This window comes from Columba livia, chromosome 16 (genome assembly GCF_036013475.1).
Source record: "Columba livia isolate bColLiv1 breed racing homer chromosome 16, bColLiv1.pat.W.v2, whole genome shotgun sequence".
Lineage (NCBI taxonomy): Eukaryota > Metazoa > Chordata > Aves > Columbiformes > Columbidae > Columba > Columba livia.
Genome location: NC_088617.1, coordinates 7,394,565 through 7,643,004, shown reverse-complemented (window position 1 = coordinate 7,643,004; position 248,440 = coordinate 7,394,565). Strand labels below are relative to the sequence as shown.

Sequence of the window (248,440 nt, the reverse complement as noted above, 5' to 3'; positions counted from 1 at the left end):
GACTGGCTTTAGGAGAATGTAAACTGACTTCACTGGAACTTCTGCCAAGCCAGGCTGATGGAAACAAGAGGAAAATCACTGTCCTCCAGTTTTAAATCCCAAAGGCAGCAGAGCCTTTGCACAGCCCTGATTTCCACTTGCTTAGCCAAAAGAGAACAAAAACAAAAAAGGAAGGCAGTGGCTGTCTAACCAATGCACTTACCCACCTGGCCTTGCTTTGCTAAATCATCTCAAAAGACAAGCTGGTTTCCTGGTAGTTGTTATTTATTTATATATTTCACCAAAAAAAAAAAAAAAAATCGATTGTTCTGTGATTTACGGGGGGTTAAGGAAAACGTGAAGCCCATGTTAAGGCTGCTCATCCCATGATAAAGCAGCAAAAAGGTCAACGAATTACTCTCTTCCTAATGGTTCATTTGAACCAATGAAAACAGGATATTTTATCCTCCGGGGTCAGGTCTGCTTAGAAAACCCACGTCCCATTCCCCCCATCCCTCCTCAATCTCCCCCCCATACCTCCTCCCTCTCTCCCACTCCCAGCCCCTTTCTTTTAACTCTCTATCTCTGATCCTCCAAGGTGACCTTTTCTCCCACTCCTAATACCAAATTTTCTGGCTGAGTGACCCTGGGCGTTGCTGTCGCCCTGCCCAGGGGGTCCCTCAGCTCCAGGGACAGGACTCGAATCTGCATCCCCAGCCCAGAACGGGTTGAGCCACTCGCTGATGCGGCTGTGTTGAGTGGAAAAAAAACCCAACATATAAGACAGAGCAGGAAAGATGGAGGGGGTAAAACCCTAAGGTTCCTATCCTGCTTAGGAGAGGTTTATTTGGCAATCTGAGCCTCATCAGTTCTAAACTCGCAGGGGATGAGCTGGGGCTCCTCTGCCTGAGCCAGCGCTGGAGCAGGCAGCTCTAACTGCCGCCTATTAGGAATAACCATCACATCTAATTGTTATCCTTGCCGCTGATTGAAGGGGGAAGCGGAGGGATGGGAAGTTCAGCTGGGTGACATGATGCAGTTTTAATGAGTCTCTCTTTTTCTTTTCCTTTTCTTCTTCCATTTTTTTCTTCCCCCTCCGGCCTAGCTGTTTTAATATGGAAATATAGTAAATTCTAACAAAATAAGGCTGGCACTTAGAGCAGAGACCGAAGGCAAACCTCCAGGAGCCTTTCAGCAGTTGCAGGGCAGTGACAGCACTACAGAAGCAATTAGTTCCTTAAGTTCTTTAATACAGGCCCTTTGGAGGGGGTGGACACTAGATTAAGCCCTGCTTCATTTGCCTATTTATTCAGCTGTCAGAAAACTGAAAGGGTTAAACCATCTAGTGGAGAAGAAAGAGCCAGAGCCAGCTCCTGGAGTGACCGTCCCCAGCCAACAGCCCTGGCGGGGACACCGCTGGCTCCATCGCAGCGCGGCCGCTCGCTGCAGTATGACCTCATGCATTCGATAGTTTAAAAATCGCATTTCTTTGCCTTTCCCAGCAGGTGCAGCGCGGTGCGTGGCGGGGGCGGCAGCAGCTCCTGACTCAGCAAAGGCGCCTGATGTCAGAGCAGCCCCAGCGGTGCTGGAATTCACCCCGAGCAGGGGCGAGCAAAGCCCGGGGCGGGCTGCACCGAGAGCCGAAAAACACACTCTGCGGAATTAACCCAGGTTTAAAAAGAGGGGGTTTCTAAGCCGGAGTACATATCTGAAACCAGGAGAGGTTGGTATGCAGCAGCAGACTCTCCATCTCTAAATAATAGAGAGATTAAGCTCCGCTTTTGGATATGGTTTGTATTTATTCCCCTGCTTGTTTTTCCTTCCTTGCAGCCACGCGTGCGTCTGATTCCGAGTATCTCAAGGCTGCAAAGAATTGATGCTCCCCTCTGCATTCCAGCTTGTAGTTCCAACGTTTCATCAGAATTAGATTTTAAAAGTTAATTCTCTCAGTGAAGCTGGTTTGCTTTGTGTGCCTCCACACACACACTCTGCATCAATTGTGCCTGTCCTAGGAAGGGTTTTAATTACAGAATAATGTTTGTGGTGCATGACCAGTTTATTCCTGATATAAGTCGCTAACTTGGGTTCTCTTTGGGCTGAAGAATCCCTTAGTGCCGTTTGCTATAATGTCTGACAGCCTATATCCAACCCCAGAGCATTTGCTCTTTCTCTGCATTATTTGAGATACAAATCTGAAATAACCTTTTTCACAACCTAAGAAATGTCTCGTTGGTTGGTTGGTTGGTTGGTTGGTTGTTGTTCCAGGATTTTTTTTCTTGAAAAATTAAAAAAGTAGCATATTCAAAGTGGATTTAGAGAAACAGCTCACACAAGATCACTCACACACAGGGAAGGAACGCCAGTATATACAGAGTATCATAGCTCAAAACACAGAGATAGCACATAATGCAATTTTGCTACAGCATAGCATTGAATTTTGTTAATCAAATAACCTGAAATAAAGTGTTAAGACAGATTGACATGCCTTGGTAGCACAGCTGAGGATTCAGCTATTGAAATCTAACAGGTTCTAGCTTGTTCCTATTAAAATCAATGAAAGTTCTCCTTCACAGCTGATTGCTGGGGGAAAAAAAATGGATCCAGTGTATGCAGAATAATGACAGGAGGGACAAGTTCGGCTGAGTTTTTAAATGTTGATTTCTTACCTCAAATCAGCTCTAATTTATGTCTCATTTTTGTTGTTGTTGCTAGAGGGGGGAGAAAAAAAAAATAAAAGGAAGCTGTTTTCTTCAACATCCAAGAATAAAATAGAAATAATCCCAGTGCAAGGAAGCAGAGAGGGAAGAGAGTGAAAAACATGTGCATCTTCCTTTCATGCCTTAATGATGTAAAACTTTCTTAACCACTTTTTTCTATTTGCCACTTTATCTACCCGAAGGATAAGAGCATGTCCTGCTGGAACCCGGGGATGCGCTGAGCCTGCTCACAACCGAGACAAAAACTTTGAACCGTGTTCGAGCTCCAAGTCTAAAAACATAAATACAGAAAAAAACACTGTGGCCACACGCTCAGTTCATGTGGGGTCACATTTTCGTATCGCTCACCCATCTTTGTTCAAAGAGGATTATGAACAAGTATTTGTTCTCTTAGCTGCCTGCTAACATCATTTCTAATTTTTTCCAGGACCGCGCTGCTTCACGTTAGCAATTTGGGTCTGGGCATTCATCCTCCAAACTGACTTAAAAACCACTTAAGAAAAAGGTTCATATTTCCACCGAGACAACAGCGATGTCCCAGTTAATCACAGGAGAAAGCGACTCCAACCCAGATCTCGGAAGGCAGCAATATTTTGAAAAAGACTAAATCTGTTTCAAATTGATTCTACAGAGGGTATTTTCAATTATGCCTCCCCAAGACCATTTCCTTTGATTGAATTTAAACATCATGAAAGTTCTGGGAAATATAAAACTTCTGCTATTAAGAATCATGCGAACACATTTAAAGCTAATGCAAATTTCCGCACTCAAAACGTGCCACTTCAAAATGTTTTCTCAGATTACAAGCCGATTTTTCAAGAATAAAGCTGTAGCAGTTACAAAAGCAGAGCAGTGGATTTTGCTAGAAATAAGCAGGAAACACCTAATTTTTCTTTCAAACAAAACTAAATCAAATGGATTAATGAAGGGCTAGGAAAATCAACAGGGAAGGTCCTGACATTTCCAATAGGAGCTTTGAAGAGAAAGACAATGGCAATTCCCAGACCTCCCAAATCAACCAAATGAAATCCTTACTGTGATAGATGCCTGGAAGGGGGGAAAATGCATACTCCAAATTATTACACCCCCAACCAGGGATGGGTGAGAGAAAACTGCTCCTCTATAACCAGTTTTCTGACTGTAAATTCGACCTGACTCTCTCCCCAAATGATTTCAGTATTTGATCTGTGAGATTCCTATGGCTTGGTTAGTGCATGGCTCTGCTTTTTGCTTTTGTGTTTGGTTTGGTTTGGTTGTTTTGGGGTTGTTTTTTTTTTAATTGCACTTGATGAAAATCATAAATCTTTTGGATGCTGAAAATACCCCGTACTGCTGCTTGCAGCATCCCTGGGAAGGTTCATCTTTTATGGTAAACAAAGAGTTGGGGGAGGCAGACGGGAGCAGCCACCCAGCTCTGCTCTCCCGTCCCCTCCAGCATCCAGGGGAGGGAAAAAGTCCTTTGCAGGGTGTGACCTTGATGAGAACACTCCGTTACAGCTCCTGGGGAATGCCAGGTTGCATCCTCTGCTCTGGACAAATCCTTCGCTTTCTGTTTTTACATTCAAATCAGCTTCGCGGGGCTGGACACTCACCACCGAGCCAGGGGCGAGAGCATAACTTTGTGTTCCTCAGCTGGAAGAAAACACTGGGAATATAAATTGGAGCCCGAATCATTTCCTGACGTTATTTCACTGTAAATTTAAATGGCCCTGGCATTGTGAAGCTCTCTCATTTATTTTAAAAGCAGAAAAGATTTACTCTGCCCAGAAGTCATTCAGAGCAGCATGGAGAACAACCAGGACTTGGTTTGCTGGTTTCCTAACAATAACCAAAGTTAGGGCTGCTTTTTTTGGCTAAATTGCAGAGGGGTTTAGGGCACTTCTGTTCCATAATAATCTTAACATTTTTCTGTATTTCAAGAAGTTATCCTACACATCTTCTTCAGACATAACTCCTGGTACTCTGGTGGACCTTTTACTCCTTTAAAATCCACCTGGGTTTTAAGCAGCAACTCTGAGACCCATGCCTATATTTCTTGTACATGACAAACATAAAGGTCCATTCCTAGGAATTCAGGATATTTGGGCATATGTTGGGTCAATCTTCTGGTCACAAATGACACGTCTCTGTTGAGGACTATTTTGAGATGCAAATAAATACTTAGCATTAACCTCCCGCTATTCTAGAAAAGGGAAAACAGGCTGGGGATGCAGAAATGACCCAAAGACAAAGAACAGACCTGCCTGGAAGCTGAGCTTATTGCTTATGTTCCTGGCTGGCAGCCTCATCTCCTCACCGCTACTCAAGCTCTACATCTTTGCAGGGTATGCAACTGGCATATGGAATTTTTAAATGCGATTTTGTAAAGATGGGCTTCTATTTCTGTTCATGCCATAGCTTTTAATCCTGAGGCAGAAACAACCAATGCCTGAGTTTTGCATGCATGCATATGCATTACCTGGAAAAGGCAGGCAAATGTCAGTTTTGGGTTTCTACCAAAATCTTTCCTTAGCTGAGTTTTTCTCGGGAACTGGAGAACAGACAGAAGCAGAGCCCTTAAAATATGTTTTCAGGATTTAAAATGCAAACTGGAGCCTTCCTCCCTTTCCTGCATATACTCGGGGTGAAATTCAACACTCTGGGTAACTCACAGATCACCCCTAGATGGAGCACGAAGTGGCTGGGGTGGACATTGTGTTGCAGAGGTGAATCCTGAATCTGGGCACAAGCTCTTTGTTGAGTAAAAAACATGTGCAAGGGTGGTTGGAGCAAAATCAGAGAAGGAATGAGATATTCTTGACTGACCTGCTATCATTTGAATACATGGGGTCAGACTTATGCTGTGCATAAAGGCTCCAGCCCCCAGGCCAGCTCTGGATATTAACTACGCAGAAGAGATTTCAAGCTCTGCCTTCAGGGTTGGTGCCGGACTCTCTTTTCTTGTATATTCATATCTCCTTTGTATGCAACCCATCAGCTTAGGCTGTGTGTAGGGTGCTGTGTGTACGTATATAGCCACGCACATATTGCGTCCACACGAGCGTACAGCATCTCCGCACTTCCGTGGATGCTCAGTAATCAGCCAGGGATGCTGTTGTTGGACTCTGTTATACAAGGCTGAGAAATTCAGCTGGTGCCATGACCATCCGATTCACTTGTTTACTGCCCGCTCCAACAGGAACTGGCCCTAAAATCTGTTAAAGCTGTAAGCAGCACTCATTTGGTGAACTAAAAAGATGGATGTTTGTTCATATGTGTTCTTTTTGATGTTTATTGGCCTAACTGGCTTTTCATTAACTCAAGAGCTCTGCTATTTATTTTAATATTCCAAGCGTTTATGACCTTGTAGCTATATCATCTGATTGTCTCTCTATGTATCCTCTAGGTCATCAACAGTTTGTTTTCATTTTCCTAACACTGTCTTGTAAAACTATTTGACCAGGTCATACAATTTCCTATGGAGGAATTTTGAAAATTCTTCAAGGTTTTATCTTTTCTGGGCACAGACACCTCATTGAAATCAGGGTTTGCATATTCAAATGCAGAAATCAGGTTTGTTGAAATCATGCTCAATAAAATAATGCTCTCTTCTTTCTCTTAAACAAAGGAGAAGTTGTTGAAAAGTCACTGGGTCTGTTTGTATTTTTGTAATTTCATGGTTCACTTCCACAGGGTTTTAGTCCAGTTTCACTAAACTTTGGTGTGTGAACAGAGTTTGTCCTTCAGACACAGAGGAGTGAGAGAGAGAGTGAAGGGAAAAAAAAACATTTCACGTTTTTGTGAGTGAACTCTTCTTTTCCTTTACTATTTATTCTGACTCCAATCAATCACTTGTTTCATAGCCTTTAGAGGTTTATATCATCGAGATAGAAAAAGGTACTAAAAGCATGGATAACCCTCACTTTTCCATTTGTGTTCTGTTCAGAAGGATCCTGTCTTTGGATCGAACACCCCACAGATACCTGTGTGGTCTGTGTCTCATCTTCAGTCCCTGACTCACAGAACCTAATTTAGCTCACCAGACTTCACTCAGAATCTGCATTAGTTTTGTGAGTTATTTAATCTTGTCCTTGAGTTTTCTATATCTATGATTGGAGCTAAGTGACAGGAAGGCCAAGGGAAGTGATTACTCTTGTTTTCAGTGGCCATTGTATCAGGCCCCTCATTGTCAGAGTTCATGAGCAATGGCCATGGTCAGCTCTGAACCACTCAGGATTCAGCTCTGCTAATATACAAGTGAACTATCACACACACACAGAACAACAGAATCTGGTTGAAATAAAAAGTCCAGGAATGAAATCAGGACACAAAATAATCAGCTTTCTGCTGGACTAGAACTGTCCTGCCATGGGAAAGGAACAAAGCAAAGAGGCTGAAAATTCATCAGAAGGGTGGTGGGGACGTACAGGGACGCAGAGCTCGGGCTGTCCCAGCTAAAGCTGACACAAACCTTCAGGCATGGAAAACACCCTTCAGATCCACTTGGCATTTGCAAACAGCTGTGATTCAAGGCAGTGAAGAGTCTCCATCAACACCAGCCTCTCTGAGCCTTGGGAGCTCCTTGTGCCATAATGAACTCACCTCTGTTGCCGAGTGGGGAGGCAGTGGAGGATGGATGGCTAGGGAAGTGCTTTCTCAGGCAGGCTGGGCTCTACTCTTTCCCAAGTTTAACATCCATGTGCTGCACCACCTGGGTGTGGTTGGTCCAGTCATCTGTCCCAGAGAGAATGATTCTGGAGCAGGCAAGGAAGTCGACCAAGGTAGCAACAGAACCATTTTGCAATGGGTAAGCTATTACAGAATAAGGGTAACCATCCCTTTTCGGCAACATCTCACAAAACACAGTGTCACAAATGGGTACCCTGTTTCCAACAAGAGGCTGCCCCGAGCTTGGGAAAGCCCAGAGAAGTGGATGTAAAGGCAGACAATGAATCTCATCACTGATTCACGGTAACAAGAGCTACAGAAGTAGCACTCAACAAATTTCTCCAAGCTCTTAGAGCATCTTAAGAGCAGATCACTGTATTGCTTGCTTTATGGGTCTATGGAGAATCTGACTGGGTAAGAAATGCACATATTTAAGTTTATGGAAATCTAAACCTAACCTTTAGTGTCCAGCTATGTATGTGTTTGGTTCTTCACATTATAAGGTATATTTCTGCCATATAAGGCATTCTGGCTGACCAAACCGGAATTAGTTCAGTAATTATTTAATTGCTATAGCAGGATGACACCTGTTATTAATACTATGAATAATAAACAATATATCTAAAATTATAAACCCCAAAGAGCAACTCAGACAGATGCATGGGAAGAAAAAGAGGGATGTAAAAATATACAAGTGTCCAGTAAAGATGAAACAGAGGCACTGTAGGAGTCAGGGAAGTGGAAATATTGAGGAAATAACAGTATGGTCCCCGCCTTGTGCTGAATCTACACAAAACTCATCATATGAAATGGTCTCTGTCCTGAGGACTTAAAATTCATGGCTTACGCTGAGTGAGAAAATGCCTTTACTATGTCTGTCTCTCTCCAGTGTCGCACTGAAGGAAGATCTTTAGGGGTAGAAATAGCCAAGTTGGAGGATTTTATCACCTCTGGCTGCATTTTCACTGCCATGCTGACCGAGAAGAGCTTGCTCACAGGAAGGGTTTGCAGAGGGAGAGAGGAGAAGGACTGGCAAAGAGAAGTAAAGGAGGAGCAGAGACCGCCACAGGAGAAAGAGAGAGAAGGAATAAGCAGGACAAGGTCTCTGCTCATCTTTTTTGGGGGGAGGATGGAGAGATGCTTTAGGGGAAGATATGCAGGGGGAAAGGGTGGGAGAAGTCAGAGGCAGAGCTCTGGAGTAAGAGGCAGAGATGGAAATGATAAAGGAGGGTTCGGTGCTAGAGAGCATGTCATTCAACTAATCCTTCCCTGCTGACACCACACTGAGCCTGGACCTGACATCTCTGTGGGCAGGTCCTGCACAGGCTCCCTGCCCCGGCCACCGCCCCAGCTGCCCCTTCCTCTTACATCTGTTTGCAGAGCAAGAGGAGGGGCAACATTCTCTGTGTTTTATTTTTATTTAACAAAAGAGTGACTTGGATAGAATCTACTCAAGATCTCCTAAAGCCCCCCCACCCATCTCTTCTCTCAGAGAAAATATTTTACCTTTGCTTTTTACCATTTCCACAAAACAAGATGCATTTGTCCCCTTGGTGCTGGTGAGTCCAGTGTGGATCCACGTCCCTGTCTCCACCACCTCCTGCCACCTCCTTCTCCAGAGCCAACGGGCCAAAACTCCAGCAGCCAAGTGCTTTAACCCTGCGGATTTGCCCTGAGTGCCTTGGGAGAGGTGGGGAATGTTGGCAATGGGGAGGCAAAAAGAAGGGATAATAATAATATCCAAACACGGAACCTCACAGGAATTAATTGCTCCAAGGTCACCTGCTAGATGTCACAGGGACAGGTGGGACAGACTACCTTCCTGCTCCCTGTCTTCTAATGAAAGATGCACTTTAATGTGCTGATTACATTTGCACCAAGTTCTTTTAAGTGTGAAACAAATGCAGAAACTCCAGAGATTTGCTGCACTGCTGAAAAAAATCTTTACTAAGTGATTAGCATAAAGCATCCATTTCTGTGTGCAAGTTCTGCCAGTTTTACAATTAATAATAGTAACAGATCTTGTGCAGTAGGTTTGGGGCATTGGGTTTACACCTTGTTCATAATTTCCTCAAAACTGAGCAGTAAAATACTTTTTAAAAATTATTACTATTATCATAGTGTGTTAGTGATGACACAAGGAGAAAGAAGAAATAAATCTCACCAGGACATTGTGGACAGGAGTGCCTGTTTGCTCTGAAAGGAATTGGAAGAAGAAGAAGAAGAAAAGAAATCATGTCTGCTGTACATTAATTGTATGAGAAATGCAAAATGGCTGAAAATAGAGGAACAGTATTTATAAAGACACGTAGTTTTCAGAGGATCAAAGGCAGAGGTAGAGAAATAATCCATTGGATGTGTCTAATTGCAAAGAGTATATTTTATATATATATAAAATCTCTAGCTGTTTCACTTGTTTCCTGCGCGGTGTTCAGTCCGCATGGGGATGTGTGAGCAGTCACTGGGGGAGCGGCCACAGCTGATGCTGCAGCTTTTCCCGCATCAAGCTGCCCACAGTGTGAACGCAAATGTCCCGGAGGAAGGACAAACGTGGAGTATCTTTGGAGGAGAGAGCTCGGAGCAGGTCACCAGGCCACTGGCTGTGACACCCAGGGCTGTCACTCTGGGGATATGCCAGCTAGTTGTCACTTGGTGCTTGCTCAGAGGAAAAAGCCTCTGGGATGCAAACACCCAAGCGCCTTTCTAGGGGTGACAGAGAGAGGCCTGATCCCCTTGAAACCTGAACCTGCCAGTTCACTATCTCCTTCCCCCAGTGCTCAATGGCTGGGTGGGCTCTACAGTTTATCCACCCCAAACTGCACCCACCCTCCCTCCAAATCCACCTACTGCTGTTCCCAGCCCCCGGGTACCAGGGCAGAGGCCGGGAACTGGATGGGACCTTTGCAGGCTGGTGAGGAAACGGTGGCAGATGGGGCAGAGACAGGCAGGGACAGGCAGGGACAGGCAGGGCAGGAGCAGGCAAGACAGGGACAGGCAGAGCAAGGACAGGGCAGGGACAAGCAGAACAGGGCACGGCAGGGCAAGAATAGGCAGGGCAGAATTATGCGGAGCAAAGGCAGGGAAGGATAAGGCAGGGCAGGAGCAGGCAGGAACAGGCAGGAATAGCCAGGGCAGGGACAGGCAGGATGGGAACAGGCAGGGGTGGCTCCCGGCGAGCTGGGGTGGGACAAGACGGTGTCTCTGTCCCTGTATTTTGGGAGACTGGCCGTGTCCCGGGCCGGGGCATCCACCCTCTCTCCGGAGGCAGCCGCGGATGGCTGGCAGAGATGCCCGCAGCACTGGAGGGGAGAGAGGGGACCCCGGGGACAGGAGACCCCCTGTGCCTCCCAGGGCTGCTGTCCCCCAGCTACAAAGGGGCGAGAAAGCACCTTCCCGCCCCCCGCTGCTCGCCTCGTCGGTGAGGCCGGTTGGTCGCCCCAAGGGTCGCCTCGGGGGCTCCGCAGGGACGCGGCGGGGGCCGATCGGGGTGGGGCGCAGCCGCCGGGTCCCCCCGGAGGGTCCCCCCGGCCCCGCGGCTCCTGCGGCCGCCGCCCCCTCACTCGGAGCAGGCAGGGAGCTGGGGCAGGAGGCTCGAAAGAGCAATTTCGCAATCGCGTATTGAAATGAGGCTGAGCGGAATTGCATTTCGCCGTCCCTTTAATCCAATAAGTCAGAACTTCTTAACTGATTAATTACAAAATTAATGAGTAAAATGGCAGGGTTTCAGTGAGGCGGGATGGTAAGGGATTTTTTTTTTTAATGTTGTGCTCTTTAAAAAGACTGATGGAAATAAAGTTACCTCAAAGCATGAGGGTGCTTTGATGCCTATAATAGCAATTTAGTTATTACATTAATAGATTTCCTTTTTATTTTTAACTAGGCATTGTTAAATATGTTCTTGTTTTGTCTGAACGAGGAACATTGGAGTTCGCATTTTTCATTATACGAATTCTCCTCGCGCAATGAATTATTTCGCGTTATTCCTCCGCCTTAAATCTCAGCATTAAAGCGAGATTATCAGCACATTTCACGGGGAGAGCAGGACTGACAAAATTCCATAACCGTCCATCACCCGGCGGTTCCAGCAGCAGAGGTTGTGTTTACAAACACGCTCTTCCCTCTAGAAACTACTGCATCAAACTTAGCACAATCAGCCCCCGAGACTGAAACCGCTACCCAGAATCCAAAATAGACGGGACTGATGGTTCGAGATAACACCAAAACGTCAGTTCAATGCACATTAAACATATGTATCTCCCCCCGCAAAACTCCGCTGGAAAAAAACACGCATCTGATGCTGCAGCAGCAGCAAAGATACAGTAGTTTTCCTCTCTCATAATGAACTCCGAGGTGCCTTCATTTCAGCGGATTGTCATGCTTGTCGCAGAGGAATCAAAGGCAGAGATGTCTGCCAGGGTGGTGTTTGCAGGTATTTACACTGGGTTTTTTTTGCCGTGGAAGCCCCAGAGCGGGATCCCGCGGCTCGGAGCGGCGCCCGGGACCCGGCGGGTCCTGCGGACTCTGCACACGCTGCCGAATGTGTTTGGAAAACTCTCTTTAATCAAACAGGCTCCCACCTCGATTAGAGACTAATATTTTTAGGGCAAATATTTAAGGAGAGGTGATATTTGAGGTGGGGGAAGATCTTTTTTGTTTTTTTTTTTTTCCTTCTAGAAGCACTTTTACTAAATAAAGAAGAGGAAAAGGGGACGACAGCGGTGCCCAGTAAAACACAAATGCGTGTTAGTCCCTTCAGCAGTTCCTTGGCGAGTGGAGCATCAGGAGCAGGAAGGTGCCTTTCCCCTTCACTGGGACCTTCGTTAGAGAGATGTGCTGATTTTATAAGGCAGAGTGGACAACTCACGATGATGATACTTCCCCCCCCCCCATTTTCTTAGAGTAAAACAATCTCTCCAAAGCTTCCACTGCCAGGAGTGAGTTCCTAGGGATGGCTCGGGAGAAATGTATTCCCACCCCCCCCCCAAAAAAAAGTGTGCTTTATCTTTCCTTCTTTTTTTCTCTCTCTTTTTTTTTTTTTCCCCTAGGAAAAAGGGCTTCCCGCAGCCTACCCGCTGGCATTACCTAACGTCGCCCTGCTCTCCCAAGCACAGAACTGGGAACTGGAGTTACCGCCTGGCAGGGACGAGGGTTTTGGGGGTGGGGGGTACAGGGGTGTCCGTGTCAGGCTCAGCCCCGACCGTCCCCGGCTCCTGCAGCGCCCGTAGCCGGAGCAATGACCGCGCTACCGCCCCAGCGCAGCTTCCGCGGGGGAAGCCGAGGGGTACAACGCCGAAATTAGGCGTGAAACGACAAAATTCAGCTACGGACTCTTCCGACGGAGCTGCCGAGACGGAGACATGTCCTGGCGTGTCCGGACAGCCGGACAGCAGCGCAGAGGTGCCGGCTCGGTACCCGCGGCAGTTATGAGGATTTAAAGATATAGCCCACGAAATATCTCCGCAAACTAGATACATGTTACACGCACTGAATAAGCCGTGTAAGTTGCACAGACACAGCTGGAAAGATTTGGAACACACAAGGCATCACAAGCACATGCAGAGCATACACAGACATGCAGCCTGGCCACATAAATATAGGTGCCATCCCCATTATGTATGCATTATATATACATATATATATAAAATGGTACATTCAGTATAGCCACGCAAGCAGAGTTATAAAGCTGTCCTTGACAAGTGGGCAGCATTTCACATGTGCGAGAGGGGCTGCGGTTGTACCCACGGGTGCTGGGGGGGCTTTTGCTCCCATTTTACCCCCCCCCGAGGTAGATCCACACTCGGCCGTGGGGCTGTCCCGGGCAGGCAGTGGGGAGCAGGGCAGGGGTGCAGGGCCTGGGGGGTCGGGGGTTTTGATGAGGTACAGGGGGAAGCTCTGAATACCCCACTCCTGCATCCCCTGGCCCAGATAAACATCCACGGCTGGGCTGAGTTGGGGCGGGTTGCAAAGAAAGGTAAAGCTGGAGGGATGGGGTGTGGGAGGAAGGGGATCATGGGGAGCTTTTTGAAGGGGGACAGCAGCAGAGATGTCCCCAGTGAGGGGACAGCCCTTGAACCCTCTGCTCAGCGCTCAGGGCCCGTTCCTGGCCAGACCCACCCCTCTCACGGCCCTCAGTGCAGTCAGAGCCTGCGCCTGTTTTTTCCAGAGCCGTTTACCAACATTTTGCAGAAATCCCATTAAATAAGTGGCGAGCGGTATTTAAACATAGCTCTGTAATTATTAATTCCCCCCACACACCCTCCTGGAATGCAAGGGTTTAATTGGCTCCACGATGAAGAAGCTACGAGCAGCATTATAAAATGAACTGACCCCACGAAATGATGCAACATCTGGAGGCAGGGCAGGCAGGGAGGCAAGAGTATCTCTGCAGAGCATCCGGACACACAGCCTGCGTGCGTTGGAAGGGCCCAACCGAGCTGCATCCCAGCTCATGCCTCCGAAATCCCAGGCAGCCCTCAGAAACCCCTGAGCATGGTAAGAAAGAGAAGCCCCTTGGTGCTTACCTGCCCGCAGCGAGGCACGTCCCCTCAGCACCTGCAGAAAGAGGAGCCCTCTCCTTTCAAACAGCCCTAAAAAACTTCCCCTAAGTCCACCCAGGCGATTATTTTTTTTTGAGCTAATCAAGGAAATAAAGTTAAAGAGGAGGAGAGTTCTTCTTGTTTGGGGTCTGATTTGGGGGAAGGAGGGGGTGGGGGGAGTTAAAGAGACCAGTTGCTGCCCACTGCTTTGACCAGTGAGGGATTCAACCCTTATTACCATTTTGTTTTTGTCCAGATTTGAAAGTAGGGCCCCCTGCATTCAAATCATCGCCCTCCATCGTTATTGTAAAGGACAGGCCTTAGTGGGCCCCCTTTGGATTGTCCTCCATTAACAATCCCTTCTTTTGTGGAGGTGTTTCTTTTTCTATTCACACACATTGCTGATGGTACTTCAGGCCCAGCTCTTAAAGAAACTGTTTGCAAAATTATACCTTTCCGCACGCTACTCCACAAGGAAGCAGGGAACTGTAGTTAGGAAAACATTATTGAGGCTTGTAATTTAATTAAAAATGCTAAAGCTGGTGAAGGGGAAGGGAGAAAAAGAAAAAGAGCCTAAGAGTGCAAAAGCAGGAATCAGGTTTATTTTTTTTCAACCTCCCCAGCAGCACATCCTGAACATCCAGGGCTGGGGTGTGCAGGGAAGCGCTCGCACGGGAGCACATGCTGCCCACGGCTGTACGTGTGCCCATGCTCCCTGGCCAAGGCACAGATGAGGCATCCAGATTCACTTCAGCAAATGATGTTTTTAAAATGTGAACGCAACCCTGGACATGCATGGATAGACTGTGCAGTGGGCGTCTGCAGCTGCCTGGTGCTCAGGGAAAAACTCTGGGGGGGTTGCACATGTGCAGCCCCTTAGTCTCCTCCTAAAAACCTCTTGTTTTGAAGAGTTATGCTGAAATAAAGCTGGAGGAACTGCATCTCGTTCAGCATCCTCACTATCAGAAAGGTTCAGATGCACGACTGCAGTGAAGACGCCTTTCCTTTGGTTATTGTCGTTATCCTTTTTGCCAACAGATCTGTAAATGTTCAAAGAGGAACATGACTTTAAAAAAAATAATAATAATTCAGCTGGCAAAGCAGGGCAGAGCCTGACCTCCGGCTCCATGGATGAGTGCTTTGCTGGGATCCCTGCTGAGCCAATGTGGACCTTCAACATCAACTCAGAAATTGGTGTGATTTGCCTGGGAAACCAGCAGTCATAGAGCAACTGGCCTTGACAAGATGAAGAGGAAATGTATAGAAGACGTTTAATGGGTCGCAAAAGGAAGAGGGGGGGAGAAACCCAGCGCGGAGTGTTGCATTTTAGATGTGTGGAGGGGCCCTTCTGCAGAAGGGAAGAAGCAGGGTTGGGGAGGGGAGACTTTCCCAAGTTGGGCTTTATTTCCCAGTCATCCGGGAAGGCTCTGCCCTGCAAAAGGTTATTTCCCTGTCCCTGACTGGGACCCGGGCCCAGGCTGGGCTTCCAATAAAAACAGTGATTTCTTTAATGTCAGTGAATAGCTGAAGGCAGCCCGGCTGGCGAGGCTTTGTACATAGACGCACTGGGCTTGGATTATGCACGCCTAATCGCCTAATTTTCTTCGAGTGATCTGGATGCCGTACTCTTGGGCTGTGGAACATTTTATAAATAGCTGTGCTTGGAGTTAATATGATTTACTGGAGAGAGACCGGTTAAGCAATTCCCCACCTAAGTAGAGCAGTAATGAACAGGCTCTGGAGAAGATACCTTCCCCACCAGCCTCAAGAGGGGGTGGGCAGGGAAGCGGGGATGCAGAGGGGTGATGTTTATTTGTGTGCGTGCACGGAGTGTCATTGATTTTTAATTGTATTAAAAGAATTGTAGTAGCCACAGGCTGCCTCTAGGACTGGACTTTTCCCTGAAAAATGTACAACGAAGCCATGGTTTCCCTCTCCCTTCAATGCTTGATGCTGCTGCCAAATCCCAATGTGGCAGAGAACAGGGAAAGCAGAGCCCTGACCCCCCCTGCACATCCCTTCCCCTTCCTCTTTCCTTTCGCCTTCCAGGAAGCCAAACCAGACCAGGAGGTGCCCAAGCTGCCCTGGTCCCCATTAATCCTGACTGGGAATCCTCCATCTCTGGGGTGTGCCAGCAGAGCCAGGCTGGCTCCTGAGGGACAAGAGCATCCCTGGGCCTGTCCCTGTCCACCAGGGAGGGGACAGCAGCTCCAGCCTGTGTGGGGAGAGTTGGCAGTGCCTGGAGACTCAGGTGAGCTGGGGTTGATGAGGGCAGGGACCCCCACACCACCATCCGTGAAGCCCTTAAGCAAAGACACCATGATTTCAGTGGGGTTTCATGCGCAGGGACGTCTCTGCTCCCCATTCCCAGACAAAACCCATCCTGGAACAATGTCCTGGGGTTTTGGGGATCATTGCAGGGATCAGGGATACTCCTCAGGGAAGGAGCAGGTGAGCAGAGGGATAGAGATGATGAAAGCAACCTTCTTCACTTAGAAAACAGCAAGAGGAGAAAATAGATAAAGGAGAAGGTGGTGGTGCTGTGGGGCAATTGTGCAAGCCTGTCCAAGGTAGGAGACACCTCATCCTGTGCAGAGACAGGGAGAGGGTCCTCATTCCTACTTGGATATACCCTTGTTCCCACTTGTGTCACCTCAGCCAGGGGAGAGGCCCATAACCCCTGTGACACCAAGGTGGGGGTGACCCCTGGATGCAGACGGGCTCCCCGCCCGGAGCAGCCCCCACCCTCCCCATGCCGGAGGATGTCGGTCCCCACTCCCAGCCCCTCGCACAAGCGCAGCATCCGCGCTGCACCGCGGGCACACAATGACAAGGAGCCTCCTCCCAGCAGCTCCCAGCCCCCAGTTGTGCCTTGGCGAGGTGACTGGGGAAAATTAGGCTGGAAACCATCCTGGTGATTGATACAAGCAAATAAACATCTCTAGGGAAAGGGGGAAAAGGGGGGAAAAAATCGCCTTTCTGCAGCGCGGAGCACTGAGAGGGGAAGCAGGTAATTAGCTATGTGATGGAGCAATCCTCTCCTGCAGAGGAAATCCTTAACACCAGAATTCTGCCCTGCGAAACCATGTGTGACCCAAGTGAGGATTTTTTTTTCCCCCCTTCCCTTTTTAAAATTAAGATCATTATATGTTTTTTAAAATGTCAAGCCCAGGAACCAGTGGCGGGGGTGGGGGTTGGGGAGCTGCGGGCATTCTTCACTTCAGAAGCTTGAATGTTTCAAAGTTGCTGCTGTGCTGTTAGCTGACGGCTATTGTGTGTGTTTAAGGCTGGGTGGGGGGGGCGTGAGGAGGGGGCTCAGACCCCCCGTTGGTGTGGATTTGCTGTCCAAAGACCGTTAGAAAGAGGCAAGAATGAATGAGATTGAATGGAATTGTAATGCACAAGGCCCTCCTCCTTTCTCAAGGAGCTGGGAGGCCAGGAAAGCGAGTGTTGGGGAGAGCAGGCAGCTTTCCTGCACATAGGAAGAGGCTTTGCAAATCAGCAAATTGCATATTTCTAGGGGAAGAGGGGATGGAGGGGGGGTATTTATATTTTTTTATTACAGATCCAAGGAAAAAAAAAAAAAAAGCCCTGCAGCAGCCAAGAAGACCAAAAGGAGACAGAGAAAGAAAGAGAGAGAGGAGACTTGATAGAAAAATCTGATCCCCAAATCTCTTGTAAGTGTAATTACTTTCTAAGAAAATGAATTGCTTTCTAAGAAAAAGAAAAATAGGTAGAAGAATGCCTGAAATTATAGCAGGGAACAAACTGTGTTGATCTCTTTCTTATGCAATGAGATTTCTGGGGCAGGAACCAGAGGCCTAGAATCTGCAAAACCTTTCTCGGAGATTTGAAAGAGATCTGGGCCTCATTTTAAAGAGATTTTGCTTTCTCCTTCAGGCTGTGGGTCAGCTCAGAGATGATGCTTGGGATAGCAAGGGGGTACCGGCCGCAGAGGACGGCTCCCGTACCTGGGCCGCATCTCGGTGGCAAATAAACAGACAAAGACTGTTTTGTTACTGACTTATTCAGCAGAAATGAGGAGGGAGTTGAATTTTTTCGGGTGTTTTGTTAGCTCTCCGCAGCGTGTGTGTGTCACGCTGCCCGGGACCAGGCTGAGTGTATGTTTTCTACAGTTTGTTGTGCTGCAGTTGATTTCAGGTTCAATCTTCTGTATTTTTCTAATGTCATCTATGCACGGTGGAGTCGGGGTTTGGAAATGGAAGGAAAGTGGAGGCATGTTGCTTGTCTCTGGGTTTTCTTTGTTCGGGGAACAGTAGGTGGTAGGTTTAAAAAGGCAGAGAGCGAAAGAGGGGGAGAAGAAGAAAGAAATGAAAAAGAAAAAAAAAAATGTCCCTTTGCAAATCATCTGACTATTTTCTTCCGGGATGCAGAAATGCTGCATTAGAGATTAAGGAAGGGCTGTGCTTAAGACAAAATGTCTCACTGGAAGTGTTAACAAAATAGCAGCCAAACCCCAGCCTGATTTTAAAGCCTGAGGAAGAGGCTGCAGGGCCGAGGGAGGGGGGAATGAGCTGGTGGGGGTGTTTAATGGAGAACTTTAGAGGGACCGAACTGTTGGTGAGGTTTGTTTTAAGGCAGAAATGAAACCCTGCTGAGCCCGGATGCTTCCCCCCACCGCCAATCACTAGAACGGGGGTTCCAAATGCCCCAGCCCCGCTTCACTCCAAGGTGGGGGGAAATAAAACAAAACCCCGTGGGTTCTCGAGGAGGATTCATGAGGGGAAAAGCGGCAGTTGAAGGAGCGCGGCCGGGGGACAAACAGACAGACAGACAGAAGGAAGGAGGAAGGAAGGGGCCACGAAGGAAGACACCCTCCTGCTTTATGGGGAGAAACAATCCACCAACCCCCCCAAATTGAATCATTGAGCCCCCGCGCACCGACTGCTGCCAGCTCCGCTCCTTCAATACCATGGACAGCGAAGCGGGGCCGGGCCGGGGGGAGCCGGGGAGAGGCGGCCCCGCCGGCCCGGGCACCTCCTGAGCTCCCCCGGCTCCGGGCAGCCCTGGGCGGCCGCACCCCAGGGCTGGGTGCGGAGGTCGGGTCCGAGTGTCCTCCCCCCGGGGCCAGGCCCCGTGCGAACGGCCAAGCCTCGGGGGTAAGGAGCGCGGTTTCGTTCGTGTTAATTTGTTTAGGTTGTTTTCTTTTAAATCGATAAAAGATTGAGAGCCTTGGTCTGGCGGAGTAAATAGGTCAATATGGAATAGGCTCTAAATAAGCAGATTTTTTTTTTTTTTTTAAGTTTCAGAAGATGAAAAGCTAAGGGAAAATTCCCTTCACTGGGTAATGTCAAATACTGATTTTCCTCGGTTTGGTGCCTGTGTCCCATACTGCAGCATTATAACAGAAGAAGAAAAAAATCCACGCAAATAGGGATGTAGGCTTACAGTGCTGTGTCTGCCTTTTAAATATGGCTCTTGAGCTCGGAAGGTGATATTTCACCTCACTGCAGAGTATTTCTACTCATTCATCAGTAGCCAAACGTGGCCCACCAGCTACTACTTCTTTTTTTTTAACGAGCTTCTATGTGGGGGAAGTTTCCCCCTCAGAGTGTGGTCTGGCATGGCACAGCTCTCAGAAAGGGAGATGCCATCCTCAAAATAATTGTTTTGATATAGTGGGGAAGGGAATAGATGTCCCTACCAGTGGTTATTAGCTGGCTGTCCTGGAAATACTCACACTACTGAGGCAGAGAGAGACTTCCAGAGCTGGAGCAAGACGCTTTCCATCAAAATAATTGTGTCCTGCCTCCCCCCACCTCAGTCCCTTCCTAAGAAAAAGGAAAATACCACCGTGCATGCAAGTACACACAGGCAAATAAATCCTTGCCTGCAAGCTATTCTAGCTGATACGCATAGCAGCGCTGGCCATAAAAGTTACTCTAGATGCAGAATAAAGGCGTGTAGAAACCTACAGACCTGCACCTCCCATCATAAAAATCAGTGTGAGTGTGTGTGTATACACATTTTTTGGGGAGGTGTGTGTGTCTGGAGGGGGAGGGATCGATAACTAGCAGGCAAGAAGTGGCTTGCTTACCAAAAAATTAAACATACGCAAGGTTTCTAAGCAGGACCTCTCCTAGCTGGACATAGCCTGCTTGTTGTTAAACACATATTCTCTCCTTAGAGATGAAATTCGGTGACCTTAGATAAATAAATAAATTCTGGTGCCCATTTCCATTGTAACAGCCGGCCTGTGATGAGGTCTGTGAATTTAACCAACAAGAGCTGCAGCGAACCCATGTCTGCTTTCCAGCTCACAAAATGGATGTGGTGGAAGGTTGCAGTGAAACACCAGCTAAACTGCGAGCACAGGACGCCCGAGAGGGACTGTGTGTGGGGAGAGTTGCCTGGGTGCCCCAGCATAGGGTAGAGAAGGCAGCAAACCTATAGATGCTTTCAGTGTTTTCCAAGGTGGAAGTCTTAACTTAAAAACCAAAAATACTCTCTCGGTTTGTCACTTGGAACTCATTTCCTTGCAGGTCCTTGCTCCTGACAGCCTGTGCTTATGCAATATTAAGAAAAATCTAGCATTAAACCCCAAAATATAAAATTCATACGGTATATTTAAAGAGAATCTCTTACTTTATATAACTCAGGACACATTGTTTCTTCTCAGAGAGAACGGGGGTGCAATCCTACACATTTCTTAAAAAAAAAAAAAAACAAAACAAAAACAAAGAAAAAAGAAAAAAGAAAAAAGAAAAAAAAAAAGAAAAAAAGAAAAAGAAAAAAACCACCACGTTTTAAAATTACATCCATATCAGCTTTAAAGAAAATTATCGCTGATGTCTTTTTGAGCTGGGAAATATAAGTGTAGGATGCAGCTTTCCCCTCCCCCTCTGTCCCCCCACCCCCTCCCTTCTCAACCGAAAAAAAAAAAAAGAAAAAAAAGGCAAAAGCAACAGAATATATAAAGCTCCTCTGATTAACAGTTTAGGTGCAGAACCCTATTTATAGGGTATGCGCTCTCCTATACCGCCTCGATCCTCCAGCCCGGAGCGGTGCATTATTGATGCAGCTGCAAGTGCTCAAAGCTTAAACAATATTTTTCCGAAAGCCCCAGCAGCCCGCACGGGAGGAACCCGGGGCCGGGTGGCGATGGAGTCCTGAATGTTACTCCTCCAGTTTCAAGGACATCTTGCTGATGAGGATTTGGTTAATGGAGGAGAACTTATGTCCTAGCGGTGACGTCATTGGGTCCCAATGTAATCCTCTTGTGCTGAACCCAATCAGCAGATGTGCTGAGAGCCGGGATGCGGAGAAGAAGCTCTAATCCCTTAGACTGGATGAGATCAGCTGAAACAGCCAGGACTAGACCCCAAACCCCTCTGCTAGGAAGATCAAGAGAAAAGGGATAAATTGAGAGAGACGCCTCATAACCCCTTTAAAGAGCTTTGGAGAAGAGAAGAGAAAGATGGGTGGTGCATCAAGTTCATCTTGCTTTTAAAGCCTAGCAGGAGCCTGGTTTTCACTCTGATGAGGTCCTTCTGCATTGTTCCAGGGCAGGAAGAGAAAAAAGAAAAGGAAAAAAAAATAATAAAAAAGGAAAAGGAGAAAAAAAAAGAAAGAGAGAGAGAGAGGAAAGAAAGTCCGAAATTCAAAGATAATGAGAGCCTAGGCGCCTTTCTTGTTCCTCTCCAGCTTGCCTACACAAAAACAAGCGTCCTGAGCCACGGGAGGGCGTTTGCGCCGGATCTGAGCGAGGCAGCAGAGTTTGTGCCGCCGGAGCCGCCGAGCGCAGCTTCCACCGGAGCGGGTAAATCTGCTAAGAGCTGTAATTACGGGGTTTGGGCGACAATGGTGGGATAGCGACCCAGCTCTATTGCTAACTTGGAAGAGCATCAGGATTTTTTTTCCCTCCCCTTGTACAAGCGACTTTAAAGGGCTTGTGATTTTATTCTTTTTTTTTTTCTTTTTTTTTTTTTTTTTGACAAAAAGGAAGGGGAGAAAGGGGAGGGGGTGAGGATTTTTCAGACGCGGTATCTAGAGAGAAATCGTCCTAAATTTGTAAGGCGCCTCGAAGTCCACGGCGATCAACGAAACCGTTTTAATTGCCTTACACCTTTTCAATCCCTCTTTTTTTTTTTTCTTTGCATTTTTTTTTTTAAGTGGAGCGATGATTGTGCCGAACCGCGGCGGAGCGGAAAGATGGGAAACGCGCGTTTTAGCCTCCGCCGGTTTCCATTCGAGAGGATTGAAATCGGCTCCTTTGCCTTGCGAGCAAAGCGGAAACACACGAGCGGGATTTTCATTTTGCCCTGGGAAGGGAGCGAGGGTTCATCCCAGCCACCCCCTCGGCTCCCCGGGGCTCGGACGGCGGCGGGACCCGCTCGCAGGACCGGGGGGACCGGGCGGCATCACCGGCCGCTTTGCCGCCGCTCCCGCCTCCGCACCGGGACGCGTCGCTCGGCACCGGCAGCCGAAGGTTTGTTGCGACCTGTCCTCGGCGTTATCGGCTTTTGTGATTATTATTATTATTAATTACTATTATCATTACCAGCCGCACTTTTATCGCTAGTAGGGCCGAGATGTTTCCGTCTGTCCATCCCTCTGCCCCCGGGGCTCAGCATCTGGCCTGGTGCGATGCAGCGGGGAGGCTGGTGGAGCCCCGGGGGGGTGCTGGGGGGTGATGCTGACCCCGGCGAGGCGAAGAGTAAGGGGGGATGGCAGTGGTAACCCCCAAACAACCCCCACCCCCAGCCGAGGGGGCCCCGGGCGGCGGGGGGGAAGGACGGCGATCCCGACGGGGGGGACCCTGCACTGACGGCCTCTCTCTCTTTCTCTCTCCTCTCCCCTCCCCTCTCCCCGCAAGCCCCGCTCGCCGCCTGCGCTGCTCCGAGCGGGGACAGCCCGAGCCCCTCTCTGCGTGTTCACAGCGGACCTTGATTTAATGTCCATACAATTAAGGCACGCGGTGAATGCCAAGAGAGGAGCCTCACAGCTTCATTTTCATGGAAATTGGGGACATAAACCCTCTAATTACACTTAACAACAGCCACGGAGCGATCTATGGAGCATCCTCGGCCTTTTGACAAATAGGAGTAACAATGCCGGCAGCGGCTGGCGGGGCAGCTGGCTCCGCGCATTAACGGGGGCACGGGGGGAGGTGCGGGGAGGCCCCGCTCCGGCACCGCCGGGGCTTGCGGGGGCTCCCGGCGTACAAAGGGCAGGAGGAGCGGCAGGACAATGCGGGCAGAGCCGGGAGGGGCGCGGGCAGGAGAGCTCCGAGGAGCGGGGCGAGGGGAGGGGGTGACAAGCGGCCCCACACTGCAGAGCGAGGAACCCCCCCCTCCCATGCAAAGGGACCCCCTCAAAGCAAGGGACTCCCCACTTCCTAGCGCTGTGAAAGGAGCACTGGCCTCTGCAATGCCGTTCAGAAGCTCCCTGAAAAAACACTCCTTCGGAAGGTTTTTTTATGGGGGGGTGTTTTTTGCTTTATTTTTTCACTTGCTTTTTTCGGTTTTATTTTTGCCGTTGCCCCCGCAGCTCTGCACCGCTCCTCCCTTGGCAGGGGCTTGGCCATGCGGCCCCCCCTGTGCTGCAGAGCTGCAACACGGGTCTATGGTCCTGTCCTGCCCAACCGCTCTCATAGCCCCTTTACAACTCAACTATTCACAGATTTCAATCACAAGCCTGCTTTTTTCCAAAAGACTGACAGGTCGGGTCATGCAATGGGCTGCAGCACCACAGCTGCCCCAGTGGCACCTCCAGCCCCATCAGGCTCTGTCACCACAGCCTGCGAGGTGGAACATGTCCTCTTTTATGGCCTCCAGTGAGACTGCAATAGCCCACTCCAGTCCTTAGGTTAGGCTTTAGACCTCAATAAACCTCTGTTGTAAGTCTCGTGTTCTCAGCTTCCTAAAGATACATCGAGCCTTGAGTTTGAGCCTCCTCAAGAGCTGTGTTTGAGCAAGGGAAGATATAATTATTTGGCTGCAAAAAGCTATATAGCTGGATTCAGCCACATACACACAACTCTGCACACCCCCCCCCTTCATCTCTGCTCCACTTTTATCAGCATTGCGTCGGTCCAAGGAACTGCATCCATAGACATCTCCATCCTCTACCCCTGCAGTGTCTGATGTGGGACGTACAACCTTGTCTGCAATGGAGATGGCGGTAGCCATGTGTTTTCCTTGTTTAGGAGAGAGGGAAAAGAAAAGCCTTACTGTACTTTGCGGGATCACTTGATTTCATGCTCACCTGTGAAAAGCAGGCACTTCTAGGTAGGGATCTTGGGGGAAGTGGGACGAGGAGAAGGAAGAAGCAGAGGCTGTGTCCTCGGAGGACAGCAGTGTGGTGATGCAGAAGGCAGCTGTCCCAGCTCCCAGGGCTGTTCTGCAGCAGAGACGTCGCACAACCAAGCAGTTGAGAACAGGTCCTGCCTTCAACCCTGGTGAGAGGCAGCACGCGATGCCCATACGGCGACATCAAGCGGTGCAGCATCCCGTTCCTCTCCTGCGGACCTGATCCTGGCTCCAGCAAGGCCAGGTACCGTGCCACTGCAGAAGCTCCCAGGGCAAGAGGCTGCGAGATGCAGAAGGGCCCAGCTTCACCCAGAGGGCTCTAGAGGCACAGAGAATCTTTAAGAGAATCTGGATTTTTCCCTTCCCTGTTTCCCCAGTAGATCAGCGCACGTACCAAGGTGTCGGAGATCTGCTTGCTCCCATGTCCATCAAGTGCTGCAAGGTCACAGGACACATTCTGACCTCGTTTGCCCCCACTAGAAGTCAGGGGCTATGTGGTGACTGGGTTCAGTGTTGGGGGAAGGGACATCGGTACCACCTTGGCCTCTTCCATCCAAAATTGTGGAGGCAGACTTCCAGCCCTGGGTCAGTTCTGCTCTTGAACAAGTCCTTGATTCTTTGCAAAGCAGGTAGTGAGGGATAAGAAGCCAAGTGCAGGAAGCCAGAACCCAGTAAACCTAAAATCGGCATTAAGAGACAGAAGGGAGCAAGCCATTCCAAGGCAACCTGCAGTGCGGCAGGAAAGCCGGTGGCTCCCTCCAGGGGCCACCAAGGGGCCAAGGACAGCTCTGAAGGAACGCAGGTAATGGGGGGGCTGTGCTGGGTGGACCGGGACTGGACCTAGTCCCCAGATTGGGGCATGAAAGGGATTGAGGATCAAGACTGATTGTGCCAAGACGGCACAAGCCAGATGTTCATCCTGGACCAGATCCCTGTTCGGCTTAGCAGAGCAGGGAGTCACACAGAGTCCTCAGCAAACAGGACTGCCTTGATTTTCAAAGGTTCTCTCCTTCCTTGGGCTTGTTACACTTCCCTTCATCTTAGCCAAGAGGGGATTTAGGAGGTTAGAGCACTTAGAGGTAACCCTCTTCCCCCACACAAAGCCCCCTCCAACACAACCAGATGCATTCGTGCCAATAGCAGCTCCAGACTGCAGAACTGCCCTGACCATGCTCCCTGCACACAAGCCAAAGGCTGCAGCACAGCCAAGGGGATTCACACACACCCCACTAAGCACAGTCACAGGCCCCTGCACTGCAATGAGCCTTTCACACCAGCCTGGAATCAAGGAAGACAAGAGCAAGAGTCAGGTCAGCTCTGTCTGGCAGATGGAAAAGCAAGAGAGGTGGGTGACGGAGCCAGCTATAGTTTTGCTTTGCGTGTTTTCTGCTCATATACTGACCCTGATTGTTCAGGTAAGTCAAGGCTCAGTCACCTGGGAGCAGAGGGTTATTGCACAGAGACAAAACTGCCCCCACTCTCCCTCCTCCAATGTGATTTCTGTTCAGGAGTGGGATCCCATGTTCACAGATATATGGGCTCAGTCCTGTGTCAAAGCCTTGGTTGCCAGTGACCCTACAGTGATTCCCAGCTGGCTTGGAGGCTTGATGTGCTCAAGGTTCAGCTGGGGGCACCTCCTTTGGGAGGTCACACATTACGCAGGCTGGTTTGACTAAAAAAAGCCCGCAGATCAACACCATTAGTCACACAGCAAGAAGAGCACCAGCACCAAGTCCTGTCCACTCCCAGGCACCACCTCCTTTTCATTCAGAAGGAGGATTTATCCAAAAATCAGTGAAGTCCAGTTTTCTGATGGAAAAATCTCAGGGAATATAAGCTGGTGTTTGCAACAGTGGTTTTGTATCAGGCCATTCCATGGTGGAGTCACTAGAGAGGACAAATTACCATCTTATTTCCCCTGTACAGTTTACTGCCCACCCCCCTCCCCCCCCAGGAGATCTACACAGTTTCTCCCCAGGGAAAAGTACAGCTGGGTCCAAGCAGGGGTGAGAAGGAAGATTTACCTTTAGCCCTCTACACACCCTGTCCCTGTAAATGTACACAAAGCACCAGTCTCCACTCCTTATTAATATGACAATGGCCCAGGGAACGGCTTTGCACATGACTGCCTCATTCTATACAAGCCCAGCCATTAAGGGCAGGTTAAAATAAAATATGTATCTTTGCTCTCGAATCACCATATGGCAGATGGAGCTGCCCTGTCATCCCACTGTGTGTGCCAGGAAGGCCTTGGGTTTGAGCTACGTGGAAAAATACAGGCACTGCTTGCAAATAGGATAAGGAGAAACAAATTTGGGCAGAGGCTGGATCTCGAGGGAAGGTTTGATAATGTGGGTGGGTAAACCTAAGAAGGAAAGAGGTGAGGAAAGAGAGGATAAGAGTCAAGTGCAGAAAAGGCTACTGGAAGGGAAGGGAACCACCCAGTTTCCATAGCTGTGTAGGCAGTAACAGACCTGACTTGTAGCAGGAATGATTCAACTATTAGGAAAAGAGCTTTCTGGTGGAAAGGATAGAGAGAAGCACTGAAACAATGTGGAAAAGAGGAGAAATTCCTGCCTAGAAAAGACACTGGAGAATACTTAGCAGGAGTCCCAAGGCAGCACTGGTCCCTCCAGCCTCACACAGAAGGTGGCATCACACATCTATTTTCCTCAGGAGAACTGAAAAGCCTCCAACCACCTTCATGGCTTTTCCTAAGCCTGAAGGGTTTGTCTGTGTCACCACAGAGATCTGGACAGGTACCACAGCTGGAGTGGCGATGACAGAGCACAGTGGCTATAACAGCCCAGGCTTGTCTTCCTCATATGAGGACAGGGTAGAGACATCCCAATAGGAGTGATCAAACACAAGGTGTCATTTTTTTTTTCCAGAGAGATGGCAATAGGATATACCTTCACCAACCCTATGGAAATAATCCTATTTGGGATTACTTCCTCCCACAGTTTGTCCCGAGCCTGCTTAAAACTAATTGATGTCATTACCAAGGTATAATAGCCCCAGGTGACATCCCAGAGGGACAGATATTTTCTTTCACCTCGTAATAGCTTCCCTTTCACAGAACTGCACATCTTCCTGGGTATGTTTGCAGAAACAGAGGAAAACAGCAATAACCTGATGTGTATGGGTTATATATCTATTATACAGCTGTATCTACAGCTTTGTGGAACCCCTGCGAAAGACATGCCCAGGGGACCTGCAGAGCCAGACAGGGAAGGATTCGGAGCCCTCGCTCGAGGACCTGGACTCTGCCACACTCTCCAGGGAGGGAAGAGGAGATCTTTTAGGCCCTCAGGACAGTGGCTATAGAATGATGACAGCACAGAGATCGTTTTCACAGGCTGCTCTCACAACCCTCTAAGTAACCCCATCATTAGTTGCTGCCCGGTTTAAGCAGGAAACTTCTATCACCTTTATTACAAAGGGAGAACTGCGATAAAACCAGTTCCTGCAGAAGAGGGAACAATAGCGGGACAAAACCACGCTCCCTCTTGCAAAGGGCCAGGTGACCGCAGGATGGCACCACCGTCACTTCTCCTCCAGGTTCACCATGACCTGTGCCAGGACCTGGGACCAGAGGAATTATAGAAACTTAGAACAGGAGAGGGCAGCACTCCTCCCGACAGCCTACCCAGCACTTCAGGCTCCCAGGTGGTGTTTCTGTCACTGAACCACCCATGAAGGACTCAGGATCCTGGATCCACACAGGTGCTGAGCAATGAATTTGATTTAAAGACTGTGGCTTGAATTAAATTTCATTCTGAACTGGGGAGGCTATTCTGCCTCCCCCTCTGCCAATCCAGTCTTGTTTTCTCAGTGGCGAGAGCCACCTCTGTGCCTTGGCACCCACAGAGACAACCAGAAGTGATGTTCTACCAGGTGCTTCCACCCTCAGCTTTTTAACCCGTAGCCCCGTCCCCCAGTGGCTTTGCCACTCCCACTGAGCTCTGAAAGCCTCTTGGCCTTGCAGAGAAGTGGCTGGGCGAGGTTGTCACCATCACTTCTGCCTCCTGGTGCCTTCTGTCCCCTGTGCAGGGGGCAGGGGACTGCTGGGGAGGGGCAGGGGGCCTGGGCCCAGCTCTCCTGCATGGCTGTAGCTCTGCACAAGGTGGCACTCGCTCTCCATCTCAGCGACAGGCTGCAGGGACCGCGGGGAAGCAGCTCCTGGTATGAGATGCAAAGCAGCAGGCGTTGGGTTATTCCTCTGTGCTATGAGATCCATCCTGTGGTTCCTTCTCTCCATCCCCTGGCCCCTCTCTGGATATTCCAAACACCAGTCAACCCACTCATGCACAGGGAATTTATTTTACAGACAGTGAGACAGGATGCCAGGGCCACCACTTCCACAGGTGTGCTGAGTGTTGGCTGAGAGCTGGCATCTGTAGTGACAAGGGTGGAAGCGCGCAAGGAACAGAACCTTTCCTGCTGCTCTGCAAATTAGTGCTGCTATAAAGCAAACCATCCAAAGCCCTTTCTCCCCCAAAGAGTGGAAGGCAACAGTCTTCCCCTAGCTCACCCTTAGCTGAGCAACTAGCTCTCCCTCCTTTTCCTCATTTCCACAGGCTTCCCAACTGTGCCACACGAACATGTTCCCTCTCCAGCCCCAGAGCATCCCAAGCCTTCCCATCCCCAGCACTGTCCCTCCCGAGTGAACTGTGGTACCCAGTGTTCATGGAGCCTGGATGCTCTTTAACACTCCACTGCACAGTGGTGACCCCCAGTCTGTCCCACCACCTTCTTCTAGGAAAGCTCGTACCCATTCCCATATGGAAACACCAGCTGATTTAGAACTGGTCATATATTGTGTGAAGAAGTGATCAAAGGCTTGTTTGTAACTGCTGAGCTTGATTTTAGCTATTGCACAACACAAGAAGCTTGCTCCTAGCTCACCTTTTTCCCAACAGCACCTCCAAACGAGGAGTGAGATATAAATGAGATCTACAGAAATCACCTCATAGGAAGTGGCAAATCTCTTGCATTCACATGGGAGGGAAAAAAAGAAAAAATGAGAAAATAAAAGAATTAATTGGAAGCAGGGGGAGGAGAGGGTATGAACTCAAGATAATTTGTCAAAGGCTTGTGTATCAGCTCACAGGGGAGAGGACTTACATCCATGTAACTGGGCATCATCCCTTTTATTAGAGGGGTTACTCGTAGCTTGGAACCCCCATAAAGGACTCTGCACAGGGTCCTGCAGCAAGAGAGGTTGGGCAGTCTTGATGCCAAGGCACGAGGCTGTGCAATCTGGGGGCAACCAAGTTGCAGGCTGGGAGTGCAAGACATGAAAAGTTGACTCTTCAGTGTCTGTAAACAAAATAAGGGAAAGGGGGGAGAACTGAGATGCAGCAGAGAAACACTGGAACCTGGCCAGTGGAAGCAGGAGGAAGGGGGGATGTTTTATCGTGCTGCCTGGCAGTCCTGTACTGGAGATGTTGTCCACGGGCAGCACGAGGGTTTGCACTTTGCTACCTGCTTTGCTGGAACTCTTGCAGCTCTTTGGCTCCCAAACTCCTCCCACCAAAGGCTTCCCCCTTCCCAGTGCAGCCAGCAAGCGATGGTCAGACAAACCCCAAACCTGCACTACCAAAATCCTGATGCAAAACTTCACCTCCTGGAAGCCCATCATTTCACAGCCAAGTTCAGGTGCAGACCCCAGAGACAGAGCAGCTCTTGGCATCATTACAGGAAAAGATCCAGAAGTGCTGTAGGAAGTTACATTCCAATTAGCTTCACGTCAGTGGTGGGAAAGGCATTACAAAGCATTTAAAAGATCAAGTGCAAAAAGCACAGCTTGAGTAATAGGGACCGAGGTGGTTTCAGCAAGGCACAGTTGTGGTTAATCTGATGGGGCTCTTTGAGGCTGTAACTGCTACAGCAGTCAAAGCGGAGGCAACAGGCAGAGCACAATTAAGTCTGCGGCACACAGTGGACAAGGCTTTGCAAAAGAAGCTAATGACTGAGATGGGGAGTCCCGGAATAAGTGGATGTGCTGTGGCTTAATGCTTTGGAAATTGCCCAGAAACAAAGATGCAAGCAGGAAGGTATTAATGGAAACCTTCTATGTCAGGAGGAAATGATTCCTGGGATGGAGCAATACAGCCAGCTTGGCTGGAGCAGAACAAAAGGCAGCAGGTAAGACAGAGAGCTCCTGAGGGCAAGCAGCTGTTTTTTGGTTCTGAACATCATGTTCCATAACCCCTCATGCCCCAAACAAACAGTTTTCTCCTGTTTTTCCGAACAGAGCTACTGGAACTCTGCTTTCTGTATTCTCTCCCTCATTTTCCTGCTCTAATGGCATTGGCTTTGTTTTTTAACAAAACCAAAGACTCCTTTCAGAAGAAACGGTGCCAGCAGCACGCACCAGTCCCATGGAAGCGGGGATGGAACAGTCGCATGGCTGCGATCACATCCCAGGAAGCCCGAGCACGAGCTGTGCCAGGTGGTGCTAACTGGGAGTTCTGCTCCCACATCCCTCCCTCCATGCACTCTGCAAATCTGCAGATGAACGTTTTGCTTGTACAACACTTATTTCCCATGCACAGAGGTGGCAGAGAGGTACTGTCTATAAAGACAGAGGTACTGCCTCTAAGTCCCCCTTTCTCTGCAAAGTGATGGTTCTTGTAACTCATCTCCCAAATGGACAGAACATTTGCTGCAGTCACCAGGCTGAAAACACTTTCTGCCTCTGGACAAACTTCACCAGACTAATGACACAGCTGAGTTCCCAGGAATAATTCAAACGGCTTCTTCATTTCTATATGAACAACAACTGAGGATGGTTTAATAGCCACGAGCCTCATGTGGGCTGCTCGCTGCAGGTGTGTTGGTTGAAGCTGATGACCACACAGACCATACATGACCTGTTTTCCCTCCTCCTATCTTTCCATTTATCCCTAACATAACCACAAGGAAAGAAAAAAAATCAAAAATGACAGAATTACTTTCACATTTGCCATCTTTCCCCCCACTTAGCTCAGGTTCAGCTGCCCCAGCCCCAGCTGTGCCTTTCTGTCCACACTGCAGAACTGATGGGGGGGTCTCATGCTCCACTTGCAGAGCAACCTCAACAGGCTTCTGACTACAATGACCTGAATATCTAGAGTATTTCTAAACAAAAATCTGCCTGTGTTCAATGATTGAAAAGCACAAAAGTGCTGCTTCATAAATGCCTTGTATCTTTTTACTTACTCTCTTCATTACTGATTTTCTAGAGCACCAGTTGGTGTTGAGAACACAGGCTGTGTCATCTCTCCAGTGCTAACACAGGTCATATTCCCCAGAACAGGTGATGATTTCGTGTTTCTGAGGATGGTTACAGTCATTTCACCGGGAAGCTTTTGAAATTTAACAGGAGGAACCTCTGTGCAATTTGCAATCTGCAGGTTCACATCTTTGGTTGTGTTTACTATTTAAAATAAAACCTAATGGACTAATAATAATAATTTTTAAAAACTGCCTAAAGAAATCCTGTCTGCCAATCTGTTATGAATGTTCTCCTATGATTTATCTTCCTCTCTCACATGCTTCAAAATAACTGAATTAGCAACACGCGGTGTTTTCCCATCCTCAGCAAGGTCAGTAAATTAAGGAAAAATCTGAAGCGATACCTGGCTCATAAAATCACTCTTCCTCCCCACCTCGTATTTGACTCACCATGGGCAGATTCCATTTCCCATGGGAGCTCATTAGTGCTGCTCCTTGTTCAGCATCGGGAAATCTTTTGGAGTTGACTTTACTCCCAGCTGGTAAAAAATGCTTTTTGTTTTTTCTCCTGACTTACTGCCCACCACCCCAGGTCTGAAGTGGCATTTTTAGAAAGGCAGAGCTTTTGGACCAAAAAAAGAACCCACCTAGGGGCTTCTAGCCTTGCTAATGAAGAATGAATTAACTGTCAAGTTATGTGAACCAAGGGTACAGCCAAGGAACAGTTAAAGACATCCTTATGGATTAATGGCTCAAAACTGGGAACTCTTGTTCCTTGTCAAGGTGAACAATGAATTATTACAGTTTTAATGCTTTAGTTGTAATTTCTGTTTTACGCGGGTTAAATATATAAAACTAGAGGACATAAGGCAGTCTCCCTCGTCTTCACTTTTAAGATGCTGCACAGCCACCGGAGCGATAAAACACGCTGATCCACCACCTCAATTTTTCCTTCTAACTTCTGTTGTCTGATCTGCCCTAAGTCACTACAACACCCTGGTTCCAAAGACCAAACACCATGAAATAGGCTAGCTTAGTTAAGCAGGTACCATCTATAAAACAAGACCTAACTAAAAAGCACTGAAGCCGGTGTGATAAGCGTACGACCGTCCAACTGCCGCACACAGTTCTGTTTCAGCAAATTTCATATTTTGATTTAAAGGGAGATCTCCACAAAGTTACGCAGCCACTTGCACAGGAACTGAAAAGGGTAAAATAGGAAAAAAAAAATCCCCACAACTTGCCAGGAAAACTGCTTTAGTATCTCAGAATTCAAGATTGTCCCAGAAAGTGAGTCCTCAAAAACAACTCCTTCATTCATAACACCTCCCCAAGGGCAACCAGGCACCATCTTCAACCCCCAGCCCCAGGCAAAGTACAACATATTGCCTTTAAGGACTAAATGATGCAACCTTGAAACAGGGCAGCCCAATCGACGTCCGCAACAGTGCCATTTGTATCTGTCCTAACCCGCGTCTGCCTTCCCGGCTTCGGCCCTTCTCAAACCCCAGCAGCAGAAGTGGAAGGATCACAATGTTCACATATTCAAGCACAAAAAAGGCTTTTCAGAAGTAAAACATCAGAACAGAGGGCTAGAAAGTTTCCCAGATACCAGCACTTAATACATTTCTAGTTTTTCATGCCAGATAGCAATAAACACCACTGATTTGTGAAATAAGGTTATCACAGACCAAATCATCAAAATACATTGCCCTTCCAGAGAAGTGTTCTCGAGGGCTCCTGATAATCAGCTTGTTTAAAGGTGGCCAAAAGCCTCTACTGGCAGTTTTTGCAATTACAAAATCACTGGTTTGTTTCAGACCTCCAAAGAATTCTTCCCACTGAAAATGAGACTATATAATCCTATTCTGTTGATATTTTACAAATTTCTGTGAAACACACTTACATTAGAAAAGGATTTCTGTACATACCAACAGGGTAAGAAAGCCACAGTTCCCATAAATCCCCAGACCTTCCAAAATTCACTTTTTTTCTTGTAAGTGCTGATTATCCAGAAGTTTCACCCCAGAGGAGGTGAAAAGGGAGCTGCTCCACCATTGGGTCTGACTTCAAACTTGAGCTCACTACTGACCATTTGCCATCATTAATTAGAAGGTGAACCTCTGGCCACCTGTAGACACTAATCTGCTTTGCTTCTTCATTAGCCTAATAACATCCACCTCCTGCAACTTTCCATCAGAAGCAGGGTAAATACTGTTTGAGCAAATTGCTTTCAGCTGCAAAAGTCAGGATGTTCAGTTTTTCTGCTGTGTTTCCAGCTTAAATGTGTTGCTGCTACAGGAGAGCAGGAGCAGCAAGAACTCTGCCTGCACCAGTGGTTCCTAATTTCTTCAGAAGGTTTGCAGAGCCATGACAGTCAGATGTTATCAGTCATCAACTCTCTGAAGTTACACTTTGTAGATCTGCAAGAGCAGAGCACAGAAATTAAAACTGTGCTGCGATTTACAATAATGCTGTAAATGGGAAAGTAGCAGCATAGGCAACCCCTTAATTGAGGGACTACACTGAAGATGCACATGAAAAAAAGCTCCCTTATAATATACATGTAGATTGATATATCATTATAATATATATATTATATTATTATATATTATATATCATTATCAGTGTTCAAGAAGAGACTGGACAATGTCCTCAGACACACGGTGTGAACTGTGGGCTTGTCCTGTGCAGGGACAGGAGTTGGACTCGACCCTTGTGGGTCCCTCCCAGCTCAGGACATTCTATGTTTTATTGATAAAATTGACTTTCTTCCTGTTCTTGCCCCACAGAATAATGAGTGGGGTAGGAATTGAGAAGGTTTTTTGCAGTATGTATTATTGTCCAATGCACTGCATTAATGATCTAAAAATACCCGGAGAACACAGATTTGGCAAAACAAGCATTTACACCTTTTTCACACAGTCTTTGTTATTGAAACCGCAGCAAAACACCAGATCCTCCTGATTTAGCAGCAGTTGGACAACATTAGAAATGCACTTGGTGAAGACTTCACCAACTGTCTGTTGTCATGGTAACATCCCAGGTAAAAATAATTTCTTGAATAACTTACAAACAGACAGATGGCATAAAACCGCCTACGCTCCAATTTAAAGGAGATTCAGTAAAAGTGTAGATGCCATTTCTCTAAAGTCCTGCATGTTGAAGAAAGCACATCTCCAAAGTCTTCCTGGTGCTGCCGGTAACTCACCTCAGGAATGAGACAAAAGGGGGATCAGGGATGTTATGGGAAGCAAAAAGTTGATCCAGAAGTGGAATCAGCACCCTCTTACGTAGGATTTCCCAAGGGATTACAAAGGTGCCCCGAAATGATGATCCTGCAGGAAACAGGGAAATTAATCCAGCTTCATACTAGGGAACAAAAGCTGTTCTTGTAATTCCTAAAGCCCTGCCCTGCTTGTGCTCTTGCTACGAAATGAAAAATATTACAGACTGCCATCGCATTGCATGTGCAATACATCATCGTGCATGCAACATGCAATACATCATCGCCCATGCAACGTCCAATACATCATCGCCCATGCAACATGCAAGCCAATTTTCAAGGTTTTTTGTTCAACAGAAGTTTTCTGAAGACAGAAAAGCTGTGAAATCAGTAGCATCCACACACAAGACAATCCTGTTCACCCTGATGTGAGGTCAACGTGCTGATATATGTGACCGGGAGTAGCACCGTGGGAATGATGCTGGGTCTGAACCCGCCCATAGGCCAAACCATACGGCTCGTGAAATCCCACATCTCCCTCTGCCAAGTCACACCCCAATTAAGTCATTTCAACATTTCGACTCGACTCCCTTACTTCTAAAAATAGGCCGAGCTAGAGCTGTTCCTCCTCAAAGGAAACGCGGACAAGGCTACGGCCAAGGTGGGATCACAGGAACAGCCCTGGCTGCGCTCGCATTGTTCTTGGGCAGCATCACCAATTCCAATTAAAAACCTGCACTTTCCCCAAAATAGCGAACAGCTTTCTCCTCAAAACGAGCAGATGCTGAAGCACTGTTGTCAGAAAAAGCCAGAGCTTCTTCCAAGTGAAACAGATTGTTCAATGTGAACAATTCAAAGGAACTGAGACACCAGGAGAAGGAGCATTAGATCAAAACGCACTTTTGCTCCAGATTTATTTGTGCTTAATTTTGCATTTATCTGCTACTTTAACTGAGCTCCTCTCGCTCCCCTCAACTACTTTTCTCAACAGGTGAACGAGAGTAGCAACATTGCAATAGTTACTTTGCTTTTGATAGTTTTGTAGAATCTTTGCCTAATGCCCCCTCAGTGCACACTGCAAAACAAAACAAAGTTGGGCATCTCTTTAAACTGAAAGGACAGTTGATTGAAAATTAAATGACCGGCCTGCATCTTGGTTCTGATAACACTCAACATGGCCATAACAAAAGTGATTATTTCACCCACTGTTAAATTTCCCCCAACCTTTCACTCACGATATCGCTGCACAGCCCAGACACAGCGCTGCACTCTCATAAACCTCCGCGGGCTGAAGCTCTTACAAATTTTCTCTGCTATGCACAAAGCCAGACAGCAGGTCAAGACACATCGTTCCTTAACAACACAGCCAAACGAGTTCCAGCTGAAGCCTCCCAATTTGTGTGGGTTTTGTTTGGACTTTATTTTTAGTGGTGGTTTTTGGTCTTTGCTGTTTGTTGGGTTTTCGAGCAAATATTTACCTGAAGCCTATAGGTGTATCAAAGACACTCCTTTGTATCTCAAAAACAAAAAAGTAAAAGCTGTTTAACTAACTTTCCTCCTCAGGATCCAGATGGAACTTAATTTGTTTTGGCTCTGGAATCACCAGCTTTAAGCGTCCTGACATAACAACTGAAAGCAACAGCAGGTGCTTTTATTAGATGGTAACGTGTTTATAAAATGCACTATTACTTAAAAAAATCAGTTAAAGAAATATATCAAGTCAAATTACTCAAGTTAAAGCTGCAAAATGCAGCCGAGTGCTGTAAAAGCTGCTCAGAGCTTGACTTCTGTAGGGAAAGTTCTCATCACAGTGACCCACATCTGCGGTAAAGCCTCCTGAAACCTACGGTGCAACTTCCAACGCGTTCTTCAGCTTCTCTGTCGCCCAAGGAGAAAGGAAAATTGAGTGAAAGCCCCTGTGTGGACAGGTATTTCCTCTGAGGAACATTCAGGTAACACCCAAAGCAGCTTAACTGTCTTCTGCAGAGTCCCGTGAAACCCTTCAGCAATTCGCAAACACCTCAGTGATTCCATCAAAACACTTCTCAACTTAGACTTAACTCCCGAGTCGGCATGAAGGGGGTTTGTAACACAGGAAGAGAACTGAAAGGAGAGCGGGAAAAAAATGAAAATGACGTCAAACTTGCTAAATATGTATTGTTTATTAAGGCTTGTATTCTCCTAGAGGAAAAAGTTAATCTGATGCTGTCCATTACCCCTTACAGGCAGGAACAGTCCAGAGACAGAGTTATACGTTCTAGATACAAGTCTAAATGATACAGATTAAACTTTATTTAAATTGGAGGTCCTTTTGGAGTAAATAGTATTCAGAAGATACTTGCTAATATAGTAAAAGATCCTCTACGATAAAGACGTGCAGATTCAGTGTGCTAGAGCAGCGGACATGAGCACCATTTCCATGCGTAATTGGAACTCCGGTTGGTGACAGGTTCTCCGACGGTCCCCTCACTCCACAAAAACATGACAGTAAATTCAGTTTCTTAAAACAGGTTTTTTTACTCATCCAACAGAAAAAAAAAAAGAATTAGACATACACACTGTCAATTTTAAACATCTGAGGCATAATCCATCATATTATCCGTACTATTAGTTCCTACGTTAAAGCTCAGCATTATTGGTATAAAAACTTTAAATGGCATTAGGATTTGGGGGGTGGGAGGGAGTAACGACAGGAAGGATTAAAAATGATCTGCAATTAACTAATAACACCTGAAAGCTGAAACAGGTTTCAACACATTGTCCAAAACCCCTGCAATGTTGATAGCATCACATTATTATTTAATTAAGCTACAAAAACCGTAAAGCAGAATTATGGCGGAGAGAAAGCATCTCGCTCACCCTCGGCAGGATATGGTATAACAAATGCACACTGAAGCACTGCTCAACAGAACGTGAGAGGGAAATATTGGCCAGAGAAACAATTTCACTGACAAGTTGATTTTCTACTAGACAGAAAAAACCAACATGGCGCATTAGCAGTTTCAAAAGTGTAATTGTACAGATAAATAAAGAGGCAGAGCAGCTGCACAAAGTGATCAGAGATTTAGTTTTTTTCATTTCAAAATTGTGAAGTACAGTATCTTAAAAGTTTTTTAAATGGAGGGAGGAAAACAAAAAAATAATAATAATAATAAAAAAATCAGTGTATGGTTTCTTACTTCCACCATGAACAAAAAGGGCTTGGGAGGAGGAGAAAGGAAGATTTGTCATGTATTCTCCATAATCTGTATATCTGGCTAGGAACATAATTTGTGCCAAAATAAAGTCTTTGGGAAGCATTGACACTTTAGTATGCTCGTGTATAGGTCCACATTAGGTTAATAGAACTGTTTACCAACTTAAAAAAAATAAAAACAGACACACTTTTATTAATGATTTCTACAGAATTTTACATAGGAAAAAAAAAGATACAAATTAATGCAGATCCACCTGGGCAAAAATAAACTACAATGTACTTAAAGATGAGACAACTTAATTTCCCCTGCACGAGAAGATATATTGGAGCTGAAAGCTTTAGTTTGTCCTGATGCCAGGATACAGCACCAGTATACTTTAATTTTGTTTCTCATAGTCGAATTTAGTATCAGTTCTAGTATATATCAAACTGTATATGTTTATTCTTATTGTTTGTTTCGATTCTGACGTTCCTGCAAAGAGAAAAAAGTTAAGAAATATTTTAGTCAAACGAACAAGCAAAAAGCTTTTAGTAGTATAACAGCGCTAACTTCATCCCAGACAATTACACACTTCATAAAAGCATTACTGCTGCATTTTATAAATATATTGTATATACCTGACAAGCCCAAGGATTTGATAATTTAATATTTAAATGCAACTTCAAGTGGAACAGTCACTTCAAACGGAGCAGATGAAGGTCCCAGTAAGAAAGTTGGGAGTATCAATTCCTACGCAGAAACACGACCTGTAATATTCTACGTGCTGGATTATTTTAGCTGCTGCAGAAGCAGCACAACCAAAACAGGAGCAGAAAGGAGATGGTAGATTACTGAACCCCACAGAACCAGGATGATTTTGAAGCATTCAAATGATTTCAGAGTTTAGTCACATCCAATAAAAGCAGGATTTGAGCTCTCTTGAAATATATTCCTATTTTATACACAACTTATGATAAACTATCAAAGCAAGTCATCTCTTAGGGGCAGAGTATCGGAATGTACTAGGTGGTGTATGTTCTTAATGAAAAAAATTTATGGCTGCTGGACTTTTCAAACAAAAGGTGGTTAGAAAGAATCTTAACCTGAATTGTACCAACCCCATTTTCAGGCTTCCAAAAATAAACTGTTCCATCCTACTCCCATGTCTCAGGTGGAAAATCCCCTTCGCTGTGCCTCACTCTCCTCCCAAGCTCGCCAGCCCATTCTTTCCCTTTGTCACTTCATAGAACTTTGGTTTTCTGTGTAGTCACCCACTAACCCTCATAATTTCACTTACTTTCAAAAATCAAAGTTTTCCATTCTCCTGGCCCAATCCCACAGAAAGAGATGACAGGCTAATACCTCAGACTTCCACTTGGTACCCAGACAGCATGCTCAGGCTTTATAATTCAGTAAAAAGTGCTATTTATTGAGCTATTTATAAGCAGTTCCTCCTACCTTGCTGCTTGCTTTCAGAGGCTAATCTGAGTCTTCCTTCTAAAGCGTCTGAAACCATATAAACTGATGGGGAGGAAACCGACGCAACAGTTCTTTGTGCTCTAGAGCACGGCTGCTTTTTAGAAGCTCTACCTCTCAAATTCTCTTCCTTACTGCAATTTAGCACTACTGCAGGAAAGAACATGCAGTTTTGTAAGCAACTAACAAAACTTCACTCATTTTGGTTCTGAAGATCCATCCAGAGCCTTCATAGTTTCTCTTTCCCAGAGGAAATCTCCAATATCTCACAAGGGACTTCCCATTCTGTACTTCTGTTTCATGACATTAATAAGTATCATCTTCAGACACAGGAAAAATGAGTTTTCACAAGACTTGCAGAAGCTTCCACTTTGGAGACACTCACCCCTGTCAAGTTTCTGTTCCCTTCACCTCAGTCTAAAGCAGCTGTCAACCTTCCTACTAAACTCTACTTGATAAGGTCAGTGGGACGAAAGCATCCACCTACTGACATAAAAATATGTTTTCTTTATATCAGGAAACACAATTAGTATTATAAAGTATAATTTTTTTAACTAGTTTTGGAGGAAGTACAATAATCCATCCTTAGAAGTTCTGTGCCAATGAATGTTCACAGAAAGCATCTTTAAAGGAAATAAACAATGCTAGAAAAAAACATAGCAACTTGAAAATCAATTAATATGGCACATACACAAACAACCTTCTGAAAATGTCAATTAGGTCATAAGATACCTTAACTGGCAATAAGATTCTTCAAATGTTATTGTCATAAGAAGATTAACTTTGCAAACCAGGAAGGCTTCAACTTCAATAGCACTAACTGCTCGACAATAAGCGTGTGCATAGTCTGCAAAAAAACTCTTCTAGTTGGATTTCTACAATTAATTTAGTCAATGAAGGGGAAAAAATATTAATTCTTCAGACAACAGTTTTATAGAATACAATCCGACAAGTAGTATCTTACTTTTCATTCCCTCATTGTTGATCTGCTTTACCACTCTAGCACTATTACCTTCCTTGGTGTATTTCGATTCTCTGTATATCATCCTATTTTCTAAGCTATTTAGAGCAATCTCAGAAATGTTAAATTAGACTCCAGAGTTTATTTTCTGAATGTGTCATACAAGGCAGAGCCTTGGTTTTAAACGAGACAGAAAAATAATGCATTACTTACAAAACTGAACCTCTTATAAAGCAGTGACCTGGGTGAGAATATTGTATCAGCACTTGAACTCAATGTGGGAAATAGTTGTGTGTATTGGAACAACCCAAAGTGGGATCAGCCCAATAGTAGAACATCAGCTCCCTGAGCTGCTGCAAAGCAAAGGGAGCACAGTGTTCAGTACTGAGCCACTTGGATCTTCCTTTGGCCAGGTAGGTAACTGGTCAAGACTGGAACTCCTATCCCTTCCCCAGTGCCCTCACTCTTTAAATGCACACATTATTCTCCCCCCTAGACTCAGCAGCAAATCAGAGGGAGACTCGGCATGGAAAGAAAAACAAACAAACAAACAAAAAAACAACAAAAAACACCCCACCAAACAATCATCCCCCCCCATACACTGTAAACACTGGACAAAAGAACCCAGGCCTTTTGACTTATTCAAGATTCCTATATCAGGGAATACCTCTCTTCAAGACACAGGTTGCATTAAACTTTGAATTGCTAATTGCCTACTGAAGAAATGAAGTGTTGAGGTAAAGACTTTTAGGTATAACTTGTGGAACCCCACAGGGAGTACACAAGAAAAACTGCAAACCTGAAACTCTCCTTCCCTGCTGTGTCGAGGTTACGCTGCGCACAGCATATCTGACAGCTTGGGAAAGCCGAGCTTAAAAGTCCTTAAGATACTGATCTACTTTTCTCTCATAATTTACAGGTACATTCTATGGAGACAGTTTAAAGCAATGCTATCTGCACTTTTAAATGGTATTAAAACCTTTAAAATGGCAACTTCAATTTAAGCTCCGGGAACATGCATCAAGTCTTTGCTTCAAAAACATTTTGTAGCAAGTGTGAGCTGCATTAAACTAGCCCGTCAAATAACTGCTTTATATTTGAAATGCTATACAAAAAAAGTAACTACACATCCCAACACCTGTTATTTTGTCAGTTCATTACTTCTAGGCTGTTTAATTAGAGAAGGGAATTTTTGAAACGGAGGTCATGGGATGGATAGGGACAGATGTCTCTTGTGGCAGACTGAGAGCCATGAAAGCATATGGAAGTTTTTACTACACTTTCGCTGTTACTGCCCAAATTTCTCTTACTACATATTCACTCAAAACTTCTTTTCAAGAATTAGTAGACAGATTAGACCTGAGAACTGAAAACCTTTATTTACCCAAATAATAATACATGTGACTTTAGCAGCAAAAACGCAGTCTTTCTAGCACTATTGCAATAATTTTATGCAACTCTTTCTTTTCCAGAGAGGTCAACTAAACAAACAAGATGAGGTTTCTTGCTCTTAAAGGCGATGTACAAATTTCAAATGCAAGCACAAGTATCCATTTTGATAGCCCAGTTCTAGTAAAACAGTTTAGAACACCTCATATGTATAAGGCAAAAAAAACCTTAAGCGGCAATTATTTGCAAATCTAATTCTGAAACAGAAACTATTTTCTAGTTTATTAACCATTTTAAGATAGAAAATAAATCAAAATCCAAAAACCTGAACATGCCCTTTACCTGCATTACGGCTTAACTTTCTGCTTTGAAACGCATTTAGCTATGAAATTGTCACAGACAAATAAGCATCAGTTTGTTTTTCGTGTTGTTAAACACAAACAAAACCATCAAGTTGAGATGTACGAAAAACATTTTGAGTTCCTACTTACATTTTTTCCACCATAGCAGCCTTCACATTTCATTTTCCCCATATCTGTGTATAAAATAAATTTTTTAATAAGTTTACCTTCCGCACCACCTCCTCCTCTTCTTGGCGCTTTTCATAATGAGAAAAGTCATCAAAGATGGAGGTCGTGTGCTTGTAAGTAGCAATAATTTTAAGCACTTGTTTTGCTTTTTCTAAGGGCACCTCCTGTGTATCACGGGAGTTTGTAACAGGTTTGTTGTCATTGTTCTCCAGCCTGATGTGTCGGAGCTGGTTGTTGGGCACATCCTTCACAAAGATCCACTTGACATCAAATTTTCCCTTCCACTTGTCCTGAGACCAGACACCTGCACTGGTGCCATAGTCCACAGGTGATTTCATCTCCGCTACTCCACAGAAGTGTCCACTGCCATTGACACTGAACAGCAAGTAGACTGGACCCTTGCTATTCATGGACCGAAAAGCACTGTCCAGGCGTTTGTTGCCATGTTCCGTACTACACCAAATAGAATACTTAATGGAACGATGAATATCATCCTCAGAATAGCTCTTTATTATGAACACACGCCCATTTTTAAGGTTCCATTCAAAATCTTTAGGGTTATAGCTATGAGCAGCTTTCAGTTTTTCAAGAACGGGATGGGACTCGCCAGTTGGAACAGGGTTAGGCTGGGTACTGCCAACTGAGTTGCTGTCATTACCAGTTCCTCCGCTTTGGCCAAAAGCTACATTTCTGTTGCGAGGAGCTACCCAGCGATTTTGGGGTGGCTGCTGAGGGCTCTGATACTGCGGCTGAGTCAATGGAGGAGGTTGAGTTGGAACAGGTTGAACAATTGTTTGCTGTGGCTGTGGAACAGACTGAGGAGAAGGGATCTGTTGGGGGGCAGGAACTTTTGCCACAGGACCCTTATTATCCCAAGTACCTATGTCCATATTATGCTTTATAGGTGGAGGAGGCAATGCTCCTCCGATTACAGGTCCAGTTTTTGCTTTCATTTTAGGCTGTGGTTTCGCAGGCTTGCTTGCTATAGCAGCCCAAGAGGTTGGTTTAGATACTGGCAAGTTGACATTAGATCCACTGTTACCAGAGAGGGCACCTGTCATCCCGGCACTGTTGACAACAGAACCTACTGTTTTTACTGCAGAGGTTGTAACGTCTCCACCAATCTTAAGTCCAACCATTCCCTGTTCAATACTGTTCATTCCAGGAGCTTTATTTAATGTATCATTATGAAATCCTGTTTGTCCATCCACAATGGTACCGCCCAGTGAACTGGGTGGGTAGCTGTAACTGCTCCCATATGCTGAACTTTGAGTCTGCTGTCCTTGGGATCCACTTGTTCCCCATGCTGAGAAGGCAGGATTTTCAGGGAAAAAGTTAAACCGGTGTTGGTAGATGTTATTTCCCAGGCCTCCAGGCTGTCCAAAAACAGCATCGTGCATAAAATGATGATCTCCATTACTGAGCTGTCCATAGGTGGTGAGATACGGGATAGGAGGATCTCCCCCTGTAGACCATGGTGCTTCACTGAGAGAATAGGGGAACCCAATAGATGGTGGATAATAACTGGACAGATAAGGATCAGTCATTGATGGATAGCTACTGTTCTGTTAAAGAAAAAAAAGATAACTTTAGATATAAAACCACTCTTAATATAAACATAGCCACAACACTGTTCATTACCAAATAGAAAGAACAGAGATAAGGTAATATAGCTTCTAATTACAGATTTTGGTTCATACTTCAAGAAAGATTCAGAGTTAAAATGCAGTCTCTGGGCATTTATGATGCAGCCCAGGACTAGTGGCTCACAACGAGGTTAGTACTCGAGATTTTGAAACCACATAAGCTTAGTCACATTACTAAGGCTATTTAGTGACTTCTTCTGGAATTATTGAATCTACTGATACTCCAAAATATTTCAAGGGACTTAGAAAACAATATTTTGTCTCTCACAGAACTAAGGATATTTAGCACTCTAGATCACTACACGGGATAAGTTTTAGACTAAATTGCTTTAACATGACAACACATAACAGAAAATATGATCACAGTCATCATTAAAGAATTGTTTTGAGGGGCCAACAGTCCCCAAGGGCAAAACATACCTGACGTGGTAAAACATGCAAAGGCTACTTCTGACATAGCATGTGATCTCACTGTGATCCTAAGACACTTGCTGAGTTTTCTATAAGTAGACCTAACAACTACAAACTGAAATTAATCTGATTGGTATACTAGAGACAAACAGACGCAAATATGGCATGTGATATACGCCACACAAACTGTCTGAGAAAATACCCTGTTCAGCCTTTTGCAGGTGTCTGTTCTTCCCTCAGAAGCAAAGTTACAAATGTGCAAGCCTGTTTCTGACTGTCCTTCCAAACAGGCCACCTTTTCCACTTTAGGAAATAAAGAGACTGACCAGGTATAAACTAGCAGATTCCCCTCAGAAATTCCAGCTTTTCCTCTCTTTTAACCGCTTCTTAGACCAAGCCAAGAAGCCCTTCCTTCCATTCTAAATCTTCTGCTGACATCTGATTTTTGAAGTGTTCTGTGTTTCTCATATTCAACAATGCAAACGAACGAATAAAGAATATTCTAAAATAGAGGTTTTATTCCTCTTTAAATAAACTTCAAGCATATATATTGCAGACCTTCCAAAGTGACATGCTAACCGTAATTACCAGCAAGGGGGAGGGAAGGTCAGCATCTCCTGTTAAACAGCAGCTAACTTTTCCTTACTCATGGAGAAAGATTATTTTAAGAACAACTAAGATCTCTCTCAAACTGCAAGATTTCAAACCTGAAAAAAATGCATCTGCAAAATCAGCAGAACTGCTCTGGAGCTTCAGTCATTTTCCCAAAGATCAGATTATTTCACAGCTGATTCAAAAAAATGAAGTAAAAAAGCTCCTTGCTGAAGAAAAGCGTAATACCCAGCCGATAGACAGAATCATTTTTACTGCTCAATTTTCAACAACTCCCTTTCGTGACATCCCAAAGCCAGAGTAATTCAATATTCTTACTTTCCAGATACAGAACGGTACCAGAAAATGCCTCCAAGATTTACATTCAGTACTGCAAAGATGCCAACATCCTAAATCCAATGTTATTGATTAAAAAGAAATTATCTTCGCCACTGTTCACGCTTCCTTTATTCACATGCAAATTCTATTGTTAACAAGAGTTTCACAATTCACCTACGAGAAGATCCTCTACAATACATTTTCTGAGACTCCCAAACTAAAATAATCAATATTTAACATATTAAAACATTCTTCTGAAAGACTTTACTTTGAGATTACAATGTGGTGATCTTAAAGTGATAAGAACAATGTAAAAACAAGTGCAGGTGACAGGGAGGAGACATCAATAGTTCTTTACAGAGCTTATGTTCATATACTCTACAGATTTAGAATTTATTAAGACCAAAAAAGAATAAGCTTGGAGAAAGCAGGTGGTTTGTCCTAAAATATTTCTGCCAAAGGATTCTAGACAATTCCTGAGAGTGTCACCTCCTGTCACACAGCCTGTAAAGTTTCCACAAGGATTCTAACAAGATTACAGGCAAGTTTCAGCAGACATGCTTACAAAACATCCAATCTATTTTGACTGGCTTTATGCCAGGGTGTGTAAAAGAAACCCTGACAGAAGTCCTTCACTGCAGCAGCACATTTATTTCAACAAACTTATCACTGACCTTTCTGCATCACAACAAACAAACCTAACCATATTTTAATTAGGAAGGGATCCCTCCTAGTGCTTCTCGCTTAGAATTCCCTGTTACTTACGAATAATCTTTTGGTTCTGGATGACGTTACACGGGGGATGCCTTTCTTGCTTTGAGTATAACTTTGTATATGACCACTCAGCTCCCTTTGCACTTAAAAGTACTTTTAGTGTGCTTCGTACCACAAAGCTACCACATCTCAAATCTGATCTGTATTAACTACTGCTACTTGGATACTAGAACCTTTACGGAAAGAAAGGAAGGCAGCACTACCTAAGAGCACTTCTCAACACAAGGAATACAATTACATTTTGTTTTATTATATTTCATGCTCAAAACTAATTTCAAAGAGTAATCTGTATTTTTAAAAGATGAAATTAACAAAATATTACCAACCTACATCTGATTTTGATGTCAAACTTATTGTTGTGTCAGCTGGGACTTTTTTTTTTTAAATATTTCTTTAATTTCTTACTTTTTTTTAAAATATCCAGTTGGTTTCAAATATTTTCTTCTAAGTCACTTACATTTATTTTAAAGGGCTCAATAAATCTGACTGAATAACTAGATAAAAACACTTTTTTCAGAAACATGATTGTCTTCAGTACAAAATCTCACAGCCCTAATTAATGCTACTGCCACTTTCCAGTTGAAACTGTAAGACAACCTGCACAATTGTTTCTTTTAGCATGCCAATTTCTTAGTGCAGCACAAATAAATCAGTAAATGGAGCTACACTTTCACATAAGAAAACTTTATTAGAATTACAGAAATTCTAATAGTCATAGTAATTTTTCTATTTAAACCTAATAATTTGGCTTGCTGACAGCTAAGACAAATTTCCTAGAATTAATCTATAATAGACGGTTCTGCATGTTTTCTGTATGAAGTTTAAAGTTCAGTATATTTCACATTAGAAAAACATAGCTTTGTCTTAAGTAATTAAAAATTACATACAAATGTGATGAAGTGGAATTTCAAAAAAAATAGAGAAAGGTAAAAACCACAATTTCTTTCAAAACTAATTCTGCATTAAAAAGGAGAATTTTACGTCATTTTTTTCCCACAAATTCCCTGCTTTCATGGCTGCTACAGCACATTAATTCCAGAGAACAGGGAATGTTCCCCATTACATCATTTTAACTTCATAAAAGCCTGGAGAACACATCTGTGCTGCAGCAGCTTAGCTGGGGAGCTGGTACTCACAGAGCTCAGAGTTCACATTGTCAGAGACTTGTCCCAACTTCCACAGCGGTGCCTGCATAGCTCACCTCTATCTATATTGTGCTAAAGTTTGTAATCTTCCTAAAAGCTGACACAATCCAAAACCTGTAACACAGTTCCATCCATCTGCCTAACAAAAAATGTTTAATACATCTTGAAGATCCCTGATACACAGTGCAGGAATTGATACTGTTTGCTCTGGTGTTTATGGTCAAGATTGAATCACAGTTTCCACAAATGAAACAGAACAGCACATCATGTGCTACTTTTTTTTAGCATATAGAATAATTTTCTTTTGCAAGCAAGTTCAGCGATGTCACCACTGGCATCTATCAGCTTCAGGTTGAATTATAAATTTTCCTTTTAAAACATAACACTTTGCCTTTCTGCCCAGAAATAATAACGTACCTCCGGTCAGTCTCTTTGAAACCGCAAAAGAAAACTTGCAGCATCTCCACTTTCTATACAATTTTTTCACTTTAAAGATTTGAATGTAAGGCCAAAGTATTTTAAATTATCGTGGTATTTAAGTCATGGATGTTGATTTAATGTACATTATAATGAACTGGATTATATTGAATTTACATTACAGTACCTTGCTCTTAAAATAACACATCTTTAATTGTTACGACATGTCAGAGGACTTGAAAGAACAACAATACTTGCTGAAGTGTAAAAAGCAATTGGGACAACTCTACAAGCTACCTAGAAAGCATCAGAACCCATTTCAACTACACTCATTTCTAGGATTATACAAATTATACACATCAGGAGGGATCATAAGCAGAACCTTCAGACTCCCACACTCAACTCATCTCCCAAAGAACTCTAAGATCAAATAGTCTGTCAAAGTCCAACCGTATCAATAACCTGCAATTTGAGGAGCAATCAGCAGACACTAGTTGGAGCATTAACTTCATTTTCACTTGTGGCCATCTGGATATGCAGAGTAATATTAGCTTTGTGAGCACAAACGCTAGTTGTATTACCAAGTAACACAATATGCCAGTCATTTCTTTTTCCATTTCTATTTAAGGAATTTGCTCCCTCAACACAATCCTATGAATCGAGTGCCAACATCATGCCTGAGAAAAAAACCTCAGTTAAAAATATACCAACCTGATTTGACTGCCCGGAAAGGTAAGGTTCAAAATCGTTGTCATGAACTGTATCCTTCTGATGTAACGAACCATTTTGCACTAAAAGAAAAAGGTTACAACATATTATAACACTGCTCAGTAGCACTTCAGTAAAGTTTTCTACCTATTTTATGAAAATTCGTATTTTTTCCACAGACTGCAGACTCATAAAAACATCAAGGGATGACATCTTTCCCCAAAACTGTTTCTCTTTATATTATTGTTTATAAAACTAAAATTTAGTAAAGTAAAAAAAAAAAAAAAAATATGGACAAGGATTTTGTGAAAAATATTGGGAAACAACATCTATTGTTCTGGTCCATAATTAGAACTCTGAGAAACTAATTCACAGTTCTCCTCCCAGGACGTTATTCACTGCTTGCTTAATTTAAGTTGGCTAAAATAAGATGAGGTGAGGTTACATTTAATTATGAAATAATGATGGCTAAGTGCCTTGATACCCTGATATCTTCAGGAAAATCTAAGTCTCAAATTTCTCAGGTGTAAAACAGAGATATCTGCCACAATCAAAGGCCCACTTAAGCCCGAATTAGTGTGAAAAGCATTCAAACCCCACAATGAAAAGATACGCAAACCTAAAGCTGTTATTAAGTCACTTCAAATAATTTCTGTTGTTTGCTTTAAATTTAAGAAAACAAGGTCAAATGCATTATGTGATAGGCAAATAAAGCAACTATTTCATAGAACAGCTAAACTAAAAGTAACACTATACCAAACAGGACACCCAGCAAATAAGTTTGGGAATTTAGCAGAATATTTCTGCAAAGTTTGGCAGGGAGAGTGGAGGTAAAAGAGTATTTACAAACACAGGACATAGTCTGAAACTTTCTCTAAGTAGCTGGATTTTTAAGGCAGGTTGGATATATTCAAAAGCATTTATTAGTTAAAAAAATATTGCTAGTTTCTAAGTCTAAACAGTCACACATTTATTAACAAACACAGTAATAATAAAGGTATTTTCTCAGGTAACCTGTTATTAAATTTAATTTCAAAAGAAGCACAGGACTGATCATAAAAAGCTTATTTTATCGTCTGAAGTTAACTAATTTCATTTTAAAATTTCTTAAATAATTAAGTTAGTAGGCTTATATGTAACACCTAGTAGATATATCAATCAACAGATCAGTAACACAACTGTAATCATATGGCAAGACACCATGCAAAACTGTAAAAATGTATATTGAATAGGCATATCCCTGTGACTTTATGCATAAATCTGCTTTATTTAAAGGAAATGAAGACCATTATTGTGTTCAATACTAACACATAATCCTTCCAACTGTAAACTCAGCAACATTAAGTAGGATGCAAGCAAGCTCGTATGAGTAACAGTTTGTTATTTTTGAAATAAAGCACAACTTCCTTTGTTCCAGATTTTATCTGTAGGGATTAAGAGCAATATCTTTCTGCTCACCTACAAGTACCTGCATAATTAATCTGATATAGTAACAATTTAAACGACCAGATCTCAGCATGATTCTCACCTTTATTATCCTGTCCTTTCAGCCTCTGGGAAGCCACGGCATATGATTGGGTGAAGGAAAAAGAGAAAATGAAAAAAAGTTAATTTTAGAAAAACCTCTAATTTGTCACAGCAAAGCACACAGCTTTTGAGGAGGGATAAGAGGCTGAAAAAAATGGCTAACAGCACATTAGGGTTTGTTTAAACTGCGGTTGAGAAGAGTGTTTCACCCATCACTCAGCGCTGGCCTGCCTCAGAAATGGCCACGGCTCTCGAAAGGCAACAGGAACGTTCTGTGCTCGCAGGGGGGGAGTGAATGAGTAAGAGAAAGGTGCAAAGAAGCTGGGAGGGAAAGGAAAAGCCTCTCCCGGGCCAGATGCGGGCACCGGCCTGCAAAGGAAACCCCCCGCCCGCGGCGGGGAGCAGGAGGAGGAAGGCCGCCCCGCGCCGCGCTCCGCCGCTTACCTGAGGGTCAACGCTTGTGGCCGACATAATTCATGTACGAGGCCCCCGTGGTTCAGTGGAGGGAGCCGAGGGAGAAGGCAGAGCCGCTGAGCGCGGCGCGGAGCTGCGGGGCCCGGCGGAGGAGCGGCGGGGCCTCTCCCCTCAGGCGGCGGCCGGGGCGGGGAAGGGGCCGGGGCCGAGGGGGAGGGAAAGGGGCCGCTGGCGCGCGCGCTCGGCGTCTCCTCAGAGGGGCCCAGGGGACGGTCAGGCCGGCTCCACACCGCGCCTCGCCTCACCCTGCCGGCCTCGTCTCTTCACATACCCCCACCCCGCCCGGGGCTGCTCCGCCCGGGCCTCCCCGCCGCCGTCGGGCCGCAACCGAGGGGATGGAGCCGGACCCTCCAACTCCAATGGCGGCGGGCGCCGGGCTGCGGTGACGTCAGCGCCGAGAACGCGCGGGGCACGCCGGGAAGGGGCATGCGCGGGCGGCGGGGCCGAGCGCGGCCTTCGGGGTTTCCGCTCCTTCTCCCGCTCATCTCCTCCGTCTCCTCCCCTCACTGCGGCCATGTAGGAGCTCCTTGGCCCGCAGGCTCACCCAAGGCGCTGAGCGGGGCTGGTCTCCCCTCACAGCCGACCCTCAGGCGTTGCGGATCCGGCCCCTGCGCCAGTAGGAGCTGCAGCGCGGATCCTCTGGTCCCCGCCAGCCTGGCTGAAGCTGCGCTCGCCGTGGTTTCTTATCCGGTCAATTGATTTTCTTTTTCCTTCAAGAACCTGGGTGAAATCTTGGCCCCTTTAACAATAGCGGTTGAGGGCGCTGGGGCTGTTCAGCCTGGAGAAAAGGAGGCTGAGGGGAGAGCTTATCACTGCCTACAACTGCCTGCAAAGAGGTTGGAGCATGGAGGATGTTGGTCTCTTCTCCCAAGTAACGGGACAGGAGGAGACGGCCTCAAGTTGTGCCAAGGGAGGTTTAGATTGGATATTTGGAAAAAATTCTTCTTGTAAAGGGCTGTTGGGCATTGGAACAGACTGCCCAGGGCAGTGGTGGAGTCACCATCCCTGAAGGGGTTAAAAAGGCATTTAGATGAGATTCTTAGGGTCATGGGTTAGTGCACTTCAGGCGGAAGATGTTGCAGTATTTTGTAATAATTCAGTGCTGCTTTATGCCCACGTTGAATCTCTGTAATTTTTAGGCAGGCCTGCTTTAAAGAGAAATCAGATTAAATGAAAGCAATGCCCTTTTATGTGAGTTCTACCTCGTTAATGATTGTGGGTTGGGTTTTTTTTGTTGTTTTCCTCTAAATGTGTGGAACATCTAACGACCACAACTGTTGCTACTTCTTAATAGTTTTTAGGTCCTGCTTAGAATCCTTTAGTAAAGGCAAAGCTTGTAGGTACCACACAGAACAAAAGGGCAGTTTCTGGCCTCCCCGATGTCCTGTAGTTTATGATATATTATATCTTCTGATTACAGAAACTCGTGTAACAATCTGCCTCAAATCTGTTTGAGTTCTGATGACCAAATTGTAAATGTTTTTGTCATGAAACAGAAATCAACATTGTTTTGCTTTGTTATTACTTGTGTTATGGTAACACCCAGAGGCTTCACTGTCCTGCTGATTAACAAGCGTAGTAAATGATAGTTCACTCTGTGCAGTGAGAGAAATAAAGGGGTTTTTTTTGAGAGAAAGACAAAACCAGGCCTTCAACATGCCTATAATATATTGTGTTACTGCCTGCAGTAATAACGTGAGGCCTGAACTGAGCCGAGTGCCACCTTGTGTGACGCTCATATCCAGTCCCATTGCTGCGTTCACACGGAGCTGGAGCTCTGACCCAAGTAGTGAAGACTCTGCCACGTCAGACACTAGTTCCAGAAGTTGCAAAGTCTTATTTGGAACTTCTCCATTGTCAATTTTGGGGGTAAAAATGGCAAATTTTAGCCCTCATGAAAGATAGTAAACAATGCAATCATCCTTTCCTTTCAATGCAGTTAAAATCAGAGTCTCCTCTGTGTTTACATGTTTGGAAATTGTTACTTTGAGTTTGTGTTTATTATTCTAATAAAACATCTGAAATGAATGGTCCACTTTCGTCTGTCCTTTTTCTGATCAGTCATCCAGAGATAAGGAAAAAGGTATTTTTGCATCAATCCTCAGCACATGGAGATGCTTCGAGTTCTTTCTTTGGCTTGGGTAGCAGGTAAAAATTAGGATGTTTTGTCTTAATTCTGTTTGCCATATAATATAGCTATGTTTGGGCTCTTGAGAGTCCCTGGATGAGCTGGAAGGGTGATTTACAGAATAGGGCTTCAAAAATCAATGTGAGACAAAAGTAAGCGGCACAGCTGGAGAGCGGAACAGCTGGAAGGGAGAGGGGAAAGCTCGTCTGGGTACTGGGGTGACAGGCCCTGCTCCAGCCCATGTGATTGGGGATATTCACTAGTCTTGATATAGAGACTATGACTATGAATCATCCCAACCATGAGTGTGTGTGGGCAGAATGTTAGAGCTGGGTTTGCTTCAGCACCCCAAGGTACAGGGGACAACAGCTACTAGGCTGTACCTGTTATTTGAGATTCAAAGACAGAGCATGTCAGGTCCTTATATAAATATAGATATAGATATGTGCCTAAATCCATGTTTGAGGGAGCACTTTTTTCTTTTACATTAGGAAAACGTAAGTTATTCCTTCTTCGTGGTGACTTTAAGAATGATCTTGTCTTTCCATTGAGAAGCACACAATCTTCTAGAAACAAAACCAGTATGACAAGAAGTCTTAGTTGAAATATATTCATTAAGAGGCAGTATTCAGAATTATATAAACTCAGGATACTCTTGGAGAGTCAAAGTGTAACTGAGGTGGTAACACAGATGTTTGTTCCCTTTTGGCTTTGTTGGGAGAACATGGTGGTATGTTCTTCTAGTCTAAGAAAAAGTTACGGATACCTTTTTCTTCCTTTGCCAACAGTCTCTGAAATCTCAGAAGTGTTAATGCGTATATTACAGAGCACTTTTTTCCCTTCCTCCAAATTCAGATTTTACAGGGATTTTTTGCAGCCCCATCTGCTATGGGCATAGGGGTAAAATCAAACATTGCCATGCAGGAATCATCTCCCTTCTGCACCCTTGCAGAATGTAATCAAAGCAAGGATGATCCAATCATAATTTTCATCATTTTAGAGTGAAAAATAAAAGCAGACACACAGAGAAATAGTGTTGGTTCTTCTCTTCATGCCGCTGGCACATTGTGAAAACATGAGAGGCGAAATAATGCAAAGAGCGTGGCCTGTGAACGCATCTCGTCTGACATTGTTGTCACGTGCTGTTCTTCATGAGACAACTTCACCTACAACCTGTAGCAAGGAGCTCAACGGAGCAATGACCCATCACAAGGACCTCCTGTGTCTCCCTCTTGGTCTTCATTATCCACAGCTATTCCTTGCTGCTGTCATGTAGTTTTCATTAAATTGTAAGGCCAGTTTGTCTTTGCTGAATTATTAGAATACAGTCACCTGTTTTTCACTTCAGCTTTTTGCAGTGTCCTTCAGATTTGTCTATTGTCTTTCTTCTTCATCTTTCTATCTTGCTATTGATTATTGATACAGGGACAAAATAAACCTATTCCAAGTCAATTTGCATGGAGAAAGAACAGATGATCGCTAGTGTCAATAACTGAAGAACAGGTCTTTCTGCCTGTTGTCCAAGCAATATTCAGACAGGTAGGCACATTGCTGCAATAAAAATGTGTTCCAAACTATAGCAGAATTGTGAAATCAGGTGTTCCATGTTTCTCGATGGCTGATTTTCCACCAATTAAAAAGTAGGATGAGCTCCATTAATGTCATGACAATGCCTGACAAATCCTTCCTTAAAGGTAATTAATGGCTGAATGCTGGAACATACATTAGTCACAAGTTGATAGGAATCTCTTCCAAAGAACTGCTAGTTATATTTATGAACAATTTGGAGTAGCAATGTCACCCGGTTCATGTGAGGTCACGTCTCCTGGTCCTGTTCCTCCTGCCAGGCTTTGTGCAGGGGGAGAAAACAGAGCACGAGCATGAGGCTCCACCTCAGAACTGGGAGGAATCACAAAATTATCTGAATCAGTGAGAGGGTGAGGCTGGAGCAGAGAGGGAAAAGAAGCACAACTGATCTCTGGGGAAACCAGCCAGATTCAACTCAGAAAAGAAGGAAGAAAACAAATATAATTCATGTTTTCCATGCTCACTGTGGGAATTGTACGTAGCCATCCAGTTCTCTCCATCACATTCATCTGCAGAAAACTGAAAGCAGTTCATTCAATTTGGGGCAGCATTGATTTTTTTGCCTTTTTTTTTTTTTTTTAAGTATTCAGAACATTGTGGGAAACACACAAACAAAAAAACCCAAACCAAAATGAAACAAAAAACTTCAACAAATAGTGGGTGGGGTTTGGTTTTGTTCCTTTTTTTTCCCCTCCATGATGTTTTGTGTTCACTGGCAAAAGCAAAGGGGGGTAGAAAACCAAATAAAGAGAAAAAAAGACCCTTGAATAAGAAACTCAATTTTTTTCAGCTCTAAAAGGCATTCGGAAGCATAAAAAATAAACTGCCAGAATCAGTCAAAAGTTTGTAAATTAACTGATAATTAACTGCCTTTCAGCTGGCCCCTCCGAGCCTTTATACAGCTTTTCTCTTTTTAACAGTCACAAGTGGAATTTGGTCTTGGCAATTCTTTAACCTTGACAACAAGCTGTGGGGCAGCAGCACTACCCAGCAGATTGTAAAAGGTGATGCCTACGAGCCGGCAGATTCCCAAACAGTCTCTGGAGCAGCCGTTTGGTTAACTCTGTGTCTTTTATTTTTTAGGATATGTTCTTGAAGAAATTAACATAGGCTTATAAAGAACAGGACTGGTGGAGCAGAAGATAATGTGCAATTGTATATGCATTCATTACGGACAAAAAACCCCCAAAACAAAAACCCCACAACTAAACAAAAACCAACCAACCAACAAACAAAACCAAACAGAATTTGTACATAAGCACTGCCCTCTACTGCTTAGGGATTTTCATTAACGCATATTTAATAAAAAAAAAAAAAAAAAGCTGGAGGATGTTTGAATATAATTTTGTATCTTTCCCTGGTGACTTCTACTTACAAAGATGAAATCAGGGCTGTTTAACCAATGGAGAATTTGAGCACAAAATGAACCAATTGGGGCAAAACGAGCATTAGGAATGGGATCCGTGTCAGGTGGGGCCACTCACAGCCTGGGGGGTTCCTGCTGCTTTAGGGAAGGTCTCTGAGAAGCTTGTAGGGTTGGGAGAGTCTTAGTTCTTGGAAGCATTCAGGTTTTTTAAGCGTTTTGCAGGTAAATTTCTCTCTCTGCTTTTATATATTATTTTTTTAATTGTGCTGCTCATGTGGAATTGTTGCTATTAGCTGTTGCTATTGCTTTGGAAGTGTATTATTGTGTAGGTGTAAGTAGTGGGTTGTGGGAGAATATTGGCTTTTAGTGGTGGTGTAACTATTGGCAATACCAATTTTAAAATGGAGAGCTTTTTAGCTTTGTTAGCTGGGTTAATGGATCTTCTGTAGAGCATATAAACCTCTTTAACACAGGTAAGCTGTAGTGTGTTTCTTCATAAACAAAATATAAATATAGTTGTTCTCTATGTTGCATCTCTTATTTAAAAAGTTTGATTCAGCTGTTAAACTTTTGGGTGGAAAAACATTTCTCTGTGTTTTGCTGTGATGTGTACTTCCCAACGGGAGGCAGGCTAAGATAACTCCATTGCTTTCTAGGTGGAAAAGGGTGTTTGTTGTAGTTTAACAGCTTTCATTTAGTTTGGGCCTAAGATGAGAACGGTACTGAACCAGATGGACAAGTCTCTCCGTCCCTTTCTGTGTTCTGAGAGCAAAATCTGCTGTGCAGGCTGAAAAATTGAATCATTACAAGTTTGCTGAGCTTGCAAATTCTACTCTGTATCAGTGGCTACTTTTTTTTTTGTATGGATTTTTCTTTATATCAGCAGCATAGTTCTTGAGTAACTACTTTATTGTATTAAATAAAGCACAGTTTTAAAACCAAACTTTTGAAGCTGTGTTTTCCTGCAACTCTGGTTTCTGTGAATATGATTATATAAGAAAATTCTAGTTGCTAATGAACTTTTTTGCTGCTTTTTACTGTGAGAGGCATGTGGTTGAGCAAGCCTGCTTTTGCTTTTAAAAATCTCACTAAACTTATAATACCTCTGGAGGACAGATTTTCTTAACTTTGGCTACAAGTCTTGCAACTAAAATACCATGTAAGTTTTCTTCCTTTAAATGTACTGCAGCACTTAACTAAAAGGAACAGGTACTTTGGAGGTGCTGGAGGCCACGTAAAATCTCTGCAGCTGTACCTGCAGAATAGTTGTGATTTTGTTAATAATGGTTTGTATTAGCTTTGAAACACCATATATTTTTAGGGGTGTGCATATATCTATCTATCTATATATATAATTTTTTAATAACTTAGTATTTGCCTGTGTGATGTTTTAGGTCCACGTGCTTGTAATTTTCAGCTTTGATAACCAGAAGATAGTCAGCACTTCCTTGAGATGAAGTGACCTATTGAATTAGGTGCTGAAGGGATTTTTCAGGGCGCTTCATTTAAAAAAAAAAAAGAAAAAAAGGATTTGATTGCACCTACCACTTAGTCACGTGTGTAGTGACTTCACTCCAAATGAATTATTTTGGAATGATTAGTTAAATCTATCCTGATTCTCAGTTGTGTAATTGTCTGACCTTTTGAAAGTGTATTTGCCAGCTCTAGAGAAAGTATTGGAAGCAGTAGGTGAGTTGCAGTTCAGCTCACTTGCTCAGCGAAGGGCTGTTACCTTAAGCAGGATGAGGGCTTCCATAATTGGGCACTAAATAACTTTAATTTTGTTCTTCCACTTACACAGAACTACCACAGGCAGAAAATGTCACCTCTTTGATTTAAGGACACCTCCCTGTGGAAACCAGACCTAATTATTTTAGACCGTGTCCTGGAGAAGTCATCTTTTATAGAGATATTTTTATATATTCGCTGTTTAATTAGTATAATAAGGTTATGAAAAATCTACTGATATTCTGTGTAGTGTTTGGCTGTAAACCGAACATTATGAGACGCTCTGGGTGTGGCTGTTCTCTGCTCTGATATGGCATGCCTTTAATCTGGGTTTGGGGTAAAAAAACCTGAAAAGTAGAGTCTTTAAAATGTTAATTTAAAGGCTGAGCAAAATGACTGGGGATTTATGACACTGATCAGATGCCAAAAACTGGATTGGCTGAGCTGGGGAGGGAGATGAGGTTTTGCTCTCCGCTGTGTGTTTCCTACAAGCATCTCTCCTGTAAACTGGCAGAGGGGCTCAGAAAATTCCAGTCTCTTCCCTTCGGACACTAATGAGGACTCAGCAAAAAATCCAACAGCAAAGTACAGAGGCACTGGATCTCTGATTGGGCTGCAATTCAAGTGCAGCTTTGTTAAGACCAGGAGTTTTCTGGAACATGCGCGGGGGTGAGCTGTGGGGATGTGGGACAAATCACGCAGGGTGGGTGCCGCCTGGTCTCCGGAATTCAGCTGACTGCTCTCATCCTTGTTATCTTTTTGTCTCGTTCTCTTTCAGAACGAGGACATGGGGGACATGACGCCGGCGGAGGAGCTGGAGCCTGGGGCTGCGTCCTGCCAGCTGTTTGACCCCAGCATGAGGAGCGAGGCGAGAAGGCTGAGGACTTTTTGGCAATGGCCACACACCGCCCCTGTGTCTGCTCGAGATTTAGCCAAGGCTGGCTTCTTCTTCGTGGGTCCGAGAGATCAAGTGCAGTGTTTCTGCTGTGGTGGTGTCCTGATGGACTGGGGACCCGGCGACTGCCCGGTAGCAGAGCACCTGAAGTTCTTCTCGTCTTGTAAATTCATTCGTGGTGAGGATGCTGGGAACCAAGAGATGTTTCCTCTCCAGGAAATCTTTGACACTGTGGATGGGCAGTTCCTCAGTCTTCTGCAGGGGATAGATAGTGAGGAGGCAGCCCCACAAAACCCCGAGATGGTGACAGAGGAGATGAGACTATCAACGTTTCGGAATTGGCCCCAATATAGTGACATGCACCCGGAGCAACTGGCTAGAGCAGGGTTCTTTTATACAGGTAGGTACTCCACGGAAATGTTTTTAACTCTTATTCAAGTTAACTTTTGAAGGTGTCACCATGTTTTATTGCTTGTACAAATACTTGTATGTGTCGTGTGTTTAGAAACCACATTCTTCCTTCAGCATCTGCTGCTTCACTTGCTGCTTGTGCAGAATTCACTTCAATGTTACCTCCTGTTTGGATACTGAGGGGTCCCCAATAAGTCAATTCCCTTAGCAGCAGGAGTGCAAAAAGGGGTGTGTGTTAAACAGATGTTTTACTGGCAGAAATTTGTGTGGTTTAAGGTCCATTTAGCCTACTTATTAATTGCATTTCTAAAAGAACTTGAGGTACATACTTAACATGTTGTGTTTTGTACAAGCTCTGCCTTGCACTGAAGCCTTCTGTTCTCAAAAAACCGTCCAAATCTGGGTGAAACCTATAGGTTGTCAGCCCATTTGGCTCTCACTGGGGTTTTTTGCTGTGGGGACTCTGCACTTGTAATAGAGAAATAAAAAGGTGATCAGAAGAACTCTGGAAGTAAGCACTTTGGTGAAGCCAAACTCCCTGGTGGCCTTTACTGACATAGTTTCATTCCCCTTAGGACAGGGCATTTGTAGACAGTTCTTCTTTACTGTTTTTGGCTTTAATGTTTTTTCCTCTTGTGATTTCTGTGAACTGAAGCACAGTAGCAGGATGGATAGCCTGGGACTGTGCTGGGGCAAATTCTTCTACCTGTGAGGTATAAGGTTTTTACATTGCCTGGGTGTGCCTGCTGCTGGTTATGGCAGATTATGGTTAGGAAACAAAATGTGTTTATAGGTATAGTTAATTGCAGCTCCAAACACAGGCAAGAGGGGGTTGCGTAGGAATGTGCACACGGGAGCTGTGGTGCTCACAGTCACGCTGCCTGTCAGCTTGTGACCCAGTTCTGGAACTGTCTCCATCAGCTGCAGCTCTGGGATTTCTAACTCCCGTCGCATTTCCTGCCCCTTTACAACTTGCATAGTGTTGGTAAATTGTCACGTGTTCTGTCTGGTAGCCCATGTTTTGTGCTGAATCGCTCCCCAGGTTCTCACCCATGGCTAGTAAAGCATTCGGTGTCTTGGATATCTAATAATCTCTTGATGTCTTTTTCAGGACAAGGTGATGTAGTGAAGTGTTTTTACTGTGATGGAGCTGTGAGGAACTGGTCGTTCAGAGATGATCCTTGGAGGGAACATGCCAAATGGTATCCAGAGTAAGTCAATCTTAGTTGACCAATGTCCCTCACAGTAAGACAAAAAGATGTGCTGTGCATTCCACACAGATTTCTTCTTTCATAAGATAGTACCCCCAGTTGAGAGGTGAGTCACAGGTGTACTGGTAATAAGTGCTGCTTCCAGGCTCTATTATTACTTTAGTTTTAGATTTTTTTCTATCTAGCTAGAGCAGGTGAAAAGCTAGTCAGGTTATGTTCAATTATGTTTAACTGCAGAAACTGTTGCGATAGTCTGTAACCTTCTGAAAACCCCTGAAATCTTGAGAGAGGCTCTGGATCCTCAAGGTTGCACAGCAAGGGACTATCTTAGATCCTGGTAGTGGGTCAAGATAGAAAACTGGTTTCTAGGTTGGTTGCTTAGTCTGTACTGTCTTCCAAAAGTGCCTTCCTCTCACTCTCCCCTCGCACGTGGATAAAACAGAGATTGGCCTGAAGACCTAATCATATCTTCAGCTGCCTCTCCTCTCCTGTTTCTCCCTTTCCACTCTCCTCAAAAAGCACCTGATGTGTGTCTGGTGTCTCTGCATATGTATGATAGCTCTCTTACTATAGGACAGTTGGCTTCAGTCCCTTTGGGCTTCTTCTCAGGCATTGCCACATGTTCTGTTCCAAAGGCTGTTTTATCACTCCAGTGTTCTGTGTTAATGACAAAACCTACTGGATGATGATTGTCTAAGCTTGTAACTAGTTTTTTTACAAAGAACTGTACAAATAGAAGTGACAAACCTAAGTATTTAGGCCATCTTGCTTTTTAAAAGTAAAACCAGATGTTCAAGCTCAGGTAGAATGGCATAGTTCAGACCTGAGATTTTTCTAATTTGACCTAGAGTTCACCATCTAAAAGTTCAATTAAAATCACTTTGACATCAAAGAACAGCTTTGGTTTCTGCTGCTCTGAGGTAAAATAAGGAAGGTACTGTAAACCTTGTTTTTCTTCAGCAGTTCTATGTGTTTTTCTGTGAACTGGTCTATTCCCACGTTTCCTGTGATCAGTTCTAAAGAACATTGGAACTGAGTTTATCTTGGGCCAAACATGCCGACTGGATTAAGGGAGGAAGCAAACTGAGCCTTGTATTGTTGCCCTTCATGAAAGGAGGGGTGGGAAAAAAGACCATGATACTCCCTCTTCTTTAATGAATATAGTAGTTTACTCATAACCTTATAGCACCTTTTGCTTCTAAAATTCAAGCTACTACTGCTGCTTTCACTTGAGGGATCCTGTACTAATGTATTTAAATCTTTCTGCTTATAGGTGTGAATTTTTATTGCGATCAAGGGGGAGAGAATTTGTTAGCAGTGTTCAGGAGGCCTTTTCTAGCACCCTGATATCTCCAGTGAGTCATGAATATTTTCTGTAGAGTGGAAGGGGGTTTGGTAGATAGGGGGAGTTTTGAACATGTGCTTCTCTTTTGTGACTATTTTGTGACATTTTCAGAGAGATTCCTGGGATCAGATTGAACAAGATTCTTCTGCTCTCCAAGGTCAGTGCTATAATTATGTGGTGTTTTGTCTTCTGTTGTAAGTGGTGTAGTCATCATCTATCCCCTGCCCAGTCACTGTGCACTCTGTAGACATGCTGTTTGAGAGATGTTTTGATATCATAGAAGCTGTTTCACTTTATTTTCATGAATTGTCTCTAGCACAAGAAGCAAAATTGCCCTTGTGAGACCTCTTGGTCTAAGACCAGAGACATTTAGCTAGTCTGGATAATCATGTGACTTTGGGGTTCCTGTCTAACTGTCCTTTGACTTGTCCATGCTCTTGTTGTCTGTCCATAGAGTCTTTCAGACTACAGCATTTCAAACCTGCTTGGTAGGAGACCAGTGAACATTTAGTCCAGTTGTTCATTAAAGTGTTGATCCCAGGGATCTGTTCCCATTCATCATTTGGTCCTGGGAATTTAAGTAGGTGAAATTTGGCTCCTGTAACTGTGGAAAACTGGTTTTTTCTGTCTCTTGAAAAGCCTGTCCAATAGGATGAGCTTAAAGACTTCAGTCTTTGAAGGGACTGCCAACTGAATTTCCCACTTAGGTCTTTACTGATGAATGGTTGAGCTAGATTATGAGGTAGGAAACACTTCAATTGGGATGTTCCACTTGATCTTCATCAAAGCAGTTCTGAAACTTCTTTTCTGGGATGTGAAAATGAAGATAAGGATTCTGGACTGGGGCCAAACATGAAAGACTTGGTTCAGTGATACAGTAGAATGAACCATCCAAAATGAGTCTCTTGGCTTTTATAAAATTACTTTGGATTACTTTCTTGTGAATTATGGTAGGAAGTAGAAACTGTAAATCTGGACATTGATCTAGATATATAGATAGCTCGAGGAATGTTCTAGAATATATTATTGCTGTTTCATAAATAGCATCTTCAGGGAGTGGCATACTTTGGGCCTAAAGTTCTGCCTTTTTGGTAAAGTATCTGCTCACTGCTTTACAGATCCTTGGAGGGACTGGGTATTGCATGATCTCATAATGCAGAATGTCCTGCAGATGGGCTTTGACCCCATGTGGGTGGCTAATCTGATGCAGAATAAGTGTGCGCTGACGGGGACTGCCTACCTGTCTGTGCCTGAGCTGATCTCTGATCTGCTCCAGTCAGACTGGGAGGAGAGCAGCAGAGCCGAGGAACGCAGAGGTACGCCCGACTCGCACACCCGCCTTCTCGGTGGTGGTTTAACCTCTTATCCACTTCATCTTGAGCACTGCTGTGTCTTGCGGGTCTGTCTTCTCTCTTCCTAGGCTGGGATTAAGAGTAGTAATGTTCCCAAGCATGCCTTTCTTTGAGAAGCTGAAAGATGAAGTTCTGCTTTAAAGAAACCTGAAGGAGCTGTGACTGCTGGGGTGTCAGTAACTATATCTGCCTCCAATAGGCTGTGGTGTAGATATCCTCAGTATTTTTTGCTGCCCTTGGACCTGTAATAGCAGGTGGCTGCACGATATGGAGGCTGGTGCACAAAGTCACATCTGATGCGGACAGACACGGGCAGTTGTTAAAGCAAGACATCTAGGATGGATGAGTATTTAAAATTGAATCAGTGACTGGATCAGAAATAGCCATGCTTCCTGTTTGTTTGGATAATATATATTCTCCTTATCAATGCCTGTCTTGTGTTATCTGTTTTGTGGAGTCTGTTTGCCAAGTGAGGTTTATTTGAAGGTGCAGTTCCACATGGGCTTTCTCTGGTAGCGAGCCTGCTTTCCAAAGCTCCCTCCTCCATATCGTGGTCTGCCACTTCTACAGCTAAGGGGAAAATAAAAGACTCCCACAAAACTGAAAGTGTGATTAATTAGTAGTACAGGAGAATGAATGAGCAGCTGCTGGCTTCTGTCTGATAAATAAACCAACTTTGAGGAGACAATGTGACGGGACATGTCTTGGTAGGGAGGTTAAAATACACAAAGCACTGCAGAGAACATCAGCTTTGCCAGGCTGAGTGGGTGAAGTTAAGAGCAGAGCAAAGAGGTGTTTGACCTAAGGCTACCAAAATCTGGGATATTTCACCTTTTTAAGAGGGAGGAAAGGGATAGCATTTAATATCATCTTTCCTGATTATACAGGTGCTGTTCAGAGAGAGACTGAAACATCAAGTTCAACAGAAGAAATGCGATCTGTGCAGCAAAAGGAATCAGGTGCACTTGGGGGACAGCGGTGGTGAAATTGAGCCTGGGCATAACCGGGATGGTTTTTGTAGTAATGGTATCAGTGGCCATTGTGTTCATTGACTTTGAATCCTGATGGAATGTGAGCTGGCTAGTATGGTAACCGAGCACAGAGACCTTTATTCAGGAATGAGAGTTCCACTGTGACACAGACTGTTATGCAAAAAAAATCGGTTCATCAGGGATAATTTACATATTACAGTAAAATGATGTTGATCTCTGTCCCTGCTCAGTCCAGCAGCTGTAGATAAGCCAGAGTCTATAATAGCTGCAGCTTTTCAGCTTAAATGAAATTTGCCTGAGACATGCCTTTGGCATCTTCAGTTAGCCTCTGAACAAAATTATGAGCAAGTTGCAGTCTGACTTCCTAAGATTACAGGACTGGCACTCTGGAGCTGTTCTAATACTAAGTTTGAGCTTCTTTTTGTTTTTCTTCTATTAAAGATGAGTCTTGGATGAGTACAGAAGAACAGCTCCGCCTGCAAGAGGAAAGGATGTGCAAAGTGTGCATGGACAGAGACGTGTCTGTTGTGTTTGTTCCTTGTGGCCACCTGGTAACTTGTGGAGAATGTGCCTCCAATTTGAGGTTGTGTCCCATCTGCAGAGCTGTCATCCGGGAAAGCGTGAGGACTTTTATGTCCTGAACCGTGATGAGCCTAAAGGGAAAGATAAGTCTATACAACTCATTCATAACACTGCAGAGAAAGAAAATAAGTAAATAGTTAATTGATGCTGGAGCAATCTTATTTGCAGGGTAGCTTGGCATAAGTGTAAAAATTTACTAAATGTGCCTCCTTTGCATGGTGTTTCTAGTAAGAGCTGCTGGTTTGCTGTACTCTTGCTGATCTTGCTTAGGACCGCTCCAGAAAAACCTCTGCTAGTTTCTTTTGTCCTCCAAAAAGAAGCTTTTGTTGACAGATTCTCCTCCAAATTCTTGCATTCTACGATGAATCCCTGCTCTGTGTTGAAATCAAGGGCTGTTTTCAGTAGGCTGTCTCTGGTTCTTTTTCTCTCATTTAACAGTTGTTTAGAGATTATTCTGCTGGGGTTGATGACTCCCTTCAGTAAGTCTGAGTTAAAATGGGAGCACTTCTATACAAAATGCATTCTGTTCAGACTAGAATACTCAGCAGCAATGTATCATGGGGGAGGGAAAATCTGGTTTCTTCTGAGCTCTTTGCTGTCTCCCCCACCCCCTTTTGAATTGTCAACAATTGACAGAATGTTTCAGTAATGCTCAAATCCACGTAACTAAGTGAAAAGCCTGCCTGTTGTAGACTCTGTGACCTTTATTCTCAGCTGCCCGCCTCAGGTGGAACACGAAGGGCTCTTTGGTCAGGCGATGATCTCAAGGAATCTTCTTGCAGAGCCTCTTCCCTGGCTGTTGGGTACTATAAGAATATAACTAAGGAAATTTAACTTTTAGGACTTTAGTGTGCTGGCTAAACTGATGATTCTTATTTTAAATATCATATCACGTAGCCAAAAAGAGAAAATTTTGTTAATTCTATAGCTTCTGAGCTGCAGGGGAAAGGGAATATGCGTGTTTTTAAAATTAACTGTTGTTTTTAATTGAATAAAGATCTTTCTTTTGTTCATTTTACAGAGGCCTGAGTACCTGATTCTAGTATAATGCCTTTTTGGGGAGGGGGTGTGGTGGTATCTTAAGATTCTGGAGTGGCATCAGGTTGTAATCAGTTCTGTCCTTCAGTACTACCCAGGCACAAGTGAGAGAAGCAACTGGGTGTTGGAATAGTGTTGTTTCATCCTAAATTGTAGCTTAGTGTGCCTGGAACCCAGCCTGAGCATCAACAGGATTATAAGGCTGTAAATATATGACCTATTTCTGGGGCTTCTTTTCTTCAGCACTTTGAAAATTGTGGCTTTTCCATATCTGGAAAGGTGGGGATGTATGTTTGTTTGTTTGTTTGATTTTATTTTCTATGGGAAGATGACCCTTCAGAACCAGCTACACGTTGTTTTTTGAGTAGCTGCGTCTCAGGGGATGCCCGTTCCCAATAGAGGGCACTCCTGACCTGGCCTTGAGGGACACACTGGAGCAAAACCTCCAGCTGCTCCTTCTTCTTCCAGTATGATGGAGATGCAAACAACTGGGAGTCCCTACCCTTATTTTCTTTTTCTTTCTTCTCAGACTTATTTTTTTAATGATTTAAGTCAGTCATTGATACTAAACATTATAAGCTTACCTGAACCTTTATTTTACTTCTCTTAAAAGATACTTAATTACCTGTGTTCATCTTAACATAAGGTGGTAGTTAGGAGGCTGCTCAGTCATTAAGACTTGTATTAATTTAATTAATGTTTACCAGAGTGTATTAAAGTCAAGAGGCATGCCGTTAAGTGCATAGTTTGATGCTTAGTCTCTTTAGAGTCCTTGGCAAGCGTTTTTGTTCAGTTTTATTAGTGTATGTTGCATCAAGGCTTGGTCAGTTTGAGAGGTATGGTATTAAAACATGCAGACCTCAAAATAACTGAGTTACTCTGATTTCATACTGCTGTCTAGAATTCCTTCCTGAAACTACTAAGGAAATGTTTCAAACTGAATCTGTGCTTTCTCCACCATCTGTGCTGAATTTTTGGTTGCTCTCAAGGCCAATAAATAATGCCGGTATCTGAAGGACAACCTTTCTTTCTGAGGAAAATAAATTGTATTAAACCAAAAAGTGTAAAGTCGGTGTTTTCTGATGAGGAAAGGGAAGATTAATTTCAAAAGTCCCAAATAAATGGAGTCTTCCTTGGAATAGTCTCACTGACTAGAGTTGTGTGTTCTTCCCTTCCTTTTTCTGCCCCTCCAGGGAACATCAGGTGGGCAGGTAGGAATGAATGTAATACAGAAATGAACTGAATTAAAGCAGAGGTGGAGAAGGTGCTGTCTAAATGGTGCAGTAGCTTCTGTTCCACTGAGAATTTAACTCAGTGGTGCCACAGCACCGACTGATACAGGAGGGAGCGTGTTTTGCCAGGCAGAGCTGTTTCAAAGAGGGTTGAACTCTTTCCTCCTCAAGTGATGAAACTAATAGCAAACCAGCAGCTCTCAGCTGTCTGTCCTGCGCAGTCAGAAGCTGTGGCTTCTCCTGGCTACAAGGAAAAATTCCTCTAGAAGGTGGAATTGACTCACAGCTGCACCTGAACAGAACTCAGGACATTAGGTTGCAGCGGGTATTTGGAATGGAACTTGCACAGAAACAAAAATGTTCTCTTAGTACTTATATTTTTGGATTTATAGAAGAGGATTTTGCTTTCTGTGCCCTTTAGAATGGGACAAAAATAAAAGTGCACCATTCTGTCTTTGACTTAGCACTTAATATTTTTATTTCTTTTAATTCTTCCCTCTCACTTCCCCTTCCTTGTGTGGCTTCTAGCTTGGCTCTTCTGAAAAGCATTCCTCAAAAATCCCAAGTAATCTCAACCAGATTAGGCAAGACAATAAGGAATTACACCAGCACTTGGAAGGTACCAGCCATGGAATGCTGACAAGTGCCCTTTTTCCACTTGATGCTTCATGTGCTGGGAGACATTGCTAACAAAACTGGCATTGTTTTTTGTGTATTGTGTTTGGATTTTTTTTAATTAATTGCTGCAGCTCATTAATGCAACTTAATTACACTTATATTCCCCCTTCCACCCATTCCCTCCCCTCAAAATTGTGTCCCAAAAATCCCTTCCATCGGGGTGCTGCTAGACTCGTGTCTGGAATAAGCCTGGTGAAGAAGGCAGGTACCAAAGCATCTGTGATCCATGAAGAACTGGGCATTTCCAGTGTCCCGCAGCAGGTTTTGGCTGTGTGTATGGCTACACCAGTGTTAATTTAATGTAAATGGGCAAACCCAGAGCAAGCTCCAGCTGCTCTGTGAATGGCTTGGCATGTTGAAATGGGGCTAAGCTCCATGCTGATTAAAGACTTGGTGCTTGTTTTTAGCTGTTTAGTATTATAGGAGTTGGGTCACAAACCACTGAAATCCAGGACAAGTGCCTGTTGCTTAGATGCTGACTATGTATAAAGAATGAAGAAGGGAGCCCTGAATGGACAGGATGAGGGAAGAGCTCTCATCTATAACTTTAAAAAAAAAAAAAAAAGCCTAAATAACTCAAATGTAAATAGCTCCCACCTAGTTCTATGCAGGCAAGGAGGAGATGAAGTTGTGTTAGGGGATTTAGGCTCTTTTCAGAACAAGGGAGAGAAGAAGGGGAAGAAGCTAACTACAAAACATAGGAAATGTCCCAGGGTGTTCCACAGTGCTTCCTTCTGTATGGATCCTGGCACAAGGAAGCAGCTCCGACCTCAACTGTATCTCTGGAGAGATGCTCTTGGTGAACTTGTTCTGCCTGAAGCTTTTTCAGGCCATTTCTTGGCTTGTACCACCAGGCGATGGTAGAAAAGGTTCATCAGGGCACTTGGAGAATTAAAAACCAACTGCATGGCCATTCTTCAATGTACATTCATTGCGTTTGAAAAGAAGACAAGGAACAAAAAATGGAATGGAGTTCACCATCCTGCTTTTCCTCTGCCAAAGATCCAGGCCCCAGGGGATTGTTTTCTGCAGCACCTTTGGTGCCGTGCAAGGCTGGTCCATCCTCTGGCTCCTCCTCATTTACGCAGGCCTGGAGGGGGAAAAAAAATGAAGACAGAGCATCAGTGTGGAGTACATACTAAGTCACATACTTAAAAGAACAGAAATGGTGTGGAAATGAGTAGGACAAAAATGATTTTCTTTTTCTTCTTGCTCTAGCTTTTTAAATACAGTTGACTACAGATGAAGAGCAGGATTGAGAGCTCAGCAGTAATGTGGTTAAGTGGTCCTCAAGCCTGGAAAGAACATTATGTGTGTACCAGACCTGAATGCACTGCAGTTAGACTAAGGAACAGATATGAGCCAAACGGTTAAATCTATGTACCCTCAGCATCTGGAGCTGCATAAAATTTGGTTAGGAATTTTAAAAGCTAGGGGTCATCTCTAAGATAAAGTAGCTGCTTGAAACTGCGGTGATGTGCTTTTGGTGTAGATGCAGCAGTATTAGCAGATCTGCTTTTGCAGGCAGCAGTAAGGATGAGCGAATGTTTTCGGCTGAAACATCACCTTAAACATGCAGCTTCGGGTTGATCAAAACAGTTTGCATATTCCTGTTGTTATTCAGCAAAGTGTTTGCTTGGGAAAAAGTCTACCTAGAAAAGAAAAGCAAAAGCACTTTGTTTTGTGTGTTTGTTCTCTCTTCAAAACAAAGTGGGATTTTTTTTTCCTGCTCTAATTTCCTTTGTAAACTATTCTGGGGATCAAAGTTTGGAGGGGTTGGGGTAGAAACACTGCTCAAGGGGTTTAGTTTCTTCCCCAGAGTTTCAGTCTGGATTTTGAATTCTTTTGAATTTAAGAATGTTATTTGTGTTCTTGTCCCTGTCAGTTGATCTACTGAAGAACTTGCTTGCAATCTGTAAGTTGATGACCTTACATGGAGTCTAGTCTAATGCTGCACAGTCCAGCTGCTTCCTGCCTCTGGCCAGGAGACAGGGGTTGGTCTTGGGCTTAAGCTCTGCTCATTGGTCTAGGTCAATGTCATTGTTCTGTGGGGCCTTGTGGTCTATGAAAATTCATAAATTTGGAGCAATTAAGAAGAGAGACCAGGGAAAAATGCAAGCCAGGACAAGGAAAAAAGGCACAGTGGGAGGAGAGGAAAGAGTGTGATCTCATCAGAAAAGAACAGATAAAACTGGGGTGAATAGGGTAATGCCATTAGGGGATGAAGAAAAGTGATTTTGTTAGAGTTGTGGCACCAGGGAATTGCATTATCAGGAGAGCAGCTGACTGCTGACAATAGGGTGATGCCATCTGAAAATGGGAGTTCATGGTTGCATTTAGCTTCTAGTCAGTAGTTGTAGAATAGGTTTGGTTTTATCCAGCATTTCCTTCAACAAACAGGCATTAAAACCAGAAAGCCCACGTTCTTGACCCCTAGCTGTTCTATAAATTTAAACTTAAGAGCAGTTGGATGTATTTGTTGTTTTGCATCTTCTTGAACAGGACATAAAAAAAAAAAGGCCTTTGGTTGTCATGAACTGATTTTTGCAGGTCAAGGGCATCTGGCACTCAGTGCCCCAGACTGCAAAACTCCATGAAACTCCATGGCATCATTAGCTGAGAATGGAGTATCTGTTCCTCCTCTCCCTCCCGTTCATACATCTGGAAGAAAGGCAAGAGCTAGGCTGAAATAAATCAACAAAAATTGCTCTTTGGTGGCTGCTGTGAAATTTATAGTGGGTCACCTTATCTACTGCTCAGCAGCTGTTTTCACCTCCTGTTAGCCAGAAATAAATATTATATTGTGCTGGCAGAAGCTCTCATATGATAAGTGATGCTCTGAAGACCAGGACTGAAAAACAAAATTATCTGTGTACTTCATTAGTAGCTTACCATCTTACCAAGACCCATGTAAGGAAGTTTTACATTGCTAGCTTCTGTTCATGTTACAATCTCCCCATATAGAAAACTTTGTTTATAAGTACTAGCTTCTTTCACAAACAGAATTTGTCATTTTAAGAAAAATGCAGCCCAAACCCCAGCCTGTAAAAGTGTGATGTTTCTCCAGCACACTGCTGCACCAACCCAGTAAATCAGGGAGCTGCTTAAAGCTCTGCAGTGTCTGCAGACTATGGAAAATTCCATCCCACTGTGACAAAATGAGAGGGAAATCAATATTTAATCTCCTGTAGCATCCCTTCTAATAATGCCATAGAAGCCCCGAAGTTACAGAGAACTTAACTGCTTTGCAAAAATTACTCATTCTCCTGGTCTTGTGCTGTAGTGACAAAGTGGGTAGTAAGTCTGTGCTACATTAAAGAGACACATCTACAAATCTATTTGGGGGCAGTTTTTTGTCCCTCAGCCCTACTTTTCTCCCCCATCTTCACATCTTTCTTGTTGCCACGACTCTCCAGCAACATTATTCCTAAAAACCAACTTCCTTTAGCAGCTGCTTTTAAAAATGCCTGCACGTGGAACTGCCTTCTTGCAGCTTGATTTAGAAAGCATGAAAAACGCATATCTTATTGCTGCTTTAAACAGATGACATTGGCCTTTATGTTTGAGAATCTTATTAAGAACCAGCTTTTAAGTGGACTCTGTGAAAGTGTGATCTTGTGCCTTCAGCAGCGGGAAGGGATTATCAGAGGGTGGCAGCTGGAACTCAGCGATGGGTCTATGGGTGGTATGAGAGGAGCTGCTGTGGATGAGTCCCCTTTCTGCTCGCTGCTCTCAGCTGAACTCTTGGGATGCTCGACAGATAATATCTGCTGTTCTTGTAGTCAACAGAATTTATTAAAAAAAACCCCACCAAACAACCAAAAAAAAACAACAAAAAAACCCAAAACCACACAAACAACAAAAACAAACCCCCCACACCTTAAGAGCAAACCTGTGCCATCCAGCACACAAACCATCTAGTACTTGGTTTAATTTAATTCACCTGTGCATTAGCTTTGTACCCTATGAGTTCCCTACAAGCAGGTACAGGGAGACCCTGTACCCAAGACAGGGTCAAGTTTTGTGGTGCTACCATGAGAAGATTATCAGAGGATGACAAAGGTGTTGTCAGTGATCAAAATTGCATGGATGTATAAGTCAGAGCTCAGTTAACGGCTGTCCACAGATCTAAAAGACAGTAGTTTCACCCCTCTGGTGTCCACTTGTTCATTCCTTCCATTCCTGAAAAGCCTGCTGGAGAAATCAACCTGCCCAGAGGAACAAACCCAAACCTGTGGCACCCTTGAGCCATCAGACTAAGAGGCACGCATGGCCTCTTAGCACAGGAGATGATACTTACAGGTATGTCTGCTTGAACAAAAGGTTGGTGGGTTTTTCATTGACATGGTAGAGAGGAAATGGATCAAATCCACCAATGAAATCAACTGAAAAAAAAATCAAAACTCAAATAAACAAACAAACATGGCCAGAAAGTTGAAAGGAAATGAAAATAAGTTGGTGCATGTCAATGGCATAACATAAAAATAAGTAAGAGAACAGAAAAATGATGTTTCAGGTATGGATTGCCTGCTGGAAGTCTCTGCCTGCACAGACCTCTTTTCCGGGATCCCCTGTGCCAAGGAGGAGATCCAGCTGGCGCAAGAATTGAAGCAGAGAGCTCACAAGAGACAGAAAAACACCACTGTGTCCTCAGCCTCCTTGGATATTGCCACCACGAGAGAATGGAGCTGGCAAAGCCAGAAGAAGTTGGCAGCACAGCAGTCCCCAGGAAGGCCATATATTAACGGTAAAATAGGAATTTTCTTGCCCCACTTGTCTTTCCCGCAAGACACACAACAGCAGCTTTGGAAAACTGCAAATACTTCATTAGCTTCAGCTCGGATATTTTTCACGTCCCCTCTGCCAACTCCATTTCTTTTAATTGTATACAAGTAGGAACAATGCTTCCCTTCTCCAGCATTCACACAAGGGCAATGCAACTAAACAAGGAAAATTTCATGTGTCAATTCCCCTAGTAACCACAGAAGAATTTTCCAAGACTCTCTTAGTTCCCCTGAAATTAGGACAGGTCTAAATTACTGAGCTCACCAACCCAGTCAGGTCAGTCAGGGTACGATATGATGTGATTTGTGACTGACCTACTACGCCTTGCAAAAACCTTTAAAACAGATCCAGCTTAGATCACTTTTTGGTGCCAAGTTAGTGCATTTTGTTTGGAAGTGTGAAAGCTCTCCAGTCCAAAGCCACTTAAAAATAACTGGGGAGTCTTAGGAACTATGTAAATGCCTGATTATTTTTTCTTTCCTGAAGGTGGCACTATTATTTTAAATTTTAGCTAAAGAGTTTTAGTATTTTTTTTTGGTGAAAAAACAATAGAAAATATATTTACTAACGATATTGGAACTGGAAAAAAAACCCAAAACAGCCTCTTAAAATATATTTACAAACCAAGGGACAACATATTCTAACCAATTTCATCTTGAGGGATAGCTTCATGCTGATACTGGGATTTTGGAACAACTGTCACTTAATGAGAAAACCTGTAGAGGTTCTTAGTTACTTGGGGGATAATTTCCAGGAGTTCCAGTGAGACTTGACCTTTCCTCAGCCACTTTTGAATATGGTTGAGTATTTTAAAATCTAGACAGTCTGCAGTTTTGAAAAGCAGATACTAACTATATTAGCTCAGTTGTGGAATGTCTGAATTAGGAAACCTTAAAGAATCGCAGTTTTCAGTAACTATCTAGTACCTTGAACAAAAGTCCTGTCTTCTGAGCACCCAGCCATGGAAACACTCAAAATCCAAGTTACTTAAAAAAATCTTAACTGTGGTTCGTTGTTGCGAGATATTACAGTGCATTAACACATCTAAAATATTCTTGCCCACAATTCAGCATTAGTAGATCCCTACTGCTGTGTTTTCTCATGACAATCACGTTAGCATGAGCTTCCTGATTAATGTGCCTCAGCACTTATAATTACTTCATGCTGCATATCAAAGCAACATTTAAAGGAAACCACAAATGGAAGAGAAAATTAAAACGCAGCTCAGATTTGTCCGGGTCACTGGAAGGATCTACCACTGTGAGTGTGAAATATTGATGGTTTGTCATTGTTAATTATTCAAGCTGGCATTTTAACTCCAAGCTGGGAAATGGAGGGAAAAGGAATTTGTTAGTGGGAAAAAAATATACAAATCCTGAAATTAACAGCTCTGTTTCTAGATAATGCTTCCTTCCATGCGGTTGCCTGTCCTAACAGATCCCCACTATAAAAATGAGCTCTGTCAAGTTGTTACTTCACAATAGTCAAAAGGGGCTCAGAGCTCAAGCTATTTAGCTAATATATGAACTATAGGGTAATTTTAAAATATTACTTATAACGTAACACCTTTGCTAAGTGCAATGCCAGGCTCCAAACAAATGATTGATAAAGTCAGCGGAGTGAGTTCAGCCACATGGGAAGCAACAGAAGAACATGAGGACAAGTCAGAAAAGCAACGTTATCTCATCTCACTCCCATGAGTGTAACATTCGTCACATACTTCCAAGTGTTCAGTTCAAAGCTGTTGTTTTTCAGCTGAAATCCACACCAGCTGCTCTTTAAAACAAAAAGCTACTTACACAAACCTAATAAATGTATTGAAGAAGTGCCACTTGGATACAAAGCTGTTGGATCAGATCCTTACCTGGAGTAAACGGATTTTCTCATTCTTCAAACATGCTGAAAATTCACAGAAAAGCAACACATTGCCAAAGAAATCAGCCTTCACATTTATTTGAACCCTACGTGTCCATTCTTATTTTGCCAAATTATTGCTTTCAAAGGGAGTTTTAGAAGGGCAAAGTAACCAGGTTATAGATATCTGGATAGATCCCAGAAACCCAACCACCCATGTGATTCTTCTGAGCCTTTGCTCTTCGCTGACATGTCATAACACTTAAAATATATCCTTTTTTGTATATCAAACGTGAGAGAGTCAGCTCCATCTTGTAAATGCAATACAGGGCTTCCTCTGCTTTTAAATTAAGTGGTCAGGTTGGTTCTTGGCAAGAAATCTCATGCTCTAGTTTGTGGCATATGATGCTCAGCAGGTGACCTGCTTGACTACCGGGCTGTGTTCCTTGTTGTAGGTGCTCCTAATTACAATGGTAATATTTCAGTGGCATTAAGCTATAGAAGCTTGAAGACAGAAGCAGCTGCCCAGTTTCTCTAAAGCCTGAGTGAGCAGCCAACACCAAGCTTTTTTGGGCTTAGAGTAACAGAATTACAGCATCCAGCACATGCTGATCTGAGATATCCTCAGTACATCCTCAAACATCCTCACAGTACAAATAGCTGATCCTTGACAGGTAGGTAGTGCCATATCACATAGAGAGATAGAAAGAAGACTGGTGGCAACTCATTCCTGATAGATGAACATCTGAGAGGGGAATAAAATGTAATAAAGCCTTTGCTTTGCTTATCTGTTGGTAAATACTTACAGCTGTCTTCTTCTTCTGTAAAAACACTGACAACATAACAGGCGTAGACAAAGCCCACCAGCTGGAAAATAGAGAGAATAAATCATTTTAGCATCAGTCTTGCAAGACTGGTCAAAACCTACTTGGCACAACTTCAGCAGCCAATATTTACTGTCAGCTTCACAGCATTACTGTACAGGTGGAGCCGAGTCCTATTTGCTGCGAAGTCCAAACTAAAACCCTGCAAGACCCATTCTCACCTTCAGAACAGCAAAAACTTAGTTAACCATGAAAATGATGACGTACTGGCAGCAACATTCAGAGACACTGAAATCTTTAGCAACTTAGGCCTGGAGATCAAAAATGCATTGGAAAGAAATCCCAGTCTTACTCTAGCTCTACAATTTCTATGGTTACTTCTGTCATTGGAGGATAAACCCTTCTGCATGGACTAAACAAGCATTGGGCCTGCAAAGTAAATGGGCAGAAGATGATAGCAGTGGTCTTAATTCACAAATCGCATAGGTTAGCAGTAAATTGTCAGCTCCTGGGAACCAGTTAGAAGCAGGGAAGGAGCAATAAACCAGTAGGTGCCTCTCAAAGAGCAGCCATCCTGGCATGGTGCAGCCTACAAGTCAACCCATTGCCCAGGGAAATCTCTGCAGCAGAAAACCAGAAAACATCAAAACCACAATTTAAAGTAGTCTGGTGGGTCTGTCCTTAGCTGGTGGTTTGCAGAAGCTCTAAAGCATCAGAACAGTCTCATGCAGTTTCCGTGGCGAGTTGTCACTCAGCCCGAATAGAAAAACAAACTTCTAGTACTATGGGAGTTAAGCATCCTCACTCCAACAGGGCTTTATTTTGCTTTACCTTCAAGTTAATCAAATATCCTCCCCATCCTTCATTTTACATCTTTACATAACACCCCACTTAGCAAGATCTTGGTTGACAGTAACTATATTAGTAAAGTTATTGTGAGACGTAATTGTTTTCCACTGTGAACTCAATTCTTTTGAACAAGAGTTAAAATGTAACATACAGTGACTCACTCCAAGGGAAGACAGAATGATGCATAGTAGGGCTTGAAAAGTGGAGTTCATTCATTTTTAATTTGACAGAAAAATACATCACACCAGAAAACAAAAGGCAAGATAATGAGATTTCTACTGGGGAGTTATAACGCATTTGTGATTTCTCCTGCTCTCCCTGACAAAACACACCATGTTGGAAGGAAAGCATAGCTAAACCTTGTATTTCTTTTACAATTTTCTATAATCAGCTGAAAGACAAGCCAGCTCTGTCTTGGGTGAGCCTTATGGAAACTCATCCTGGTACCTCAGTGGAGAAGAAGTCGCTCCCACTCATTCCCACTGCACATTTTTGAAACCAGGGCTGCTTCATAGTAAGTTTCTATGAGCTACAGAGGACTTTGTGCAGAAAATATCCATCTATCTATCTATCTATCTATCTCCTTCTGGCCATGATACTAACCACAAAGCCACATGTAATGGCCAATCTAGTTTTACTTGATGACTTTTAGAATTGCCTTCAAGTAGAAACATTGCTTTTTAAAGGCAAACAAACAAAATGTATTTTAAAAAAATCAGAACAATCGGAGATTTTTCTTCTGACAGAAAAGCCAGGGAGCTGTTTTTCTTTCTGCAGTTTGGGGCAGGTTTGGTGGTCCCAGATGTGTCCTTACATCACAAGTAGCCTTGGCTGTGTAATCAGCAATTAGTGCTCATCAGCTGAGCCGGGGTAGCTACTGATGTCATCACTTAGAAGTACTCTTGGAAAAACAAAACGCTTCAGATTAAAGCAGTCCCAGCATCCAACAGGATGCCGAACCACCCCCCTGCACACGCTGGTCTCCACCACAAGTGTGTTTGTGCCCACCCTGGGATCGAATCAGGAGTGCGGCCACACTTTTTTGAGTTTGGAGATCCAGACTTTTCCATTTTACAGGACATAAGGTCAAATCATGCAATTTACATACATACAAACATCCAAGTAGGAAAGATGCATCTTGAACATGTGTCCTGATTCCAAGAGAACTCCAGGAAGGTTTTCTCTTTCCCCAGATTTTCCATCACACCTCAGAGCAGGGACTTTGGGTTAATAGAGCCATGCAAAGTGGCAGAAAGCTTCACAAAGACCAAGAATTTGGCAGTAATTTCACTCTTGTTCAAAGTTCCATCTTGGTTGCCGATTTCAATACAAAAGAGGGGCTTAAGCTCTACTATACCAGAGAAATAATGATAATTCTTAGATCTTTGCAAGTTATGTAGGGGAGGTGGAAGAGGAGGGGAAACGTCAGTGATGTAAAACGACACTAAGCTATTGCTCTAATTCCCCAAAGAATGTTCTTGGGCTTTGGCCTCCGCTGCTGTTTCTTTACTTGTTCTACATGTTCAGTACCAGCTTCCTCCAGGCTGCACAAGTATCCGATTAAGGTTTTTATTAGGAACACATGTTGTAGGCAGGTGTGTTCAGTCAGCCTGTCAGACAGCCTGGGAACACACATGCTGCCCAACAAAAGAGGATAGAGCTGGGGTGTCCTGAGCATTCTGTAGGCAAATGAACAGAGCAGGAGAGATGGGAAGAGACACGTGCCCAAAGGAAAGAAGGAAAAGTCTGTACATCCCTCTCCCTTCAGTCATCTGAGGTTAATTTTTTAATAGTGAGTTGAAAAGCGTTCACAAAACAGCCGCATTGAACTGAAGTGCTGGAGCCAGGAGGGCTGAATTACAGCAAGATCTACAGAAAAGGAGCCGCTGGCTGTGAGTGTGCAAAACACATGAAGGATGGGAGGGCAAATTTTAGGTGTTGCTCATGTAAAGTCTTTGCTTCAGCCTACATCTGTCCTAGTGAAGATTCTGGGCTCTTCAGCTCTTCTCTCAATAGAAAAACTCGCCATTGGTTTTTCCACTACAGAGAATATGTGCAGTCTCCATCTTCAGCACAAATGGATTCCAGGTCTCACTTCTAATCAGAACTAATGAAGTGTGTACGCTAGAGGGGGAAAATGAAGAGATTTCTGCTATGAGCAAGCAAAAAGCCAGCTTGTGAAGGAGCTAGTGTGGCCAGATGGCCAAAAAGAGGCAACCAAAATCCTTTGATTCCTTGACCTTCTTTACTCTTTGGATGCAATTACGGCCACTGAAAATCTCGCTTCTGCCAACAGCAAAGTATCTCTCGTGCGTCGCTTCTCACATAACATCTGCTGTCAGGGCTTGTATCGCCGCCTTCCTGGGAACCTTCCAACCTGTCAGTCTGCGTGAACAGCAGACAGGCAGGCAGCGAGCTCTCTCGGTTGGGAAGACATTTCCAATTTCCATCCCGTTCAGCAGAGCCTCAGGAAAAGCCAAACTCTCCCCTCTTCCAGAACTGCCATATGGACAGCCCAGAGCTATGCCAGGTATTTCCAAACCAGAAATCACTTCTTTCCCTGCTGGCTGCGAGTTGGGGAGATGCAAGATGAATCCTTGCTAGGATTAAAAATAAAATTTAAAAAAAAAAAAAAAGCCGCTTTTTCTTTTTTTGACAAACTAGTTGCTGTTGCATTTCCTGATTGGGTTGGTAGGATTAGTTTTATAGTGGCATTTCTATACCAGCACAGACTTTAAGATGTTGTTGTAATAAGCTTTTCCCTCCAATATCTTCTGTGCTAAAGCACTGAGAAAACCTACAGCCACCTGTATCATGCATGGTGAGTGATGTGAGCAAATCTGATCCCATTCCAGCTTAAAGGAGTTGCTTTTGCCTTTAAGAAGTACAGAAAAGCTCAGAGCGAAAGCAGACTGAGACCTTATGTATCTTCAAATGTATGCCCAGGAGCAGGATAATATAGTCAGCAGGAGTCCTGACAGCAGACACTGTGCTCACCATATGGGTTCAGGTTTGTTTTCCCTCCCCTTTGGCAGGCGAGATGGAATTCGGTGAGATGAACTCAGCCTTACCCCAGGTACGCAATATGGTGCTCTACAGCTCCTCAGTAGTCTCAAGGAACCGGTATTTCCAGAAAACAAGCAAAAATGTCCACAGCTGGGCAGTGCTTAAAGAACATGCATTTCACACTACTGTATCTGGAATTAAAACAAACCAACCAACCCCAAAACAAACAAAAAACCCCAAACCAAAACCACCACCACCCACACAAAAATGAAAACAAACAACACACACAAAAAAAACCCCAAAACCAACCAAACCCCCCAAAAACCCAACCCAAACCAAAAACCACCATACAAAAACCCCCACAAACCTCCCCACTCACAACTTCCAGAAACCATTAAACAATGAAAAAAGAAAAACAACTACAGAAAACAGAGTTTTGCCTGTCCCTTGCCCTTCTTAACAGGGAACTGACTGTTCTGGTTCCAAATGCGTGGCAGACAAGGAGGGAACTGGGTCATGTCCCTTGCTGCATCCCCTGAGCCTTGAAGTTCCCAGTCATGTTTTCTGTCCTATTGATCTGGTGTCCCTGCCTGTCTGCGGTACAGGCGCTCTGGGAAGGACAGCAGCCTGTAATAAAATCTGCCTTAAAATGAGATAAAGGGAACAGAAAAAGATCCTGGCAGGGATCAAAGAGTTTGACCCTCAGAGACTAAAAAGGGAGAGGACGGGCTGACTGTTTGCAGGCGAGGTCTGAGTGAGAATGTGAAAAGGCTCGATTTCTGCCTTACCTCAGCAACGCAGAGAGGAAGAGCTCTGTTTCTCCCTCTACATGACAAAATTACATGAGCATTTCAGAGATGGCAGCAGTTACAGGCCTGGGGCTTCAATACTCTATTACAGGACAAGCAGAAACTTAGTTCACTCTGCACTGCTCAGCCCATATGGCTTTCTTGCATACACATATTTTAGCCTCATTTCCAGGGTTTAGGATTTGAAAATCCACTGCAACTTAAATCTCAGGGAGAAAGAAAATATTTACCTAATTCCTATTTTATCTTATAGTTCCCTCCTCGGTCTCCCCATCTGGCCCTTTGTGGTGTTTTGCAGATGCACAGGGAATATTGTCACGTGCCTTTGGGAAGAAGCAAAGGAGAAAACACTGCCGGAGACACAGGCTCCTAAATATCAGCACGACCTCTTAGCTCAGGACTATGTGCCTACATTAGTGAGTTGCTATAAAACAAAGTCAGGACCACTTTTTAGCTGAAACTTTAACCTGGGGCACAGGGGCTGGTGCCAGCCCAGGCATTTTGGAAGGATGCTCTAATAACAGTAAGAGACTCCTGCACTTGGGATGTTCTGACTTCAAAGTCTGTCAGTTGTGTCACCAAACTCAGGAAAGAACCAGCAGCATCAATCCTGTTCCAGCCAACAGCCCTTTCTAAAAGACAAGAGGTTTTATTCTTCTGGATACTTGGGTTTGCTTTTCTCATACATATGCATCAAAGCGACTCTCAGGACACTTTAATACAGATCATTTTCCCTGAAGGGGAACTAACCAAATATTAACAGCCAGCACACATGCCAGGGAGTCAATCCAGCTCAGGAAACAGGAGCTTCTCTGTCTGCTGCTTCTTCTGTGACATGGCAAGAAAGAAGCCAGGGTCTGTCCCTCCCTGCAGTTCACTGGGTCACACGGATCATCCCATCTAATAGGAAATGCAGTAGAAAGTTGTACCAAAAAGTGTGCAGAGAAGTGCTTGGCACTCCAGCAGCTTGGAATTTCTCTGTTCATTACCCCTCAACATTTAATCAGGGCACGTTACCCTTTTTTAAGCCAAAACTGAAAGCTGAAATGTGAACGTTTCACCAGTCCACGTCCGTTTGTACTTAAAGCCTTTAACCACAAATAACAAAGCAAAGCAGATTAGGAAGATGCAGGCTGCTAACTCTAATGCTGCTACAAAATTCAAGACTACCCACGAAGCAAGGGGAACAATGGCCATTTTGTTTCAGTTAATTTTGCAAACAAATGAGAAACAATTAATAGTGAACATTAAGGACATTGAATTACTGCGGAGTACTTTAAAAAACCTGTGGAAGACTCTGTTGCGGAAAGAGCTGATGGAAACATTTAGTGCATGTATCTTAGGTGTCAGCAGAAAGAAAACATGCTGCTTTCTGCCTCCTTACAGTTTCTTTCATTTTCTGGAGATAATGATCTCCTCCCTTTTATTTCTTCACAACAAATGTGCACATATGTGCTCCCCCCCTATCTCTAAGGCATGTGGAGTAAGATAAATCCTTGCTCAGAAGGGTCTCTGTCCTTGTCAAAACATGAATTTCCACCTCCTGCCAGGGACACAGAACAATATGCTATTGTATGCTTGCATGTGATGCATCACTTCAGGTGTTAGGTTGCTGGGATCCATTTCCAATTCTTTCAAGCAATATTGTTCATAAGAGAGAATAGGAGAACAAACAAAATTTACAGAGACTTTTTGCAAACAGATGATACCAAACGGGGTGGAAAATATGGACCAGCCTCTGTGCCAGGAAAAAGAACAACAGCATCTCTTCAATGATTTGTACTCACCGCGATCAGGATCTGGAAGGAGCTGTGCATGACCTCGATGTACCGGTACTCCAGGGCGCAGCCGATCACAGAGACGTAGGAATGGCTGTCCAGCCCTTTGATGCCAGACATTGACGCCTCCTTCCTTACGCAGCCAGGACCATTTTCACTCCACCAGGACTGGTGCCGGGAGATATTGAATGTCAGGAGTTCACTGTCCTAAAGAGAAAATTTTCAGAGATCTCCATAAGAGTGCTGGATATGCTGTCAGGTGGAGGAACCACTTTGCTAGTGGTTCCTGTGCCCAGAAGAGAGCTCTGCTTTGCGGTTTGGAGATTAACCTTGCAAATCTAGAAGAAAAAGCTAAATGAGGCAGCACTAAGCACCTTGTCACAGAATCATGTTATGGGTCTCTGTGCTCCCCAGCACACAGAACTGAGAAATATGAACTTCATAACCCCAAGGTGAGTTTCAAAACCCAACAGATCTTCTTCTGTTCCTAGCATTTAACACATCTAACAAGTTCCTTTACCATTCCTGTCTGATTTCCTTCCACACTCTTCACATGTGGTGCTTCTACATCTTCTGCTGACCTTACTGACTGTCAGCCTGAGATGAGGTTACCCAGCAGAGCTGAGCTGACCTCTCGGTGATTATTGCAGCTTCTTTTAAACACCTCCCCAGCAACTCCTTATCATCTCTACCCCAAGAGAGGCTTTTTGTTTTGCTCTTCTCATCTTTGCTAATTCAATAATTTAAAACATGCCATGGTGGGGGTTACACACATAGTGCAGGACTTTGGTGTGCAACTGGGAGCTCATTTATAATAAAAATGACAACACTTTCCTCACATTTGGGAAAAAGAGTGGTACTCACTGGAACACCCATGAGAGCTTCTGGATTTTGAGCTTACAGGACATGTCAAACCCCTCCCTGCAGACGGTAAAAGATGGCTCAGAATTAGCTCAGGAGATCAGCCGCATCACTTCACAGACAGTGTTAAGTGCCGGGTGCCCCAGCAGCCCCACTGTCACTTTGATGCAGAATCAACTCCCCCTTCTGACCACAAAATGGGGCAAGGGCTTGGAAGTTTTATTCTAAAGGACACATTATAAAATGGATCAGGCAGAGAATCTGTGTGTCTCTACAGGGTAGAAATAGGTACTGGATATAGACACCCCAGTTAACCATTACTAAAAGTTTTAGCACCAATCCATATATTACTTCACACTGCTCATGCCAGGGTCTTACACAATCCCTATAGGAAAGAAGTGGCTCCCAGAATAGCAGCAGAGCTTGGGATGTTCAAGCTTCCCAACACGGGAAACATCACATGGCAGCTCCTTTGCCTCAGCTCCCTGTAGGGTCAAGAGGGAAAAACAGATTCAAAGCAGCTAATCCAGGCTCCTGCTCCGAATTACCCTCTGGAGAGAAGACTTGTCTCCACAGCCAATACAGGGATCTTGGCCAGGCAGCCCTGCAGATACAATTTTGTGTCTTCATGTTTGTTTCCAGAAGCAAACTTGAGTTACAAAAGCAGAAAATTTGAACGCTAGCCAGAAAACCTGTGACCAGAAACCAACTTCCCCTCTATGCACATTGTGTGGTTCCCTCCGTTCCACCACAGATACTCAAAAACAGTTTGCAGAGCCGTTATTAAAATATGCTGCAGGAAGCACATGTTAAGAAATGTGGACAATTAAATGAGAAGACAGCTGCCAAACTGCCGACACAATCACCACAACAGATGGGATGTGCGTTACAGTAGATGGAGAAGGGCACAGAGATGAAGTGTGGCACCGGTGCAAAAGCTGCCTGAATAGCAAAGACAACAGGGAACAACTCTGTTAACAGTTGGGAGTTTAAAGGGAGCTATCTGCATTTTAAAGGCTATAGGGAATAATTATTAGATTGGCATGTACACAATAGTGCGGACAGTACAAGGTGCTGTGCTATCTGCATTTCTAGAGACAGTTTTGCAGCTTCTCACAATTTTGGCAGAAGAGTCTGGGTTGCTCCCTCTGCTGGGCACTGCTCTTCAGTGGCCCACAGGCATCCCACATACCCACTACATCACATCTTTTCTGCAAAACTTGTTCTTTCTCTCCCAAGTTTGCATGCTCTGAGACACATGATCTTCCCCAGCAAGAGATCTCTGTGTTCTTGCCCTCTCACAAGCCACACACCACTGGTCAGAGAAGGGAAGAATCATCTTTCTCACAAAAAGGACTCAATTCCTGCTTATTTGCCCGGGGCTTCCCTCAGTCAGCACAGAAACAAAGCTGTTCCCCAGGATCTACTCTTAACCTCCGTCCCCAGGGCTTCCCTCTCCCAGCTCACAGATGGCGCCTTCCCAAACCTTCTGCCTCACGGATGCGAAAAGCCCCTTTGGTACCTTCTCTGCTCCTTCCAGAGGCATCGATGTGGATTTGGCAAAGTAAGAAACTGGCTGCTTTCCTTCCCGAATCCCCCTTTTGTCAGTCCTTATAGGATTGGCTCTGGCTTAACTTTGCTGCAGAAGCTGAGCTTGCTTGTGAATTAAGCCTGAAAAAGCAGAGCAGGTGTTGGGCTGGAGGGAGGCAGGTGGAGGAACAGTAGGTCCAAACCAGGATGAACTGCTCTTTGCCTACAATCATGCTTCAGCTCAATTAAAAAAAAAAAAAAAGTGTGTGTGTATATGTGTATATATATACTTCAGTTAAGAAGAGATTGGAAAACTGAGCACATTTGCACATTTGGATTCTAAAAGCACCACAATGACTTACAGACAAGCCATCCATCTCACAGATGTAAAATGGACTCCGATGGCACACGGGGAGTGTGGATGCCCTCACATTCACAGAGACGCCTTTCTGAACAAATGTCTGTCTGAGCACTGCAGGGCACGAGGGCAGCATGAATGAAAGGGCCTCAACATCCAAAGGGATGTCATTCATTTGCCTGTGTCCCTGGTTGGGTGTCCATGGAGGATACCTGGGCTGATGGGGCACAATAAAAGAGCGTTCAAGAAAAAAAATCACCTAATTGAGCTCCAGTTGCTCAGTGCTTGCTGGGAGACTGGCAAAAAAATTCACAGGGTGTCTCCTGCGGTTTGCCAGCTTCATTTGCAAGGAGGTGGTTGAAGATAAATGAAACAACAAAATAGAAGCAGTGCACTAAAATCAGGAGAGAAACAGTTGCAAGAAAGTTTAGGAAACAGCTGTTTCCCAAAACCTTTCTGCAGCACTTTTGAAGTCTAAACACACCGAAATGCTCCCAGAAGGGGTATGCAGGTTGTTAATCATCCCCAGAGCGAGTCCTGCCGCAGGGGGAGATCTGTGTGTAACCACGCTCCCCCCGGCTCTCGACAGGCTGCTGTTTAAGGGCTATCGCTTCCTCTTTAACCTTCAGCCTGGAGAGAAATATGAGCAAAGAGTGACACCAGCTCCTTCTCAGGAGCATGTTGAAAGCCAGCCAGAAAATCACATATCACTCCAAACTGTTGCAGCACCTGGTTGCCATCCATTTGCTATCAGCGTGAGAGGAAGAAAACAGCACTAAAACTGTAGTACCTGCATTTTATAGGCTATTTTCCCTTCCCAGCCTCACCCCACGGTGTCCCATGGGGAGCTCACACCTACCCTTGACACTCTCCGAGCCAGCTGTGCTCCTCTTAAACAGTTTTCTGAAAGCTGTTCTGAAATGGCTTTCTAAGGGACGCTATCAGAGATGATTTTATTTCTTGTTGTTAACAGCTTTCTGAACCACCTTCCCCCAGATTTCCTTAATTATCAGGCAAGCCAGCAAGCTAATGGCTCTGGAAACAAATCGAACCCTGTATGGGAGTCCCTAGAGCAGAATAATTTTAAGTCTTTTTGGTTCTAAATATTTCCTATCAAAACAGGAAACATAACATTTATCTTTTAGTCATGTGTGCTGAATAGCTGGATACCCTGAGCCAACAGAGAACCACTTTCATTGTTTCCCAGCAGGCTTGTTGACAATGCCACAGCATTTAGAGGCCAAATCCCAGGCTTCCAGTTTCAAAATTCAGATGGAGTTGAGGGACAGTTATAATCACACATGCATTTATCCATCCTCAGTTTATTTTTGCAGGTACAAAGTCATCCCAAGATGCCATCCAGATTCTCTGGAATACAAATAACCCCCGCTATCTGACTAATAAGGGCTGCTTCCATTTCAAGAGGAGATTTAGACCACACCACGGCTCTAGATTCAGATCAAAGCACTGGGTAGTCAAGAGAAAATATAAAGAAAGGGTAAAAAAACGCAAACCAAACCAGAACACATCCTTCTGAGATGAGTAATTCCAGAGGGAAAAGACAAAGGAATACATTAAAATACACAACAGCAATTCCTCAAACCTCTCTGAACGTTTCTCAAGTACATGACGAAGAGTCAATCAGAGTGGCAGCTGGACAGACAGATGCTCATATGTCTTAACAGCAGGATTTTAATTATTAACTCGGACCTGGTGGCTGCAGGAGGGACTGTGCTTCACACTCAAGCAAACAGGGAGAAGCTTAACGTGTTATTTCAAGCACAGCCTAGAAACTTCAGAGAGCTCCCAACAATTCACCTAACCAAATGGCCAGGCAGACAAAGAGAAAAGAGGGTGATGGAACAGGCACAGGCCAGGAGGAGGAACAGCAATCTAGAAATTCAGCTGTGACCCCACCATGGGCAGCGGTTAGGCACTTTTGGAGAGGCTGCACTTCCCCCAAGTGTGCTCAGAAGGATAAGCAGAGCAAGTCAGCACCGTAATGCTGCCAAAAGCCGCTCGGAGAAACATCATCTCCCTGCCAGTGCCGAGAAGCAACCCTCCAAATCCAGATTGCTCCATCTCTTGCCTGCTCGTTGGCAAAGCACTTAGAGGAAAGCTGGCATGGGCTACGTGCTTAGGGAGGCCCTTGCAACATAAAGGGATGTGTTTTCTTAGACACTTGTGCTGATCCGTTTGTGTCTGGCCACCTAACGAAGTTCTGCTTGTTCCATCTTCCACACTCTTATTCCTACCAAGAAGAAATTACAAGATAAAAAAGTGACAGGATAGAAAAATCAGGCTAGTTTAGTCCTTCCAGGAAGTAGAGAATAGATTCACAATGCAGGAAAGATAGTTCACCTTTTCAATAAAAAGAACTCATCATAGTTATAACTAGAGGTTAGGAGGCAGATGGTTAGCAAATAGTTATAACTACCCTGAGCAGGTCTGGCCATTCTTGGGGTTTCCATAGCCAGGAGAGAGCAAACACTGCTGGAGGAACCTGGAGGGTAAATAAGCACGTCGGGAAGTGTTGGGAAGTGATTCAGCAATTCGACAATGATGCACCTACCAGTCCATAGTCTACTGATGACACAGAGTTTATAACTGGGGGGTCTCTTAACCCCTTTGCCAAATTGCTCGTGGGTTGACATGGGACCTCACCTCAGACCCCACAGCCGTGCAGTCCCTGGTTTCTGGTTTTTTGATCAGCCAGGCACCCAAAGCAAAGGGGACACAAGGAGAAGCGTCTGAGCTCCCCTCACAGCCCTGCCCTGCATGCATCCTGTTCCCCCACCACTGCACATCCAGATTCAGGCCCCAGAGCACAAAGAATTATTTGCAAGAAGTGCACACAACTGCTTCCACACTTTTTTCATTTCTCCAGGCTTTTTCTAAACTTGTTATAGCAAAAGCACTTGGATCCTTTCTCCTCTTTCTCACCTGACCTGAGTTATCACCTGTTTCAGTTGCACTGGGCTGTCATTACCAGTCATCAAGTTAACAAACTCCATTCTTTCTAGCTCGCTGCCCTCTCTGCATTTTGTCATGATGAATTAGTCGGCTGCTGACAGAGATCTCCCTGGCAGGCTGCCCTTGTCAAGAATACAGAGGGGCGAGCAGGAATGCTGCTCGCCAGGAATCAAAGGAAAAAACAGCACCCAAGACCTTTCTCAGAGCTACCAGCCCCTTGAGAGACATGGACAGGAGCACAGCCCCATCCAAAACACTCCCCAGCATCTTCATGCTTAGTCTAGTAGTCAATGAGTTAGTGCTTACCTGACCAGCTCCATCAGCCTTGCTCCACCAAAGCTGCTCTTCTAATACTTACAAATTCCCTGCTTATTGCCAGGCTAATTACAAGCTTTGACTTTGATTTTTTATTAGGAACTAAAGGAGAGCTTCTCCCAAGGTCCCACGGAGATACATGCTCCTCTGCCATTAACCCCATAGGTGCTGTCCTGCCCTTGCCCCCTCCAAGAGCCTGAACAACACTTGCTCATCCAAGCCCAGGTTTGTCCTTCTGGGGTCTGATCCCAAGCCCACAGAGGTCAATAAGACCCCGCAGAGCTCAGTCGGCTTTGGATCAGGTTTCTAGAGATGCAGTAAGAGAGCAACATTACTCTCGAGTCCATCCTGCAAATCTCCATGCTTTCCTACGGAAACCTTCATTCCTGTTTTAAGTCTATCTTCTGTTCCCATGTGAAGTTTTGTTTTGCCATTACATAGCCCCAAATAACTTCAGTTAAATAGGAGAAGGAGAAAACAAAGCAGCCTCATGAGCTTTTCTTACAAGACAGCCGTTTTAAATGAAAATAACTCATTAAGAGCACAGGCAAGACTGTAAAGAATTTTACCACCAAATGAGCACAAATACTCTCACGTTTTTGCCAGTTGACGCCAAACTAACAACAGGAATTTCTCATTGCATCTCTAGAGGGAAATCCACTGAGTCGATGACAACTTTTATAGAACTGGGCTGCAGTACAGAAGTTCTCAGTTAGAAGAGTCACCCCATAGGCTAAATAAAGGTTCTCCGTTGGCTTTGCTGAAATGAGCCACAGCACAGAGCAAGGTTATGAGCTGAAGCTCCTCTGTAGTGGAGAAAGGAGTTTGGGGCTCTGTTTGAATTGCAGAACAGCAACCCAATGTGTTATACAGCAGGTTGGGAATAGTAAACACAAGTAATCAGCTGGCTGGAAGCAAACATTGGCTGTCAGAGAAGCTCCCAGGGCAGTTTATCAAGCCAATATTTCCTCCACAGAAGGAAGCTTTCAAACAGTTACATAAAATCCTTTTTTTCACTTGGTCACAGCCAACACAAAGATCATCTCAGGCTGAGCTTTCAGACCATGAGTAATCACTGTTTTGGCCCAGAACTCTCTCAAAGTTTCTATGGATAATTGAGAAAGGAAATGGAGATTAATTGAGGAATTAGGAAGTTACATTTTCTTATCTGCAAAGGATTTATGCTGTCACTCACAACTTGCTGTAGGCCTGATAAGAAAACCACAGCTCAGTTCCAATTATGACTGCAACTTAGATGTACGACCTGGGAATTTAGGCCAGATGTAGAGTGCTCCAAAATGAACCTGTATCCTATAATTGCTCTGAGTCTGCTAAGATACAGCAACACTTTGTAATTCATTGCTTACAGCCCAGGCTTAATTCAGGACCTGCCTCCCATTTTTGTTATTTCTGACTCACCCCTCATTAAGCAGACAGCAATACTTAGGTTATCTAGTCTTCAAAGAGCTTCACATATTAACTCACAACACCCCTGGCCAAGGACCATAAATAAGTACTACTGTATTTAAGAAGGAAGAATTAAGACAGGGAAGCTGTACCACCTGTGAGGCCACATCCAGAGGAGATGCAGCAGCCTCCCCAACATGCCTCTGCTTAGTTCTCCATCCAGCAGAGAGAGAAGTCTCTCCCAAATGGTGCAATGGGAAATATTTTGTCTGGTGTGGCCACTAGGTCTTTAGCAGCATTGGAAAAACAAAACAACCCAAAACAAACAACACCATCCAAAAACATCAGGAGCTGGTCAGGTATGGAATTACAGCAAAGTCCTTGGTCCAAATGAGCCCATACACTCAATCTACTACACAGACCTTACACATCCCACAGCTCAACTCCACCTCCTCAAACACAAAGCCTGGGCCTGACCCATAAATCCTCTACTCACCTTTGAGAGCCCTCCCACTTCTAAGTAAAAGCAGATGATGAAGATGTTCCAGGTGACCCAAATTGCAGTCCAGATGGCGTACTGGAAGGGAATGGAGGGGGGGGAGAGAGAAGTAATAAATAGTAGGAAGTCACTGGAATTAGTTTATATATATATATATGCGATGCAGCTGGGGGCAGTGAAATGCCCTGAGTCAACACCGCAATTGTTTTATCTTATTTCCCATATGCAGATGGTTCTTTGGCTGATTAGAGACACAGGGGCAGGAGTTTGGAGGGAACAGATGAGCTTCCGCTGTACCTTTGTCCAGCATCTGGTTCTCCCGCTCTGTGTTGTGCAGCATCTCAGGGTTACTTTTGTACTACTAATAATTATCAGAAATCTTCCAAGTTGGAAGTACAGTAGAAGTGCAGCCCTCTGAACAAGCTCAGCACCTCCTGCTTAAATTGTTTCCAATGCTCATGCCTGATTTCCCAAGCGCTTTACTCAGTTCCTCATCATTTGCCATATCCCACCAGAGCAAAGGCTGCAAAAGGCTTTGAATAGCTCTGAACAAAATGGGTGTTACTTACCACCACTATGTAGCGAGGTCTATACTGGATAGTGCCAAAGAGGCCGAGGATAACGATGATGATGTGGAGGAAGTTGGCCAGGATGGGGGCCCACTGGTAGCCCAGGAAATCAAACACTTGCCTCTCTAATGCAGCAAGCTGGAAGGGAGAAGGCAAAGAAGAGTTATAGCTTCTGGGTTCATTCTCAAGGTTTTGACGTGCTCCCTGAGCAAATCACTGCAGCAGCTGAACATATTGCTCCTTTCTCAAAGCAATTTATTGCCTGTGAACCAGGTCAGTAGGACAGAACGTGTGTCTAAATGCCCCCCTTCCACTTTGTACTCATCCCATCTCTTCTGACAGCTAAGTGAATGCAGACCAGTGAGCTCCGGTGCCTGTGTGGGGACACATCCCCCGTTCTGAGCACTTTGCCATGGGGAGGTGACCCTGGCAGTGGGCAGGGCTGAGCAGCAGGATGGGAACAGCTCAAATGGCTGCAGCAGGACTTTCAGGAGCTCATTTGTCAGAGCCTTCAGCATCACTCCTGACACCCCTCATGTTTCTGCTCTCCAGCACACATCCATCAAAGTGATAGAGAGGAGGAAACTCTCTCCTTCACCTTAACCCCACAGAAAATGCTGCCACCCAGCACAGAAACTCTGCAAACACATTGAATTTCTGAGAGGATAGGCTGTGTTCCTCTCCCACACTAACAACACGGTTCAAGGCTAGTACTATGTTCTAGAAATAAAACTCCATCACTGCTGAAGTGCTGGGCCTGATTTTTAAATCATATTTGCAGAAAGATATGGTTTTGATCTGTAACCATCATCTGTGTATCAGCAGCTCACCCGGATCGGAAAGGCTGTGTTATGCACTGAGCTGAAAGAGCATAGGAAACATGCAATTGCATGGAGCCTTTACATCCTCCCCGCTTTTAAACATTATAAGTGAAACAGTGAGTGGAGGGGGCAGAATGGTTCCTGCAGGTTTTTTCCCAGTGCTCAGCCTTACACAGAGACACCTCTTTGCTTATCTTCACTAAATCAAAGCATCCAACCTCCCCCCATTGACCAGTGACTTTGCTAGTACCAAGGCACAGCAGGAGATTTCCCCGTCTCGGTAAGATTTTTAAGTGTGTTTAAGTATCATAGTAATACACTGGGGTTGCATTATTGCATTTCATATGTATTTACACCTAAATAAATCATTACAATTTACTATCGATAGTCATTAATTTAACTAGTAATTGGACATGAACCATGGATCATCCTAGCCCACTGTGTGCCATCAGCTATGTGACATCTTTTCCTGGCTTGGCTTTTGAATGGCAGCTGGGAACTAAGCACTGGAGCATCTGGAATGGCTTGAAGCATTCAAGGATGCGAGTGGTTGTAGGTCACAGTCAAGCCACACAATGAGGGAAGCCACATCTACTAAATGACCATTATTTCTTCTTCTTCCTCCTGCGTCAGCAGGGAAATCACCTTCACACCTCTCTTGGGCTAGGAAGGCATTGCAATTCTCAACTCCACCTTGGAAGTTCAACAAAAATCAGTATTTCAAAGGAATCTAGAGCAGCCCTGGCTAAGGGATATCAGTCCACATGGCAATAAGCAGCTTTCCCTCTCTGACACCTCTCTTCACTGGCAAAGGGGTGCACGGAGTGGGAAAGGAATGGTTGTCAACAAATCTCTCTCTTCTGCGAAATAATGAGTCTTCTTTTTGAAGCAACACACGCTGCCTGGTTCTGATCCATTTGAACCACCTGGAAGATGCTGTGAGATGAGCTGTGTGGCCACATGTGGGGCTGGGATAGGGCAAGTCTGCTCCTTCTGGCATCCAGCCCGCTTCCCCCCAGCACAGCAGGTTTTCTGTATCTCATCTGAAACAGCAGCAATAGGTTAAATGCTTAATCTTTTAGGAGGAGATTAACGCACATACCTTAACGATATCTGGAAATTTGGACTCCTGACTGGCTGGCAGTGGGTCACTTGACTGTGACCGCTTCATCCAATCAGGCATTTAATTGGCTTTGTGCGTTACGTTAACACGGGAGTACGTGCCGCAGAGAGCATCAATTAGCGAGGGGACTCAATTGGGGGGTGTTCTGCAGAGATAACGCTCTGCTTAGCTTCACCTCCTGCCTTCAGGCCCTGAAATGGGAGATAAAGACAGATCCTTCCCTCCCATGCCTTCTGCCGGGAATTTTCCCACTCAGGCATCCACGTTTGGACAAGTGTTTTCTTCTCACAAACCAACATTTGCCATTAGGGCTGGATAAAAAGGGAACGGCTTGTCCTTCCATACCTTCATGATGCTTCCTGGCTTGTTTGGACCAGGGAAGACATTGGTTTGTGAAGTGAGAGGTACCCAGCTGTCCTGGAGATGGACCTGCCTATCCTCAGGTTCAGACTGGGAGCTCCTGGAGAGGTCTCCAGTCTCTGGCCACACTGGATTTTCCCCCTAAGATCCCAGAAATTACCTTCATGTCATACTTCCCTCTTCCTTACTGCAGTCACCCTTGTCTCCAGGTTATTTCTCTTCTGATTTACATTCCTTTGCCACTTTCTCCACTTTTTTTTTTAATGGTTTTGTGTCCCTGGGAGCTGCAGGTGTGACTGGTGCAGAGATCGGCTGGTTCAGCGGAGGGAGCAGGAACTGGACCACTCTGCTTTTGTGTGATGTGCAAGTTCACACAAGCTGTTTCCTCATTTATAAAAATAAAAGCAATTTTCTGCAAGAGGTGTGTTATGACAAGCGTGTTTGCTGATGAAACTCTAACACTGTATTATTGACAAGCAGGTAGTGAGTCTGTGGTGCAATCCAGTCATCAGAAATGCAGCCTGAAGTTACCTGGGGCTTGTTGTTCCTCTTTTGCCAGGAACCTCACATAATTAAGAAAATATTTGCTAAAAACAAATAGATAAACAACCGTTGCCCTCATTATACTCCAGATCTATGTGCAGAGCTTATCCATTAACTTCTGTTAAGATTTGCAGGTGAGCAGGACTGATGTTTGTGAGAAGCTGGTCTTGATTTGGGGCTGGGATGTAACTAATCTCATGGTGCTCTCCAGATCTGGTTCCTTCGGGCTCAGAAATGGCAGGGTCAGGGTTTGCCCCTCCCTGCAGGTACCAAAATATCTGCACCCTCGTCCCGAACCTCTCCTGGATCCCTCCGGTTGAGCAGGGGAAATGCCGTCTCTGGTGCTGCAGGGTTTTTGCAGGGTAAAGTCCTTGCTGTAGCGTTTTTTTACGATGATTCACAAAGCCTATTACATTCTAGAGGTATTGGCTGTAAAGAGAAATTTCACAGATTGTGGCACAGGTTTCAACCCATTCGAAGCTGACAGGACCTTTCCATCAGGAGGGCAAATTTCTCTTCTTTATGACTATTCTTATTAAAAATAGGATTCCTTCTGCTTCTTTTGCTTCTCTAGCCTGCAGAACATTTTTACCTTTCATTCTTTAAATTAAATGATTTGTTGTGGTGCTAAAATCAGAAGAGTTATGGCAGACTTTTCTCTCCTGAAATAAAGCACATTTCTGCTGATCGGAGTGAAACCAGAATAGCAATTGTCAGCCAGGCAAACCAAACAAGCCAAAGCCCTCTCTTGGGCTATCATTCATTTATACAGCCAGGAAAGACAAGAAAGGTAGAGAAGATGCTCTGCAGTTTACAGAGTCCTATCACCCAGTGATGCTGATGAACAAGTCAGAGTCACCTGTAATCCTTTAACTCCCCATCCTTTACAGCCTAATATCAAGGCCCTGTTATCAGCTAGATTTGCTCTTCTTAGTTTATTAAGCTTTTAAAGCCTTTAATCTTATTTGGTTTGGATCTGTGTCTTTCACTACATTTCTGAAATCAATTGGGACACAGAACAACAAATATCACTTTCAAGATGCAGACATGACTTGTACAGGTGCAGGAAAGATGCTCAGAAAGCCCAATGACAGGTACAGATACGCAAAAAACACATCCTGCCTACACACACACACGTGTCCATATGTATCTGCTCCTGCAAGCAACCTCGCTTTTACATTTTCCAAGTTCAGCTTTAATGAGAGATTTCTTTTGGAAGTTAAGTGTTTGAAATAAATTTAGAAGCACACAATAAATGGGGAAGGCTTATCCTACTGCAATAGACCAGCCAGGACTTAAAGAAGATACTCCTGCAAAACAGAAGGATAAATGTTTTATCCAGAAATCTAGACAATTTCCCACTGGCCTATAAAAAAGCAAAGTGAAAATTCTGCTTTTCCTTGTCTTTCACTGCTATAAGGACACAGAGCATCACAGGCTGCTCCAGCACCCCTGCTCGGTGCTGCCTTGGACCCCTGTGTGCCCATCTACAGCTTCAATACAGACAAAATTCACTAATTAAACCCCTGTATTGACCTCCTCTCCAGCCTGAAGTGAGAAGGAGCCTCAGCTGCAACCATCGGAGCCACCGCGCTCCGGGATGTCCAGGGCTCCTGGCCATTGCCCAATGCTGTGATGCAGTGGTTGGTTTTCTGCCAAACGCTTTGCTTTTTAAGAAGATGCTCTTTGTTTGTCCACTGCATAAACACCATCAGAGCGGCCAAGACTTTCACTGAAAAAGGTCACGGGTCTTTTCTTGGGGAAAAACTTGTATTGGTTTCCTGAGGTATTTTGGCTGGGCAATGGTTGATGGCTGGAGTTCAGGGCAAAGTCACAGTACTGCTGCCTCTGTGAGACATGATATAAGGATGAAAACTGAAGTGCAGCTAGCTGAAACAGCAGGAGGAATCTAAAAAGTCTCAAATGTATAATTTAAAAATATATCTATTTAGGTTTTGAACACAAATATCTCTATTTTTTGTTCTCTCAAACAGTTTGTTAGACAATACTAAACACCTGTCTGCTCTGTTTATTATTATTATTGATATTAGTATGATATTTATATTATTATACATAATCTTTCTATACAGTTGTTTTGTGTTTGTAAATGGTGAAACAATGCTAGATCTCAAGAATCCAAAACCCAAGCTGCAGTGGGGTGAAACTATCAGCAGCGAGCAGAAAATTCCCTCTGTGCCAGAGCTGATTCAAGGTGGAGGAGATTTTGTGAGCAGAAAAATTATTAAACAATAAGTCTGCTTTTAGCAGAGTGACTGCATCTCTAAGTAAATATTAATGGTTGTAATAGCTGTTTAATTAAGTTTATCTGAAAAAGCAGTTCCCTGAGCCACTGCTTCACATCCCCCTCACCGAGGGGCTCGTTCTGCCGGGTGCCGCGTCCTTGTCTCTTCTAAAGTCAGCATCTCACGTGCTAATGCCCAGTGCATTCACATGAAATCTCATTTTTCTTCAATAAGTGTTGTCAAGGAAACCCTCCTCGGGGCCTTGTGATCCACTGCTCCGTTCCCAGCATCCCTCGCCGAACCACAGAGGTCAAGAGACTAATTGCACAGGAGGTCTCTGTTTGTCACTTTGTCTCTCAGACACCTTTGGTCACTCTGGATACAATAAGCCCCATTCTCTGCTCTGTTTGGTCTGTTTTCTCTGCAGAAGCTGCTGAAACCCCCTTTATTCACACAGACATTAGAGAGGCCTCCAACGGCAGACCTTAGATCTTTAAATCGTTTCTGTTTCAGAAGCAAACTGTGGGCAGCACGATGGCCTGGAGGACCAGTGCCTGCCAAAGGTCCCTGCTGGAGAAGTCCTCATGGTCGCATGGTCGGTGTTGAGCCCCACGCCAGGTCTGTGCCCGGCAGCAGGGTCTGGCCACTCCTGGGGTGTTACCCCCCAGCAAACACAACTTTCAGTCCGCACCAAGCTGAGCACCAGGACTTCTCCCACCCCAGCGCCATCCTGTACAGAGCCTGGGCAAACATAACCCCTCGCTGTGGTGAATCCTAGAGCATCCTGCTGTTAAACACCGTGCTGTCGAGTCCTCACCACCTCCTCCTCCTCCCTGACCTGGCACCTCTGTGCTCTGGTTTCTCCTCTGCTGGTATCATCCTGCGTGTTGGCAGCGATGCTCTCAGGAGTGCCACTGTTTTGACCTTGATCCCTATGCTTTCTGCTGCTGAATGCCTTTCAGAAACATCCTAACTGCAAAGACACAGTGTTATTCAGTCCCATGTGCCCGAATGCTGCTTAGCATTCCAGGAAAGGCACAATCCTTGCCGAACATAAGGGATGAGGCTGGCACTGAAGCGATGCAGATGATGTTTGTGTCTGGAGTTGAGGCTCTGGCTTCAGAAAGGACTGAGCTTTCCCAGTACATCCCATACAGCCACCAGCCTTGCTCAGCTGAAGATGTGCGCTACACACAAGTATTCACAAACCTCTTAAACGCTTTTTCCCACCTTTAGTGGGAAAACCAGCCAGGATATGCAAGGGGGGCTGGGGTAGGAGGCAGTAGCTGGTAGTGTATTTTCTAGCGAGACTCTAAAGTCCGTGGTCCCCACCACAGCACATCCCCAGGTACAGCACAAGTGTGACAACCCCTCTTCTGCTCCACAACCTTCTCAACAAGGTGAGCAGCAGAACAGTTAATTAGCCAGCTCATGCACATATGCCCAGCACTGAATTTCTGAACGGTGCTCAGAGCACAGCTCCCAGGAAAAAAGTCTGCTTCCTAGGATAAACATTTCAGTAAAATTATTGCCATGCATTGCCTAAATTTCTCTAATATCAGGGTCAGTTAAGTGCCTGGTGAAGCTTGTGCTCTGTACACCCCACACAGCCTCTGTCCTGTTTGGTTTTCCTGCACCACATCTTGCCCCAGGGCTCAGACCTCGGGGATGTAAAGAGGTGTTTGTGCAGCAGCATCAAACACCGAAGCTGCTCTGTTCCCTTCACTCCTGCATCTCCTAATAGCATCTAAGTACCCAACACTGCTCTGATTGCTGATTGCCAAGATTAGCAATCAGGCTAAATTAATAAGCAGGTGCTTTTGTGATCCAAGCAAAAAAGCACTCTGACAAGAATGACAAACTTGTTTTATTTCTAACCTATGTCAACACTTAAACCTAAGTTTCCCAAACATAATTAAATCAATCCGTTGTGCCCACAATGCTCCCCTGTCTCCCCCCCAGCTTTTTTCTCTCTAGTTTCCCAGCTTGGCTTTGGCTCTCCAGCTTTGCAGCAGAGAGATGGGGCACTGGAACGGAGGGGACATGATTCTATTTGCAACAGACATAAAAAAATGAGTTTCTGCAACAAGTGCCTGACATCTTATCAGCCAGATGCTCTGTAAGGCTCAGCCTTACCCAGGCTCAGGCTCAGCACTTGTGGCAGTCCCAGCTTTCCCTTGCCTCTTGGAGGGAGGACTGATCCCACCTTGTACCAATGACCATGGGCAGACATCCCTGCTGGTCCCCACAAACAGCTTTAGCACTGTGGGGGGACCTTCTCCCACTAATAGCACAAATTTCCCTGTTGAGTAAAGTATATTAAAGATGTGCCATTAACTCACCAGCCATTTCCCTTGGGAGATCTGCTACCGTTTATGAAGCCATCTAAACACTATAAAGGCCGTGAAGCAGAGCAGTGTTGGGAGATCAGCAGGAATTTAATTTTCTAATAGATTTACTTCCTACCAATAGGACATTATATTCTGTGATCCCTGCCTCTGCGCAGCCAGGAAGGCTGTCCAAAGTTTGGGCTGGTTTGCATGACAGGGATGCAGGGAAAAAATGAAAATACTTAAAAAATAACCAAGGGGTGTGTTGTATAGAGAATACAGCCTATACCCTCTGGACCTGCTATCTTAAGCATTGTCTGCTTAGCAAAGCAGTCAGTTTTGCTGCTGCAGGGAGAAAGCAAACACACGCACAGGGCTTGCACAGAAGGTACAAGGCTGGACTGAAGGACTATTTGGGCCAGGATTACCCAGGCTGTCTTCTAATGATGTGGCAATCCAGAGTCTCCCAGATGCGGGAGCAGCAGTTTGGGAACAGCTCAGAGATTCCCATGAACTCTCGAGTGCCCTAGAAAGACTTCAGATCATTCAGAGGTTGGACCAAAACTCACAGGACATATAAAGCCCATGAGATACTAGCTGGACTCACTCAGTTTAGACAAAATTATGGTTATGTTTACTATTTTATAGGCATTTACTGCAAATTGCAATTTTATTTTGCCTGTGGTTACCTTGAAGTTGAATTCTGACATTAAATACACTGCTGGGAGCTTCCCAAAGGAGGGAGAAACTCTTGCTTCAGGCTAAAGAAGCCAAGCTCAGTTTTCCTTCTGTCCTGCCCACACACAGCCTGAGAAAGACTTGCTATGTCAGAGGGACATTGAGAACATCCCCTGCCTTCAGCTTTATGAATAAAATGTCCCCTGCAAGTCTCATTCATGGCTGGCACCTGCGGTTACAAAAATGCCTCTTTAAAGGCAAAACTCCTGCAGAAAGGCACCTGAAGCCAGGGGAATATGAGGATGAGGGTTTCTTGGTGTCCGTGTAGCATGGCCACCAAAGCCCTGCTTTCTGCAGAGCTCTGTGTGTCCTGAACTCAGCAGGGTGCTCCCCAGAACGTGCAGACAAATGGTCCCTGGGTCACTGATCTTTTGTGAAAACCCCAGCAAGCCTTGCTAGATAAAGCTCCCTGCTTTCCCCTTTGCTTGACGGTCCCTGTCCCCCTGCTCCACACCTTCCACCCATCCCATCCTGCTCTCCCCGAGCTCCTTCCCACACGTTGCACTGGGAGCTCCAGCAGCTGATCCCCTTAATTAGGTCACGAATAGATCACGCGTAAAACATTTGCACCAGCCAGATCCTCTGGGGGAAAAACATGCAAGCTCTGCAAACGGCTCGAGAGAGGAAGGATGCCAGGGCTGAAATATCTCCTTCAAAACTTTGTCTGTAGGAGCCCTGTTTCAGTTTCTGCTCAGCAGCTGGGTCCCTGCCCCCTGACACTGTAGCTAAGTGGTAGTGTTGCTTTAATTTCCTCTTGCTCCTGCTGCAATGCCAGATTGCTTGGATATTCATAAACAGAAGGAGTTTAACGAAAATTATAATTAGAGCCCTGCGGTGCTCTTGCAGGTTCGCCTTTACACTGGGCTGCCTATTTACATTACAAATCAGGCTGGTGTCACTGCGGAGTCTACGGCGATAGAAGGCAGTTCATTAAAAGGGAAGCGCAGGGTGGGTGAGAAGTAGGGGAGAAAGAAAGTGATATTGTTGTTATTAATAATCTAGGAAACTGGGATCTGCCATGGTCTTGCTGCAACTTTGCTCCTAGAAGAAAAGCCCATTTGTAATCATCCTGTGGCAGGAGGAAAGCACAGCCACCGCGAAACTTCCACTGGAAATTACTGCACAAACAGACCCTTTTTCACAAAGCAACTGTTTCTCATGGAAAGCAAGGTGGCAATGGAAACTTCATCCCCCTCACCAGGACACAGAGAAGTTCTCTTGGCACTTCTGCCTCCTCATACCTCACTGTGAAGCTGGGAGAGTGGGTAAGAAGAGACAACACGTGAACCAAAGGGATGCGTTTCCTACCATTTTACAGCTTTCCCTTGGCACCTGCCACATGATGCTTTTTGCCCCCCCTGTAATGCCATGAGCAGCAGCTCCTGGAGAAAGACAGAAACCCTCATTCCGTGAAGCCGGAGCATCTGCTGCCATGAGGCAGCGTCTGTCCAGCTGCGGCCTGGGGCTGATGAGAGGAGATCCCGTGGGAACAACATGGAGGCATCTGGGCATCGATGCACAGACACCCAGCATCACAAATCAGTGTTATCCCAAAAGCAAATCAGTCTCCTGGCTTTGATTCTGCTCCTGCTCCTTCTACCAAAGCCCTCCAGCGCGGTTGTTCCCATCTATATAGTAGAATTAGAAGTAACCCCCTCATTTTACACAGTGGATAGATAGCCGGACACTTGGGTTGTATTTGTGAAAAGCTTCTTTAACGTTTCACACTAATCATCCCTCATCAGCAGAAACCGCATCGTCATTGCAACGCTGCTTTTATTGGATGCCCACCTGCCCATAAAAAGAGGAGGCATTTTAGGTTGGAGACCTCCCTGTGCTGGTGGCAGCACCAGCCCCCTCAACTTTCTCATTATTTCTAGAAACAGAGAGGAAAACTCACCCCACTGCCATGCCTGCATCCCCCCAAAATCAGCCTGACTGATGCTTCAACCAAATCCCACAGTGCCCAGCAAGCAATGCCGATGCTTCTCTCAGCTGTTCATCTTCCCTCACCCTCCTTGCTCAGAGGACGTAACTTCAGTCTAATAAACAGCTGGGAAGTCAGGGCAGAGCAGATGAGCTAATACTGCAGAAGTGATTGGGTTTATATATCAAAACAGACCCGGGAGACTTTCCACTCTGCACATCATGGTAATATACAGAGTTTCCATGCAAACCAGAAGCTGGAGGTATTTTAGGAGTTGGGCTGCAAGCGGGTCAAGCGATGTGCTTGCATTTCATGCATTTTGTCTTCAGTATAAAATGATCCATACTGTGATAACTGAGCTTTAATCATCACTAGGAACACTCTGTTGTTTATGCTTTGCAAAAAAACCCCACAACCTAACATAAAAATGTGCTGATTTCAGTTACAAAAAAGGACAAAAGAAAATTTATCTCGAAAAACTATAGTTGAAAAAAACATGTAGCCATTTTTCAGCTGAAAAATAAATATCAGTGAAGAAATACTGCCCAGCTCTCCCCTAATGAATGTACCAGCAAACTTCCAGGCCTGTCCTCAAAGCATGAAATGAAAAAGCACTGGGAAGAAAAGAGTATTTTGGACATGAAAAACATTTAGCGGTCCAGGTTCTAGTTCCAGTAAAATGCTTTTGACAGGAAGGGTTTTAAATTGGAACAAACAGGAAAATGACTATTTTGTTACAAATAGGGACTGTCAGAGGCTTTTGGGGTATGGCAGGAATTCTACAATAACCACAGTCCCCATAAAGAACTTCCAGCAAGCTGCTAGAAAATGAATCAATCACTATTTACTTTCATCTTCTGATTGCTTCAATGAAAGGAATCCAATCAGCTATACTTAAATAATTGATTAATTACCTTAGTAACTACAGGTAACAAATCTAGCTTCCCTTGCCTCCCTCCAGACATGTAAACTAGGGATATTTCAATTTTCCAGCCACTTCAGGAGGCAAAGCCAATTTTGTGTGACCCAAGAGGACATCTGAGCTGTCACCTGCATCTCAGGAGTGTCCGGTGATGGAAGCCACTAAACCCAGGTTTTTCTCATGCTCGCCATCCCCGACATTGCTGTGTTTTCCTGCTACACTTGAGAGGAGCTACATGAAACAAAAGGTTCTTATCAGGGATTTCTTAGCAATACAGTATCATGCTTTGAAAAAAAAAAGCTATGCTTTAACAGTATCTCCCACTTGTATTAATGGCATTGACCATATCAGTTTTTGTGCAGCATCCCCTTTGTTTTTGCTCTTCAGTCCAAGTAGATGATGAAATGAGACCCATGACGTTCAATTTGATGGAGACGAGCTGCTGGCTTTCCAACAGTGTAAATAAGGATTCAGTGCCTTTTAAAAAGCATTATTTTTAAAGGAAAGCCCTTTTGAGTGAGGGCTAGAATGGGGTTATTTTCCACATGACCAAGCGTCAAAAAGAAAGCGCAGCCCAGTCCATGCTCTTATCACCCTCCCCAAGTCACCCACTGGATTGATTTGTCACAAGGTGAAATAAGAGCAAGTCCTCAATTTATTATCATTTTCTACTTGTCCTCCTTAATGCAGTTCCTGCCAGGATGAGTTTGCTGTGAGAAAGTGGAATGAAACCAGGCCTTTCACTTTGCTGCTAAATGGGACCGGGGGAAGCTCTCAGGGGGGAGGGAAAAACCTTCCTCATTAGAAAGGGAAAATGTGCAACGCAGAGTTTTCATCGGATGCTGCCCAGCCTCCCAATTAGGATGGCTGAGACAAACAGTGGTGTTATTATATGGAACTGTTTATCCAGTGTCACTCAGCCATTTTTTTTTTTATGAGCATCATTTATCTCTTCTGTTGTGCTACCCAATTTGTTTGCATTTTCAGTCCGGTTGAGTGTCTCGATTTTATTGTATACATTTTTTGGCCTCCCACCAACCGAGTCTCCAATTAAGTTTCCAAGAGTGTTGCACAATGGCCCAGCTCCTCCTGCGCTTCATTTTTCGCATGACGTTTGCATCCCCTTCGCTTCGCGCTGCCCCTGCCCCTCCCCTGCTGACTCCTCAATGGCTCATGGTTTATTCAACAGCAAAGCTGAATTTCTCCCTTTTTTCCCCCTTCTTCCTCTCTTTTAAAATAGAGGCTGGTCAATAGATGCTGCTTTGGCAGCACTGGAGAACAAAGTTCATTTGCAGCAAATCTTTAGCGGTCACGTCTCTGCAATTTGGTGACCTTGGAGAGATGAACTCTGAACCGTGGGGCAGCAGCTCAGATGTGGGACACTCGTGAACTCTTGTGTCTCCTCTGGCCACGAAAGGGGACAAAGCCTTGCCCTCTATTAGCATTTGTCACCAAAGATCCATCTGCACATGGTCCTGCCTCCCTGCTGCACCCCGTGGAGGTGCCAGATGACTCCTCATCCCTGGAATGACGGCCTCTTTGCCTTGTCCCTACTCCAAACTTTCCAACCACTTTTTTACAATTCTTTTGATCTTCATGCTTGCAGGTCTGTCTGCAAGGGTTAGCTAAAATAGAAAAGTGCTAATTCACATCATGGAAATTCAAATCCTTGCCGCTACATGAAGTAACTTCAAGGAAGTTTAATCTAGCAGGACTCTGAGTTGAACTCTAGAGCAGTGATAACAATATCTATGCATCGCCTTTTCCACGAGCGCGACAACACTGCAGCGGTAAGAAATGTATTTTCTTCCTTATCACAGCAGGCTTCAGGCTATTGCTATTTCTGATGGGATCCAGCAAAATCCCATCAAGCTCTGAGCCCTGGGTTACAGCTGAACAAGGGCTTCCCTGCTGCATTCCCACTGACTCTGCCAGGACTGGGTCTCCAGGATTTCTGCTAGAAAATCTGTGCAGTGTCTTACCGCCAAACACTGTGGCTCCATCTGAAATGCCCTTTGTTTGCAGGTTAGTGTCCAAAACTGGGAGTGAGGAGCTTTACATGGCCATGGGAGCTACCACGAGGGAAAAACTTGGCAGCCGCGAAACCTGGGTTACGTCTCACGCAAGGAAAGCATCCTTTGGCTAAGTGATCTGCAATGGAGTTTACTGCCCCTCCACCTCCCGTCACTGGGAGCTGCTTCAGAAATTCATCGTACTTTAAATGATCCACTCAAGTACCCATTCAGACCCAGTTCATAGATTGCAGAGCCTTTATTACACAGCCATATATTTAGCACTGGAATAGTTCTCAGCAGTTGTAACAGCCCTGTCATCTGAGGAATAAAACAAAGAGCCATTATTCATCAGAAGAGAGACACAGTCTTTATTGTCTGAGGCCATGGCTGAGTTTTTATATCACCCTATCTATTCTTTCAGGCTGTCACACAACTCAGTTTTAAGCCATTTCAGTGGCAGCCCTGGAAGCCCGGACGCTTCTATAGCTGCTCATAGCCAACTTCCCAGCTAATGTTGTTTTAAACCGACAGCGGGACTGATCCTGAGCACACTGAGTGTGGCCGGTGTCTCCAGAGCAGGACAGTCAACCTCTTCAGAAGAGCTTGTGGCAGGTGGTGGGGTCAGGAATAAAACCATGCAGGGTTATTTAAAGACACAAGGAAGGCTACAAGGAGCAATGTTTTAAGGCTGGTAATCACATCTCCAAACCCCCATGATCATTTTTCTCCGCATCCCCAGAAAGCAAAGGCCACATAACAGACTGTGAACTCCCGTTACACTTCTCCCAACACCCGCTCTCCTCCCAGCAACCTGCCAGGCTAATCAGCCAAACTGTATTCTGCACATATTTAGCATTTCTGAGTAATTACGATAATCAGATTACTCCCCTAATTCCCTCCATATACAATACAAGCAGGTGTATTGCCTTTCCCACAATGATATCACAAAAAGCGCGTTGTCTGCCAGAGCTGGGGATGCCAGAGCCCGTTCTCATCTCACACGTGGAAATCTGCTGCTCACGGATTGACAGTACCAGGGGAAATTAGGAACCGGGTTTGATTTGGCTAAGTAGCCAGTAGCTCAGATATTCATGCAAGCTATCTAAATGCACAGTCTTCAAATGTGGCCAGAAATCTGGATGTTCTGCTGCAGGTGCAGTTGAACAGGAGGTGTTTGGCCCAGAACCTGAAAGGTGTTTTGAGTTCTGGGAAGGTGCACCAGTCCATCTAAACCCGAGGACTCGGATCTTGGTCACCCTGCACAAGGTTAACCAGTCTATGGACCTAGACCTTGTCTCTGTGGACCCATTAACAATTCAAGGCCTTCAAATGAAGGTCAAAGCCAGTCAGGCCAGGCCAGCTCTGTCTTGTCCTGCTGAGGGAGGGTCTTTGGTTCAGGAGGAGTTTTCCTCCAGTCAGGTTCACTCAATAATTAATTTCTTCTCAGGGGAGCAGAAAAGTGTTTGTTTTTTTGTTTGGGTTTTGTGTTTTTTTTTTTTTTTTTTTTTGTTTGTTTTTTTTTTTTTTTTAATTTTAAGTTCCCATGACTGCATCCTGGTCCTTGGAGCATTTGGATGTGGTGCATCCACCAAAGTGGGACAGCTACCCTCTTAATGGGCTATCAAGGGTCCAGCATTTCTGAAAGGAGGAAAGGATGCTCCCAAGGCCCATAGCGTGGAGTTAGGCACTCCTGAGTATTTGGACCATGGCAGTAATACTAAGGAAAGACCTTGCCCCTTACCCTCCACAAAAGGACCATCTGCTGAGCTTTATGTAGGGGAAAACTTTGCTTGTACACCTTAAAGTACAACCCAATATACTTCCAACACAAAGAAGCTGCTTATAATGTGCAGGGCAATGCTCTTATTGTAGTACTGTCTATGTACTGTAGTAATGTCTAAACCTCCTAAATATGAAGAAAGCTGAGGAAGGCCAGGATTTAGATTCCTCCTGATCTCCAGGTAGGTTGACCGTCCTGGTATTGAGGCTGAGCTCTGGATACTACAGAGGTAATTTTCAGGTGGAGCTGAAGACAGACAGTGACAAACCGTTAATTGAGGTGAGGCTGTTTATCTGTGATGGATGAACATACCATTCAAAGCACTCCATGCAAGGTTACACTCAATATTTTATAAGTTCCATGTGGGTAATAAAATGCTTCATCCCCTTCTTTAGTGTCCTCTATCTCACCTTCCCTGTTCAGATGAAACGGTGCTTACAGATGAAGTATCTCCAGAGAATAGCACTTGGAAAACATAATACAGCATCAGATGCTTTAATGGGTACAAGGCTGTTGTCAGGGTCACCACAGCCATCGGACAGGTCCCGGTTCCCCAGAGAGGGTTCACAAGAGGCATCTACCCAGGCTTTGTATAATCGCCGTAACTATGTATTCATCTGAGCACCAGGATTCATTTTTATTAAGTATATTTAGCTCTTGAGGAGAAGTGTAACCCAACTATCCTCAATATGATTAAATTCTTCTTCTTTTGTGTATCTGACCAGGTAACTGGTGTTCCAAGTGCTCAATAGTGAAGGAGAGAGTCCGTCCTGGATCATCCTGACCAACCCATTGCAGTGCAGTGGGACCACTGGCTGCCCTGATGGGGTGGCAACCAGGTGGCAACCAGGACCTGGGTGGACATGCATGTGTTTGCTACATCGGTGCAGAAAAAATATGATGATGGTCCTGGTTGTCTGGAGTTTTGAGCATTGGATGAAAAAATTGTGAAAAAAAAATAGGTGGGGAAGGTAGAAAACAGATATTTTACTGGCCCGAGAGCCTGAAAGCCTGGAGAGCAGGTGGGAAGTTGCCTGCAGGGCTGGGTAGTGGCTGAAAGGTGGCAAAGGAAGCTGGCACAGGGACTCCCAACGTCTGCCATCCCCAAGCAGGTGATGAGGACAAGCTGTTGCCCTGATTCCCACAGTATATTTTCATTAAGCTGTGGCAGATGGCAGTGGAGGTCACCGCTTCCACACCATCATCCTCGCAGCCGAAAGGTGTCGAGGAATCTGACACCTCAATTACTAAACCCAGATTCACCCAAACAACACCCAGGATGAAGGGGGATCAGAAAAGCTGCTCTCCTAATTCTCCATGGATTTTCACCTTTGAGAGAATATCTGGGGCCTGCACTTCCCTGATAAACAACATATTTGTGTCTAACGTCCTGACACAGAGCAGCTGTGCTGAGAACAAGCCACAGACACAAGGAAAATGGCATTTAAGTCCATGCGGATGTGAGACTCAAAAGCATCCCTTGGAAAAGGCAGTTGATGTTAATGAGCTACCACGAAGTCAAGGCAGGATCTACTGATCTTGCCCCAGCAGAGAACTGCTGCTCCCTCCTCTCTAGTCTGTGAAACCTTGGATCACAAAGCAAAATAAAACTTCTGTTCTTCACAAGGACTTGGAGATGTGGGCCCAGGGCTCAGCTAACCCAGGGAGAAGGCAGAGCGAAGCAGAAATAAGTTATTCTTATTCTGAAACCTTGTGAACGTTAAGGTAATATTATGACTCTGAAATGATTATGAAATATCTCAGATTGGCAATTCTGCAGGCATTTGTTCATTCAGTTTCCTTCCACAACACAAATACCAAAGCCACCCAAAACCACCACCTTATGAGCAGATAATGAGTCAACTCAGCACGGCACTACCCTGTGCTTCCTCTTGGAGGATTTCTCCCCTTGAACCCCAACACGAGCTGGGTTTAGGGGAGACACAATGACATCAGAGATAGCTGGGAGATAAGAACTTCCAGAGTGCACAACTCCAAAGAAAAATAAAACAACAAACCAACTTCTTTCTAGTGAGACTTTTCATTTTTTTTTTAAAGAAGCTTGAAAATGCTTCTGAAAAGTTCAAAATATTTGGGGTTTGGCACAACAAACCCCCCCATCATTTTCAGCAAACTTTGCTAAATGCCAGAATATTTTCAATTTTTTGCCCAGAAAAGTCATTTTTTTCTCCCTCTTCATGTTTTGGAGACAGGGAATGGGAGAAGAATGTGCTACTTTCCAGGGAAAAGTTTCCACTTTATTGAAAACCTTTTTTTCTACCAATCTTAAACCCAGAGACACAATCTGTGCAATCAGATGTGCTCCTCACATCTATTGCAGCCCAGGAGGGTAGGGGCCAAAGGGAACGCCACAAGCATAAGGACATTGAATCACAAATCATCTATGGTTTTTTGTTTGTTTTGGGTTTTTGGGGGGTTTATTGTTTTGTTTGTTTTTAATAAGAAAGGGGTTTTTAATAATAAATACACTTTTTTTAATAAGAAAGAAAGGTTCATTTCTACTGACCTCAAACCCAATGGGCCACTTACTACTCGCTGATCGTCTGCATTTTCTTAAGTGCTCACAACGCAATGGGCTATTCCAGGGTTTTCCTGGAGGAAAAGCGATCACAATCTGGCCTTTGTTATCCAGCTTATTCTCCAAGAGTTCATACTTGAGGGCCCCCGGAGCAGATTCTTGGAAGGGCTCCATTTCACACCCCGGCCAAAAATGATCCGACTTTCCGTATATTCTTAGCAGAAAATGGAGCAACGTCAGGCCAGGGCTGGCGGGTGCAGAGCTCCCTTAACCCCATTGGAGGGGAAAACATCTCCTTCTCTTCTTGTATGACCCTGGTGCTCAGAGAGAGGAAAAGGAGAAGGCAAAGGAGCAGAAAGTGGCCGGGAGAAATCAGACAGCGGTCAGGCAAATACACTGTGTCAGCTGAAATAAAGCCCCGGTTCTCTGAGAAGAGTTGACTTCGATACCACCCTTGTCCTCAGCTGCTTTTTTGGCTTGGCCTTCGCCAAATTTAAATCCTGAAAGCACTTGATGGGTTTGGTTAGAGGACACAAAGGAACGTGGTTGCTGTGAGTCATTTGCTGCGATGGGAAATGAGGATGTGGGCAAAGCACCATCTGCAATGGGGCACGGCTAGAGCATGGACCCCCAGCTCCCGGGGGGCTCAGTCCGCTGTGCTGCAGCGGTGCTGACTCCAGCTGCTCAGGAAAGAGAAAAAAACCTCATGCAAAAATTCAACATTTGGAGCTCCACAGCTCCAAAATCACAAATGTTCGCCAGCACAGCAAACATTTGCCAGCACATTTTTGATTTTTCGCCAAAATATTCTGGCCAAAAATTGGGAGAAAAACTCAGAATTGTCTATGGAAAGCAGATACTTCTCACGAAAATATCCATTTAGTCAAATCCCCAGGTTTTTACTGAAAGTCAGCTTCAGTGGAAAATGCTGACCAGCTCTATTATTGGTGCAGCTTTAATTTTCCTTTGTCTGGAACAGACATGAAGAAGACAGCATCTGTCAAACGTCGTCTTCAGACTTACGTTATTATTTAGCCTGGAGTATTGTTCAAGGACTTCAGGAAAGGTTCAAGCCACCACGGTGCTGTGCATACACGCAAAAGATAGTCCCTTCCCTAGAGGGATTATAATTTAAGTACAAACCATGGAGGAGATAAACAGCTGGGGAGAGCACAAAGGAATTTTGGAGGGTCCTGAGCAGAGTGATGAGCAAAGGGACTTTGTGCTCCCTTTGCACCCTCCAACGCCTCATGCTCAGCCGTCCCACAGCTGTGCGAGCTCAGAGAGACTCATCCAACCACCCCAGCTTCAGGGGCAGCTGCAGGGGAGGGGACAGATGGGTCCTGCTCTGCCCACCCTGCCGCCAGCTCCAAATGTCCCTGGGATGTAGAGGACAAAGCCAAGCAAGTCGTGTCTACAGCCCCCAGATGCCACAATCCTCTGTGCTCCTCACCTTGAATGGGAAGATGCTCAACCACCCTTCCTCTTGCAGCTCACATTTGCCGATCCCATCAGGTCCACTTATTTTATCTCATACCTTTTTTTTTTTCCCCCAAATTCTGACCTGCCGTGCAACCCCACCTGCCATGCACCCCCTGCATGCTCCTCATCACTTCGTGCCTTCATCAAACTGCCCCAACCACTTTAGCTACAGGACAGGAATTAGAGAAGGATCTGTGCTGCTTTCAAATTGTTTCGAAAACCGGTCACGCACTTCTGTAAGAGATTAGCAAAAGCATCGCGAAGAAATGAGTGAGAGAGAAAGAGAGCATGAGAAAATAAATAAATAAAGGTATATGGTTACTTTTGGTTAGTCCCGTCCCAGGGTGCCTTGTTCTGTGCTCATATGAAGTATTAGTCACTTTTTCCATTAGAAGCTCTTATTCTAGGGGGATTTATAATGTATCTGTAAAATTGTCTCCAGGCTTTGCTTGGCATCTGAGCTCTCAATCCACGGACAGAATGTAAAGAAACTCCAGTTGTTTGATTTATTGGGACAGGGTATGGGGAGGGAGGGAATTTTTCCATGCTCAGTGGAAATAAATTCACATAGTGCCTCCAGTGCACGATCGCTTCTCCAGAAAATACACCGTTTGGGTGCAATCTCATGCTGGCAGAGAGGAAAGAAGCAAATCAATTATTTTTTAATATTTCTTTGCCTGAGACCCAGCCCTCGTTTGTGGTTTCTCACCGTGACCCACCCAGACCACAGTCCCGCTGGGTGCAACAGTCTCATATCCCTTGGGTTCAGAAATCCTGCCCTCGACAAATCTTTTTCAACCCTAATTTCTATAACCCTCTGCAGTGCCTCTCTTACAGAGTGCTGATTTTTTCCTGGGGCAGCCTATGCTTCATTTAGGTTTTACTCATGTTAATATGCAACTGCTTGAGGGATGGGAGGGATGAGCAAGGGCTGGTGAACTGCGAGAATTAGGAGGTCACAACACTTCGGGATGCACAAATTCTGGGCTACAAACACCCATCACCTCACTGACGGTCTCCTCTCTGGCGTGGCTGAGGATAAGGTCATCTGCAGGGTGGCCATGACCTGGGCCAACATTCACCCAAACTTCTGCTGAAGTCAGGGATGGATCAGGAAGAGAGGAAGGACTGGGGACATGGAAACACATGGGGATCAGGGGGAGACAGAGCCAGAAACTTCTGGCAGCTTCCCTGCAGCACTGATCAGCAGAGCAAGCGTCTAACGTGGACGTTTCAAGGAAACAATAACCTAAAATTGGAACACGGCAAATTATTTATTCAAACTACAGCCCTCCCTCCCCCCTTGATTAGCAAAGCGCTGGGGAGCCAACCCTGATTTTCTTCAGACAGATGCACACGACTCTCCTCCTCCTCCTCCTCCTCCTCTCTCCCCAGCAGCTCTCAGCCTGAGGGAGGCTGAGGATCTCGTTGGTATTCACATTGTGTTGCGGCTCCTTGAATTCACACGTTGTTCTGCTCCCCCACTGGATCACAAACTTTTTCACTGGGAGCACACACTGAAGTGATGAATATGTTTGTTTTCTGCCTTCTTTTCCCAGGGAAACATTTAGGCTGCCACGTGCAAACACTTCCCCACACAGTCAACAACTTGCAGCTAATAATAAAACGATCCCTACGAAGCATTGCAACCCAAATTCCTAATTTGATTTTTGGGAGGGGGTTGTTTCGTGTTTCCATGCATCGTTTATAAAAAGCCCCAGGGAAGCCTTGAGGAACAGACAGGAGAACATGTAAAGAAACACAAGGGCATGCTGCAAAACTCAAGTGGGAAATCCCAGTGCTGAAATCCTCTCCTTGTCTAAGTCAATGGCAAAACCTCCACAGAGAAGAGAGGAGCTGGGATTTCACCCCTGGGACTTTGGCAATGGGAGACACGGAGCTTGGCAACGTATCGGGAAGACTGTGAAGGGTTCAAAGTATCAAATCAAGCAGAGCAGAGACAGGAGAAGAACAAAGGAAGTTCACGTCATTATAATTTATTGATGATCTTGGCCTGATCACTTCAGTGTTTGTCTTAACAGATTCCACCCCCAAGCAGCAGTGAGTCCTGCAGGTCACTTGGCCCTACTGATGTGGAAGCGATGTGACAATTTACTTACAAAGTTTGCTTAAAAATATAACAAATAAAATGTTCAAAAGTAGGAGGGTGGATCTCACCCTCACCCATTCACTTGCTGGGAACCGGACGGGGTGTCCTGCCCTCGCCCCCATTGCAACGTGGCTCCAGGAATTCCCTCCCCACACTTCACATTTTTTCAGCTCTACCAATTCACCCAGCAAGTGCCATGGGAAATTGCTAAGGCCAAGGCATCCAAACTTGCTTAAGAATGAGCCAAACTGATTCTTTTCTTCAAGGAGGAGGGTCTTAAGGAAAATAAAATGCTGGGGGTTCTTTGTCCCTGTATCTTGGATACGAGAAAACTCCCACGCTTGTCAGAAATAAGAACAGCACCAGCAGCTCATGGCTTTTTCTCTTTCTTATTTTTTTTCCCTCCAGTGTGTGTGAGTGTGCACTTTAAAGCCAAACAACACAGTGATGGGTTTAAGAGACAGTGAGTGTTGAGATGCCAATTTCTGATGTATTACAGGGCACAGCTCCTTTCTTCTGTGATCATGGGTGAAAAATCAAAAGAAATAATCCAGGAGACTAAATACACTCCCCAGCCATTCAACTCACTCATAAATATGCCTAGCAAGACGCTTTGTGAAAGAAAATCCTATCACTTCTATTCTGGGATTTGTTTAACTACGAGTCAAATCTTCCATCCACATCTTCCGACGGTGCTAGTCAGCGTTCACAGGGTGACACTCCCACCCTCATCCCCTTGAATTTTAGGCTGATAGTTTACATTGAAAACCGAGCAGATTCCCATTTTTTCTCTCCCACCTTCAGCAAAGCGCCTGCTCACCCTCCCTTTGCAGAAAGTGCTCTGCTGTCACAGCCAGCAACTCCAAAACAAAGAGTTTTAACTAGACTCACCCCTTGGCTGACTATTCAACAGAACTTAGCAGGAAGCCTGCCCTTTCCTGCACGCTGCTAATGCCCCAGAATAAAGCAAATTTGGAAGAAGTAAATGAAATTAAATACATGGATGCTGTCATTTCCTTTTTAAGGCTCGAGGAGCCCTGGAGCCCACTAGCTATTGACAAGAAGGGGACCCTCCAGATCCAGGCTGGATGCACAGACACTCAGGGAACAACCAGACCTTTGTTTATCATGTTATCATGTACGCAGATGTCATGAGGACAAGGGACCCAGCAGGGACCACACTTCCCGCACACCGAGAAATGTATTCCTAAATAAATACATATATAAGTACATTATATCTAAGCACTTCATCCCGAGGAGGTGTTGGTCTTCCAAGCCAACATAAACCCCTCCCGTGCAGGCGAGCAGGGGGGAACAGAGGGATACGGGGACACAGGGACACACGGGCACAGGGACACAGCCGAGCCCTTTCTCGCAGCTGGAGATGAAAACTGAAGGTACCGGTGGGTTTCGGCAGGTACGAAGTTTGGTTTGGTTTGGTTTTCAACATTGCCACCAAACCGCCTGGACTCCTTGGATGGGGTGATTTTTTTTAGTTATATTTTATAAGCACAAACTTATGAATTGAGAACTTTTTTTAAAAAAAAAAAACGTTTCTACGAGTTATAGGCATCACTATATTCCCCCGCGGTGCAAAGTGTCCCCGGAGCGCAGCCTGACATCCCTCCACCATCCTCGGAACCTGAGCCTTCACCAGCCCGGGGGCAGCGGACGTTCGGGGGAGGCTTTTGTTCCCGTCTCCATCCCGGGGAGCCGAACACCCGGTTCTCCGCCGTTCCCCCCCTCTCCCCTCCCGAAGCGCCTCCACTTACCAGCTGCAAAGTGCAGAGGAAAATCAGGGTGCAGCGCCCGGTGCAGCATCCCATGGTCCCCGAGCCGAGGGCAGGGGCAGCCCGGGGGCTCCGCGCTCCGCGGCCCGGCCCGCAGCTGCCGCTCGCCGGGAGCGGGAGGGACGGACGGACGGACGGACGGGTGGAGGGAGGGAGGGAGGGAGGGAGGTGGCGGCTGCTGGCGGAGCCCCTCCGGGAGCCGGGGAGGAGGCAAGTGGGGCCACAGCTTAAAAGGGCAATGCCCCGCCGGCGGCTGCCGTCCCGACTGCTGGTGGGGCTGGCGGGGCGGGGGATTCGCCCCCCCGGAGCCCTCGCAGGGATGCTGGATGCTCCCGGGCAGAGCCCTCGCCCGGGGGCTGAACCGGGCAGAGCAGCCGGGGCAGCTCCTTTTCCCCGGTGAGGAGTTCGTAGAGCAGCCCCTGATTTCTTTTTTTTCCCTTGATGGGACGTTTTTTCCCCAGTTTTCCCCCGTTTTTTGCTGGTTCGGGCGCTGGCGGGGGATGCCCCGTGTGTGGCGGGGCAGGGGGGTGCACAAGATAAGCAAGCTGTGTCTATAGGACATGGAGCCTATAGGGCATCCTAGGCAATCCTCCCCCTTCCACATATGCCCACCACCTCCCTCCTCCATGCAGGTGCTGGCATGCTCACCCTACAAATCACGAAGCCCAGAATTAACCTAAAATACAAAGGTTCTTCCCATAAAATTTGTCAGTGAAAGTGCACATGGAAGACAAACTCAGAAAGACAGGGAATTCTTTAAAACACAAGCTTGTGGGTATTTTAACATATATACCCAGGCTTGTGTATGAATCACAGCTGACTAGTAGCAGAGGGATGTAGGGGAGTATCTCTCCTTCCAAGATCTTCTACCTGAGCACCATCTATGAACCGCTCACCAGACCCTGAATCTGTAGAAAACCAAGTCAATCTTCTTTAACTGCAAATAGTAGACTAAAAGGGGAAATTCAGTCCAGACATGAGGAATAATTTTTTTACCATGAGGGTGGTGAGGCCTTGGCCCAGGTTGCCCAGGGAGGTGGTGGATGAACCATCCCTGGAGACACCTCAGGCCAGGCTGGACGGGGCTCTGAGCAACCTGAGCTGGTGAAGATGTCCCTGCTCATGGCAGGGGTGACACTGGGGGAGTTTTGAAGGTCCTTTCAACCCAAACTATTCTGTATTTCCATGAAATCCATGAACACACAACCACCCCCTTTACACACCCAAGTCCTCCCCGTTGCCTCCCCTCCAAAAGGAGAAGCAGGGTCCAGAAGAGACAGGATCACATCATTGCTCCCTGTCCTACATGCTTCTGATTGCCTGAGGAGCAGGACACACAGCACACGCTGTGACAGGGACAGACATGTTGCTAAGCTCAACACAACAGGATAAGAAGCTTTGGGAGAGACTCATCTGATGGCAATGCCATCTCTTTGCAGTCTCCAGCGGCTGCACAATGACATTTTGCTCTGTTCTTCTCAGACTGTTTCTTCTTCCTCTGAAACAAGTCAGGGTTTTGCTTCTGCCTCCAAATTGGGGTTAAACTTTGTACCCTGAGTGACCATTTCCACTTTCCTTTTAAATAAGCCATGCTTTTTATTACGTCAGTGTGAGGAGATGGTATCTGAAATTATACAGTCTTCGTCATTTTACTTGAGGAAAGCATTGCCTGACTATACCCCAAGGAAGCAGGATTAGTCTTAAAGTGCTATGAATGTTAAAAACCTTATATTAACAACAACATTGTTATTCAAATCAGCCTCAGGGAGAAACAGAACAAATAAACAAGCAAACTCTGAATACCTGACATTAGGAGACAGACTCTGAATTGATCACAAATCCTACTGGTTTTAAATGGGAAAGTATATTGATCATCTGACCTGTGCACTGTGCATAACCAGGACATCAATTAATGCAGTCAGATACAATAAAACACCATTTATTGTAGGTGAAATGAACACACCTAGAGAAGAAACCAATTTATTTCACCCAGAAAGCTGTGGACTGAAGAAACTTTGGTAGTATTTATATTCCCAGGAAGATGGCTTTTGGGTGGCAGAGGCAATAGAAACAAAGACCAGTTTATTTTTTAATGAATGCAGACAAAACATTCCTTACAAACTGCATGGGGAGGTCTCACTCTGCACTGTAGGGCCAGGCAACCTGAGTTCAGAATTCAACCAGGAGCTCAAGGCTGCTGAGAGCAGGTTGGGCTGAGGCAGGTTTGTGGTACGTGCTCTGGAAACTGCTGGCAACAGCATGGGAAAGGCCAGGTTGTGGCCCTGCAGGTTAGTACCTCTCCTTTGTGCTTTTTCTTTAGGTTTTCTGCATCTCTTGTACTCCCTCCTGCTTCTAAAAGCCCCCCATAAGCATTGCTATTTTCCAACTCAATTGTACTACAAAGGAGACTTCACGTGAAACAGCAAAAGGTATCGCTGCTGAAATACCAGGTTTGACATGATTTTTTCTGCCTGTACTTTTATCTTGATAAGCTAAGTAAAAGGCAACCCTGTGTTGGCTGGGACTCCACATGCATCTGAAAGAAAACACACCGAGTCTCCTTTGCTTATTAAGATAGGTGAAACCACAGGGATAAGTAACCTGTATTTCAAAGAGAGAGACTTGAAACTCCCAGAGCCTGATCTTGTAATCGTCATTTATATGTTCTCTTATCTGCGTTGGTGAAGGCCTGGACACACAGGGGTTCTGCCTTTAAGCATCCAAGTGCCTCACTGGTTTTAGTGGGGCTACTCACATGTTGGAACTGGGAAACTTGCTTCAATACAGTTGTTTCCAACCTTTTCTGATTGTGTACACCAGTGGAGGTGCATTGAATCTGAGTCTTCTGACAACAGGTTTGTGTTTTTGGTTACTCTTTGCCGGCCAGTTAAAAAGACTCCTGCAGACTTCCAGAAAACCCTTTATTTCCAGTTGGGAATCATCCTCAGGTTCAAGTGATGCTCCAGAGACTAAATGTCCCCATTCTTAGCCAGTGCTTGAATGAGGAACCTCTTCCTTATCCAAACTGATGTGCAGAGGGAGTTGCATGGATCCAGCTGCTCTGCTAGGGGAGATTAACCTGTAACAATGGGACCTTGTTACCTGTTCCTGACTGATACATCCAAATTAGTTCAAGAAGTCACAGGTTTACTTTGGAAAAAATCAAGAAACAAAGTTAGCATGCTTGAAACAAAGCAGCGGCATCTTAACACAGCTTGTTATCCCCCAACCTCCTTGCTCTGACAGACCAAGATGAGCAACAGAGGCTGATAGTATTAGCTGGGGACATGTCTCTTCATAGCCAAAACCCTGTAACTGTCACAGCTGCTGAAAGCTATAGATGGTCTTACATCCCACGATACATGTGGGGTGCATTATTCCACTCCACTCATTTATATTCGCCTTCTCTCCATTTTAATAACCTCATCTGGGTCTCAGCGCCTTTACAGATGCCTGATCAAACGCGGTGGTGTCAGAGTACTCCAGCCTTATCAATGCCACATCTGAAAGGCAAAACTTGCCTGTCCTGGAGCTTTATGGCCTTATGAGCTCATCAGCCAGCCCACTCCCCTCCTTCAGGACAGGCAGCAGCTTTCCCAAAGTGGCTTGTCACATCATATTTCTCTATCACAAATGAGAAGTAAAACCTGCTGCCCATCATCTGACTGATGGCAGCTTTCCACCGCGCACAGCAATATTTCAGAGGGGACACAATCAAAATGAGCAACTGGAAAGTCTTCACTTAAGAGCTGGGTAAGCTGTAAGCTCCCTGCCATAGGACACTGTGGATGCTTAAAACATACACGAATACAAATGGATTAGGATAAATCATCTTCCAGGAGGAGGAAAGGGCACTAACCTCTGTCCTGTCTCCTCAGAGGAGTAATTGGATGCAGTGACAGGACCCAAAGGCTGGTGACCAGAAGCTGCCACTGCTCACCTTGCTATAATCACTGGACTTTGTGATATCCCCATGTATCTTACTGAGGAATTTTTACATAGAAAAAGACTGGTGAACCATCTAGAAATAAAGGGAGATCGTGAAAAGAAAGGCGAGGTCTTTTGACCTTCTAATTTTAAACTTCTAATTTTTTAAAGCTCCCATTACCCTGGGGTAATAGCTAGAGAGTCGTTACAGAGCTCAGCTGCTCTGGGACTGAAGCCAGCTGAAGCCAAGGCTATTAAAGTAGAAGACCTAAGAGAGCTGGCAATAGCACAGACATGTCCTCCTCCTCTCCAGAGGGACTGGAGAGGCAGAGAAGCACAAACCGAGCAGCACTGTGGTGGTTCAACCTCAGCTGGTGATGTCCTAGGGAAACACACCCTGCTCTTCCCCTCCTTTTGTAGCCCAGCGAATACATCGCAGAGAAAAACAGCCCTGTGAGAGCAAAGCACAATGGTTTAAAAATTGTTCTCATCGCTACAGAAGGAAACAATCTCAATGACTTTTATGCTTTGAAATGGTTCCCCACCAGCCCAGGGCAATCTGTAAAATTTATCAGAGCTGCTGTGTGAAATCTGCCATTTTCTCTCTGATCCCTGGGAAGTCTTAGATGTTGGAGGGGAGGCGGCTCCTAATCAGGCTTTTTTTGGCATTTCTACACCACCATCATCTATATTGCACATTTGTAATTCCCTAATATTAACTTGCTGAGCTGCACGACAAATTCTCATCACTTTGCTGAGCTGCTGGTGAATGGCAGAGGTGAAGGGGAGACTCACTGAGCTCTCTGATACATCGGAATAACAGCAAGGTGAACAATCTGCCCACGTCTGGTGGACACAGCTGCCTTGTTTGGGTGATCAAGGGCTCAGAGGAAGGAAACATGACTGGTATCATTCTTCTGGATCAAACACACAGGCATCCATTTACCACTAGAGGGGGGGGCCAAGGTTCAAATTCACAGTTTTACAGCTTTAATAAGATGCCTTGACAATTCTGCCATAACACCCCACAAAGCAGCCTTTCAAATAATTCTTCTTCTACTTCTCCATGACTATAAAGGAAAGACACAGAGACAAAAACACCCTGGTATTTTTGTCAGTCTGACGGGGTGTCCTGTGCCACGGGCCATCACCTCAACAGAGCAGCACCGAGGAGCCTCCCTCTCCCTGTCAGTCAGATTTACAACCTGGAGGCTGAAAACACAAAACAACCACTGAACTACTTTGGGAAGAGACACTAAAATTAGGGTCATAGTAGCAGGGATTGCATGTCAGTGTTCCTGGGTAAACAGGCAGGTGCTTTCACAAGCAGGGCCTTGGGTGGAGAGGATGGGGAGCCCGAAGGGTTAATTCCCTCCCAAAAGCGAGCGGTGGCAGCTGACACCCCAGCACAGCCCCTGCAACCCGAGGAGCTGGCATGACTGCAGCCACATTTCCAGCTGCAATTTCAGTGTGACCAAGGAATAATTCAACGCAGCTGCCAAGGTCCATGGGTATCGATACCCAGTGATTATTCAAGGTTTCCATGCAACAGTTGCATTTCTCAAATGATGAGACAAAAAAAGAGCCTGAAGGGTGAGAGGAGTCTCCAGTTTTGGGCGCTCTCCTTTAGACAAGCTGCTGCCCCGTTTGCTTGGGAATAATTTTTTCCTCTCAAATGCTTATGAACTTCCCCAAGCCCATTTAACAAGTCTCATATGATAGGATGGAGAAGAAATCAATAACAAGTTTATTTTAGACTGTCTTTCAAAGGACATCCACAGCAGTGTGTGCACAAGTGTACAGTGTCAGGAGCCGACGTATGTAAGTACTGCCCAAGGTACGTATGAAACGTGCAGTCAGAAGAGCTTCAAACACCTCCATACACAAAAGAAATCCACTTTTCTGCCATGTTTTCCATGACATTCTTTCCAATCCCAGCCACTGAGAACTATTATGTATCAAGAACTCAGCAGTGTCAGGTGCCACCCGGTTGAAGGAACATTTTTACACACATTTACTTTAGAAAGAATTAATTGTCTGGGAAATAAGCCACTTGAACCAGCCTCCCAAGGTTCACTCTGTGTATGCATAGAGCAGATACAGGCAGCCGGCACCACGTCCGGGCCTTTTCAGCCTAGATGGCCACTTCGGTGGCTTTGAGTGACAATGACATAAACTGTGATGTGACACACATGTATGTGACACTAATGAAAATTTGCATGTAGTAATAGCTGCTTGTTAAAGAAAAGCTTTTGCTTTTCTGTTTGCTGTTCTAATATCAGAGGTAAGGCTTGCTGCTGCCTCATATGAAGACTTTCCAAATTTTGTCTCATTCCTGAAATGAAAAAAATGTGCATCTGCAGAAGTTCTGATGAGGGTCCCTAAATCCAAGTGGCTGCTTAAGCTTTTCTTCAGCTTTGGCTATGCAAAAACATAATGAAAGGATGTCTTTGTAACCTGACTGAGGGTAGAAATGCAGATATTAAAATGCATGGAGGAGTGGGCACGATGAGCTCAAATCAGAAGTGAATTTCCCATAAATATGCAGTGGGAGGATGGGGGTTGATTACTGTCCTGATCTTGTCTGTGCTTTGAAGAGCTGGACATGAAATTCAGCGCTGGCGGCTGCGCTGTATGATCCAAAGTGTAGGCTGGACTCTTTGTTTTAGCCACAGGACTAAACTCCTACCTAAACTCGAGCTTCTCTTGCCTGATCACCAGTAGGGCTGTACTGCTAATCACAGATTTTGCCAGTGTCAAGTTAAATGAAGAAATGTACCAGAAAAGCCCTTATATACAGGTTTCTAGCTGCATGGGAAGGACAAAGTAAGGTTCCCTTGCACAATGAGAGCAAAGTGATTATTTTATTAAGTGCATGTGGCATTTCTATAACCTAATGGCAATATTCGTTGTAGCTGGGTAAGACTGCTGTGCTGTGGCTGCCAAATGCAATGAATATCAATAGTTCTGCATGCTACAATTAATTTAAAAATCTTATTCAGCATAATAATAAATAATAAAAATTAAACATTTAATAACAACTAATGTTTCATCCCATGGCAGAAAATATTTTACATATTCCTCTTCTAATATTTTTAATGTGACATAAAGTTAGTAGGAATCAGCCTCTGTCAAGATCTATAAAAATAAGACACCCCCAAAGTCACTCTGATTTCTCAAGCCCATTAAGCTGAAAACAAGATTGATTCTTTGGTGTCTTAGGTGACAACCTGCTCATTACCATTCACAGGGTGCTACCAGACCATGCAACCCAAAGAAATACCAAAAAACCCTCCAAGAAAAGGGGGCTATCACACTCCCATCAATTGATAAGACTACTCATGGGCCTAAAATGTCTGAGTTTGGGGTTTTATTATTATTCACAGAGTTATAGTTACATAAGTCATGTGTAATGACAACACAGAACTTGAATGGTGACATTTATCACGCAAACAGGTCTATTCCTTGCTCCTTCCTCTTCAGATTTATTAAATAGATTTATTTAACAAGGGTATCTAGGTTTCCTTTTGTTCCCCCTCAATTTAAGCGCTGTGACACCCTGCACATAACTCTGATATAGTGCCTAATCTCAGGTGTGTTGGGAGAGAAAAGGCAATAAAAATCCACAGCTTCTCAGCCCACGGCAAGTGCTGCTACTACTGAGTATTGTATCCAGCCCACACAGGTGTTAAAAACCAAGTCAAAACGGGGTTTTGTTGTTTCTCCTTTTCCTTTAATATTTGAAGAGTTATGAGGAATCACCCCCAACCCCATGCTTCTGCTGTCAGCTGTTCTAGAAGATATTTTTTCAGTTATTTATGTGTAATTTATACTGAGTGGTAGCGCCACTTCATTTATGTCAGGGACTGCAATATTTAAGAGCTAAAATTAAGTTTTATTAATAGATTAGAAAGGGCCCAGGAAATCTGTAAAACAGGAAAAAGTGAAAATGAATACGCTTTGCTTTAAATCCTCTTCCAAAGACTTTCTTTTTAATTTTTTTAACCTAAGAAGTTTCAAAGCCATCATTCAAAATCATTCACTTAAAAGCAAAATTGCATACTAGGTAGGTTATCTTGATAAGCTTTCACTTTGCTATCAGTCTTCCTCACTGCAGTTGTGATGCACATGTTCATGAAATCTTTGCAGAATTGGACTCTAGTTATTTTCTGTGCCCTCAAATCAGACTGTCCTTCACATGTTTCAGTGTTATCCTTCCACAGCCATGTAAAATTATTTCTATCTGAAAAATCTCAGCACAGAAAACAGACCAGAGACTGTGCCTATCTTATATTTTATTATTTTATCCTGTATTTTTTTCCTTATTGTCACATTTCATTTGTGCTTGACAGTGGGCATAACAATCATAACAATGGCAACTGTACTAAAAATATTTGTAACGTAGTTTCAAGCTAGAATCAATTCACAACTAGAGAAAGGGAAGAAGTAGGGAATACAATGCAGGATGCCTTTGTAAATGTTTCTTGTTGGCATTATCTTAGAATAGATATTCATCACACATTGCAGAGATGGGAAGAGAGCTATGCACCCATCCCAAATTCCGGGGATGAAGCAAACTGGACATGCCAGGGAATGGCGTGCATTATATTTGCTTGCTAAGAAAGGCAAATGTTTGTGGCTCCCCTTCATTCCTGTGGAAATTCAGATAGTCCCATCCTGCAGCCTTTACTCGTGTAGGTAACTCTTTGCTTCTCATTGTACATAATAGGGTGAAGATGACTCCTGGTTCAGGAGAAATCGCAATATTATTACTACCATGAAGTGCTGTTTTGTGCTTCTTCAGTGATAGCGATTTTGCTGCCAGAGGGACAGAGCTGCCAGTGCAAGAGTTTGCTGCCCAGCACGTGAACATGCATGGTTGGTAAATTAAGGCCATGGGAGGAATCTGTCTCCTACTTCTGCACCAACACGGATGGAAAATGTTGCCCAACACTGCTCCCCTGAGGCTGCCAGCACAAGAATTGAACATGCAACGTGTGGCCTTCCAGACCCACCGCAGAACCACCACCAATCACCGGACTATCTACCAGTTATATGGAAAAACTAAGATTAATATTCTCATTAGCCCCTATAATACAGTGTCTGTATAATGGGAGCCTCGTTGCCCATTAATTCATGTTTCCTGGAAAATAATGGTGCTTATCAGAAAACTTAACTGGAAGAGGGAATTATTTAAGCCGAGTTTGCTTTGTATTTCATACACCCCCTCTGTCCTTCATACACAGGCACATTTAAGGGCCCATTATCTTCTCATTGATGCAAGGGGGTTATGTATGTAGCTCCCATTAATGGTAATGAAAATGGCTCTTGTTAATCTCCCATGCACTGATAGTAAGATAATAGCCTACTTATTAAGTACAAAGGCCAGGCGAGGAGTTGCACTCAAAATGAGGAGCATATTGTCTCGGTGGGATTCCTATGTAAATGTTAAAGCATCGCTCTGGAGCATCTACAGTTGATTATTAAAAAGAAATCAGTGAAGAGCATAAATGTACTCTCCTGGCACATGCCTCCTACCATCAGAGAGCATCTCCAGGTGCTCTTTCCATCCCCCAACACCTTACAACACCTTTGGGGAATATTTCTGGAGATCAATGGATGGAAATTGTCCTTTGAGACCAGGTGAAACGAGGTTTATGGTTTCAGACCAGCCCCTCAACCTCCTCTCCCCACCTTGGACAAACATCCAGCCTCAGCAACTCCCCCGCCGCTCATAGAAATAACTGATTAAAGAAAAAAAAAAAAACAAAAAAAACCCTACAATTCGATACAATTCAGCTTTATGGCTAAGTTTTCCTCAGAACTAAACCCCCATGTGTTCTAAACCCCCTAAAGTGGGTGGGTCGATTGTTTTTTCAGTATGAAAGCAAGTGGAGTGCACACTGACATTCATTGTAAAGCTTTATTCCGCTTTTCCTTGGTTGAAATAAACCCTTAAAGTCTGATAATTCAATACTCTGTGCGTTTCTTTCTCGCGCGCTGGGGCCGGATCCCCGACCCCGGGGCCTCGGCCGAAGCCCCGGCCCACAGTACGTTCCTTCCCCGGGCAGCAGCGGGTTAAGGTGGGTACCCATAATCCTTCACGGCCCTGCAACGTCGCCGGCCGCGGCGGGGGCAGCGGCTGCGCCGTGAGGCGCCGGGCGGGACCGGCGGTGCCGCGTCAAGACCGCCGGTGCGTCCCCCGGCCCCTGCAGTTTTCCCCCGGGCCCCGGCCCACTCGTTCGGGCCGGTTCGTGCCCCCTCGCCCCCCGCCGCCATCAGCCCTTGCTCGGCATCAGCGCTGAACCTTTCCCCGGGCTGTCACCCCTAAGGGAAAGCAGGAGGTACTGGTGCCCAGCTGGCGTGGCAGGGAGGAGGCCTAAACTCGTCCTCACGACAGCATTTCCATCCCCTATTTTATCAATTTCTTTATATATATATATATGTAACTTTTTTTTTTTTTTTTTCCTAGAAAGAAGTTACTGGTGCGGTCGCTGGGAATCGGGCCATGTTCTGAGAGAGGCCCCCGGGACTCAGCTTGGATCCGGATATCGCAGGTGTGCGTGAAGAAATTGCCCTCCTCGCATCCCCCGTGAAGCTCTTGGTAAGGTGGCGGTGCTTGGGAGTGAGCAAACCTGCACGGCTTTAAAAATATGCAACAGTTTCTAGTATATATTTGAAAGTGAAGCCATGGAGGTGGGTGGCAGTGTTTGGTTCAAAGCGTTTCTTTGGCTAATGAGGCCTCTGTGGCCTTTTTGCCCTGGTGAGACCCGTAGGGAGCCTGCAGGACCATGAAGTCATGCAGACCACGTCACCTGCTTTATCTTCGTATACTCTACAGGTCGGCTGTGTGAATCTGCTGTACATCAGAGAATCAAAGTGCTATCACAGCTCACTTCCACTTAAAAGTATCGAGTGTTGCAACTGCCTTTTTGCTTGCTTTTAACAAGCTGAAGATTCCTAACGTGGAAACTCATATGGTGCATCTCTAGTTTTTGTTTTAGAGACAGATTGTTTGGGAAATAAGAGTGTGAGGTTGGTCTGTTTCCACCTTGAAATGCTTAGTCCAAGATATTTATATTCTCCAATGAAAACTTGAACTGAGAAGCTGGTGGCCTTAATGGTCTCCTCCTTTTCTTGGATGACGTGGTGTGGATGAAGCTCTGCCTTCCCACCAGACAGATGTGGTTTGGTCAGGGAGCTTGTGGAATGGGCATGCGTTCAGATTGCAATTGGCCAAAGTCTTTCTTTTAAAAGGTTTTTTTCAAAAAAAAAAAAAAGAAGTTAGGGTGGACCCAAAGGCAGTTGCTTGCTTTGTCAGCTTGGAGATCTGAAATTTGTACTGTATGAAATGGTGTGGGTATTGGATTAATGTCTCTTTCTGCTCCATAAAAAATTGCTAGCTCGTGGAACTGGAGTGGGAAGAGTCTTTCCTGTTCAACTCCGGGAATAGTCGCATGCTGTTGAGGCTGGAATACCTTTGGATGTATTATAGTCTGTCTCTGTTTGTCATTCTGAATGAAAACCTGGGAAAAAGGAGGAAAAAATGGTAAAGGAAGGGTAGCAGTAAAGGGAACAGGCGGCCAGCCAAAGAGGGGGCCGTGTAACTTGTCGTTGGGGAAGTATAGAGTACAAAGAGAATGTAATAATATGGCAGAGAGTGACCCAAAGCCTGCACTGTTGTCTGGCTGTTACTTCTAAGCTATTTACTTAATTTCTGTACTGCAAAGGGAGAATTTTCCTTTATCTTGCCAGTGACAAATAGTAGAATTGAAGACATGGACTTTGATTCATGTAAATGTGTTTATGGGCTCTGTTTAGGATCTGAGCAAATATATTTTACATGTAGTGCCATCTCCCTCCTCACATGGGCATGAGTAAGTTACACGAAATTAAATGTTTTTATTGGAATGCTGTTGTTTCTGTTTTCTGAAAGTTACACAGTTTCCATTTGATTATTGATAAAAATAATTCAGTTTTAACTGGATGCAGGATGACTGGAAGGTTTTACTCACCAATAATTGCAGTAACCTTTTCAGTCTAAACCACTTTTTTTTTTTTTTCACAGTTTATCTGTTTTTGTCTTGTACAAATTAATTCATATCGAAAGGCAGCATATTTTAAATGCCAGTGAAAACACTGTCGTGTAAATTACACAGAATTAAGTGCTGTCAACAAGATGTTTATGAAGGAATAAACTCTTTAGATAAAAGGAAGTGAGTTCTGCCACAAATAACTTCTGTGTTTAACGGTGATAATACACAGGTACAACGTTGAGCTTATTTCTTTATGAATCATGATGTCTTAGCTGGCGGTGCATATAATTGTATTTATTGTACCGCTGTGGTTGCAGTTCACAGGAAGGCTGTTGTGCTTTAATGATATCTAAAAAACTGATGTTGTTAAAGTCATCCAAATTTAATGTTTTCTTACCTGTAGCAGTTTTCTTTTTAAAACAGCTTTCCTAATTAAAGATGTGTAGTCCCTCTGTCCCCTACTGGGTTGTGGCAATTGTATGTAACACTTAATCATTTACCCTCTAAAATTATTGCAAGGTTGTTAATCCTATGGATAATTTAAGGGTTTATGACTATTTAGTCAAATAGCACAGTGAACAAGTGTCAAATACTTGCATAAAGGCGTTTCTGCCCCTTAGACCAGTATTTGATGAAAACATCAACCTGATATTTTTGATTGACCAAGAAGCTTGACATGTAGTAGTTGGTGCGTTTTCTAGTCAGCCTGATGACTTCTCTGTCTTTTATTAAGACTCAGAAGTCAGTTTTCTGGGGTAGAAATGAAAGGATGGGCTGGAAGTAAAAAGGAAGAAGAGATGTTATTTATTTAAAATTAACTTAAATATCATACTGGCAAATTGATTGGAAATGTGAATTCAGTTTCTATCTAAACTGCAATCTGATGTTGCACCCGACACTGTATTTCTTTTAATGATGAGTGCTTTGTATACTTCCAGTTTTTTTAGGCGATGTACTATGTGTGAGTCACATTTTTAATTTTCTTACTGTGGATTTTATCTGTAGCTTGACACTGCTCCCTGCTCCTGTATTTCATGACTCATAAAAAGTAGAGTAAGATGATGTGGTCTGCCAGTGAGACACAACTGTTGGAATTTGAATTCTCTTTTGTGTAAATGTCCCAATAATTGCCTTATTTTCTTAGAATTCATTTGCTAAGCAAACTCAATACTTCTGAAAAATCATTATTACTTTTATTTTGGGGGGGGGGGGTATCTTCTAGTGTCTTTTCCATCAAGATGAGCTTGTAAGGTACGGACCAACTTATCAATATCCGATTCTTGAATATGACTTTTTTTTTGTTTTTGTCCCTTTGTAGAATCATGGCAAGTCCAAGAACAAGGAAAGTTCTCAAGGAAGTCAGAGCACAAGATGAGAACAATGTGAGAAAATTTTCATCTTCTTTAGATTAGTTTTGTAGAATTGCATTTTCTTTTTACCTACTCCTGATACATGTTGTGGTTTACTACAGCTGTTGTGTTTAGCTAGCCATACTAGTGCTACAATGGTAACATATACATTTGAATATCTCATATTTGTCTTAGTTCCAGTAGGTTTTGTATGTATTCTGATACATTGCTGCATATTTGGCACGTCTTTCAGAAGTTCCAGTAATGCTGTAACCCCCAGAGTCTGTTGAACACATGATGTCTTGGGCACAGCTTAATTAAAATGATCTATTTCAAGGAGGTTGATTGTACGCTACCTTGAATGTGACAGCCCATGGACAGGCTCAGCTTTATTTTTATCAATGTATTAAATCTTGAATGGCGATTCCAATCATTAGAACTTAAGTTGTTGCACTGTATGAGCAGTATCGCTATTTTAAGAAACACCTCTGTTTAGATCTGCTAGCATTTACTGCCAGGCTGTATTATGACTGAATTAATGTTCCAGACTTGCAATGTTGTATCTTATTTTGCGAAAGAAACTTCAGTAATTCAGTTTTGTTACTTTCTTATCCTTCAAGACAATATGAAAGTGAAATCAAGTTGAGCTCTCTGCCCATTAATTTTATCTCTCTCAACTGTATTGCCTCACTGGTTTTTGGTAGTCACTATGGTAATTTTTATGTTCTAAGTCAGGCAAGTTATTGAGCATTTCTTTTTATAAATAAATATTTGAAGGAATTTTATGCTGCCAGGGAGGGTGTTTCCAAACACTAAGAACTCTCCCATCTAAAATTATTTTCTGTGTGTAACGTTTTCATTATTTGACTTTTTGAGCTGTACAGTGAAAACTTCCCATGGACAAGTAATGATCGGTCATTAGAGATTGGTGTTAGAGATAATTATTTTTCTCTCGCAGGTCTGTTTTGAATGTGGTGCATTTAACCCCCAGTGGGTGAGTGTGACCTATGGAATTTGGATATGTCTTGAGTGCTCAGGAAAACACCGAGGCTTGGGAGTTCACCTCAGGTCAGCCTTTCAAGCAGGCGATGGGTTGGGTTGGGTATCTCAGGGTTCATTATGGTTGCAAACAGAATGTTTTGCCTCAGAAGGATATAAAATGTGTCAATTCCAATATTTCACTGCCAGTTTTGCTTCGTGTTCTTCTCCAGAGTGAGTGATACTCTCTGTACCTTGTCTGTAACTAGATGGGGTGTGTGCTGCACCAGAGCTGCTGTGTTGTGCCCAGTTCTAGAAAGTAACGTCTCTAGCTATATCTGGAGGTTGTGCGGTGGTCTTGCTGATATAGCAGGAAATTATAACAAGCTTGTCTTAACAAACCACTTTTCAGTTTTGTGCGTTCTGTAACCATGGACAAATGGAAGGATATTGAGCTGGAGAAAATGAAGGCTGGAGGTAACAGGAAATTTCGAGAGTTCTTGGAGTCTCAAGATGACTATGATCCCTGCTGGTCAATGCAAGAGAAGTACAACAGCAAAGCTGCTGCTCTTTTTAGGGATCAGGTAAGTTCAGTTGTGTGTGTTATATTAACTTGCTGATGTTAAGACTTGGATTGGAGGAGTGGTATGGGATGAAGGGATGAAGTTCAGGTCCTTTGTTTTAAGGAAGCAGAGAGAACATTTAAATTCTGTGTAGGTGTTTTAGCCACTCTATGCTAGTGTATAAATCTAGCTCTTTCTGTTCCTCTGTTGTTCTGTGATTAGTGCTTACACCTCTATTAATGTAGTCTTTCCTCTTCAAACCAAAATTGCCTCCTTGAAGAAGTTGCCTAAAATCAGCTGCCCAAAGTAAAAGCAGTGTTCAACATTACTAGCCTGAGATTTAGAAAAAAATCAGTTTATTGTGAAAACAAATGAACTGATCTGTGTAGCTGGCAGAAGATTGGAAAAATGACTTGTCCTCACTTCGACAGGACCAGTGTATATCTTGTATGAAAACTCTCACCCAGTGTCATGATTATTTTCCTACTTCTTCTAGGTAGCTACAGTAGCTGAAGGCAAGGAGTGGTCCATTGAAACGTCTCCTGCCAGAAACTGGACCCCACCTCAGCCTAAAATGTCTCTCTCTTCCACTCATCGGTGGGTATTCTGTTATCTAATGTTGATACAGCAATTGCAGGATCCAGACCTGAAGTTTGAATGTCTGCTGGTTTTATTCTGTTGATGATGTTGCCTGAACAAGCGTTTGTTTTGTGGCAGTTAAGGAATACAAGATGTAGCAGGGTTTTAATTTCTCTAATCATTCCCACCTCCTGTGTCTGAGTCTTAAACCGTGGCAGAGACAAGTGACCAAGAGCAGAGGACAAGCCATGCTGGTTTTATCTTAACTTGTCATACACCTGAGACTCGTCATCGTGTCAGTCACACGTAAGTGCAGTCACCACACTGCGGTTCCAGCTCATGACTGAGTGCCAGGGAGGGAGAAACAGACTTTTTCTCTATGGTGCTAATTACTAATGGGAAGCATCAGAGCTGGACTGCAGCAGTTTTGTTTTTCTGCATTTGCATGTAGTGTTTGTGATTCTTTACACTAAAGAATCACGTTAACTGAAAAATTAGTTGTAAATCAAGTGAACAAGCGCTTCAAGCCTGGCTGTCATCCAGCAAGTTCTACTCCTAGTCTGAGTAGCATGGTCTGGGTCTATTCCTGTGTTACTCAGTCAGTACTCCAGTGGCTTTTAGTGGTTGCATTAGAGTTTTCCGCTTGGTGGACAAAAGAAATAATCAATTTTGCACCTGTATTATGAGGATATATGTCCAACTGTGCTACTGAGCCAGTGCATTTTGCTTTATGCGGTTAAATTCTGAAATATTTTCCTCTATAGCTCTGCTGGACAATCTCAGGCTGCAACTGCCTCTTCTGACAAGGCTTTTGAAGACTGGTTAAATGATGATGTTGCCTCCTACCAAGGGTAATGCAATATTTATTAACTTTTGGAGTGCCTGGTCCTCGGGTGTTATACTACAGCTGCACAACTGTGATCCTGAATCACTAGTTAGCGGTTACATCTTGTTTACTGTTAAAAATGTGTTAATAATATATGATAAAGGGTAAGAGGAAGGAAAGTGACTCTTAATGCATTTGTATTACAAAAATGTTTGAATAGTATTGAGGAAAGATCTTGTAACTGTAAATGGTACTGTGGAGGGCTCCTAACGAGTGAATTTTTAGTGTAGATGGTGTCTTATAGTGATTTGAGTTAAACAGAAGTATTTCCAAAGCTGACTCTGTTTACTTCTATCTTTCTTTTTCCCATTTTCATGTATCTCTTTATGAGGATTTACTCAGATTTCTGGTATTATGATCTGATAAACCTGGAGAGTTATTAAGGCCACATTAGCTTGCATAGCAGACACTTTGATTTGCAAGGATTCACTGGTGGATCCTTCTTGATTTTATGTCTTTATGAAGTGAGTGGGTTTGTATTTTGGGTGCCAGATGCGTTAGGACTTTTTCACAGGTGTATTTTAAAGTCTGTTAAACAATTATCATTCTTTCATGCATTTCAGGTTTTGTGTAATTGTTTTAATGAATTTATGCTAATACAGGTACTGTTTATTCATTTTCCTATGGTAGTGGCCAAGAGAATCGCTATGTGGGGTTTGGAAACACAGTAAACCCTCCAAAAAAAGAGGATGACTTCCTGAACAATGCGATGTCTTCATTGTACTCGGTAAGGAAATGCTTGAAGCTTTCTGTGTCCACAGTTATTATTTCGTTCTGTTTTATCGTGTTATGGGATGATACAAACAGAGAAACTAAAGACTGCAAGTAGATCCAGAGACATGTAGAGTGTTGGTTGTATTCTCAAAGAGTGAAGAAGATACTGATACACTTTAAAAGGCGGAACTTGACCAAAACTTAGGAATTATGGCTGCTGTCAGTTCATAGAAATAAGGAAATGAGGATTTAGCACCGGATTGAGAACTAATACTCAATATGGCTTGGAGAAAAAAAGTAATTACCTGTTGGGAATAGTAGTTAGGCTGGCAATGCTTGAAATAGATTAGCCATATTAGGTGTGTTCAATGGAAAACAAGTGAAATGTGTGTGTACATGGGTGCCAGAAGCCCTGAGCAGCGATGAAAACATTTGAAATACTTGTGACAGGGTGTGAAGAGATAACAGCATATGGTTGAACAGTTGCCATGATTAAAGTAGAGATAATGAAGGATGCGTTGTTGAAGGAAAGTGGGAATAAAGTCAGAGGCAGTGGGGGACATACTGGTGCTTTGGCTGCAGAGTAACAGTGCAGTATTTGGGATTTGGAGTCACTTTGAAATAAAATAGGGTTTCCTACCAGGGTTAGTTGCCATTAGTCTGTAGAGTGTGAATAAGTCTGAATATCCACACCAGTTTCTGTTGTTTGCTCATTTGATTTAAATATAATAATTTCACTAGAACATAGCAGAAAAAGGTAACGCCTGAGCCTTTCTGTGGTAATCCAGGTGAACCCACAGGCTGCTTAATATAGTTCTGCTGAGTATTTTCTAGGTATGTAATAGATTGTAGGCCAGAGAGTTCAGATTGGAACCCACATCTGTAATGGATTGCGGATGTGCTAAGGCAGCAAGAGAGGGATGACACGGTGTTGTCCAGGTTACTGTTAACCATCATTTGAATCTGAGATGTCATTGGAACGTGACTCAAATGCCATCTTGTGACCACAGGCACACAGTGCAGTGCAATTTTACATCGTTTATTATGGTGAGAGTGAATATTTGCATGTGTATTCATCCTAGAGAGGAAACCAATTTTCCTTCCACGGTGTGTGATCATTTTTCCCCTCGGGTGCTGTATTTATGTATATACGTTATTTTCTGCTGTTGTCTATCAGAAGGAGAACATTCTGTTGAATTCACAGACCACACTGTCCAACTCATCCCATAAAGAACAGGTGGAATTGCAGTTTAGGTTCATCTTGAGTCCTGTGAGACTCATACAAACTACAAGATACATCACCTCATCACTTTGTCTTCTGCAGATAGTGACAATTATCTTTTAGTCTGTCAGCACACGACAAGAAAAATAACTTATGCAGAGACTTCAAAAGGATAGGCAAAACATATTTTTGCTGCTTTTTTTTTAAAAAAGATGTTCCCTCAACCTAAATATGTGGTATAGTCCAATTAAATAGAAGGGGTAATGAGAAAAAGATTCTCCTTTTTACAGCCTTTGTATGGAAATTACCCAAAAGGTAATATGTTACCAAAACATCCACACTTTAAACAAAACATAGACACTTGGTGGAAATGAAATTGATAGAAGGCAATGGTAGACACAGATAATAACCTTGCATTTGTAAAGCCATATTTAAAAGATTCTGCAGCACAGCTTAAAATTAATTGGTGATGATCTGCAAGGAAAAAAACCAGTATCTGTTTCTTCATTCATTGTTATGTACGAGGAGATTTCAGCTTTTTTCAGGCATACATTTTAGCTGCTCCTAGTTTTTATGACTCCAGGACAAGCTGTACTAGAGAAGATTTTGACTTAATTTGACATGTAAGAGTGAACACTTGGTTATTCACTATTATTATTCACATGTAGCTTACAACGTTCTCACTTCTTTTAAAGGGATGGAGCAGTTTTACAACTGGAGCAAGCAAGATTGCCTCAGCTGCTAAAGAGGGTGTAAGTAAACTAAAGATATTTCAATGTAATTCATGCTCTGTTAGTGTTCTAATAGGGATGTATCTTTAAAAATATTACCAAGAAAAACTGAACTCTGCTTTTTGTGTATTTTTAAATATGGCATATAAAATAGACGCACATTAAATGCAGATCTCTGCTTTAACCATTCCTCATGTTTCTGGCTGGACCTTTTTGTAAATATGTCCACTGGATGGAAGCATCAAGAAAGAACTCAACAAAAATGTTTTGTTTATAAAGCAGAAATTTCATTCTATGCCAAGTAAGGCCAAATTGCATTCCTGAGAATGAATTGAAGACCGAGTTACAAATTGCTCATGGTTTTATATTTTTCCCTCCCTTTGCTCTCTAACTACAGCATTTTTGTCAGTTTAAATGGGAAACTTGTTTGGCTGAACTTGTGCCCAGAGGGGCAGTTTGGGAAAAACTGAGGCAAGGTCTTCACACTCTGCGTGTTCTGCAGGTTTGCACATTTAGGTGACAGTCATTCAACGAACTGTAGCCCGAAACCAGAGGGATTAAAGATCTATTAAATTTTAAGTAGATGATGGTGGAAAGAGATTTAAAGATTTTTTTGTGGAAATAGTGCATTACAGCTTTTTTTCAGTTTTGTTTAGTAATTCTTCCAAACTTATATGAGTGTAACAGTCACCAATTAAGCAAAATAATTTGGGTGACATTCTGAGAGACAAAGATATTGATACTCGCCTGCAGTGCCCCACTGAGGTCTGGTCCGTGCTGAACACTCTTCCTTGCACTGTTGTCAGTTGGGAAAGGCTGGTGCTTTCCCGGAGCAATCGGGGGTACCAGAGGTGCTGAGATGGATATTCTCTGTTCAGTGTGGAATTCTGGTACAGGTCCATTCATCTCAGAGAACATTTGGAAATGTGTTTACTGGGAATAAAACCTTTGATTTTTAAACTTGAATATATTTGCACTTTTTTTTTTTTTTTCCATAGGCTACCAGATTTGGATCTCAAGCAAGTCAAAAGGTGATTATAGATTTAGCTCTATCTTATTGACTGTAATTGGCTTTAAATGTTATGTGTTTGCCTGCACCAATTCATTTAGACTTGATTGTCAACAGACCAGTGTGTTTATCCTTCATAGTACATACTAATTTTTAGGTTCTAGTTTTTGTTTCTGTGGGAATTGCAATCAACTGCAGTGATCAAATTAAGCGAGAAATAAACAGTGCTACTCTGCTGTGTACAACTGTCAGATACATTGGAGAAGTAGGAATATGAATGCTTTAATTCATGCTTGCAGATTTAAAATACCCTTATTTTTGTGAACCTTAAATATGGTCTATCTGGAAGTAGTATTCTTTGTGATAAAATGTAATACAAGCCATCTTTCAATTGCTAAAGCCTAACACAATATTACAAATGTGAACTGCTTAATATTGTTATTAACTTGCTTGTGTTTATTTAAAAAGTAGCAAATACAAAAGCATTTCCTCTTTCAAATTAGGGCTAAACCAGAGACAGTCGGACCTGAATTACACAGAGCTCTGACATAAGCAAGATCTGTTTGCATGGAAAAGTTTTAAATTCAAATGTAAGAATGTGTAAATTAATAGTATTCTTAATGTGTCTGAGTTCTGAGTGAGAGAGGGCTTACGTGTATTCAGATATGATATGATTTTACTTTGAACTGTAACTCTTCCTGTACGTGGAGTGTTACCCTGGATGCTTTCTGATGTGCATATCAGACAAAAGCGAAGCTGCAGGTGTTGGTGTTCAAGCAGCTGTATGAGTAAGATGTTAATACTACAAATCACAAACCAAACTTGAGCGTGTTTTGCAACCAAAATGTCTTGTTAGAGCACCCAAACTTGATACTTGGAAGCTTTAAAGTATTTGCTGCTTGGGTTATGTAAGAAAAAACAAGTGTTCTACGAATCATCTTATTTCACTCCTTCTGATAGTTTCCCGTTTTAGAAAACTGTTTCTTTCTTTAGTATTATTAGCAAGTGTAAATATGATATAGAGTGTGAAAAGCTCATTGCATCTACTGACAAGGACCACAGCAACGTGGTGTCCAGAGTCTAAGCTGCTACTGAAGCTTAGCTTTTGTTCCTCAGACATCTGATCTTTTCCTCTGTTGAAGAGTTTGAACATCTTTTCGATGTAATGTATTGTTTAAAAGTACCTTTGGTGTCCAGTGCCCAAACGTATTAACTGTTTGTCTTGGCAGTAGATGTTAAAGTTGGAAAAGGTTCATGCTACTTAACTTGCCTGAAAAAATGCTGCCAATTTTTTGCTAAAAGCTGCTTCTACCTTCCTTGCTCTTTCTCTTGTGCTGTCTGGGTAAAGTTTTGGGGCTACAAGCAGCAGCCAGAGCCGGTAACACCCTCACGTATATTCTTGTGCATGGACTCCTTGTCACTGTTCGTGCTGAATATGTACATTTGCTCTTGAGCTGTCTTTCTTTTTTTTGCCTTAAGTCAAATCTGTTTACAATAATGTTATGTGTTTCATATGGTAATGTTTCTTCAAACCTATTTAAAATAGGTTAAATTGGATAGAGATACCCAAGCTCTCACTCCCAGAAAACGTGCTGTGCTTTTGTCCGTGCTCGTCACAAACACAGATGAGTTCAGGATCTCTGTATGTCTGAGCCAGGAGTGCATGATACCAAGAGCTGCCCTGGGGCGTTGTTTGAAGGCAGATTCTTTAATAAATGCCCCATTATATAGTGTTTGTAATGGTGGTTAGGACACTGTCCTAAATTCAACAATAGTAAAGATAAAGAAGCACCCAAATCTTCCCTTTCTGTATTTACAAAATTTTGTGGTTGAGTAAATGGAATAAAAAAGGAATTCTTCCTAATTTGAGCGATGACTTCACTTAGCACATCTGAACTGTTAGTGTAGTATACTCTTTATTATACAGCATAAACAATTTGCCAGGTTTAATAGACTGAGGGATTTTTTCAAGGATGAAAAATCCCCTTTCTTGTTTTTTCTTAAGCATTTTCTAGCCTTTTGTCCAATGGAAACAAGCCATAAGTTATTCATATTCACCTTTTTTACTAGGTGGAAACAGGGTCACCTTTACCTTTGTCTTCTCAAAGAACTTTTGAACTGGCCAGGAGATGATGGTGGTTGGGGAGAGGGAGATCCCAGCAAAAAGGCTTTTTAAACACCTGGGAATCTGCAGAGGAAAGGTTTTCAAGGTGCTTCATTCCCAGGAAGAACGGGAGTGCCGCCTCACACCCCAGCCAGTGTGAGCGAGAAGATAAAACCCTTGGGAAATGAAAATTCAGGAGTCTCGATAAGATAAAACCCTTAGGAAGTGGAAATTCGTGAGTCTCTGCTAATGTTTAGGAATAATGTTTGGCAACCAAACTGGCCCTTTTAGATTAATTGGGCTAAATCAGAATGTAATTGGTGTAATGTGGCAATTGTGAAAAAAAGTTTAAATCAATCAAAGGCTTATTATTGTAGTAGGGAAAGGGCTGATTTCCAGTGAAACATTTGCAGACCCCACGTCCTTGTCAACATTGTCTTGTGAAAGTAATTTTGCGGCTTGTATGGTGGGCTTAATTTTTTGTGAGATGCCTCAAAGTACAATATCCATATGCATCCTTTTCTGGATTGAAATAGGTTTCTGAAGTTCATTGTTTTATCTCCCTGCAAACCTGGAGCTGTAGAAAAGATTACAAAAATTTTCTGTCAGAGCTTTGCCTCTTGTGTAGAGCTTAGAAATAATTGGGCTGTCATTAACAGATGACAATAGCAGCGCTACAAGACAGAAGAATTAGTGGAAAATTTGCTTAGAAGATCTAATTCCACAAGTAATTCCATTAGTAAGGAAGAATAAGGGTGGATGAGGTCTGTTCTTCCAAATTTTCAGCAAGGGCCCATCTCAGCTGGTGCTGGGTGAACCATCGCTTCTGCTTCAGGGCAAGCTCAGCCTTGGCTTGGCCTCTGGGCAGCTCCAACAACCTATTGCCATGTGCATCTGGTTTAATTTCTTTTCTTTTAATGTCTCCTGCAGCACTGTACTGTGTGTGCTTTTCAGCTCGTTCTGCTTGTACAAATCAAAGCTTAAGGCTTCACGTGTTTTTGGAGATAATGCCAAGAAATTAGTCTGCAGAAAAGACATCGGCTGTGGGTTTTGGTGTGTGTTTTTTTTTTTTTTAAAGGAAAATATAACTGACTTTATTTTTGTTTTGCTTTTAAATAGGCATCAGAGTTAGGTCAGACATTAAATGAAAATGTTCTCAAACCTGCACAGGAAAAGGTAACTTTGGAACTAGTATATGACTTGCAGAATTTGGTTGTGCTGACTTAGGGAATGATCATTTCCTCCTACCACAAGTGCCCAGTTTGCAGCCTCCTTCTCCCTTCTCATATAAGCACAGTAGCAAAGGGGAAACATAAAATAATTAAAGGTTGGTATGTTAGCAAAGAAATAATGAGGGTGATTTCCGCCCCCCCAATCTTTCCAATGTCCTCAAGAGTCTGTTACATTCTTCCCAGTTAGATACTGTTTCCTAGATTTCATGCTTTGGAAGAGTGGACAAGATGAAAGTGCACCCTAAATGGATATGAAAATTGATATTTAACAAAAAGAATGATTAGTATTATATTGGAGTGTTAAGCTCCCAGTGTCTTACCCACCAGCCTGCCAGCGCCGCTGAAACTCAATGAAGCATCTTTGAGCTGCTGTAGTTCAGCTGCTGCCTCCTTGGGAGCAGCAGAAGTTGGGGCAAAGTATAAATTTAAAATGAATGGAGCCAATTGATCATTAAATTAGCATGTTCTTGCAACCTTTATATTCATTCAGAGTATCCTGGCAGTCAGTTAGTACCAAGTTTTGCACGCATTAATGTGCAAAGTGTGCTCTAAAGGGACGTTTTGTGTAGCCGCTCTAGTTGCGGTGGTGTTTCTAGAAAACTAGTTTGAAGCAGATTTTCATCTTTACAGTTGTTAGTGATGAAGAACATGTGGCTGATGGCGTTTCCAACAGCAGCTGGAAAAAAAGAGCACAGGCTGACCTGAGAAAACATAGATAATCACTAGTGGGCATATACAAAAAGCAAGGCAGTCTGAGGAGAGATCACTGAGACTTCAGATTTTAGGCAAAGATTCTCCCTAATGTCAAATGTTGCCTTTCTGTTTTGTATGTTGAAGAAAACTCTTTCCCATTTGGCATGTGTTTGTTTTGTCCTTCTAGAATTTTGGCTCAGCTCCAAAATGTTGATATATTTCTGAGAAGGTGGTGCTGTACTCACCTATGTATCTTTTCCTGAGTTGTATTGGTTTTGGTAAAGCAGACTAATGATGCTCTCGTAGGAGAAGCAGTGGCACCACTTTGGGATACGGATTAATTTTCAATTTGAAAAGAATGGTTTAATCACATTACAAAATAATTTCACTTGCCTTACCTTTATTAATTCAACATTCTTTACATAGCATTTTAAATCACAAGAGAAGACTGTTTTCCTATTCCCTAGAATTATCCCCAACTCAGTTCAGAGGAATTGTTTTCAGGGTTATTTTTAGGGTGCGTTTCGTTGAGCTGATTTTTATTTTGGAGGTCAATTTAATGAGGAATGTTGCATTCTATAGTTAAAAAAAAAAAAAAAATAAAAAGGTCTGTTTCCCATAGGATGTTGTGCTGTTAGTTCTAAATAGGTGTCACTTTCTGAAGTAATTATTCAGTGATCACTGCCTGGCACATGGATGGTCATGGAAAGTCACTTACAGCTGCCACTTATTAATTGGTGAAAGGCACCAATTGTTCAAAGTTCAGAGCCCTTTTAGTATCTAAACAAGAATGTATAGAAGATAGGGAGTAAAATGGATCTGCTAGGTTTTTAACCTCTCCAAACCACATTTTTTTATCTATTAAAATATATTTATAAAATGTCACATTTTCAAGTTTTATTGGTGTTTTTATGCGCAGCATTAGTGTAATGATACCTTTGTCAAACTGTAGTATATCAGTAGAAAATTCCCACGAACTTCAAATGACTGAGGTTCACTCCGTTAAAGATCAATGGACTTTATATGTAGTTTTCTTAACTTAGTTAGCTTTGGCTTAAGTACATTTTGATTTACTTTCAGTTTGAGGTCGTTTTCACACTGTTTTTTTAGCTGTTAAGCCCAAGTAAGCTTGTCCAAAGGTTTCAACAGTATTTTATGACTAATTATCAATACTTTGATTCACGTAGGTGAAAGAGGGGAAAATATTGGAGGAGGTGACCGTGGGGGTATCGCAGTTGGCCAGCAAGGTATGACGTGGCCTCCCTGCCTTGGAGGAGGCCAAACACTGAGCCAGTCTCCACATTCTTATGCAAAGTTCATAGTGAAACAAAACCACAACGCAGCTTTAGTCTCCTTGTGTTGAATACAGAAATTTTGGAAGTGGAATTTTTGGCATGGAGGACTCGTTTTGGGTTGTTAGAAAGCTGCACGACTGATGTTGTCTTTGTAAGAGTTTCACTGGGGGCACAGTGAAGAGTTGTGGGACAGACAGCGTCCCAAACACAGAAGGAAAATATCTGCTAGAGAATATGGAGACAGCTCATGGTACATTTGTGTGGTTAAACTTATTAATGTTCTGTACCTTTTTTCTTTGTCTTCTTTTGCTGTCAATGCTTGGTAATGTGGTAAGTGCTCTCTACAGCTGCTGAGTACAAAAGTCCAGCACAATGTAATACCTGTTTTAATAACTTGTAAGCAGAGTGTGTCTTTCTAGCACTGTGTATCTGCAATCTCTATCATGTACCACCATAGTGCCTTAAATGTTGGGACTATTTGAATAAAATAAGTGATGTTCCTTGTTCTGTTTAGAGCCTGGCAACTTGACATCTGGTTTCTGGGATTCATCCTCTGTATCTGTGACCTAGAATAATTACTTGCATGGGTGTGACTTCAGAATTTGTGTTTCTAATCTGACGTCATTGTGTTTTAATAACCCCCAAAGGATTCTCCGAGCAGTCACATTTATTCTGGAACCCCACTTTTGTCCCGTTTTACATGGGCAGTGAAATAGTACTACTGAAATGGGGTGGAGGTAGTTTTGTAGAACAGTAGAAATATAAATACTAGTTACATTAGTCATAACATCAAAACATCAGTGCTGCTGTTAAGTTTAAATTTATGTAAGGAGTAATTCCAGTGTTATTTGGCAAGGAAGTCTAGGAGAGAATTCAAAATCTGTTATTGGCAATGAGTGAAAAAGCTGAACTTGACCCACTTTTCACATCTCCCAGCAGCATGATGCTGTCAATGTATGTTCTTTACATCAACCACGTACCTGCCCATCAACATGATTAGGTTGTGAGTGAATTTTTTGGATGAAATGTGTTCTCTTTATCTGAACAAGGGGCGGAATGTGTTGCAGCTTTTGCGGTTGGATTTGGAAGGGGTGTTGATTCAGTCCAAAGTAATGAAGTGTTCTTTTTTCCCCCAGGTTCAGGGAGTTGGCAGTAAGGGATGGCGAGACGTCACCACTTTTTTTTCTGGCAAGCCAGATGATCATTCTGAAAGGTACTTTTTTTCGTTATTATTTTCTGTGTCTCTTTAAACACACAATTTTATTTCCTGTACGTTCTCTGCAGTATAATAGTAGCAGGTAAATTTTAAATATGAAGAAATTGTTCTATCTTTGCTAGTAGTCCTCCTGTATGTAATACCAGAGGAATTAAGTCTCTTCGTTTACGACAGTTGTTAAACTGAGAACAAAATAGTGCATGACAACTTCATTTAAAAATTATTCCAAGGTTATATCCCTTCCCCTGGACCTATTAGTACTTAAAAGGCTGTTAACAAAAATCTGTGAATTAGAATATAAGCTTGTACAACTTGGAGCAATGTATTTAGTTCTTTTTCCTTTATCCTCAGTGGTTTTTTTTTTAAGCAAAGGGCAGTAGTGTTACTGTTTTCTCTGTTTGTGGTTATTTATTTTTGTTAGATTTGTCATAACTACTTTATTTCTACCTTTGGTTTGTATTTCCCACCCCCCTCATAAAAGACCTGCTGAGGCCGACAGCTACCAGAACAGTGGAGGAGGGGAGGGCTACCAGAACAATGCTGTGGATCAGAGCTTCTGGGAGACCTTTGGCAACTCGGATCCTCCAAAAGCCCATAAATCTCCAAGCAGTGAGAGCTGGACCTATGTGGACAATTCCACCGAGAAGAAAAGCTCCGACAGCTGGGACGTGTGGGGCTCGGGAACCGTCTCCAACAACAAGAACAGTAACAGCGACAGCTGGGAAAACTGGGAGACCAACTGGGAAAACACAGGAGGGGAGAGCAAGACCAAAAAACCTCCCAAGGCAACAAAAAAAGCATCTTCATCTGATGATATGTGGGACAACCAGAACTGGTAGAACTTTGTTAACACGGTTTTGCACAGCTGGGAAGGAGAAGCTGTGCTGGCTGATCGAGGGGAGAAAGTTTTACACACAGCTGGAATATCTTGATTGACCTTACTCATCTGTTACTTTTGTGCTTCCTGTTCATTCTCCTTTCTTCTATCCCAGTTTAGGAAAAAAAAAGTAGCATCTGAATCTTTTATTACATAAATGTGGCCCTCCCGTTTTTTAAAGACGGTGGTAAATATATTCTTCTTGCGCTATTGAAGTGACTTTCTTGACACGAATGTTCAAAGGAAAAATCCAATCAGTGCAAGCACCCTTTCATGGCACAGCCTTGCATGTGTAGGTTCATAGGTGTTCATCCAGCCCTCATACAGTTTGAGACGTTTAATGCAAACAAAGGACAGGGTGTGTCTTGAAAAGAGCCATTAAATAAGCAAACTGCAGTTGAACAGGTCTAGTTCAAATGCCTTATGGATTGCTGTGACCATATTAAATCTGGCAATTCAACATAGTCTTTAAGATACTTTCTATTGGAGCTTTGTTTTTAAGATTTATGAGGTTTTTTAGCATTTAAAAACTTATTTTCTCCCCTTAGAACTAATAAGGAGCCTAGAGCTAAATAATTATTTGCATTAACTCATAGTTTTGACCTGAGCTATCAAGGGAGATCCACAATGGCTCTTCTTGCTCGGTGGGTTCAGTCTCTGCACAGTCCAGCTCTCCTCACAGACAAAATTCAAAGCTGTGATTTCTCCTTCCTCACCCACCCCCTTCCCCAGTCTGAGTATTTTATAGGGTCTGTTTTTTCTCTGTCTTCCTTCTACCCGTTTATTTTATCTCCTCTGATAAAAATGAAATCTTTCTGCTGCTTATGGCCTTTTGGACATCTGTCTGGCAACTTGGCAGTGAAACAAATTCTGAAAAAGATTCCAGTAAGGAAAAAAATGGGTGGAAAATATGAGAACATTGAGGAGAGGGGCTGGCAGCAAGCCCCTTTCGAGATGAGTAGATGTCTGGATTTAATAGTAAAATTTAAATTAAGCAGATGTTTTCCAAATTAATCTTTAGTATGTCAAACTGTATCTCTGTTTCTATCATGTATTTCTCTGCATATTTTGCAAGGATCTTGTTCGAGAAACACTCTTTTGGAAACATTAGGAACTCCTTGTCAGCGTTAAGGAATGGAATAGAAGTTTTGTCTCGGTTTTGATGCAACTAATTGTTCTGCATGACGCAAACCATAACTTCTACAGAAGATCTGTGACTTTAACAACAAAGGTGTCCTGTGTATCCCATTTGATTTTGGGGGGTGGGGTGTAAATGTACACTCAGCCCAAAACCAATCAGCTCACTTGAAAACTTTAAATCATTATATTGTTACGTAGTCTGCTTTACTACCAGCATGGTGTTCTTTACTGTGGACCCGGTAGATCTTACTATGTACCTAAAAAGCCTTTTATATTGAAAATCAGTTAATTTGTTTAAGGAAACAACCAGCTTAAGTTGTCAAAGTTACCTCAATTAATGCTTTATTTCTTTTTCTCTTCACAGGGGTTTTTGAGCTTGTAGTAATATCATGATGTTAAGGAAGGAAAGTAATATCAAGAGGTTAAGGAAAACCTATGAATCACCTCAAAAGCAGCAGATTTTAAAGGCTTAAGTAGCTGTATTTATAGCCTGGTTGTGTATTTCTATTAGTAGGATCTTTCAGGTGGTGAACAGAATATTTTTCTGGTCTTCTCCAGCCCTGTCCTGCAAGAGTTATTATTTCTTTTCGTCGCGTGGTATTTGAAGCTCGTGCAGCAGGACCCGGAGCTGCTCACAGTCTAAGCCCTGCTCTAGGCTGAGTCTTGCAAGGCGCCTGAGATGTTCTTGCTGACCGGAAGGCTCGAGGGATCTCGGTTTCCAGTCCTGCTGCTGGTACCATTTGCAGACGTTTACAGCCTGACTGTAAAACAAGGATTTTGTTCTGCTTTTTCTCGAGTTAGACCTTCGACATAGCTTAACTGCATGTCCGACTAACTGGATTTTGATGCACGTGCCTCTGTTGCCTCCTTGTCATCGCCATTCGGCTTTGGGAAGCGTCGCGGCAGCAGCGACAGCAAAATGCAGCCCATGGGCTGCGCTGTCCGACTGCTGGGGTCTGTCTGGAGCGATGTGAAGCTGATTTAGCTTCCTGCATACAAGTTTATTACGGTTTCTCTCATAGACCTCCTGAAATAGCTTGTAGCAGGATAAGTTTTATTTCAGTCCGTTCAATGAGCAGCATTGTGAAGCTGATGTGAACGTTCTGCTCAGCTGTGTGGTTTGCCTAGGAGAAGACTTGTTTTATTTATACATCCCTTACAGCCACGATTGACATGAGCCGTTTTTTTATTCTTCTGGTTTTATTTTTGTATCTCTTGAGACTTTGTTCTAAACTAAACAGCCAGGGCCCTACTCAGGCAGAGGCCTTGGGTAACGATTTTTCTTCCAGTTGAGGAGACAATGACAAATCAGTTGCTGTCTCTCTTTTTGCGGTGCAGTAGAGAGGCATCAAATGCTACAACTCCCAGAAAGGTGTTAATGGAAGACACTAAAAACCAATATAACGACAGAAAGTGTAACTGCAGCCACCTAACTAGTATACCAACTGGTCTCGGTTTGACAGGCCAATAGTGTTGTTGGTTTTTTTTTCCAATGACTTGTCTGAATGTGAATGTTTTACAGTGTCTTCCAGAGGAGAGGATGAAATGTGGACATTTTCTTTTGCAAAACCTGTTTTGTTGGATTTACTTTTTTTGAGAGCAGGTGGCTGGGAAGTTTCTGCTGTTTGGCAGGATGCGCGCAATCAGGTTGCACGTGTGGAGCAAGTGTTCATGAATTCGACTTTTTTTTATCCCAAAGTAACAATTTTAAGTCATACAAGCCCGTTGCCAGGAGAGAGCGCAGTCAGTGAAGTGATTACCACAACCATTGGATATTGGTTTAAATTTCCTTGTGTTTCAAACGGTTTTATTTCTTTATATGGCTTCAAATTTGGAAAATACAGAGCAGCTGGATTCCTCCAGGTAGGCCGATAAAAGGAAAGCTTCAAGACATTCAAACTAAGTGCCACTTCCAAAAGAGTGAAAGAGAATGTTCCCAGGAGCCTAATCCTAGGAGTTAGGGATTGTTTTAAAATGTCTCATTTGTGGCTTGAAACCTGTTAATAATTATTCCATTTCAAGAAGTGCTTGGCCAGCTCTCCCTCGTGGTTGAAACCTCAAGGACAATGCCGCTGCTTTTATTTTCCAGGCCAGACTGTATAACATTCCATGGGTTCATAATGTATTTATCAGTGTAATGATCTGTGCAATAATTTAACAAGTGTAGGTAAAACCTTTGTTGTTTAATCCAGGATACATTTAAAGATACAGTGGTCCTCTTGAAGAGCAGCAGTCTACCGAGGTATTGCAGTTCTCCCTTTACTTTGGCCATATTAAATTTCAGTAACCCTGTTGAGAAAGACTTGAGCAATCAGTCATTTAAACAGAAATCAAAAAACATTTTGATGTCCCTTATTAGAGTTTGATTGTAATGGCTTAGTGACCTCTAGCTGTAGAGCCCTTTTTCATGCCAGCAGAACCTTGGTCAGTATGGAGTGCTGTATCTTTAATTTTCCTGATGTGTCTCTTGTGAAGTTCACGGGAATGGCAATTTCGGTGAACACTATTCATTGTTCTGTAGAGTGGTACCGGACTTGAACTGCAGTGTCATCTTTTAAGGAGCATTATAATAAAGCAAAGAGATATGGAGCAGAATGGTGTTCAGCCCTTTTTCAGGAAACTTCAGTTAATTTTAAACCCATGTGTGTTAGTAGAACTTATGTAGTTAGTTCTTACGGTTAGCATCATGGAGTCAACTCAAAATGGGATGCTTTGTAATTAAGACAGTAGGAAAGTATTGTTACAATATGAGTATGGAATTGTGTTGTTGGAGGGGAGTAAGTGCTGTTAACAGCGTGAATATCTCCTGAAGTGCTGGTGTCGTGCATGTTCTTCACTGCCAGTAATGAGAGAGAAGGGACAACTGAGCCAAAACCAGAGGTGTCATCTTTGTAGTTCAGTGCAGTTTTATAGTCTAAATACTAATTTCAAATCTATTTGAATCAGGAACAGTTTTAAGACAACATCAGTTGCCTCCTTTTTTTTTAAAGAGAGCTATAAAATAGAAATGCAAGTGGTTGCAAATAGATTTATGTACTCAGAGCTTTTTATTAGCTTGTCTACAAAGACACTTACCGAAGGAGAAAAGGTGATTTTTAAAGCAGTTTTTCTTTCCAAGAAGCGAGATTCTGATGAATCCTTCAGCTGCTGGTGATGCTTCACCTTCAGGTTCCAGGCAGCCACGTGAGTACTCCAGGTGATTCGTGACTGTGCTGAGCTTTATATAAATTTTAAATACTTTTTATTATGTTCTTGGTCAGCAGGACTGAATCCTAGTTGCCTTGTAGAAGTAACTGTATTGATTTATACATATATATATATATATATATATTTATTTTTTTTTTATACACAAAAGGTGGAGATTTGGGTTGGGTAACAGCACTGTTATTATTCCACTGAGACACTGTGTCCCTTCTTGCCATAACGTCCTGTGTTCAGGGCTGCTCTGTGTGTTCGAAGTGAAGTTTTCAGCAGAGCTAACTGCCAGTAAATGGGATCTGCTGGTTCTGGAGGGTTTTGGCCTTTGGTTCTGTCAGGAGATGGCCTAGAAATGCACAAAATACCATGGAACGCAATAATGGGTGTTCTCCACTTCAGGCTGAGTGCAGTCAGCAAAAGTGGATGGAAAGAGTGGAGCCTGTAGATCAGAAAATGTCACAGTGGTTGACTTGAGGGAGAACAGATCACTGCTATAGGCAGGACATCCAGCTCCCTGCTGTCTTTGTGCTCCGATCCCAGTAACGAGCAAGTTCAACTGAAGCTGTTTTACTATTATACAACTGTTAGAGGTGTCTTCCTACCAGTTGCAGGCTCAGAAGATGATCACCTGGGGTTCGCAGCTCCCTGATTTTAAGGCATTTTTGCTTTCTGAGGTGTCTGAGAGCAGGCAGTGGGGACGTGTCCTGGTTTCCCTCCTCGCCTGTTTGTTCCCATAGGTTCAGTGCTCTGCCTTTTGCAGCACTTTTGGCTCTCTGTGGGGCCATGCCTTCCCCCAGCTCAGACCAGTACACGGGTACCCAGTACAATCCCGGCACTGGGACAAGGCTCAGGTCCTGTAAGGAAAGTTAAGTGGAGCTGGGTTGTCCTGTTGGGAAGCAGTAAAACCCAAAGCCCAGATGTACGTGCCGTGCAATCCTTCATCTTATAAGCCACTAATTTGCAAAGAGGCCAAGACACGCTCGTCTGTCTTGGCTCCAGCTCTTTGTGCTCTGTCAGCAAGAAGCTTCATCTCCCCAGTAACCCAGGAAAATAAAGGTTAACTGCCTCTGCTGAGCGAGTCGCTGTTTGGTTTAGGTGAGATGAAACTTCATGGTTTTCTACCCTCAAATGATGCTCTGCCATGCTCTGAATTTCACCAAATCGCTGCTCAAGCAGGAAAATCCAGCGCTATCAGCTCTCCACAGTTTGTAAGCTGGGTTTTGTCTTTCCCTTTAAGCTCTGCCAAAACGTGCTCCCTCTGAGAGGCTGTTCAGCTTTGCTGAGACTGTTGAATTTTGCAAGAGATAAATCAGATTCTGCCAGGAAACACCGAAAGGCTGGAGTGTGTCTTTATGAAAAAAAAATTACCACTTCAGATTGAAGTGCTAGTGCTTAATATCAGCAGTTCTTCACTGGATTGCTCGAGTTGCCCTAAATATGACAGTGTTTGACTATCTAGAGCAAAACCCACTTTTTTCCCCAGTCTGCAGACATGGATGGTTAACATACGTAAATTGATGTGCCAGACTATGTAAAGGCTGTTGTGACTAAGGTCAAACTAGGAACTTTCTTCTTTATAGAAACCTTTTATCTGTGTTGTTATTGCATAGAAGCTTGTTACAGTTTAAGAGTGAATTGCTATTTTAACTCCGTATTCACAAATTTCCTATTGACTCTGGCCATCGGCTGTCACTTTTGGGGTGTAACTCAATGCAATATGCTGGACTTGAATTTCAGATTTAGTCCACTTAAACAGGGCTTAATCATTCAACTCCAGTGTTATGGCAGTACAGGCAAGAGTAGAGAGAATCTGAACCTAATGCTGCTCACAAGTCCCTTAAACTTGTTGCCCCCACCAACGTCTGTCTCTAAGCTGGTCCTAGAACTTTGTACAGAGCACAAAGCATATCAAAGAAGTGCAATAAATACTTATTGTGTAACATAGGCTGCTAGTGTTATCCCAGCTAGTTAAATTAAACCTCTGCAGAACAGGCTTGCCCATCTCCATGCCTGTGAAATGTCTTTACCAAGGGATTTTTTCATCTGCAAAAGGCCACGCACACCCTGGGCTCTGCTGGTGCTGCAGTTGGGGACTCACTTGCCTTTGCTGTTCATGATCCATTCCTTCCAGAACCCTGGAAGCACTGGAGGTGAAATGGCCCCGTCGTGCTTGCTTGCCACTGCCAGGGGAACTGGAGGTGTGACAAGAAAACTGAATCTAATGTGTTCAGAGGAAATGCGTCTGAATATCAGTGCCAGTGGGAAACACTCGTACTGTGAGTAGTTGCTGAGTAGCACCAGCTCAGGACCAATAAGTCTTCCTGAGGCTGTTGTCCATTTGCCTCAGCAGTTGAACACAAGCCAGGCACTGCTGTGCATGTTCCTTGGGCTAAAACTCCTCTGGATCAGTCCCAGTGCAACCCGTCTCCCACACTGGTTGCTGAAGGACCAGGGCAATGTACCAGCTCACGCAGAGGATGCTGCTTTGGGAGCCTGTGGTCGGAGGACGCTGCTGGTGAGGAGCATCTTCTCCTTCCTTCCTCTAGAGGGGATTGTGCTACTGTGCATGGAACGTGGAACCTGGCGCCAAGGAGGGCTGAAGAACTGGATGCAGGGTTAGGGATGTGTTCCTGATGATGTACCTGCTATCTAAAGCCCCATCCCATCCTCTGCCTTTAACTTCCATGCTGCGTTAACCCTTCATGATGTGAATTTCTCTCCCCCAACCACACACATGTACTCTTCTCATATTACTTGTTCCCTGAGGATTTTGGCTCTCTCTTCCCCCTGTCTGAGTGCTCCAGGCTGGATGGAGGCAGTTTGGAGCTCAGACCTTAACAAATAACAGGTTTAGGCTGTTATTAACCCCTGTTATCCTGGCCCTTTGCTGTTAAACCAGCCTAACAGCCTTTTTTTTACCAGGAGGAAGCTGCAGACTCATGGTACAGAGCTGGGACAGGGTCGTCACCTCTGTCCCTCCTGGTACAGGTGTGGCACAGCAACACTGGAAACTTGCCCACCTCTGGAGCCTGAGGGTTTCTCCTCTGGGAAAAGTGTGGGTCTAGAATTGGCCACTGTGCAGCATCAGACACGGCTCTCACCCAGGTCAGGGGTTTTTAATATTTATTCTTAGCTGTTGAGGAATGGGGAGGTGAAGAACATTCATGTTCCTTGTCCTGTTGCACAGGAGTGTTTCTTTTGTTGTTGTTCTTTGTTTGTTTTCCCAATGAAAACTTTACTTAGTTCATTATGAAGGTAGGTATTTGGTGATGCTTTCATTAAAGCTGCAGGTCCTGAAGCAATGCAGTTATGGGATAACTTCATTTTTCAGGGTTTTGGTTTATTATGAGGGACTTTTTTGTGTGTGTGGTGTGGGGTTTTTTTGTGGGTTTGTTTTGGGTTTTTATTTTGTGTTTTGTTTTTCAAGCTGAATTTCTATTCTTTGTACTTTTGGAGAACCGTGACTGAGCTGTAATTGTTTAAAACTTTAAGGGGAACAAAGATCCCCCTATTTGCTCTTTTGAAGCCGGCCAGATTATTTGGGCTTACACTTGATTACTTGGGCCTAGCAGTCCTCCTTTTCTGTGGAAACAAGCAATACATATTTCTCTAACATCCAAATTCATTTTCTGGAGCAAAATGAAGGTCACTCAATGACGTGACGGCTCCAGCTGAGATTTATATCTGGCTAATGAGAAATTGCTGAATAACATGCTCATTTTCTACAAGTAGAATGTAATAAATCTTCCCAGACTTGCTGGGATCTAAGGATGCTGCTCTCCAGTCTCATTATCAGCTGCCAACACAGAAATGGAGTCTCTGTGGTGCAAACACCCCTCCCTGGTGCACAGCGATCGCAAGGCTGGTTTTAATGTTTACAAAACCATTCCCCTGGGTGCTGGTGGGTGAGAGATCTCCATGCAAAACGCTCCCTGTATTGCTTATCTGCTATTTAGACTGGTTTTCTATAGAGGTGTTGGCTGTGAGGTGGCCTCCAGCATTGTGCTATGGTGCTGCCACCAATGGGTTAAGCAGCAAATAGCCCCAGGGGTGGATCTGTGAGATTTACAGCCAAATATAAACTTGATTTTTCTGCAAGCAGCAGGGAGAGCCTGGCTCCCAAACAATGCCCGGCTCTGCCCAGCCCAGCTGGCCAGGCTCCAGCCCAGGTGAGCACACCTGGCTGGGGACAAATGGTCTCTGGCAAGAACATCTCGCTGCCAGGTGGCGTGGGATGCTCTTTGTCATGCAGAGTAAACACGGGCCCTGCAAAATCAGGGATTTGAGTGTGTTGATGTTGGCTGTTTTGCTAAGCTGAGTCAAAATCGGTGTGGGGAGGATGGGGAGGAAGAAGCGATGGCTGATCGCAGCTGCAGACTGCTGCTGTCGCATGTGCCAGCTGCCCTGCACGGGAGATTTCTGCAGCTCTCTGCTTCCCTGTGAGAAAGGCAGAGCTTTTTTCCTCCTGTGCTTTTCATGAAAGAAGCTGGCAAGAGCTGAAATCCTTTACCTTGTTACTATAATAACAAACAGCAAAAGACTCACTAGACTTTCAATGTACAATGATTAAACCAGCAGCAGTTTCTCCCCAGGTGAAGTGAAGAATCCAGACCCAGAAAGGAAGGAAAGGGGGAACCCCTGGTCTCCTGGGCACGTCTCCAGTGAGAAGACACGGTCGTGGGACCAGCCTGAGCAGCAGGCGAACCCTCTCAACCCCTTCTGTTGGTAACAAGGAGACATTAACCTCAGACCATTCTGCTTTTAGCTCTGTACTGTTGCTTCTACCACGAAACGCAGCCCTGCATATGCAGCGGGTGCAGGAAAGCAGCTGCCTGCAGGGACTGGTGTTTGGCAAACTCCACAGTAGCCCTGGGCTCGTGGAAAGGACAGGGTGTGTGGTGGCTGGATGGCCCAGGAGTGATGGATGAGAGCCAGGCTTCGGCTTTGGGTATGAACACTGACTGTGGGCAGGAGGTGGGATCCATTTTTCTCTGGTGTGATGAGATGGGCAGGTTTGGGGAGCTCTCTCCACAGCACATATTCATGTTACAAGTGAAGGATATTGTGGCACTGGGCATGAACGGGGGCTAGAACAGACACACCAGCACCAGCACTGTTCGAATGGGCTGCAGGAGACAGCCCGAGAGCCGCCAGCTGAGCCTGTGCACAAGGGGAGCCTGTTTTCCTGCATTTACAGGGTGGTGTGATCAGCAAAGACACAGGAGAGAGTGTGAGCTGGGATAGAAGGAGCCTTGTTGGTGCAGCCCACCGCTCCAGCTCTCTGCACAGCCAGGCTGCAGCGCCTGTTTGACTTGGACGGGAGCACGAGACTGAGATTTGTTCAGCCCCACCAGCTCCAGCTCTGCTGCTCCTCATCCCCAGAGAGCCAGCGGTGATGCTGGCTGGAGGAAGACCAGCATTATTTCCAGCATATCTGCTGTTACCCTGTATTATCAGTTCTTTCTCGCTCTGCCCCAATCCCTGCATGCACAGACATATCTTCTCTCACCTTCTCTTCCTCTGCTCAGTCTGTGCTTTGTACTTGGCTGGCTGGAGAAGGCCAATGCACACCCCGAGTGCTTGCAGAGGAGTGCTGACATCTCGTGGTGTCGGGCGCCTGTCCCACCCAGGTGGTGGTGCCCTCTGCCTGTGTCCTGGTCAATGGAAAGGATACAGACATGGTGGAACAACAAATCGGTGAAAGCCTGATGTAGAGCTCTGTTATGGGGCAGAACACCTATAGGGTATCAGGTGAAGTCAACCACGTCCACAGCCATCCAAGCAAGGAGCTCAACAGCACCTGCAGCCCTCAGCAAAGCGATTCTGCAAACTGCACTGTGAGAAATGAGCTGCATGGCTTGTACTCAACCCTGGGAAGGATGTGTCTGGGCACCTATGGAACAGCACACAAGAGCTGGGTCTCTCCTGAGATGGTGTGAAAATCCCCTCCTGAACTGGCAATAATTAGCAGTATTTATCAGTGACTATCAATAGCTGGGTGTTACTGGGCTCTGCTCTCTGAAAAGCCTGCAAGGCATCTGTTTTCCTCCCTGAAATCATTCAGCATCCACCTCTTGGGAATCCAGGAACCCAGCTATCACCATCTAAAAATCTCCCTTCTCAGGATTTGATGACCAACATGTTTCAGTGATTTACTTTTGGGAGAGAGGTCAGAAAAGGTGAGGAAGACACTGGGAGCACAGACAGCCCAGGACCAGCTTAGCCAGGATGGCAAACTGTAAGAACTGGTTCTCCTCGGTTTGCCTGCTGTCCTACAACCACAGGCGATGTTTCAGGACGCTGCGCTCATTCGGGGGTGCCAAGACCCACGGTTGCCGCTGACAGCGGGATGGAAGGGACACAGCTCTGCCTTTGAGCTCAGCCCTGGCTGCTGTGAGCTGTGCTCCTTGAAACGCTGAGCTGAGCTTGTTTGATTTAGTGATGTTATAGTATGCAAAGAGTGAAAGCCTGGAAGGGTCTGCTTGTGCTGATGGGGATATTGGCTAACTAGCTGCTGGCTGCTAAAGATTATCTAATTAAAGGCAGCATTTAGTTTATTGCTGCTTTATTAGGCTTCAGATTGAAGCAGAATCTCCTTAGAATCTCCTTACAATTTTCTTCCCTCCCCCCATGTTCTCTTCTGGGAGGTTTCCTTCCTATTTTGTATTTCTGAGGTTTGGTCCTTTATGCCAGCCTGTATTTTTCACTCCTACTTTAACTAATGGAAATATAATTGCACATGCATCTGATGGTAATGATGGATGTAATTAACCATCACCACATCCCAGTTCCTCTGCCTGTTTCTCTTCAGAACACTATTGCTTTCAGGCCAGCTCTGGCCTGCAGAAAATATCTCAAATAATCAAAAATGGCTGGTAATAGGTGAGATGGGTATCAGTGCCTGGAGGTAGATTTTAAAGGCTGTGGCTGGTAGCACCATACAGGCAAACAGCTTGGCACCAGTCGAGTCCCAGGCTCATTAGTGCCAGCTCTTGCTAATTACAGCCTGTGCTTCTGCGTCCAGCCTCTGTGATGGCTGCTACAATGAGGAATGGCTCAAGATACTTAAAGGGCTCAGTACTTGAATGGAACCTACAAGAAGGATGGGGACAGACTTTTAGAAGGGTGTGTTACGACAGGACAAGGTGTGATAATTTTAAACTCAGAGGGGAGATTCAGGTTAGACATGAGGAAGAAATTGTTGCCCCTGAGGGTTGTGAGAGCCTGATCCAGGTTGCTCAGGGAGGTGGTGGATGAACCATCCCTGGAGACATCCCAGGCCAGGCTGGACGGGGCTCTGAGCAACCTGAGCTGGTGAAGATGTCCCTGCCCATGGCAGGGGTGACACTGGGTGAGCTTTGAAGGTCCCTTTAACCCAAACTATTCTGTGACTCTATGAAGATGCTCTGAGCCCACTTTTTAGCAAGTGTTGGATACAACTCACACTAGGGGGAGGTGAAAAGCCCCTCAGGAGGAGGCTGGGAGCAAACCCCATGGTTTGCATCAGAGGATGGCACATCTTGAACCCTCCACAGGAAAGTGTGGGGACAAGGAAGGAAGCATTTTACCCCTCTTCTTGCTAATCAAACCACTCATCCTACAGCCTGCGTATTCCCAGAACCTGCTGGAGTCACCTACACAGAGCAAACGCTGTCGCCAGCAGATGGACCTGCCACCTTCCTGGCTTTTAGCTGAAGCCTGGACGGAGCCGAGCGGTGAGAAGGCAGCAAAGCCAGGCTCAGATTGCAGCAGGCTCCTCCTCCAGAGCCTACGGAGAGGGAAGGAGAGGCGGGGAGCTGGAACCAGCAACTCCAGGCTGCCCACCTGCACCGTCCCCGCCGGGCTGGGGACCGCGCTGGGGCCGGGCATCTCCGGGACCTGCATCCCAGGGGATGTGCGGGGCCCCCGGGCGCATCCCCCCACCACCCCCAGCCCGGCATGGAGAGCCTGAGCAACAGCCTGAAGAAGAAAGCCACGGAGCAGCACTACAGGGCAGAGGTGATGATTGCTGGAGAGCAACTGAGGTAGGAGGTGATGGGGCCCTTCTCCAGGCTGCTTTTAGCCCCTGGGGCTCTGGGCTTTGCTAGTAAGAGGCTCAAAGCTTTAACCTTGAGCAAGTGCTTTCCCCCATGTGCTGCTGCCTCCTTGGTCCCGGTATCTGCTGATCCTTCACCCACTAAACCAGTGGTGAAACGGATCCTTTCCCATGGAACCTTCTCCTGCTGCTCCTCCTTGGGCATCTCCTGCTCTCCAGGTGCCAGACAAATGGTTTTAGATGGCAACAGGTTGTTTTTTTGGGTTTTTTTAATCTCTTTACACCCTCCCCTAAACTCAGAGACTGATGTGGTGGCACTGAGCAGCCCCCCAAGGCCCCTGGTCCCTGGCTGGGGCAGCATCACCTCTGGGGGTGTTTGGACTTCTGGGCATGATTTGGGAGGTTGTCCCCTGGGTGTCATACACATAAATTGTTTTGCACAGCAACATGTAAGGTCCTTCCCTCTCTTGAAACTCACTGTTGGGAACTTCTGCTGGTTGACAGTCCCAGTAGTTGAGCAACTTCTGAGGTTTTTTTCTTATGAAGGCAGAAATACTTTCTCCTATGTGAGGAAACCTGTGTGGCTGAGAAAATGTTTTCCTTGTGTATTTGGACTCAGAAGGCCCCTTCTCCCCTCTCCCCCCTTTCCTCTTAGCTTGCAACTGGAGGTTTTTCTAGCTCTTGAGCAGAATTTTCGTGTTTGTATCTGGAGCCGTTCTGTTTTGGTTTTCCTCCCAACATTTGTCTGGAAACCTCACTCATTATCAGTGTGAATGTACTGTGAGTCTTTAAAAAGGTTGCTAAAAGCCTGAAGGGAGGAGGTCAAGTTTGTGCAGGGAGGGAATATCTTTCCGTTAGTTTGACTGGGACAAAGCTGAATAGAAACCCCAAAATATATCTACTTCTTGGGGAAACTGGTAAGGTAGGTCTCAAAATCTGAGAGTTTTCAGACCAAGCCCTTGGCAGCAGGTTGCGATCTTGAACTGCTTGCTCCTGTTCAGTTTGGTACCCCAGGTGAACCTGACATGGGTTATCTGTGTTAGAAGGGTTGACAGGAGGGGTAGAAAGCACGAGTGGGTGGAGAGAAGAGGAGAGGGCTCTCAGCTCGGAGTCTGGCATGCACGAAACGCATGGTGCTGAGACACATGGGCTGTTTTGCAAACAGCACATGGAGCAAACCCCATCTGCCTTTGGGCAGCCTTGGCTGCCTCATGCCCCTGACCTGTTCTTGAAACGCTCCAGCTCTGTGTTTCATGGAGAAAAGAGGGTGGATTTCATCCAGAGTGACTGCTCTGTTCTTTGTTTGTGAATAATGGGTCTAAATGCTGAGGAAGGACCCCAGTGCTCTCAGTGATGGAGAGGTGGGTGATACGAATCTTCCCAGGGCCTGGGTGACCAATAGGTAGCAATGAGGAAACTGAGGCAAAGGAGCTGGATGATGCTTCAGGTAACAGCTCAGTGTCTGTGTTGTGCTCCTCTGCTTTCCCCCAGGGAAGGAATAAAGAAGCATGTAAAGGAACCTCATGATCTGCCCTGACTCCATAAACCTCAATCAACAAATAATGCTGCTGTATCTACATAAAATTTCAAACATTTGTTTTTCCTTGTCCTCCGCTTCCTGCCCTGCCTCCCTGCTATTGTATTTAATCAAACAAACCTTTGCTCTGTCTTTACAGTTCTTTGGCTTCCCAGCAAGTTTGCAAATCCCTCCGAGTTTGGTTTGGCTCGAAAGATGAGTCTGGTCTGTGTCAGGATGCATTTCCCAGCCAGAAATAGCTGCACAAGCAAGGGGTGAAGGGAAAAGGCTTAGTGGGGATGGCCAGGAACAAAACAGACCCTAAAGGAACTGAGGGATGAAGGGATGCCTCAGGCTGTCCCTCTGTCAGGGTCCCTTTGCTTCCATGGGATGCTGCTTTCTAGTCCATTGAAGGGGAAGAGAAGTTTTGGATCTTGAGTCTCTCCTCATCAAAAAGACGAAGATACTAATTTGCACTGATATTTTGTTCGTGTTTGGGAGGGATGCTGTCTCAGATCCATTCCTCACGTCTGCTGTCCGTCTTCTTGTTTCGGACAAACAAACTTGTGTGAAAATCACACTGGCTTTAGTGGGTGCTATGTGTTGCTGGGTGGCATTCTGTAAAAGAGGCCAAATTAGTCATTTCTAATTGCAACAAATGGCTTATCTGCACAGAGGTATTCTGGAACAGCTACTGTGCTTTGAATTCACACCCTGCTGTAATCTGAATTTCTCAAGTACAGGCAAGTCCTTGTGTTCTCTCTTCTTGGTATTCCTCATGGTCAAGTGAACCAGCTGTTCTCTAATAACTCTGTTAAGCTGCATTAATCACTCCTAAATGTAAAATGTGTTTGGTAAATGTATGCATTGGGCAGACAAAGTGAGAGAAGGAAGGTTTTCTCCTATGTAGAACAAATTTGTGATTTCAGCTACTGTCCAAAATGTTCAAAGGTGCAGAGTGTTTCATTCAGCTACTTATATTGAGACGCAGTTAAATAAAGGGTTCATGCTTTGATGCCCTGGAAATTGGGCTCACTTAAAGGTGTGTAGTTGAACATGCCAAAATTTGTATTCCTGGCTGACAATCTTGGGTCCACAGGAGGTTTGATGTTTCTCTGTTGAAACTGGATGGATCTTAAAGTGGGGATGTCACCCTGCAGGACTGCTTGATAGGACAGTCACTGGGTTAATGTTATTTAGAAGATGAGACTACATGATTGGAATGACCTTAAAAAGCATATTATTAAATTTTCAGCACTGCTGAAAGTGAGGACTGGGAAGCAGACTTGTGCTTGCTGGGATTTCGTTTTGAGGTTTAAGTCCAGTTTTCCTATAAATACATTCAAACACAAGTAGGAAAATAAAACATTCCGGTGCCACTTCGAGCTTTTTGTTTTGTTTTTCTTTAAAGATAGGAACAGAAAAGATCCTTCGAGTGACGCATCTTTCCAGGGCCACTGGGTGAATGGGAACCAGAGTTACTATCCTTGAAAGATCCACCTTGGCATTTGAGATGCTCAGGGTCTGTTCCAATGGGGTGATGGGGAGCATCCCCAGGGAGATTGATCTGGTTGTGCAAGTGCGAGACAGCAAAAGCAGCACCTTTTCCAGTGCAAAAAAGTCCTTTGCTTCCGCAAGATTTAGATTCTTGGTTCTGAAATTGTGTGAAATGTGAACGCACAGAAGTAATAAAGCGAGGAGCTGCTTGGGTTGGTCTCCAGCAGTAGACATGTGTAATACTGCTGGGAAAGTGCTGGTGGAGGAGGAGCATGGGAGTTGTGTTTGTAACAGCTGAAGTGGCATAAACTCTTGATGTCCTAGAGGTTTGTGCTTTGGTTTTATTGGGGATTATTTTTTTCTTTTTCTTCTGTTTACAGTACTGCAGATCTGCCTTTCAACAAGGTTACACAGGGTGAATAATGATGTCTTTGTAGTGACCTTGACAAGGAAACAACTTGGATACCCAAAGCAAACGCATGGGAAAGCGGTGCAGCGTTTGCCAAGCCCGGAGCGTTTCCTAAGAGTCGATTCTCGTGTTCCAGCAGGCACCTCATCCTTGCCTTATTCTGCCTTTTTTTTTTTCCTTTTGAAGAAGTAATGTGTACATGGTGTAGGTTTTGGCATCAAGAAAGCCCATAATATTGCATTACACATGCTTCCTTAATTTATTTTTTTTTAATCTGGAAGTTCTATTACAAACTACTCATAGTTTCACTGCCTTTGTTTTTGCAACATGGTCCATGGACTGGTTTATCAAGGGTGTCAGCTGAGCAGTCAGTGTTACGTCCTTCTGTGTCTGAAGGACAAAATTTGTCTCCTTGTAGTTGATGGGAAACAGTAAACAAGGTGAAAGTGGAAAGAGCACAAGGCTGCCCAAGCTGCGCATCTTCCGCTGGGTCTGCGGCAACAGAACAGACTTGTGAACTTAAAACAGACCAAGAACGTTCAAGATGCTGCCGATCCAGCAGTGCTTGAATACCACTCAATTCCTGTCCTGGCAATTGTTCCCAATAGAATAGTTTCAGAATTAGCGTTGTTTTTTTTTTTTTTTTTTTTAATCCTAGGTTTAAGTAATATTGTTTGGTGAAAATATTTTTTCTTTCCCTTTTTTTTTCTTTTTTTCCCTTTAAATTTTCTTCCTGACAAGATCTGTGCATTTTCTGCAGTATTCTGGAATGGGATTAAAAAAAGACCTATAGATGAAATAGCATTCTCCCAACCAATTTCTATTCAGGCCTTGTGTGATTATGGTCTATGTGTTATTGTGGGTAAAGACACATGCGTATGTGTGTGTATATATATAGTCTTTATAGAGTCCTGCAGACTCTTGATAGCAACAGAATACTCATAGTACATTTCTTATCTCCACCGAACATGCCTCTGAAGCGGCAGCCCACGTGCTGCTTACCAAGGAAAGAAAGCAAATAAAAAACGATGTCTTGTTGTCTGCCGGAGCAGAGGGACATCGGGGTGGGAGCTGAGCCATTCGCAGCTGCTGCTGTGGCTGGTTGCATTTTGACAGTGGACCATGGGAAACAAAAACAAACAAAACAAAATAAACAAACAAAAAACCTCCCACAAACAGGAAAAAGCTAAAAACTCTAAAAATAGCAAGCGGTCGTCTGTAGCCTTTTCAGTTAAAACCCATATGCAGAATGGCTGCTGGTCACTTGTGGGAATGAGCCTTCCACGTAAAGAGAGTGAAATACTGAATATAGACTTTAGCATTTGAGGGAGGCCTGTCAGAGGCAAAGCTGGGAGCTAGTTCTGTATTAATCTTTGGTTTAGTATTTTAGTTACCTGGGAGGTCTGAATATATCTGTTAATTGTCTTGGCTTGTAGTAGCCTCAGCATTAATTACAGCAAGCAATTACTGCTTCTTCATCCAACTAAAGGTTTCATCTTAAGACTTTTGAGACCCCAGTATTTGTTAAATCCTACGATAGAGTATAATCCATTATTATCTGATAGATTTTTAGGATATTTAAAACTTCTCGTGTGGTGCCTGAAACTGTTGTCCAACATGCTGTGTTGTACGTGTCTTCAAAAAGAACAAAAGAACATGAAGCATTAGATAGTCTGCAGTGATTAATGCCTTTGTAAAACACACTGGCCCGGAGCAAAGCTATGAATTGAAATGAATAATTTGAAACTCCATCCTGGAGTTACAGAGGAGATGTTTAATTAATATCTCCCTCCGAGTCTGCTGCATGCACTGGGCATTTTCCAGGGCTGGTATTTTGGGAACAGCTGGGACTGCAGGGCAGTGGTTTGGCTCCTGGACAGATGTGCTGCCAAACTGGGTTGGCTTTGGCTTGAACACACAGGATCTCTGTGCCCTGTGGCTTGTGCAGTTGTTAAAGTCCTTTTAAAAGTCAAAACCATGCTCACCTGAGTATATATTCACTCATACATACCTTTCCGTTGGAGACCCAGACTAGCCATAATATCAGGGTTTTCAGGATAGGACTGTGGTTGTTTTGGTAAACTCAGTCCCAGTCTATCCCAGTTTGAACCAGAAAATGTCAGGACTGTTCTCCACTGTTGCTGTGGGTTAGATGGTATGCGGATCCGTGGGTAGCACATGGGATCCACCTGGCACTTGTCGCTTAGACACATGTAGAAGAAACGAGTGGCCCCCTTACTGCTCCCACCCTGAGCTGTGACTGTGTCCTGGGAGCAGCTGCATTCCTGCTTTCATGGTTACAGGGAAGGAGAGCTAAACACAGAAAAGTGCCAAAATGACAAATATATGTACTATATTTTCTCTGCCTTTTGGTCCTACTTCACAAGCCTGTTAGCTGCTATGTATGTTTTAGAGGCTTGTTTAGAACAAGACACATTGCTCCAGACTAAACCTCATGCAAGCAGTTGTATAACCTGCACAGTGACAGGAGGAGAGAAGAGGATGATGGAGAGGCTCCTGAGGACTGACTGATGCAATCTTGCAAAGCCAAGAGGTTTGGTTGAATTTATAAGTCACTGGGTGCTGGCCAGAACTCCCAAATCATCAGCATTTTCTCCAGGCTGGGCAGATGCTGGGTTATTAGACCCAAATTCCCCTGTAACAGCTGTTGAGCACAGCTGTCTTTCTTTCTAGGCTTCGCCTCCATGATGGGAAGCTCATTAAGGACAGACGTTATCACCTCCGAACGTACCCAAACTGCTTCGTGGCCAAGGAGCTCACAGACTGGCTGATTGACCACAAAGAAGCACCAGACCGAGAGACGGGCATCCGCCTCATGCAGAAGCTGATGGACCACTACATCATCCACCATGGTGCGTGTGCTTCTCCCCAGGGAGGTGGTTGTGCATCTGGTTACCGTGTGTGTCCATGAGCCCAGAATATAGAAGCATAGTCAGGTCCCTGTTCACGACCCTCATAGTAAAACACTGGCCCAGGTTGCCCAGAGAGGTGGTGGATGCCCCATCCCTGGAGACACCCCAGGCCAGGCTGAACGGGGCTCTGAGCAGGGGTGGCACTGTATGAGCTGCGAAGGTCCCTTCAACCCAAACTGTGCTGTGATTCTATGGGTGAGAAGCTGGGAGATGCTGGGCAGGCCTGAGGGCCACATGGGGATGTGAAGCTGCTCAGGCAGATGTGCCAGTTCCCTGCCCCATAAAAAAAAACTTGGGCTGTGAGCTGGGGAATCAGCATATGAAGCGCCTCTTGTTTGAAAGCAAATTCAGTAATGCCTGACCTGTATTGTCCTGCAGCAATTGTACAAGCAGCCAGGGGTGGATATTCTTACAGAAACTGTTTTAGCTCCTCCTTGTGTTGTGCAGGAGTGGGAGCGGAATCGTAACACATGCTTCACATCTACAGGAAAATTCATTTTTTTACCATAATGGCCCAGTGTTCCTCAGTTTCACCATCCACGCTGGGGTGGGACAAGTAGTGGTGTGGAGTCCATGCCACTCGAAGCAATCCTGTGGGAATGCCTCCTGGGGAATAAAACCTTGGTGCCTAAGCCCAGCTCTTAGTATTCAGGCTTTATTATTTTTAAAAATTATTTGGAACTTCCAGCAGTTTTGGACTAACTCAGGTCATGTGCTGTGGTTCACGCTTGTCCCTGCACTGCAGAGCAATCCCCAGGGACCCCTTGGTCCCAACATAATGATGGGAAACCAGTGCTTCAAACTGGCCAAGCGCTGTTTCTCTCCCTGTGAGATTTTTTTTTTCTTTTGTGCCCAATCATGAACAAAAATCCTGGATTATCAAACAATCCTGGGAGACCCTTGGGAGGACAGTTGTTGCTGAGCTGCTGGCTCTTGGTTGAGCCAAGTCTTTGGAACATGAGCTGTGGTAGCCTGGAGTAGGGGGTGGTTTGTCACACCAGGAGGAAGCTGAGGAGATGGAAGCAGACGAGAACCGTAGCAAATTCAGCCCTCTCTTCCCCCCTCTTCTCTAGGGTGCAAAATTCGCACCCCTGCAATGCAAACCCTCCGTCACCATCTGCTGCTTGCTGAGGTTAATGCCCTTTACATTAAGCTGCCTCGAATAAAAATAAACTGCTGCTGTGCTTTATCACAAAAGCCTAAAGCTGAAGCAGTGAGTTCTCAGTTAACCATTAATACTTAAAACTGATTGCTTTTCCATCTCTCCAGACAACAGTTTCAAACAAATCCATTAGTTAATTGAACCTGTGCAGTGCTAGGTACCAGTGCTGTTCTGATTGCTTATCGTGAACGCGTCCCTCCTTCTTCTGTGATAATTCCTGGCAGGACACACAAGTTGACTTTCCTACTTGCTTTATGACCATTAATTTTTGTTAGTCCTATGGAAGCAGGGCTGCCTGGTAACAGCAGCACTGGACTAAGTGCTTTGCAATTAGCTGTCTAAACTGTTTGTCCTCTTCTCTGCTGGGATCCAGAAGACGATAATTATCTCATGAAGATCATTGTCTGTGCTGCTTCTTAATGGTCTGATGCGGTTTGAGCTGTTACTCTGTTACATGCTGGAAACACGTTGAAATCTGTCTTCAAATAGCAAAAATGCTTTGGTTTTCTATGGGCACAGTCCTGTAAGGTTCTATGTGCTATTCCAGATTGCAATGACGTCTGAATCGTTTCTCCTTGGAGTTGTTAAGATGCAAAACTTTCACCTTTTAAAACAACCTTCCTGACCTGCGTTCTTGCTCCATGAGTCGCAGGCTTTAGTGTCCTGAGTTCACACTGAGAGAAGTGCTCAGGAGGAACAATGAACTTCAGATAACCCAACAGTTTTTGGCATTAAGCTGCTCACCAAACAGGGAATGAAGTTTTGCAAGTTTGCTCAGAAGAATGAACAAGTGCTAAAATTTTCGCAAGAAATATCTTGCATCTTTTGGATTTTACTTGAGTGGATTACGTTACTTTGGTGAGGAAATCTTTGGAGCTTTCTATTCCCCCTTTGACTAGTTTTATTTGCTTTCTGGGCATATTCTTCACTGCTGGCTGATTTAAGAGCTGAACTGTGATTTTTGGGTTGGGTGTTTTGTTTTTCTTTTTCTTTTTTTTTTTTTTTGTTATTTTTGACTTGTAGTCTAGGAACCTGTTGCAGGCAACTTTATCTCAAAGCCATATCCTAAATATTTATCTACTAAATATTGCATGCACTTAACAGCCATGCATTTACAGACTGTGTGCTCATCCCCAAGATGAAATAGAGGCATTTCATATAGATTCGATTATTCCAGTTCCATGCATGTAGCTTTGAAGAAAAATTTCTCTCTTGAGGTCAGTTTGCTGTGCAAATGAATTGGGCAGAGTTGGCACAAAACCGTGTGGAAAAGATGGTGTCATTATACGTTTTAGCTTACAAGTATTTCTGATGGGGGCAGAGGTGATTTTTATGAGGTTTTGGATACAGTGTGGGGTTTTTTCTTCCTGTCCTCCAAGTCTGCTTACATGTGGCAGTAGTTTTCTAAAAAAAACCCAAACAAATAGGCAATTGAGATAATTCTGTTTGTTTTTTTTAGTCTAAACCAAAACATCCAGATGAAAATGTTTAAAAAGCAAAACCAAACAAACAAAACCTGAAAAACAACGAAACAGGGAAAAAACAAAAAAAAGTGGCTTCACAGTTAGTTCTAATGAACATTTTAGTGTCTGTATCAAAATGTAGATCAAACTCGAGTTTTCCCAAAGTTTGTTTAGTGGGACTGAGCTCTCCCACCAGCACAGGTATTCGTAACCATCTAATCTGGGGAGGGAAGGCTGGGATGCTGGTTGCTGTGTGGCATGAGGAACACAGAAAAGGACGTCACACGCATTCCCCATAGCTCTAAATTTGAGATAACACCCTGCTGAGCCAGCACAGCTCTGTCTGTCCCTCACGGACTGACGGACACCCGCAGTGCTAATGTCCCTGCCCTGACCTCCTCCTTTCAGTCTGTGATGAGCACTCGGACTACAAGGACGCCAAGCTGCTGTACCGCTTCCGCAAGGACGACGGGACCTTCCCGCTCAGCAAGGACGTGAAGGTGTTCATGAGAGGGCAGAGTCTGTATGAGAAGTACGTGAGTCCTTCTGTAAAATGACTCTCAGCAAGAGGCGCTGGGATGCGGTTTGCTGGCTGTGCTTGCTGCTGATGCTCTGTGGTTGCTTTTTCTCCTCCTTCTCAAGTGCTGGAGCATTGGGAAATGTTGTTTCCTGAGCCCTGTGACAGCCACAGGACAACTGGTGTCTTTGGGGCTGGGGCAGCAGCTTTACTCTGAAGTCATGATGCTTCCAGGGGTTCCAGCTCCAGGGCAGGATCTGGGATCCAGCACAGGGAAATGCTGAGGTCCAGTCTGCAGTTTGGGTGCTCCTGGGATGGGCAGGTGCAGCGGCTGTTTTCCCCAGCATCCCTGGCCAGGCTGCTTTCACTAGGACTTATGTTCTATCAAAATCAGTGGGGTACAGGATTTTGGGGCTCTTGTGGGCCTGGATCCCTGCACCTCACTTAGCCTATTTGCAAAATTTGTAATGGAAAAACTAATTCTCAGACAGTAGAGAAAACAATTCCTTCTGCCTCCAAGTGTTCACTTTTCCTTGTGCTGCTCATTTCTGGTTCTAAATCTAAGCCATTTTACCAGATATCTCACAAGTCCTTTTGTTAGACTGGGTTTGACCACAGATGTCCCCCCTCTGGACCCGTTTCTTTTAACAACCTCTTCACATCTTCCTTATCCTGAAACCCTGGCAGTCAGATTCACAAACTGGCACTGAGGGAGAAGTCCTTCAGCCGGGTGGCTGATGATTTTGCTGTGTCCCTGCCTCTGGCAAATGTCCACCTCTTGGACTTCGCTTTTCCTCGGTGTTGGCCATGGGACCAGGGAGAGCATCTCATGGCTGAGGCCACTGCACCCTCTCGTGGAGACACAGGATTTAGCTCTTACATCTGCTGCAAACTGAACTTGTGTTTATTGAAACACACCTCCTCCATCAGTTTGGACTATCTGCTCTTTGTTGTGTGCCTTCGGTTGCTTGCTTGGCTTTCCGCCGTGGTCTTTAGCCGAGGTTGCAGCTGAACTGGTTTGGCTGAAGCTGCTTCCTCCACTGTGATGAAGATGTCCAAAGCTGCCTGACTGCAGCTCTGCATCTCTCCCTCCCTTCCCACTGCTCCCAGGCAGTGATGTCTTGGCTGTAACGCTTTGCCCACTTCTCTTGGCCTTGCTTGGGCTGGCTGCAGCTCCTGCGAGGGACGGCGGGGCTGGATGGCATCACAGGATCCTCGTCCCACCCCTGTGCCAGGCTGGTGAGCGTGGAAGACTCAATTCTGAAGGTGAGGGAGGAGAACTCGGTGAAGTACCAGAGGACTTTCCTGGCCTGTGAGATGATCGACTGGCTGGTTCAGGAAGGAGAAGTGGAGAACCGAAAGGAAGCGGTGGAGCTGGGACGGGCACTACTGGAACACGGGATCATTCAGCATGGTGAGCGAGGGTCGGGGTAGAACTGGGGCAGAAAGCGAGAGATGAGTGCAGTCGTCAAGGCTGCTCTAAGAACAAACCCCCATTCATGTCGTGCAACAAGTGCTGGTCAAGTGCCCACTTGGAGATGGCAATGGGACTTTTTAGTTCTATGTTTGGAGCTGGTGACCTTTGAAATTGGAGCAATCATCCTCCACCACCCACAGAGGCTTTGAGCTGAAATCTGAGCTATTGCTCTTCGGCTGTTCAAAGCCTCCGGCTGCAGGACTGGGATCCACCGCTGGGTTTGGAAGGCTGGGTTGTGAGGATGTGATGTTCGGCTCCGCTTGGCTGGAGATCATAATTATTTGCAGGAATTAAACTTCCAATTCAGAAGGCAGGGAGTTCTCTGAGTGTCTTGGGGCAGGTGACAGAGGGCTGTGACTCAGTGGTGCACTCCTGGGAAATGGCATCTCTTGGGGAGGTGGCCCTGCTGTTCCTCCTTCCCTGCAGATAGCACTCTGAAACAGTCAGAAAACCCTCAACAGAACACAGAAGCATTACAAGCAATTCATTTGGGTCCCTGAATATATTTGCTATATTCTTTTCACATTGCTTTGGCCTCTCCCTCCTCCCCTGTTCTCTCTTAGTCTCCAACAGGCATCACTTCTTTGACAGTGACCTGCTCTACCAATTCTGGACCAACTTCCGACGCAGGCGGCGTCTCACAGAGTTACTCAACGAGAACTCTTCTCGTGCCCTGTCTGAGAGCCCCGACAGCCCTTTCTGCCTTCGCAAGCTCAACCCAGACCCAGGCAACACCAGCTTTCTCTCTGGTAACTGTGGATGCATTTGGGAAAGGGTGTGAAAGCGAGAGTGACATTACCAGAGCATCCCAGAGCTGAGGCTGTTCCTCCAGGCACCCCACAAAGTGACCACCCCTCTGTTTGTGGTGGATGCCATGATGCGGTTGCAGTCTCAATCACAAGAAAATAACTCAATTTACCATCAACTCAGCTCTTGATCTTTCTTTGAAGCTAGTTTTATTCTTTCTAAGCTCAAATGCATTTTCAATGCATGCTTACTCTTCATATGTGGGTCAGGCTGGTGGGGAAGTTTGTTGTTTTAAACTGGTCTGTTCCTTCCTTGGGTAACTGTTATTTGTGCATCTTTCAGTCCAGACCAACAAGGAGATCAAAATTGTCTCAGCGGTTCGAAGGAGCAGCATCACTTCCCTTGCTGGAAACTCAAGCCCCTATTTCAGCGCTGCTCCTATGTTGGTGTTCCCTCCTGTGGCTGAGTGCAACCCCAAATCAGGTTAGGGCTTCTGCATTGCATGGGATGCATCTGTTCTTTCAGGGCACGGGTGAGTTCAAGCCTCAGGTCCCAACTCATTCAGTGTCAGCTCGGTGACTTGCAAGAGGATAGGGTCACCCTCACCTCTGAGTCTCGATTTGAAAAGTTGTGCGAGTGTTTTGAAGAACTTTAAGGTGACTGCAAAGACTTCTGTGTGCAGTGACTGCAGCTGGTTCTAACATCTGTTCTCCAGTCCACGGTAACTCCCACGCTGCCTCGTTATGCACTTTACTGCATGAAACCCTTGATTCTGACAGCGTCTGTCACCTTCTGCTCTAGTGCTAAAGAGACCCATCACCAATGAAGAGCTCCTGTCCCCTGGGGCCCCCTACATCAAGAAGACACTAACCGTAAGTGACCACAGCGAATGCTGTTGCTAAGCAAACAGTACTGATCTCTCTGATTGCTCTTTGATAGCTCTATCTGCTGCTCTGACCTCTGTGTGTCAGAACTTTGATTGCATGTCACATCATCTCAGCTTTTCCTTGGTGAGCCTCAGTGGGTCAGTGTTTGCAAATACTCTTGTGAGTGAAAACATCCACAGCCTCTGCTTTAGTTTAATTTATATTTAAGTGGTAGATCAGGAAAAAGAGCATTTTCTGAACAGAAAAACTTCCATTTATATTTCATCCAGGTCCATACAAATACAATCAGTATTTAAGTGGTAGATCAGGAAAAAGAGCATTTTCTGAACAGAAAAACTTCCATTTATATTTCATCCAGGTCCATACAAATACAATCAGTCAAGACTTGTGACGGTTGAGACCTTGACACTCATCCTGTGTCACACAGATGTCACCTTTGTGCATGGTTTTAAGCATCTCTCAGGTTCCTGCTGCAGATCAGATATGTTGATATCAATATGATCCATCAGCATCTGATGGAGCAGCACTGAGTGGGGAGCATCTGAGGGCCTCTCTTGCCTGTCTTAGGATGGGCTTTTTTCATGGACAAAATAAATACCCTGCAAAAATCTCCAGGATACTGCAGATAACCTGAGTTTTGGGCTTTTGCTTTTCTAATTATTTTTAAAGCTGTAGTACTGGTCAAGGCAGGACTGGTAGGTTCTGGCAGGAACTGTCTTGCAACATTCACACTCAGCACCCGTAGTGCTTGTTTATTTTTGTGTAAAACTTCTCAGCCCTTTGCTGCCCGCCTTTGAAAGGGGGAATCTCACTGTGGCCAGTTCAGGAAGCATGAGGGCTGTCTTGCCACATGGCTTTGACACAAGGGGGCTTACAGGAGAGCTGTGGATGGGTTTCCCAAATAAACTGTGCTGTAGAAATTGGCAAGAAGGAGCAATGAAAATAAAGCTGGTGATTAACGCGGCATGTATGAGGATTTGCCATTCATTCTCCTGCTGAACGCTCTTGCCCTGCCCTTCAACTCTGCCAGCCCAGGCCTTTCATGGCTCATTTCCTTCTGCTTAGCTGTGCAGTTGCTGTTATTTATTTATATGGGTAATGTGCAAAGTCCTTTGGGAATTCCTTTTCTCTTTTAGTCGCATCAGATGGCCGCAGCAGTACAGCAAACTGTTCTGACAGATTGAGATCAGTGGGAAAAGTTAAAAGAGTGGTTACTTCCACTCTGGAAGTGCTCTCTGTGCCAGGGAAAAGGCATTGTGTGCGTGCTTTGGAAATGTTCTCAACACGCTCTCAGTGCATGCTTTGCACTTCAATTTCATGATGCCTGTGCATTGCTCTTCTGCACTTGCTGGCAGAGAATATTAACTGGAAAGCAGCTTTGCAGAGAGCAATTAATCTCTGGTTCTGAATCTCATTTGGTGCGCAGCCCTTTCTCTCCCACCCATGACAGATCAGGATCATGAGCAGAGCTCCCTATCTCACTAGGAACTGTTGCATCTCTTCTATCCAGCCCATTCCTTGTTTTTTAAACCCCTTTTGTCCTACTTGTAGATTGTGGGGGATGCAGTGGGCTGGGGCTTTGTGGTCCGAGGAGGAAGACCTTGCCACATCCAGGCGGTGGACCCAGGAGGACCTGCTGCTGCTGCAGGGATGAAGGTACTTCTACCTCATGGTGACTTAACAGGAGGCAGGACTCATGTCCTGCTTGTGGTTTTCAGGCTGAACACATCCTCCACATTCCCACCTTCTGCACTTGAGATCAGTCTGATAGAGTAGGTGCATGGATCTCCACGGTGCTGTGATGAAGGATGCTCTCTGCAGGCAACATGCACCATGCAGGGCAGCAGATTTGCCTTTTGCCAGGGCAGAACAGGGACTGCAGGCAGCTAAAATAGAAAAAAAAAAACCCTCTGACAAAACTAAGCTGTCCTTGTGATAAACTTTGGAGATGTTGAAACTGCTTGAGCTACTAAAAACAAGTAACTGTATATAACCCGAGACAAGCAGGGAAGGAGCAGAGCTTTATCTTGAATCACCTGCTCTTACAGGTCCTGAGATGTAAAGCATTTTGTGTTTCTCTGCTATTAATGATGTAGTTCTGCATGGAACTATTTACCATGTACCTGAAAGCTAAATGACCTTAGACTGATGCCTTGTTTTGTTTCATCAAGTAATTTCCAGTTTTTCCAGAAATGAAATGATGTCTTGAAATGCATTTTATACCCAAGCATGTATGGGTTTTGTGTGTGGAGTTTCAGGTGTGAATGAAAGAAATGCAGAGTTTCACAGTTCCCTATAAAAAACACAGCAGCAAGGTAGTAATTTCTACCAGCTGACATAAGCCTAAAGTCCCATGGATATTTGAAATAATGGGATTCTTCAGAGGCAGAGCATGAGTCCATGTTTGCTCCAGGCAGGATTGGAAGGGGATGGCTGAATTTGTTTCATTTACTCAAGAGCTCAGTTCATTTCTCCTTACCTAATCTCATTTGCTACCAAATTGCTAGATGTTAATATTGTGCCTCATTTCCATCTGTGAAATGAACCACTGCTCACAAATGAGTCTTTTTTTTTTTTTTTTTTTCCCTCTGTTAGCTCACAGTCTAAATCCCTTTGGTCTCTTTTTATGATCGTAGCACAGTGATTATTACTGTTGCTTATGGAGTGGTAATGCTTCAGGGTTTGCAAGATTTTGTAGCAAGTGATTTGTATTGCAAGCCTCTGGCTCTACTCAGTCATGAGCAGAAGTTTCCATGAAGCACCAGCTGGAGGTAACCTGCCCTTCCTCTCCTTGCAGGTGTGCCAGTTTGTTTTCTCAGTCAATGGTATGTACGTTTTGCATCTGGACTATCAAACCATCAGCAGCCTCATCATGACAGGACCTCGAACTCTCGTGATGGAAGTCATGGAAGCTGTTGAATGAGCAAAGGAGTCTTGTTTTGCCAGTGTTTGGGACAGCAGGACACTCCACTGAGCAAGGATGAACTCTGAGGAGGGACCAAGCTCAACCATTCACCCTGAAATTGTTAGCGAGGCATTTTAAGATATTTTCAAATAAATGCATTCTAATGGACAAGTCTCACATTTTGATGGTGTTGAACTACTTGGCTATACCTGATGTTGACAGGGTCTAAGTCTAAGCTCTCACAGCTCCTTTTTAACGCCAATGGGAGAGTTCAGCACATCATAAACCCAAGCTTTAGAACGAGCTGTTCCCCCAGTCAAGCTGCCAGGCAGGTGGTACAGGCTGGTGAGCAGTGAGAAGTTTGACACCAAGTGAATCTGTCGGAGCTCCCCTGAGCTGTCTGTGCAGTCTACCGAGAACACAATGTGCTTTCCAGATGGCCAGATAAGCCGTGCCACCGACTCTGTCAAGAAGATAAGGAAATGAATACAGTGATGTGTGCTTCCTTGCAAAGAACGTCAAAGGCTCCTGTTACTTTCTTGGCTTAGCCACGCTCACTGGCAGGGCTAGTTGCTCTTCCCAGCTGAGCTTCTTGGAAAGGTCAGACTTTAAGAGAGACCCCAAACAGTGTCTACCCTAAGGGAAGTGTCCTAGTCCGAGTTCGACTCTGGGAAGGAACAGAAATGAGTGAAAACCACTAAAATCCAGGACCCCTGAGCCCTGCTGCTCCCAGGATGACTTCATTTGCAGGCAATGCAGAATACTCATATGCAGACTACCCTGAAAATGAGCTAAACATAGAATAACAGGTAATAACAAGAAACTGGGGAGGTTTCTTGCTTTCCGGTTCACAGAGCATCCTGCTTGTGATCAGGCTGAGATGCTGTGCATATACAGCAGGCTGATTTCCAGCGCTCCTCTTTGGGGCAGAGCCCTCAGTGCAGCTCTTTTGGCCACCAGCTAAGTCTCAAAAAATAGATATATAACATTAATTTAGATTTGTGTTAAAGTGGGAGCTGACTTTCTTGGAAAATCTGGCGTCAGCTGCATATTATGTATTGCGTTACTGCTGGCTGCTTTTTTTCCTTTGTATAAAGGGATATGTGCTCCCCCAGTGCTGGTGCAGAGGTGATAGGATGACTTGGAGCACAGCATTCCTGGAACTAGGTCCAAGCAAGATGTTTGCATTGATAATCCACTGGGGTCCTTCCAACCCCTAAGTAAAACCAGACAATCTCTAAAGCCGGTTGTCAATATGCTCACAGTTGTTATTTCTAGCCATTTGGTGCACAAGCAAAGCAGCATCCACCTGCCTTTTTTATTTTAAGATCCTGTTTTGTGTTGCTTTTCAGGTAGGGCTTGTGTGTCTGTGGTGGCTCCAAGGTTTAATCCGCAGTGTTGGGCTTGAGCTCAAGTCAGACAAAGCCCAGGGATCCAGCATTGCATGGGCACCTTGGGAAAGGTGGATCAGTGAGCAACAACCTGAACATAAGCACTGGGAGCAGCTCCAGATTTTTCTGACGTAAACAGAGCCTAATTTTAGCTCTGGGTCTGAATTTACGTGAAAGTGAAGTGCAGGATATCTGTCTTCTTTCCTTTCTCACCTCCTGGTTTTAGAGTAAACTGTAGCAAAGCTGAGCAACTATTAAAACCCATCAAGAATTGTTGGAGAGGGAATTTGGGGTTTTTATGTGTAGGGCAGGGACAACCCTCTCTCCACAGGCTACCAAATGCTCCATGTTTTGTTTTAGCAAGATTTAAGTGCTTCTTTTTGGTGTTATCCTTCAGCTTGTATAATGTGATGCTTTTAAATACTTATTATATTACAATGGAAAATGGCGATAAACTACCAAATGTTTGGTTATTGTGCAAAGTATTTGAAAAGTATGTTTATTTGGTTTTTTCCGTCTAATTTGAGACTCTCAAGTTGCTTGTGTTTCCTGTAGAATGGTAATATGCGAGTTTCTCGCAGCTCACTCTGCAATGGGAGAGTGATGCTGACAGTCCCTGGAGATGCAGCTGAAAATCTGGCCTCCATGTTAATGAGAAATGCCACTGTCAGTTGTTCCATTCCTGGAAATGAGGACAAAATCTTTCTGAAAAGGTTTTGGCGCAGAGCTGGGGGCTCTCCCAGTCACTCTCAGTGCATCCCACAGCTGGGGAGTCTGCAGCACCGCCGAGCTCCAGTTCATGATTCAGCCTCTGGCCTTGCAAAAACTACAGATGTGCTTAATTTCCTTAAACAAATGCAATGCAATTTGCCTTCAGTGCAAAAAGCCGGGCTCTCAAAAATATGTAATGGGATGCGAATGGGGCCGGACTGACTTCATCCCTGGGAGTCTGACAGTGGGCGGGAGCCAGGACTTGTTGCTGCGCTCTAGGAACTTGTTGTGCAGCTTCCTAGGCAGAGTTTGAGTATTTAGTTTGAAAAGCCACTCAAAACTATCCACTGTTTTTCATAGAAGCAGAGTCTTGTTTTTCGTGCATGCTTTATTTAGCTGCACGTAGGGGCCAAACGCCGCTCTCTGCTGTGTGGTGAGAGGGAGGTGGGGGAATCGCTGTCCCTCTCCCCCTGCTCTCCCTCCCCTTCCTCATCCCTCCTGACGTCTTGGGATTGAAATCTCTCATCACGCCGAGGAGCGGACGAGGCGCCGGGGCTGCTCTTCTCACACCATTGAAGAATGTAGTTGGATTTCTCGCACCTCCCAGCCGACTCCAGAGAAAGCTGTGCCGCTCCAGAGGTCTGTGGTTCATTCCCCTTGGGGTTCGGTTCACGGGGATGCTGAGGAGGGGCTGTGGTGTTTTGGGGTATCAGCAGAGTGGGGAACTTCTGCAGGATTTTGCTCTTTTGGGGACTTGGAGCTGGTGCAGCTCAGCTCGGGGCAGCGTGGCCAATGCTGCACAGGGCAACAGGTCTCAGCCTCTCATGGTGAAGCAGCTTCAAGATTCTTATTTGCTGCAGGTCAGGTCTAAATATTGCCAGGACTGTTTTAGAAATTCTTTCAGAGTGATGGCTTTGTTCTTTTTTTTTCCTTTTTTTTTTTTTTTGGTCGTTAATCATATAAGACCTGCAAGAAGTTGCTGGCAGAGAGAACAGTACTCAGAAATATTTGTTATCAACAGCAGTTGTCTGGGTGGGTTTTTCCCATCTGGAGGTGTGGTGTGGGTCTGTATCCAGCAGATGTTACTGAGCTTTCCTGAACTGTGTGGAGCTGCAAAGGCTCAGCCTGGAAGTGAAACTTGTGCCTCACGTTTTGAGAGTGGGGCTGGGATAACTGAGAACTTTTGTTCAATAGTGGAACTGAAATCCAGGAGATTCCCATGACAGAACAGAAAGGGGTTTATGAATGTGGTGTTTTTTTTAAGTAGCAAAGAACTCGGGGACCTCAGGACAGATTTACACCCCATAGGCTGTCACTCCTGGCAGGTCACTGGTCTCTTCTGCAGGGTTGTCCCTGGCAATGCTCCTGTGTCTGGCAGCGAGTGGGCCACAAGGTGACATTGCTGCTTCCAGTGCTTCTGTGCAGAGGTTGTGATGCTCTCTGGAATTAGGAAATGTCCCCAAACTGCATTTGTGGAGGGTGGAAATAGTTCACAATTCCCTCAAAACCCCAGTTTTAGTTGTGCTGGTTTAAATATGTGGCAGGGAAATTTTGCATAGGTTTTTTTTTTTTTTTTAATTAAAGAGACTACATTTAAAATTTGTTATACAAATAAGGGGATCTCTGACAGCCATAACCTCCAAATCCCCTCTGAGCACACAGCTGGGGCAAGCAGGCAGTGGTGCGTGTGTGTCCCTGCAGTTTGCCAGGCCCTGGAAATGCCACATGCTCCATGTGTTGCCGTTTCCAAATTCCTCCCCTGGGTCAGTAACACAGAAAGGCACCGAGTGCTGGAGGCTGCGGGAGCAGCCCAGTGTCTCTGTCGTCCCCTCTGTCCCACAGGAAGCTGCAAGGAAATCAAGAGCAGTTTGGTGGCATTGCAAAATGGCACAAATGAACTTTTTGATGCAAGGAATTTTTTAAAAAGTGCAGGTTTCTTGCTGGTGTTTGGCACCTGTAGCTCTGCAGCCAGGGCAGGCTTTGCTTTTCTTGAGGTGACAGTCAGATTCCCGAAATGCACCTGTAAACCGTTTGATGTTTTTTAAAAGAAATGACTTCATTTTATTAGCTGGGTGAAAAAAAAAAAAAGCAAGTGTTTCCCATGGCTAAGGGCTCCAGTTACACTGCAGTTGTTCCCTATAACCTGATCTTCAATTGAAAAAAACCTAATCACAGACTGAGTAGGGTTCTTAACATGTCGCTGTTATAACTTGCATATTTTTCTATTTAGCAATTTAGAACTGATTTAAACCTCAGGAGATCATGGTTGCAGGACTCAAGTACATATTTATTTTTCCTTGTAATCACTAAAACGTTGACGTATTTGAAGGGAAATAGGCATTTGCCAGGAGCCTCTAAATACCTGTCCATCAGAATGAATAGACGCAACATGTCACTGCAGATGGCAACAGAGGAAACTTGCGTGTGGTCTTGTTCTGCCCAAAGCAATAAGGCTGAAACGTGTAGTGCAAAAATGACAGATGCCAATGATGTGTTGCAAAAAGCCAACACCGCATGTTTTAAACCTGTTATATTAAGACTGAAACCAGGGCGGGGGACGCTGTTTCCATCAGGGTAGTTTTATGCTGAACTAACATTTCTGACCTAAAAAAACAAGACTGTGCCAACAAGTCCTGAATGTAACTTCTCGGGAACTCCACTGTGAAATAAGAAATAAACCCCTTGTTTCTCAACTGGTGACATATAAACTCAGCTGGGCCTGTGCTTTCCCTCCTGCTGCATAATTGCTTCATCACAGCAACCATGGAGTCATTAAATTGGTGGTGTGAGGAGCTTGTCTGCCAAAGAATGCTTCTCAAACCACTTTTCACCTTATGATCAATGTGTGCATTGCATGGACATGAGAAAGATACTGTGTGTTTGTGTACCTATATTGATTTTGATCATGATAATCAGAAATAATTACTTTTGTATGGTTTAAATCAGAAGTTGTTCTGGAATCTATGCCTGTTCAGTGATTCTACCATTGGCCAGTGTTGCATATTTCCATGATCAGAGCAGACCTCTGTGCTTATTGTGCCACTGTTGAGATTGTCCTAGAAGAGGACAGTGCCCATCTCTAGGACCAAGCAGGCTGAGAGGAGGATTACCGGGTCAAAGTCCACCAGGTTTATAACATAGTTTAGTGCTGGTCCAAGGCATTGAACAGCTGTATTGGAGAGAGGAAGAATGTAAAGTAATATATAGGAATTGCAGGAAAATTCATTATGTGCTTCTCCAGTGTTAACAATGATGCACAGAGCTGTAGATCTCAGCTCATGGTCCCTTAACCAAGGACTGTAAAAAACTGAGTTTTCACATAATGAACAGTGACTTTTACTTGTCCTTCCTGATGTTTGCCGTCCTGCAGGTCCTGCTCACCATGCTGATTCACACGTGTTTCTTTTTTGCCTGCCTGCCTGTGGTGAGCCACGTCTGGGGCCGCGTGGGCCAAGGTAAGGAGTCCTGGGCCATTCCCTCCGGTTTGGTTGTCACCTGTGTTAGCCCAGCCCTTGCCCGAGCCCCTCCCGGTGGCAGTGGCACTGCGTTGGGGGACATTCCCCACTACACGCAGGATTCCAGAGGGCTGCTGTGCCCTGTTGTCTGATGGTGAAGCTCTAAACAGTCTGTTCCCACACACAAAGAGCAGCAGGAGATCAGGGGACCAATTTGGGGAGCATCTCCATCCCTCTCCACCCTGCAAAGCCCATCCTCATCACTGGCAGCAGTTCATTGTGATTCTCTCTCACACCAGGGATGCTTTTCAGCTTGATTGAGCAATGAAGGGTGCTTACCTGATCTGCAAACAGACCTTGAGAAACAGGAAGAAAGAGGGCGTCACTGCTGTTAGTTGCTGCATCATCCTGCACTCTGAAACGATTGTTCTGGATGTATATGGTGATGGGTGGTGCAACATTTGGATAAGAAAGAGCGTGAGGTGCATTTCTTCTGTAACATATAGTGCTCCCATAGTAGCATAAACGATCAGGAAATACCTATAGCACCTCCTCATAGCCTTTCTGATGTTGAAGAACCACCTTCATGTTATGTTTGAACCTCCTGTGAAACTGGTCAGCACAAAGATTTCTGGAGAGATGATGGCACTTCAGAGGTTGGACAGATGTGCCTCAGTGCTGTAGATATTCCAGACCAGCCTTTGCAGTTAAGTCTGGGCTTAACTCCCTATGAACTGGAGAGCAAGGTTACCGCATCAAATAGCTCACATCCAGCACAGAGCAGGGAAACAGTGGAGCTTTCATGGTACTGGGCTTCATTTGCATCCAGCACATAATGGTGCTTTAGAGGATGCTGTCCCTTCTGATCTGTCTGATGACATTCTTGCCTTTTTAGCTTTTGGGCTCCTAGAGTGATGGCTGAGGAGCTAGCTGGACCACACTTGGCCGAAAGAAGACAGCTCCATGTTCAATCTAACCATGAATTCCCCTCATTGTTCCACGATCTTTTACCATTTCTCTTGGACATGATTCTGGGATTTGCTTTTGCCCCTCACCCCTCTCCCCTGTGTTTTCTTCCTTCCTCTTCAGATTTGCCGGGGGTGAGATGTGAATCTGATCTTTGTTTCCCCAAAATAGTTATCTGCTTGTTGGGCAGCTTGCAGGAAGTCTCAGCAAATGAAGGTTAAGGCGCAGATGTTGAGCTGGGACAAGAAAGTCCTCACTGCCGGCCCTCACTGCTTTCCTGAGCTGGGACTTCATGACCAAGTTGTAGGAGATGCTTGGACATCATGCAAGACCAGATTAGGGACTTGAGCCGGACACTTCAGGTCACTCTAAGCTCTTTTTTTTATGAGTAATGATAAAGGGAAAGAGATTGGTAACAACTGCAAAAGAGGGCGGGCATCTGAGTGCAGACACTTCTATTCTGCAGGCAGAGGATGTGCTCACTCATGGTGAATTAGGGCAGCCTGCTGGAAAGGCAGCTGTAGGTACAGAGGCAGGAGGGAGGGGAGATAAATCTGCTGACTTGCCACCCTACATCCAGTCAAGTGAAAAAGTTTCATATGGTGACATTTATATGACAGTACAGCTATGTTTTACCAAGGAATTGTTGATTCAAGGAGGTTGGGGCACCTAGCTGGGGTTTAAACGGTATCTGTGAAATCTGGAGATGATAAGGAAATGTGCTCTTTCTTCTTTTTGCCTCTTTGTCTGAGATTATTTTTTTCCTCAGGATTTGTCATTTAGTTTGTTGGTCCCTGCAGTGAACTGATACAAGCTGGTGCCCACGAGTTATGGTGCTGCCAGGAAATGTTATTTACACTTTACCAGGTTTTCTTTCTCCTTTTTTTTTTTTTTTTTTTCTTTCTTAACACAGCTGGTGTTGGATCTCCCTCTGAAATGATCTTTCTGCAGAAGTACAGGATCCGTCACCTGGGGAATTCCTGTATTTCTCAGCAGCCCAAGCCCACTGAAGAGTCTCACTGAGCCCTTTCATCTATTTTCCACTCTCTCCTCTCAAACGTTTGCATTAAACACTCTTGCTGAGACAAAGCATTCTGCATGAAAACTCTCAGGGGAGTTGTCCAAGACGTGAAGGTGCAGAGAAAGCCCTCCCCATTATAGCAGGCTGCTTTCCCTGTTTGCAGCAGTATATATCGAGCTCTTATCTGTGCACCTGAGAAGCTCTTGTCTGTACAGGGGGACACTATAGATTTGTAAAAATGCAGCATCATGGGATGTTGAGGACTTGCATGAGATGGTGAAAGGTTTCCTTGGCACTGTTGCTGTTCCCCTGTCCTAGAGGAGATGGGATATGTGGGGTTTTGTGTGTGCATGTGCAGAGGGAGGAATTGCACCCACACAGCCACGTCTCCTCCTGCCCAGGGTCTGGCCGGTTGAAGCTCACTGTTCTTTCGGAAGACAGGCTGCAGATGAAATGGAAAGAGACTGAAGGGAACATCAATGGCTACAAAGTCCGGGTAAAGCCCATGGCAGGTATGTGCCAGCACCTGGGACATCAGACCAGGTAGAGGATTGTGTGTGAGTGAGGGACTGATCTCCACCTTTTGGTGGGTGCACAACAGGGCTTAAGTAAGAGCTTTGTTCAGACCTTAAGGTAATAGAAATAAGGCAGAGGGAATTATCCACTGGCTGTTCTGGTTTCAAGTGTTGATTGCCTAGATCAAAACTTCCCATGGGGTTGTACGTGCAGTACGGACAAGAAGCCTTTCTGGTCACTGTGAGAGCAGTCCATAGTGCTGTTCAGTTCAGGCAGTGTCCCTATGTCACCTATTCATGAGAAGGAGCTGGAATTCATCCCTCTTCATCCTCAGGGAAAGCCTTAGCCAGAAACTGTTGCTCTTTGGGACTGCGTGAGCAAAAAAAAGATGACAAACGGTTCATTGTCTGGTTCTTTGGGTGTTCTCAGCTCTCCCCATCTGCAGGGACATGAGGTGTGGATTCCTGACCCCACCTGTGTGTGGGGCTCAGCCCCAAGACTCCCTGTCCTGCCAAGCTCACGGTCTCTCTGACTTCAGACACTGAACGTGATGGTGTTGGAAGGGAGAAGGGGTTGGAGGCAACCTTAGGCTGGCATTTAGGTTTCAGTGGCTGCTGCTCTCCTAGCGAGCTGGAGGAGGGAGCTGCTGGGCAGGACTGCGTGTGGCTGAGCCCCTCTGATCATCCTCTGATCACCCTCTTTTAGCGCAGCCCCCACCTGTTTCCCAAGCTGGAGCAGGAGGTTTCGCATTCCTTCTCTGCCCTGCTCCTCCCCAGGAGTGAGGAGCATCCCGGGAATGCAGGGAATCCCCGCTGGTCCCCATGCCTGAGGCTTTCCCTCTGCGTAGGCTGGGGAGCTCCATCTCCAACTCACAGCATGAGCACAGGGGTGGCGGGGTCAGAAATACATCCACAGTTTAAATCTTGCAGACGTTTCTTAATCAGAGGGCTTTAGGGAGCTACTTTGCCTTTTCCCCTGTGTTTTGTGTAGTGCAGAGACCACGGTGCAGCACTGGCTGACGTTTTGCAGAGCTGCCTTGCTCCATCTGCTCAGTGCCGTGCTGGTGCAGAAATGCCCCTGTTCCTGGCTGGCTGGTACATCACATCCCCGGGACAGGTCCCACAGCCCCAGGATGTGGCCAGAGGGGTCCGCAGGCAGTGCCAACTCCAGAAATGAGCTGTGTCCCCACAGAGAGCAGCTGCCCCTGGGAGAGATGGGGATTGCAGAGACAGCACAGTGACTGTGGCTGGGATAAGTAAGATGGGACCCAAGTGCCAGTGATGACCTCCAAAAACACTAAGCCACTTCTTCACTTTTCCATGTATGACCTCAAGCACATTAATTAGTGTTCATAAGCAAAATTTACTAGTAATTGCTCAGCCTTCATCCTCTGAAGACCAGCTTTTCACTCAGCAACTCCTTGAGAAGCTGGCAAGTGTTGCACTAGTGCTGGATGAATATTAAAAAAAAAAAAACAAAAACTAAACCCAAACATTCTAAACCCTGGAAAAAAAATCAGAGATCCACAATATTAAAAAAGAAATAGGAATTGACTGAGGTCTGTAGGCAGACATTCCCTGCATTTCAGCAGTGCTTTGGCTACTGTCAGCTTAAATTTAAGCTCTAACAATCTCTGAACTGTGGTTTCATCCCACCTCAGGGGACTCGGAGCAAGAAGTCATGCTGAAAACCAAGACTCCCAAAGCCACGGTGGGGGGGCTGAGCCCTACCAAGGAATACACGCTGCAGGTCTACGTGCTCAACGGCTCCCAGGAAGCCCTGTTTGCCAAGAGGAAATTTGTGAGTAAGTAGAGAGAGCTACATTTTACCATTGAGGGAACCCCTGAAGCTCTTGGAGATGTGGCTCCTACGAGCTCATCCTCCAGAGTATGTCCTGTAGACCATGCTGCAATCATGGAAGATTAGAAAAGGGGATGATGAAGACCCAGGGGATGAGGGATGGACTGTGGCACACAGATTGACTCTCTCTTCCTGTTCTTGGCCTTCCTACAGTCGAGGAGTTAAAAAATGCATCCCAGACGAGAAATAACCGAAGAAACTCGGGAGCTGCATCAGGAAAGAATCTCACCTCTTCAGGGACCTCAGCTGCTGAGCATAGCGGGGTGGCAGAGGTCACCCCCCCACCCCTGAATGCCATCCTGACACAGCCAGGTAGGTGCACAGCTGTCCCCAAAACCACCCCCACCCTCCCCCTGCACCCCCTGCTTCATTCACTCAGTGAGACACCCTACAGCCCAGTCTCATCTCTTGCACACATCTCTGAATTAAAAGAACACATTAAGCAACCTAAAAATATTTACCCCTCATGCCAGTCGAACTGTCCAGCTTTACAAAACACAACCATATGTGCCTGGGGCTGGCAGGTACTCAAATTCAGCAGATACAGTCAAATCCTTGAACTTAGAATCACAGAATCATAGAATGTCCTGAGCTGGAGCAGATCCTATGAGAACAATCTGTTCCCCAAACACTGGGGATAATAATACCTGATTTCCAGACCTCTGTGTCCCAAGCCTGGCTGCAGATGGGCTATAAGAAGGTGTGAGCCCTCCCCTGCAGCTGAGGACTGTATCTAACTACTTAGATTCACCTGTGTCTGGCAACCAGGTTTGCATGAGTTCAGGAGGCAATTATATGTGTTGATCCATCAGGGCTATTAAAGAAAAAGACTTGCAATTGCTCAGGATGTTTCTGAGTCACAGGTTACTGAGGTCTAGAGGGTACATTGGGTATCAGGTGCCATGTTATGTTTTCCCTGGTTTATATTTTATAAACATTCATTATTTTTTGTTGTCAAAGATAATGGGAGGGACAAACTTTTGATATGATCCACTATTAACATTATTATAAACTCATGAGCCTGCAAACAGCCTTCTCAGAGAGGCATGAAGATGTTCTGGTTTATCTAGCTACCTGTTTGCAAAAAGCCTGTAGGACCTGGATCCCTTCTGAGCCCCCTACACCTCTGCCAAATGTGGCTGAAATCAGCTGATAAGTGCCACAGGTTGCATGGGGATAACACCAGTAGGGACAACAGGTTTTTTTTTTCTCCGTGGAGCACAGCAAAGGACAGAGCTGAAAAGAAAAGGCAGAAGGGGACACAGCCAAAGGGCTCAGGAGAAAACACAAGAAACCAGCCCAGAGCAGAGACCAGTGTGACAGAAGCTACACCAACAACCACAAGATCATCCCACCGTGCCCCTGCAAACTCAGAGCAAGAGTTTCTTGGAAAAGAAAAACCCACCAAGGATTCATTGAGGCGAGGTGAGAGGGGTTTCAAACACATTGTACTCCTTCTTCCCTAGTTTTCCCTAATGCTCGTTGAATATAAGCCTTCCATTCCACTCTCTGTCACCAAGATTTTCAGGGACACAAGTAATGCTGACAGTGCTTTTCACTGGTAGGTCATGTATTGGGGAACTGCCAGGGATTCCTGGAGAAGTTTGGAGTTCTGCAGAACTTCATGGATTTTAAGGCAAACTGGAGCTAGGCCAAAAATTCCTTCCAGAAGATTTAATTTGTTGATTTTCCACTATTGTCTCCATGTTGCCACATCCCCCTGCTTCTGACAGATCCATGTAAAAGTATGTGTTCTTCAGCCTAACCCCAGAGCAATGGACCTTCCCAAGCCTTCAGGAAAGGAGTTCATTACCCAACCTGCTCCTGGACTTGTTCCTCATGTTTCACAGATAACTGATCCATGATGACCCTTCAGATGTGTCAGTTGACTCTATGACAGGGCAAATGGTCACAGCACCATTGAAGTGGTGGGAATGGATTGGCCAGAGCATCCTCACGTGGTCCCTTGAGACCAGTACAAATCTATGGCTGTGAAAAGAGATAGGGTAACCTTGTTGCAGGCCACTGAATCTTGATGGGATCATATATTTCCCTCCAACGAAGATGGAAAACCTCCCATCTGAAAAATATTTGGGGAAGATGCATTTGATCAGCAACATGCCCTGTCTTATCCTCTGTTGAGCTTCAGGCCTGGGGTGGGGAGAAAGGCAGGGTTGGAGTACCTGTGATGCCAGCAGGTTTTTACGGAGAGACTGGATTTAATATAAAGCCATGAAATATATCCCGCAGGGGATCTCGTGATGGAATGGAATTAAGCAGTCACCTGCAGTTCTTGGAGACTTAGGGCAGATAAAAGGGAAGCGCTGGGCTGGGGCTGAGATGTAGTGGAGCTGACAGCTTGTGGAGAGCAGAGCTCATGTTAGGCACAAGCTTCCTGACAGCTTTAACCCATTCTTTGCAGAAATACAGCTGTGCACCACTCATTTCTCGGTGCTGAGATGGGTTACCCTTAGCCATGTGCTTTCCCCAAGATGCTGGGATGTGTCAGACTGGCAGATGGTCCAGTCCACCATCCAGACACAGCCTTACGCTGCAGATTTGCTTTTTATCTTAAAACTGAAGCAATTTTTACTCCTTCGCAATTGCTTCTCTCAATATCAAACCTTATCCCTCCCCAGGTTCCCAGTTTCAGTGCGACACATCTGCAATGGCTGATATCGTCCTGCTTGTGGACGGATCCTGGAGCATCGGACGCAACAATTTCAAGCTCATTAAGGAGTTTCTGAGCAATCTAATTTCCCCATTCAGTATTGCCCAAGACAAGATAAGAGTAGGTAGGACTCTTTCCTGTTTCCTGACCTTGAGAAGTCTGTGTTTGAAGGAGCCTTGGTTCTGTTTCAGTGGTTATGTTCTACTCTGAGGAGCTTTTATTCCTATAGGATAGGGTCCTATCTGCTGCTTTCACAGCTTTTCTCATCTGGTAGTAAGCTCTGGCCCCTAGTGGTTGTGAGAAATAGCTGCACAGTGAACAAAAGCAATGTCTTCTGGGCAGCACCAGGTCTGGCATTGATGCTGAGATACATTTGGGATTTTCTACCTACCTCTAAGGTGCTCAGCCTCCACAGCACCGTGTTTACAGATGCTGTGGTGATGCTGCATCGCAGCTGCTTCCAGTTCTGAAGGATGCTAACCCCATCATACGGCCCTGGCCAGGCTGTGCATGAAATCAGGACAGTGTAAATCCTTTCTTCTCCTTGCATCTGACTAGTTTGACCCTAATTAACAGTGGGAATTTATTAAACACTTCAGAGTACCACCACGGGGGTAGGTACCACTGTTCCCAGTGGGATCTGAAGCATCTCCTTGCTGCCTGCATGACAAGGACCATGCAGAGAAGTGGAGTAAGAAACCAAGTCTGCTCACCCTCACTCCCTATCATTATTTTGTGGCATCCTCCCATGGCAAGCCTGGCACCACCTCCCTAAAATGAGTCTTCTCTTGCAACTTAGCTTGCATGATGCTGATGTTCTTGCCTTCCCCAGGGCTGTCCCAGTACAGCAGTGACCCCCGCACAGAATGGGACCTGAGCACTTACTCCACAAGGGACCAGGTGCTGGAGGCCATGAGGAGTTTGCGGTACAAAGGTGGCAACACTTTTACAGGTAACTCCATCTTCCAGGGCTCTGCTAAGTGATCTGTGGGGCTGCAGTGGGGGAAGTCGTTCCCACAGGATGAACCTCATGGGCACCAAAGCCACTGGGGGCAGAGAAAAGAGTAAAGGTGTTGGGGGGTTGTCTGCAAGACTGTAGCACATTATCCATCTCTGCTCCTCCCCAGGTCTGGCACTGACCCACGTCCTGGAGCAGAATTTGAAACCAGAGGCTGGTGCGCGGCTGGAGGCTGAGAAGCTTGTGATCCTCCTGACTGATGGCAAATCCCAGGATGATGCCAACCTGGCTGCTCAGACATTGAAAAACCTGGGCATAGAAATACTTGCCATTGGTAAGATCACAGCCATCGATAAGCTGTAGGACAAAGCCAATCTATTTGTGATCTTCTTCAAATTGAAGGTTATGTTCTCTCAACTTTCATAGGAACATCATGATGCTTTAAAAATAAGGTAATGGGTAAGACCTCATTGCACTGTAGCCAAGATGGAAATTAACTCATTTATTCAGCACAGGCAGTGTCTTAAAGGGGATTTTGTTTGTTTAGAAAAAACACTCATTCACATGAGGTATTTCATACCTTCCAGCCATAAAGACCTTTCCGAGCCTCACAGACCTGTGCTGTGAGAACAATATTATCAGCTGTGAAATTAGGCAAGAGAACATTGTATTGGGGAGGGCAGGACACCTTCTTTATAATTACTGCCTCTCAAAACTTTCATTTTCTCTCAATAATAACATTATCTTCTCTTTGCTATCTGGCAGCAATAATGTGACACAAAATGGCCTTGAGCAGCTCTGTACTTGATGACTAAACAAGTCTGCTAGTCTAATACATGAGCAATAAAGTCACACAGAAAATTCACCTAAAATTGCAGTCTCCCAAACTTTAATTTATCTTGGGAAGACACAAGCAAGGTTTTATTACATATTGCTAAGTGGCTGGCACTGTGATTTCTTTCATGGACTGAGTGGAGCAGCTGAGCCTCAGCTGTACATTGTGCAGTTTAACAAACCAACATCTGAGTACCTGAGATCCCTGGAGATATGTTCCTGGTTGGAGTCTTTGCCTTTCCTCTCTGGTTAGAAGAAGGCCACATTGTTTAGTCCTTAGACATCAGGACCTGATTATTAATCGCATAGCACCTTGGTTCTCACTGCAAGTGCAAGGGAGGAGGAGGCCGGCAAAGCTGGGAAGGTAACAGCCTTGGACTTGAGAAACCAGGTGGGATCCCTGTCTGGCAATGGTTCTGCTTGGGCAGTGCTACAGTGACCTTGAGCCACTGGGAGGCAAAATAAGTTGCATGTTGTGGGTCTTGGTCTGCAGAGGATTAATGAGGATGTGAACCACAAGGACATGGATGAAGGATGCCCTGTGGTGGTGAAGTTCTACTAGATAAATGGTCTATATTTGCTTATCCTTGACACTCTTGAAATGCAACCTGATTTTCTGACGAATAACAGAATCACTGTGGGGAGTGCTGGCACCTCATAAATATAAAATTGTTATTTTTTCATTCACTCATTCCCCCATTTATGCCTCTTAGGGTACAAAATATCTGCCTTCCTGGTAGCAAAGCCTACAAGTGGAAGAAAGATTCACTAGACCACTTCAGGCCAGAAAAGACCTGAGCCCACAGTGTTGAAAGCCCTTCCCAGGCTGGCCTGAGGCTGTTGCTGCAGGAAAGCCAAAAGCTATTCTGAGATCCCACCACCCCGCTGGAATGACTGGGAGACTCTGCTGTGGGAGCAGGGTGATGATGGATGCATCCTGCCCCTGAACGAACAACACAGAAGCAGGAGGCAGAAGCTGCTCCTCTCTGGGGAGCTTTCTTGGGCTCATTCTCTGCTCCGGTTGCAGGGGTGAAGAATGCGGATGAGGCCGAGCTGAAGCAGGTGGCCTCGGAGCCACTGGAGCTCACCGTGTACAACGTGCTGGATTTCCCCCTGCTGAGTTCTCTGGTCAGCAGGCTCACCCGTGTCCTCTGCACCAGGATCAAAGAGAAGAGCAACAAGGAAAATGCAGGTGAAGTGAAACCTTCTCAGTGAGGGCTGAGCTTCCTTCTGCTCAGCATCCACCTTCCCAGCCATTAGAATTGGGCCTTTCTCATACCTTTCCATCCAAGAGCTCCACCACCCTGTCAACGCCACCAAACTCTTCTCCTCAGCCCTGATCTCCTTGCTTAGCCTTCTTGCTGCCTAACAATGGTCCTGTAGATATTTCTGTTCTGATGCTCTTGGTTTGGTTACCTGCTTTTGGTCTGTGAGCCAACACAGGCAACAGATATTCCTACCAGGGGTTTGGATGACTCTTGGTGGATATATTAATAATAACCTAAAGGCAATAACCACCATTGTAGGGAAGAAAGGACTTCTTTTCCCTCTTCCATTATTTTATAGCATGATAAATGCTTTGTAGCCATCTCTTCTTCTGAGTTTCTTCCCACCAAGAGGACACAGAAAAAGTGAAAGAGCTGGTTTGAGAATAGATTAGGGAGAATGTTTGGAGGAAATGTGGAGGTAGGAAGAGGAGATGGTAAAACACCTAAGACATTTTTTTTCTCCACTCTTTAAATGATGGATCTCCAAGGCGTTTTCACATTAAAACCAAACAGCCCATTTCTTTCCTTTGCTGGAGAGCAGCTTCTGTGATGAACAAGAGAGTGAAGAACTACTCCAGATGTTAGCTTAGATCCTCAGGAGTAATGTACATGTTTCCATCTCTCCCTGTTTGAAGATTGGTCTAAGGAGAATGGGAAAGTAACTTTCAAACATACTTTTATTTCAATGCTCTGGAAATTCATATAAATAAATTGATTAATCCACATTATTTTGTACTTGTTTGATATAATTAGACATTTTTCAAAGGTGCAGATTAGAATAAAGAAAGATGAACTGCTCAAAAAAAGAAACCAAAATAACTTCTGCTTGTTCATTTTGACAAATTTTCATGACTAAGGAAAGCTGGGTCATCTTTTGTATACATGCAAAAACGCAGACTTGTGTTGAAAAAATATTCCCAGCCCCCAGCAAAATACACAGCCTGTTCTCTGTGCAGTATTTGTGTTCTCTGTATTTCGACTTTTAAAATATTTATTTCAGAGCAGTTTGGAACAGTTTCTCTACTCTATAGGGAAGGAGTCTGTAACTTGATTTGAAAAATGTCACTCATATTTATGAGCTGGAAAGTACATTTGGCATGAGAAATCTGAGTATAAGAAAGTAACTGTGTTTTTAATTCCTAGGCAGCACTGTGAAAGATATCCCTGTGAACACAGGTCCCCAGCTGAGCCCAACTGACCTTAAAATATCAGCCGTGACCTCTAAGAGCATGCACTTGACCTGGATTCCTCCTCTGAGGCCACCAAAGAAATATCGGGTTGTGTATTATCCGTCTAAGGGTGGTATCCCCAAAGAGGTGAGAGACCTTTCTTGGACATCTGAGACTGAAGTATCTTCCAGATGGTGCATGGGAATCTAAGTAGACTTGAGTAGACAAAAAGATGGGGTTAGAGTTACAGTTCTTGTGGGACATCAGCTAAAGCCTGAGATGAAATTAAATGCATGATGAGCATAAATGTGATCAGCTGATAGGATGACAAGACAGAGGAGGACATGGATAAATATCACCTTGCTAGAAATACTGCAAGACATGCCAATGCTGATATTTCTCTTATGCAGTGTTATCCGCTCCCTAAAGCACCTATTTTGACTCAAAGAGAACACTCAGGTACACAAAACTGTCCAAGGATGCTCATATTTGATGGATATTTGCTTAGAAAAGCAAATCCAAATTGCTGATGGATTTCCATTGATTTCTGTGAGAGCATGATTAGAATCTTGTGCTTGGTGTTTGCACAGATCTCCATCTTAGAGGGCAGGAATGCTTATTGCCTCTTACCTCTCTATTTTGGGGAGATGCTAGCTGGCACAGAATTCAGAAGGCAACTGGACTTCATGTTTCTGGGCACAGATCTGCTGGGAAAGGCCAGTTCAGCCATTCCTTTGCTAAAGAGTGGCCAGCAACTCCCTGTCTTGACAGCCCTCCTTTGTGCTTTCAGGCGGTTTTAGATGGAGCAATATCCTCTTTGCAACTCTCCAATTTGACCTCGCACACGGAGTATCTGGTGTCGGTGGTTCCTGTCTATGACACAGTTGTTGGGGACACGCTGAGAGGCATCACCTCCACATGTAGGTCGTGAGTAGAGAGAATTATGCTAATGCGTGGTTATGAAAGGTGAACAAAGCTCTTGCTTTGTGACCATCTCAAACTGGAGCCTGACATGGTATTTTTCTCCCTTCCCCAAGTTTACTCTGTCTACAGCTGTCTCCATCTGAGGAGACATTCTGAACTTTACCAGACAAGACCCTGATCAATCAACTGTTTGAGCAGCATTTTGGACCAGAGACCTTCAGGGGTCCCTTTCCACCTACATCATGCTGCAAAGGAGACCACAGATGTGGCAGTAACACATCATGCTAGAAATATCTTCCAACCCCTTGCTGCTTATTCATCCTTGGGTTCCAAGCAAATTAAACCCATTTTCTATACAGCGGCGGCTCCACTGTGTTAGATGTGGGGTGGGTTGTCACCAGCTAGCGAGAGCTGCTGCAAAGCCAGGTCTCCTCTGGGGTCTGAGCTGTCGCAGCCCTCAGACACTGATGATATCTTTCTGCCTTGTCTCTCCCGTCAGTGCCTTTGTCTCCCCCTCGCTCCCTGCGCGTCTCCGAGCTGAGCCACAACAGCATCAGGCTGAGCTGGACTCCAGCCCAGGGAGCCACCCAATACCTGGTGCTCTGCTCTGCAGCCCCCGATGGAGCAGAGGACTATACCACAGAGGTAAAGTTCACAAGAATAATGATAATATCAGTTTTTCAGCCTCTGGGCTGAGTTGAGTTCTAGCTCTAACCTTTGTGAATTGCTATCATGTGTTTTTGTTTTTGTTTTTTTTAAAAGTGTCAGCATTATTGCCAGCAACATCTTTCATGGAAGATTATTTTTTTTAATGGTGTATCTCAAAGCAATTTATAATTGTGAGGTTTTAATGTGGGAAATTAAGCACAGGGAGAGAACCATCTCATGGGACCCTGGAAACCTGGGCACTGAACTCACATCTCTGCAGCCCCAAGTAGAATTGCTGTATCCTTGAGGCTGTACAAAAATGGCTTTGTTCTGCTTATCTTAAAATGTTAACTGAAAATTAGTTAGGGCAGTTTTCACTGGCCTCTAGAAACAGACCTAAGATACTGCATAAGACTGAAATAATGCTTTATGAATGGAAAATCCTTAAAAACATATAAGATACTTCTGTAATATGTGCATTTTAAAGAGGTTTTTGGAATACTGTAGGCTGAGGATAAGAATTAAAAAAAAAAAAACCAAAACAGTGTGGGGCACATGTATTGCTTTTCTGCCTCAGATTCACCCCCTGAATAAACAGCAATAGGAGCAATTTCAAAACAAAGCCATTAATGCTTATATTCTGCTCTCAGTGCATAATTGTGTGGGGTTTGTTTTTTTAATTGAAAACATGTGAAGAGAGACCAACATTTAAAATTGTATTTTTGCACATTAGAACATTTCCGCAGTTACCTACGCACTCTAAGAGTCCAATGCTCTAAGGCTAGGGGATGTCTGCAAAACCAGCATTAAAATGCTTCCAGCCTTTTATAAGAATATTCTTCATTGTGTCGAGACTCCTACAAACTTCTGGGATGGTTTCTGGAATGATCAACTGCTGGAGCTTAGCTTTGCTGGGCTGTGTTAGCTGGAGCCGAGCTTTGCTGGGCTGTGTTAGCTGGAGTGGAGCTTTGCTGGGCTGTGTTAGCGGCAGGTGGCAGCAACTCAGCTGCTCTGGGTGTATTTGCAGCAGGCAGCTCTTCTGCAAGAGTTTTCTGTGAGTCTGAGCAAAGCGGGGGAAGAGGAGAAGGGGCAAGAGTTGATCTCTTCTCTCTGGTGATCAGTGACAGGACCCAAGGGAGTAGCAGGAAGATGTGTCAGGGGAGGGTCAGGTTGGACATGAGGAAAAGGTTCTTCACCCAGACGGTGTAGAACACTGGTACAGGCTCCCCAGGGAGGTGTCACGGCCCCAAGCCTGACAGTGTCCAAGAAGAGACTGAACAATGTCCTCAAACACACGGTGTGAACTGTGGGGTGGTTGTCCTGTGCGGGGAAAGGAGCTGGACTCGATGATCCTTGTGGGTCCCTTCCAGCTCAGGGCATCCTATGATTTCATGTGTATCTCCAGCGTGTTTGGTGTCCCTTGGGAAGACAGGCAGAGCACTGACCACTGTAGAGCACCAAACCTAATGCTGAAGTCCCAGAGGGTCCTCGGCTTGTGTCTCCATAAGGTTTTACTCCATTGAGGGCATTGGTGGGTACCCCAGAACTAAAGAATACCCCAAAACATCTCTCTGTTGACAGGTGAAGGTGGCCCAGCCTGAGGTCCTGCTGGACGGGCTGTCCCCCAGCACAGAGTACTCTGTCGCGGTGTACGCAATGTATGGGGAAGATGCGAGTGACCCAGCCAGCATCCAGGAAACCACCCGTAAGTGCTGCTGCTGCTACTGACTTGTTATTAAACACTTAAGGCAGGAGAGACGTGTTAAATGAGGTGCTTCCCGTATTGTGCATGTGGCTTGTAAACATGCTGCCTCTTCCCTGCCTGATCTTAAGTGAATATTGGTCCTCGAGGGGATCTCTAATTACATGGTGAACTGTGGAAAAGGAGTGATTTTCCCCTGGTGAGAGAACTGAAAGAGCTGTTCCCTGAGCTCTTTGTTGTTTGGGGAGAAATTTGACTGCTTCTTCACCTAAAGCCCAGGCAGACTTTCATGACATCCCAGGGTCATGTATGGTAGTGACATAGAGAGAATATTTTCCTGCATGGTGAATGAGTTTCTTAGTTCAAGGTAGGGTTATCTAAGAGCAGCAGGTGGCATTGCCATTGTGCAGCCTGTGGAACCTGAGAGTGTTGTCACTACTTCTTGTTGCAGTGGCCTTGAGTCCTCCCAGGTACCTGAGCTTCTCCGAGCTCAGCCACGCGTCCGTTCGGGTCAGCTGGGACGCTGCGTCTCCAGCCGTGAAATCTCATCGCGTCACCTACGTTTCTAGCAGAGGGAGCAACCCTGGAGAGGTGAGTCCTCAAAGGGCTGGTGGAAGGAAAATAAATTTGGGGGCGTCAGATACTACCTTGTTCTCCTTCAGCTGTGTGGTTCAGGGAGGGCTTATCTGCTGGCAATGTTTTAATTCTGAAAAGGGCACTTTTGATGCAGTGGCCACCCATGTGCTAACCCCTCTACAGCTGTCCCCCTGCTCCTCTCCAAACTCTCACACAACTTCTCCACTGCAGGTGGAGGTTCCTGGCACTGCAACATCCACTGTTCTGAGACCTTTGTCCTCCCTCACCCAATATTTCATCAGTGTCCGATCTACGTATGATGAAGGGGACTCCTTTCCAATTACTGGCAACGTTACTACCTGTAAGTAGGGAATGGAAATGTTTGGTCCCAGTAACAGGTGACAAAATTGGCTTGTGTGTGTCTCAGCTGGGATGTTTTGAAAACTGGTCCCAGCAGCTCACGGCCAAAGCCATTGCACAAACCCCAGATGACTGTTGTTCTTTGTGTGTGGAATATGTTGAACCGTGTTATGTTTAAAATGAGGTGGAAGGAAGTAAATAAAGAAAAGGCGTGATATATCACTAAGTTCTGTGTTCTTGAGAGCCTGGCCTTCCCCCCTTTAGAATACCAGCGTGATACGTGTCCTCTCCACAAGTGACATAATCCTCCTTAATTAGGGTCCTAAAAATAATTTGCCCCTCTCCGTCCTGATGGCTGTTGTCATATGGGTCTGAAGAAGTGAAAGACAGGCTGGTCTCAGACATCTGCCTGGTTGATGTTTTGCTCCCTGACCATCTGCTCCCCACCTTGGCTCCGACTTCAGCTTCAGCTGCTTTTCCTTCTGCATCCCCCAGTGAAGGTCCCCCCGCCGCGGGCACTGAAGGTCACCGAGCTCTCCGGGAACAGCCTCCGACTGCAGTGGGAAGCTGTCGCTGCCTCCGACGTGGTTGTCTATCAGATTAAGTGGAGCACAGCTGGTGGAGAGAAACCTCAGGAGGTATGGATCCACATACAGCTCTGGGGAGGTTGGGGTGGCTTTGTGCCTGCTTGATAGCTCTGAACTCACCTGCAAGGGTGGCATGGGGAGGTGAAAAACTATTCCTTTTAATGCACTCAGTAATTTAAACAGCTCTGCACCCAGCGAAGGAGCCTATGGAGTCAGACAGGGTCTGTCCTGGGTTTGGTTCTCTTCAGTGGAACGTTCACCTTGAGTGCTGGAAGCAAGAGGGACAGCAGGATGTCATCCTACAGACTCTGGAAAGATTGCAGAAGTGTTCTGGGAAAACTCAAGGATGAAATTCAATAGGGACAAGCAGAAAGTATTAAGCTTAGGTAGGAATAATTAACTACAGGTATACAGGATGTAGAACAAATAGCTAAGAAGCAATTCAGTAGAAAAAGATCTGGGTTTGCAGAGAATCACCCGCCCACAATGTCAAGTTGTTGTTGGAAAGACAAAGATAATACTCAAGTATTTATAGCTGGAGGTGTCACCTCTAAGACAGGTGAAGGAACTTCTGCTTTCCTCAGTGCTGGTAAGCACTGACTGCTTTTGGGATCCTGCACTTCCATAAGGATGAGATCCAAGTGAGGAACACACAGAGGAGAATGACCAGGGACAACGAGTGGAGGAGGGCAGGCATGGACCAGGTCACCTCTTCCATCTTAAGCCCCTGTTTTCAGTGTCAGTGCAAACAGCACTTTAAATAGTGGCTTAAAAACACAAGTCATTCATGCAATGCTTCATGTTTGGGCTGGAATAGGGATATACTGGGGCTTCTGTCCCCAGCACATCTAAAAACTGAAACTGAGCAAAGGGATTTCATGTTCCAGATAGGCTGTTGTGTGTCAGAGAAGGGAATGGTGGTACTGACATAGCTGCTGAATGTAACTGGGCAGCAACGCATAGGCATCTACCCTGCATTAATCGCAGCTGGAATTTTGCCTTTGCTTAGATGAGCACAACCCACAACAGCAGACTTTGTCCCCAAAGCCCAGTGCAAACTCATTTATACCTACAAGCAATCTGTGAGACAGACACTTGGATAGCATGGGCTGGCTTGGGGCTGCCTGGGAACTCGACTGACTCATTTCTTCCCCCACTGCAGCTCTCCATTGCTGGAAACGTGGCAACTGCTGTCCTGCCAGGCCTGCAGAAGAACACCGACTATAAAATATCCATCTGGGCCTATTACAAAGATGGTGCTCGAAGTGACACAGTGTCTGTCCAGCACAGGACCAGTAAGTGATCAGTGCTCGGTACCCACAGACTTGGGGTAATTAGACTTGGGGCACAGAATGCCTTAGAACCCATCACAGAACGGCAGCTCAGATCTGGGCATCTCCAGCTTTGCAAACCCAAACATGAATGTTTGAAAGTGGCTAGACATATTTAGATTTCCATCTTAAAGTGTTCTGAATATGTTCTGAGAAAAATAGGCTTGGCAAACATAAGCAGGCTGGTGCATCTTGTAGGCACCTGATACCCTGGCAATGTGTTTAATATAGAATACATTGGGTTTTCCCCCTGCTTCTGTGATGTGTATTGGTGTAAATGAATTGGCTTTCTGTGAGGTGTTCAGTTGAACGTGTGGTGCCTAATGGATGTCTGCTGTTAGTATAATATTTTCTGTTAAGGAGGGTGAGGATTTTTGCAGCTACGTCACAGCTGAGCTCTGCTTCATCCGAGGGCACTTACAAAAATGAGAGAGAATCCTGCAGGCAGATTCTGCCTGGGAGCATTATCTAAATCTTGCTTTGTACAGGCAGGATATGAGGTTAAAAAGTGGCACTCCCAGAGGTCCTCTTAATTAATATAGCCTCTATAATGGCTTTGTTGGCAGGGAATGGAATACAATTCATTCAACTGCAGCAATCCTCCCCTCCTCCATCTTTCAGCTTTCACCCTCCTTCACAGAACAAACTCATTTAGGGAGGTATTTTGCTGATGTAGCTCAGAGTAAATGGCAGTCTTGGGATAAGAAGCTCAGATTTTATTAATAATGAATAATAATAACATTTGTTTATAGAAAGCTATTTCAGGCAAGTACCTAGAAGCTGCATACTGCCGAAACAAACAAACAAACAAACCCAGCATCCTACAGGTATATAATGATAAATGGACAATTAGAGTTGTTTAGAGGCTTCAGAAAATTGATGGCTACGTCTTTGATTTTTAGTGTTTAATGTTTCTTTTGATTTTTAATGTTTAAAGTAAGAAATGGCACAGAACAGGTGGGTGGTGGTTTCCAGGAGGCCGTGCTGATCTCGGGCAGTTCAGAGGAAAATTGTGGATAGCAGAAAATTGAATAAGGCTTGTGCAATGGATGTGTGTGTGGGGGTATGTGGCATTAGGCAGGACTCTGGGAAATTCTGAGATCTGGTTATATTCAAGCCTTTACTGTTTCAAGCAAAAGCTACTACCTTGTATTGTGCAATTATGAGTGGTCAGAATGTCCAACATCATCAGTCTGTAGAGCTGGTGAATTATAACTCATTCACCTAAAGCATCACAACCCCCAAACCCCTGCTTCAAGTTTTATAAGCCCTCTCCACCCTAATTTTTACCGTAAAATGAAATTCTGGGGGCTGAAACATCAGTGAAATCTCCCTAGTTCTCCTCAGGACGGCAGACGTTGGGTTGCAACCTGGTGAACCGCAGTGGCTGTGCTGAACAAAAACAAAAGTGCATTAGAGGAGGTTGTGAAACTCTTCTTTCCTTTCATCAGTGCTTTTCTCTTTTTCTCTCCTGACAGCATCCCCTTACACAGGAATAGGTCAAGTCATGAAGTTTCTCTTAAAAAGGTCTTGGTAGAACTTCTAAGAAACATTGAAGTTTGAGGGCAGTGGCTAGAGTGAAACTCAGCAGGAAGCGCTGGTAACACAAGCTTCTCTCCCCATCCTTCATCCTCCCTGAACTACTTTCTTCTTTGAAGGCTAAGGGAAAAAGAATGCCAGGTCAGGGCAATGCTCTTTGCACACTGGTTTTGTGAAACAGGCCAAATGGGTTGCAGTCAAGAGACCCTGCAGACACCAGCCCCTTGCAGACAAGAAGTCATCAGAAACATCACCTATTTATAAAAACCAAAACCATTTGTTGTTGCGATGTGTCACTTGGTAGACTTAGGACAAGGTTTCTTTTCTTCCTGGCAGGCAGAATACTTGTTTCAAAGTTAAGGTTTGAGACCTATCCCCAGTGTGTTTATGAATTCAACTTAAAATGGAAGAACAGCTTTACCTGGAAAGGGAACAAAAGTTGGAAACAGTGATATGGTACACATCCCTTCTTATCATCTTTTCTAGCTCAACACTTCATGTTTTTAAGTGGTAATGGTGTAATTAAATATTCAGAGAGAGCAAGAGGGAGTAAAAACTACTTTTGGAGTTCAGATGTGTAGCTGGAAAAAGTGGGGTCTTCAATCTTTTTTTAATTATTGTTTATTTCAATGTTTAACTTTTTTATGTAGAGTGAGAGCATTGCAGCATAACTGAGATCTCTTAATCTCATTCCCACCACCAGCACCAGGTGATCTGAGCATCCTCCTCAGCAGGAGGACATGCCCCCCATGGGAGGGTTCACAACCACCTTTCTCCTTCTGTGACTCTCATCCCTCTGGTATTGCCTCATTTTTATATGAGCCTGAAACCCAATGAAAACCTGCTGCCAAAGGGAGTGCTTTAGTTTTCAAAAAATGCATGAAGCAAGTGAATTACAAAGCGCTTATGCGTCCCGTTCCTCCAGCTGAGCTGTGCCAGCAGCATCTCCAGCCTAAGGCTGATAAACATCTTCAGGTTCTTTATCCAGCTCCTCCATGAGCTGTTCCTAGCAAAGCATACGTTGCAAATAAAAGGGATTGAAATGTAGGGAAGAAGATTCAAACCATTGCAGAGAGGGGGGAAAAAACCCAACCTATATAATCATTGCAGATGCATATTTTGATGGAGTGGACCCCAGGTCTTACTCTTATTTGAAAATGTGCCCATAATGCTGCTTAGACCCAAGAGTGAGAAGCCTGGGATTCTTCCTGTGGAGGAGCAGAGGTTCACGAGGTATTTGAAGGCACAGATGGTGTCCTCGGTGTCAGAGATGCTTCTTTCCTTCTGGGCAGCTGCAGGAAGTGACCTTTCTCTTGCCTGTCAGATCCATGCCATCAAATTCTGCCAGGCCTGCGGGCTTTCCAAAATAAACCCAACTCAGAAGACTTTTCCTAAGTTTCCTTTTGTTCACTTAAACAGAGTCTCCACTTACCTCAGCCGAAGGAAACAGCCAGCAAAGACGCAAATGTATAGCACAGCACTAATAATAGTGCTGTTGAAGTGACTTTACCTCCCACACTTGTTTTCTTCTCCGCTGTACCTGGCGGTGATGCACAGCAACAGCCTCCAGCCTGACTCAGCTGCCAGCAAACTTGGTTCAGCCTCAGTAAAATAGGCTCATTTTATAACGAAAAGGGAAGGAGGATCAATGAAGATGCAAATGATCTTCAGTCAACCTGTGCTCTAAAGTTACCCTAGACTTTGCTGGGTGGGCAGAGAAGCCTTACAGGTAAAACTGCAGAATAAAGATCTCACAGCCTGCGTGTGTGTCCTTGACTGTCTTTAGGGCTCAGCCATCATTCTTAGTCTCTTCTGGATAAAATACTTCCTTTTCTTTGTCCAACACTTCTGTGTCTTCACACCAGCATGGGTCCAAAGCCAGAAATGCGCATTTATGCTGAGCAAGACACTGCTTGGAAACAAGCTCCAGGAGTAGATGACCCTTATTTGAACAGCCGATGGATTTAGCCCATTCCACCTTTCTCTTAGTAACTCTCATCCCCTGCTCAGCTTTTGTCTCTGACAAACCCTTTGCTGGCTGACCACAGCTCAGCCCATCATCTATTTGGGATACAGCCATACATTGCAGTGCAGGGCCAGGAAAGGGAGAGTACCTCAGGTGCTGTACATGCTCCCCTTGTTGAGGCTGCGGGTGTTGGTGTGAGAGGTGCTAGACAAAACTGTTCTGTGCTGGCTGCTCTGGGTTTTTTTTTTTAGAATAATTTTAGAACAGAAAGAAAAGCTGGAAAATATTAGAAATTCTGATGGAATAACTTATAAGTGTGATCCGGGTTTAAACAGTAATCAAGGTGTTTGTCCAGTGTGTTTCCAGATCTTTGATGAAATTCAGTTTGGGTCTTTATGAAGGGTATTCTTCAGTGTTTGTCCATGATGTATACAAAGGATCACTTTTCCTTGTGCTTCCAGGAGTTCCAAGTTTTTTTCCAGGTTGTAGGATTTCAATTGTTGAATGCTTGAGTCATGCTATGTTGTATTAGGGCAATCCTCACCCCCTCCAAGATCTGTTTTCTCTCTTGCCTGGTCCCCAGGGTGACTGCTACTGCTCTGAGCGCTGGTTAACAGCACAGCAGAGCACTGAAGTGTTCAGAAATGGCCACAGAAGCAAGTGCTGCTGGCCCTGTTTATAGACTTTAGTTCCTGCCTTTTATGCTGTTCACCTTTAATCCTTGCTGCAGATTCCCGGAGCCCACCCACCAACCTCTTCATTGACTCTGAGACCCCCACCAGCCTCCAGATCCACTGGACCCCTCCTGATGGCCGCGTACAGCACTACAAAATCTCCTACAACCCTGTTTCTGACACTGGTGCTCAGCAAACAGTAAGTCTCCAGCTCCTTTGTAGGTGACATGGGGACAAATTCATGCCCAGCGGACCTCTGCTCACTCCAGCAGGGTTTGCCACAAGGATAGCTGGTTCACAGGACTACAAAACAAGTCTGTTCCCCTGACTTGCTGGATGTTGTTTTGTGAAGAGGACCTCTGGGCTTCTTTGTGATTAAGATATTTGCGTCCTTCAAAGCTGCTAATAACACAGCTTTTCCCCCTCCCTGGTATGGGGTGGGTAATTCTCAAAGGATAAACTTGCTGCCCCTCAGACTTAGAAAGCTTAAATATTAACCTTTTAAACCCCAGATTTTCTACTCATGCCCAGACTAGTTACCATGTTCCAAGGCACTTCTGCTGCATTTGCATGGGGAATATTAGGCTCTTTCCATAGGGAAATGCTCTTCTCCTGGACATGGCTAGTCCAATGGCAATGCATGGCTAGGCTTCCTTGGCTTGCTCTCACTGTTGGGTGAACTGAGCAGGGATGCTGCCCTGAGCCCTCTGTCCCAGGGCTGGTCACTAGAACTCCTCCAGGTAACTCTGGGGTGTAAGAGCTATACTGGGGAGCCTGCCCACATGCTGGGTTCTTTTTCCACCCCACTGTAGATCATGGCTCCAGGCAAAAGCAGCAGTGTGACCCTACAATCGTTGCTGCCCGATCGAGCCTACAAGGTGATCGTTTCTGCTGTCCACTACACGGGAGAGAGCGAGATCACAGCCACAACAGGACGGACGGGTGAGTGTACCCATCAGCATGTGTGTGTTCGCCATCACTTTCCATCCAGTGATGCCCTTGCTTGCACGGAGCTGTGGCCAAGTTCAAGGTTTTGCTCAGCAGGGTATAGGCTACTCACCTTGAAAAAGGAAAATCCCACCTCAACTTCTTCACTCCTCCAGTGCTTTATTTGTGATTTCAGGATGACTGGGAAGGGCTGGTGACCATGTAGGTCTCCAGCCAGGAATCCCTGTCCTGAATAACAGATCTTGCTTGTGCATTGTTTTGTCTTTCAGCTCCCGTGTTGTCTAAATTCCCTTCAATTAGAGGATTCCTTCCACCTAAAACAGAGGGTAAATCACCTTTTATAAAGTCTTGCTTTTCTACTTTAATTTGATTTTATTTTTTTGTGTATCAAGTCGCACAGTGTGGGTTCTGCAGGACAGGCAGGAGTGGGTCTGCTATTTTGTGACAGATGCCTCTGGGGATTGGCCAAGAACAGCCAGAAACCATATAACTTCTTAAAATCAGACTCACTTAGTAAAGAGACTGATAAGATTTCCAGAGGATTTCTGCACAACTTGAATAAAATGGGGCAAAGGGAACCATGGCATGTTTAAATTCCCTTATTAAATTCTATGAGCATATGTTCTCACAGCTGAAATAAAGCAAACTATGAAATGGATTAGGGAGATATGTTGAATTAACTGGGCTATAAAAAGTTGTTAAGAAGCAAATATTAGAATACAGATGTTGTGGCAGCAGTGCCTTTTCTGTCTATTTGAAATGTTTCTAAGCAAAATTTCAGTTTTAAAATTTATTGAGGGAAGCCACAAAGGAAGAAGGAAGCAGGTTAAATTGTACCCAACAAAGAACATGTTGGACTAAATTTTCAAGTGGCTTATTGAGGAAATCTGCAGGTGTTCAGACCACAGTGGAACAGTCCTGTGAACTTTCAAGCAGAAAACAATCCTTCCATAGGGTTGATGAGTCACCTTGTAGAATTTAATATAGCTGGAAGGACAATAGGAGAAATATTAAATTCTGTATGTTTTATAAAGTAACTTTTTTTTAAAGAAGCAGACATGATATGTAATAATGCAGGGTAACTGTTGGATGTGCAGTAAAGGACTCAAAAATCGATATGTAACCAAATTATTGAGAGAAATGGTCTGATGTATTGCAGGAGTGAATGTTTATTGTTCTGCATTTGGCTGGGGCTTGAGGAGAAAAACAAAAATCAAAGGGAGTAACAAGACAGCAGGAATCCCAGGCTGGAAAGTCTAGGAAAAAACTTCAAATGAGAAGTCCAAACTGCCAGTGTTGAGGATCCTTACTCTGATTTTGATTCCAATATGCTATGTCTATGATTTGGAAATCTTAACTGCTTTCTGTAAAACCCTTAATTAGTTTTACACCCAATTCTACAAGAATTATGGTATATATGTGTAAAACTAAGCATTAGGTTGAATAATGGAGGTCATGGCATCTTGTAAGTCTTTGTGTTTTAACTCCTGGCTCCAGCAGTTCCATGGCCATCCAGGTCACAGGTTTGGGTGTCCTTCCTTTCGTGTATTTATTGATCATGAAAATGGCATTGACATTTAGGAATCTCAGGTGCCCAGAGGAGGGTAAGTCACCCCCTTTAAATATTTTTACACATTTGGCAGAAGTTGGGTAAGGACAATTGGAAGCTCCGCTTTTCTGGTGAGGTTTGAAACGTCATTGATGCAAGAATAGCAATAGCAAGGCTATAACCAAGCCTCAGTATAATGATCTGCGAGACTCTATTATACTGATGACCTAGAAAACCATTTCTGAAATAGCCCATCTTGTCAAGCGTCCTTGATTTTCAGGGACATTTCTCGTTTTGCGTCAAGCATTCCCTTTGTCCCAGCTCCATCTGGCATCCATGGCCTGGGATTTACATGGCAGCAGATAATTGAAAGCAGCATTCGTGCACTGTTTTCTAAAACACCCCCTGACCTGAGCCTTTTAAACGGAGAGTGCTCATAACCACAGCGCCTTGTGTTCCAGCCTCACATCTCAGTCTTCTCTCTTTTGCTTTCTGCCCCATGGCATCTTAAAGGATTTATCAAGGGAATTTCTGAAAGGCAAACTGCAAAACTTCGCCCAAACTCTTTGTGTTTCCCTAAAGACTTCAAAAGCTGAACTCTCAGAATGGGATATATATTTTTGCTGTGTGTATTTTGAGTTTCAGGTACAACATTTGGAACTGCAGATATCTCTATAACACCATTAAGGCGCATGTTGCAGTAAAAGCACTGTTTAAAAACAAAAATAATGTTTTGATGTCTGTTTTTAAAGAGAAGCTTGCAGAACACGATGATCCCTTGTATTTCATATTATAAGGTGCTAGGTTAGTCAAAAGAAAGTGATCATGAAGATGTTTGATGATGAAAGACAGTATTTTTATTTTTGTGATGAGCAAGCCAAGGAACAACCTTTATGTTTGCATAAACATAAATTCTCTGTTTCTATCCATATATATATATATATAAACAAACAAGGTTAAAGACTAGGCTCTGAATTAAGCTATATAATATTTGAAGTCTTGTTATATTTTTCCATTGCTCTGCCCAGAGGAATTCTGGTCATTTTGATTCTATAATCTCCTACTGTTTGTTTTTGCCCTGATAGTTTTCCCCTTTTGTTTTCTTCTCACAGCCTGCCCCACCATCCGCTCCACCCACGGCTCCGTACGAGGTACAGTAGCACATCAAACCCCAGTGATGCTGGGCTGGGAACATGAAAATACTACCTGGTCTTCTTGTTTTGAGAAATCTGCAACAACTGAGCAGGAGGGAAATGGTTTCCCTGTCCTGAGGGAAAGGGGAGAAGTCTGAGAACCGAAGTAGGAAAATATTTCTTATCAAGTAGAAGAATTTTCTGTACTAACAGTATTGGTATGCCTCTGCTATTGGTGGTTAATGCCAGGATTTTCACTGGCCTCAAGCAAGCTGGGTTCAAACAGCTGTTGAATTTCAAGAGGATTTCAATTCCTAACTCTTGTGGTTTCCTTAAGAAAAGCTCTCAGTCTGTCACCAAGATCACCTTTGCATCTCTAGCGAAGAGCTCTCTGCAGTCGGGCTGTGCCTTTGCTAAGGCAGCAAATTCCCATTCTCCCATCTGTGCTGTAACTTCACGTCATGCTGTTGGGGCTGCTGTGTGTATTTGCTGCTTCAAAAACAATTAGTCCTGATTATGAAGTGATATCACCTCCTTCCCAGAGAGTTTTGTGATAGGGGTGAGACTGAGAAACTGCCCCAGTTCTCAGCTCCACTGTTACCCCGTGGCTGAGTCACTTTGCCCAGCGCCCACCCTGCCCCTTGCAGCTCCCAGGGATGTGCATCCCTGCCCAGGAGGCTCTCAGAAATGTTATCTTGTCTGTGGATGCAGAAACCACAGTGATCAAATTCTAAAACCACAACAAATCAGTCTCTCCTTCTCCTCCTTGATGAAGGTGGCAGGAGCAGACCTTTTCCACAGCAGCTCGCTGAAGCCATGACATCCAGATTCACGATATGAGAATAATATGAGCATATTACGATACATTTATAATTGTGACTCGAGTTTCATTTTCATCCTTTACACTACAATTTTTCCTGCATGTTTTAAGGAATCTCCAGTGCCAGAAGCCCTATATCAGAGATAAATGTCTCTCAAGTAGGTCATTTCCTTTGGCAAACTCCCTGGTGCTGTTGGAAAACAAACAAACAGAAAAAGTGCCCTGGACCAAGCCCCAGGCGAAATAACAACTCAAGCCAAGAAACTACAGAAGATTCTAAGCGTTGAATGGGTGAGGGAACCCAGACTGAAAAGACCACAGTTTAATGAAGTTGTAGCCTTTCCATTTGCTAAAGAACGAGCTATCTCCTTCATCCCAGCCTGCTGCAAACTCAGATAAACTGAAAAAAAGAAAAAGAATCCCAATTGCAAGATCTTGTCTTACTGAACAGAAAACTGAAATAAGAAAATGACTCGGAGCATTAATGATGAGCTAGGAGAGTGAGATGAAGCTGCACAAGCCAGGAAGGCGATGTCAGGGGAGAATCTCTGCACACCACATCAGGCAGGTCACCCCTGGGTGTCTCAAGAAAATAGAGATAAATGGAAATGCTCATATTTTAAAGCTCTTTCCTAATTTTTCTGACTCTTACATGTCAGGCATTTGAGAGCAGAAATCATTCTCTCTCCCTACTAGCAATTACTGGACTGATTCCATGTCTTTTGAAGATAATGTTTTTGCATCTCATTGAAAAGAAGAACTTATTGGAGTAACTTCCTTCTCATCTGTTCTTCATTCTGGAGATTTGACCACACAACTGTGAAAGGCTCCATCTTCAGTCTACTCTTCTCCAAGAGGAGATTATAGCAAGTGTGTGCAGAAGGCACAGGCTTAAACTATTTTCCTTGGCTGCCACTTGTACAACACACTCCAGGTTTCTAGTGAGCTTGCATAGCCTTGCTGGTGTCTGTGTTGCTGTGGCTTTTTCTCCTATTGCCTTCTCCTTGCTAGCGAGAGGTTAATTCCACCTGCTCTGCAATCACTTTTTTAATGTTTTTTCACTCTTTTCACTTGATTTGTTTTTCTTTTTCTATTCCAGGATTTGATATGATGGAAGCTTTCGGCTTGGTAGAGAAGGAATATGCCTCCATTAAAGGGGTAGCTATGGAGCCATTTGTGTTCAGCGGTTCCCGGACCTTCACCCTGTTCAGAGACACCCAGCTCACCCTGAGGACCAGGTGGGAGCGGAGCTGTGAGCGGCAGCATCATCCTCTGTCCCATGCATGCGCATTAGCTACACTCACAGCAAAGGAAGATCAATGACTTGTGGATGGGATGAATGATGCAGCCCCTCTGGGAACATCAAACTTAAATTACAATTATGATGAGCTAAATCGAACCATAGGTAGACTGAAAAAAATGCCACAGTATTTTTCCTTACTATATTAAGAAATTAACCTCTGAATTTCTCAAGGTCAGTATGGGATATTTCATGCAGAAGCTAAGGGGACACAATAGGGGTATTTATTTATTTTATTTTTTGTGCAGCCAAACGTTTTCATAGCGAGGTTTTTCCTTTTTACAAAATCACTTTTTCCAGCAGTGTTAGCTGCTGTGATGGACATAAGGATCACGTATGGACACTGGACGATTCTTTAGGCAGTTTGTCCACAACCACATACGCCTTGGTGATGGCAGCTTGAGGTCACATTTGCATCTTCAATCCCTTCTCCCTGCGTCTCTGGTTTGGAGAGAGATCTTCACTCCAGAAAATATTTGTCTCACAGCTGCTTTCTGCAGCTTGGTCTTTATTAATGAGAGGGAATAACCAGTGACTCTGGGTTGTGACTTGACCCTGTTTCATTGCGTATGAGGCTTCTCCACAGGGTCCCAAGTGGGCCAGGCAGCTCCCATGACCTCAATCATTTTTTACGATTATAAATCAGGAATGATCTGACTCCTGACATTCAGTGCTACTTTGTTTAAAGCCTAATTACTGAGGCACTGGCTCAATTTAATCTTAGTTAAAGAAGCAAATCTTCTTACTGTAAACAGAGTGGGGGAGATTCAGAGAAGTCTTTGGTTTAAATACTCAGAAAATTATGGGCAAATCCTTTTGTTCAGCTGGTGCATACATCTTTCAAGGACATTACTCTTTCAGAAACAGAGACAGAATGCAGAACCTGGCATTACTTATGAATCAGTCCTGAAAAGATGCTTGATGAGTTGTGTATATGCCCATGCAAATGTGTCCTGTTTCAGATTACAACCGCATTTCAGGCATAACCAATTCGACCTTCCCCGTTGTCTTGCATTCCCCAGCTGCTGCTCCTGCCCAGTTTGCTCTGCTGGTGTTGGCAGTGGCTGCAGAGGGAGCCGAGTTGTGCCAGCAGCTGCTGACGGGCATCGCTGCATGGGCGGAGTCCAGAACTCAGCCCAAATTTTGCAGCTGGGATGTAGGGACCCAGAGAGGGGTTCTGTGGGCGCTCTGCTTATCCCTGGAGGGCACTTACACTGATATCTGCAAAAGCTCTAGGATTTTAGCCCATGATACGTGATGTCCATTCCTCCTTCTTGAAAAGGAGGTTTAAAGGAGTGTTTTGTAGCCTGGCAGGGATGGTTTGTGAGCTGTTGCTGGTCTCTGGTTTGAAAAGCATTAAGGCTGCACTCGCTGTGCCTTGGCATTCCCCGGGGCAGCTCTGGCAGCAATGGACCAACACTGGCTGCTCCACCTGAGCATCCCCACGGCACCAGGGGAAGGTCCTTGAGGGCTCATCACTCAGCACAGGCTTCAGTAGCCTGAGAGGGATGCGCAAAACAGGCACTGGGCTCACCTCCCTTGGGCAAAGCTTTCCCAGGCCACGCTGCCCAAGAAATATGATGGATGAGCCCTGTCTGTAGGATGTTTTTGGCTGGCTTTCACTTCTTTACACCACTGGTGTTTTTTTGGCTTGTCTCCTTCCAGCGATGTCCATCTCTTCTCAGTCCCCCCGGAGCACACCATCAGCATCCTCCTGCGCCTCCTGCCTGACACCCCCAAGGAGCCCTTTGCCGTCTGGCAAATAACAGATGAGGATTTCCAGCCCCTACTTGGCGTTAACCTTGACCGTAAGGTTTCTTGTTGAGTACATTAAATTCAGGTATTTGCATCCATTTCTGTGGGCAGCAGAACTCATTTTGCTATTCACTTGGAAAGTTTTAATGGTTTAAAGTTCTTGTTGTACAGCAGCATTTTCGGGAAGCTTTGTGGCTGCTGCCAACTTTGCATTTTATATGTTTCCTAGTGCAATTAGAATATATATTTTCAATTTTATTCTACTTGTAACACATTCTTTATTTTTACATATTCTTTTTTTCCCGCTGTTTAGAATTATTTAATTATAACCTATAAAGTTTTACCATGTTCAAGCCTATTTGCTTACTATTGTTCATCATATGGATAAAATCCATTTCTCTTTTAGTTCTAAGCTGTTATTTGTCCTATTTTCCCCATAGCCAGTAAGAAATCCTTGACCTATTTCAATCACGACTACAAGGCTGATTTGCAAGAAGTCTCCTTTGACCAGCAGGAAGTGAAGAAGATTTTCTATGGGAGCTTTCACAAGGTCCTTATCAAGAGAGGGAAAAATGTGGCTCACAATCTCACTCCGGTCTGGGAGTTTTATGCCATCAATGTGTATTGTTCAAAGTGAGGAGCAATCATACCAATGCTTTGCATCCAGATTCCTAGGGAACTGGCAAGCCTATTTCATATGCCGAGGTCTGTAATTGTAAAGAATTTAGGTTGATCCCATGTGCAAAATATGATTTTTCACGTATTGATTGCTTCCCTTTCCCCCCAGAAACTCCAAAACTGAGAGGTTTTTAGGTCTTAAACCAGGAAAAATTGAAAAATCAATTATTTTTTTTTAATTTGGGATTTTGGTGACTATTTAGTACTGGAAAGAAGGAAAAAAATATCTAGCCTTATGAAAAGTCACCTTATCCTTAGGGTTTTTTTGGGCATCTGTGTCCTCAGAGCAAATGTATTCCACCCAAATGAGCAATGAGGACTTTATATCAGTATCTGTAGGCAATTTCATTATTCAGCTGGTTCTGAAAACTGAATTATTTAATACTACTACTCCAGCAAGACTTCTGCCAAGGAGAGGTGAGGGGAAGATCAGTCAAAAGTGCAATGTTGTGCAGCAGACATGGCACACGCTGAAACTTATTCCTGAGCCCCCTTGATCCATTTGCTCATTAAAAACACACCAGTAGTGACAGCAGCAGCCTGGGAATGGGCAAAAGGAATTATTGTCTTTAAATGGTTCCCCCATCTCCTTGTGGGCGTCCAACCCTCCTCTTTCTACCTGCCACCCAGGTGCATGTGGCCGTGAGCCACTTCAAGGTCAAGCTCTACTTGGACTGTAAGAAAATAGCGGAGAAACCTCTGCACAGCCTCGGCAGCATCTCCACCGCTGGTTTCATCATGCTGGGAAAAGTGACGCGGACCAGGGGACCCAGAAGCGGGTCTGCAGCGGTGAGTCCCCCCACCATGGGGGCTGTCGGACACTTGGGGAGGCTTCGATTTGGAGCTGGCTGGGATGGGCAGATGGAGAGGAGCACCAGTTTACATCATTTGAGCTCTGAACACCTCCCAGCGCTGCTGTGATGCACAACCGTGTCCTGTTCCTGCTGATGGCTGCGGTTTTAATGAGCTTTCCCAGCGCGGGGTTTCTCCCCCTCACCTCCTACCTCTGTTTGAGGTCTGTGATCAGCAGGAGCATGTCCCTGAGGTGCCTTCAGCTCCTGCATCCCCTGGGGATGCGCAGATCCCGCACTGAGAGGCTGAAGCAGACGGGAGGGTTTGGGAATTGCTTGTGCAGGGGAAGGTTTTGTACATCAACCTCCACCGAGTGATAACAGGAAACTCTGGTGACTGAAAGCAACAGGGCTGGATGTGCCTCAGTCTCCAGTGTGTTTGGGTTTGTGTATCTCCATGCAAATTATAGGAAAATGATTTGCAGAGCCTGAAAGAGGAGAGAATAAGGGAAAGTGCGGACTTGGTGTCATGCCTTGTGACAGCCCTGTGCTCCATCCTAAGGGCAAAAACACCCATGTATGCCATCACCCAGCAGTCAGTTGCCATGCTACCTCCACAAAATGAGTGTTAAATATGTGGAAAATAAGGAGCAGGTTCACTCACAATCTGCTAATGGGACTGTAGAAAATCATTCCTGACTTAGGTGAAGCTTTTACTCTTTGGCTTTGCTTTTAAATCTGTAAGGCCGGGGGGAAGCAGCACATCAGTTGATTGACAACTTCCCTTGCCTCAAAGCAATGCAGTAAAAACAATGTCCCATATGTCTCCCCAACTGCAAAGAGAGAAGCAAAGGTCTGGGATACACCAGGGAAAAAGTGGACATTGATATTGGCTGTAAGATACTGGGGTCAGCTGTATAAGAGACCAGGGGATTATAGTATCCAAGCAGTACTTACTTATTTCCTAAATAAATTCTGTGGCAATTCGATCATAAACCTGTGGCCAACAAGGCAGGAATCTGTGCTCTCCTTGACCCCCCACATTCTCCCTGTAGCAGCTCCACTAGACAGATCTCACAAACTAATGAATAGCTTCATGCCGTCCCTGCTTCCCTTGCCTTTCAAGCTCAGCAAAGCTTCACATTTTCCACGGCTCCGCTGCCCTTGAGAAGACAGAGTATCTCATTATCGGTTATCGTGGAACATTATTTAATTTATCTCTAAATGCCGCTTGATCTACAGGGCTCATCTGTATCTGTATGCTGTATGTCACCCTCCCTGGGCTGCACAGCTTGCTCGTTGTTAAATGCATGGAGTGGAAGAAAAAAAAAACAAATGAGAAATGGTGCCAAGGAAAGAAAAAAAATCTCTGCCTCGTTATTTTGGTTTGGCTTTGTGCAATGTATGCTCCTTTGTTAATTAAAATGGGAAGATGTGTCGGTTGTGGAGGATGTGGTGAGAGAGACAGGATGGGGGTTCTTGTGAGAGATCACGTCTGTCCTGGGAAATGCTGCTGCCACCTTTGGTCTGATCTCTGTGCCCCCAAGCAGGAGCAAAGCAAAGTTTGCTTTCACATTTTGGTGATGCTGAAGCCCAATTACTGGTGTTGCAGGGCTGTAAGTAAATTGGAGAGCTCGCTTTTGCTGGGGTGAAGCTGCTTGTTGGCTTGCTTAGCAAGACACAGAGACCTGGGTGTACTTTTCATGTTATGACTTTCACAATTATAGTTGGAACCACATGGAGGAGTCCTGTCAAATCATCACTGAAGGTTATTTTCAGCAGTTGAACATAATGAGATTTGGTGATAGACTGTGTGCCAATGCTGTTTTCTTGTCAAACCCTCTTTTTCCCACAGTTCCAGCTGCAGTCCCTGCAGATCGTATGCAGCAGCGTCGGGGCAGAGGATGACAGATGCTGTGATCTCCCTGCCCTGGTAAGACAAGAGGAACCACTCTGCTCATTGACATGAAGCTGGGGGCGACGGAACAAGCCCATGGCACTGAAGTGACACTGCAAATGATTTTGATAGACTCAAGAGGGAAACCATGTTTTTTTTTTTTCCCCCTCTTCTCTTGGGAATAACATCTGTGTGTTTTTTTGTGAAGTAGATAAAACTGTGTTTGCTTCAAAAGGAAAGAAAACTGTAGATGCCAGGGCTGTGTGTATCCCTCCTGTCACACACCGACCTGTGACAGCAGCTCTGACAGTCCCACGGCTTTGCTGCCACCTCAGCCCTGAGTCACAACATCCTCCTACTTCCCCTTGCAAGCTTTCCTCTCAACACAGAAAGTTGCTTTGTGGGGTGTATAAATACTTAGCAAGAAGAAAATTATATTTCAGCATATGTCATAGAAATTTCAGGCAGGGCTGGTGTTTGGTTTTTTTTGGTCTAAACTTGTTATTTGACAGAAGAATAAAGCACTCTATTGTTCACAAAAATCTCTTGGTGGGGTAGAGAAAATTTCTGTGTGTCTTCAACTGAAACACTGAGAATGTTACCTGTGATCCACCCCACTCTTGCTGCACAGCTGCTTATGCCACTTTGGCTTGCTTTTGTTTCAGAGAGATGAGGAGACCTGTCCAACCTTAGCTCCTGCCTGCTCCTGTACTTCTGGCCGCCCAGGCTTGCCGGGACCTCCAGGCCCCCCTGTAAGTTCACCCTTCCATGCCGTGTATTGATTTACTGATATTGCTTCGTGTTCTTCGGGCATGTCAGGCATGAGGAGAATGCTCCTTGGCCTTCGAGAGGATTTAGAATCATGGAATCATTTAGATTAGAAAATACCCTTAAGATCATTGAGCCCAACCATTAACCTAATGCTACTAAGTCCCCCCTGTCCCTGAGAACCTCATCTCTGTGTCTGTTCAACCCCTCCAGGGATGGTGACTCCACCACTGCCCTGGGCAGGCTGTTCCAATGGCCAACAGCCCTTTGGGGAAGAAATTGTTCCCAAGGTCCAACCTCAGTCTCCTCTGGTGCAACTTGAGGCCATTTCCTCTCCTCCTATCTCAGGTAGCTTTGATGTCCTCCTCATGCCAGGGCAGGGCGGAGAGGTGCTCTTGGTGTTTCAGATGCTGATGAAATGGGGAGACAGCTGGCAGTGGAACATCGGCAGCTGGGAACAGGCTGAGCAGGTCCTGGTGCCATGTTAATCCTCTTAGGAGAGAAGGACAGGTCATCCTTGGTGCCTGCTGAGCTTTCATGGATTGGAGGCTCTGAAGCTTTTTGCAAATGAAAAAACCCACCAAAAAAATGGTTTCTCTATTAAGTAGGAGCCTTCTAAGTGTCTGTGTAGGTGGGCAGTATAAAGAGAAATGGGAGATGTTGCAATCCTGTCTCCAAAGCTCTCTGCAGTGAATATGACTTGCAAGAAAACCCTGAAGAAAATGAAGGGGGGGGGAGGGAAGTGGTAACAGTGATAACACTATTTTGCCCTATCCATTATGAATGCAGGACAGTCCCCATGGACTTAAATTGCAAGAGGAAATATTCCAGTTAAACACTAGGAAGCAGTTATCAAAAAAGTTTGCATTTTGGAAGTCTGGGGGAAAACTTTTATTTGCAGAAAGCAGCTGAAACATGACAGCCTGTCCAGAGTGCCCCATTTCAACTACTACAGGTGCTTTTCTCCTAAAAAATAACAATTAAGAAACCATTTGCCCCCTTTCTCAAGTGGAAAGGTCTCAGATCACCTCTCACATTACTGTGGTTTAACTGTGAATTCAGTTCCACACTTTGCAAGGAACAGCATCTCATTGCAGAGTAATTACATGCTCATTCCAGTGGAAGTTTAATTACACAGCACACTCCACTATCACATTTTACTTCAATATCCTAAGTGCATAATTACCAGCTTGCATGGCCCTGTGGTTTAAACATCTCTGCAGTACACCACTTTAAAGAGCGGGACTCTTCTAAGCATTAGAGAAAATACGGTTTTGACACATAACCTTATCCTCACACCACTAAACCCTTGGTAATTTGCTGCTGTTACAAGCGCACTCATTGCTAATTTTGAAACTCCAGTTAGCAGGACTATGTCCCATTTTGTTTTTATCACTGTTCCTAATGTTTTTGACCAGGTCCAGCTGATTTCTGAAATGAGCTTCCGGGTGCTTCTGAAAGCACCTTTCCTGAAGATCCCTGCCTGTGCTGCTTAAAACAAATCCCCCTTCTTTATTCTTTTTTTTAGGTTGCAAAATCGAAGCTTTTAGATTAAGATGTCAAAAGTTCACATGATACTGGTTCATGCCAGAAGATTGGTTTATTTTCTCTGTCCAGCAGTTACACAGCTGCAGAGCTAAGCCAGGTGTCCCCAGAGCTCGTCATTGTCCCCAGTCTCAGCATGTGTCTGTTCTCTTGGGATGATATTATAAAAAACAACATAGACCCAAAGGGTTGTAGACATGACCCCCTCCTTTTTTTTTTTTTTTTTTAGTCTTCAGTGCATTCCCATGTCCATATGTGACTTCTTTTCCACTTGTTATCTCAGCACAGATTTGCTGGGGATGCCAGAGAGAGGAGGTTGAATGTTCCTCCATCGCTGCTGGTGGTGAGAGCAGTGTCCCCACCACCTGTCACAAGGGGCTGTGCTCTCCTCTCCTCTCTTCTCCTCTTTTCCACATTTGCTGGATGATTTGATTAATTTTCTTCCTGTCTCCATTTGCTATGAGCATTCTGGGGCAGGAAACATCTTTCACTCTATGCACTAAGTTCACCAACTTCTGTCCTCTGAGCACCTGGTTGCTCTGCAGTGAAAATGATGATATTCCTAATGGCAGCTTTGTGTCCCGCTGGCAGGGCAGCCCTGGGAGGAGAGGACCACAAGGCGAGCAGGGAGAGCCAGGGCCCAAGGTGAGTCCTGCTGGCTTTGTTTGCTTCAGGATGTGTCGGAGGATGATGCTGGAGTGCAGAATCCTCTGCTAGTGCAGCTGGATGTGTTCAGTCCTGGTCTGAGCTGGACTTTTAAGCCAGGGGCCATCTCGCTGCACCAAACAGATCTTAAGAACTGATGCACTGAGGAAGATGGGAGCACTTATTATTAATTAAATGCTCAGTTGGGCTTTGGAAATTGGGATGATGGGCCTGATTGTGCTGAACAAATGCAATGTACATGGTCAGCAATGTTCTCTGAAAACAACATTGATGACAAATGGCCAGTCTTTGTGCTGGGCTTGTTCTGGCTGCCAAGCCTCCAAACCGGACAGATACTGGTTCTGCTGTGGGGCAGAAAAAACACTAAGCCTTCAGAAAATCCATGAGGTGAGCACAGGGAACAGCTGGGTCTGAATCCCCAAACCCTGGGGACCGGAGCGAGCCCTGTCCAAGTGTCCCCTGCTCCACTGATTGACACAGGGCAGAGCCAGATCAGACCATTGCTCCTTTTTTGGGGTAACATCTGGGAAAGCAGCGTGGTTTCAGGGGAAATATTTTGGGGAAGGCATGAGAATGGGTGCACATCTCAGCCATGGTTAAGGAACTTTGCTCTCTGGCCACCTTGGGTAACAGGAATGAACTGCTGCTCAGGAAGGTGAACCGTGCTTTGCCAAGCACCATCTGCAGCTTTGCTGCTTTTGCCCATGAAAGATGCACGAAAACCTTAGACTTGAAGGCCAAAGGCAGCTGAGGTTACTAGAGATCCCCTCACTGTCCTGACTTCATCTTGGATCCTGTAGATGGTTCATGCTGACCCAGGTCATGCAGTGCAGCCTATGTGGAGAAAATACACTATTTACTTTCTTTCCTGATGTTTAATTTCTTGTCTTGGGCTTTAGGGTGAACCAGGCCCACCTGGACAAGTGGGGCCAGAGGGTCCTAGCGGACAACAAGGCTCTCCAGGTTCCCAAGGAATCACTGTTCAGGGTCCTGTGGTACGTGATCTCTTCCACTGCCCTTTTTATCATTCCGTCTTTGCAGCTAGAAAGTCTCAGAAATGGGTGTCTCAATAAAGCCCCTGAAATGTGATCTATGTATTTACATCATCCTTGCTAACAGCTGGGCAGCTGCACTAGAGACAGATCATGATCATTTTTTCATGCTGACGAGGGCCTGCACTTACTTCTTCTGGCAAGAGGCTGTTTTTTGTCCAGACTCTCCCTAATGTGCCTTTAATGAAAACAGCCCAGTGGAGTATTCAGGCATTTTTCTTTGCAACAATCATTGTTGTTTGGCAAGAAGCTGCTGTGTGCATGTCTGGGGTGGCAGAAACCCTGTGCTTGTGCTGCGGCTGCAAAGTTCCCTGTAGCACAACAAAGAACAGGAACAACCTGGGACACAGACGTGGAGCAGCAGGATGCTCTTTGCCTTGAAGGATGCTGCAGCGTGCCTAACTATGTGTGCTTCTTTTTTAATCCAAGGGGCCACCAGGAATGAAAGGCGAAAAAGGAGACACTGGGAGTCCGGGCATGCAGGTAATGGTAGACCATTCCTTTTAAAGGTCTCAAATACTTGTCCATTTTTTTTTCCCAGTCATTATTTTAAGCAAGATTTAAAAGCCATAGAGTTGTTGTTACCTACTAGGAAACTATTTTTTGTTTTGGAATGTCATGACTTTCCAAAGGAAAACTGAGCCAGTTGGTGCAAGAAATATAGACCTATCCAGATGCTAGATATGACAGAGTTAAAGGTGAGATAACAGTGATTGCTCTGTTTAGTGAATAACACTGTTTCTTCTTCCATCTTTTTTTTTCTTATGTCCCATGTTACAAGATGAATTAGGGCAATGATAATTAGATGCCAACTTTACACAGCCATTCTGATTTACAGGGCATTCCTGGTGTGCAGGGAGCTCCCGGCAGGGATGGTCTTCAAGGTGCAAAGGTAAAGTTCCTCACCTCTGAGTTTTCATGCATGGATGCCTAAAATTCTGCTGTGAGTGTACCAGTAGAGACTCAAAACATCCAGCTCTCCTAATCTGGAGGGACTGGGGGAAAATGTCATCTCAGGTTTGTCCAAATTTGAGAAGGTGCCACCCTTGTTGCCTAATTGGCAGACACATTTTCTACCCATTCCTAGCAAGCTCCTGTTAAAAGCAGCACATGGCAAAACCACCTCAGTGTGTACTAGATCTCTTTGAATCTTCTTGTTAATAAACATCTGGATTTGGCTTTGCAGGGGGTGAGGGGACTTGAAGGCACTGCTGGGCCCCCAGGACCTCCTGGACCAAGGGTGAGTGCTCACCATGAGTCATGAAATCCACATCTCTTCCTCAGCAGGGGCTTGTGGTTTCTCCTGACCAGTCATCACCCAGAGGTGTCAGGGCAAAACCCCTTCTTGGGTTATCACAGGTGGGTACCTGGCACATTGGGCAGATGTCCACATTCTCTGCCACTGTCAGTGCAAGAAGAAAACCTTGGCTTCTTCTGACAAGTCCTAGGGAAGCTTTGACCCAGCAAGGAAAGGCTTGGTTTTCTATTTTTGTGTTCTTGGTGCAACTGTTTTCAACTGTTGTTTGAGGTAAATGGGCTTGTTAGACTGAAATCAGAAGGAGGTGGAGGACGCAGGCAGTTGTGAGAGGTTTCCCCCAACACCATCTCCAACAACTGCTGCCAGGATCACGTGCAGATAAGTGTATTTGCACTTTGTTGTGCCCAGAATAGCAGAACTTTAGGATCTGTTGATTTACAGAACAAAATCTTGTTTTAGATGGTGGGTGGTGGGCCTGATATTTACAGATTCTCACTGCTGAACTATAAGGAATTTGGCAGTCCTGAATAGGGTAAGATGGAGTTTGCTCACTGCTGGTTTTGCATTAAACTCCACAGTAGTTGTGGTGAGGTCAGGTATTTGTGGGAGCTAAAGTTGAATTCGGCTTGGAATTTGGACTTTCTGCACCTTCCCAGGATGGGTGGCTTGAACCTCAGCGTTCTAAATACAAGGAAAGTGCCATAGCCTTCAGAGCAGGCTCTGAAAGCCATTCTGATGCCACCTTGAAAACTTCTTTCATTTTCCACTGATCAGAAGAGCTGTTAAAACCTATCGAGATTAAATGTAATAGCTGGAAAATTAGAAAAGAAAGTTTTCTACTGGTTGTTTTCGGCTTTTTTCTTTCTTCCCTTTGTGGCACCATAGGGCAGAGAAATGTCACAGAGAGGAGATGACCAAAGAAGCCACTTCATACTCTCTAAGCTACTCTTACTGTTTTAAAGTATTGGAGGCAAACACAGATCTTAAGGGGAAAAAATTAAATAAAATAACCAAACGCCAACAGCATGGTATTAGCAGGCTGAAGAAAGGGTTATGCTCTAGGCTATGTCTAATTCTGAATATATAATGAAGAATCTAAAGCCTGTAGAGTAAAAAACACACTGTGGTTTGTTGGCAAATCTGAGCTTTGCTGGCTTGACTGTAATTGAGACAGTAATGGGAAATGATGTGAAGATGACTCAGATGTGATACACTCTTAACGTTGGACTCATGGCTGGACGAGGTTCTGACATCAGCCTTCAGTCTCCAGTGCCCTTGCTGGAGCCCTCTAAACTCAGAGTGCTGGTGCCCCTGGAGCTGCAGGGAGATGTCAGCCTCCAACAGAAAAAGAAGAAAGTTGAGAAGGAACTGGAATTTCATCTGTGTTGTAATTGATGTCTGCAGGGTTTCCAAGGGGTGACAGGCTCCCGAGGCAGCAGTGGAGAGAAGGGACCTCCAGGTGACGTTGGGCCAACAGTAAGTTCCTGCTCCAGGGTCTCAAAGAAGGCAAAGACATGAAATAACTGAATGGAAACAAACTGTTCCCACAGCAGCTCTTCCTCAGAGTCTAAAGAACAGTTTTAATTTGCACTCCTCCTTCTTGAGGAGATGTCTGGATATGTAAATGCCAGGCTACATAACTGTTGATAAAGCATTTAACAAATCCCACCTCCCTTTGATCTCTGTAGATTTACAGGCTACACAAAACCCAACATCCAAATAAATTTCTGGTGTCAAATTCTAGAATAAAGCAAGAGAGTCAGTCCTGAGCTGGAGCAGCCAGCGCTGGGCTTGGAGGGGCAGCCGCAGGTCCAGATGTCACAGTTATTTCTACTTCTCAGATGTTAAAAACCACCTGCTGCGTTGGGAGATCTGTTCTAAGATTGTGCCTGAGGAGTTTCTGCAGCCCTGTTGATGGTGCTTTGTGCCACTGCTCCAGCTGCTGCTTTACCATTCTTTTTGTTAAGAAATAAACTGAAATAATCCTATGAGCTTGAAGCTCTTCTCGTCCCTGCCATGAGGTCATGGAAATGATGAGTGTGTGAGAAACAAACTTCATGCTCCATGTTCCACTAATGTTCTACCATGTTCCACATCCCCATTGATTTTCTTGTTTTCTTCTGCTCTTCCTTTCCTTAGACATTTATTTTTCTTTTTCTTTCCTTGTAGGGGCTGCCGGGTCCAAAAGGAGAAAGAGGAGAGAAAGTGAGTTTTTGTGGTGCAGGGCAACGCCAGTAAAGTGCTCTACAGGCTGTGCTCACACATATAAACTTTCCTAGTGCTGAATAATTTCATGTACCTTCAGCTCATTGCCTTTCCACCCCCACTGGCTGTACTGGTTGGATATTACTAATCCTGCAGCAATCAGGAACTTTTAGTAGTAGATTAATGAAGAAGAAATGCCAACTGCAAATTCATTCTTTGCTGAGAAGGAAGAACCAAAAACACTTGACTGAGTTGCTCTTTTTAAATGCTCTTTTTAAATTACATAAGAGGGGACTCATTTGTAATAACCCTCTGGCATGGCCCAACATGGTCAGGAGATCAGGAGATCCTTTCAAGGTTATTTTATTGTCAGAGGAAGTTTTTTCCACCCTGACTTTTGGTTAAAAAGAAAACCCGTGTCTCTCTAGGAGTCTGAGTTTCTTTGCCAAGACTGACTTACGTGAATTAGGCTTCAGAGAGGAGTGAGCTGCTTTTGATGGACTGCATTTGTCTCGAGTTAATGCCTCAGTATTAGAATTTTTAACACTACTCTCCTTCCATTCCCACCAGCTTCTCCTTTTCTACACTTTTTTGTTTGTTTTTTGGTTGCAATGAACATTCCTTTTCCCCTCCCTTGGGTGTTGTGCCAAGCTATCATTTAAGTCTGGGTAATCTACACAGTGATCCAGCCAGACGTGTATTTTATGAATCTTCTGGAAAGTATAGAGTCTGTTATGAATTTTCACATATAGAATCAGTGTTTATTTATAAGCAGCTTTTCGCATTTTTATCAGTTTTCCCTACTTACTAAAACTTTCTAAAGAACCCCTCAGATATGATTTATTCCGAACACACTAACGGTAAGAATCAATATTCATAAAAGATTTAGACAAAGATAGGACATTGTAATATCTGATTGTGTTAAATGTTTTACATATCACAGAACATTGACTTATAGACGTAGCATCTTTTGATAGAATTTGAGAGTGAAATTTACTCTCCTTTTTTGGTAGCTTTGGTAATTATTGAGATTCAGTCTGGGCTTTTTGATGTGCAAGAGACAAGCAATTATTGATGTTTCCCAATTTCAATTTTATGGCTTCAGAGCTTTGTGATAAACAAATAAATTTGAATTTCATGGTAATTAACATCTCTGAAACTCAAAGGGACAAAAAGAATGGGCAGAAAGCTATTGCACATTATTATATTGATAATTTTTAAAGATATTAATATTTTTTTCTTTTTTAAATTGAAAAACAATCACTTTAGGGGGAACCACAGTCCTTGGCCACAATTTACCAGCTCGTTACCCAGGCTTGTGAGCGGATGATCCAGAGTGAGTATAACCAGCCCAGCTCCCGTGTGTGTTCATGTCTCTCGTGAACAAAACCAGAGGGGTGACAACAAGAAGCTGTGGTGATCCATGGAGCTCCTCCATTCTCTGCCCTGCTGAGCACCATGTGTAGCAAATGTCCCATCACAGGCTCCCACTGGCTATACTGGGCAGCATTTGCACAGAATATTTGTGAAAGATTTCTTAGGAAAACCCTCTGGCACTTTGCAAAGACTCCTGTATTTCTCAAATAGAAAAACTTGGAACTCATTAGAAAGAAATTATTCTTTCGGTGATTTGTGCTGATCCCTCTTGAGATATGAAGCATTTCTGGTAAAGCTCCTGTGCTGTGGTGCATGATGAGGAGCAGCAGTTTGCCCAATGTCAGGCAGCAAAGTCATGACTCAACTGCCCATCATCATCTTCAGCATTGGGCTTTCTCAGTTTGGACTGACTGTTCTTTAGCACTAGCTGATAGTTTTAGGAAACTTTTTCTGCCTCTTTTCTGAATTTCCCAGCCAAGGAAACATTCATTTTATGTCTTCCCCTCTCAGCTCATGTGTTGAAATTTGACTCGTTCATTCACGAACACGCAAGGAAGCCAGTTCCTGTTTGGGATGAAAGGTTAAAACCAGGAGAACCGGGACCACCAGGTCCTCCAGGTCCCCCTGGGAGCAATGGAGAAAAAGGAGAAAACGGTGTCCCTGGGCAGCCAGGCAAAGATGGGTATCCTGGAGAAAGAGGTATGGACAGAAACATTCATAAGCATTTTTTATTATAACTTTGATAATTAAACATTTTAGTGCCTCAGACAGTGCTGTAAAGATAACCTGTGATATTATCTCATTTGATTGCTATTTTTCTTTTAGATTTCCCTCTCCTAGGAAGGGTAACCCAAGTCAGATAGCTCAAACAATAAGGAGAAAGATCCAGCACACTATTTTGGCAAGCTCTGCTTTGGGAGGAAGGCCAGCTTGTAGATTTTGGGGGATGGAGAGTTTGATTTTTAGAGGGTAGGAGGCTTTTTCCACAGAAAGACAAAAGAAACAGTCTTTGGCCTGAACACATGGCAGTGGGAAGGATGAACTGTGGGTAGAAATGGCAAGTCTTGGAAAACACTGAAGGAAGGCATGAGGCTACTGAAGTAATATTGAGAGTGGAAGTAGGTTTCTGGAGCAGTAGTTCCAATAACAAAAGCCTCACATGTGACTAAAGAAACAGATTAATGTAATCTCAGAAAGTGGCACCCACTATTGCACATGAATGAGTGAATGGTTGCAAGATGTTTTGTTTGGATTCGCAGATAACATTTGTCAGTGGCTCAAGTAATTTTCAAAATAAAATGAAAATAATTGGTTTCAGTGGTGCCCTCATGCCTCTAAGTAACTAGAGACCTTCTGTTTAACTCCCTGCTCTGGCACTATTCTGTTTTAGCTGGTATCTGCAGAGCTTGTAAAAATGTTACTTAAGAGAAAAGGAGAGTAACAAGCTGCAGGTGTTTCCAGCCTGTCAAGCAAGGAGATGTGAGAAGATGGATCTCATTGGAAAAAACTACCTTAAGGACACTGCTAATCAAAATATTTTCATCTTAAAAAGATGAAAAATTCTATTCTGTCAAAATGCATCTTTTTCACTAAGATATCGCAGTTTTGTGAGCAATTTCATGTGAAAACATCACTTCTGACTTAGCAGCAACTGGTGGAAGAGATGGTTCAGCTTTGTGGTTTGTCTGATCCATGGGGAGAACGTGGGAGTGGACCTCATGCTCAGGCCAGTGCACTAACTCTAGAGCTATGAATTTCTCTGTGAAAAATCTCCATTTGCAGATGAGTGCTGGCTGAAGCCCTGTCAGTCGTGGGCAACTGGTCACTTGAAAAAAGAGAGTGGGTCCCCAGGTAGAATTTAAAGAGATGGATAATTTCTCTGTGTTGCCAAAGGCTGTGAGTCCAGCATCTAAAGAGCCTGAAGGGAGCCTTAATTGAGGGTGAAACACAGAACGCAGTGAAGTGACACTTATCTCTTGTCTATGACTAGGTGTCCCAGGGCCCAAAGGAGAAAAAGGGATGCCTGGAGACAGCAAGGAAGGGACCCCAGGACCCAGAGGCAGAACAGGTAGAGTGAATACCACCTCTTTGTATTGACCCAGTGGGTCACCAGCTCACCAGCTCCCAGATTCAAAGACTCGTTCAGCCTTAGGACCACTGTGGTGGGACAGCCTAACCTTCCCACCGCAGCAGCATCCCTGATGGCTCCTCTCCAAGAGATTGCTCCAGGTCATCTCCTCCCTCTGGTACCCATTCCCTGGTAGTGATGTGTCCTAAGGACATGAGGCACATCCAAGGAGTTTCAGTTTTGCTGCCTTTTTGCATGCAAACCCAGATGCTCAGGGGACAGAAACTCTTTGAAAATTCAGCTGGTGGAACACAAGGGTTTTAGAGGAATCTGTTAGGATTTGGTGTACTCTTCCATGCCGATCCAGTCACTTGAAATTAGTGAAAGTTTTGCCACTGACGTAACAAACTATCAAGGGAATGCGGTTAAGCGTATTCTGCTGTATCTAAACTTTTATAGTGGAGATATCAAGACACTAAAAACAATGAGATGGAGCCTGGCATTAAGGTGATTTTGCATTGACTTTGGTGGACTTTGAATTCATATAACCAGGCTTCATTTTTAGCCAAGGTGGGTACACTTAAAGTCAAGAATAAGACCTCTAGTTACTGAGACTCAGAAGATTTTGTTCTGACTGGCAGGCCCGATTCTTTCACTAAACTGAGGAAACAATACTCAGAAAATTAACCACCATGTAGGAGGAAATACAGAAGCTGTATTACACTGGAGCAGCCAAGTGCTATGACTTACTGTGCTTCTCCTTCTTCAGGCCCACCAGGAGAAGTTGTGCTGGGGAAGCCAGGTCCAAAGGGTCATCCTGGGAACGCTGGTCCTCAAGGTTTTCCAGGTCTCAGAGGGCAGCCTGGGCAGCCTGGATATCCAGGGGGTTGTGATATCTCTGGATGTTATGGGGCAGATAGAAGAGGTGAGTCCTGACTATCTCAGTGCAAAAGTTATGATTTTAGGACAGTTTACTTCTGGTTACTTCTCTTCAGCTGGCAGAGACCTCTGTTCATCCTTCAGGCACTGCCAGTCCTGCCAGAGCCTCCTTTGCAGAGCAATTAGGGTGATTCACGTGCAATTCATATGGCTATAAGCCAGTTCAATTGACTGCTCCTCAGCCATCCTTCATAGATTAACACCTAACTGCAGCAGTAATCGAGCAACTGGAGTGATCATGGGAGTATTTTTCAGTTCTTAATATCCCTGGCAACGTTTCCATGGTGGGCAGAGAGGAACAGTATCTCAGTTCCTACACATACATTTCATGGAGGCTCAATTGTGCTAAGTCCTGGTAAATGAAGAAAATCACTGTCACCAAACAGAAGATTTACAAGGGAAAAGAATTAATGCTATACTGCTCTTTCTCAGTGCTTGGCACTGATTTATTCATTTTCTCAGTGCCCTCATCTCCTTTCCACACACAGATTTCATCCCCTGATGCGATGGCTGCTGTGGAGGCAGCTGAAGATGTTGCTTTGCCTGGAAATCTCTGGGTGAAAGCTCCACACACTCCAAGAGAAGCAGTAACCTGAACAGTAAATGTGTTGTTTGTGCTTTCTTAATGTCCCATCATTTCTATATGGACACGTAGACCAAACACTAAAGCCAGCAAAGCAGCCTGCATTCAAATGAGTCATCTGTCTGGTTTTCAGCATTGGACAACTACAGTGTTCAAACTGGGATTGTATGTCCTGCAGCAAGACAAAGACACAGTCAGGGGTGCAGACTGATGGACTTGTAAGAAAAAGAAATAGTGTATCGAAATGCTCAGAAATAACAGATATTATTTGCCCGTTTATCTGCTTGTGGTTTCTTTTTGTCACTTGTTATTCTGGGTCCCCAGCACAGAGAAAAAACAACCCTTCATGCCCAAAGATGCAAATCCACTGGAGCAAAACTGTGTTTTCGGTTGATTGACAAGGTAACAATGTCTAGCACCGTTTTGACTGTTTCTGCTTTTGGCAAAACGCTGATGGCTTCTTTGTAGGGGTGTTATGTACACAAGCACTGCAGACAGCGTGACAACCTTCCCGTGATGTGACAAACCCCACCGCGATGTGGCAAACTCCTCCATTTGGCCTCATTCTCTGGGGCTTCGTATCTGTCACGCAAAGCCTTAGATCAGGCTCAGCCCAGCCATGTATCGAGAACTGGAGATTAACCCACTGGCCTTTTCCATCTCTCCCTCCTGCAGTCTGAGTAGCTACTTTACATTTTATCAAGTAGAATACTGAATGAGTATGACTTTAATCTATATTGGAGGTAATTGTCATGTTACACCCTTTTCCTTGAGCCATAGTCTAACATGTATCCACAACAAACCATACAGATACTGATAAAAATGCACAAATGTAGCTGCTTTGCAATTACTCCTTTAGGCAGTGCTCAGTCATACTCCTTGTACACCAGCCTTGCTTCACAAACAGTTCTTTCTGAATTGACTTAAACCTGGAGCAACAAAATATTTTGATTTTTGCAAAATTGTAATGAAGCAGAAAAGTATCAGCACAGATTTTTTCCAAAGATGCTAAGAGGCAAAAAAATGGAGCTTTGTGCATATTCCTGTGCACTTAGTCTGGATGTGCAGCTTCTGCAGCTACGTGCAGACTGGTATCTGGGTATTCATGTGGCTGTAGCCAACCTTTGGAAACTTAAAGTAGATACATCCACATTTAGGAACAAGATTGTCAAAGAAATACCAAAGAGAGAGAAGTCTACCTTAAGAAAATTAGGTTGCTCAGGCACAGAATATAGATACTATTTCTTCTTGTCATTATGGAAAAATCCTGTAGATTAGCAGCTTTTGCTAGAGGAACATTTAAACATATCAGAATTGTATGGGAGTCATTATTGTATCGCAGTTATTACTACATCCCGTAAATATTTCAAGTAGTCTTTGGCTTAATATATATTCATTCTCCAGAAACTCCCAAGAACTAATGTTTTCAGCATGACATACATTCCCTTTGGAAAATGTAGGAAAATGCATAGAAATAGCACACTGATAGAAATAACATTTCTGTTCACTTTGGAGCTTTCCAGAGTTGCCCTGACATATAAAATAGAAATCTTTCTAGCTGAGATGAAGTGTTGCCACAGACAAAGCTCCAGCCAGAAGAGAAAGAAGAGGGCAGAGGAGCTGAAATACACAGCACGTTTGGAACATGGCATTTGGAAGAGATGCGGCCATCAGGATCGACACACTGTGAATCTGTTGGGGAGATGTAGACGTTCCCGTTTATACAGGTAAAAGAGCTTTTGATCTGTTTTTTCCTATAAAACCCAATACTTGTGGCAGGTGCAAAGCAGGAAAGATAAGGAGGTAGAAGGGGTACCTACACAGCAGAACCCAAAATTGTTCCCATGAAACGCTGACAAACTGGGGAACGTAAGCGGTTCAACATGGAACATCTTGCATTTCGTGGGTAATTCTGTTTCCTTCCCGACTTAAATCAGTGCAACCAAATTCCCAGTTGTGAATTTGCTGCTCTGCTCAAATCCAGCAAGTGCAGGTGGTTTGAGACAAAGCTCCTTTATTTTAGTTTATCAACTCTTTTTGGAAGTTACTAACATCACCTCGCTGTCTGCCTTGGGATTTAATCTATTTGGTAGAATTTCAAGTGACATTTGCTTTTGTCTGATGATTTCAGATAAAACATGAAGGGTCAGACTTTTTAACAAACTGGGTCCCAGAAGGGCTATTGATTAAGAGACAGACAACCTGCACAAACAAATTGTCTATTTATGTTCCTAAACTTTGTCCCATGAGTGGTTTTATTTACTTGAAATCATGGATATTTAGTCCACCCTGTATCACAGAACATATGTACAAGTGTGTGTAACCCAGGTCCTTGAAGCCAAAGAGCATTTCTGCTGAAAGATTTTAGGCACTGAGAGTCTCCTCATCCAGCAATGAACATTGCATTCTATTAATCAGCAAACAATAAGATTTCAGTGGTTGGAAACACACAGCAGCCCTAAAGGCGGAGGTGCAGGGAGGCTCAGGAGACCCTGCCCAGCCCAAATTGCGGTTCCCTTTTCTATCAGTGGGTACAAAACCCAACCATTTGTGAATATCAATATCCCATGCTCTATGCTGAACGCAACCTGTTGCTTTCCCTCTTGTGCTGTTCTTTAGCACACTTTGTATTTTTCTGGCCCAATCTATCATTTTTAATGCTAACTGTAAAGAAAAACAGTGCCATTCACTAGCAATGCACTTTACAAAACTCTCTTTCAGATCTTTCCTTAGCAGGGACTTTGTTCTCAAAGCTTTAATCACTACAAATAGAAGTTTGGAGATTAGCTTTTCTGGATTTAAACCTGTTTTCTGGATAAACCTTGATTAACCTCTCTGCATAAATTTAATATGGCCTTGTGAAATCCCACAAGTTCCTGTCGTGTCTTCACCTTTGCAGACTAATGCCTGTCTACCTCCCCTTCTGTTCAGTCGTTATTAAAATCCTTTGCCCTGATTTGCTTATTCTTATTACTATCCTTAAGTAATCTGTGGCAGAGAGACTTTCTTTCCCACACAGTGTGAAGCATGACATCATATCCTCAATTTTTTAAAAGCGTCTATCCTCCAGTCCTTAAATTGCAATAAATTTGGATTTTTATCCCTGCTGCAGACTTTGACCCACCTGGTGCAGCTGGATTCTGGCAGAGGCTGAGGACATTCCAGGGACAGATTTTCCTGCTACAAGCATTGTTTTAAGGTATTAAATTGGTCTCAGGGATAAGATACAATAAGTACAGAGGACTAAGCAGCAACACTACTAACAAGCTGGTTTGAAAAAGGTTTTTCCAGAGCTCAACTGCTTGTATTGACCAGATTTAAAGGGCTGGAAACAAAAAATACATCCTGAATGGGAGAAAATGATCTCATAAATGGACATCACTGCCCACAGAGGCTATCAAGGCAGGGGGAGCTCTTATAGGGGAATTTTCCTTAGCACTGTATATGAATTTTACATCCTATACGTCTTTCTGCCTATCTGTCTCTACACAAGTGGATTTTCTTGGGTCCAGTTTCTTGATAGATGTGATACATGGCACGTGGATTAGCTCACTGGAGAATGAGCCTATATGGTGGAAAACAGCCCAGAAAACAGATGGGGAAACAGGGATTACATAGGTCATCCTACCAGCCAGCTGCACATAAAATGCCCTGCGTGCTCTACGGCTGGGAAGATGACCCCGAATAAGTGAGCATTAGGGAACCAGAAGAAAGATGGAGGGAAAACCAGAAAAATGGTGGTGACTGAGGTTATTACAATCAGGTTTCTGTGGCTTTGCTCTTCTTCCATTTGTGGTTAATGGAGCTGTGCTGGTGGGAAAGCCTGAAACACTATGGTGAGGATATGATCTCTGTTCCACAAGTGAAACAGAAAACGTCAGCATCTGTGTCTGATTTTGTGGTGTCTTTGAGGTCTCTGAGCTCGGTTTTGCACTCCCAGATCCTGAAAAGCATTTACTTTGCTCTGGGTCTCTTCCAAGGCAGGTTTAGAGCTCCTCTTGTAGCCCAGTCTTGGTTCCTCACTCTTCTGATCTTGGTTTGTTCAGTCAAGTCCTGGGAATCAGTTCTGAGCTGGGAACATTGCAAACGTCAACAGTCTGGCTGTGTACATTTTCCTGGAGTCTTTCATATGCTAAAAAAATCTCTCTTTGTGTTTCATGCATTTGGACTAGCAGAATTATTCATTATTCTACAATTCTAGTCTGGCTCATGTCCTAGTTTTATTCCAGTTCCTGATCATTGAATCCCATGGAGGGATAGCACCTTCCTTGACAACCAACAGGATGGAATAACCTGTCTAAGAAAGAGCAGTAGGTGTTGATTCCTATTTTCTCCTTTAGAGTTTACAAAGCAGCACATCAGAAGCAGAAGTCTAGACTTTATTTAGACTCTAAACTGAGGAACTATTAATGCCACATGAGAAGAAATTGATTTGCCACTGTATGAAAAATATTATGGTGTTAAAAAACCAGAGGATGCAGTGACCTGCATTATTTAGGCTTCTCCCCAAACACCAGTAACATCTTTGTAACTGGTTCCATCTGTCGCTTCTCATCTTGTCCTGCCAAACCCTGTGATACTGCAGTGGTGTTGACTCTTCAGGGACGAGAACACATCCTTAGCAATCCTCATCACACCTGATACTTTTTATGTGCTAATGGAGAAGACGCCTGTTGCTTCTCCTGCTGCCAGGCAGGGCAGTTCTGCCAGGGGCTGCATTGCAGTTTTACATCCTCGCCAGACGGTCCAGCCCAGTGGCTGTCACCGTGCCGTGCTCCCCTTGAGATGCTGCCATTTACACTGTGTGCACTGGCAAAACCTTTTTGCAGAAAAGGAGAAGATTTGAGATAGGCCCTTTACTGTGAACGAAGTACAGTCTTTACCTGCCCCTACTGAGTTTCCCAATATGCCACCTTGAACATTTGGCTTTTAAATCTGTAGTTAGACCTTTATCAATTCTCCTGACACCCCCCCAAATAATTCCTTTCTGCTAAGCAGGTGCTGTACAGCCCCTGTCACCTCTGGGGTCCCCAGCCCTGGTTTGCTGTGGCCATCACTTCGCTGCTGCCCAAGCCCATGTTCACGGGGCAGGAGACAGGAGGTCCACGAGACAGGAGCAGAGACTCGAGCTGCTGCTGAGTCTCCAGCCTTGCTTGGGAAGTGCATGTGGGTTTATTGCTAAAAATGTGCATGCACAGCCAAGACTCCCACCTGCTCTGTTGCTGTCAGTGCTCATGGGCTCGGGAGGAGGAAGAGGTGGCAGTGAGGGCTCTGACCGGCCATTGTGGGCACGGCTGCACTGTGACAATATGAAACCCCTGACTCAGCAATGCCCAGTGTCAGAAAACGTCCCACCCTCATGATTATTTTATCGATGCACTTGAAATGCAAAAAAAGGCACCGGAGAGGGTTCAGGCCACCTCGGTGAGCCCAGACTGCAATACAAACCATAACCTGTCCCCATGCATAGCGAGCAGCCCTCACGATGCAGACTGCAGCTGTGTTCCTACAATTATGCACTAGACCTTGAAGATGTTTGACTGTTTGTTTTCCTTTCATTACCATAAGCAAACTCACTGACTGTGAAAAGGGATAAATTAGCATCTCCAAAGACTGAGTCTCTCTTTATTCTGAAAACAAGCAAAGCAGCAGCAGCAGCTCAGGCTGCCTCCTCCTCCCTCCCTGGCTGTGCCAGCACAGCTCTTCATGGAACTGGCCCAAGCCACAGCTACTCTACATTTCTGTGAGCTGTAGGGATTTTAAGCACTTGGCTGAGCCTGTGAACATAGAGGGCAGTTGTAGCTTCTTAGATGAGGCCAAACAGGCTGATCACTGCATTGTTTTTCAGCCTGTACTGTTTCAACTTGTATTTCAAAGAAGTCTCTTTAAACCACGTTGTTTCAGTGCCAGAATTACTGTCACAAGCCCTTGCAGCTCTGTGCTGCTCGCTGAGCTGTGTGGCATGAGCAAACCTCAGGTGCCAGGGTATTGTGTAGGGATGCTGCACATCTTGCCTGGGGTCCCACCTACCCCAAGCTCTGGCTTCTACCAGGACCTTCCATGCTGGCCACTGGCTTACCTGGTGCCTGTCCTCCAAAGCTCTGGGCTGGCCAGGCAGTAAATGTTGCAGTGGCCAGACAGGCCTGTGTGTGCTGGTCCATGGGTGAGGCCTAAAGCCCCTTGCCTGCCAGCCTGGGTTTTGAGTCAGGCAGTCACGGCAGGTCCTGGGGAAGGCTGTATTTTTAGCCTATGTCTGCCTTTCCTTGCTCACTGTTTATAAGCTTTTCAGCCTCTTTAATAAGCAGGAAGACACTGGGCTGGATGCTGCTGTGCTGATCCCCCCTGGTACCCAGCAATAAGGATGGGAACGGTGATTTGGTAAGTACCAAACAGGGGATGCTGAGCTGGATGGAATTATGGTCTGTCCAACCGTGGTCAATTTTACAGTTGCAAATGCACAGAGAAAAGGCAGAAGATAGATTAAGCATGTGCTCACCCTCTGTCTTGCAGCCTTGCACCCACACGTCTGGCTCAGCTGTGCCATTGTGCATGGATGTCCCCATGTGGCAGGACAGGGCTCCCCTCCCTCTGTCTGGTGGTGCCCATCCCTGCCTTATGGCAGCAGGTCCCAAAGCGCGGATGAGATGTATAAAAAAGGTTGGTTTAGTTTGGATAGAGCTGGGAAGAGCACAGCTACTGGAACAACTGGCTGAATTTAGGGCCATAATACCTGTAATTCCTGCAAAGTGCCATTCAGAATTCCCAAGTGTGGCTATGTATCCTGTTCAGGTTTCCCCAGGTAATGGCACAATTCCTTATTACACTAATGCGTTGTCTTGAGTTTCTGCTGAGGCTTCCACATCTCTAAGTACCTACATTAGCTACAGAAAGGGCCTTTAAGCTCAGAGTGACCCTCTGCTATTCTGCAGCAGCAATAATTCCCATCCAGGTAATTTCCCTTAAAAGCACACTAACATGCTACCAACACGGCCTGAATCTTAATGCCAAATCCTCCCTTCATTTGCATGATCCTCACTCAGCTATAATCCCCATGGTTTCTGAGCGGTATTGGCCAAAGTAAACCCTGTCAATACAAAGACCATAGCTATTGTATTTTTGGTGATTTAATGTACACTGTTGGTCCCAAAGGGGCTGAGCTGCCTTGAGGAATTCCTTCAGCCTTTCCAGTTTGTCCACCTTTACCAGCCGACCACAGACCACAAGTTATGCAGGTATCCCAGATCTGGAACTTTATTTATTTATAAAATGACTCATACAGGGACACGTAGTCCTGAACCACTTCAGCTTGACAGGGCAAAATCACTAGGCAGAGCACACCGAGACCTCTGAAGATGACTGGAGCTAATTTGCCAGGGGCTGGTTTGTAGATGCGAAGCCTCTTCATGTGCTGCTTTAGGGAACAAGCTCGTGTTCTTAAATTGCTGAGTATATACCAATGAATGCCACCATGCTATGTACAAACTTTAATTAGAACTTTTCCCCTAAATTAGATGGAGGAAATGAAAATGGCGTGGCAATATGATAAGACCTTGGAAAGTATTCCCAGACAGATCTGGAGCAAGTAAAGCGCGGACACGCAGTGAAATATTGAAAGGGCTGCCTCCAACTCTCTGTTTCTCTCCTTCCAGGTGAGCTGAAATCCATAGAGTGGGACATACTTTCTTCCTTATGTAACTATACTAGATCATTCCTGCCAGCCACGGTGGGAGGAAGAGACCAACAGTCCCCAGCAAACACACAATGATGAACATCCAGAGGAAGATCCTGTCGATGACCATTGCGACGTACTTCCAGTCTTCCTTCACCTGGGAACACAGAGGTGAAAAGCCCACTATTGTTTATTTGCAATCAAAGTTTATGAAGATGATTAATACTTTACATAGATATATGCCTTATAGATGCTTTATATATATATGCTTTACTTATATATATATATATATATATATATATATATATATATATATATATATATATATAAGTGCTTTAGATATATATGCATAAAATAGTTTAATTTTAGTTCAGAGAAGGGGAAGGTCTCGCATATATTTAGTGGTCCTATTTAAAGGCAAAGGTTTATTCTATCAATTGCTGATGTGGGAGAGAGGTTCCCCTACAGCACGGGTGTAGACGTGCAATTGCAAACCCTGTTCACAGCTCCCCAGGGATGACACATGCCTGTGGACAATTAAGCTTGTCTGCACACTCACTATCCCATTTTCCATGACCAACAGCTGTAACTGGTTGTATAAATGAGGCTGTGATTCAAGCTGGGGATGATGGGGCTGGGGGGAAGGAAATTACTCTTTTCTCTGTGCCTATAAACAGATTTGCTTACAGATTAACGACGCCAAACTCTTTCTGTGAAGGGATTTACTGCTTTGGGTGAGTAAGCAGTGAAAATGAACCAGCAAATTAAAAAAAAAGTCTTCTCACCCTGCTTTTTGTCTTGCTGTGGGAAGATTTTCTAGCAATCCCTCTCTGGGGGGGATCTAGTACTTATTAATACCATCAGGCACGAATTATAAATGGCTATTTCATTAAGTGAGAAACCCCATACATATGAAAACCTCTTTTATTACATTGCTGTTATTAATTTCTTTCTGCGGACTGATCAGATGGAAAAGCTTTATTTGATACGGCTGTACCCATCATAATTTCCTACAATATACCACTTGGTGATTAATAGGCTCGAGGGCTGAAATGTTGGCATTCTGCCTCCCTCTTAAGGGAAAAACATCTCCACAGCAGCTTGCTCGAACCTCTTTGGGTGCCGTGATTGCAGCAAGTCAGGAATGTGGTGTAAGGAGAGGGAGGCAGCAGAGCCAGAGCACAGAGATACTGCATTCGTTTTAAGGGAGTAGCCCAGAACAGTAGGTGTGGGCTAAAACACATCTATGAGACCTATATGGAGATATCTATATATATAGATATTTTTAAAAATTTGCTGATTATGCTGAAAATTAATTTGGGTGAGGAAAGCAATCCAAATGTCAGTGAAATAGCTATTTGCAGCTGATGATGTTTTCACAGGTACAGTGGCAACTTCAGATCCTAAAACGTTTGTCAAGCACCAAACACGCTTTGAGCACAGCACAGCGACTCTGAAAACTCACCCTGAGTCTTCTCTTTCTTCATCAGTCACGGATGCACAACTAGATTTTATTTGATACCTTGTGGGTGGTACAGAGAAATCACGGTGTATCAGAGGGAGAGAATGTACAATCCTGGCTTCTGTGACCAGTGCTGTGATATTTTATTGAGCTAAGAGGAGAATTCCTTGCAGGTAAGTTGTGTGCATTTACCTCATATTGGTGTGCTGAACCCTTCATGACCTGACCATGAATTTTCCGATATATTTGCAGACGACATTCAGCTGAAGCAATGCCAGCAAAGTGAGCTCTTCAACTACACCCTCATTATTTGCCTTGTGGACTGCTTGGTTCAGCCTTTAAATCACTGATATTACTCCAGCTCTTTGGCTCAATAAGCAGCTTTGTAAAATGAGAAACAAGGCATATGCTGCAGAATGTGTATTTTCCCAATAATTTGTTGTCTGAGCAAAGAATCTTAAATTTCAGGAGCACCTGGGCATTTTCAAAAGTGTAAAAATCAGTTAAATATTTTAGTGCAATGGATAATTTTATTCCTTTTAAATATAGCATCAAGTTAAGCAGGTTGTTACTATCCAATAGCCAAAACAAAACAAAAAAATAAAGGTTCATCCTGAAGGTTGTTGCCTTCTTGGGAGAAACCTTGTAATTCTGTGATTGTACATCCAACTATAGTTAGGATGAATAAAAGAAATAGCGACCCTGGAAATCGCAAGGAATTCTCTCATCCCGAGGGTCAGGTCTCGGTGGATAACTCCCCTTTGCTGTACGTATTTTCTATCTATTCATCACTTGCTGAGAGTTGGAGTGAGTCCCTGATGCTTAAAATTCCTGGTGAGAAAGGCAAGATCTGGATGACTGCATTTGTAAGATTAATGTAAAGAAAGTCTGAAATATAGCACCTGATCTCCAACAGGAAATCTGGATTGGCCAAATAAGTTTTTTTGAGTATTTGTGCTGGTATAAGTAAGTGCTGGATCACAAGAAGTAATTAAATGAACTAGATGAGTTTCTCTTTGAGAAAAGAAGGGGGAACGGGAGAAGAAGAACAACTTGGACAGTTCAACAGAAATTTGCTTTTGAATGTAATGATGTATGCATAAAAACTCAGCCCATCTTGAAAATGATGGCTGGGAGTGCATCAGATGTTTGCAAAATCAATATCCAGCTTCAGACTGAGAGCAGGGAAGGGTGAAATTGGAAATTATGGAGCAACAATGAAAAAAAAAGCAGGAGGAAATGAAAATTATCTAGATTTTTTTTATTTCTTCCTGACAGTGCTGTAACATTTCCCTGTGGTCCAGCACCTCACGTGGAGCGTCATCTGCAGAGGCCTCTCTGACAACATCTCTGCAGCTGTCAACATCTGCCACCCCAACTTCTGAGCTGTATTTTGATTAGTTTTTAAGCTCATTCAAAACTATTTTCGGGAGAGGATCAGAGACAGGAGCCATCTGACTCCCCCACCCCCAAATTCCTGAAAAATAAGGGAATCTGCTGCTATTCCCTGGCCCAGCTTTGTGCAGGTCTGAGCATGGGGACAGAGCAGTCCCGGGTGGTTTTACTGTACTTTGTTAAAAATAAACGGGTGAGATTATCCCATGTTTCCTCCTGCTCAGCTCTATTCTCTCCTGGTTTATTTTTAAGCTGTCTTAAAATTCTTTTTATCAGAGCAGGCTGGAGATGTGCACAGGCATGAGGACAAAAAGGTTTTCCACTCGGTGCTGTTGGGGTCTGGTAGTTGGGCTTGTGTGTGACATGCACCTTGTTTTAATTAATTAATTAATTTCTAACAGCATTTCTATCATATGCTGGGACAATTTGGTCTTGCCTTTTCCCCTGTGTACCATGGTGCTTGTACTGTTCGCAGATTATTTTCTTTTTTTTTTTTTTTTTTGGTAATAAACAACTGCTTCTTGCATTTCCCATTTTCTCTTTGCTGAAGCACTTAATTAAATGAGCTATTTACTTTTAATTTAGAAGCACTGCCCCTGTGGCAATGGTGCTTTAGAAAAAGACAGGACCTTCAAAAGCAGCTCTGTTCTCATTCCAGGAAGGTGCATGTCTCTGAAAATATAACCCAGCGAGTGAGCTGTGTCTCAGGGGCTGCGGCTGCATCAGAGCTGCCTGCTGACAGATTTATTCAAAACTTCCATGAAGAAATGCCACAATTTCATTTTAAGATGAAAGCAAATTCCTGAGCACTGATTTTTTTTTTCCCCAATAAACTCTCTTTTTACTAGATCAGTTCTGCTCCTTGTAGTACATCTCAATTCCAGAAGATCACGTTTCCTCCTTTCTCATTTCCACCTGGAGGAAAAAAAAATGTGCTTTCCCACTTGACATGACTTGCATCCAAAAAAAATATAAAATAATATCGCCTCGCACCAAGCTCAGTGAAAATTCCCCCTAATCTGAAAACCCAACCTCTCCCTACCGTGCCAAACTGCTGTGAAAGCGCACAAAACTGGGGGCAGGCTTGGAGGCTTCTCCTGGGGGTGACTCTTCTCTGCTCCTTGAGGGATGTTTTCCTGGTGCTTTTCCTCACTGGGCTGGCAGGGGGTCTGATCAGAGCCCTCAAAACTCCTCCTTTTCTTCTGCTTTTGATGTTTAGTGCTGTAAATACCTTTTGTTCTCAGGATAATAATTCATTTAAAGAGAGAAGAATAGTGGAAGGTATAAGGAAAAAAAAATGGTGGCTTCTAAAGCTTGTTTTCATTTTACAGAAAGTTGCAATCACAGATTAAAAGGAAACAACCCAAGGTATTCATTGACTTGTTTCTCAGTGATATCAAGAAGCTTAGCAGAAAGAGAATTGGTTGAAATGGGATGTAATATTGGTGCAATATTCTTTCATTTGCACCTGGGGGAAATAAATGAGTTAAAATCAACTGGCTTCCATGGCTTTATGTGCGATTATTACTAAGAGGAGAGAAAACAGAGTTTAATTCCCACAGTCCTAATGTGCTTGTGAAGTGCTTTAGCCCAGCAAAGAGTGCTGGGCTGTCAAGTGATGAAGATGGGGATTCACAGCCCATCTCTGCCACAGATTTATTCTGTGACCTTGAACAGGTCACCTCATCTCTGTATTTTGCCTGTCACTCCTCAACATGAGGAATTACCAGTTACTTCCTCAAAGGGATGTTGTGAAGTGAAATACATTAAAGAACAGAGACCTCTCAGACTGTGGTACCAAAGAGTGTATAAATGGACAGCAGCACTTAATCTTTTGTTGCTGTTGCTAAGTGCTCAGTGCTGTGAAAAATGCAAATATAAAGACTCTCTTCATGCCCAGGAAGTCTTGCATAAAAGCACTATGACTTGCACTGACTCTAAATCTTGAGAAAATCAAACTGTAAGTACAGCTGAGAAAGAATTTTTGCTGAGAGATCCCTCTAGGAAAAGCCACGTAAGATTTTTCTTTAGCAAGAACGCTAACTTCAGGTTGCCTTGTGGCTTCCTTCATTATGGCCATAATTAACTAGCACACCATATCCATAGTATTGCAGGGGAAGAGCTACAGGAGGTGTGAAAGGATGTGGTATTTATATGTGCATCACCATCCCCATTAAAAGAAATTCTTTCAGCCTCTACTTCCCTTCTCTATTTGTAGCCATATTTAGCCCTTCAGAATAAGTGTGAAATGTGTCTGTCCACCCACCTTCCTGCACAGTGCCAACCGCTCCAGTGGAAGTCCACTGATGAGGAATCGCATCAAGCAGAGCTAAACAAACCCTGCAAAGTCCCCACACTACTACGCGCTTCCCATATCCACAACCTATTTCAGGAATTTGCTTTCCTGGGCTCAGCAGCCACAGTCAATGATTAATAAAACACAAAGTGTGAATTCTCAGTGGCTCAGAGGCTTCTCTATAAAGAATAATTTTGCTACGTTCCCACCAGTTGATGTAAATCTTAGCTGCCTCCTTCCTACCTATCGATGACTTTACTCCTGTTTTCTGCTAGAGATTTCTATTGTTTTAGAGCAGCCCTGAGCAGGGTCTGGTTGTGCTGCCTGCTTGATTCACATGCCAGCCAAGACCCCAAGGACAACCTCTCCAGCTGTGCCAACGTGCTCAAAAGCCACAATGTCAGAGATGGCTGAACATGCACCAACAAGTAGAGTCTCTGTACATCCCCAAGTTTGGTGAGGCTTCCTTAGTAAGCAATTTTTGACTTACCCATGGAGAGAATGCTAAGTTAGCATACTTACTGAGAAATCGGCGTCTTCTGCCCGCAGGTGATCTGCGATGTAGTGAACACCTTCCACTGCCAGCTTCAGGGCTGGGGACATCAACAGAAGGTGTTGCTCTTTGGCGCTGTGAGTCTTGCTTCCTTGCGCTGGTGTGCCGGCTGCTTCGCTCTTTTTGCATTTACACTTGCACTGAGGGGGCTTGTGCTGGGGCTGCTCTTCATTGAGGTGGCACCGCTGGGATGCTGGAGAGGCGGTGGATCGTCCATTGGTCTGGGAAGAGTCCTCTTGCAGGTAACAATACTGGATGCTCCGGGACCTACAGCGGAGACTCCCTTCCTCCGTCTTATTGGGGCTGTACATCTGCTGGACACTTAGTGATCGGCTTTTCGAGATGGAGGTGGTCTGGGTGTCACTCAGGGGGTGGCAGGAGGCTTGTGGAGAGGAGCAAGTCACCTGTACAGGCTCTGGGTGCAGCACAGAGTACTGCCCAGATGGGGACTTGCAGATAGGCTGAGGCTTGGTTGGCTCCTCGAGGTGGGCACAGAAGGAAGATGTGGGTGATGGCTCATTGCTCTGGGGGCTGGGGGAGGATGAGGTAGTGAAGTTGGGCTCCACGTCAGTCTCAGACCAAAGCCTTGGTGTGTTGGTTATTTTGTGCATGGATTCAATGAGCTTCTTGCAATTGTCTTTCACCGTGGAGGGACGTTTCATGAAGAGGAGGCGTGGGACAATGTCAAGGAAGATCCTCCTCACCCAGTCAGGCATCGTGTGGGTACGTGGAGAACGATGGTGCACGTTGAGCACAAAGACAGTGATGATGATAGACAAGGTAACAAATATCATGGTGAAGAGAAGATACTCTCCTATCAGGGGGATAACCAATGAGGTAGATGGGATGATCTCTGTGATGAGCAGCAAGAACACAGTGAGGGACAGCAGCACAGAGATGCACAGGGTTATCTTCTCTCCACACTCAGAGGGCAGGTAGAAGACCAGGACAGTCAAGCAGGAGATCAGCAGGCAGGGGATGATCAGGTTGATCGTGTAGAACAGTGGTAGCCTCCGGATAATGAAGGAGTAAGTTATATCAGGGTAGATCTCTGTGCAGCATTCGTATTTCTTGCTGTTGTAATTGCCCACAGCGTTGATGATGACCCATTCCCCACTCTCCCAGTAGTCCAGCTGGTCCACATGACTGTGCATGCTCACCAAGTCTATCTTGGCTTTGTCATATGTCCAGGAGCCAAACTTCATTGTGCAGTTTTGCTGGTCAAAGGGGAAGAAGGTAACATCAATGCTGCAGGAGCTTTTATAGATAGCGGGTGGCATCCATTTAATTCTCCCATCGTAGAAAAGGTGGGCCTTGGTCAGGTGGGTGACTGCAAAGTCACCGTCAGCACTGGGGAGAAATAGAAGATAAAAAAAGACTAAGGCTTCTCTGTGACTTCTCAGCTCTGTCAAAGAAATAGAACATTTAGTGCCTGGCATCCAAAAATGCACTCAAGCCACCTGGGAGATGCAAGATGAACATCATGTGCAAGCACTGGATCCATCCAATCTATTTAACTCTGTTTTCTTATGCACGCACTAGATTTGCATACAAATGTAGCCCTCACCTTGCGTAAGTCAGGTCTTTGAGGTGAACGTACACAAGTTTTCCTCGAAGGTGTCCCGCAAATGCCCTGAAAAGGGTTGAGTTTGCTTTACAGATGTGGGAAGAACCACTATCAGGTACTGTGGCTGCGGGCTCTGCAGAATTAATTGTGACAGCTGCTATAAATGAAACAGTGTTGGATAATCATTCAGTCTGTTACGTGTAAAACAGTGAGAACATCCTATTAATAGGAATAATGAAAGTTAATCTCTTGATTTCCCAGTCAGGAAGATCTGTCTCTTATTGTATTTTCTTACTAGGACTCTCAGTTGAGGTCTGCGTGCTGGTATAAGATAAATAGCTAACAACCCAGGATTTTATAGCGGAAAGCCATTTTCCAGACGGTGAAAAAACTATTGCATAAACAGCACTTTTTTTTGTTTGTTTGGATCTGCTTTTCTCAGCTGGGCGGTGTGGGAAAAGCACCCTGATTTCCCACAGAACCGTGACATGACACTGAGACTGGGATGGAGATCAAAAAAGGCAACAGGAAAAGCAAGTGCACTGGGAATTTGGGGGAGGAAAGGCCACCAAGAGATGCCATACTCAGTCTGTTATAGTCTTGAAGAAACAAGGGAGACTCAGTAACTCTGGGCACGGGATTCCCAGCCCTGGAGACAGCCCTGTCCTCACCAGGTTGAAATCCCAAATAAATGAAGCAGGCAGAATCTGTTTGTAGAGTAATGCCCTCAAGTCTATCTACAGGAACAGAGAAAAGAGCATCCAAAAAGTAGGGAGGGAATTGGGACTGTTACATACCCAGCTGGAGCTGCTGCAGAGCTCGGGGATATGGAGGAAAAAGCCTGTTGTGAGATGCCGAGTGGTAAAGAGCAACGCTGCTAAAGAAATGGGAAGCTGAGCAGGGAAGGAAGAGTTTCTGCTGAGAACTTGAGATGAATTATTCAGGCTGATATAGATAGAAACCTCTCTGCTCCTGCCCAGCCCGCCCGGCTGGAGCCGATCCCCCCTGCAGACACTTTACAGCCATCGGCAAAGTCCCTTGTCCCCGCTCGGCTGCTTCAGATCTCAGATGTGGCGTGACAGCAGCCGTACAGCGATGGGGTCCGCGGGGTCACACCTCTCCTCTTCCTCACCAGCAGCAACATAAACAGCACAGGGACAGCCTGGTGGGCTCCCTCAAGAGGCTGAAGGCAGAGGAGCTTCCCTAAATTGGTTTCTTTAGGAGAACCTCCATTCATTCATATGCAAAAGAAGGAAAAAAAGACTTTCTGACGTTTCCTCTTGCCCTACAAAGCATCCTCATTAGCACACCAGCTTCCAGTGAGACTGGTGTAGTATTGCTCATCTTCTAAAGCTTTAAAATGTGGGGTTTTTTCTTGTTTTGTTTCAGAACAGGAAAGCTAAAAATATATAGAAACCCAGACTGATATCTCAAAGAGACCAAGGCAAAACCACCATTGGGTTTTACTTGGATGCAAATAAACCCAAACAATGCCATTGTACCATCCATCTAACTCCTTTCTTCCCTTTCTTACCTTTTCTTTTTTAAATCTCATTTACACTCCAGGATCACTTGCTTTGGATGAAAAATCTCTCTTTTTTTGTTTTCTCCTGGATTGTGCCTGCATTGCAAAGCCAGTCTGAGACATGAAACATGCACAGCAGGTGACAGTCCAGTGTTTGCTGTTCTTGGTAGTTTTCTTTCTAGATCTCTATAGGAATTTGGAATCCAATTCTGCATTTAATGAGATCTCTGAGGCATGATTAAATCATTCATTAATGGAACAATATGCTTATAATTGGAGTCATATTACTGAAAAGGGATAATGAGCATCTACTAGTGTTTCTCTTCTTAAGTAGAGCAATGCGTAAGTGACTGGGTAAACAACACAGGTATGTGTTTTTCCTTATGACAACTGTTGGAAAGAGGCATGAAACTCTTGCTAAAAAGTCATCTAGGAACAATAATAACTCACAGAATTGCATTTCATTCCCAGAAATGTCTTGTCCAGCAGTTTTGCCGTCTCTGGATAACTACATACCTTTTTTCTTCAAGAGTGGATGTGACCAGTGCGATGCTGCAGATCTCATGTGTCAATTATTCCCATAAATGATCTGCTTCTTTGATGAGGAAGATAATTTTTAATTGCTTGCCTAACAAACCCAGCCTCATCCTGGGTCCTCTTCAGCTCACACATTATTTCGAATAACACTGGTCCTGCCTTCCAAGCTGCATTTTGCCTGAAGCATCACTGCAGGAGTGAAATCAGCAGCAAAATCGCTTCTTGCCTTTGCGAGTCAGCTAATGACTCTGAGGAGCCATAAAACACCCTGGGACCCGTCTGCTTCCCCCTCACCAACATAACAGGACTGTGAAACAATTCCTGACTTCACTGGGCACATTTGAACTTCTCATTGCAGTTCAGTTTAGAGATATTTGAGTAATTTGTAAGCAGGGTAAATTAGCTCTGCTGTTACACATAGGCTGTATCCAAGCCAGCTACATATATCATGCAAAGGTAATGTTCACAGTTTTCTTAACCCTCCATGCATACACATATTTTTGCCTCCTTCTCCAAGCTTACCACCCACACTGGACCTTCAAGCATATGTTTAGGGGACTGGAAGCTCCACTCACTGGCACGCTGCCGACACGGGGTGAACCAAGAGAGATGCTTTCGTTGGGTGAGGCTTTCGTCTCCTCCTCTTGACACGAGAGAGGGAGCAGACAAGGTCACTTGGTTATTGCCGGTCTTTCAAAGCCTCTCCCCAACCTCCTCCAAGGGACAAAGGTGAGACAACCTGCTGCAAATGAAGTCTGGAGTTGGGAGACTGGGGAAACCTGGTTATTCTGTAGAAAGTTTTGCTGTGGGAAAAGCCGCTCCTGGCCGAGTGGTGCCAACAGCCCTGACGGCATAACAGGAATATTTCCTGAGACAGGAAGGTGGGAGATCTGATAGAGAAGAACGGAGAAAATCTGCAGCAGTCCCTTTATAGCGGTAGCACATTTTCATCTCGTTCAGTCTAGACCACGGTGTTGTGACAGTTGTCATGAAAAACCATTTGGAAGAAGGGGCGAGTGCAAGGCAAACATCACAACAAGAACTTGAGAATTAAGATAGGCTCTTCTGATTACCCTGACCTGACAGCTCTCAAAATCTGTCTCTAATAAAGTACTGGAGCTCTTATATTTTCATGTCAAACACAACAGAGCACACCAATAAAGAGAGAAGACAGTCGGTTATTTTTTTTGCCAACAGAAATAGCGCTGCCGTGTTCTGCAGCCTTTGATACCTCATTTCAAGAATAAAGGCAGCTATTCTAAAAATCTTCTAAGCTTACAAGGGTTCAAGAATGGCATTGTTTTACTGGCAGCCACCAACCATATTTCATTAAAAAGCTCTGCTGATGGAGAAGCTTTTTATTCTTTTTTCTTTTTTTTTTTTTTTTTCTGGTTTCTATTTTCCTGCAGTTGGGAGATATATCATCTCACAAAATTAAATGTTTTCAAAATGCATGTAAATGAGACACACATTTATTTTAATTTCTGATGATACAATTTAAATCCAAACAGAGCTTTAAAAGCCTGAAAATTAGCTGTATACACATTGCTAGAATGTCCCCATTTAAAGCATTTTTCATCAAACAACTGTAACCAAGAAAAATTGCAGTTTCAAAACCTCTTTAAAGAATGTATCCTATACTCTATCAAAGAGATCCTTCTGTAATGTTCAGATTAAAGTACTCTCCAAAGGCAAACCAGAGAATATGTAGTTTAACAATTGTTTTGCCCTACCAAAAGAATAACTACAAATGCACAGATTACCTGGTCCAAACTACCTACTCAAAATGGAGTCAGCTACAAGAGGATTGGGACCCTGTCTGTTTGGGTTTTAATTATCCCCAATGTCTTGGCATCTTGGGTATAAAACCTCTTGGGGACATAGACGGAAGTTTCTGTGCACCAATGCGTAATTCTTTAGGTCACATCACAGATTTTGCTTGCTTTGGATCTTCAAGAGCCAGTGGTAACTGATATTTTGATTGTTCCTCAGTGAAACAGGCATCTGTCTCAGAACTGGCTGTGCTACGCTGATGGGATAAGAACAAGTTTCTCCAAAGGCTCTAAGAGTGCTGAATTTGTGCATTTGGCTTCAGTTCTTCCCTTTGCTGAGCACCCTCGTTAGCACTTGGGAGGCAAAACTCCAGCTCTGTCCGGAGCATAATGGAAGGAGAAGTCCTGGATGCTCACTCAGCAACAGCCCAGGAGAGATGCCCCTTATATATTTCCTCCTATTAATTCCTGTATTGCTGGACAGAACTTGCAGCAAATCTCAAAGGCATCTAGAGACCTAATTCCTCTCAGAAACAGGCAAACACCCAGAAGAATAAGGAAAGCTTAAGTGTGAACTAACAATTATAGGTAGGCCTATTTTAAGTACAATCTAGTGCAAAATGGCACAATTTGTGCAAGAACACACAACTAAAAATGTCAAGAATGACTGCAATATTTTAAAGGTTAGACTGGGGCATGTTTTGGTATTTCTCCCCCAAACAGCTTCGGGATGAGTCAGGAAACCAGCGTTACTCCGTAAAACTCACTGGTTGCAAACATCAGAGTGTAGTTCAAAAGAACAAGCTGCTGTAGTGCACTTCAAAAGAACACTTTGCTTTCTCATGATTTTCAGAAGCCGCCTGCCAGATGATCTTCTAACCCACTCCAGTAATCCTTCGTGTCCATATTACCAATGGGTGAGTTCCTCCAGATATTTTCTGCTCCTAATTACAGCAATTTGTATTTGAATTCCCTTCATGTCTGATTTTTCTTTTTTGTGACTATGGAGGCTAAGGCAGGGATTTCTTTTTTGGAACAGCTAATACCAGAAAATATTGAGAAAAAAAAAATTTGAAGTTTGACTGTTCCCAGATTTTACAATAATCAGCCTAGAGAAGACAAACGCTATCATGAATATTCAGTTGAAAACTAGCCAGTGAACTTAGATGTCGAGATTCCTGCCCATCCATCAGGCTGAAGGACATGGTCTCGCATTCATCTGGCAGCCTGTGGCAGAACCTGGCTGCAAACCTGCAGGTTTCAGTGTTTTCTCCTCTGGAGTTTTTATGTTGCACGGAGTCCAAATGGCTCAACAAAGTGGTGGAGAAGCCAAATACACGAAGGAAAACTAAAACGTGATTGAAGTCCATTCATGAATGGGAAAATAAGTCAATGCAGAGGATTAGATAATTCATTTATAAATGATTTGGTGGTGTCTGAAGAGCCTTTATGGGCTCAGATAAGGAACAGCTGGTATTCTTGGCAGGGAAGAAGAGGTTTTGTTGCTTCACTATTAACTCATATTCCTCTGTTATACATGTGTTTTGTCACATCTAGTAGAAACTATTTACAGAGTCTTGGAACTTATCTCATCAAGCCCAAAAATTCAACAGCATATTAATTTCCCTGTAGGATATTAATTAGGTTTTAGATTCCTTATGAATGTCGACAAGTACATATACTCTCTAGGCCAAACCAGCTGAGTTTACTGATTTAATTCGGGCCTCTAGAGCAGACAGATGGAAGTTTTTGACAATAGTGAGTTTAGATATGAGAATAATATCACAACAACAGGTTAAGTTTCCTTAAAGATGCAAATCTCAAATCGATTCAAATTTCAACATTTCTATACGTACCCCAAGATGAAAACAAAAGAGACACTTCTATAATCTCCTGCCCAAAAAGTCTCTTTTCCAAACGATACCATCCCAAACAGAAACACCATACTGTTGCCAGAGCATGTGATGAGCAATAAATAATTTGCATTAAAAAGCCTGAACAGTGCAAAAGGCCAGTGTGGCTGCTTGCTCTCCTCCACCAAGGTCTCTACACACACATTCTCTTGCTTCTTTGGATGCAAAACTATCTGCATCTACTTTAAATTCTCTCTAAACTATATATATATATATGTATATATATATATATATAAAACATGAGAGGGAATGCTTGTTAGCATCACCCATGACTACTCGCTGTCTTTCCAAAGCCTTTCTTTCTGAAAGATTTCTAGCTGAGATACGTACAATGAGGAAAAAAACAAAACTAAGATGTTAACTACAGCTTCAAATGTGTTTGATAGGAAATCAGGTAGAAAAGAGAAGTACATTGCAGCACAGAATACAGTTTACACCAGACTGTATGAAAGAGCTCAGGCAAATATAGCTGTAAAGAGGTACAGAATTAATGGAAAACCATTACTGACTGGCTGATGGTTGGCGCCTACATCCATGTTTAATTCATGGATAAAATAACCAATTAAAAATGCATGATAGGTTCATGACAACTGACAGAGGAATGCATGATTATTAATGGTACATGTGGATAAAGGGAGGGATGTAGCTTGGGTTTGGGCAGCTGGAGCATGAGACCTCCCTGTGTGGTGGCCAGGTTAGATTTGCCATCTGCAATCCCTCCCTACAAGTCAGACTGAGTCAGGACCAATAAGATGGGCAAGGCTGAAAGACCCCAGAAGAAGAAAAGAACATTCTGGAAGAGCTGCTGGGGCCAGCAGACAGGCAGCTGCTCCCTGGAGTCCCTGTAGCTGCTCAAGTGACAGTGACCTGGGACAGCAAGGCAGAGCCTGCCAGGGCCAGAAACCAAAGGTTGTTTTCAGCATGAAATCCCGACATGTCTACAGCACAAAAGGACACCCAGGCCTCCTTCTTTACTGCTAGACCCCTCCTTGCATGGAACATGCTCACCAACCGTGATGAGAGAGTGAGCCAAGGGAGCAGATGCAGAGATGACACCTCAGGCTCTCATTTACGAGTAGCTCCAGCAAATGAGTAGTTTGAAGCACTAAAGTCCCATAGAAGAGGAGGTTTGTGTAGCACTGTTTCCTTTGGCACTAAGGTCCATCACAACCACCACCAGAAGCTCCAAAAATAATAATCCTTACCATTTTCATTGATTAAGCAATGAAAAGGACAAGGACATTTTTCCAGAGGAAGCTGTGAACACCTTGCTTGGCTGCAAAGTGAGCCACTTGTAATATAATATTCATGCTCAGAGTGTGTCCCTGTAGAGTAGGACGGTCCAAGTGCCTGTGAATTAGTCATTTCCATCAGTCTAATCTCTGAAAGGTGCCGTGTGGAGGTGCAGTGATTTCCAAGAGGTTTGCAATCGCTCCACACCACTGAGGATCAGAGACAAGCTAATGGGAATGATGACAAATTCCACAGTCTCCAAAGCTCACAATCTGCTGGACAGATTCCTCCCTCAGCCTTTTTTTTTTTTTTAAAAAAAAAAAAAAGCAAAATCATATCGAACTAGAACCAGGCAACTGTTTATTAAAAATGAGCCTGGCTTCCGTGGTGTTTTCTTCGTTAGCCACATACAAAGATGTTTTTGTTTGATGCTTGCAGCAAGTGTTTTCTCTACAGCCTGTGCCAGGGAGGGAGACTGGGATACCCTACATCCAAGAGAATGGAGAACTCTGCTGGGATAAACCAAGGAGGAAACAGTCTTGGAACTTGGACAGCCTTTCAAAGAATATCAACAGACTCCAAAGGAAAGAAAGAAAACAACCACATGCTCCCTAGGAAGTGTCCATACAAGAGAGAGTTTTCAAACATTGGGTATTAGGAACAAATATCTATTTCAGGAAAATTCTAGAATGGTACTGGGCTGACTTGAAACCTGTATTTGCAGACACAAAAGTCTGAAATATTTCAGCATATTTTCCTTACTTAAGCCCATCCTCAGTAACTGGCTTTTCCAGTTGACAGGGATGAATTAGGGGAGAGCTCCTTGGCGAAGTGAAATTAAAGAGAGCTGAAAGCACAAATCCAGCTCAATTGTGTCTCCAACATGTGAAGAAAAGACAATACCTGGCATCCCCCAACAAAACCCACTGTCCAGAGAAAGGATACTTGGGAGAACAAAAACCTTGTGACAAATGTTAATCATATCATTTAAGGCACATCTGGGACGGATATTATGAGAGTCTACATGGAATTCAACCACAGAGAACAAAATAAGGAGAAACAATTGCAAAAAGCACCTTGGCAGCACAGGCAGAGAAAATTTGCAAGGACGGGTTTGCCTTGTGGGCACAACGCTCACACTTACTTGTTGTAGAGGACAATATCTGGTCTCCAAATAAGCTCCGAGGGGATTCGGATGGATGTGACGTTTTCATATTCCAGGGGGTCCCAGCGCAGCTTGTAGTCGTGCCACTCCTGCCAAAAGCAAGGCAATTACAGAGCTGGGAGAGTTCACATCACAAAACTGAAAAGGAACATGGAAAAACACGTTTTGGTGCACCCACCTGCTTTACCCACACGTTTGTGGTCATCATTTGATTTTTCTCGTCCTGAAATGCAAGATCATATATTGGTTACACAAGTGGGTGCGACAGCCCAAGGAACTAATTGAATTTCTCTTAATTTGTACTTCATTTCACAGAATCACAGAATCACAGAATCGACTGGGTTGGAAGAGACCTCAGAGATCATCGAGTCCAACCCTTGGTCCAACTCTAGTCCGTTTACTAGATCATGGCACTAAGTGCCATGTCCCATCTCAGTTTAAAAACGTCCAGGGACGGCGAGTCCACTACCTCCCTGGGCAGGCCATTCCAATGCCTGATCACTCTCTCTGTAAAGAATTTCTTTCTAATATCCAGCCTAAATTTCCCCTGGTAGAGTTTAAGCCCATGCCCCCTTGTCCTATTGCTAACTGCCTGGGAGAAGAGACCAATCCCCACCTGGCTATAACTTCCCTTCAGGTAGTTATAGAGAGTGATGAGGTCACCTCTAAGCCTCCTCTTCTCTAGACTAAACAACCCCAGCTCCCTCAGCCTCTCCTCATAGGTCTTATGTTCAAGTCCCTTCACCAGTCGTGTTGCTCTTCTCTGGACCCGCTCCAGCACTTCAATGTCTTTCCTGAACTGAGGGGCCCAGAACTGAACACAATACTCCAGGTGTGGCCTCACCAATGCAGAGTACAGGGGAAGGATCACTGCCCTTGTCCTGCTGACCACGCTATTTTTGATACAGGACAGGATACCGTTGGCCTTCTTGGCCACCTGGGCACACTGTTGGCTCATGTTGAGCTTCCTGTCAATTAGCACCCCCAGGTCCCTTTCTGTCTGACTGCTCTCCAGCCACTCTGCGCCCAGCCTGTAGCGCTGCAGGGGGTTGTTGTGACCAAAGTGCAGCACCCGGCATTTGGCCTTATTGAACTTCATCCCATTGGAATCAGCCCATTTTTCCAGTCTATCCAGATCCCTCTGCAGAGCCCTCCTGCCTTCCAGCAGGTCGACACTCCCTCCCAACTTGGTGTCATCAGCAAATTTGCTGATGATGGTCTCAATCCCCTCATCTAAATCATCAATAAAGATGTTAAACAGGACGGGACCCAACACTGACCCCTGGGGAACACCACTAGTGACTGGCCGCCAGCTGGATGCAGCCCCATTCACCAGCACTCTCTGGGCCCGGCCCTCCAGCCAGTTCTTAACCCAGCGTAGAGTACACTTGTCCAAGCCATGGGCTACCAGCTTTTGCAAGAGTATATTATGGGAGACAGTGTCAAAGGCCTTGCTGAAGTCCAGATAGACCACATCCACAGCTTTCCCCTCATCCACCAGGTGAGTCACCTGATCATAAAAGGAGATCAGGTTGGTCAGACAGGACCTGCCCCTCTTAAACCCATGCTGGCTGGGTCTGATCGCTTGTCCATCCTGAAGGTGCTGTGTGATTCCATTCAGGATGATCTGCTCCATAACCCTGCCAGGCACCGAGGTCAGGCTGACAGGCCTGTAGTTGCCAGGGTCAGCTCTGCAGCCCTTTTTGTGGACTGGGGTAACGTTGGCCAATTTCCAATCATATGGGACCTCCCCAGTGAGCCAGGACTTTTGGAAGATGATGGAGAGCGGCTTGGCAAGTTCTTCTGCTAGCTCCCTCATCACCCTAGGATGGATCCCAACTGGTCCCATAGACTTGTGAGGATCCAGATGGCTCAGTAAATCACCAACTATGTCCTCCTGGAATACAAGGGGCCTATTTGGCTTCCTATCTCTGCCAACCACCTCCAGAGATGAGTTGTCCTGAGGGCCACCTGTATTACTGGTAAAAACTGAGGCAAAGTAGGTATTAAGTACCTCAGCTTTCTCCTCATCTTTGTTAACTATATTTCCTTCAGAGTCTGTAATTATTTCTGTAATTATAAATCACCTCTGCAATAAATGCAAATTCCATCTTGGAAATAACAAGCAGATGTTTCTGTCAGTTAACGTGGGACAGGACACAGCTGTCTGATACCACTGAACAGCTGAGACTGCACCTCAGCGATCTTGTGAGCAGACGGACTTGAATTTATTGGGATTTTCCTTGATGTCAGTAGATCCAGCATAGGACGATGGGGACAGGCAAAGAGCTCCCCAGCTTGGCTTTGCCCTGAGCACTGAAGTGGAGCGATGGATACATAGATCCTTACTCACACGTGTGCATGGATTACAACGCTCAGCTTCATCTGCAAGTAGTGTTTAGTACTTCTGCTGCAAAAAATTATCTGTGAACACAGGTCTGGAAACATGAAGCTCAGCAATGTTTCTCTTTCTACCAAATACATGAACCTAGAGCACAATGGATTGTATTTTCTGAATAAACCCAAGCTACTCTGCTGACATGTAACCCTTGAACAGCCTGGTGTACACTCATGTCAGTTGTAGACTTTTTCCTAACTCTACATACAAATAGTATAGAAAGACAGAACTATATGTGTATATATTTAAGTAATGTGAGGCAGATATTATGCTGGCAGCACTGTAGTAGAATTAATCACTGCTTGCCTTGCCTGTTACAACTCCTACATAAATAACTAAGACAAATTATGTGGGGCAGAGCCCAGTGATGGTCTGATTCAAGTGTCACGCAAGAGCTCAGAGCTTATTTGTGTGTTTCTTTCTTTTCTCTCTCTCTTTGGTTGGCATCAGAACCAGCTCTTTTGACAGAGCTCATTTGGAAGCAAACTGCTTGTCATTAACCTTATGGCAGTTCAAGATTAATTCTGAACATTAAAAGCCAGGAGATTTGGGTGGGCTGAGCCTCCTCACTGCTCTTGTGGCACCAAGTGTAAAACCTGATCAGAGATACACTTGTCCAGGGTGGGGGACCAGAAGCACATAGAGGAAGGAGGAATACAAAAAATATTTCAATGAGTAACAAAGAAAGGGAAAATATCCAGCTATTCCCTTGGGTGCCGATGGGAGATGACGAATGCCACTGGAAGGGGCTGCCATGCTGTGGACTGGACCAACCCTTGAGTATCTGCTTCTCTCACCCCTTTGCAATTCAAGCATCTGAGGGTCTCCACCACTGTCCCTGCTCTGGGGATCCCAGCTGCACCGGTGCTACCCTTTACTGGAATTCCTCCCTTTTTTGGGTGCAGACCTTGGTGGAAATGCCTACCCATCACTACACAAGAGGGCTCTGCTGTCCTCCTGACCCATGCCAAGCATGACTCTGTTCCCATGGCTTTCTCTTGTAGGAAGTTTGCAATGTCCTAACAGCTGATTGCCTCCTTCTCCTGCACAGACTGAGGACAGTGGGGGATTCCGCAACCAATAATGGTGTTACACCAGGGGGATCCCGCAGCCAATGGTCGTGTTACACCAGGGGATTTCACACAGGATGGTGGTGTTACACCGCCTGGTTTCTTTTCTCAAGGTGAACACAGCACACCAGATTCTGCAGAGACACGGGCAGAGAAGTTCAAACATGTTCCTCAATGGCTGCTCCTGGACACACGCTCGATCACTCACCACTTGTCTCTGGGCTTAGAAAACCCTCAGCACACCAGGGTGAGGTAAGGACATGCAGGGATGTCAAGTTCCACATCGATTTTTCTTGTGTCATCCCCCTCCCAGCTTTTGTCAGCAGGAGCCAGGGTTTGAATACAGCTCTGATTTTCCTTTCATATTTTTGTCATTGTGTCTAACAATTACAGCGTGGTTTGCACCAAAACACTGTCACTGTTGGAAGAGTGAAGGGACAGTTAAAATGCTGCAGTGGTGGCAGGGGTGTCACCAGTCCCCAACCACACAGACCAGGGCAAGAAGGGACAAGAGCTCTCCTCTGGCTGCACCCACCGACCCAGGCACAGAACTGCCTGCTTGTTGCACTTCTAACCACTGACATGATTTTAAGAAGATTAATTCTTCTTAAGTAAACTGGGAAAAGCACTGTGAAGTAGGTGTATCGATCCCCCCTCTTCCACAATTCAGCAGCTGCATAATGGAAGGTCTCTCTCATGCCTCCACAGTCACTAATGTCTCATCTTTAGTCTTATCAATAATTCAGATGAGAACCATACAACTTCAACATTAGCAGCTGCAAACTGCCCTGGACGCCTCTGGCTGACGTAGGAGAGAGGAAAGGAATGGGAAACCATTTATGTGCTGCAGAGTTGGAAGACGATGGCCTCTGCATAAGGAGATGCAGGTCTCTAGCAACTAGTGGTTTTGATTTCCCACCCCTCATGTCATCCCAGCTGTGCTCCCTCTGCATCTCAAAGCTCTTATCTCAATATATAATATGTGGAGAGTTGTCTATTATGATTGTCCCACACCAGTGTTTTTAAGTTGCATGCACTTTGCATTACCACCCCATTTATTCTGCCACACAAATATAGTAAAAAGTGACAGAGAGAGCTTCTGAAAGCAAGGTCTGTACTTGTTCACGAGATGTTACTTTACACGAACATGCTGCCCTGGAAGTATTGCATGCAAACAGAGACAGGAGAAAGAAGCACACGGGAGGAAGGTCTGCACAGGCTAGAAAGCCTGTGTTTGTGCTTCACATCTGCAGGCCTGCAGGGATCTCCTTGGGATCCAACACTTGACCCCACCACACTGAGACAGAATAATCCTTTAAATACCATTTCAGTGCACATTGGTCTGGAGTGCAAACCACTCTATTTTGTACATGACATATGTGGTTTGCACACGCGTAACTTCTATTTCAGCAAACACTCAGAAACAATTTTCTTGTTAGCATCTGCCAGATTAGATAACAACCCTCAAAACTTTCATTTGCAGAAAGCTCTTCAAACAAGTTATCTTCCAGAGACATGTAAGCCACTGCTTCTATTAGCTTGTTCATAAGAATGGCTCAAATTCCAAATCTGCCGTTTCTTTTTTTCTTTAGTCAGTACTCTTTGGCTTTTATATCAGTTGCTTCACTGCTCTGCTGTGATCAGTCCCATGGGTTTCGACCAGGAATTTGGGATTTTGCTTAGAGTAAATGAAGAATAAAGGATGCACTTTGATGACCAACTACTCACAAGTCACCCCTCAAACCAGCAGAGCTGTTTGTGTGAAAACTCTGCTGAAAGCAAAGTTCTTCCCAACCCAGTAAAACCTACATATGCCAGGAGCCGAGCACCGACCCAGTTAATCTTGGCCATGTGTTGCACGAACAGGTTGCACTTACAACATCGATGAGCTGGGCAATGGACAAGCCGAAGCGGACGAGGACCACATCGGAAATGTTGGCGACGGGGCGGGACCACTTGTTATAACCAGAGAAGAGTTTCTTCAGGAGACGCTCCTCTGCGTGGGCTCGGGTTTCCACATGGCCGAAGGCTGTGGGGAAGGTGTGGGGCACAGCGGTGTGAAACCCATGCAGTTCCAAGCACCGATACCTTCTCTGGGGTGGGATCCCCACATTAAACCCAGTGATGGGCAGGTAGGGACACATGGGAGGGTGATGCCACCCTGGTGACTTGCCTCTCTGCTACCCCATGTATTTCTCTGTTCCCCCACTGTGGTCAAATCCCAGTTGTAGAGTTTCTATCGCAGAGCAGAATGGGTCTGCAGAAAGGGGAGGCATCGGTAAAACCATTTGAAAAACATTACATGGGCCATTCTCCTCTGAATCTGGTTTAATTTTTATGGCCACTTTGCCGCAAGTTTCTAGCACTGAAGTCCGCGAGCAGGAAAGAGGGATGCTAGAAGGGCAAGACAAAAAGGAAAAGGCCGCCTCCTGCTGAGAAATAGGGATTCTAGATCAGATTTACACATAAAAAACCTGGCATCAAATGCATCAGGAGAAAAAAAAAAAAAAAGGTAGACTGAAATTTAGCTTTTTAAACTAACCTTCATAGCTGGTCTTTCACAAAAACAATGGGTGAAGGAAAAGGGTGGGGAAGAGTACAAATTGGAGAATGAGAGCTCAGTTTCCCTTAACAAGGACTTTAGAAGTTGGAGGCTGCAAGGAGCAGCCCTGACCCTGCACGTACACGACAGGAACCGTCGGAAGAGCCTGTTGGTAATTAAAAATTAAAGCCGCTTCTCTTCCCGGGGGCTGCCGGGGGAGCTGCGCTCCCGAGCCGGCTGCATCCTCCGGCACGGAGAGGGAGCCGAAGGCTCCCCCCTTGCCCCCCATGGAACATGGCTCCGATTTAGGCTTTAGATTTGCCCTGGATTACACAAAGGGAAGCATTAGCTGAGCTCTGGCTGTGCTCCCCCCAGCCGGAGCTGTAGCCCGGAGACACATGAACACTTTACCCGGGCAAGGAGCAGGATGCGGAGCCCCTGCCTGTGTTCTCCCTCCTGTCCCCACCGCCGCTTTAACCCTTTCCCCATCAAATCAGACAAGGAGCAGAAAAATAAAATCAAAGCATTGCTCGGTAGAGGCGGGTATTTAGGGGAGCGATGGGGCAGGAGGATGCAGAAACGGGGGAAATTCCTTGCTGTTTGCAATGTGCTTTTGAGAGGGATAAGGGAGAAAAGAGCTGAAGAGCAGCGCAGGGGTAGAAAAGCTTTCTCAAACTTACCGGAAAAGATGCTGGCACAGAGTAGGAGGAGGAGGTTTCCTTTGGACACGAGAAATCCCATTGTGGAGCAGAGCTCAGGCTTTAGCAGGCAGAGTCTCCTGTCCTGGCTACTTTTCCTCTCCGAGTCTCTGGATCCTCCAGATTCATTCCCCTAAACTCCTTTCTCCCTCTCACCTGCAAAGAATAATTGCTGGTGGATTTTGTTTGTTTTTTTCTTCCTCCTGGAAGGATGCTCTTCCCTGGGACACAAGTGCACACACGGGCTTGCAAGAGCTGTGGAAGGGCTGCAGAAAGCTCCTGCAAAGAGCTGCGAAATACACAACCTCCCTGGGCTCTCCTTGCTCCTCTCCCCTTTCCTCCGGGGCGTTTTGGCTGCTGGGTTGATTTGTTGCTGCTGTTTTCAGCCTCCCCCAGCCCTTTGCTCGAATTTTGCTGCTGCTGGGGACACCGATGCCCTCGGTAGAGCGGAGAGGGAGCACAGGGTGTTTGTATATTTAATGGAGTTATAGACCTGCCCACCTCCTGCTTGGGAGGAGGAGAGAATCTGTGCACTCCAGCAAACAGGCTGCAGGGAGGAAAAACTTTTAGTATGAGCAGTGAAGGAGGAGATGCAGACCCCAGCTGCAGCCAGAGTTGACTATGGGGCCACCTGGGATCTTTACACCACCTGAAGCCCAAACAGTTCTTAATTAATGAAAGCTGGCTGTTTAATCTTGTCCAAGTGCTTTTCAAAATCATTCCTGCAGACTAACAGGGTAATTAGTCTGAGAGATATTCCTGGCCAGGGCTCATCTCTTTGCTGTCAGCAGCTATTGGGCTGATGAACCTGCCCATGAGACAAGGCTCTGCTGCACTTGGTGCTGTACAAACACGTAATACAAATACAACTAGTTGAACAAATACAACTATTAGGTAACATGCATATAAAAGGTGAGACTGAGACAAGAGATTACTTGAATATATCTACATAGTTCAATGTACCTTAAATATACCACAAATAAGTCTGTTGAAGTCCTAAAGGCTTTTTGTGGAGGAAAAGATAATTCCTTGAGTTAGTAAGG

General features: G+C 44.6%; 7 protein-coding genes and 1 long non-coding RNA gene across 42 annotated transcripts; 5 read left to right on the top strand and 3 right to left on the bottom strand.

Annotated features, from left to right (window-relative positions):
- Positions 1–36,740: 36,740 nt before the first annotated feature.
- On the bottom strand, positions 36,741–50,492 carry YTHDF1 (YTH N6-methyladenosine RNA binding protein F1). 2 transcript variants are annotated; one of them, XM_005499583.2, is made up of 5 exons: positions 50,132–50,492; positions 49,689–49,713; positions 48,164–48,243; positions 42,168–43,694; positions 36,741–38,265 (listed from the first exon to the last, which is right to left on the bottom strand). In XM_005499583.2, the coding sequence occupies exons 1-5, from the start codon at positions 50,156–50,158 to the stop codon at positions 38,239–38,241; spliced, it is 1,686 nt and encodes a 561-aa protein (XP_005499640.1). In that variant the 5' UTR covers positions 50,159–50,492; the 3' UTR covers positions 36,741–38,238. The 2 variants fall into 2 exon arrangements, with proteins under 2 accessions (XP_005499640.1, XP_013226831.1); XM_013371377.3 differs by having other exon boundaries at positions 38,135–38,265; positions 42,091–43,694; positions 50,132–50,327.
- On the top strand, positions 50,465–64,776 carry BIRC7 (baculoviral IAP repeat containing 7). Of its 4 annotated transcripts, none has more exons than XM_065032339.1 (8): positions 50,465–50,851; positions 57,749–58,265; positions 59,388–59,487; positions 60,761–60,842; positions 60,944–60,989; positions 61,951–62,148; positions 63,072–63,143; positions 63,618–64,776. In XM_065032339.1, the coding sequence occupies exons 1-8, from the start codon at positions 50,588–50,590 to the stop codon at positions 63,815–63,817; spliced, it is 1,479 nt and encodes a 492-aa protein (XP_064888411.1). In that variant the 5' UTR covers positions 50,465–50,587; the 3' UTR covers positions 63,818–64,776. The 4 variants fall into 4 exon arrangements, with proteins under 4 accessions (XP_064888411.1, XP_064888412.1, XP_013226714.2 ...); XM_013371260.3 differs by lacking the exon at positions 50,465–50,851 and adding an exon at positions 55,266–55,464 and having other exon boundaries at positions 63,618–64,056; XM_021282870.2 differs by lacking the exon at positions 50,465–50,851 and adding an exon at positions 57,505–57,639 and having other exon boundaries at positions 63,618–64,056.
- A 1,706-nt stretch (positions 64,777–66,482) lies between these two features.
- Positions 66,483–112,100, bottom strand: NKAIN4 (sodium/potassium transporting ATPase interacting 4). Of its 4 annotated transcripts, XR_010466582.1 has the most exons (8): positions 111,829–112,008; positions 89,124–89,261; positions 88,552–88,632; positions 80,621–80,818; positions 74,152–74,212; positions 71,007–71,091; positions 68,273–68,358; positions 66,483–67,796 (listed from the first exon to the last, which is right to left on the bottom strand). XR_010466582.1 is itself a non-coding variant. In XM_065032362.1 (7 exons), exons 1-7 carry the CDS (start codon positions 111,880–111,882, stop codon positions 67,787–67,789), a joined length of 627 nt encoding a protein of 208 aa, XP_064888434.1. In that variant the 5' UTR covers positions 111,883–112,100; the 3' UTR covers positions 66,483–67,786. The 4 variants fall into 4 exon arrangements, 2 of the variants coding, with proteins under 2 accessions (XP_064888434.1, XP_064888433.1); XM_065032362.1 differs by lacking the exon at positions 68,273–68,358 and having other exon boundaries at positions 111,829–112,100; XR_010466583.1 differs by lacking the exon at positions 71,007–71,091 and having other exon boundaries at positions 67,620–67,796; positions 111,829–112,009.
- A 9,777-nt stretch (positions 112,101–121,877) lies between these two features.
- Positions 121,878–142,992, top strand: ARFGAP1 (ADP ribosylation factor GTPase activating protein 1). Of its 25 annotated transcripts, none has more exons than XM_065032341.1 (15): positions 121,878–121,966; positions 122,246–122,377; positions 125,128–125,191; positions 126,117–126,226; positions 126,549–126,720; positions 127,196–127,296; positions 128,043–128,129; positions 128,795–128,891; positions 130,796–130,852; positions 131,830–131,862; positions 133,189–133,218; positions 135,064–135,120; positions 137,057–137,116; positions 138,301–138,377; positions 138,862–142,992. In XM_065032341.1, the coding sequence occupies exons 3-15, from the start codon at positions 125,132–125,134 to the stop codon at positions 139,217–139,219; spliced, it is 1,299 nt and encodes a 432-aa protein (XP_064888413.1). In that variant the 5' UTR covers positions 121,878–121,966; positions 122,246–122,377; positions 125,128–125,131; the 3' UTR covers positions 139,220–142,992. The 25 variants fall into 25 exon arrangements, with proteins under 25 accessions (XP_064888413.1, XP_064888415.1, XP_064888418.1 ...); XM_013371400.3 differs by having other exon boundaries at positions 121,920–122,117; XM_065032342.1 differs by having other exon boundaries at positions 121,942–121,966; positions 122,250–122,377.
- An 8,362-nt stretch (positions 142,993–151,354) lies between these two features.
- On the top strand, positions 151,355–167,320 carry LOC102089477 (DEP domain-containing mTOR-interacting protein). Of its 2 annotated transcripts, none has more exons than XM_065032360.1 (9): positions 151,355–151,619; positions 157,747–157,925; positions 161,019–161,142; positions 162,363–162,541; positions 163,168–163,353; positions 163,694–163,834; positions 164,153–164,223; positions 165,790–165,894; positions 167,118–167,320. In XM_065032360.1, exons 1-9 carry the CDS (start codon positions 151,534–151,536, stop codon positions 167,133–167,135), a joined length of 1,089 nt encoding a protein of 362 aa, XP_064888432.1. In that variant the 5' UTR covers positions 151,355–151,533; the 3' UTR covers positions 167,136–167,320. The 2 variants fall into 2 exon arrangements, with proteins under 2 accessions (XP_064888432.1, XP_005499635.2); XM_005499578.4 differs by having other exon boundaries at positions 151,356–151,619; positions 167,036–167,320.
- A 2,145-nt stretch (positions 167,321–169,465) lies between these two features.
- Positions 169,466–217,881, top strand: COL20A1 (collagen type XX alpha 1 chain). Of its 2 annotated transcripts, XM_065032336.1 has the most exons (40): positions 169,466–169,884; positions 172,616–172,700; positions 175,089–175,199; positions 176,864–177,007; positions 177,217–177,375; positions 178,288–178,488; positions 179,703–179,858; positions 180,567–180,686; positions 180,862–181,026; positions 182,554–182,718; positions 183,938–184,110; positions 184,754–184,883; positions 185,387–185,532; positions 187,117–187,240; positions 187,689–187,828; positions 188,045–188,174; positions 188,669–188,811; positions 189,923–190,055; positions 194,327–194,469; positions 195,083–195,212; positions 195,488–195,544; positions 197,880–197,918; positions 199,820–199,958; positions 201,686–201,828; positions 202,216–202,325; positions 203,084–203,242; positions 205,100–205,177; positions 205,807–205,893; positions 208,046–208,099; positions 209,020–209,115; positions 209,602–209,655; positions 210,011–210,064; positions 210,359–210,412; positions 211,835–211,906; positions 212,600–212,635; positions 213,905–213,971; positions 214,523–214,711; positions 216,003–216,080; positions 216,850–217,005; positions 217,508–217,881. In XM_065032336.1, exons 2-40 carry the CDS (start codon positions 172,628–172,630, stop codon positions 217,519–217,521), a joined length of 4,422 nt encoding a protein of 1,473 aa, XP_064888408.1. In that variant the 5' UTR covers positions 169,466–169,884; positions 172,616–172,627; the 3' UTR covers positions 217,522–217,881. The 2 variants fall into 2 exon arrangements, with proteins under 2 accessions (XP_064888408.1, XP_064888409.1); XM_065032337.1 differs by lacking the exon at positions 210,359–210,412 and having other exon boundaries at positions 169,500–169,884; positions 217,508–217,711.
- A 6,948-nt stretch (positions 217,882–224,829) lies between these two features.
- On the bottom strand, positions 224,830–247,989 carry CHRNA4 (cholinergic receptor nicotinic alpha 4 subunit). Of its 2 annotated transcripts, none has more exons than XM_005499576.4 (6): positions 247,380–247,989; positions 246,035–246,186; positions 240,868–240,912; positions 240,669–240,778; positions 230,947–232,327; positions 224,830–225,428 (listed from the first exon to the last, which is right to left on the bottom strand). In XM_005499576.4, exons 1-6 carry the CDS (start codon positions 247,438–247,440, stop codon positions 225,303–225,305), a joined length of 1,875 nt encoding a protein of 624 aa, XP_005499633.2. In that variant the 5' UTR covers positions 247,441–247,989; the 3' UTR covers positions 224,830–225,302. The 2 variants fall into 2 exon arrangements, with proteins under 2 accessions (XP_005499633.2, XP_021138473.2); XM_021282798.2 differs by lacking the exon at positions 224,830–225,428 and adding an exon at positions 228,603–229,043 and having other exon boundaries at positions 247,380–247,931.
- Positions 225,305–228,626, top strand: LOC110356231 (uncharacterized). Its single transcript, XR_002409328.2, has 3 exons — positions 225,305–225,442; positions 226,654–226,906; positions 226,986–228,626. It is a non-coding gene; the product is annotated as an uncharacterized LOC110356231 (long non-coding RNA).
- Positions 247,990–248,440: the final 451 nt, after the last annotated feature.

Bases quoted from the DNA above. Each gene is read 5' to 3' on its own strand.
- YTHDF1 (XM_013371377.3), bottom strand. From the start codon at position 50,158: ATGTCGGCCACAAGCGTTGACCCTCAG. The intron at 48,244-49,688 runs GTGAGAATCATG...TTTTTCTTTTAG, and splicing joins GAAAGGACAGGATAATAAAG to TGCAAAATGGTTCGTTACAT. The intron at 43,695-48,163 runs GTTGGTATATTT...TTTCTTTAACAG, and splicing joins TTTCCGGGCAGTCAAATCAG to AACAGTAGCTATCCATCAAT.
- BIRC7 (XM_065032339.1), top strand. From the start codon at position 50,588: ATGCGCGGGCGGCGGGGCCGAGCGCGGCCTTCGGGGTTTCCGCTCCTT. The intron at 58,266-59,387 runs GTAGGTACTCCA...TGTCTTTTTCAG, and splicing joins AGCAGGGTTCTTTTATACAG to GACAAGGTGATGTAGTGAAG. The intron at 60,843-60,943 runs GTGAGTCATGAA...TGACATTTTCAG, and splicing joins CTAGCACCCTGATATCTCCA to AGAGATTCCTGGGATCAGAT.
- NKAIN4 (XM_065032362.1), bottom strand. From the start codon at position 111,882: ATGGGATGCTGCACCGGGCGCTGCACCCTGATTTTCCTCTGCACTTTG. The intron at 89,262-111,828 runs GTAAGTGGAGGC...TCTCCCTTCCAG, and splicing joins TCCTCTGCACTTTGCAGCTG to CTTGCTGCATTAGAGAGGCA. The intron at 80,819-88,551 runs GTGAGTAGAGGA...TTTTCTCTTTAG, and splicing joins AAGTGGGAGGGCTCTCAAAG to GACAGTGAACTCCTGACATT.
- ARFGAP1 (XM_065032341.1), top strand. From the start codon at position 125,132: ATGGCAAGTCCAAGAACAAGGAAAGTTCTCAAGGAAGTCAGAGCACAA. The intron at 126,227-126,548 runs GTCAGCCTTTCA...ACCACTTTTCAG, and splicing joins GGCTTGGGAGTTCACCTCAG to TTTTGTGCGTTCTGTAACCA. The intron at 137,117-138,300 runs GTATGACGTGGC...TTTTTCCCCCAG, and splicing joins TATCGCAGTTGGCCAGCAAG to GTTCAGGGAGTTGGCAGTAA.
- LOC102089477 (XM_005499578.4), top strand. From the start codon at position 151,534: ATGGAGAGCCTGAGCAACAGCCTGAAGAAGAAAGCCACGGAGCAGCAC. The intron at 151,620-157,746 runs GTAGGAGGTGAT...CTTTCTTTCTAG, and splicing joins ATTGCTGGAGAGCAACTGAG to GCTTCGCCTCCATGATGGGA. The intron at 162,542-163,167 runs GTGAGCGAGGGT...GTTCTCTCTTAG, and splicing joins ACACGGGATCATTCAGCATG to TCTCCAACAGGCATCACTTC.
- COL20A1 (XM_065032336.1), top strand. From the start codon at position 172,628: ATGCTGATTCACACGTGTTTCTTTTTTGCCTGCCTGCCTGTGGTGAGC. The intron at 179,859-180,566 runs GTAGGACTCTTT...TGCCTTCCCCAG, and splicing joins CCAAGACAAGATAAGAGTAG to GGCTGTCCCAGTACAGCAGT. The intron at 210,065-210,358 runs GTAAAGTTCCTC...TTGGCTTTGCAG, and splicing joins ATGGTCTTCAAGGTGCAAAG to GGGGTGAGGGGACTTGAAGG.
- CHRNA4 (XM_005499576.4), bottom strand. From the start codon at position 247,440: ATGGGATTTCTCGTGTCCAAAGGAAACCTCCTCCTCCTACTCTGTGCC. The intron at 246,187-247,379 runs GTAAGTTTGAGA...CCTTCCCCACAG, and splicing joins CTGTGCCAGCATCTTTTCCG to CCTTCGGCCATGTGGAAACC. The intron at 232,328-240,668 runs GTAAGTGTGAGC...ATTTCTCCCCAG, and splicing joins GATATTGTCCTCTACAACAA to TGCTGACGGTGACTTTGCAG.